Raw genomic sequence first — 288,358 nt, 5'->3', positions numbered from 1 at the left:
CCGGTTTCTGTGGGCTCCACAGGCTCAGTGCAGATGCTGACCGACTTTGGACCCCATGGGGTGTTGTTCCTGCCACAAAAGCCATTCTTCACTGACGGGACCCTTCGGGAGCAGGTCAGCCTGGGGCCCACTCCTCCTACTGTCTCCCTCAACTGGGACCTCCGGCAGTGAGACAGGTCTCAGCCCTAGAGAGTTATGGGGCAGAAGGTGGGGTAATAAAATGACCCATGCCCGGGCACTCTGTGGCTCTAAGAACATTTTATTCATATCCGTGGATTGGGCTATGCACTCAGGACAACTCCTGGGGGCTGGTTAACCTGTGGGAGACACAAGCCAAAGATCATATGCATTGTTGAGCACCAAGGTGGGATTCTGGGGTCCCTGCCCTCAGAAGGCTTACCGTCTCTTTCCCCTCAGACACACGTCTGAAGGTTGCAGTGACCCTGCCCTGCTTTCTGCAGGCCCCAGCCTCTCCCACTGGACCCTCCACCAAGGTGTCCCCTCCTCTCCTCTGGTGGTTATAGGGCTATTTCTGAGGGAGGGTGGGCTGTGTATAGCCCCATCTCTCATTGGCCTTGGTCCTAGGCCCATGTGGTTTTTATTTTATCAGGTGATATATCCCCTGAAGGAGATCTACCCCGACTCAGGTGAGCTGGGCCTCCTCGTGGCATGTCCTCCCATCTCAATTGTCCCTGCTCTGCCTGACTGTGGCTTCACCTGTGCCTTTTGGGAGAGGCCCCAGCCAGGCCACTGGTTTTAGGTTGGGTCCCCTCCTCCTCCTTCTGCACCCTGACCCCATCTCATTCTGCCTTCCCTCCTTGGGGACACCCACTGGAGGAAGGGAAGGGATTACTTCCTTCACCTGGCTCTTCCCGTATGAATATTAAGTGCTGTAACCTGCCACTTGAGAGCCTTAGCCCAGATTCTGGGGCCCCCACCCCAGGCCCCTGCCGTGATGTGCCCCATCTATTGTGGCTGCCCAGAAGGAGCTGGCTTCTTGAAGAAGGCTTCTTTGTTTTGCAGGTTCTACTGATGACGAGAGGATCATGAGGTTCTTGGAGTTGGCAGGCCTGGTGAGTGAGGGCAGGGACCCTGAGGTCTAAGCCCACCTGGTAGCACCGACCACACACAAGTGCTGGCCCAGCAGAGCTGGCCCTGCTGTCCCTGGGCCCAGGACTAGGGAGTGGGAGTGTAAAGTGGCAGTGGGAGCTGTTGGCCAGAGACGGGCAACAAGGAGTTACATTCTTTGTAGCAATGTTTAAAACAATGATAAAGCTGAGCCAGTCTGCCTTTGCTTGTCACCATGCTCCAGCAAATCTGAACAGTGTAGTTGATAGCATACTCCTCTCCTCCTGGGCAGGTCACTCCCACAGCCACCCACCCTGGTACGCCCCTGGGGTGGAGGTCTGTCTCAGAGGTGCGTGTGTGGCAGGACCTGAGGAGGTTCCTCAGGTGGCAGGAAGCAGGAATGGGCCCTTTCATGGACATCATTCCCTCCGTATGTGTTACAGTCCAGCTTGGTGGCCAGGACAGAGGGTCTGGACCAGCAGGTTGATTGGAACTGGTAAGAAGGGAGTGGGGGTACTCCAGAGCTAGCTCCCCCAAAGACATTGGCTTCCAGGGGTCCAGTCAAGTGATGGAATGGCTCCTGACCCCAAATTCCTGGTGTTTGCCAGCCCATCAGAGGCATTTTTCATGCCCTTGGGAGTTTGGGCTTCGCCTTGTGTGGGCAGCGGGGCTGTCATTGAAAGGGGAGTGATGTCCATCTGTCCTGAGGCCAGCCTCTGCCACAAGGACCTCTTCCTGCCCGGACCCATTCTAGGCAAAAGCCAAGCTACATGCTCCTTCCCACCTTTCCTCAGGTATGATGTTCTGTCCCCAGGGGAGATGCAGAGGCTCTCCTTTGCCCGGCTCTTCTACCTGCAGCCAAAGTACGCAGGTGAGGTTCGCCCTGTAGGTGTGCAACCAGGTACCATGTGTGCTCGGAGGTGTAGCAGCGTGTGTTCGTGTACACCTGGGGAGGTGTCCATGTGGGCAGGAGAGGACGGCAGGGCTCTGCCCAGCAGGCAGCGATACTTGGCATCCTTGGAGCAGCTCTGGATGTGTTATGCTACCGAGTCCTAAGCTTTCTGTCATTGCAGCAGCCGGAGCCAGCCTTGAGAGGGCTCGTGATTTTGTGCTCCTCAGGCTCTGCCATCAATGAATGGGCATCCCACCAGCTGTGCCTGGCAGAGGGATGGCAGATACGGACCTTTGCAAGGACTGACATCCTCGGGGCAACTGGGATTCCCTGGATTGAGTGGTCCTAGGCAGGGCTGGTGCTTATCTGTAGGAAGCTGAGGGGTTTTGTGCTGCTGCTGGCAGAAGACTTCCAGCTGGAGCCTGGCCCTCTGCTCCTTTGGCCCTTCCTCTCCCTAAAGCAGAGCTCCTGTAAGCCAGAGCAGCTCTCAGCCTCCCCCTGGGTCCTGGCCAGAGGTGAGTGTGGGTTAGGGGAGAAGCAGGGCGGCCAGGGGCAGGATTCGATCCCTTCCCACCCGGTTCTGCCCTCAGTGCTTGATGAAGCCACCAGTGCCCTGACCGAGGAGGTGGAGAGTGAACTCTACCGCATCGGCCAGCAGCTGGGCATGACATTCATCAGCGTGGGACATCGGCACAGCCTTGTAAAGGTACTGGTGCTCACAAGGGTGGCCTGAGGAGGAAGAAGAACCCAAAGGCTGGGCCCAGCTGGGGCCAGAGGCCCCTCAAATGAGAAGTGGGGATTGGGGCTGGCCCGGTGGCACAGCAGTTAAGTGCACATGTTCCACTTCCACGGCCCAAGGTTCGCCAGTTCGGATCCTGGGTGCGGACATGGCACCTCTTGGCACGCCATGCTATGGTAGGTGTCCCACATATAGGGTGAAGGAAGATGGGCACAGATGTTAGCTCAGGGCCAGTCTTCCTCAGCAAAAAGAGGAGGATTGGCAGGAGTTAGCTCAGGGCTAATCTTCCTCAAAAAAAAAAAAAAAAAGTGGGGATGGCAGAGAGGGAAGGGGCTCTCAGCAGGGGCTCAGTGGCCTCCTATTGTCATGACCAGAGCAGCCTGATCTCTGTGTGGTGGCTGTCTCTTGTAGTTTCACTCCTTGGTTCTGAAACTCTGTGGAGAAGGAAGGTGGGAACTGACCAGAATCAAAGTGGAGTGAAGCCCAGGATGTGGCTGGCCACCAGGAGAAGAGCCAAGCTCCGGGCAAGTCAGCAGCCCCCAGGAGAGACCAAGAGAACTGACGGGCAGGGAATGAGCCCCAGGTTCGCCTCGTAGGTCCTGTGTGGGGAGTGCTGGCCATAGTGGGCTTGGCCCAGGTGTCGCCCTCCCTGGGGCCCTCAGTGGTGTCAGGGGTCACCTGCTGCCTCAGCCAGAGCTCTGTGCACTCGAAGTGCTGATTCCTTCCAGATTACCTCAGATCATGTTTTCTAAAGAAAAACCTAAAGTGTGGGATCTACAAGAAATGAAGGGTCAAATTGGAGAGAGCATTGGACTGGGAGTCAAGAGATCCAGAAACCTTCTAAATCAGTTAAGTTTATAACAGTAGATTTTTAATTGTAATCAACTATTTAAATTTTATAACTTTTTAAAAAAGAAAAGATAAACATTTTTAAAAAGTGTACAGCTTTCGCCCTTTTCTTCTTCATTATAAGATGATCTTTTTAACTCAATCTCCAGACTTGAATTGAGAGCCTGGCGGGGAGGGACTGCCCTGTCCGCCGTGCTAGAACCTTCTGTTCATGGGTTTTCCCTTCACTCCACAAGTTTCCCTTTCCATGTGCCTGTCGTACCTCAGCCACTAACCTCGAGGGCCCTTCTGTTTTTCTTGTTTTTAGCCCAGATGAAAGTCAGTCTCTTTCCCCTCAGCTAAAACAAGGTTGAGATTTTTCAGAAATAATCTTTTTTAGGGAACAACAACAACAACAGATTTAGCAGACAAAACCCAGACAGCACAGAAGCATGAGATGAAAAGTTACTGAGCCCAAAGTCCTTACTCTGAAACAGATATTCCCCAAACTCCCCTTGTCAGCGTGTCACCTTCATGATGTTTGCCGGATCTCTGTACCTCTTGCACTGTTAATTACTTAGTATTTTTTAAATTAGCTCACTTTAAATTTAAATGCATTTCTGAAAGAAAGTTTACACCTGGGATAAATAGAAAGTAACTGTAAAAATGAATACAGTCAGTGTTAGGAAACTGCCGCTCAGTGCTGTGTCCTGCGGAGACTCTGAGCCTGAGGCCTGCTGTCTGTCCAGCGGGAGGTTAAGGGTTGTTATGGAGGAGTCAGACCTGCCAGCACCCAACTGAGAATTTTCTCCTTAATACGGTTAGAAAGATGGAACGGGAACTGCAAGGGAAAACCTTTCCCGCTGTAAGACTTCAGGTTATTTAATGCCTTGTTGGTACCACTGAAAGTGATCCCAGATGTTGTGGGGGAGTCCCAGACTTGAGGAGATGCTGCCGGGGTAACTGAAGTCTTGCCCCACCTGGCTTGGCTGGCATGGAGGCCTCGAGCCTGTTCTTACTCAGCTCCGCCCTGTGAGGGGGCTAACGCAGTGTGGCCAGGTGCCAAGCTGAGAGCTCAAGGAGGCACCTGAACAGGTCTGATGGTATGTCCAGCCCCCCGTAAAGCCTCCCTAGGAACCCACAGGATGTCAGCACTGGGAATGCCCGTGGCAGCCCTTCAGCCAGTGTTGAACCCTCTCACAGGGCTGAAAGGGACCATCAAAGTTGACCTCTGCTTCAGGAGCCTTCCCACACATGGATCTCCCAACCGTATCCTGCCAGCTGGTCTTCTGGCGTCTGTTCAGACACCTCCAGCACTGGGACCGCCCATCCTCAGACCCCTTTAGCTGAAGAGAGCTCTTCCTTAGGTTAAGAGGAAACCTGTCTCCTAACGATTGCCCTGACTCCCAGCCCTTGGGCGTGTCTGTTAAGCTGTGGGGTCCGGGTGTGGAAGGACCGCCTCTCTGGTTTACTTCCTGTACTTTTATCAAGGTAGCTGAAGCTCCCCCCAGCCTTTTTGGCAACAGCATTGCCTCATTGACTTGCTTCATCCTTCCCAGCCCCTTCAACTCCTAAGCCTTTTTCACAAGTGCTGCTGCTGCCAGCAGACTATTTTAGAGACCAGGTTTGCTCCTCACTCAGTGTCTTTGCATTTGCGATTTCCTCTGAGCTGTTCCCAGGACTATTTCTGTTCCTAATAGTCAGCCTTCTCCGTTGCAGAAATCCTGCCCAGAGAAAACCGTTCTTAGGGGCAAACTCCACCTTTATCCATCACTCATCTCAGAGGATACTGAGAGTTTTAGATGAATCGATACAAACCTGCATGAAGAAAAGTCAGGTTATGTGTCCTTAGTATAAAACAAAGACAAAAATTTTCATTTTAAATGTTTTAAGGTCAGCCAGGCAAAAATTTCCCAAACTTAAGTCACATTCTGCCACCTGGGGATCTCCACAGACCCAGGTGGATGATCTGTAAAAATGCTCTCCTTATGTCCCTCTTATCACTCTTCTGAGGAGTCCTGGGGCTGTGAGACAGGGTGGAAAAGCAATCTTTTGTCCTCTCTGTCGAGTGTCCAAAACCAAACTTAGGATCTCTCCCAAAAGCTTTTTCCAGTGAGTCTGAAGGTGAGTGTCTCCACTCTCTATCTTGCTGCTTGAGCTAGAAATCTAGAGTCATCCTTGATGTTCCCCCTCAGTGCCTACCCAACCTGTCACCAAGTCCTGTCCATTTTGCCCTGTAAATAGATTTTCCACATATCCACTTCCCCCCACCTGCTTGAATCCTACCTACAAGGAGCTTAGGAGGGAGGTAGATAAAACCACCAGGAGAATCCAAAAACGAGACTGGGTGGCAGCTGGACTCTGAAGAAAGAAGAAAGGAGGCAGTGTAAGCCCCGTCATTTGGGGGATGTTAAGAAGCTTGGGGTGTAGCCATTCTACACACTGTAATGCAGCCGTCAAAAATAAACGAACTTCAGTTATCAATGACTTACTGAAGACCTACCACGTATGAGGCACTAGTCGATTCCAGGGTTACAGTGGGGAGCAAGGGGGCCCTGGCGCCTCCCCTCATGGAGCTTACACTGAAGTGGATCTGAAGACCATACAGCAACAGGAAATGCTTCTGGTTTAACATCCGCTGAAAATATTCACAAAATTGTACATATGCCATGATGCTGTCGTAGGTGTTCTCGAGCTGCCTCTGGAATTCAGCCATTCTAACACTCCCCAAAACACCAAATACAAAACCATGGAAGAATATGATAGAATTTTTCCAGAGGGTTCATGAGGTGGGGAATTAAATTGCCTACTAAAAAGCAAAACATCTTTAAAATCCCCCTTATCTCCCCTCCTGACCCCAGGCCACATAAGTTTCGCTCCTTCTACAGCTGCCTGTCTTCTCTCTCTCCCTTATCTCCCCTTCAGCCTCTCAGCTCCTTGGATACTCCACTCCGCCTCCCCCCACCCCCAAAGGATTTGGGGGTGGGAGGAGGCAGCCTGGATCCAGGACAAACTATCTCAGGGAGGACCAAGGTGGGTGGAAGTGATTTTAGCTTTTGAATAAAAATCCGTCAGTGCAGCATCTATAGGGCGAGCACCACAGATGTGGAAGTTCTCCTTAAGAGACGCCATTCCCTGAGGGCCTCCCACACAGCCAGCACTTTGTAGACATTTTCTCATTTACTTCTCACTGCAAACAGCAGGGAGGAAGGCTGCAGGCTTGGGCTGTAACTTGGCCTACCCTGCCAGAGGTGGGGGTCTTTCAGTCCTTGTAAAACAAAATGCCCCTGGACCAAGCTTGGCAGTTCTAGATCTAGAAGAAGGATGGGGCCTGGGGAAGTTGAGTTGGTGACCTGGCCACAGGGACAAGGCCAGTTAGGAAGGGAGTGAAGGCAGGAGTGGCTGTGGACAGAGGATGGAGGGAGGGAGAAAGACGCTTCTCATGGCAGAGGATGAGGAACCCCAGAGACTCAGGTTAGCCACGCGAATGATTTTAAGGGAGGCGGAGACTGGTAGATAACTAGTCTCTTCCTGCCACAGGCCACAAGGAGCTGTGCTCTGTGTTTTGTGTCCAGGACAAAGCTGGGCTTGTCTCCCAGAGAAGAACAGTGCCAGCTGCCCTCTGTAAAGACTGTGTTTCCAGAAACATCTTGTCAGTGCCAAGAGCTCCTGACTGATGCCCCATCTAGGTCTTGGGATAATGGGTAGTCCTGGGCCAAGCCCTGGGCAAGAGAGGGCCCTCTGGAGACACACGGAGTTGTCGGGAGAACCGGTTCCTGGAAAAGAAGTCAGCTGAGAGGGAGCCCAGGACCTTTGTGGGAGGCTGCAGAGACCATCTCCCCAGGGGATAGGGTGACGCGTGGACAGGCCCCCGCCCTGGCCATCAGGCAGGGGACATGTGCTGGGGATTGCTGACCTCAAGCCTCCAGCAGAGTGAGGCTGGCCACAGTGGGCCAGTAGATTTGCCCATCTGTAGGTAGGTAAAGGTTCTGAGGGTCAGACACCTCTGGGGGAAGGTTTCCCTGGGACAGCCCAAGGGCAGGGCAGACTTTTACCTAGATTTGGGTCAGCTCCTGTGCCCAGGCTGAGAACTGCCAGACCACAAGGGGCAGAAGGGGAAACAAGGGTGAGTCCCAGCAGCCTGGATGAGGAACAGGTTCCCCATCTGCACGTGGCTTGTGCAGGGCTTCAGGAGTCTCAGGGAAGCCCAGCTCCTGCCACATTCTCCTAATAACCCTGTGAAGAAGATGCCTCCTTTTCTTTCCTTTTTTCCCCAGTTGAGGAGTCTGAGCTCCAGGACCTGAAATGACTTGCTTAGATATCTCAAGTTCAAAGCAGAACTCCTGAGCCCCCCACCTGCCCCCATCTTGCCCATCTCAGGGAATCACCCTTCCACTGTCCACCTGGAGCCCAGGCCAGAGACCTGAGCCCTCGGGACCTCCTTCTCCACATCCAGTCCATCACTATGTCCTGTGGGTTCTGCTTCCAAAATACACCTGAAGTCCACCCCTCCTCTCCCTCGAGGCCACCATCAAGCCCTCCTGGAGGACTGTGGCAGCCTCATCCCTGGTGCCCCTGCTTCTCCCAGCCCCCACATCCTCCACAAAGTAGCCTGAGGGGCCTTGAAAATGCAAATTAGCTGCTTCCTGCACTAAAGTCCAGAATACTTATTGGGGCCTGCAAGGCCTCTCGGCCTCGTGTCCTATCCCTCTTCTCAGGCCCATTGACTCTGCCATCGGGAATGAACCAGGCTGGTCCTGCTGAGAGCCTTGCTCCCCACACATTCCTGGAAGCACACAAACTACCAAGACTGACTCAAGAAGAAAAAAATCTGAATAGATCTATAACAAGCGATTGAGTCAGTAGTCAAAAACCTCCCAACCCATGATCTCAGGACCAGATGGCTTCACTAGTGAATTCTACCAAATGTTTAAAGAATGTTTAATATTGGGGCTGGCCTGGTGGCGCAGTGGTTAAGTGCACACGTTCCGCTTCAGTGGCCTGGAGTTCGCCAGTTCGGATCCCAGGTGCAGACATGGCACCGTGTGGCAAGCCATGCTGTGGGAGGTGTCCCACATATAAAGTGGAGGAAGAGGGCTATGGATGTTAGCTCAGGGCCAGTCTTCCTCAGCAAAAAGAGGCGGATTGGCAGCAGATGTTAGCTCAGGGCTAATCTTCCTCAAAAAAAGCCCCAAAAGACCAAAAATTTTTAAAAAAAAAAAGAATGTTTAACATCAATCCTCAAAATCTTCCCAAAAATAGAAGCAGAGGTAACACTTCCTAACTCATTCTATGAGGTCAGCATTACCCTGACAACACAACCGTATAAAGGCATTACAGGAAAACTACAGACTAATATCCTTTATGAATATGGATGTAAAGATCCTCAACAGGGGCCGGCCTGGTGGCGCAGTGGTTAAGTTCACACATTCCGCTTCTCGGCAGCGCAAGGTTCACCGGTTCGGATCCTGGGTGCAGACAGGGCACTGCTTGGCAAAAGCCATTGGTGGGCGTCCCATGAATAAGGTAGAGGAAGATGGGCACGGATGTTAGCTCAGGGCCAGTCTTCCTCAGCAAAAAGAGGAGGATTGGCAGCAGTTAGCTCAGGGCTAATCTTCCTCAAAAAAAAAAAAAAGCAGACCTTTACCTCACACTAGATACAAAAATTAACTCAAAATGGATCAAAGAACTAAATTTAAGAGCTAAAACTAAACAACTCTTAGAAGAAAACATAGGGCAAATCTTCATGGCTGTGGATTTGGCAATGGTTTCTTTAAATATGACACCAAAAGCACAAGCTACAAAAGAAAAAAATATATAAATTGGACTTCATCAAAATTAAAGTTTTTGTGGGTCAAAGGACTCTGTCAAAAGAATTAGAGCAAAATAGTGGAGTAGGCAACTCCAAAGATCCATCTCTCCAAGAAACATTGAAAAACAAGGAGAAACTCTCAGACCCAACTTTGACAGAACTAGAAAAACCATCAAAGGTTTACAGCAACCAAGCAAACACTGCATCAAGAAAAAGACAGCTTAAAAATGGTAGGAAAGCTTTGTGGTCTTTACTTGCCCTTGCCTCATCTCCTCCCCAGCTTGGTGGCATTCTTGAAGAGGGCAGCCTGTGTTCCCAGTGTGGGACCCTGATCCCTGCTTCCAGAGAACGCAGAGCAGATCTTATTCACAAATTATTGTGTTTGTCTGTTCTAACCTGTCCGGGGCTAGAAAGACTGACACAAGCTGCTCGTCTCTGTTTTGCCTGACTCAGAACTCACGCAAGGCAGAAAAGTAGTGGGCATTGCTCAAAAACTTTGTAAGGTTAACAAAGACCTGCAGCCACCTGAAGCAAAAGGTTATGGTTAAAACGTACAATGGCCCTCCTAAAGCCTGGAGGGAAGTGCTGGAGAGAGAGTTTCTTTGGGAAACTAGGATATTCAAAAGTGACCCTGTGTACTAAGGACTTTAGAAAGCCACGTGCATGGCCAGCACAGGATGCGTGCTCAGAGAAGACTAGAGAAGAGCCTCCGCTGTCACCTCTGGCTGGTCTCTGGGCTCAGTCCAAGCAGGCAGTGAAGGCTGAGGCAAAGTTATAAACTGCCCGGCCAAGTGTAAAGGAGCACCCCAGCACAGACTGGGAGAGACGGGTTTTTTGTTGGCTTCTTTGCTTTTAGCTCCTGGTATTCAGGGAAATACTAGCTGAACAGAGACTTCAAGTGACCACACATGACAAGAATGACAGTCTTCACAAAAATAGTTTGGAAAAGTCACCAAACAGATGACTGCAGTCTTCAATAATCAAAAACAGCAAACTCTGGGGGAGGGGGAGAAACTGATTTCTAAAGTTACCATATTATAATATTCAAACGTCCAGTTTTCCACACACACAAAAAAATCATACAAAGAAACAGGATTATGGTCGATTCAAAGGGAAAAAAATGGGCAGAAACCATCTCTGAGGAAGCCCAGATGTTGGACTTACTAGACAAAGGCTTTAAATCAACTGTCTTAAATATGCTCAAATAGCTAAAGGAAATGCTGGAGCTGGTTCTAGCTCTGGCTCTGGTGCTAGAGCTGGCAGCTAGATCTGGACCTAGCACTGGCTCTAGGGCTGGATTTGGTGCTGCAGCTGCTTCCATCTCTGGAGCTGGCACTGGCTCTAGATCTGTAAGTGGCACTGGTGCTGGAGCTACAGCTGGATGTGGCCCTGCAGCTGGTGCTAGAGCTGGTCCAGGAACTGGCTCTACCTCTGAAGCTAGTTCTAGCCCTACAGCTGGCTCTACCTCTGGCTCTGGTGTTAGAGCTGGGGCTGGAGCTGATACTAGCTCTGGACTTGCCAGTGGCTCTATGATTGACTCTGGTTCTGGAGCTGGTACTAGAGCTAGTACTGGTACTGGCTCTAGCTCTGGAGCTGGCTGTAGTCCTAGAGCTGGTTCTAGCTCTTGCCCTGGTGCTGGAGCTGCTTCTAGCTCTGAAGCTGACGCTCTAGCTTGGGGGCAGGTGCTAGAGCTGGTGCTGGATCTAGCTCTTGCTCTGGAGCTAATACTGGCTCTAACTCTAGAGCTGGTGCTAGAGTAGTTGCCAGAGCTGTTTCTAGCTCTGGAGCTGGAACTAGGGTTGGTGCTAGGGCAGTGGTACTGGAGCTGGTATAGGCTTTAGCTTTGGAGTTGACATTGGAGCCAACTCTAGCTCTGGAGATGGCTCTAACTCTAGAGCTGGCACTGAAGTTGAATGTAACTCTGTAGCTGGCACCAGAGCTGGCTGTGGCTCTAGAGCTGGTGGTAGAGCTAGTACTGGAGCTGGCCTTGGAGCTAGGGCTAGGTTGGCTCTAGCTTTGGAGCTGGTGCTAGAGCTTGTTCTAGCTCGAGAGTTGACTCTGGCTGTAGGACTACAGCTGCAGCTATGCTGGAGCCATCTCTAGCTCTGGATCTGGTGTTCCAGCTGGCACTGGAACTGGCTCCAGAGAAGTTGGGCCTGGCACTCCAGGTCCAAGCTGGGCAGGTTGAGATGCACCAAGGCCACCAGCTATTTCAGGTATGGAAAGTCTGGAGTCTGACAGGAATCCTGAGTACTGGTCTAGCCAGGTGTCCAGGATGAAGGAGATGACACTGGAAGTTGGAGATCAAGCAGCAGAGTCAGAGCCCTGGCCTTTCCTTCCACACTGCCTTCTGCACCTCTGCAGGGGACTGGGCTCCCATACCTGGCCCTGCCCATCCCATCCCATCCCCAACCCCACTCTGGCTGTCCTGGCAGTAGCAGGCCTGGTCACCAAGTAGGGGGCTAGCAAGAGCCTCAATCATAGGGTGCTCCCCGTAAATGTCTGACCAACTCTCCCCTTCTTCAGGGAAGCCTGGCATACTCCTCGGTCTGTCTCCCTTGGCCCCGCTGCCCACTGGAATGTAAACTCCACGAGGGCAGAGAGGGGTCGTGTCTGCTCTCTTCACTGCACAGTGCTGGAATACAGTAGGTGCTCCATAAACATCTAACGGATGAGGGAACAAAAGGAGTGTGTCCTCCTGCCCCAGCCTTCCCAGGGCCCTCATGGCACCTCAACCTGTAGCTTGTGTGCTGAGGTGCTGCCTTACTCTCTGCTCACTGGGTGTGCTCATGTCTTCCCACTGACACTGTGTCCCCAAAGGGCAGGGCCGCAGCCTCCTCTAGGCCCATGTGTAGCAGAGCATGCATGACCAAGGTTCAAGGCAGACCCCCTATTCTCGGCCCCCAGGTGAAGGGGGCAGGGAGACAAGCGGAACTGGGAAGGGGCTGTGGTGAATCTGTGTTTGATATTTCATCATGATTAGATTCAGGTTATACAACCTAATCACGAGAAAATACCAGACAAACTCAAATTGAGGACATTCTATAAAGAAACCGGCCTGAACTCTTCAACAGTGTCAAGGTCATGGAAGGCAAGGAAAGACTGAGGACTGTTTCCCATTGATGGAGACTATGGAAACTTGGCAACTAAATTCAGCGTGTGCTCCTGGATTGGATCCACCACTTATAAAGGATGTTAATGGAGTGATCAGCATTCCATGGATTACATGGAGGTATTGAATCAATGTCAGTTTCTTGACTTTATTGGTTGTATTGTGGTTATGTGGGAGAGTATCCTCATTTTAAGGAAATATACACTGACATATTAAGGAGTAATGGGACATCAGATCCTCAACTTGCTCGCAAATGGTGTAGAAAAAATGCAAAAATATCGAGAGAGAATAATAAGGCAATGTGGTAAACTGTTCAGTTTTAAATTTAAAAATCACAGTTAACAATTCAAAATTAACAGTTAAAAAGAAAGTAACTACCAAAAGAGTAAGTCCTTCCCCACTTCTACCTGACTACCTGGCTGTCACCGCGGTTGCAAGGCCTGTGTGCACTTGGGAGAATTTGCATTCTTTTAGCCATAATTGCAACCAGCCAAAACAAAAGGCTGGAAGAAAATACATTTAATGTTTTCATTGTTTCTCCGCCTAACCAAACATATCACACATCACTCACTCCTCCACTGCTTACTTGACATTTCTGAACAAAGAGGACAGAAATGGAGAGGAAGGTGCTGGTGGTAGGAGGGATGTGAAACCATGGCCCAGAGAAGCTAAAGATGTGGTTCAGAGACACACAGAGCATCTGTGGGGCCTTCTTCCCACGAGGGGGTTGACAGGAACCCAGTGAAACAAATCCAAGCAGATAGTCCAGTGTCAGGATTGGGGAAAGAATTCCAATGGGGAACCGGGTGGGGCAGCGTAACTCTGGCAGTGGGAAAGGACACCAAAAGCCAAAGGCTTGAGAGGTAATTATTCACATGTCACAGCCCTTTACAGTTTACAAAGAACCTTGGAACTTCTGGGAAAATGGTGAACTAGGCTCGTGAAAAAATTCTGACTAAGAACACTTAGAGATGAATAAAACACAATGAAAACAAGATTAATGCACGACTGAACGAGGAAGCCAGAAAGGGAAATCTCAGGTGTGAGAGGCAGAACAGCGATGGGCGTGTGGGATCAGTAGGTGACTGGAGCATGCATTTTAAACGTCCATGCAGGGGCAGAAGGTGAGGCCAAGGTGACGACTGGAAAGAACACTTAAGCAATCCACGTATTCTCACAGAAAAAGAAAGAGAGAAAAGCTTGTCACGTTAACTTAGAAAACAGACAAGCTGACAATGTACCGTGAGTCAGCAAATGCAACAAATAGAAGGTAGAATTACAAGGAGAAATTGGCAAGTCCACAATCAGAATGAAAGGTTATTAACACATCTCTCTCAGTAAATAAAACAGGAAAAAATAGCAATATGAAATATTTGAACAGCTCAAGTAAGTTATATAAAACACTGTACTCCAAAATTAGAGGAAATGTGTTATGTTTAGTCACACATGGTATATTTACAAAAATTAACCACATATTAGTCTAAACTAAGTCTCAATATATACAAAAAGATCAAGAGGATGAAAATGATGGTCTCTGATCACAATATAATAAAGTTGGAAGTCAATAACAAGGCTCCTGCTCCTCCTGCGTGGGAATCACAGGTGGACTGACTGCTGAACCACAGGGCATTGTGGAAGACAAAAATGTGGGAGAGGAGAAAGCGGTCATTTGAGAGGATGTGCTCATCTCTGAATCTTCTCCTGTGTCTAATGCCGTTCAGCTCAGCACTTGTCTTAATGTTTTCTTGATCGTAAATGTATCCATCTCTCCAATGCCCATGTCCTCATCTCAACTGCAAAGCTCTTTGTTGGCTGAGCCCAGATTTGGCTTTAATCATTTATTTCTACTTCTGGGCAGGTGAAAACTGCTCTGATCTACCCCCAGTGGGGCTGTGTGGAGGAAAGAGGTGAACTTTTCCTCTTCTTCCCTCTCACCTCTGAGCCCTCCACGGTCACTGTGGTCAACCAGCTTTTCTCTGGCTTCATGAGCACCCAGCGAAGCTGGGAGGTGAATCTCAGCCTGGTGGGCACAGAGGACAGCTCATGCCATTCTGCAGCTCAGCAGAAGGCGGCTTGGCAGAAGACCACGTCCCCACTCCCTGACCCCTTCCTGTGACGGACTCTGAAGTCTACACTGAGAGCAGAGCGGTAGAAGTAAATCGGAGGGGTCCCTGGCTCAGTGGTGAGGAGTTGGGGACAGGAGGAGGCCAACGGCCACTGAGAAGAGTTAGCATTGGGAAGGATTGATCTGAGTGAGAAATTAACAGAGCAAGTCGCTGCTGGGCCCACTCGGCTGTAATTAAGCAGGGACTCCGTTGCTGCCTGCGTTAAGGAGCAGCCAGGTGGGAGGAGGGGAGAAGAGAGAGACCCAAAGAAGAAACGGGCAGCAAGGAAACAACAAGAGACAGAACCATTTGAAGCCAGTGGCTCTTGACCCCGGCTCAGCTCCCCAGGGGTGAGTCTTGAGTGCCTGGGGGATCCTGGGGAGCCTTGAGCTGTGACATCCAGTAAGCAGAGCCCTGGGGGAAGGACAGGGAGAGGGGCATCCCGGGCGCTTGTGCTAACCCAAAGAACCATCTGTTCTTTTCCCTCTAGAAAACAAACTAGCTTGTTTTTTAAATGAACTTTATTTTTACAACAATTTTAGATTTATAAAAAAATTGTGAGGATGGTGCAAGGAGTTCCAGTAACCCCCCCACCAAAGGTCCCCTGGGAAGTATGGTACCTTCGCTGCAATTGATGAAAAGAGTGCCACACTCCACACCCTGAGGGGAGTCTGAGAGGAGAAGGTGCTGCCGTTCTGGTGGGAGCAGGAGGAAGACCCCAACGCCCCCGGTGAGCTGGGGGTGCCAGAAACAGAGGAGGCTGGATGGACCAGATCCCAGAAATCCCTCGGATCGTGACCTCCCTTTCTTGTAGGCCACGGGACAAGGCCTAAGGGGTTCCCCCACTATCACCTCCACCTCCACTTGTCACTCCCCTGCCGTCAACCAGACTCCTTCTCACATATCCTGCCAGGCCTGCTCAGCAGCTCCAAGCCGCCCTCATAAGTCAGTCCCTCCTGCCCTTTGTCACCCTCTTGCTCTTCATGGTGCACACAGCCACCTATTGGCACACTGTTGGGTCTGTGGAGGCTGGAAAAACCTCCCTTCCAACTGCTGGGTTTCGAGATTCTCTGGGAGGAGTCCCTCCTGGGGTGCAGGCAGCACTGGGGCAGCATTTCTCTTTGTTCTGCCTCATTGGCTGTCCAGCCTTTCCGTTCCTGCCCAGTTTCTTCACTGTGCAGCATCTCAGCCTCTCCCCTCATTGATCACCCATAGGTCTATTTGCATGTCCCTCTGCAGAGAGCTGCATGCCACTTCCGGGGGTGAATCCCTTGGCATGATTGTCCAGGAGGGTTTCTGGAAGCTCCCAAGCCCCTGACGGCCCCAGTTGTCCCCCAGATCTAACTGTGGGGTGTAGTACTGCCATGGCCACCCCAGCTGGAGGAGGCTGCCGTGGTGCGGCCACCCTCTCCTTGTGTTCATGTGGCACCTTGGCCAGTGTCCTGGCTTCCTCCCAACACTATGAGACTGGAGGAGCAGATATTCTTCTGATTTAGAATACAGGAGAGACAGGCTCAGAGGTTAACCACCTTGACCCAAGGCCCACGGATATGCTTTCATGGTCCATTTTCCTGCCTCCAAGGCCTTAAGACATTTGCAATTTTGTATTTTAATTGTGTGATTACTTGAAATATATCTGTCTTTCCCTCCAAATAGGACTGCATCCACTGTATCCCCAGTGCCTTGCCTCACTGCCTGGTACATAGATGCTCAATAAATGCCTTTGAATTATTGAATTAATGGATGAGTTAAAGGAAAACACTCAACAATGGAGTGTCAGGCCTTTTGATGGGTCCTGGGAATAAAAGATGAATAAGATATAATCTCCACCTTGAAGAAATCAGTCTTGTGGGGAAGATAGACTTGTAAATAAAAAATTACAACACAATGTATAAAATGCCATATTGGGATGTCCCAAGTACTTTGAGAGAACAGAGCTTATAAACTCTTCCTGGAGGATCAGGAAGGCTTCAGGGAGGAGAGGACTTGAAGGATGAGTGGCAGTGTCTTTCCTGTAGTGCTGGGGCTGAGCAGGGTGAGGGGAGGGCATTCCTAGACCAAGGGATGGCGATAAGTCCCTCAGGGGCCTGCCATGCTCGGCAAGGCCTAGGAGGAGCCTGTGCGGGCAGGACGCGAAGCCAGGCTCTGGGATCTTTCCTTTCACCGCAAAAAAGTCGGAGATTACCTATATGTGCCCCGGGCTCCGGGTCTGGGAGGAAGATACCCGGGTCCAATCCAGGTTGCAGGCCACCTGTCATTCTCCTTTGGTGACGGGCTGCCAGAGAAATCTCTTCCACGAGGGGGTTCCACATCTGAGCCAATTTGAAAATCTTATGAGATTTCTTGAGCCAAAAGCACAGATAGAATCTATGTCGTCTGCTGCCTCCACTCTCTCACCTGGTAATTCCATCCAGCACGTCATCAAGTCGCTGGGTCACAACCGTCTGCAGACAACCTCATGCCACCTTCCTCCTGTTTCTCTCCTTGCTCCCTTCTCTCTGACGCGGATTTAGCACAGGTTTGTCTGACTTTTAGGTCAAGAGACCACTCCCTTTTCTGTTTGTTGCTGTACTTGTTTTTGAGTTGTAGGTAAGACATTCGAGTGCACATGTGTACACAAAAGGAAGGGAATCAGTACTGTTGCGGGCCAAAGCGGGCTGTGGGCTTCACCTGAGTGTGAAGGAAATCGGGTTATTTGTAAGTCGGTAAGTGCCAGGGGGAAAGGCAATGTCTTGTGTAGGGAACAGGAGGGAGTCATGGGTAATACCCTAGGGGCTCAGTGCCTGGGATATTTTAGTTGTGCCTGCAATAGGAGAGGGTCCCATATCACAGTGACAAATGTCATTGAAAGGTGGTGTCCGCTCTGTGGAGAAAGGCAGGCCCCTGTGCCTCTACAGCTGGAGTTATTTTAAAGGAAGAATCTAGTAATTTTGACCTAAATATGACTCCATAGATTTACTTTTTCTGCTACCCGCACACACACACACACGCCATCCTCACCCACGGAGGACTCCTGGGTCCCTCCCCTGCTGTTTTCACATCAGTTTTATTCTTACTTGTATCTTTACAGAAAATGGCACAGAAATCACAGGTTTAGAATAGCTACAAGTTAGGACAGTTCCAGATTTCAAACACCTCCATATCAAGTTTCTTTCTTCTCACTCTATGTACATTATTTACACACCAGGGGCTACAGTCTAACACTTCAAACCAACAGGGGACAAAGACAAGAAGAACGGCGGGGGGTTGGGGGGGGGGGAGTTCCATGAACTAAATGAAGAAATCAACTCTTGATACAGAATTAAAATCTCAACTCCCTGTCTCAGGCCTTTCTCGTGCGAGGTATTCCCTGCGAAGGTGGTGGGACAGTAGAGGGAAATGTCATGGGGGTGAGAGGGACGTCTGCTTGGCGTGGAGGGAGGAAGGGGCAGCTGCAGAGAGGCCATGGGTATGGCCAGGTCCTCTCATCAGCAGACAGGAAGATGCCCCCAGTCCACTATTCCGACATGGTCGCTGTGTCTGTCTTTTTCTCGCGGACGCACACCACGCCATACACCGGGTATGAAGGTATGTGTGCCTATCATTGAGTTTGGGTCTAACACTGGCTCCTGTCTTGCTCTCCTTTGAGCCTTCCCTCATACCCTTCTTGTGACCAAACTTGATGACTATTTATAGCCCCAGGCCCACTCCAGGCTTGGCCTCCCAGGAACAGCCTGGATCAAGTTGAATCAAGATTCATGGCTTCCTCTGCCTTCATTTCACAGCTGGATTGGGTTGCTCCAAGGCAGGGCATAGATGAACCAGTAATTTGCGAGAAGCTCTAAGGGGAAAGGTGCCTTGCACAGCAAGTCAGGGTCACAGGCAGCATATCAAGGGAGGCAGGAGATCAGGACACAGACTCAGGGGCCGTGAGTGCAGTGCAGTGAGCCACAGCATCTGTGAGCGGTGTCCCCCGGCTGCAGGGCACAGGCCCTGGACCCACTACAGGTATTGTATGTCGCCATATGCAGTGGTGGCACTAAGCTGGGAGGAATGGTGGGGCAGGCTGAGTGTGGAGAAGATGGGCTCCTGAGGGTGACCAGGGAGGGCATGTGATGGAACGTGGCCTAGGAGCCCAGGCTGAGACTTCCCAACTTTACTGTGGAATGTGGGCCCCACTGATGGGGTGGGGCAGTACATTCACGTGGCGGGGCCCAGGCCTGCGGGAAGGAGCAGGCTGCGGGGAGCAGAGTTTTGTAGAGGATTGGAGCGCTCAGGACATTGGCCCTGGGGTGCGGGTCCTCAGTCCATCAGGACTGTGGTAGGCAATGCGTTTGCAGCAGTGGGCTTCGGGCCTGGGTGGAGCAGAATCCACAGAGGGTGCATAGGTGGAAAAGAGGGCTCTTGGGAGCAAGAGAACAGAGTGTAAGAGAGGGATCTGGACATGGGTGTCCCCGAGGGATTGAGTGAAAGAGACTTGAGGGGGTGATTTGGGACAGCAAGAAGGCTTCTGAGGCAGGGCTGTTGGGACAAGGATGCTGGAGAGGTCAAGGCTAGTGGGGATGTCTCGGCACGGCCTATAGCCTCAGCCAGAACTGAGTTGTGCCTGAAGTCATCCGGGGGTCATGGAGGGCCTGTGGGGCAGGGGGAGAGTGGCAGAGGCCGGGCTGGGCCCTGCCTCAGAGAACACCTCCCAGAACCACAGGTCCTGAGAAGAGCAGAGTCCTAGGGCTCCAGTGTCAGCGCGCCCTTGACCTAAGCCATGTCCTCGAGCTGCGGTGGACTCAGCTTCTCTGTCGGCCTGTCTTCGTCCATCGCCTCCTCCTCCTCTGGCTCCTCGGCATTCCGGGCCAGGCTCTCCGGCCCGGACACAGTTCCCAGCACTTTGGTGCTGTGCTCCTGAGCTCTGGCTCGGAGCGCGGCAATGCTGTTCTCCCTCAGTTCCTCCTGGGACATGGCGGCCGGAGGGTCAGGGCCCCGCTCCTCCTGCTCCATCTTGTCGAGCTTGGGCAGGGCCTGGCGCTCCACCTCCGGCTTCCTCCCGGACTCGGCTGCTGCCTCCAGCGACTTTTTGTGCATCCCTAAAAAGAATTGTTGGTATTCGGGTTTAGAAAAGCGCCTGGGAAAGCCATCTTGAACTGAAAACAGCAAAGATAGAGAGAGGCCAGAATTAAGGACGAGCAGAAAGCCTTGCTTCCCACACCGCAGCCACGCGAGTCCCAGGGGCCGGGGCACGGGCTGCAGCCCAGCAGCAGGGCACCAGGCCCGCAGAGGGCTATCTCCAAGCTAAGTCCCTGAGCACCTGGTCCCCAGGCAGCCTGTTCTGTCCCTTCCCAAGAATAGCACTTGCCTCCCCATCCCTCCCTCCTGGGATTCCAGATCTTAGAACCCAAGAGAAGCTGGTGCTGTTATCAGACATAGGCCCAGATGGCAGGTGGGAGGACAATGGCAGGTGGAGAGATTTAGAAGGTGGAAGTCCTGGGCAAAGCTGGAATGATGGCCAAAGGGACCTAGGGGTCCTCTCAATCCCCAAGAGGGGCTGTTTCATTCACCACAAGCCTACCTCCAGCCAAGGAAAGTGGAGGGTACAGACCCTGAGCCAACAGCCACACCCTTCTCACAGGATAAAAGACCAACCCACAGTCAGGGACCCATCCAGGATGAGAGTCTTAGGCATCCAGCAGGTGGGTGCAAGTGATAGACACCAAGCCCTGAGCCCAGCCTGCCCTCTGCTCCTGCCCACCCCAGCCCTCGCCCCAGAGGTGGGGTGGCCTGCTTTGGAGGGCCTCTCTCCTGTAGGCTGCTGTGGCTAGGTCTCCTTGCTCTGGGACTCTGTCTCCTCCTCCAGGGAGCCCGCTCTCCTCACTGCAGGGGCCGGGCCCCAAGGAGGGTGCGGGCTCTTACCCAGCAGCCACGGGGCACAGGAGTCCATGATGCCGTCCTTGGCGGACTTGAGGATGGACTCCGGCAGGGGGATGGAGTGCCGCACCATGGCCCCATAGAGCCCGTACTCAGCCATGACACTGCTCCGGCCCCAGCACTTCTCCCGCTTCCTCCACTTGGCTCTGCGGTTCTGGAACCAGACCTGTAAGTGCAGAGGAACAAGTCAGGGGCGTGAGGCCAGACCCTTACCCCTGTGTCTGCCTGGAGTTAAGGTCCCACCTCTCCAATGGCCACAGTCCTCATCCCCTTGTGCCTGCCGGTTTCTCCAGCAGGGTGTCCTTACTAAAGTTCACCCACCCCGTGGTACCCCCGCCGTTCCTCCAGGCTCAGAGGTGTCCAGAAGGAGGACACCAAGTCCTGTGAGAATACAATGGGTGAAAGGGGTCCTTTTTTTTTTCTTTTTAATCAAAGCAGTTCCAGGGTGACGGGACAGGGGACAGGAACGCCTCCCGAACAGGGTCTTGCAGGTGGGGAGTTCCCCATGTGGTCCTCAATTTGCAGCCAGGAAGCGGGATGCAGCTAGCTCTCCTGCAAGTGTTCACACCCCCAGTGTATAAACAGAATCTCTCTCCTGACTTCAGAGGGACAAATTCCTTTCCAGGGGCTGCACTAGCAGCGCCTCCGCCAGAACAGTCCCGGGAGGGAAGGGGAGTGTGGACTCCACAGCAAAGGGCATTTCATCCAGGTCTCAGGAAGCCTGGGAACTAGGCCAAAACAGGGCAGGGGACCCTTCCAGGAGGCCTGAGTCAGCCTCCCTTCTTTGCCCTGTCCTGCACCAGCCCTGCCACACCACCATGCCCTCCACTCGCCAGCTCTCCACAGTTTTGGACCTCAGTCTGAATGCTATTTGGAGGAGCTGGGCAGCCGTCCCTCAGTAGGGAAGGAGGACAACATTCTGCTGGTGTGAGGAGCAAATGAGGGTAGGTGGCTAGGGAATGTTTCTCTGGCCCCAAAGCTGACGGGTGCAGGTCTGTGTGAGTATGAGGTACCCTGGGGGTGTCTGCAGCCCTTCAACCGCCTTCTTGGAGGAGATCCCAGGGTCCCTGCCATGCTCGGGGGAGGGGGATTTTCTCGGTCTCCCAAAGCAGCCTTCCTGAGACTTCCGGCAGCTGACAGGAGCCAGAGCCAGGGCCAGCTGCACTGTCCCTCCAGCAGGTGACAGGCCCGCGGGAAACTGCTGGGCGCTGGAAGGACCCCAGGCCCGGCCGGCCCTCTCTAGTCCCCTCACTGCCCCTCACCCCCGGGGCGGCGAGACTCCCGGGGACAGTGAGGGGATGAGGAGACTGCAGAGGCGGGATCGAGAAAATCTATTAGTTTCCTCTGCGATTTCCATGCCCTGCCTGGCCGGGTCCCCGCCCTTCCCTCCGGACCCCTCCCCCGCCCTCGGCGGCGGCGGTTTCAGCTTTTGATGAAAAATTGCTCCAGCTCTATTCAGGAGGCGGCAAAAGAAGAGTCACCCCCAGGGGCAGCCCTGGGCTGATTGAAAAATAAGTTAATTTCAGTTTGAATCGATGGGCCTCAGGCACTGAAATATCACGGGAAATTAAAGCGGCTGCTCTCCCGGGAGCGCGGCATTGACCCGCACTAATTAATGCTGGGGAGGCAGCGCGAGCCGCGCGCAAGCCGCTCCCCCTCCCCGGGGACCCCAAACACTTCTCATTTAACTAATTAGACGGGGAAAATTGGGTGTTAATTTGTTTAGGATTTTTTCCCCTCTTCCTCGCCGGCAGCTCCCTTCCCGGCCCCCGCCCCACGCGGGGGCGCGGGAAATGAATGCGGGGCTCGCCGGCAGATGGCTGCCCCGGTCACTCTGCAATCTTCTCCGACTTGATTGCTTGATTAGGTCGTTAGCACATTAAAAAAAAAAATTGCTTGCCGTCTGGCGCTGGCGTGATGAGTGGGACGCGCAGCAGCGCCTGGGTAATTTATCTTTTTATACGGCAAAGAATTTGATTTCAATCTGCAGATATATGAGGCGCCTTTGACACCTGTTTAACATCGCGCCGCTGACAGCTTAACCCTTTGCTGCCTCGGCCGCCGGGAGGCCGGCGCTGGGGCCGGCGGGAGTCGGCGTCCGCGCGCCCCCGCGCTTCTCACCGCCGCCGCCAGGTGGCGGAGTGAGCGCCCCGGCCGCCCGCGGGAGCCCCGAGGCTGCGGCCGATCGCGGCCGGCTGCATCCGGCAGGGGGCGCCCCGGCTGCCCCGCCGCATCCCCACGGCCCCCGAATGGCCCCGCGGTCCCAAACACGCTCTGCCCGGCTGCGGAAAGACGGCACGGTCCACGCATGCTTTAAGTTGACCCAAATGTGTGTAACCCTATTTTGGCCTTTCTTCATTTGTAAATAAGGGAGAACCTCTAAAAATGAGAGGGACGTGGCCTCAGACGCCCCCGGCCTCTCCACCCCGACCTTGGCCAGCGCCACTAGAAAACGATCGCTCGTCTCACCCTTGGGGGGACGCACCTTTGCCGCCACCGAGTTTGGCACTTGCCGCTCCTGCTCGGCCCTCCTAGAGAGCTGCGGAGCCAATGTGCAAGGCCTTCTCCTGGTCCCGACCCAGACCTCCCTGAGTGCCCCCCCGCGAGGAAAGGGTGTATGTGATGCAAAGACCACTAGATGGCCGCGCGCGCTGCGCTCAGGACCCGCGAGCGGTGAGCAATGCGAGCGGGCTAACTCGGCCATCGTCGCCGCCTGCCTGTCCTGCAGGCTCTCTGCCGGACTATCTGCCCTGCCCAGGACCTGGGTTTGTCTGAGACCTCTGTCCTGTCCCATCTTCCTTCCTTTAGCACTTGGTCACCCTCTACAAGTACCCACTTGTCTCAAGCTGCCTTCTCCCACAGAGGAAAAATCCGCAAGGACCAATCCACATAAAGGTTAAGTGATTTCTGGGTTCCTCCACCTCTCAAAAAGACAGCAAAGAATGAACCCCTTGGTGGTGGAATTCCAGGCCCCAAGGCTGACCACAGAGGGCTGGGAAGGCTTCCTTTATGAATCTAAGTGAGCCATCTGCTTCCCGGTCAGGAGATGACCTTCCTGCTTGAATACAGGTCTTGTTATAAAACAATAAGACCACAACCCCTTAGCGGGGACCCCTGGGGTGGGACTCCAGAATGTTTTGGATTTTAGAAAGATTATGTGCCGGGTATACCACACGTTACGTAACACCCTGCAGCGACATCCCCCAATAGTCAAACTCATCAGTTTTGATTTCTGCCGCAAAACATATGCGTATATTCACAAGGGATGAATAAAGAGCATAAGATCAGGTCCGGTTTTTGCCACCAAAGAGTTTTGATGACAAACTCATGAAAGAACTGTGTTTTCAGCATGGTTGGATTTGGGGATTCTGGAGAAGGGACTGTGGAGCGTGCAAAGGCAGAGATGCCGCCCAGTGTGGATGCCTGGGAAGGGGCATTGCCCCGGCTTCCCCTGATTCCATGAGCATCCGAACTTGAGACGGGAAGCAGGGCTCTCACATGGAAACAGCATCTTTCTTGGAACACTACAGAAATGGGTGCAGGCTTGGGATTCAGATCTTCTCTGGGGCCTGTAAACAGAACCATTTTCCTCGGTCTCCTAATTTGGGCAAATAAATAACCGGTCTGCAGATCAGGCTTTGCCCACAGACTCTCCCAGGGGAGCTGGTGCCAGCTGGTTGCTCAAACCAGGAGTCATGCAGACCCTTGGTTATGGGCTCCTGGAATGCCTGGCTCTCTTCAAAGACCAGATGCTGCTCCAATTTATGGAGGAAACCTGGACAGCCAAAACGATTTCTTTTTAGGACAGTTGGCAGGGAAGCTGTGGCAATGGTGCCTTGGAGGGAAGTGGCAAGGGATTAGAATTAACCCTAACCACTCTTCATAGTGCCCTGTCTGTTCCCTTCCTGGAAGCAACCAGCATGTGCACAGAAACGTACAAGTTTACAAGAAACGTTGAAGTGAGCCAATCCTGAGAAGGAATTCCCAGCTCTGACAAAAATTGCTGTGTGATCTTGGGCATGTTACTTGCCTTCTCTCAGTCTCAGTCTCTTCAAACATCAAATAAGAATACGTACTTTGGGGCCGGCCCCGTGGCCAAGCAGTTAAGTTCACGCGGTCCGCTTCAGCAGCCCAGGGTTTCGCTGGTTCGAATCCTGGGTGCAGACATGGCACTGCTCATCAAGCCATGCTGAGGTGGCATCCCACATGCCACAACTAGAAGGACCCACAACTAAAAATATACACCTATGTATTGGGAGGGCTTTGGGGAGAAAAAGGAAAAATAAAAATCTTAAAAAAAAAAGAATACCTACTTTTCAGGGTTGTTTTGAGGATTAATGAAATAAGTGAAAGTGGCTAAAATCAGTGCCTGTCACACAGAAGGTGCTCAATAAATGCTACCTATTATTATTTTAGTGGAGGTACAGAAAATCAGTGGGAGTCTACCCAGGGGGCAGGGTAATCAACGGCATTACCTGCCCCTCTAGCCTCCTCCACAGGCCCCTTAGCAAGGCTGGACTGACAATAATGACAACAGCAATTCCAGAGCGGGGAGGGGGGGAGGTGGACGACAGAACTAGCCTTCAGGCTGTGCAGCTTTAATACAGACAGCCTCTGGGGCCAGCCCAGTGGCTCAGTGGTTAAGTTTACATGTTCCGTTCGGCAGCCCGGGGTTTGCCAGTTCGGATCCCGGGTGTGGACACAGCACTGCTTGGCAAGCCATGCTGTGGCAGGTGTCCCACATATAAAGTAGAGGAAGATGGGCACAGATGTTAGCTCAGGGCCAGTCTTCCTCAGCAAAAAGAGGAGGATTGGCAGCAGATGTTAGCTCAGGGCTAATCCTCCTCAAAAAAAAAAAAAAAAATTAATACAGACAGCCTCTAGGCATCCCGAGGGCTAAAAGATGCCCCTGCACCTCTCCCCACATTTCTCATGTATTCCAGACCCTTGAGACTCAAACGCAAGAGCACACCCCTGCAGTGCCCAACACTCCTGCAAGTGGGCTGTGATGGGAGCTGAGAGACCCAGGCTGGAGATCCCTGCTCTGCCTCCGACTGCCTCTGTGACCTGGGGTGCTTTTCTTAACCCTTCTGAGTTTCTGGTTCCTGTTCCTCATCTGCCCCGTGATACCACCTCCTCGCAGGTTTGCTGTGGAAATTAAATAAAACAGTGTATGGGAAATGCCTGGCATGTCAGAAGAACTGAAACTTGTTGGCGTGATGCTGGATGAATTCCACAGATGAATGTGCGATGAAATGAGGCTTTGCTTTCCAGCAAATGCTCAATACTCTCTTCACATAAAGCCAGGCCCTCCCATCTCCCACCTTTGAGATTCCTTCTCAGCATTTAGGCCCTTTTTCCTACTGGGTCTCTTGGTTCTGGCAAGCCCATAATATTCCTGCAGTCCCTCTCCCACTCTCCTGACAGCTCACTTTCTACAAGACACTGCTCCACTCACGTGGGAGTTGGGCCTGGAAGTCTTCAGGAGAGCCTGCGTCAAGGCCCCAGGGAGGACCAGAGCCCTGCCTTACACCTCAGGGCTCCAAGCACCTGAGAAAGGGCCCAAAAGTGACACCTGGAGAAGGTCCTCAGGTTTGGATTCTCAGCAAAGGAGAGCTGGGAAGACCCTCCAGTTGGGAAAGAGCCTGGCTGTCCTGGCACCTTTCCCCTCAGACATGGCGCCCCAGCAGCACTCGGAGAGCCCAGGTAGGAGGCCTCCAGCTGTCAACAGCTGGTCTGGCAGGTGCCTCCACACCTGGCAGAGACAGTCCTGAGAGCTTGTGCCTCCAAGGATGGACTGGACCCAGGAAGGGCTTCTTGCCAAATGGGTGCTCTTCTGCTACAGGGCACACACGGAGCAGGCCGGGCAGCTCCATCAGCTCTTTCTCTTGCTATGTGGGGAACCAGTATGAGCGGCTGTGGCTGTGCCCAGGGCTTCTCTTGTCATCACATAGCTCCTGTCCTGCAAGTCCCCACCCTTGTACCCACATGCCCAGGGCTCCTTCCCTCCGAGGTCTCCCGGGAGACCCTCTGCGTCCGCCCAGGATTGCCCCTCTACAGGTGACATCTTGCACGATAGATACTCTATGCACATTCTGGTCCCTTGGCTACCCCTGGCTCTGCCCTCCAATCTTATCACATTCCATCCGGCCTGGCGCTGTCAGCCATGTGGCTGTTTCCACATTCACCCAGCTACTTTCCTCTCCTCTGTCTGGAAGCTGATTAATTTGGGCTCATTGCTGGGGTGATTTAACAACCTCACACTCCACATCCACTCAGCACTTCTGACACCGTATTTCAGCACACCCTTTCCAGGCCCTGCTTCAGGCTCTGGAGCCCGGCCTTGCTGCAGCCTCCGATGTCCACCAGGGGGCAGCTCTGCCCACGTTTCCTGGCAGCCCCAGGCGGCATCCTTCCCTTCACACCTGACAGGTCATCTTATTCCTCATCCCACCCTATCACCCAAAACTCCACTTTCTTCGACTCACATTAACCCAACACAGACACTCCTTTCCTGAGCCTCTGGCTGCATGCAGTCACCTGGTGAGCTTTAAAAACATACAGATACCAAGGCTCCACCCCAAACCAATTAAATCAGACTCGCTGGGCATAGGAGCCCAGCGTGGGTCTTTTAAAAGCTGCCCCGTGATTCTAATAAATGTCCCGAGCTGAGACACACCGGAACCCTTTCTCATACAGGCACCTATCTTCCAACTTCTGGAATATAATCCCCTAAAACTTCGTTCCCTACCCTCGGGCAGGGACCACTTTAAAAGAGGCAGAATCAAACAGAGCTAGTCAGAGAGTCCAAACCTCACCCATCCATACACAGCACGCTGCCCCAAGTGCGGGTGAGACGTGGGCTCTGCTCACTTTGCATGTCCAGATCTCTGTGTGCAGGCATTTTTAATAGACACAACTTTTGTCAGAAAAGAATATAGTAAACAAACAAGTGAATGTATGTATATACCCCAATCTTACAATTCTAGGAACAAGCGACCCCACAGAAGAAATAAAGTCAGCCTGGAAACCCATTCCCTCTTCCCCAGGGCTGACATCTGGCAGTGGCTTCCAGAATATTCTAGCATTTTTTGGAGACTGCATGGCTGAGTCTGATATGGAGACAGAATCTCTTCTTTCCCCCAGGATGCACCGTCTCCCTTCACCCCAACCCAGAGAGATGTGGAGCGAGGAAGAGCTTACCCTCCAAGCACAAGGCAGAGGAAATGGGCCACTACCAAGGGCCCGGCCCATCGTCACTGCTGTTTACATCGATTATTCCCGCTCGTACAGACGGGCCTTCATGTTTCCCCGTGTGCTCTCACGTGACAGTTGAGAAGCAGGTTTGAATCTCACTCTAACTTCTCTCATCTCTCAGCCCCTCAGTTTCCTCGTCCAGAAAATGGGGATAAGAAGAATATCTAACTCATCCGGTTGTTGTGAGAATTTAACGAAACAAGGCGGGGAAAGCAGGTAATGTCTGGGACAATGGTAAGGACTCAATAATGCCAGTAATAACAACACTTCAATTAAACTAGCATTTTGGAAAAATATTATTACTATTTTATAAATGAGTAATTTGGGGCTCAGAGCTTGGCTTGCTGGCAGGGAAACAAAGGTGAAAAGTAGGTGGTGTCTGACTTTTCACGTCCACACTGGGTTCTCATTAGACATTAGACAGTGGACCTCAGACACACCCAGGGGTCACTTTGGTCGGCCCAGCAAGGCTGTGTGTCTCAGCTGTCCACCTGGGACTCTTAAGCTCTGCATGCGCTGCTGCCCACTCCACCGAGGGCAGCCCAGGGGCCTGGGGAGGAGGCCCCTCCCTGGGAGGGCTCCCTGCTCTTCCTTTTACAGATGAGGAGGCTGAGAGAAGGGAAGTGACTTGGCCTCTGTCATGCCTGGTGGGTGTCAGAGCCAGACCTAAGATCCAGGTCCTTGACATCCAATCCAATAAACCTTTCCATTCCACCCTGAGAATGTCTAACTTCAGACCTGGAGCCTCTATTAATGACACCCTTTCCCTCCAAGCCCCCACCCCCAACACACACACACAGGCCTCTGACTGAAGCTGGGGGAGGGGCAGGGACTGGCTCGTTGGGGTAGCTTTGCATCTTTTGATGCGCCATTCCTGCCTACATCCACGTGAGGAGAGGAAATGACAAGGAAGGGTGGCAACATAGTGAAGCAAGCGTGCTGGAGTCCAGAGGGGCTCTGGTCTGAATTCTGGCCTCTGTGCCTCACGTGCCTCATCTGGAAAGTGGGAACAGTAATGGCACCTCGCTCATCGGGTGTTCTGAGGATCCCTCGGGAACATACATGAACTACCTCTGGAGGGAACCAAAGGAAACGGGTTACCACTGGAGGGGCTGCTGGTCTGTAGTGGGGAGACTCAGGTTTTATCCTTTTGAACTCAGGTATGTGAATTTACCCATTCAAAAAGTACTTTTTTATGAGTGAATTTTGGGTTTTTTTTAGAACAGTACCTGGTATACTCAAATATTGGTTATTTTTATAAAGAAGGTTTGATACAGGGCCCCCACCTGACCTCACACCATCCCAGCTTCAAGTCAAAGTAAAGGCTTGACACTCAAGAGGCAGGTGGTGAACATAGAGGTCCTAGATGGAGACCTGGGTCCCTGTGTCCCCAACTTATTAGCTGTGTGGCCTTGGGCAATTTGCTGTGCCTCAGTTTCCTCAGTCATAAAAGGAGGCTAATAGTCTCTACCCCACTAGTTGTCACCAGTATTTAATGGAATAAGAGCTGAAACCAAGTGAGCACTGCACAGGTGCCAGGCACTGCTTGGAACACATTACACATGTGGCTCATCGCATCTGCAGGTGCCACTATCATCCCCATTTTACAGATGAGGAACTGGAGGCTCTAGGGGGTGAAGGAACTTGTCTGCAGTCACTCAGCTGGTAACTGGTGAAACCAGGATGTGCACCCAAGCAGTCTGGTTCCAGAGTCGGTGTCCCTAACCACTGCACCTCCCTGCCTCTCCTGTGCATGTCGCATATTTAGAACACCTAGCACAGGGAAACTGCTCTGTAACTTATAGCTGTGATTACCATTAATACATGCTAAGACTTTTCCTAGGCCACTTGGTAACACATTTTGGGGCAGGGCTATTTGACAACTCACAAACACCTTCTGGGGGCAGCGTTTAGGCAAAGAACTCGTGGTGCTCAAAGAGTGGGAGAGAGTCTTGCCTGGGTTCTCCCACATCCACAAATTCCATAGCCAGTCCTCACGGTCCTGGGGCAATCAACTTGCTCCTCACCCGAGCCCCTCCTTGCTGGTTCTGGGGCTTCAGACACCGCCCTATAGACAACCCCCAGGCAACTTCGAGAAGCCCAGCAGCCACCCGCTAAGGCATTTGCAGCAATGGCTTCCGCCCACCACCACAGCCAGGCGGGTTCTAGGACAGCTCACTGCAAGAGACAAGCTCCTCCTCCCTTCTGTGGATAGTGCAGATGTGGGGCCTACCAACGGGGGACCTTTTCAGCCCTCTACCCCACCACAGCTGCTTGTAATGGCCAAATTTGCGCCGATGAAGGTCAGGCAGGAGTGATCCCCACATATCAACTGGATTGGGCCTTAGCTTACACACAAACAAACTCACACGCAAAGACTCAGAATCAACACCCAGCCTTACCCCACTGGAACCCAATTGGATGGGGGGTGGTGAATCCAGGCCACCATGGATAATGCCCCAAACAGATAATCTGCTTACGACTAATTGAGCTTATTGTTAGTGTCAATGTCTAAAGCTATTGGCTGAAACTCCAAATAGATTTCCCAGGGAGAGGAAGGCTCCTCTGGAAAAGCAGCTCGCGCCTCATTTCCCATTCTCTGGTTCTCAGTGAGACAGCACAAAGCAACCACACACCTTATTTGGTTCCTTCTCTAGCCCCACTCCCTACCTCCCAACACACATCACACCTGAAGACACAAGGGATCATGACCAGGAGGAGATGCCGGACCCTCGCCCGCCCTCATTTCCCAGCCTCAGCGTGAACTGCTCGGGACCACTCAGGTGATAGCAGCAGCTTCCACTGAAGGTTGCGATCCAGCTGAGGCAAATCCAGATCTTCTGGAAATGTTCCTCCTACCCCACTCACTTCCTCCTCCTCGGGAGGCCCTGCCTAGATAATCATCAGACTTCATCTTCTCCCAGAGAAACGAATAAGCAGCCCCACTCCTGCCCAGCTAGGGGGCTCTGGACTTGAGAAGGTCCTGCTGCTAATGACAAAAGGCCCTGTACCCACCGCAGGTGAGGACATCCCAGTCCAGTCCCATGCCTGGTTACCCACAAAACTCTCCAGGAGAGGAGGAGAGCTTAATGAGCCACACCTGCAGGCAAGGTGCCGGCCACATCCTGAGGCTGACCCAGGAGGTGTACAGGAGCAGGAGGGCAGGGCAGGGCCAGCTGTTTGGTTGTGAGAAGGAAGGAAGGAGGCTGGGTGGATGCAGGTGGTGGGGTGTGGGTAGGAAGGAGGGGGCAATCTCTTCCTCATGGGGAGGGGGGTGGAGAGAAAGGAAACAGACTAGGATCAGGGCTAGAAGCCACTCTGGGGCCACCTCTGGCCTTGGAGCAGACATTTAGCTGTACCTAGGGGACATCTGCCATAATAGAGACTCTGCTCAGAACCTAGGACCCACGCAGAACTCCTTCTTGCACCAGGGGCCCCCTCAGGGTCTGTCTGACCTGCTCTTCAGGAAGCCTACAGTCTGGAATGTCAGGCCAGGCCACGTCCGCTGAGTCTCCTGTCCCCCAGCAGTGCACATGGTGGCTGTTCAGCAAATACCTGTCAGCTTAAATGAACTGTTCTTCTTGAGAGCACATGCTCATAGCAGGGGGTGGAAGATGGGTATCCAGGAGCCTGGGCAGTCGATGTCCCCAAGAGCAGGGAAAGGGTGAGAGAGGACTCAGGGCTCCATTACCTGTATCCTGTCCTCTGGCAGCTCCGTTTTCATGGCCAGCATCTCCCGGGCATAGACGTCTGGGTAGTGGGCCTCGTTGAATGCCTTTTCCAGCTCCTCTAGCTGGTAGGAGGTAAAGATTGTCCTGAAGGGGGCAAAACCAGATGCTCAGGACCCAGAAACCGAAAGAGTCTGTCCCAGAGAGGACAGAATGGTCCTCCCCTCTGCCTCCTGGACAGACCCCAAACCCAGGCTGGCTGAGCACAATCGGACACAACCTCTCTCTCACACGCACACATACCCACACACACTTACACACGTTTACACACACACCCAGGTAAATAAACGCCTCGGCCCCACTGGGACCTCCTTCCCGGCTCCTCTCACAGACAGCAGAGTTGATTTTTTTTTTCTGCTTTATCTCCCCAAACCCACCCTGTACACAATTGTATATCTTAGTTACAGGTCCTTCTAGTTGTGGGATGAGTTGATTTTTTAAATTGCACTCAAGCTTCCAAGACTCCCCAGAAGGTCAAATGCAGGAGGAACCTCAGTGTTTGTGCAGCTTAGAACTGAATCTCTCACCCCCTCAACCCACCCAACACCCTGCTGTCCTCTCCTGCCCAGAACTACCAGCTCCTTAGAGCTGCCCTCAGGGTCTTGGGGGCCAGGAAGATGGGGGGGGTAAGGGAGGGCACCCTGTCCCTTCCTGTGCTCAGAAGGCAAGGGCCACCTTCCAACCATCCACACACAGGCTCAGCTTCTCACCCAGAGCGGGGCCCAGTTCAGAGGAGTTCCATTCAGGTCACCCTGAGAGAGCCAACATACACAGCCCCCACCCCCACAGAGCAGGTCACATTGACCCATCTGGGGTCATAAACCTCTTTAAGAACCTGGTAAAAATTACATCCTCTCACCCTAGGAAAATGTGCCAATGAATATGCTCCAACATGTACAATTTTGCCTCCAATATTAGGGGGTCCATAGACCCCCTTTCTTGAATAAACACACTACACATCTACATATGGACGCAAGTTCTTCTCTTTTCAGAGCTCAGTCTCACCAAGTTCTAGGTGACTTTATCCTGCTCCTTCATCAACAAGCCAACAGGCAATATGGTCCAGATCCCACAAACCCAACTTGTACAGACGGTGCATTCCTTGTGTGAGCCTGGGGGACTTGGACCCTGGGCCCAGCACAGGGGTTAGAATCCCTCAGTGACGCCTTGACCCTCACCTAACACGAGGGAAAAGTACCAAGTGAAGCCCCTGTGTTCCCTGTGCTGCTGTCGGGGGATGATGCAGGGGAGGTGTGAGGGAGAACGATTCTGCTCTTTATAGAAAATGACTGGTTTGATTCTAAATCGTTTCTCCTATTCTCTTGGGGGGATGGAATGCTTATGGATACAGAAAGTTAATTCTGCAAAATTTTGAAGATCTGCTGCTTTCTATTTCACTGCTGCCACTTACGGAAGGGGCCCTGAACAGATTGTCAAAAGAAACAATCAAAACAAGCAGGTTATTTTCAAAATGAGGGAAACTGAGGCACAGAGGTGTGGCCTGGCCAAAGCCAAAGAGGAGAGCTGGTGAGAGGTCATTTGGGATCATTCGAGTGCCAGCCTCTGCCTGGAAGAGCTCTCATTCAAAAAACCAAACAAGGGGCTGGCCCGGTGGCCAAGTGGTTAAGTTTGCGCGCTCCGCTCGCTGCAGGCAGCGCGGGGGTTTCGTTGGTTCGAATCCTGGGCGTGGACATGGCACTGCTCATCAAACCACGCTGAGGCAGCATCCCACATGCCACAACTAGAAGGACCCACAACGAAGAATATACAACTATGTACGGGGCGGGGGGGCTTTGGGGAGAAAAAGGAAAAAATAAAATCTTGAACAAACAAACAAACAAACAAACCGAAAGTCCTCCCAACTCCCCCTCATTCTGGCCTCAGTGCTAACCCGCGTGTTGAAGCTGACATGCTCTCCAGGGAGCATCCCTGCGCCCGCACAGTGTGACCCAAACCCTGCTCCTGGCTTTATGCAGAGCCCCAGATCCCTCAGGTTCCCATTGTACCCTGTCTGCAGAGGAGCTGGCATTTCCAAGGAAAGAGCAAATTCCGAGAGACTCCCAAGGTGGCTGCTCCATCCCCACTCGCTTCTCCAACCTCTGCTAAGCCCGCTTTATTTATGCGTGATGAAGAGATGCCCATCTCTCATCACTAGATTCCAAGACCTCTTGCCTGAAATCCCCAAATGAGAGAAGCTCAGAAAAACACATTTTTTACTAATTAAAAACTGCACCCACAATCAGTAGCCATTCTCCTGTCTCCAAAAATGTGCTCCCTTCATGAAGCAGAAATAGCCAGAAACCTAGGGCAGGTGGCAGTTGCTGTCCTGTCTCCCTGGGAACCCTCCAAAGCTCCCAAAGATTTCGCTGGTGGAGAGGGTGTCAGGTGAGGGCAGAGAGTCAGAAACCTTAAGCAGGGACTTCGGCTATGGGTCAGCCAGCTCCAGGTGCCACACAAGGAGATGGCCTGGTGCACAAACTCTGGTCTGGGACCCAAGGTTTGGGGGATGTTTTTACAGGGTTCCCTTTGGTTTGGGAACCCCTGCCCCCATTCCCGCACCGGCTAGAAGCGGTACAGCCAGACTCCAACCCGCCCTCCCTCCGCGGTCCTGGTGTCCGTCCCTGCTCCGGAAGCTGACAGCAATACCCACCCCGGGAGCAGCATGAGATGGATGCATAAGAGGTGTTTTAATGAATATTTGTTGAATGAATAAATATTAAAAAAATGACCCAGGGTCAGGACTAAAAACAATACTTCCGTTTAAAATAAAACAAACTAAACAAAAATAAACAGCTGCCTGAAGGGAATGAGCCGAGGTTATCGAGAAACCAAGTCAAAGTTCACCCTCATTCAAGCCGGAACCTGTTGGGGCCTGAGAGGTCGGAAAGAGCCGTTTTAAGAGGTGAGGGTCAATAGTGGAGTTTCCGAGGGCTGAGGAAGAGGGAAACGCAGAGAAGCACCCAGAGATGGGGTGCGCAAAGTTGCTGAGAACAGAGCGAGGAGAAGGGGAGGAGGTGGGGCGGGGAGGGGAGGCGGAGAGCTCCCCGGGGAGAAACGTCCCCAGAGCGCGCGGGCAGCCCGCGGGCGCCCCCGGGACGGGGCGGAGAGAGGGAGACTTGGGGAAACAGCCGGGCGAGCGCAGGGACGGCGCCTGGAAGCAGCGCTCCAAGAAAGGCCGGTAGATTGGTGGTTCTCGCTCCCTTATAAAAACCTCCTCGGGAATTTACACAAGGAACTGGTAGCCGTGGCGCCGATGCCGATGCCGAAGAAAGTGCAGGTCTGGGGTGGGGGAATTACTTTTCAGCATCTACCTTTCGGCGCCTACTGAGTTTTCACTTTGTCCAAGAAATGCCTATTTTGAAGACATATCTTTTAAAACTCTGTCTTGGGTCTGTACCTCAATGCAGCCCACTCCGCTCCAGCTAGGGCTGGTGGGGTCATCCTGTCCACACACTCCCTCCTCCCCATTTTACAGACAAGGAAACTGAGGCTCATGGAAGGGAAGAGACCCTCTCAGGATCACAGAAGAGTAGAAGCCTAACGAAAATTTTCCATCGATGTAGACACCACGTTCAAGATTTGAGGGGAACGGTGGCAGCAGAAAGATAGGGGTTAGCAGAGCGGACAGGGACCTCGGGAGAGGAATAGGGGCCTGGGGGCAGAGAGCAGAGGACCCGGCTCGGGCGGGAGGTGGGAGCCGATCTGCCTGCCGTGAGGCGTGCGTGGCTTTCCAAAAGGGCTGACGCAGGGAACGCATCTGGGGGCCGCCTGGCCCTCTCTGGCTCGTGTTTGGCCCTGGTTGGGGCCTTGCCTTCCCCGGCAGAAGGAGAAAGCCCGAACGCTGCCGCTTCCTCGGCGGCCGCTCATCCTCCTCATCCGGCGCGGCCAGACGCCAGGGCCCGGGCAGATGTCCCCAAACAACGCCCGGTCTCCTCGCCCTGGCGCAGCCTGGGACCTCAAATTAGGAGTCGGCGAAAACAGGGTCCAAGCGACCCGACCCCCAAATGGGACGGCAGGAGGTAGGTGACCAGGAGAGGCAACAGAAAGCGCCGCAGGGCCTTACCTGTGTCTCCGCTTCTTCCGTTTCTTGGTCTGGTTTAAAGCCGATTTGGACATTTTTCGGTCGCTGGAGGAAACATCTTCAGAATCTGAAAAGCGGGCGGAGGCACATGCGGCAGAATTGGGGGCGCGCTCGGCACTGCCCGGGCGCGTCTGGCTCCTGAAACCCGCGAGGGCCCCACCCAGGGCCGCCTCCACGAGCGCCGGGGCCTGCCCTGCCTCCCCGGCAGGCTCTCGCGGAGGTCGACCTCATCCTCAAGCCCCGGCTGCCTCTACCCAAGCCGGCGCCCGAATCCGCGGGTTTTGAAGAGATTTCGTTGTAAGAGAGGCAAAGGCCCCGACACGCTTGGGCAGAGACCGCAGGAGAGGTGGCAGCCTCGCGGGGTCGCAGGAACCCCCGGCGGCGCTCTGGGCTCTGTGCCCTGCCCTGCGCTTGCAGCCCTGGCGCCCCTGGACCGAAAGTTGTCCCCAAAGAACGGAGCCGGGCTCCAGGAAGGGCTGGGGGCTCCCGGCACAGCCCCTTTTTCAGTGCTGGCACAATGCGCCCCCGCTCGAGATTGGAGAGACTGCGACGCGCCACTTTTCGTTGCCCCTCCAAATAAAAATAAATAAATAAATAAATAAATAAAAACGATAACGAAAAATCGGGGGAATCGCGGAGCACGAACCAGAGGCGGAGGGCCGAGCGGGCGGGGACGCACGGCCGGGAAAGCGGCCTGGGGAGCGTGCGGCGGGGTCATCCAAGGGCCCCAGAGCCAGTGAGGCGCCGAGATCCGATATCTGGTGGCGCTTAGGTGGGATCTGGCTGTCCAAGCTCGTGGAGTGAAAAACAAACCCCAGCTGACCAACGCGGGGCATTTGGAATGGAGAAAAGGAGGAAGGAAAAGACAACTTTGGACACCAGGGCTGAGGACGAAGCCTGCACCCGCTTCCCCGGCCGCCAGCGCGCGGATCAGAATCCGCCTCCAGGGGCGCAGGTCCTCCGGGCGGCCCGGAACTCAGTGGAGCAGCAGACCTGGGGCCCCCAGCCCGCCCTACGGGCTCCGACACCGCCCCGTGGACTCCGACACCCTAAGCCGGGTTTCCACTGGTGGCCCAGCCGGGCGCCGCGGCAGAGCCGGCCCGACGCGGGGATCGAAGAACAGCGCGGCGGCCAGAAACGCTGGGGCCGAAACCCGGCGGGTGCGGGCAGCATCCTCCCAGCCACTGGCCTAGGGCCGCCGGCCCCAGGCCCGGGCAGCGACCCCTCGGCCTGGCACGAACTTTTGCGCCAGGAAGAGGCCTGGCCGTGCAAGCGAGAGCCGACGGCGTGGGGTTCCTGGCTTTCGCCCCCGGTCAGGCATCCACGCAGCCTCGCCCTCACCTACCCGAGCTGGCCGTCTGGCTGGTGTCCAGCGGCCCCGACGCTCTGCCCAACGGCTGTAAATGGACGCTCTGCGGGTCGGACAGCACTTCCAGGAAGGTGGGCTGCGCGTAGAAGCCGGGGAGCCCCCCAGGCCCCAGCAGCCCCATGCCGCCCACTCCTGCGGGACTGAGCACGGAGCGCGCAGCCAGCAAGTGCCCGGGGGCCAGGCCGTCGAGGGCAGCCCGCGGGTGGGAGCTGGGGGGCTCCTTGTTCAAGCCGAGGATCTCCTGGATGCCAAACCCGGTGCACCTGGCCGGGGCGCTCCCCGAGGTACTCTTGGCCACTGTCTCAGGTTTGGGCTTGCTCAGCGCTTCCCCGGCTTTCCCCGTCATCTCTCTGTTCTTTGGAGGGGCCGAGGCCGCAGGTCTTTTGCTCCCCCCACCCCCCCTCCGGGCTCCTTGCTTCGTGAAGTTGGTCCCAGGTGCCCCCTCCGGTGTCTAATGCTCTGGAGCCCCAAGGAGATTCCCCTTTTATCCAACCAGGCTGCAGCCCAAGTGGGGTCAGAGCTGAGCAGCCAATCACCGGGGCCAGGAGCGATTAGGAATTCCAAAAAGCTGGCAGCTCCCGGGCCGCACGCAGCACCGAGGGGCCAGGGCGCTGGGAGCCAGGCACTGGGTGGGCTCTGCAGGATGCCCAAGGGCAGGGACCCCTGAGGCTGAGATGAGACAATAGGGCTGTTCCAAGAGGCAGGGTAGTTTGGGATTCTGGGCAAAGCATAGCTGGGACACGTCCCTGGGGTGGGGTGGGAGGATGGGCTGAGGGCAGAGCTAGAGACTGGGAGTCCTCCTCCCTCTCTCAACTCCTGTGCAGGTTGGCAGGGTCGAATGAGCCCAAATATGGGACCCCGTGTAAAAAGCAGAACAGGAGAGGGGCACGTGCTCTGGGCAGGCTGTGTGGTGGCATTGGAGAGAAAAGAAGGGGACAGGGTGCAAAGAGGGTGATGTAGGGGGTGGGGAAAGCTCAAGGTTTGTCTCCCAGCACAGGACACAGTGCCTAGTTCAGAAGAGTTAATCAATATCAGCACAATGTCATGGGAGTAGGGGTCCCTTGTGGTAAAGAAGAGAAGTGGTGACTTCTTTTGGAGAACAACCATGGGACATCTGAACATCTTCGTGGAGTAAGCATGAAGTGTGCCCGACTTCCACGGAAAGGTTCCATTTATTCTTCTATCCATTCATCCAACTAATATCGTCGAGCACCTCTGAGCTAGGGGTTCCTCAGTAAGTCAAATAGACAAGGCAACGGGTCTGCTATACCTCAGAGTTCACTGGGCAAACGAATGAAGAGGATGGGATTGTCGATGGAGGGGCAGGGGGGAGGGTGTGAGAGGTGACTGAAAGGCGAGCTTCCTTGCCCAGTTGATGGGGGTCCCCTAGCTAACTCCTGTGTTGGAAGCTGCAGAATTGCAGCCAACTGGGCCAGTGGAAAAGCAGTGAGAGGTGACAGGAAACTAGGCAGAAAAGGCTGAATTCCAAAGGTGGGCAGTGAAGCTACTGGCTTCCTGCTTGAGGGCCCTGTGGGGAGGGTGGCCCCCTTGGGCCCAAGTGTCAAGTGAAAGTGATTCTGCACAGACACACACACACACACCGAGTCCCTGCACTCTACTACCTCAGCTAACTCGTCTGTGACCCTCTGGGGGCTGGGGACTGTATTATCCACCTTGGCACTCCCCTCTCCACTGTGCCTAGTATACAGTAGGCTTTTAATAAATGTTTCTTGACTTGAAGGCACCCTACGAGAGGAGATAATGACAAGGTCAATTGCTTTAGGAAGAGCCTGGAAAACCAAGCTGGGAGAAAGTCTGTTCAGGATTTCTTGGCCAGTCAGCTGCAAACCCCCAAATGGACTGAAACCTCCTTACTAACCCCAGCCCACTGCCAAGGTCTAGTACCCTCTGTGGTCACTATGGGGCCAAACTGAGAAGTAAGAGGAAACCCTATAGGATATAGGAATTGAGGCCTTGCTAACAGGGCTGTTGTGAGGTGGGTCTCACTCGCTCTGGCCTGATCCACACAAAAAACAGAATTAGGCAGGGGCATCTTACAGTGCCCAAGGTGTCTGGGAGAGATGTACTATTCACTCCAAGGGCTGCATCCTATCCCATAATAATGCCATGCCTACTGTGCACCCACGCTGTCACAGCCCCTTAATACAGCATCATCTCTGGTCCTCACAAGGACCCTGTTAGCACCTTCGTTCCACATCTGAAAGTTGATGCAGGCATTCTTACCTGCAAGATGCAGACTCAGGGATATGCAACCTCAAGGCAGCCTTCACCTTGTGTCCTATGGAGGTGGGTTCCATGTGGCACCACTCATATAGACAACATGAGTGGTACCCCCTGGAGTAGTGCAAAGTAGTGGCTTTGCCTTCCAGGTAAGAATTTCTATCCCCATTTCATGAACCTGAAAACTTAGGTTCCCGGGGAGGTTAGGTAACATGTCCCAAGCTACCTAGCTAGCAAGCAGCAGAGGCCAGACTCAACCTCAAATGAGTCTAGTGTCAAAGGCTGTTCTCTTTTGACTCCATCCTTCTCTCAGCCTCCTCTCCATGCCAACCTACCCTGGAAGGATGAATGCAGATATTATGTTAATGGCATCTGTCATGTCCCTGACTTATCACGGGACATCCATGATGAGCCAGATGCCAGCTGATGGGCAAAGATGTGAGTGATGGAAAACAAGCACGTGAGTGATGGAAGCTCAGCTCTTGCCAGGAAATGAGGATGAAAAATCTCTTGACCGAACCTAGTGTCTGATGCTGCCATTTCTCTCTCCCAGAGAGATAGTCACCATCCTGCCCTAGGAGGTTGAGGATGGGAGCAGCGCCAGGCCCTCTGAGAGAGACCTTTGCCAGGAGCTTATAGGTGGAGGGAGGACCCAACATCAGCCCACAGCCAGTCCCACCCTCAGAACTGGACTCCTGACAGACTCCTGGCTAGGGGGCTGTCTCTGAGCTTTGGGGTGTCATTAGTACTGATCCACAGCTGCCCAACTTAGTCCAGACCCAGACTCAAGACATTTGTGGGCCTAGGGGGGAGCCCTACAGGGAAAGGCTGGCCCCAGAGCTTAGGCTAGGGGTGGGGGGAGTGAAGCGTACCCTTTCAGAGGCATTTAGCTCATTCACATTGGATCCAAATGCTGAGTCTGTTGCCTCACAGCTCTGTGGCTTTGAGCCAATCATTGAACTTCTCTCTTAGCTTCTATTGCTTTACCTAAAACAGCCTGATACTGGACTTGTGAGCATTCCCTGACCCCTGAGTTAGCGTAGGGGTCAAGAGCATGGACTCTAGAGCCAGACTGCCTGGGTTCAGACTCCTGCTCTATCACTTGTTTGGTGACCATGGGAAAGTTACCCAACTTCTGTCTTCTGTGCCTCAGTTTCCTCACCCATAAAATGGGGATAGTGGTAGTGTCTACCCCTCAGAAGTGTCACAAAGATTAGAAATATACAGTGCTGTAAAAAGCAAATAAAGCTATACCATGAGTGTACAAAAAAAGGCTACAAAACTGGGTTCCTTGAGCATTGGTTATTATCTCCATCATGCAGAAGGACACTATACTGGGCAGTGGCAATAGGGTAGGCAACAAGACAAATCTAGTCCCAGCATTCACAGGATTTGGGCCAGTGATTGAAGAAGGTGATGTCTGTAAACCATTTAGCATGGTGCCTGGCCCTGGGGACTGAATCCGTCATGGCTCTTACTACTGTTAATAATGGATGCCAGACCTCTTATCACGTTTAATCCACTCAACTTCTCTGAGAGGTCAGGAGTTCTGTCCCCCTTGTCAAGATTAGGGATAAGGGAGGATGACATCTCCCTCTTTTTCCTTGGTGCTGGTCATGTTTAGCACCAGCTACAGCCAAGCCATTCTCCCTTGCTAGCTGCCTCCCAGAGTCCCTACCCAGCCATCAGCAGCAATTTTTGGAGGGAGGAGGGTGGAAAATGCAAGGAAGAGAAAGGATCTGTGTTTGAATCAATAATCCCATTATGAATCTGTCACCCATGAATGTCTTTCACTTTTTTTAATGCTCTGGTGTATTTTGGGCTTACCCCTTGAGGGTAAACCTTATCTTTTCTTGTTCTAGACAATTCTCCTGAGAGAGTCCGGAGCGTCCCAAAGGCCCTGCTCTCTCACCCTCTTGTCATCAGACGTTGCAGCAGATACTCCATTCCCTTTGTTCAGTAAAGGGGCTGACCCGAGGAGAAAAACAAGGGGGATTCTGACTCTCGTTTAACTTGCACAATGAACACTTATTAAGTTCTGGACTTTTTGGCTTTGTCTCAATGAATCCTCCCAACTACCCTGAAAGACGTGTACCATTTTTCAAATGAGGAAGCAACATCAGGGAGACTAGATGACCACCCCAGGAACACGCAGCTGCCAAGGGCCACACAGAGTCCAAATCTGCTGCATTCTTCTTTTCTTGAAGATGGAATCAGAGCCTCAAGCAAAGGAAGGGACCTTGGATATGGGGAGGCAAATGATGCCCCACTGTGCTTGGGTAACCATCCTCCTCCACCAAGAATCAGGGAGAAGAAAGGAAGGGGCACCGGAAGGGGTTGAGAAGAGCCGCTGAAGGCAAGGCTGGTGAGTCCTCAGAACCCAGGCCTGCTAAGAGCATCTTACCCTAAACACCTGACCTGTTTCCTTCTCCTAGTTCTCCAGGGAATAATCCATACCCTTTGGACTTTTCTTGGAGGGGCCCCAGGAGTGGGAAGGAAGGAGCAGACTCTTGGCAATGCCTTCAAGCCAGCCTTGTAGAAGGCCCTGACTTCTGTCAGTCACCTTCCAGGTGCCACCTATAGCTCCCCCAAGGATCTCATCCCAGAAGAACACCACCCACCAGGTTTCAGCTGCCCACACCCCATGGGCACTCCTTCCCTCAGCATTAACCCTTCCTTAGCCTCTCAAGGGAAAAGAAAAACATCCCACATGTGTTGTCCTTGTCTCTTGCCCCGTGTTCAGCCATGGAGAAAGCAGCCTTAGAGGACTTACTCCATTACCAGCCTGCTGTGTGCCTCCGGGCTCTGTCTCAGCTTCCCTTCAGTCTCAGGTGGTGGAATGACCACATCCCTGATGCCCCAAGAGAGCTTTTGTTCTGTTTTACCCCACAGGACTGTTCTAAGACAATTCAGTCAAGGATCTTCAACAAGTATTTATTGAGCACCTAATGTGCCAGAGACTGTTCTTGTTGCTGGGGGAAAAGAAAACAAAGCCCTGGGGCCGGCCCCATGGCCAAGTGGTTAGGTTCACGTGCTCCACTTTGGCGGCCCAGGGTTCGGATCCTGGGTGCGGACATAGCACTGCTCATCAGGCCATGCTGAGGCGGCGTCCCACATAGCACAACCAGAGGCACTCACAACTAGGATATACAACTATGTACTGGGGGGTTTTGGGGAGAAGAGGGGGAAAAAAAGAAGATTGGCAACAGATGTTAGCGCAGGTGCCAATCTTAAAAAAAAAAAAAAGGAAAGCAAAGCCCCTGTTCTCATGGAATTTAGGTTCTAGTTGTGCAAGATGGTTAACGAACAGGCTAGTAAATAAACAGGATAATTTAAGAAGGTGATAGTGCTAAGGCGAAAAGAAAGCAGGTGAGGGGTTACAGACTGACACGGTGGGAGGGGCCTCTTTTGGATGCAGGACCGGAAGGACTTTCAAGGAGTCAGCGTGTGGGCAGAGACCTGAGCAGTGAGAAGCCAGCCATGTGGGGGGCTGGGGCAGCTGGTGGGGTGAGGGGGACAGCAGATGTCCACGTCCTGGGGAGGAGCCAGGGAGGTGTTTCTGAGGAACAGCGAGGAGGTGAGGGAGGACTGAGGTCAGGGGAGCCTTTGAGAGGAGCTCAGCGGGGTCGGTGGGGTCAAGGCCTGTGGGGCCTTGTGGGCCAGGGTCAGGACTGGGTGTTACCCCAGCATGAAGGGAAGCTGCTGGCAGTTATGAACAGGGAGTCCAGTCAGGAGGCGACCGTGTGGTTCAGGTCAGAGACAGCAGTGGTCGGTTTAAGGGTCGAAGGTGGCAGTGGAGACGTAAAGAAGAGGATGGGTTTGGGATCAGTACAAAAGAAATTGAAAGCAGTGAGCACTCTCCCAAGGCAGAGTGCAATTCTCAGAGCTGAGAGATCCTGGAGCCCAGAAGTCTCTCTGATGGCTGCTTCTATGTTCTCCTCACTGAGTCTCAGCAGCCCCCACACCAGGTCCAAGGCTTCTCCCATGGGATCTGCAGGAAGCCTGGCTTAAGGGCCTCTGTGGTTTTTCTCCCTCCATATGCCTGGAAGTTCAGCCTTGATGTTTATCAAAATCAGGGGTGAGGCTCAGATCCCAGCAAGTCCTGATGATCAGTGGAGCAGCCTGTGGCAGCCATTAATATTAAGATGTTGTAAGTGGGTGGAAAGGCAGGAGGGCCTGGAGGAGGAGCACGAGAGGGAGGCACTGGGCATATGTCCTGGAGGATGGCTCTACCGGAGACCCAGGAGGCAGGTGAGAGTAAGGAAACCATGGCAATGCTGCATCCAGTCAAGGAAGAGAAGCAGTCGGGGTGCAGAGGCACCACGAAGGTCTGAGCCCACTAACAAATTTCCAGATTCCTTACTTATTGGCCTTTATTGGTGGGAAGCTTGGTCTTGCCAGTTGCATGACCTTGGACAAGTTACTTCACTTCTCTGAGCTTCCATTTTATCACGCATGAAATGAGTTGTTCTGAGGGGCTGGCCCCATGGCCGAGTGGTTAAGTTCGCGCACTCTGCTTCGGTGGCCCAGGGTTTTGCCGGTTTGAATCCTGGGCGTGGACACGGCACTGTTCATTGGGCTATGCTGAGGTGGCGTCCCACACGCCACAGCTAGAGGGACCCACAACTAAAAATATGCAAGTGTGTACTGGGGGGGTTGGGGAGAAAAAGAAAAAATAAAATAAAATCTTTAAAAAAAATGAGTTGTTCTATATGACTCCACTCATAGGTGGAAGTTAGTATATTGATAAGGAGATCTGATCGGTGGTTACCAGGGAAAAGGGGGGGTGGGGGCGGGCACAGAGGGGGAAGTGGTGTACCCACAACATGACTAACAAAAATGTACAACTGAAATCTCACAAGGTTGTAATCTATCATAACGTTAATAAAAAAAAAAATGAGTTGTTGTGAGGTTTACATGAAATAACATCTACAAAGTTCTATACTAGACATTTAGTATTTTGTGGGCTGTCCAACATCTGAACCTGATATTTATTTGGGAGAATTACCTAACTTATGAGTCTTAGTGGAAGAGAGAGTTCCGATTCTGCAATGAAACTGGAAATGCCAGACACTTCCTTTCCCAGCTTCTCTTGCAGCTAAACATGGCCGTGTGACCTGGGCTCCACCAATCAGAAGCAATCACCCTGACTTTGACTTGGGAGCCAGTGACACAGGACAGCAAGAACCGTGGGAGAGTCTCCTCTGCCTGCAGCGATGGTCACTGCAAGACCAAGCTGCAGGTGACAGGTTAGCAGCAGAACTCCTTGCCCAGGGTTGTTGGTGGCAGCAGTGGGAGCCCCAGCGTCTGGGGTCCAGTGGAGGTGACAGTAACTGCAGTGGCTTCTTCAGCAGACCAGTACTGTGACAAGCTTTTGGGCATTGATTCTAGTCTCCAAATCTCCTGCAGAATCTCCTTGCTGCTACTCAGTATCTTTCTAGTAAATTCCTTTTTGAGTCAAATGAGATAGAGTTGTTTATAACCCAAAACCCAACTGTCACAAGATGTGAGTATAATACCTAACTCTTACTCCCCAGTGCAATCCACCTGGAACCTTAATTTCCCTTAATAATCTAATTTGGGCCAAATCTGAGCTATGATTAATTTGAAGTTATAAACAGAAGGGCCTCGGAGAGAGATCTCTTCAAAATCTTGGTCTATGGGTATGGCTGAGACTGATGGCTGCCCACTTGATTTCCATTCTCTCCTTCTTCCTTAGTATCAAAATTCTAATTTTATTCAGAGTGTAAATGTCTGTAGATAAAAGACTACATTTCCCAGCCTCCTCTGCAGCTGGGAGGGTCCCTTTGATAAATTTCTAGCCAATGAGACACAAGCAGAAATCTTAAGACATTTAGCACACACCCTTTTTGCTCTTTCCACCTTTCCTCTAGCTTTCTATCTGGAACACAGATGTGATGGCTAGTGCTTCAGCAGTTGTTTTGGAGTATAAGGTGACCTGAAGGCTGGAAGCCAACATAAGGAGAGTGGAGTGAAGACTAGGAACCACCATATCAGCCCTGAACTGCCCCAAAGAGCTTTTTCCACAGGGGGAGAAATAAATTTCCATCTTCCACCAGCATCTAAACCACAGGCCTCTGGTCTCTGTTACTAGAGGCCATAAGTGATTCCTCATCGATGCCACCGAGAAACATTTGAAATCAAATCTTTTGACCTGGGGGAAAATTGAAGGGCTTGCCATCACAGCAGAGATCTGGTTTACCCTCAAGTCCTGACAGCTGTAAAACTCTCTTGGATCTGTCTCTCCTCTCCAACCTCATAGAACTTGGTGCTCACTTGATCCTCTTCTTTTCCCTGCCATCTAGACAGCCTTCTCCGGTGTCTTGAGTCGTGGCCCCTAGAATGACTTTTGCTGTGGTCTAGGTGCCTCCAACTTGACTTTGCTGCAGGGAAGCCCCTTCCTTTTTGGCTCTGGTGCTTTTCCATGATGCCCAGCATTCTCCCGGGGACAGCTGCAGACCTGGCTCCGCTCCTGTGTCCAGTACATCCCTGTGCGCCGTGGGGTGAGTCTTCTAGCTTCTCTGTGCCTCAGTTTCTTCACCTGCAACATGGAGATGGTGATGCCTGTCATGGCTTGCTCGGAGAGCTCCCAGAGGAAAACACAGAGAAGGACCACATAGAAGTCTGGGAATCTTTTTTTCTGGTTACAAATGATGGCTCGGAATACATCGACCATCTCATTTGCAAGCTTTCGTTATTTTTTCTACTTTATACTTGTCCACAATTGCAACTCATCTGCCCACCTTTCTCACTCTTCAGTCTTTTAAGATCCACCCTAGATTTACATCTGTTGACTTCGTATTTTACTGTATATCATTCACATGTAGCTAGCATTTATTTATGGAGATTTACAGCCACCTCTGGCAAACTCAGTTAACATTTATCGAGTGCTCAGCACTGTACATGGATTATCTTATTCAATACACACAAAAAAACCTGTCAGATGGGTGTCTCTGTTACCTTCTTTTTACAACGAGGAAACTGAGTCAGAGTTTGGTTATGACAAGGCAGCTAGTGAATTGTGCAGTCAGCATTTGAAACCAAGTGAATTAGGTTTTGTGGCAATAAGACTGTGTCAGTTCAAGTGCTCTAAGGAAGCAGATGCTGAGACAGAGTTAGGAGTGCAAGTGGTTTATGGGGGGAGGGGGTAACACCTGTGAAAGGTAAAGTCGGGGAGAGCAGGACTGGGCAGGCAGCCTCAGACCGCACAGCGCAGATCTGACAGAGTCTCGGCCTATCTAACAAGGAGCTCAGGAGCAAGGATTGCCCAGTAAAGGAGCCTTGAGTTGGGCAGAAATGGCTGGGCCCTAGTCCACCCCTCCACGCTCAGTCACTCAAACACTGTCAGGGGTGATTGTAACTAATAATACTGTATTATATACTTGGATGTTACTAAGAAAGTAGACCTTAAATGTTCTCACCACAAAAAAGAAATGGTGACTATGTGACAGGATGGAGATGGTAGTTAATGCTATGGTGTAATCATTTTGCCATTATAAATGTATCAAATCAACACGTTGTACATCTTAAACTGACACACTGTTCTGTGTCAATTATATCTCAATAAAGCTGGAAAAAAAATACTGTAGTGGGTTTCGAAGAGGCTGCAGCTGGAGACGGTCTGCTCACTGCGCTCTTGCGCCTGAATAGCAAGTTCTTCCTTGAAGGGACATCCAAGCAGCGCAACTCCACGGCTTCTGCAAATATGATGTAACAAACGATCTTCACATCTCGGGGGATTCATCTTTCGCTCAGGGTCCCAGGGTCCAGGCACAGCTTGGCTTGGCTGTGAACTGTGGGTTGGTTCCAGGTCTGCTTCATACATCTCGCTCTGAGACCGGCGGCTACCAAGGCATGTGCTCTTGACCTGGCGGAGGTCAGAATGAGCTGAGAGCGCCAAACCACACAAGCCTGTTTAAAGCCTCGCTTGAGTCGTGTCTTCTTACATCACATGGCCAAGACCAAAGATGGGCAATAAACTCCCCACCACCGCCCTCAGGGAAGCCATGACAAGGGTGGAGAGAGAAGGAATTTTGGACAAACACAGACACTATCTGACCAGCCATCTGGCACTAAAGCCCAGACCTTGGCCATTTTGTCCTAAGTGGCCAGTACAGCACCTGATGTGAGTATTATGGTGCGTTGGCTAAGAGAACAGTTCTGGAGTCAGATGGCTGGGGTCTGACCCTGGCTCCAACGCTTACAAGCTATGCCATCTCAGCATTTACTTGACCTCTGAGAGCCCCAATTTCCTCATCTGTAAAATGAGGATGATTAAAGAATCCACGTTATAGGGCTGTGTGAGGATTAAATGAGAGAAGGTACATAAAACATTTGGCAAGGAGCGTGGTACATGGTAGGCACTCATAAGTATTATATTTACTTCTAATCCTTACAACAACCCTGTATTACTGGTGCCTTAGTGTTTGTTAACCCAGAACCGCTTTATTCTAGGAATGCATTCCCTTCCCCACGTCCTAAAATGACTCCATCTCTCAGGCCACAGTTGATTGGTTCAAGGATGGGCACCTGATCGCAGTCGGGCCAATGAGTCCCTTTCCTGGGATTTTTGGATTTGGGACTGAGAGTGGCTTAATCTTTTACTGATGGCTGAGGTGTAACACAACAATCCTGGGAGCCAGAAAAAACAACTGCTTTTTCTGCCTCTGGAGAAAGCCATGCCCAGGGAATTGGGGTTGGGCACCACATGAGTCCTGTCTCCAGGGGCCCCTTTTGTGACCCAGCCATGGTTGCTCTGTTATGTCCCCAGCATTCTCCACCAGTTCAAGTTGGGTCTCTGCCACCTGCAACTAAAGAAGATGTTAACTAAGACACTCTGCACGTTATCTGCTATGATTGCCACTTTAGAGAAGCAGGACCCGACAGGTTATGTACCTTGTCTAAGGCCACAGGGAAGTGAGTGGCAGAGGTGGGATTTGAATCCAGGTCCAGGGGACTCCAAAAGTTGTGCTCTTTGCTGCCTTCCCCCAAAAATGTTCAGTGTCTTTAGGCAACCTGGCAACCTCATCATGCCCACTCAGTTTCCAGACTGGGCGTGATCTTAATGAAAACCAGTCTTGGTACCCACCCTGCTAAGTGGCTGGAGGGAAGACACATCTTTACTCATTCCTCTTTGTCAAGCTCAACCAGCCTCTGGTGTGAAGCCTTGCCTCAGTGGCCCCTGCAAACCTCTTCTCTTCAGACTCATTTGTTTTCATCCTCAGCTGGGCCCTGGGCTTCACCCCAAGTGTTACTGCCCTCTCTATTCCAAGGCCTCTTGCCCTTTGCCCATGGACTCATTGGCTTTGAAGTTCTGCCTCTTCCCACAGGACACCTCTTGTGCATGGTTTGTCCCCCAGGCCTCCTTCTGTCCCTTTCTTTTATCGGGGCTCTACTGCTAAACCCCTCTCCTTCCCCTCCTTAGCCCCAGGGCGGCTTCCAACACTTCCAGGGGCCACCAACAGCCCCAGAGCCTTCCAGGACCTTCTCCACCCCACACCACTGCCCAGTCTCACATCTTCCCATTCCCCAGTCTGCAGGGGCCCAGACATGGCCACAGCCCCCCCAAGATGTCCCCAGGCACACCTCTGTTCACTGCCAGTGGCTGATTAGGGGCAAAAAAGATTTAGGTGAGTCACCAAGAATCTGAAAAGTGCCTTGTCAGGATATCTTGTGCCAAATATAGCTTTATTATTATTATTATTAATATACAAGTAATAGGTGTTCATGGTGAAAAATAAGAAAATACTGATAAGCAAAAAGAAAAACATTAGGGGCTGCCACTGTGGCTGAGTTAAGTTTGTGCGTTCTGCTTCGGCGGCCCATGGCTTTGCCGGTTTGGATCCTGGGTGCGGACATGGCACCGCTCATCAAGCCATGCTGAGGTGGCATCCCACGTGTCACAACTAGAAGGACCCATAACTAAAAATATATAACTACGTACCGGGGGGCTTTGGGGAGAAAAAGGAAAAATTTAAAAATCTTAAAAAAAAAAAAGAAAAACATTAAAATCATCCAGAGATAACTGGCATTAACATTTTGGTTTGTCTATTGTTTGCTTTATAAGCCTGTAAGTACTTGTGTCTATAAAAATGGGATTCCACTGTATATCGTTTTGTAAACTTTTTTTCCCACCCAGAAGACATTGTAATATACGCCGGAGCTCCTCCTATGCTGATATTCTCCCACATCCTTACTAAATAGCCCCTGTTTTCCTTTGTATGCATCGTCCCTGACTCAAGTTTGAGCCCTTGCTGCCAAAGGCAGATTTCCCGTACAGATCCACACACTGCCCTCGGGGCCTTGTGGAGCCCTGGTACTGAGCTGGGTCCAGAGGAGGCTCAAGCCAGGGCCCCTGCCCCATGGAGCTCAGTGGCTGACCAGGGAAGTGAGAGCACAAGGCCAGCACCTAGTGGAGGGCAGGACTGGCAGGGGGATGTGAAGGGGAGTGTTCTGGAAGAACTCAGGGCAGGGGAGGAGACAGGAGAGCCTGTTGAGGGAGAGGGCACGGGGCATCCAGGAAGCCTGCCCAGAGCAACATCATGAGCGTGAAGGCAGGGTGGGCCTTACTTGGCAAGGTGTTGGGGGCAGGGGGAGAGAACGCTGCCAGGGAAGGCCCATAACATGAACAAAGGCTGGAAAAGGGGTCCCTTAACCTCTTCAAGTTTCAGCTTTTTCTTCTGCAAAGTGAAGACCTCTTTTAGGGGCCGGCCAGCCCCGGGACCAAGTGGTTAAAGTTCTGAGCGCTCCACTTCGTCAGCCAGGGTTCAGATCCTGGGCGTGGACCCGCTCCACTTGTCAGCCATGCTGTGGAGGCACCTCACACAAAAAACGGAGGAAGATGGGCACAAATGTTAGCTCAGGGTGAATCTTCCTCACCAAAAAAAATAAATAAAAAATGAAGACTTCTTCTGAGAACATACCCTGGAGGGCGACTGAGAGCACTCAGGGATATAATGGAGATAAAACACACAGACAGGGCCTGGCACATCACAGGGCCCGAGTCTTCCGGCTTCTGTTGTTCTCTCTTCCCTCTCCCTCTCAGGCCTTCATCACCCACAAGGCTGTATTGTGGTGGTCAAGGACATGTGCTCTTAAATCCCATAGTCCTGTGCTTAATTCCCCTTGTATCACTTGCTAGCTGTGTGGCCTGGGCAAGCAACTTAGCTTCTCTGTGCCTCAGTTTCTCCCTCTGTATAAGGGGCAAGCAGAGGAAAACTTCCTGGAGGAGGCAGTGGTGGGGCTGGGCTGTGAAGCCAGAATGCTCACAGGGGGTCCCCACCTGTCTGGCCTGCAGCAAAGACCCCCTCCCCAACTCCTTTACATGTAACCATCTCCTCTCGACCCTTTTCCATCAAACTGCAGGCTTAGGACACCTCTCTGGAAAAATCCCGTCCCACCCAACACCTCCTCACGTTTCCCTTCAGTCATCCTGGGAGAAGGGCGCCCACTCCCACATGGCCGGGGATGTCCTCAGCCCATCCCAATTTCCTCCAGCCTAGAATCACCACTTGGCATCATCCAAGGGCCGGGTTTGGGGAGGTGTTGGAGAAGGTGGGAGGAGAGACCCCCTCCCAGCACTCCCTGCAGGGAGGAGGGACTGAGGTGGGCACAGAGGGAGGAAGCCAACTGCACACGGAAGGCCAGCCAGGGAAAGATTTAGCCCCACAATCCAATTCCACTTAATATCCCATAATAAAATGCTGTCAACACGAGTTTCCTGTTCAAGTGGATTTGCTAAGACGGCTGGGGAGGTCAGAGGTGTGTTCTGGCCCTCCTGGGGTTGGGGGAGAAACCAGGGGCGGTGCCTCGGGCACAAGGGCCCCCTCCTTACCCTCTCCCCGTTGCAGTCCAAACAGGCTCTCAGGAAAGGGTTTGTCATACTTGTCTGTACCCGTCAACCCGTGACGACTCACGGAGGGGCCCTCGAGCCCCCCGGGGCTGTGCGTGTCTCCTTTGATGAGCATCCAGCCACTAAGGCAGAGTGTGAATTTAACGTGAGGGATTCAGACCTGGGCCGGAAGGTGGTGTGGTGTTCCAGGTTGGGGGAAGACGTATGTCAGAGCCTCTGAAATCCCACCATGACTGGGGAGCCACCAGCCAACCTGGGGCAACCTTAGGGGACAGGAGCTTCAGAGAAACCTGAAGACCGGGGGTGGCTGCAGCCCTCTTGAATGACAGCTCATGGAGTGGCTTCACCTAGTTATTCAAAATGACTGCTCTCTGCCTCCTCAGCTGACCCATCTCTGAGTTTTCCTTCCTCCCAGGGCCACAGGCCTGACTTCCCCAGAGTCCCTTAGTGGCCAAGCTGCCTGGGGAGCCTTGATGGGGAGACCTGACGAGAGCTTGCCATTGAGTGGTCACCATGGATCAGGCACAAGGCTGGGGGCTGTCCTGACATCATCCCCTTGAAACAATGGAAGGGCAGGGAGCAGCAAGGGGGTCAAGGCAGGGGAGAGGGGCTGCGTGAGGGTGGGGGCGAGCATTATCCCCATTTTCCCATGAAGTAAACAGGGGCCCAGGAGTTTAAAAAACTAAACCAAGACCTCACACAATGAGGGATGGCACTGGGACAGGAGCCCAGTTCCGTCTGACCAAGAGACAGCGGGAGAGGGAGTGTGGGAAGACGCCTAAATTTTCAATCAGACCCTTCAGGGACCCAGCCTGGCCTTGGCCTTGGAGGGGGAGCCAGGGAGTCTGCAGAAAGGTGTGACACTGAAGTTGAGAGGATGGGGTAAGGCCTGGCTCTTCTCCGGGGGCCTGCGGGTGGGTGGGTGGGTGATGAGCTGGGCGGGTGAGACCAGGGGAGGGGGAAGTGGGCTGAGGAGGGTAGGGCTGGGCTTCCAGCCCTTTTGTGAGCCCTTTTAATTCGTGTAAATGAGGGTTTTTAATTTGTTATTCTGGGTTTTATTTCTATTACCATCTCATTTGCCTCTAAACCCTATTTCGCCCCAGCCTGGACCGAATTCCATTTGATGCATTTGGACTAATTCTCCTCCCACAGGGCTGGATGTTTTCTCCCCACACAAAAGTCGCTTATTTTGGATAAAGAGACGATTAGATTTATCTTTAATATTTTAATGGCAGCTGGGATTAGCGGGCAAACAGCCCCAACTGGGGTTGTTCACTGCGGATTAGGTTCTGATAAACTCTCAGATGGGGAGCACCACCCCCCGCCCCACTCTACTTTCTGTTTTCCACAAAGTGCTTTTTATTATTTTTCATTGAAAAAAAAAATTCCCTTGTCTTTTGGAGCATCATAAATTCCATTTGCTGTTTTCTATTAAATCAAGTTGATTAAATTCGTTGTGACTCTTTGCACATACATCTTTTTAATTTTAACGTCTCCAGCATAAAATCTTTAATGGTGCAATTCGAAATAGCTGCAATATACAGTACAGGCCTTGATAAAACAGATGGAAATGAGGTTCGGCCAGGGAGGGGGTCCCATCAGGAGGGGGAGAGTCAGGAGCAGGCATAGACCTCCAGGAGAAAGCAGGAAATGACTCCCCCTGAGGCCCAGAGAGGCCCAGGTCCCAGGTTCCAGGCTCTGTTCTGCCACTTGCCAGCTTCAGGGCCTTGGGTACTAACTTTGGCCGATGTTTATGGAGTGCTTGCCATGTGCCTGGCCCTGGGCATGTGTTGTCAATAATCCTTATCAGGAGGCTCAGAGAGGTCCCTCAATCAAGGTCACACAGCAAGTTGGTGGCAGTGGTTGAGTCCAGGTTGTCTTTGGCTGGTGGGGCCTCATCTCACCCTTCAGAGCCTCCATTTCCTCATCAGTGAAATGGGGGTGATCAGTTGTGCCCTGGCTCCCAGGTGCTTGGAAAGATTGAGGCCCACAAATGGCTTGGGGACTGGCACAGGGCTGGGCTCTCCAGGGGGTGTGAGGGGCGAGGCGCACCCATTTGGGGCCCAGAGGCCTTGCCATTACTGGGAAGAGCTGATTTTTGAGACCCTTTTGAACTCCCGGGTCAGTGAGGGGGACCAGGGTCTGGGTCCCCCCCCCCCACCAACTCTCCACCCTCCGCCTCCCTCCTGCCTCAGGCTTTTCTCTCTGTCCCTCCCGCTCTAATCCTGACCTCATCAAGTCCTGGGAAGGGTTGATCCACAGGAGCAAATCCCTCATTCGGAGAGACAAAATCAGCTTAATTTGCAGCAATTTGAAGCAGGTCTTTGCCAGGATTTGAATATCAAATTATCCCCCAGCCCAGGCTGGCCTGGGAGGCCTCCCCCTGCTGCAATATGGACCGAGAGGCTGTGGGCTCCACCGGGCAGACTGCTCTGGGAGTGACTGAGGCTGGGCTGGATGTGTGTGGAGTAGGGGCTGAGGGAGTGTCAGAGGGTGCTGGGGAAGGTGAGGGCACGGGTCAGCCCCCATTCTGGGAGCGCACTGCAGCTCTCAGGCCTAGGGGGGCGGCGGGGGGGGGGGGTGGGGGGGACGGTGGGAACCTCCTGTTCATGAGACTTACCTAGGATCTTGTCAAATATACAGATTCCCAGGCGCCCCTCACAAACAGAGGAAACAAGATTTTCATGACCAGGAAGGTCTGAAAAAATTCTGGTGCAGCTCAGTTAGCCAATCAGCAAACACTTATGGTGCACACAAGTTATGCCCCCTCATGTTTGGAGGAAATCAGCCTCCTCTGGTGTCCACCCCGTCCACCCCCAGCCTCTGGCTCTGCTGACCATGTTCCCTGTGCTGTCTGCTCTGTGATGGCCCAGTCACCTGAGTCACCTGCTGCCCATAGCTCTTGTCTTCCCTCCCCAGTCAGCATGCCTGTTTCCTCTGTACCTTTGAACATGCTCAGGCCTGGGATCCACACGGGACACGCTGCCCAGACCAGAGCTGCGGGGGTCAGATCCCTCTCATTCATGTCACTCCCCACGAAGCTGTGGGCCTCTTCAGGGAGGGTGGGGACCCCGGGTCCGGCCCCGAGCAGGCCCTCCTCGATGTTGGGTGAGATGTGTGGGCCCGGCCACCGTAGGTGCCCCGTGGGACCTGCAGAGGGAAAGCAGCAGCCAGGACCACCGAGATAGCCCCTGGCAGGCTCGTCCATCCATCGAACGCACCGAACCATCATCACAGAGATGAGAAGCCAAGTCCCCGTCCTCAGAGAAAACCACACAGCGTGACGAGCACGCTCACACCCACGAGCACTGAGGAAGTACTCACCATGTGCCAGGCACAGTTCTGAGGGCTTTTCCTCCATTTACCCATTTCATTCTCATAAAAACCCTACGAGGTAGGAAATATTGTTAAATACATTCTCATAGGAGAGGAGACTGAGGCACAGAGAGACTGGTAACATGCCCAAGGTCACACAGTCCTAAGTGGTGGACCTGGGATTCATACCCAGGCAGCGTGACTCCGAGTGCCATGTCTAACCAGCCGTCTTTACCTGTAACTATTTGTCTATGGATATTTCTTCTCCAAAGTGACTTGCCTAATTTCAGTGTGTTTTGAAAGCCCAGAAAGGAGCACTGAACCTACACTAGGGCAATCACAGAAGGCTTTTGGGAGGTGGTGTCCTTATTCAATGATGTTGTCGAGCAACAAATGCATACCTGGCTCTGGTGATGCAGAGATGAAAAAGCCATAGTCCCTGCTCTCAAGGAGCTCACAAACTGGGGGACAAACACCCATAAGCAGATGTGCTAAGGGCACTGATGGAGAAAGCACAGGGCATTATGGGAGCCCTGGGGAGACCCTAAAGCTGGGGGGGTCAGGGCAGACTTCCTGGAGGAGGGGCACGTGAGCTGAGACTGAAAGGGTGAATGGGAATCTCAGAGACACACCCCCTCCATGAAGGCCAGTCATTAAGCCGTAGGAAAGGGGGCCCGGTAAGGGGCCCAGAGGTCCTGCTGGGCACCATCACCACTTTCTGTCTTGGACAGTCTCTCCTCCCTGGAGCCCTCCTGGCACAGCCAGCCCCAGTTCCTTCTCTGACCACCTGCCCCTGACAGACAGGTCACCTCCTGGGGAGGTCTGCATCCCCAGCTCCTGTGTGTTCCTGGGAGGCAGGGCCTGAGCACCAGACTCCTGAATCCCGAGGTCCTATGCCTAGCAGGGGCCAGACACAGTCTGTTGTGGAGGCGGTGGCTACCTTGTGAAAGTCCAGTGGTTTGATTTGAGGGCACCCAGAATTTAGAACAAGAAGGGACCCCAGAAACCACCCAAGCTCCTTTAGAAGGAAGGAGCAAGGCCCAGGGAAGAAACAGAAGCCACCCAGGGCCCACAGATGGGACTCAGACTCAGGCTCTCCGTCCCTGATCTTCTCTCCGGGGTGGTCTGGCCCCGCCTGGGCTCTCCCCTAACCCGTGTCCCCCATGCCTGCCTTGCCTGATGGTGGCCAGCATAGCCCTTCCTGAATAACGATGGTATTGGCTCAGATTAAGGGCAACTAGCTGGCTCTTGGCTTTTCCTTTTTATATAACAACTAATCTCCTTCTAATCAGCCATTATTAAATTATATTCCATTTTTAATTCATTCACAGATCACCGTTGGGACAGCTGGATGGATAATTGGGGAGAGATAATTTATGTAAATGAGGAACAGCAGAAGGTGGGGGGGAGGGAGGCTGAGGGCCATAGGGGGCCCCTCCTGTGCCCACGCTGGGGAGGGGAGAGTGACCTGGCCCTGCCTGGAAATGGGTGGCTGGGGATGCTGGGGGGATTGGGGCCTGTCTTGGGACCTCAGGGTTCCTGACTGGCTGTCCCTCAGCATCGCTTTGAATGATTCTGGCAAATGGGGAGCCCGCAGCTCTCGGACATCAGTTCTCCATCTTGGTAACACAGAATAAGCCCACTCCCTTTGCAGATCTGACATGTCCATCCCACTGATAATAAATTACATCAGCAATTGACACCTTGGAGTGCTTCCTCTGTGCCAGGGTCTGTGCACTTGCTATATGGCATCTCATTGTATCATCAGAACAACTGCTTCAAGTGGGTGCTATTGTCTCCATTTTACAGATGAAAATACTGTAGACCCAACTCTCTCCTGACGATTCCTTCAACAGAAACAAACAGAAGCCTCCTTAGAAAGGGACAAGAGGGACATAAAACTTGGAGCCCAGCTGAAGGCCATTTGGGGAAGGTGCCTTGGGACTGGCAGACAGAGGCAGGGCTGGCAGGGGAGGCAGGCAAAGGAGGTTGGACCTCCAGCCCTCTTGGTTGTCCCTTTGGGGCCCAGGAATCAGGCTCATGTGGGCACAGGTGGCTGATAGGGCCTGAGGGGCTGAGGTCTGCATGTGACGGGCTGGGAGGGGCCGGTGGGAAGGCCTTGGACCATTCCCAGAGGGAGGCAGAGGATTAGGGAGGGTGGTCCCAGAGGGTCCATCGAGTAATGAGATTAGCCCTCAGGCAGTGAGTGAAAGTTATTATCGTGTGGGGCCTCTGGCCTCCCACCCAAGGCTGCAGCTGTCACCCATCCCCAGGAGAGAGTCACCAGCAGCTCCCCACCCCCACCTTGGGGCAGGCTGGCACCCTCTGCTCCCTACAGGCTTTCCTGCTGTGATCATCTGTCAAGCGGCTGGCCTTCTAGCCTTAGCCTCCTGCCTAACCTGGACAGACTGGGCCACCCACACATAGCATATCCTAGCATTGCCCTGTGCCTCGGTTTCCCCACCTGGATAGAAAGTTACAGTGAGGATGCTTGAGACCCTCAGAGGGAGAACCCCTGAGGCATAGGGGTCAGAACAGACCCCCTGGGTTTCTGGGCATGCCCTTGCTATGCGGCCAGGGCAAGTCTGTTAGCGTCTCTGTATCCTAATTTATAAAATGCGCATAGCGTGGCAGGGTTTTCACAGCGGACTGGGCAGGCGAGCGCAGCGTCGGCTCCTCGGTGGAGTTCAGGGTGCAGGGCACCTCCCCGAGGTCGGGGCCGAACAGGGCTGCGGCCTGCGGCCTAAGGAGTGGAGGGAGCCCGGTCATACCAGAGCCTCGGGAGCCTGGGAGGAGGCGCCGAGAGCCTTCGGGGCCGCTCTGGCTCCCTCTAGTGGCGAAGGAGTGGATGGCCCCCTCCCGGCGGGGCGCAGAGCTGGGGGCCGCGCCCAGGCCACGCTGCTCCAAGGCTGCAAGGGAGGGATGCCAAGGGTCCTAACAGGCTTCCCCGCCCAGCCAATGCCTGACGCTCATGTTAGAGCGTCTTTCCTTTAGCTTGCATGTCAGTTGGTTAAAATGAGAATACCTCCCAGGAGGGAGCACATCCCGGCAGGTCCTGCCCACGCCAGGAGCCCAGCGGACCCGGAGCGTCGGCCTCGCGTGGGCAGCGAATGCTAGTCAGCCGGTGGCTGCGAGGGGCTTGGAAGACCTTGCGGCCATAGTCTGTGACCAGGCACAGTCACTCCCTTTTCTAGCCTCAGTTTCCTCGAAGTAAACCGACAGGGCGGGACTGGGTCAATGGTTGCACCCTTTCTATTGCAACAAACTTTTAAATGTAAAACAGTTCACAGATTCCCTCAGGGTAGTACCTTGATTTCCCCCATTTGACTAAGGAACCAACAAAATGACCCCAAACTATCAGGCATTCAGTCAGGCTTTTCCATGAAGTGATATTTTATTAATGTCAACATCTATAATATGTCTTAAAATTAATTTTAAATAAGTGCTATTTTTCAGAACAATTTTATGCATGGAAAAATTGTGAAGACTGAGTGTTGTCATATCCCCCACACCCAAATTCCTCTTTTATCAACACCTGACATTAGTGTGGTATATTTGCTAATGAACCCAGATTGATAGTAACCAACTTAAGTCTGTGCTTTATTCAGATTTCCTTAGTGTTTTTTTCTCTTGGTGAGGAAGATTGGCCCTGAGCTAACATCTGTTGCCAATCCTCCTCCTTTTGCTTGAGGAAGATTGTTGTTGAACTAACATCTGTGCCAATCTTCCTCTACTTTGCATGTGGGTCCCCTCCACAGCATGGTTTGATAAGTGGTATAGGTCTATGCCCAGGATCCGGACCTGCAAAACCCAGACTGCTGAAGCCGAGCACATGAACTTAACCACTGCGCTACCTGGTCAGCCCCCTCCTTGGTTTTTACTTGATGTCCTTTTTTCTGTTCTGGGATCCCACCTGAGACACCACATGGCATTTACTCAACACGTCTCCTCAGTCTCTTCTTGGCTGCGATGATTTTATATAACTTAAAAAAGAAGTGCACATTCATGCAACAGAATACTATGGCTGTGTTATTACACGTGCTGATCTGGAACAGTCTCCAAGACAGTATTAGTATGAAAAAGAAGATGCAGGACAGTATATTTTACTTCCACTTGTGAAAAAGAAAAGATCTGTATACATAACTGTTTTTTAATCTCTGGAGGGCTATCTGAAGAGCTGGTTGCTGATTCACTGTGGAAAGGGAATCAGATGACTGGAGAACAGGGGAGTGAGGGAGGCCTGCCTTTTATTCTACACCCTTTGGTATTAGTGTGGTTTTAAAACTGCGCATGTGCGTGATCTGTCTTGATGAACAGAAACACTAACCCTAACAGCACAGGCAGGTGTGATACATTCATGGAATCTCTCACTGCCTGGGCTCCTGCACTGTTTGCATAATCAAATCATCTACCGGCCCCCAATGTGGTGAGGGTGAGGGCATCCTTCCAGTTGGGTGTTCCTGTGGCTCCATCGGAACCACTGGCCTGGCTGGTCTGTAAGATTCTTTTCCACCCTGGGGGCTGGGGCTCCTCTGGTGGCTCCAGGCCAGTGTGTGTCAGGGTGCCTTGGGCTGGGGGATTCTAGGTGGAATGCAGGTACAGATACTGGGACTGGCTTAAGTAAGAAAGGACCACAAGGATATGGGGGCCTTATGGGATCTGGGATAGGAGGGGCCCCAGAAAGGTGGAACCTGCAGCTTCTCTCCAGGGCTGCCCCTTCCTTCTCCCTGCTGTCTGGCTGTCTAAGCTCCTCGGTCCCCGCAGCTCCCAAACTCATGTCTGCTCCACTCAAGCCCAGACCGAAGTCAGTCTCAACTCCAAAATTTCCGGAATGATAAACTTGTCTGGGCTTAAAGCGAGTTCCTGCCTCCATGTACATGTCATTATGTAATAGGGAGAAACTAATTGCATTCCACGGGCATTTCACAAGCCTCACTGTGCACAAGCACCAGTGTAGGTGCTTTGGGTACAAAAGAGAGAGAAGCAGGTCTTTCTCCCCAGAGGCAGGCCACAGAATGGTGTGATTTCACAGGTTTTAGGAAGGCCTCCCTCTCCCAGATACCTCCACCTCCTTCTGAGATCCACTGAAGCAGCTTCATTTGGTTAAATTATGGATTCGATCCCTGTGGAATTCAGCTACCCCAGGAGGGGTCAGAGTTTAGGCCAGTCTTCCAAAGACCCCCCCCAAATCCCTACTAAAAAGACCCTTTTGAAGGCCCTCTGCAATCCTGCCCTTGCTCACTGTGCAGTCAGCATCTGCGGTGAGTCCTCTGGCCTACTCAGGAAATATTCGCTATTTCCTGATGGCTCCATGTCCTTTGCATGCCTCTGGGCCTTCACATATGCTGTTCCCTTGTTGAAGGTTTAGCTCAAGCTTCCCTTTCCCTGAGAGGCCTAGGCCCCGGTGGTTGCTAGGCCCAGGTGGAGGTGGCATCCACCTGGCTGCCCCCATCCCCATCCCTACCCCTACCCCTGGGCACAGACCTGGTCTCTTGTGGACAGGAGTCAGGACCTGTGCCCACATCTGGCTTTGCCACTCCTGCCGGCACACAGTAGGTACTCAATAAATCCTAGTTCCCTTCTGTTCCTCACATCTCCAGAGCATGCATTAATGATTTGTGTTTACCCAACCATCTCCCCTTTACACTGTGAGCTTTAATTAGTATGCACAATGAATGTTTGCTCAATGACTGAGTGATTTAACCAGGGATAGGGAAAATGTTTCCAAGCTTTCCGAGGTGAGGCTGAGGACCTTTGTTGCCCCAGGAAGCAGAGAGAGAGAGTCTTCTGCCAGGGTCAAGGCCGGGAGTACAGATGAGAAGTTTGGTGGGTTGATTATAAGGGATGGTTGGAGTAGGGGGGAGGGACAGAATTGGCATGGGTGTGGTTGCATTTGACCTTCAGTAGGGGCACAGATCTATCCAGCTGGCCCCCAGCCTTCCCATGCCCTGTGCTAAGCAGAGTGGACACCCTGTTCAGCCTCTAGGACCATGGTCTGGGGCATGAACTCAGTGCCCAGGAAGTGCCTGGAGATACCCCCTTCTCTAGGCCCTGTAGCCCCAAGGTCCAATGGGGAGGGGTCCTCATTTGCTCTCGCTGGTTAGAGACCTGTGGTTACCTCATCTGGTGAGCTCTAAATGGCAGCTAGTGCTCTTTGTATGCAATCTCAAAGGCCCTGGGAGATGGGGAGGGCTGGAGAGGAGGTGGTAGCCAGGACACCCCAGCATCCAGCACCCAGCATGTCCTAGGCAGCCCACTCACATTCTTCAGAGATGTTCTGCAGCCTGGGAGATCAGAATTTGGGGACATGTTTCATAGCTTGTGTGGTTCCTAGGTTGAGGCACCCTGGGCACCCACCCACCTCCACTGGCACTACTACTAAATCCCTTGGACACTTACCACGTGGCAGGTGCTTCACAGGCATTATCTCATTTAATCCTCACAAGGACCCAATGAGGTCTCTAAAAAATTATTCTCATTTTTTTCAGAGATGGCATCTCTGGCTCAAGGAAGTGAAGTCACTTCCTGGGGTCACAGAACTCCCAGGCGGCAGGGCCAGGATTGGAAGCCAGTCTGCCTGCCCACACGGGCCTGAGCTCGCAGCCATGACCCGGCCTCCACTCTGCCCAGCTCTGACCCTAGCTCCCGCCCTGGCTCTAACAAGCGCCAGGAGCTGGTCACTCCACTTGAAGCCCTCGCCTTCACTATGGCCTTCCTCTGACTGGCCACACAGTTGCCCCACCTGCCTCAAGGCTCTGCACCTCCCTTTCACGAGGTGCAGTCCACCCAGTGGCCCAGGAGGCCCACAGGGTCCCTGGTGTCTGGGGACAGTGGTGGGCAGAGGGCTGCAGTGCCTCTCAGCCGGCTTGTAGCTGAGCTCGGTGGGGAGGCGGGCGCGGTGCACAACGCTGATCCTAACCAAGTTTGCCAGCCCAGCTTTTCTCATGGCTCCCACACAATGGTCTGCTTTGTGCCCACCTGCCGATAATGCTTAATTAGGCGAGGAGTTGATTAATTTGAGGTAATTGACAGCTAATTAGAGGCCCACAGGCTCATTAACTTGACATCTTGTCTTCGTGAATTGGCTGAGTAGGGTCAGGTGACGGAAGCCGTTGCCGTCTCCCTCTTGGCCCTGTGGGCTCAGGTGATCACCTGGGGGAGGGCTGGGCAGACCCAGGAGTTCAGGTGGGGCAGGCCCAAGGCCAGGAAGAGAGGAAACCAAGGCAGTGAAGGAGGAAGGGGTGGAAGTGTCTGCCCTGACCCTAGGAAGGAGTGAGCAGGGATGTGGGGCTCATGGGCATGGGGGCAAAGGCACTGAAGAGAGGTAGGTGGCTATTAACAGGGGGAGGGGAACTGCTGGTGTCCATGCAGGAGGATGGGCAGGGGAGGGAGGCGTGTGGGGAAGCTTGGTGGTAATAAGCATAGGCTTTGAAGTGAGATGGACCTGGGGTTGAATCCCAGCTCCCCTACTAACCAGCTAGGTGACCGTGAACGAATTAATCTCTAAGCCTCAGGCTTCTCATCTGTAAAATGGGAATAATAGATACCTACCTCATGAACATTGTGAAGAGTACATGAGACATTGAAGTAAAGGATTCAGACCAGTGCCCAGGGGGCTTGGTGAACACGCGGGTAAATGGTAACCACTCTTGGCAGCAGGAAAGGGTGACGAGAGAAGGTGAGTGAGTGGGATGGGTTGTGGGGACACAATGGAAGCTCCCCACCAAGAGGAGCCACTGTGACTCTGCGGGAAGCCTGCCTGCCCGAGGACAGCACTGTCGAGGGTGCGGGGAAAAGACCTCGTTGTTACAACCACTTTGGGGGGGCAATTCGGCAATATATATTAAACTATGTATATTAAACTATATATATGAAATATTATATAGTAAAATTAAAAATGCACGAGGCCTTTGACCAGCAATTCCTTCACTAGTAGTGTATTCTACAGATATATTGTACATGTACAAAGATTTAAATACAGAATATTTGTTCATCACAACATAGTTGCAAAAGACTGAAAACAACCTAAATGTCCATCTGAGGACTGGCTAAATAAATCATGGGACAGCCATACAGTGGGCTGGTGTGTAGCTGTGAAATCTGTATGTACCAATGTGAACAAGATCCAAGATAAATTAAGTGGGAAAAAAAAGCAAGATATAGGACAGAGCGTAGCTCCCACAAGCTAGCAACTAGTGGTTTGAGGGTCAGGGGAGGGAAAGGAGATGTATTTTTCACAATCTGCTCATTTAAAATATGGTTTGTATTTATTACCTGTTCAAAAAGTATTGTACAATTAAAAAGCTATAGAACCGTTTTTTCCAAAGGAAATCTAACTTGAAATCTGAATTCACAGGCAGAGTGGTTCTGGTTGAACTGGGGGTAGGGGTCCAATTCTATCCACTTAGTTCCTTCCTCCCCTCCCCTAAAAGTTCCAGGAGGGTTTGAAGGTCGTCTAGAGTCTACTGCTGTCCAATAGAACTTTCTATGATGGTGGGAATGGATGTAGTTCTGTACTGTCCAATATGGCAGTCAGTAGCCATATGTGGCTACTGAGCACTTGAAATGTGGCTAATGTAACGAACCGAATTTTCAATTTTATTTACTTTTAATTTAAGTGTAATAGCTACTTGTGGCTAATGGCTACCTATCTGGATAGCACAGAAATCTCTTGAAGGAACCAAACAACCCAGCCAGCCCCAGCCTCCATCTAAGGGAAGGTCAAACCTAGAGAGATTACCGTCAGCACCACTGATAACTCCAGAGTTACCTACAGTGTAGACGCAGCCCTTGTTAGGAGTGGGTGGTGCTGGAACCTTAGAATGGTTCTGGGGAACTTGGTTATAGAGAGAATAGGAGGTCTTTTCTAGCAGAATCGGGACTGCACTGGATGGAAGCAAGTCAGAGATGCCAGTAGCTAACCTGGAATGCCATTTCTTTTATGAAGGATCACCTGAATGACCCATGGGTCAAAAAGCACATCTTTGGCTTTGAGATCAGTGGTCAGCTCCAGTTGGGAGGAAGTTAATAATGCCTAGGTGACTGGAGGCCAGGGATTCAGGCATCCATTTGGCAACTGTGCACGAAGTGTCAGGCTCTGGAGCAACAGGGAAGCACAGACGACATCCTGGTCCTGGAGCAGCCGACAGTCTTGGGACTGAATTCACAGAGAGGGGTGGATAGAGCATGATGCTCCCTGACAAGAAAACCCAAGCACTGGGGTGTCTGGGCCCCTTGGAGTTTGGCTGACAGCCCTCTACCACATCAAGGTCACAGAGTGAGGGCAGAGAACAGGGCCCCCCGCCTCTTATGCTCTGTTGCTAGTGGAACATGGAATCCTGTCCTTCCTTTTTGACTCCATACTCCAAAGCCACGCTGAGTCTGAGACCCTCTGGATTCTCCTGTGTTATTGCCCCAGATTGCCTCCACGAGTCTGTGGTAGCTTTCACTAGTTTCCCTTTAGAGGCTCAGAGGACCTTAAATCAATTTGTTTGAACTGAGGCAGATTGTACACACAGTAAAGTGCACAACTATTAAACGCACAGCTTGATGAATGTGTACACACACACACACACACACACACACACACACATATAAAGTCCTACGTATGGGGCCGGCCCTGTGGCATAGTGGTTAAGTTCACACGTTCCACTTTGGCAGCCCAGGGTTCGTAGTTTCAGATCCTGGGGGCAGACCTATGCACTGCTCATCAAGCCATGCTGAGACAGCGTCCCACATACAAAATAGAGGAAGATTGGTACAGATGTTAGCTCAGCAACAATCTTCCTCAAGCAAAAAGAGGAAGATTGGCAACAGATGTTAGCTCAGGGCCAATCTTCCTCACCAAAAATAAATAAATAAATAAATAAAAATAAACTCTGGTGTAACCATACTCAGATCAAGTTAGAAAATATTTCCTACACCCCACAAGGCTCCTATCCTCCTTTCCAGTCAATACCCTAAGGTAACCACTATTCTGACCTCTGCCACCTTAGATTAGTTTTGCCTGTTCTATAATTTCATACAAGTGGAATCACACAGTGCCTTAATTCTCTCCTCATTCTTGTTTGTGAGATTGCTCTTCATTACTGTGTGAACCAGCATAGTAGTTCACTCTTTATTGCTGACTGGCATTCCGCTGTATGAATATATGACAATTTATTCATTCTCCTGTGGATGGACATTTGGGTTTTTGCTAGTTTTTGCCTCACTTGAATGAAGTCGCTCTCAACGTTCCTGCACAAGTCTTTCGGTGGACAGCAGCACTCAGTTCTGTTGGGCATATACCTGGAGGGGAAGTTAACAAAGGCTGTGTGTTCCTGAAGTTCACAAAGGCTTGGTGACTCCACCTTCCCAGCAGTGAGGCCCTGAGGTGGGGGTGGGGGTGTCAGCTTTGAGAGTCCTCTTGGGGAATTATGTGCACCCACTGGCTGTGGAAGGGAGAGTAGCTCATGTCGGAAAAGAAGGAGGCAGGGAGAGAGCCAAGGGAGAAGCACAACATGGCTCTCTAATCAAGGCCCTATGACAATGACATCAAAAGTGTGTCCGCCTGAATGGAGGCTGGGAGGACAGGTGAGCCTAGGAAAATGGCAGCCTTTGTTTTGTAGGGTGGAGGGCGTATAAGAGGCAAGAACGACTTAAAGGTCTCCGTGGGTTTTTGTTTTAATGCACCCCATGGAAAATAAATTTGTTTTAATTTCTCCTCCCTTCTTTTGCCTTTATTTACATAACCAACAGGGTAAAGAAAAAATGTTTTTGGTAACTCAAATATCGTGTTTGCTTCAAAAAGACTATAAAGTTCAATATTTCCTGCTGGAACATTCCCAGCCCTGCAGAAGGCTCTCTCGAATTCCTTCTCAGTCAGTCCCCTGACAAGAGTAACCACTGATCTGACTTCTGTCATCATAAACTAGTTTGTGCCTGTTTTTGAACTTTATTTGCATAGAATCCGATAGTTTATGTCTACATTTACTCAGCATTATTATGTGTCAAACACATTGCTAATACTATCAAACGGTACCTCATTTAATCCTTCTAACAACCTAGAAGTAGATAGTTTCCCCCTTTAACTGAAGAGAAAACCAAGTTCAACAAGGCTAAGAATCCCATTCGAGGCCACAAAGCTATTAAATAGCACAGGCTGGATTCAAACCAGAGTGACCAACTGTCACACGAGCAGGACTGACCCTTGTCCTGGGAAACTCCTGAGTCCAAGAAAACTGCATGGTTAGTCACTCTAATTCAAACCTGATTGGACTCAAAAGTTGGGCTCTTAATCCTCAGGCTGGGCTCGCTTCCTTTGGCTTATGATTTCATCAGACAGTGCTTGTGTTGTTAGCACAATCTCATGGGGAATGTTTTGTCTCAAAATAACCCTCTGTGGGCTAGCCCTGGTGGCCTAGTGGTTAAGTTCAGTGTTCTCTGCTTCAGTGGCCCAGGTTTGGTTCCCAGGTGCAGACCCATGCCCCTCATCTGTCAGTGGCCATGTTGTGGTGGTGGCTCACATACAAAAAGAGGAAGATTGACAGTGGATGTTAGATTAGGGCAAGTCTTCCTCAGCCAAAAAAATCCCCCCCAAAACCCCTCTGTGATAGCAGGATTTTACTTGGTTTTGTTTGTTTCTTTTTTTTTTTTTTTAAGGATTGGCACCTGGGCTAACAACTGCTGTCAATCTTTTTTTTTTTTTTTCCTGCTTTATTTCCCCAACCCCCCTGATACGTAGTTGTATATCTTAGTTGCAGGTCCCTCTAGTTGTGGGATGTGGGACACTGCCTCAACGTGGCCTGACGAGCGGTGCCATGTCTGCGCCCAGGATCTGAACCCTGGGCCACCGCAGTGGAGTGCGCGAACTTAACCACTCAGCCACGGAGCCGGCCCCATTTGTTTCTTTTTTTGGTTTTGTTTCATATTGAAGAAAGAGATTTCATTGACAGTAGATTTGAGTTGGGTAAGAACAAATTATTCATATTAAAAGGGAATTCTAGCACATCAATCCATCCAACAAGGATATTTTCAGCATCCATGCACTGAAAAAGAATTTTAAGACAGTACCTGACTTTCACTAAGTTTATAAGTTACTTGGGGAGTTAAGAGTAAAGCTTACGGAATAAAACTAGAGGGTTATAAACAGTAATAATCACTGACATCTGAGTGCTTACTAAGTCCTATGGGCCTTATAGATTCTATCTCATTTAATCCTCACAATACAGCTATGAGGCATGACTGCTGTTATACCCATTTTAGACAAGGAAACCAAGGCTTGGTGAGGTTAAGTGATTTGCTCAAGGAAAAAATCATTGAGCTGGATGTACTTAATGGAAATAAGATATACCTCCAAGCAATATTTACTGAATGAAAAGCCACTGAAGATGGGGAAAAATTTTCTTTCCCCTGCTCTTGAATATCTTATTTCCAATAATTTTGAGCAAAGTTTTAAAAATGTGTTTTGGCTTTTTTCATTTTAGTAATTCAGGTCAAAAGGGCATTTTTAGGCTCAATGCTGAGTGCAAATAGGCATGGCTTGTGGCTGTGAAGTAACAGCCCAGACTTACAGAAGGCTCCAGGAGCTGACACAGGCCCATGGGCCAGTGCAACCTGCTTGGCCCCCAGGCCGCACACACTGTTGGCCCCACAGCCCAGCTCCAGTCTTCTTGCTGCAGTGGGTCCTGCCAGAGTGCACAACGGTATTTGTCCCCTGGGTCCTCAAGGCCAGCCCCTCTGTCTTCCCCAACACACCCCAAACCTTATCCCCTCACTCAACCTCCTGACCCTCCACCCATCTCTGCATCCCAGGTTTGCAGGCCCTCACCCAGAGCCACCTTCATCATTCTTTCCTGACATGTCGACTTTCATTTTCCTAGGACGAATCTCATTTGACAATCTCCTGCCCATATTTCTAAGCTCTCTGGGTCTCGCTGTGCTATTTCCCTGTCCTCTCCAGGGTTTATAACACCAATCATCTGCAGGTTTCATTAGCATGCTGTTTACCCCTGTCTTTCAGATCATTAATGAAGATGTGAAGTGAGACACCAATCCTCACAGCCCCCACCACGTGCCCCCTCCCATGTCACGCTGCTGGAATCATTATCCTTCCTGGTGTGACAGGGTCAGAACCAAACCAATTTGCATCAATCTTTGGTGATGTTGTGAAGTGTCGCCTGCCCTGCAGTCCTCATGTTGTAACAACTGCTTCAGCTGTCTCTTCTGGAGCGTTCCTCTGTCCTTTGGAGGGCTGATCAGATCTGGCCACTCCAGCTCACCTGGCTGAAAGCCCCAGTTAACATAACAGTTAAGCAGGATTCAAGGCTGCACGTGGCTGACATTTTCCCTTTGTTTTGCTCTCCTGAGCTGGACAGAAAGTAGCGCCTCTTTGGGAAACAGGGTGGACAAGTGCACACGCTGGTGAAGTGGAGGAGGGAATGGGTGTGGCAGGCACAAGATTTTTCTTCCTCATCCTGACATCTATTTCTGCTGAAGGAAAAGGAGGAGCGAGGTTCCTGGGGCCCCTCCATGGCCTAGTCAGATGCCTGGGCTTGTATATTCCGGGGACCTGGGGCTGGATGAGGCATTTCTTAGGACAAAGACCATTCTTCTCCACGATTTTTGTATGTCATCTGGCCCTGATGCTTTCATCTCTTCTTTATCAATTCCACAACTCTGCTTCTCATCTCACAGGGAAACCAACTTTATATACACACTTGTCTCCCAATAAAGGTGAGAACCATCCCTTACACACTCCTGGCATCCCTCAGATTCCAACTTGCACGGAAGTTTTCTTTTCTTCATTTTCTTTCCTGATGGTGCAGCGCCTCTGTCTGGCTATCTGTGATGAGAACATGAAGACCATTTCAGCCTCTGCCCTGACCCAGGCCTACTCCTGACCCCTAACTCATCTTTTCTTCCTTCTCTCCCAGCTGGAGGGGGAAGGTGAGCAGGAAGAAAGCGGTGAAGGAAACTCACAGACACAACATCTAAAGCAATGTTTGGCATGCGCTAGAGCTGGGGAAGTTTAGCCTTACGAAGCTACAGCAAAACTAGGTGAGATATTTTTCTCAGTGCAGGGACAGACCAAGGAAAGAGAGCTATTTAATAACACTGACTGACCACCTACTGAGTGAACATTTTTCTGTTCCAGAGCAAAGGCCCTGTGGAGTGTGGGGAGAGGCGGGCCGTGGGAGCACATGTGGTTAGAGAACTAGTCGTTTCATCCAGGTTACATGTGATGGAGTAGACAGTCTAGGGCAGGGCTGGATGCTTAGGAGGTGCTCAGCAAATATTTAGAGGTTTACAGATTGATAGACATTTTCACATACAAGAACAACTTTCATTACCATAAGCAAATGTCATCAATGAACTGTGTGTGTGCATGTACGCATGTGCATGTTAATAGGCTGGGCATTTTAAACCCTGTATACCTAGCTCCAGAGGCTCTTTTCTCCCTATCTTATAAAAGCAATCCATGCTTCTGTGGAGAAAAGCAAAAATTACCCATAATCCTCCAAACTGGCAGCAAGCACTGTTACCACCTTGGTCTATGTCCTCCCAGTTTTTCCCCCCACATATTGGAGATCATGCCACATTGATAATTTTACATCTTGCTATTTCACTTATCCTTGGGACAAACCATTTCTTTCATGAAATTGTAACCTCTTTGCCAACATACTAAGTGGCCGCATAATAGTTCACCACGTGAATGTACCATAATTTACTTGATAGTTACACGTTTGAAGGACCTTTGGGCCATTTGGTTTTGGGTAAGAGGGGCTGTGAGGGAAGCAAGTGATGAGGGTCAGTGGTAAGAAGGTGGAGGCCGCGGCAGCAGACAGATGGAGGGGGGCGCGAGGCCAAAGAAGACATTCTCAGGAGCTTGCTTTCTCACGAGCTCCCCGATTCCTCAGAGACCATTTCAGCTTCTAAGCCCTGCACATCCCTCACAGCCCAGCCCACTTTGCCAGCGGCCGGAGCCAGTGCTTCTCATTTCCACTCAGCCTCAAGTCACTGACTTTTCCAACTTGACTCTTCTCAGCTGCTCCTTTGTGTGGAGCTGCTGGCTCAGACCGGCTTGGCTCCTGGGGCTTGGTTGAATCTGGGATGACCCTGGGATGTGACCTTCAGCCCTGCTTGACCCTGAGGCCTCTGGCTGCAAAGTCAGGCCAGCCTGCTCTCCATGGGCTCCCGGAGGGGGCAAAGCCAAGAGGAGGCTGCCGGGAGAGCCCAGGCCCGAGTGGACTCTGCTCAGCCCTGGAAAAGAAGCATCTGGAAGAAGGGTGGAGGGATGGATGGGGGGAGAAGGGGAGGACAGAGCAAAACAGGGAAGAGCATTTCTGTGCAATGACTGGAATAGCACAGATGCTCAGAAAATACTAGGACCACCATGAGGCACAGTGACTTGAGGCTTATACCAAGCTCAACATCAGCTCAGCAACCTGCCAGTGTCACAAAGAATACCTTTCCCTCCCTTATTAATCAGCAACAAATGGTCTTCATTGCCACTGTCTGTAGCATCAACAGCAGTATTTGCTGAGCGTCCATGCCGGCACAGGCTGCCTCAGAGGGTAAAAGGATGGAGGTAGGAGAAGTCTTCAGTAAACTGTCAGCTATCCTGGAGAGTTAGAGAAATGTTCTCTGCTTAACTGACTGTTCAAGGTAACCAAAAGTTACCATATTTTCCCTGTAACGATTACCAGTTTTTAACAAATGTGAATATAATAAAAAATTAAATACCACTCTACAGTGAATCCAGTTTGAAAGATAGGTCCATCAAGTGGTTATATAATGGGTAAGATATGCCATGCACTATTCTAAACACTTTCAAGTCCTAATTTAATCTCCACAACTACCCTAGGAGTTAGGTGCTATTATTGGACTCACTCCATAAATGGGTAAACTAAGGCACAGAGAGGTTAAGCAATTTACTCAAAGTCACATAGCTAGTAGAAGGCAGAAACAGGATTTGGACCCAGGCCCACATCAGGGTCTTTGACCTTATCCACAACGAGAGGTTGCCTCTTTAAATTGGAAAAGGTCCCAAGGACACTGAGGCTCAGAGAGAAGTGACTTGCATGAGCCCGTCCCTACCTGTCTCAAAATCCAAGCTCTTACTATGCCTTAGAGCAGCAACAAGGCTATGAGCACTGAGTATCATGGCACAGTTAATTCTTTCAACAAATTCTTATTAAGCACATATTATGTGCCAGGTACTGTTCTAAGTTCTGCTTGTAATCAAAGAAACTGTAGGAGACTGAACAAATATGGAACACTTCTTTGACATCTCCCAAAAGTTATTTAAAAAGTCAGATCTTTTCCGTGTGTCTCAAACTGTGTGTGTCTTAGGGAAGATGGAAAAACAACAAAGCAACTTTGATTACTTGAGTTTTCTGGTTCCTTGGATTCTAGATAATTGAGTCTTTTCTGGTATTGAAGGGCACTTTCAGGAGCATCAAGTACAGATCAAAACAGAAAGTGAAGGGCAAGATAAAGATGAAAACATGTATGAGTCTAACTCCGCTCAGAGCTTCAGTCTGAGATCCCAACTGCCCCTCTCCCCTGCATTCCTTTGTCCCAGGCTATGACCAAGTTCACGGCTGTATCGCCCCAAGTAATCCCTGCAGTGGGCTGCGATCCTGGGGGAGCTGTTTCTGTTTATTAAGTGGCCAACCTCTGAGCCACATGGAGTGTGGCCAGTTGTGGCTTCTTGCCCCGGCAGCTGATGGGCCACGTTTCTGTTTTAAAAAGCAAGATCTTCCAGGAGAGAGAACAAGGATAGCAGGCAGGGGTTGGGGAACAGCCAGATACACAGAGGTGACGGGTGCTGGAAGTGAGGGCCCCTTCCAGGTCATAAGCTCTTTGAGAGCAGAATTCACGTGTGGGCTGCATGTAGCTATTCTTGAGATCAAAACTACAGCTGTATAGTTCCAGGGATGGTGCCACACTTAAAGCTGCCCATGATGCCACCAGCGTGGACAGGTGGGAGAAGAGATGAGAAGACCAGAAGAGGACAATAGACAGAAGGTGGTGAATGAACAGGGCGAGGCAAATAGCAGAGAGTGGGCTTCCCTTGAGGGTCAGGAATCTTCAGTGCCTCAGATCCCAGCTCAGGCGACAGGACCAGGATACGCCCAGAACAGTTCTCTCAAGTCAACGAACGGCCTCTTGCCTCTCTGCCCACAGCCCGAGTGTTAGCTTCTTGGAGTTGAGGAAACATTGTAGTAGCTGCTTGTTTAGAGACCCTGTCCCCTCACTGTGCTCTCCCCTCCCCCGCATCTGTCCTCTGGTTAGAGTTGTGTGAAGCGGAAGACAATTTGGGGCTTATTAGTGTCCCAGGGAGACATGTAACTTGTGTTGCTGGGACCCAAACAGCAAGAGTCTTAGCGGCAAACTCCAGCCGAGAAAAGACTGAGGAATTGTCTCACCTAATTACAGGGAATGGCCCTCTTTGTGTTTGTGATTCGGTACGGTTGTCCGATCGCTTTTGATCGCTCTTCTCCATTTGCTGGCTCAGGCCATGCTGGAATTGTGCTAATTAGAAGAGAAATGGACAGAGTGATCCTGTCAGCCCTGGTTACTGGTGGGGACAAAGCAGAATATTATTCTGAGGCAGTGTTTTGTGAGCGCCCTTCTTCCAGCTCTCATTAGGAAGAAGGGGCCCACAGGAGGGGAAGGTTCCGAATGCCTGGCCTGGCTAATGGAGCACTGGGGTGTTCATGTGCTAATTAACAGGCTCTGCCAGCACTGCGCCAACCAGGAGCCTCATGGTTGCAGCTGGTGCCACCTAAAGCCCCCAACCACCCCTGCTCATGAAGAAAATTTGTTGGGCAAAGAGTGGGAAGGCCCGTGGCCTCTTTAGGCATAGTCAGAGACACATTCCCAAAGTGCCCCAAAGCCTAAATAGATAGGAAAAGTCAGTTATAGACCAGTCAGAACTTATGACCTTGGATAGACCACTGTCCGCCCTCTCTCTGGGGGTGGGGGCTGCAAGGCTTTCTGGTGAAAAGAAGCCCATGCAGGGGTCAGGTGGTCTTGTAGCTCTCAAACGATGAAGAACAGAGAAACTGGAGAGCATAGCCATATGCTTGGAGATGGAGTTTGAGCAGAAGTTGAGAGCTGGTAAGAAACCATGTTATGTGACCCCTGGGACCATCCACCTTGGCCCATCTGCCCATTTCTTCCCTTCCTGCTCCGCCTGTTTACCTTCCTGTGATGCCTTAATCCTGGAGGAAACAGAAGGGAGCAGAGCATCCCATTGGAAATGAAATTTCTTGGCTTCATTACAAAGCTCCTATGGAAGCCCAAACACCCTTCTGAAGCCAACTGAACGACTTCCACCAGCTCCATTTTCACTGCCCTGATTAGGTGAGGCCAGAAGACAGAGGAGCTACAATAGGCTGCAGCTGGAGAACCAAATACAAGGAGCAGTTAGCAAGGGTCTAATTAAAAAATATGATCTGGGCTGGTCCCGTGGCATAGTGGTTAAGTTTGGCGTGCTCTGTTTCGGTGGCCTGGCTTCGTGGGTTTGGATCCCCAGGTGCAGACCTGCACCACTCATCAGCCATGCTGTGGTGGTGACCCACATATAAAATAGCGGAAGACTGGCACAGATGTTAGCTCAGGGCAAATCTTCCTCAGTAAAAATAAATAAATAATAATAAAAAATAAAAATAAAAAATATCAATGAGCAACAAAAAGATAAAGGAAAATTAATGATGGCATTTTGATATCAATGCAATTAATATCCTGTGAACTTTTAGTGCTCTACCAACAGAAGGAGAGCCAAACAAATCAGCAGAGGCCTAAAACTGGAGAAACTGAAGTGAGCAAGAAGTCATGAGACTGCTGGTGAGGAAAGATTTGAATATGAATTTGAAAACACGCCTCCAAGCACCAGTGCTCCACCTCTCAGGACAGTGCTGCTCAGAGCCAACAAACGCGGTACAGGATGGTATTCGGGATGGCGAAGAAAAAGGGCAAACAAACCTGTGGGCAAAATAATAAGGAGTTATTTATTGGAAAAACAATCTCTAAAGAGTTAGAGCAGAGCATTCAGAACACTGTCCCTATTCAGCCAGCCAGACATGCTTTTTTAGAGCACAGAAATATACCGTCCACTTGGTGGTTTTCTTGGAAATCAATGACGAGCCAATGATGCCAAACAATTTGCTTTCCTTAAAATGGAACATTTTCCCTACAAGGGTGTGCTCTGGTCTAGAGCAGGTAAATTATCGACGGGTGATAGCAGTACTGAGTAATACTTCCTCTTCTCTAGTTCTTGAACAGAGGTGAAAAGGAACTCACACGAAGGGTTTTAGTAGGTGGCAGAGAAATATCTGTTTTCAAGCTATCGTGTTTAACTGAAAGTCTGCGAACAGATAGGTTTTGAACCCAAGTTCAGTTCAAAGAAGACACTGAAGAAGAACTAGAAATGGAGGAGACAGCCATAACATTGAGGGGCTTATAATTTAGTAGGGCAATGAGATATGTACTCAGATCACTTAAATATAAGGCAGAGTGTGGGAAGAGGCATAAAGATGGGATACATAAATGCTGTAGGAATGCAGGGGGAAGGATTATCCAGCTGGATCATCAGGAGTTTATAGAAGAATAGGTTTGATATGTGCAACAAAGAGGCAAGACTTTCTAAGGACTCAATGGTATAAGCAAAGGCACTCCAGCAGGAACTGGGAATTGTTCAGATTAACTGGAACAGAGACGTCACATACTGGAGAGGAAGGAAACCAAACTGGAGGGTTGATTAGGATTACATGTAGAGAGTTTTAAATGCCAGGATGAGAGACCCAGACTTTATTGCTAGACATGGGGAGGTACTAAAGGTATTTAAGTAGTATTTTAGGGAGTTGAGCAGTAATGAGCTGGATGGCTGGTAGAATAGATTGGAAGCTAGGAGACCACGTAGTAGCTGACCACAAAGCTCTACATCACCCACTGTGATTATTAAGGGGAAGACAGTGGATATTTGTCATTATAGTTGCGTTTTTTGACATGATCTATGCTTTAAAAAATGCAACTTGACCCTTTGAGGAAAAACTCACTCTCCTATAAAAGGGACATATTTATTACAACGACACGGAAACCATCACATACAAAGTACAATCCTCTAACACCCTGAAATACATACACACACACATTGTACATATATCTATATTATCAATATAAAAATACATCATTAACATTTCTAAGGACGACAAATACAAAACCAATAAATATTGCAATTCTAAAACATCTACTTACATTAAGTGCTGGTGAATAAGATGACAGTAAAAGAAAGAGGCCAAAGCAGACCAGAAAACCAACTACATAGCTTCAGGTTACAGACGTGAGTTGGTTTTGGGGAGGTATCCCAATATTCTCCATGTATTTCTCAACATCCCCAAGCACTTGAAAGTGCCCGATGTCATCAACTCTCAAAAACAGAGCAAAGGAAGAATTTGACATTATGGCACTATTTTTTGCCCCATTCCGCCACCCGCCTCTCTCACTCTTCAACCGCATTTAGAGATAAAGGAATGTCAATAATAAGCTTAACTTAAAATCAAAGCCTCTACAACCTAACCTTCTATACAGCATCCAAACAGAATGTTTGCCTTCTCATACTCATCCTTTGTGTCTTGTGTTCAAATTTTTTTTCCTTTTTAATATGTAAAATTGTATGGATGATCAAATGGCACAGATGAAAGAAAAATCAAACAATTTTAGCACGGGAAACAAGGCACAAGTGTCAGAAATGGTTAATGGACCAGCTATTAAATTGAATAGTGTTGTGCCCTTGCACAGACACTCAGAACCAAAAACTTGACCACAATTTTCCTTGTGTGAAATACCATCAGACTACTGCCATATGGATATTCTTTTCATAAAAGTTAAGAAACCCCATGTACTTCTCAAAACATTAGAAGCTGTGGGCTGGCTTATAAAGACAAAATACGGAGAACATGTGTAATCAATTTTACCCACGGACTAGATTTTCCAGGTTTTAAGAGAGACAGATAATGGCAAAGAGCTCCACACCAGTTGTATTTAAGTCAGGAAATTATTTTTTTCTTGTGTGTGTGTGTTTCCGTTATATGGGTGAAATATCTGATATGTGCCGTGAGAGGGGACAAAGCGGGGCAAAACATTGCCACCCTTCCACAGCACATTTCTCCAAGGTCAATCAGAGTTTCTAGTTTTTAATCAAATGGGAACTCCTGCAAACAATCCCCTTCTCCTATCTTTCAGGCTATACTGACTTTCTTGCTTGAATCTGTAACAGATTAATTAGGACTCAAAAGTCCTTTCTGTCACCTTTAACTTGGTCTTGAGGTCTAGAACCCAACGCAACCTTGCACGGGCACTTCACTATACAAGCTAATCCCATGAGGGACTTGATACACAGGGATCCCTTCCTGGAGTCAGAACTGATGGCAGGGGCTGGGAGTTGGGGAATGGAAGGCATTGGGGGATCAGACTATCACGAGAGGCACAGAATTTTAAAAGCAGGTGTACATTTTAAGAAGATTCTGGTTTCTCTAGCTGGGGATTCTGAACCTAGTATACACTGAAGAATTCACAGGTCAGGCTACATGGCGTGTCCCAGAATCTACTTGGTCTCTGGTCTCCTTGCATCATAAATACTTCCTAAGAGATCAAGTACAACTCAAAAGAACTCATCCAATCAACATGTCCCAACTGACTTTGCCATTACTGAATCAAAACAACCGTAAGATCCTGGGGCTCCTGAATCACTTCCGGAAATGAGAAAGCAGGTCTTTGACCTTGAAGAACGATATGCCCTCTAGTGTTACCAGCATCCGAGGCTGAGATGGTCAAAGTCTGGAAGCTGATTGAATAATTGCACTGATCCTTGGGTAGAGCAGATTCTTCTCTTGCCGCCAAATGTCCTCAGAGGCGCGGAGTGCCGGGAGCAGGGGAGAGGGTCAGTCCTGGAGGTGCACCCTCCGGCCTCTCACCCGGAAGCAGTGAGGTGCGCATCGTCAGAGCTGCACTGGGAAGGAAGCATGGTTCCAGTCCCCACGACATCCTGTCCACAAGCAGCTGCTACTTCTTGGGCTTCTCTAGAATGTTGAGGAATTTCCCCCGTGTCATCTCTCTGGCTGGGATCACAAAGCAAATGAAAGATCAATGAAAACCTCAAATCCGAAAAAGACATCTCAGGAAAATTCAATTTAAAAATTCAGATTGATTTAAATTGTATAATTGTATTTAAATTGTTTAATTGTATTAAGTTGCTACCATAACAGATTCAATCACCACTAACCTCTGAAAAGGGGAAAAAATCAACCACTATTGACAACTAAAACTGTACAAAGCTGTTCTGAAGTTGGCAATTGCTATAAGGTGCAGGTCAAATGAGAAAGACTTTATCATCCACCCTTAAAAAAATCACCAGGGAGTTCCCCCAAACCTGTCTCTCTCTCAAGAATGTAACCTAGTACTCGTGTTCACCCTCTCTGGGGGTTTGCTCTAAGAGGCTAAAATCCAACCAAGATTAGAGTGTTCTCTGGGTTGTTGGTCTCCGGACGTTTATAATCTCAAATCAAAATTAGAGATCATTTACCCCATCTCTCAGCAATGGCAGTGCCTGGATGCTGTAACATAACAGGGTTTATATTCCCTCAGTGCAGTTCATCTGTGGATGGTGTAATAAAGTAGAGTTTATAGAGCTTTGGTCTTCTCTCTCTTGGCATTGTCAGTCCTTAGATATTTAATATAGCCAGGCAAGGTTTATGTGTCTTTCTCTGACTTTCGGCACCATCAATCTTTGAATGCTGTAGTTACAAGAGGGTTTATACAGCTACTTTCCTACATATGAGGCTCAGAAACGAAAGTAAAACATTTCTCAATTACAAGGGCCACTCCAGAAGCCCCCCGTTTTAGCTCTGTCAAGGAAATCCTCAAAAATCGTATGTAGCATAAAGCCCCCTTTATCCTCATCCCCACAAGATCATCTTTTCAGACTTCTTAAATGGATGTAACAGTGCTGAAAGATTCCAACGGCTTGCCCTGGAGGCCAGAGGTCTGCTGGGACCATGCAGTGGGCACAGAGTAGGCTGTGCCCCATGGCCTCCCAAGAACATATCTCCAACTTGGCTAAAGAAGTAAGGTGGCTAGGGGGTACCTGCAGGGATGAGAAGGCCCTTTGCCCTAGCCTCCTTGCTACGTTTTCCAAGTCCAGAGCAAACGGTACTAGACGAATGGGGTCCCACTCCCCCCGCAACCTATGTTTAACAGTTCCTATTTATTTGTCCAACAAAGAAATAAAACAATATAAACTCTGTAACCACAGAAAGGGTTTTGTTAACTGCAATCTATATAGTCCCCATCTTTTACAAGTTCCTGAGCTCCAACAAAGGGAAAGGAAATCCAATTAACTAGGAATGAAAGTCCCAGTGCTGGGTCTTGCCTCATGCACCCACAATCCCACCCTGGCCCAAATCAAACTGACTATTTTTTCCTTGGTGGATTTACACCAAAACTTATACATACAAAGTTCCTGTAAGACTTGCAATTATTTGTTTATACACTTGTTTTCCTTCACTGAAGTGTAACAACTGAGAGCAGAGAGTGTGTTTTATTATTCTTTGTATCACCAGCACCTAGCATAGTGCTAGATCTAGGATCTGCTGAATAAATGTTGGCTGGATAAATTATAAGATGCAGCAAAACCAGAACCAAGTAGGAACACAATAACGTTCATTCCCTTGCCTTCCACAGACAAACAGTAAGACTTGTCAGTGGCCCTCGGTGCTCCATTCTCTACGCTGTGGGATTTTGTTTAGATTCACCTTGCTTAGTTGGCAAGAAAATCATCTCCCTTGATGGAAATAATGCCAGGTTAATGGAGAGATATCGAGTAGCAAGGACTAACTACCCTAAGGAAAATCCAGGCAAGTACTTCCTTGCCCATGGGAGACAGCATGGACTTCCTTCTGAGAACACAGGATCTGAACTCAACTAAAGTTCCAGCTCTAGCACTTAGCAGCTGAGTGACACCTTAGGTTGAGTAAGATCTCTGAACCTCAGTTTCTTCATCTGTAAAATGGGTAGCATACTAAGGTCACCTGCTCTGCTTTTTCTCTTGGATATTCAGCAATGAACATGCTTGGTATAGAAACAATCTTTCATATATCACCTTTCAGAGGCTTCTGCTTCTCTTGCACTCAGTATTCTGAGCAAATGAATGAATGAACTATGATAAAAAGGGAGGCTATAATCTAAAAAATTCCGTTCCTTGGAATCTTCTCCCTCAGCCTGATCCTAGAGAATTGACTTATACTTTTGGCCAGAGTGGGTCTCATCATTTATTTCTGCTGGATGGGTTTTCTGCCTACTCTCCAGTGTTTATTAAGGACTTTAAACATAGTATCGAATGATCCTGCAATAAGGCTAGAAGCAGGTGCTCCGGAAAGCAGACATGGGTAACATGAAATTCTTCTTGGTTCAAAAATCCTGGGCCAGGAGTATTGTACTGATCTTACTAATTATTTCTGTCCATGGTCCTTCAGATCCTTCAATTCTTTACTGTTTTTTTCCCCAAATGAGAGAATGACTAGTATTTTAAGACTTAAATTTAAAAAGACCCAATCTATTTGAAGGATCAAACGGATTTAAAAAGAAAAATAAACGGATATTCCAGAGTCTCTTGCTGGCAAGCTCTCCTTGAATTTAACCAATCCTTTTTAACAACCCTTTCCCACTCAATCATTCCTCCCCCTTCAACCTAATCTAAGTACACAGAGCTGCAGGAAACCACCGTAAAAGTAGAAGTAATTCAAAAGACATCATCTTCTACATGGGAGGGGAGAAAGTTTTCCTACTCGCCAGTCCCATATAGGAGATATACGAATTCGTGACATAGCTGCTCCCTAAAAGAGGGCTATGCTCTATAAATCACTTCCTAAGCACCAACCCCTTCTTGTGCACAGAGAAATTGCTGTGGGTCAGGGGCTGCTCCAGAGCACGTGCACTCCTGTTCACTTGTCATCAGAGATGTTAACATCTCTGATTAATTCACATACCCGTTATTTTATTTCTCATTTCTTTATCCTTGCTCTCCTGCTCTGCTGCAGTGTGAAGATTCTTACCGACCTGCTACAGTAATCACCGCCTGCTAACCGCACCCCCCTAAACCTAGTGAAATTGTTTAGTGATGCCAACCGTGCTTTTAATTTGCAAGACATCAGACACAGAGGTAATTTATACCAACATCTGTTCATTTTTGACTTCTGAAACAAACTCGCACATGCTGCTACAAAATCCCATTAGGAGTAGGGGGACAGCCTTCTGCTACTATTCTGTATTCCTCCTCTACACACACACACGCGCGCACACACCTCTTCCAGTAGGGTTTTATATGTAAATGTATTTTACTAAAAAACTCCCACCAAGGATTTCAAATCTCTTTGGGGAAAAACTTTTAGAGATGTCTATGGCTTGCTTACAGAGGAGAGGAATTTCTATTTCCCCCTGTCTAGTTCCAACCTTTCTTCCCAATAGGTCCAGCTGGGTATAATTCTCACATTAATGGCCAGGGTGAGATTATATGCCCCTCAGTTTGGCACTTCCAGTTCCTGCTTTCTCTCCTGGTTATTTTTTTCCACAATGTGTTAGATAGAAGACAATCCTAGAGACAATAAGATTAGTAGAGAGAGTTTTATCTAGAGTCAATGAAATTGAACTGTTTTCTAATTCTGGATTAATTCTCTGGGATTACAAGGTTCAACAGGAAGGCAACACTGCTAACACATTCTAAGAACTATACCAAGAGGGATCCCCTGGTCATCAGCTACCATGGTGTATGCTGTGCAGAAGAGAAGCATGATCTCCATGTCAAGTTACGATTTACAGGTCCTCCTATGCAGTGCATAGACCAGAAACTGAGAAAGCCACATGGAGACTGTCACCAGAGGGTGAGCAAGTGAATTGCTGCAGAGAGTGTGGGAGAGGGGGCCACTTAGACATTTAAAGACAGCACATGGATAAACTACAGTCAACTTCCAGGTTTATGCTGTTTCTATTACCCACTTCGTTGTTTCTCTAGGGCTGTTAGGTTCATGGCAGCTGTAAATACCTGGATATACTTAGAGAGGTCAGGGCTGAAGGGAGGACTTCATCCTGCGTGCTCTGAAGGGAGTGTGTGGTTTAATATAATCTCTCCTTTAGACTCTCCAATTCCTCCATCCTACATTTAGCCTTGCCTCTGGCTCCCTTTCCACAATGACTACCCCCAAACTGCCTTCTCTGCAGTAAATTTTCTGGTAGCTGGTTGAAAAGATTCAGTGGTACAGATTGATTTCTCACCGGTGAGGGGATGAGGGATTACCAGAGGCACCCTGGTTAACGAGATCGGGTGCAGAATCTCTCACGAGACCAGCCCTCTCTGCCAGGGCTTTGCACTTTTTGCCCATGACATATGGGTTTCATTACAGAAAGATTTTCCAGATTATAACTTTCAGGCAATTGCCTGATAAAATTCTGCTTGGCTTTCATGCAGGGAACAATGTAAAGATTAAGTAACTTTTAATGAAATGGAAGAAACTCATAAGGTTTGGTTTTCAATTCCAATGCAAACTATTTTAAATATTTCTGCGCCTCAATATAATTAAAAACATTAGCGAGGTGGGGAAGAGTTACTTTCCACTGGTTCTCTCACATCCTGAAGAGCAACAACAGGCTGTCTTTAGAAGACTCTAATATGTGTGGCCAGGAAACGAAGGAGACAGTGTAACATTGTGAAAAGAACAGGGCTTTTAGCATCAGACAGGCTTGGATTTGAACCCCAGCTCCTAGACTGACCCTGGATCACTGGGGGCAAGTCACCCAAGTCATCTTTCTGAGCTTCAGTTTTCTCATCTGTTCAAGGTGAGATTAATACAGAGTTCACATAGGCACTCAGTAAATGCTAGCTACTATATAACTATCTCTTTCATTTCAAACAGAAGTTTATTTAAGCAACAATACATTTGACGGGAAAATTATCTAGGATTCATTTCTTTCTTTTTTTTTTTTTTTTTTGAGGAAGATTAGCCCTGAGCTAACTACTGCCAATCCTCCTCTTTTTGCTGAGGAAGACTGGCCCTGAGCTAACGTCTGTGCCCATCTTCCTCTACTTTATATGTGGGATGTCTACCACAGCATGGCTTGCCAAGCGGTGCCCAGTCCTCACCCGGGATCCGAACCGGTGAACCCAGGCCGCTGAAGCGGAACGTGTACACTTAACCGCTGCACCACCGGGTCGGCATTCATTTCTTTCAGAGTAATTTATCCCTACTTAAAGACAGATTGCCCTACATGTAACAGCTATGTACAAAAAAGTTATACAATTGTTCCTGGTTTTACAATGATAAGTGAAAAATATTAAAATTCTCCATTGAACAAGATATGCAAAGATTTTTTTGTTAAACAGTGAGAGTAAAATAACTTTCTGAAATATGAAAGCTAAGAGCTGAATGAGCATGCCACTAATGGCAATAGGGGGTACTCTCCAGTATTTTGCCCCATCCCATAACCATTTGATGTCAATCAAAACATAGCATTGGCAATTTAGTTAAAAAAAAAGGTAATATGCTTGTGTGCATATACCAGTTATAATTGTGTACAATAAAAGAATCAGGAAGGGGAAAAGGAAAGAATAGAGAAACCCATACTGTAGTAGTCAGGACGTGGTGGAACCAAATTGCAGTTTTCTAACTAGGAATGTATTCTTGGTCTGTGGGAACTGAGTTCTGGAGTGAATAGCAAGTTCCCTTTGTAGTAGACACCTGATGTCTGCTGCTGGAACACCTCAACACATCAAGGAGTATCTTCAAACGCCATTTCCAACTGTGCAGGTGTGTCTGTTTCAGGAATTGGCTGCTCATCACGCTGGACTGATCTGCCTCATTGACAGACCCTGTCATTCACAATGGGCCTTAATTAGTTTTAAACTACACCACAGAACTATCCTGCCCCACCACCTTCAAATTAATATGACTATTCTTCCTAGTCTTGACTACTTCCTTGGGTGTTTCATCAGCCACGGCAAGCACTGGAGTCGCCTTGGTTGCTGCTTTACAAAAGAGGTACCAGGTTCACACCGAATGAGCATCAGGAGCGGCAAAAGGAGGCCGAACTATTTATTTTTTAAAAAGTTCAAATGCAAACCAAATGGAAATATGAATGACTTGCATCTACATGGCACATATATTCTGGAAGATCAAACCTGCTGGAGTAATATTGGGTATCATAGGCAGCTACCTTCCTTAATTGTACCAGCACATACTTAAAGCAAAAAGGAACACATAAAATCCTAGTTAGTTTAGTTTAAATCAATGTGCTAAAAGGCTATTTATTTAATTAGCTTCATAGATGTTTTATAGAAATGATGCCACTTGTAATAATTATGGTTTTGATTCTTCTTTAAAAATTACTTTTTTGGTCCTTGAAGCTTTGAATGCATTCTAACACTATGAGAAGAGGGGTCACCTAGCCAGCGGTGCGTGCTGTGTAGAAGAGAAGCATGAAGGGGACGGATGGATAGTTAAGTTAGTCACAGTAGCATGCCTACTATGTACTAGATACTAGGGAAGACGCAAATAAATTAGAAGTGACCTCTGAGATGGAGCTAGCTGTTCACAGGTATTTTGGTGGATTAGAGGAGAACAAAAGGAAACCAATGTGACTTATAATGCCAACTTCTCTCCCACAGGAATGTGGAAAGTTTTCCTGTTGCTCTGGCATAGAGCTGGCGTACAGCAGAGAAGTTCCAGGGCAGTCTGCCAGACTGAGATTCTTTACCATGCTCCAGTTCAGACCTCTGCACAAAACATACCGCTAAACGATCGATAATTCAAGTCAAGCACTAAGCATTTTTTAATGCCTCTAACATGAGAACAGCTGGCGCCGGTGCCACTGTCAAAAGCAGAAGGTGCTGGGAACTGAGCATGTCACCGGATGACGAGGGGTCTCTTGGAGCCTCATTAGGACAGTTGGTGGCCCTCAGAAGGTGATGTAATTGTAGTAAGGTCTGCTGACCATTCTCAATCAACTCTTGTGAGAAAGTACACACAAGTGAGAGTCTTTGGTAGAAATCTCATTTTTCTCTAAAATATATAAAAGCAGCATTTGAAGGTAAGCAGAACAGCCTTCAGGCTTTTGCCTAAAGTTCTTTGGGCATAAGCATTTCAAAAAGGAGATGAAATATATATCAGAGAAAAGAATAGTCTGGTTACTAAATCTATGACCAAACTATCGTTGACTATCAAAATCTTCACCCTCAGAAGTTTCAAAAAAGCCTCTTTGGGGCACACTTTCTGGATTCTCTTTCGATTGGGTGTCTTATGCCTCTAATAAGACTTTTTCTTCCAAAAGGGTGGGTGGCTAAGAAGAGTGTTCCCTTCCGTGAATTCAGAGAAACATAATTTTATATCAAAACATTTTTTTCTTCACATTTCCAGAGAACATTTTATCCAAGAAGTAATGTAAAGTAATAAAAAAAGGAAATGCCAGGACTCAATGTACAGCTAAACAAATTTGGACAGTTCTAATATGGAAAATAATTTTAATGGGTTTTCACAACAGGAACAAAAAAAGGACAGAAATATCCAGCCAACAGATTTATTCTCAGAATATAAAACATCAAGCAGGAACATAAAATATGGGAAGTGTCAGCCATGATGCCTGAAGATTGAAAGCAGAAGTAGAAGAATCTTAATTGCCAGGCATTTGAAAAATGTTGTATTCAGGTGAAAGCCTGTGTTTCTCCATCAACTCTCCTTGCCCTGCCCTCTTTTAAGAACGAAACAAGACTAGATTTCAAATATTCGATCCTTCTTACCATCCTTCTCCCTACTAAAAAACAAATCAAAACAACAAAAAACTCCAAAGATTTGTGTTCAAGAAATGAGAGCTAACAACTTATCAGTATTTTGTTTCCTTTTGAGAGGGCCTCACAGGCATACTTCATAGTTTCACTTGGTTGCCTTTTCAAGGGTAAACTCAATTGAACAAAAGATAATGAAATCAAAGCAAGAGATTAATACTCTTGGGGCGAGAACTTTTATTAAATACTCATACATTTGTGCAGAACATTCATGCTTCAGGGCCCTTACATAGTAATACATCGTGGTAAAACAGTTATTATGACCAAAGGCTAGTGGCTTCACATGGTCTTAATTTCCTCATCCATAAAGTGAGAATAATAGCAATAATAATCTATCATGTAAGGTTAAGATAGAACAACAACTAGTCAAAGTGACTTGATCACTACACAAAATATTTTGCCCCAAGTTAGACAGAGTAATTTATCCATAGGTTAGTTTCCACTCTCAGGAAAATCAGACCAAGATCACAGTATCGATAATTTCAAATGACTTGGATATTAAGACAAGTTTCCTGCTTGGAACATCCCCACTTCAAGGTGTTGGCAGTAGCTAAAGTCTAGAGGATGAAGGCCCAGTTGTCTTGACCCCCAGGGCAGGGAAAGAGTTACATCTTCACACTGAGAAGCCAATAAAAACCTCTCTTGATTATAATTTAGATAAGAACCACTGGATTGAATAATAATGTCTGAAACTCCCCTGGCTGTTTCACCTTGAGACGTCCATCACTGGGTTAAACATGATGCTAATTGCATTTGGATTGATTAATTTCTCTCACTCCTGTCTATTCGAATAACGCTTAACAAAATAATCATAGCACCCAGAGCCAAATCTTTTCCGTCAAAGGAATGAAGCCATCAGAACAGGCAGAGATGAAAGAAATGAAGATGACCCGTAATTACTGCTACGGTGATATCATTACCATATTATACAAAATGAGTGTGTGGGGGAGGGGGGATGGAGGGAGGAGGAGCTGAGATTATTTTTTCTAATGGAATCCTACAATCTAAGAATACAGATTTGACATCAAGTGGGACACAGAGAAATATAGAACTTTAAAAAAATACAAACCTTGCTCATGAAATTGCAAAATCCAACAAACACTGAGGCCCAAGATACATCAAGTGTCTTGGGCTGTGAGCAGGTATTATTCACGCCACTATTTTTTCATCGCAATAACACTTTGTGTATGACTTGCATAAAGATTTAAGATGCTGTCTTTATACCACAAGCATTCCCATAGCTACTGGAAAATTTTTCTTTAAGCCAAGGAATAATATCATTTTATTTTAATATTGTTAGAGGTGGCCTTGTTCGTAAAGTCAGAATCTGGGTTTTAACTGCACCTAGTTCTAGTTTAAGACACCAAAGAAAATGTTGATGAATCTTCACGCCTGGTTCAGCGGACAGTAGTATGGATTTAACTCACTAGCAAGAAGAATATAACATTTCCCTACTTTCTCATTGTTTGATATGACTTTTATTACTTATGATAGAAAACCTATGATCACGTAGGATTTGAACCTTAGGTGTGAATCTATCACTTATTGGGTGGTGATCTAAAAAAAAAGGAAAAAGATGGTGATCTCAGGTATATTATGTAGTCTCTCTGGACCTCAGTTCTTTCATCTGAAAAATGGGGATCAGTACCTACTTGACTGGGTTGTTGTGAGACTTAATATATTTAAGTGCTCAGTAAGTGCTGATATAAGAAAAAATTTTCCCCTAAGATTAATTTTACAGTTATTTACAGAACCTTGAGCAATGTTTTGCTCAGGTATTTCATTTACTAAAGCTAATTTAAACAGACACTTGTAAAGTACCATAAATATTTTAACAAATATTTATGAAATAAATAAATAAATAGGATACCTAGAAGGCGCATCATTCATTTTAATAGGCTAGAAATATCTGGGGGATATTTTTGCTATGGTCTTTTAAAAATAGAACCATCATTAAACTGAAAACAATAAAAACAGATATTGAAACTGTTTTATGTAGCTTGGACAAGAAGTACGTTTCTCTATTTTCTTATATAATGAATATTCCAAATAAAATAAGCATATGTATTCTGAATTTGCAATCATTCAGTAATAAATATAAATAGTTCTTTAAAAGGAAAAAACAAAACATTGTACTCCTGGCCAGGTTAAAACAACAGTCTAAACCATTTACTCCATTAACTCAGTATTCTCTGCTTTCTGTCTGGTTAAGAGAGGCAATGTAATACAGTAAAAAGTGTTTATCTTATCTGGCTTTGGAATTAGACAATTCTACATTTGATTCAAATCCTAGGCCCCCTTTTCCAAGCTTCAAGACCTTGAGCAAGTTGGGGCCGGCCCCGTGGCCAAGTGCTTAAGTTCACGCGCTTTGCTTCGGCAGCCCAGGGTTTCGTGGTTCAGATCCTGGGTGTGGACATGGCACCGCTCATCAAGCCATGCTGAGGTGGCATCCTACATGCCACAACTAGAAGGACCCACAACTAAAAACACACAACTATGTACTGGGGGGCTTTAGGGAGAAAAAGGAAAAATAAAATCTTTAAAAAAAAAAAAAAGACCTTGAGCAACTAATTTACTTTTTTGAGCATCAGTTTTCTTATCTGTAAAACGGGAATTATGAAACAGACTTTGCAGGATCTTTCGAGATTAAATGAGGCAATGCATGAAAATCCTTTATACTGCCTGGTACATAGTAGGGAAGTCAATAAATAACAGTGTTAATCATTTTTATCCTTCACGTCTCAGCTCAAATACCACCTTTTCAGAGAGGCCTTCCATGACGACCCTATCTAAAGTGAGTTGTCTTCAGTTACTCTCTTTCATATCAACCCATGTACTTCCTTCAGAGCACTCACCAAATCTGAAACTAACTTTGTTTATTTACCTTCATGATTCACGAAGTGCTGAAGAACCTCCTGCTGTAGCCCCAGCAACTAGAACAATACCAGGCACATAGTAGGTAGTCAACTATACATCTATTGAAATAATTTATTCATATATGAGGAAAGAGGAACTCTGCTTCCTTTTCAATTCTTAATTAAATACCACGCATAAGAACTTTTTTTTCCTAGTAAAATTACATAGGTATTTTACCCTTTGACCCAGCAATTCCACTTCTAGGAAGCTATCCCAAAGAAACACCAGCAAAAATATTAAATAGGGTATTCACATGCCTATCAATTTCAGCACCATTTGTAACAACTGAAGATTGGAAACAGTCCAAATGTCCATCTTTAGAGAGGGGACTGGTATAACCTTATTATAGAGTACTGTTCAGCTTTAAAAAGGAATGAAGAGAGCTATATACTACTATAGAGAGATCTCCAGAACATACTGTTAAGTGAAAAAAGCAAGGTGCAGATTATTTATAGTATATGAGCTTATGTTGAAAATTAGGACAAGGGGGAAATACATATATATTTATTTATATTTTCAAAAGAAACAATAGAAGGATGAACTTTTGTATTAGTTTTTGCTAATAAAGATGGTTACCTAGCGAGGGGAATAAAGAGGGGGAAGGGATAGAGATAGAAGGTAGATACTTTGAATGCACCTTATCTTATACGTTTTACTTTGGGACAACATATAAATATTTTATGTATTAAAAGACAAAATTCATTAAATAGAAAAAATGAACCTCTAAAAATTGAAATAAACTGAAAATAACCTGAATCTATAAAATTTGACGTCACCTATATAGTAGAAAAGTTTAAATAATTTTAAAAGACATATTTTGACTACACATCCCTACAAGTGTGTATCCTAAGGATGTAAAAGAAGCACAGAGAAATCTTAAACTGCCTCCAGCAGTCTTGTTGTTACATGTAGTTAGTTCTTTTGATGCTAGTTTTACTGCAGGTTAAAACAGTTATGTTAGTTATTAGGAACCAAGATTTTCAGCATGAGAAAAGAGATCTCATTATAAAATCAAATATATCAAATAAAAACCCGTTGAGGGGCCTGCCTCGTGGCACAGCGGTTAAGTTCACGTGCTCTGCTTTCATGGCCTGGGGTTTGCCAGTTCGGATCCCGGGTGCAGACATATGCACTACTTGTCAAGCCATGCTGTGGCAGGCATCCCACATATAGGGTAGAGGAAGATGGGCATGGATGTTAGCTAAGGGCCAGTCTTCCTCAGCAAAAAGAGGAGGATTGGCAGCAGATGTTAGCTCAGGGCTAGTCTTCCTCAAAAAAAAAAACCCCAAAAAAAAACCCCAACAAAACCCTTTGACATCTTTAATTTGAACTGGTTGTATTGGTAGGAACAAAATTTCTTTTTCTCTTTTCAAAAAAACCCTTATTTACCAACTCTGTCCGTGGAAAAGGCCTAGAAGCAATGACAGTCTATTAACAATGAAAACTATTAGTACCTAGATTTCTACTAAAAGAAACCAGGGCTCTTGGAGAAATGGATGAGATTCCAAGTCTGAAAAAGTGAACCAGGGATATCTTGACATGCTGAAAGCAAGGAATTTATCAAAGATTACTAGGGTAACGTCAAATGACACAGGATTCAATCTGAAGGGGCATCCACTAACTGAAGATGGGACAGTTTTGAGAGTCAAAAAGAATCATGTTTATAATACATTGAAACACATCAAATATAAACATTTATAATATTTTTTTATAAGTCCTCAGTCACTTCAACTCATTTCATGTTCTGAAAATTGATAAATAAAAGGAGGGAAAAAACCTAGCATTTTTCCTGCCTTGCTTCTTTGGATAGTATTTCAGGGAAACCAAATAGTTGCTGATTTGTTAGAATAATAATAATTAACATCATTATTCTTATGAAAAGGATCAGATGGTTAACTCTCAAACCCAGTGGCCTTCGCTGGCACTGGAACAAGCGGAGGTCATGTGCTTCCTGATGGGAAGCAACAGTAAGTGTACAGTATCACTTACGAAACATTCTTGCCAAAAAGACTGAATCCAAACCCAATTTATTCTCTAACAGATTACAGGAAATTTGGGGGGAAAGAGGAACATGTGGAATGCTATCACCAGGATAAAATCATCTAAATTTAAAATGTGGGAAATCCTATAAGACAAACAATTCAGTTTCTTCAACAATTAAATAGCATGGGGAAAAAAACTTGGAGGAAGCAGGGAGTGTGGTTATAGAGAAGATTAAGAGACCGAATCTTCATGTCAACCAAATGTAATGTGTGGACCATGTCTGGATCCTGAGTCATACAAACCAATCAGAAAAAACACAATTTTGAGCCAGCCAAACTGGACATGGACTATTAGATGTTATTAAGTTTGGTGTTTTATTTTATTTTGTTTGGTGTAATAATGGTGTTTTTTTTTAAAGCCTTCTCGGTTAGAAATACACATTAACTTATTTATAAATGAAATGGTACTAAGATTTGCTTTAAAATATTCCAGCCAACAACACAACCACAACAAAAAGTGTGATATAAGGAAGTGAAGATAAAACAAGAATGGCAGAAAGTTAACAATTATCGAAGCTGGGGAGGGCGTACATGGGGTTCCTTACAGCATTCTCTCTACTTTAGTTAGTATATGCTGAAAAATCTCCATAATAAAAAAGAAAACCTCACCAAACGCTTCTCTGGAAATATAGCTTTATCTTATTACACTACATATCATAATACAATGAAGAGTAGGCCCGGGAACAGAGACAGGAATAATTAATTCTGTGGAGGGCTTGGCAATGGTTAGACAGAAAAAGCTTTAGAAAGGGAGTGACTTTTCATGTCATGAATGTTTATTTCCATCATTAAATTCTTTGGATAAGGAACAAATTACACATGACCAAACAATCAAAAGCAGATTATATATTTTTTAAAGTCTACCAGATCTAACTTGGGTTAAGCCTGATAATAAGGAACTGCTGCCTTCCAATCTTTCTCGCTCTTAATTATTTAAGAAATCATCCTGACAAATCTAAGAGCACAATTTTCAACATATCTGTAAAAGAGCTATGAGGGAAGGTCTCATTTTGCTTCTACAAAATTCTCTGAGAGGTGAAGAGAATGAGTCGTTGGTTACTCATTTATTGAATCTTCTCAGAAAAAGCACTAGAGGTTGGTAGCAAGACTAATTTTAAAGTTTAGGCCAGTCCAATAGCTAACAAGTTACAAAAAGGAATAGCTTAATCTAAACACTCACTAGTCCAGCTAAATTTCAACTAGTTTGCCCTCACTATCAAGAACTGTGTATATAAATGGTAACCTCACCAGTCCTGCTTCACTTTGATCATTCTTTTTTTCTTTATAGATGCTGATTTATCCAATTTAAAACAAATTACTTGCTCTAGCTGATAATTTGGCTTTTAATTGCTTGCACTGTGGTTTCATGTACGTATGGTTCATGTTCTCAACTTGACTAGACAACAAATTCATCAATGGAAGAGACTTTTAAAGATAATTTCCCCAACGAACTTGGAAAAAATGCACAATATACAGTAGTTATCCAGTAAGCCTTAATTTCTAAAAATATTTTTCCTCTAAAATCATGTAGTAGTACAAAGGTACAACAATTACTGTCTTCACTTGATTATGAATTTCTTTTAAAGCCACTTCACAATCAGGTAAGAACTTGTATGATGTGTCTACTTAGGAAGTCATATGGCAATGGTTATTTTCCTTGTGATTAGAAATAACAGCTAATTAACCTGTTTTTTTCCAGAATATATAGTTTTGATATTTCTGAATAATCTTATTTACAACATTCATGAATTATTAATTTAAAATAATTAGAACGCAAAAATATCCTCAGCCAGAAAATTATATTATCCTGTGTATAAAAATCTGCATCACTGAAACTCCAAAGCTTAACCTGTACATAGTTAACATACAATAAACATGTACTGAATGAAAAAGCATTCTTTCATTGACAGTATAGGCCATAATTTAGGATCTTAAAAGCAACTTAAAGGTAATCAATATGGCTAAATGTAATACAGGGGGAAATCTGGTTAATTAGATACTATATAAACATTGACGATAATGCTTCGTAATTAAATATAAAATATTTTTCATAATTTTATTTGCATTCAAACTAATACAGATGTGAAAGTGAAAAGAAGCATTTTATGATGCCTCAAAATCAGAAGGGTGGAGTTCTAAACTAGTTTCATTACTAGTCAACAAGTCCTTACTGTGTGCCCATTATAGATGTACTCCTATAATAGCAGATGATGAGACACCAAAAGAGAACAACCTATCAGGGAGGGTGTACCATAGTGGTTATGAGCACAGGGCTCCAGACCTGCACTGCAAAAGAGGTCAACCAGTCTTCCTTAGAAAACCCCTTCCTACTCGAGTCTTTGGGCACTAAAGTTTGCTCATCAACAGCTTAACTGTGCTCCGTGGAGACACTTGTAGAGATCTTTGCAATTATGGAGTACATTTTTTCCCAAGACATTAAAGAGGTGGGGAGATCAGAAACAGATCCTACTTCAGCATACTGGAGGTCTTTCAGGTAGGTTAGTTAGAATGTATAACCTGTTATCAGCGGGTCTCAAAGTATGGTCCCTGGACCAACCACATCCGCATCACTTTGGGAACATGTTAGACAAACAAATTCTCAGACCCCTATCCCAGTTCTACTGAGTCACAAACTCTAGAGGTTGGGCCCAAGAATCCATGTCTTACAAAGCCCTTCAGGTGATTCTGATGCATGATAACGTTTGAGAACCACTAACCTATATTACCCAGGCTCCCTGATTTTGTCTCCAGTTCTCTGCAGTTCTAATTCATTACTAAAAGAGGAGGCAGGATTTTATTTTATTAAAATTATGATCATAAAGCATATTTCTTTATCATAAAGCCAGAAGTAGAAGGGAGATTATCTTTTAGAAAATATGAGTAACAAAGGAAGAAATGAAAACAATCAGCCAAAGGATTAGAATTTTTACCAAAACTCTATCTCTATTGCCACACATTGTGCTTAGTGTTAAGGTTACAATAAAGTCCTTAACCTTGAGAATCTTGGCAGAAGACAGACCGGAAAATAAATAATTATCAAACAACATCATCAAAGCTATTAGAGGAGTACACAACACATTATGAGGAGAGAAATGGGGATAATTAATTCTGCAGAAGGTCTGGATTGGATGGACAGGAAAAGCTTTAGAACAGGGTGATATTTGAACCGAGCCTTTAGGAATGTCCTGTCTAGGAACACCCAGGCAAGCTAAGGACAGCTCCTCTTTAAAAGTTTTCTACTAGGCCACTGGTGTAAAATGCAAGTGAACATTATGAAATAGATCTTAAATCAAGCCCTAACTACCTGCTTAATTCCCAGCACTGTTTGGGATTTCTTGTGGATACCAAAGTAGCATAAGACATGGCCCTGCTTTTAAGAAATTAAACCACAAGTAAGGAATTTGGCCGATGCAAAATTTGGCAGGAACTAAGCCAATTAAAACTATTCTTCATCATATTTTGTTAAGCAAAAAGCTATGACAGTCAACAACCAAACCACAAGTGACTTGTTCCTAAGTCTAGTTTTCTCTTAAGATTGACGTTTTCACAAGATTTATAAAAAATGAAGACATCTACCACACTTTTATTTAAAAAGCTTTATTTAAAAGCTTTTGTTTTTATTCTAAAGAAAAAAACAATTTACAAAGTCCATGCTGAAAGATACTATCTTAATGAGTTAAAATTCCTTGTGCTTGTAAGATCAACCTGACCTTATTCCATGAAATAGCCAAAACTAAAAATCAGTTTTTTCCTCTATATTCATGTTCATTCCAAGAAACTAGCATTCCTGTAACCAAACATACCTGACTAAAGCTCATTTTTTCCAGAAGGTAGAGAGACTATAAAACTAGTTCTCATAATTTACTAAAACGTTTATTTTAATAAAGACTACTTATTAAGTCCCTAGTAATCTAGGTCTGATTTGATTAAGGAGTCCTATTTCGAATAAATAAACCCCCAAATCCAGAGTTGAGTCAAAAGCGAGAGACAAAGTGACTAACATACTTTGAATACTCCTACCATCAATCACATTCTTTGAACTTTTCTTTCTTGCTTTTTTTTTTTGAGGAAGAGTAGCCTGAGCTAACATCTGCCGCCAATCCTCCTCTTTTTGCTGAGGAAGACTGGCCCTGAGCTAACATCCATGCCCATCTTCCTCTACTTTATATGTGGGATGCCTGCCACAGCATGGCTTGCCAGGCAGTGCCATGTCTGCACCCGGGATCTGAACTGGTGAACCCCGGGCTGCCAAAGTGGAACGTGTGAACTTAACCACTGCGCCACTGGGCCGGTCCCTGAACTTTCTTTTTTTTTTTTTTTAAGATTTTATTTTTCCTGTTTCTCCCCAAAGCCCCCCACTACATAGTTGTATATTTTTAGTTGTGGCTCCTTCTAGTTGTGGCATGTGGGATGCCGCCTCAACATGGCCTGATGAGCGGTGCCATGTCGGCACCCAGGATCTGAACCGTGAAACCCTGGGCCACTGAAGCAGAGCATGCGAACTTAACCACTTGGCCACTGGGCCGGCCCCTGAACTTTCTTAATGATTGCCCAAGTCCAGCTTAGGTTGCTGGGTATACTCACTTCATTTGTACAATCAGTGATGTGTCTTTGAGGTTAATGTCAATACAAAAATTAATTTCTATATGCCAGAAGCTGTTCAGCATTCCAAGTGTATAGATTCTAACTTTCAAAGTTTCACTTTAAGCAAAAACAAAACAAGAATATATGATGAGATTGAAAATTCTGAAACAGAGAATATGACCTATTGCTGTCAGTCAGCTCTTCAGGCCCCAAGATAGCCAACCAACTGTAAAAGGATTCACAGCAAGTCATTCTTCTCCATTCTAGCTACGACATGAAATATCAAACTCTAGAGTCCTTTGAAATGGAATCCAACACTGAGAGTGATGAAAGCAAAAAGGGCTGTGTTTTTGCTTACCCAGTTTCTAAGTGGCTCAAAAAGACAAAAGAGGGACTAATAAATGGTTGAGTTAGCTACTAGTTTAGCAGAAAGTATTTAGATCATTGGATGATATATGTCATACTCATACTAAATTAAAACTATATCTAGGGAATTCTAATGCAAATCTTATGATATAACATACAAACACATTCCTACATCAAAAGAAAGTTTTAAATGGTGATGATACACAAACTTGTACATAGCAGCATTTTCATAATAGCCAAAACGTGGAAATATCCAGATGTCCATCAACTGATGAACAATGTAGTATATCCATACAATGGAATATTATTTGGCAATAAAAAGGAATAAAATCCAGAGAGACAAAAAGTAGGTTAGTGATTACTTATGGCTGGCTGGGGAGGGGGAGTGGAGTCAGGGGAATGGGAGTCATTGCTAATGGGTATGGGGTTGCTTTTTGGGGTGATGGAAATATGACAAAATTAGGTCGTCATGATGGTTGCATACTTTTGTGAATATATTAAAAACTCATTGACTTGTATATTTTAAATGAATGAATTTTACACTACATGGAAAATATCTGAATAATGCTGCTTTTATAAAAATGAGTGATTGTAGAGCTGTGCAAAATTTAAATGGCGAAGTATAAAAAGGCTCTTGGGGGGCTGGCCCCGTGGCCGAGTGGTTAAGTTCGCGCACTCCGCTGCAGGCGGCCCAGTGTTTCGTTGGTTCGAATCCTGGGCGCGGACATGGCACTGCTCATCAGACCACGCTGAGGCAGCGTCCCACATGCCACAACTAGAAGGACCCACAATGAAGAATATACAACTATGTACCGGGGGGCTTTGGGGAGAAAAAGGAAATAATAAAAAAAAATCTTTAAAAAGGCTCTTGGGCTCAAGTGAAACCCCTGATGAAGAGACTTCTCACAGGGAAGATTCAAGGAACAGAACCTGAGCTTCTCCACTAAAGACCAACTAGTTCTCCCCTCTATCCTGAAGCACAAGGAAAACAGCCCTTTCCTCTGGCTTTGTGCTTGCTAAAGAACTGACTGAAAATTGACCAATGTTCTTGATTAAAAATATGGCTGTTGGGACATTATTGCCATATACTTTAAGAGAAAATATTTTTCATAAATTCAATTCTGTTTAAATTCAGATAACATCAGAATTTGTATTTATGATGTGCTTTTAGAAAGCAAAGATACTATATTTTGAATTAAAATAAGTACAGTACTTAGATTACTTAGACACTATGAATAATTATTTGAAAAATGTTCCTTTTGTTTAATGACTAAATATTCATCCCAGGAAGTCAGAATGCAATTAGATTTAATATAAGTAGATTAGATTAATGCAAATGCATTAAATACAAAAGCATTTAACAAAGCTATATATTTAAACATATCAAAATCCATGAAATGAAAGATTAAGGTTGCTATGAAAACTAAGTAATCCTCAGTACATGTAAATAATTGGTTAAATGTAATAACTGAATTAGCAATCCTAACTCAGGTCATGAGCACTGTAGATAACTTATTTTACAAAAGCATTTAATTGTAGAATTTCCATGGGTTCATTATTGTGCTATGCTCTGAAGATACTATGAATAATATTGATAGTATCTTTTTTTAAAATTGGCTCATTCAATATGTATTTATTGAGCACAACTTCATGTAGGATTAGTAATGCTCACCTTTTTGCATTCACATTGTGAAGAGATTAAGATTCAGATAATCATTACACAAGTTAACACAGTTATTCCCATGGTATAATTTCTGACAGGGTCCATAAGAGCCTCCATAATTGTCACACTAGGTACTTGGTTGCCCTTCAGTCCTGTGTGGCTATTTGAGTAGAATAATTTTCTGATCTGAACACATTCTTATATTCTTAATATATATTTGTGAGGGAAAGTTCTCACTTGTTCTAATTAGTGCCATCTTTCCTGGTGCTGACTTGACATTATGCTTCTTACCTCTTACTTAAAACAAATTGTGCCCTGCTCCACAGGTCACATAACAACCTGCTCAGTCCTAAGTTCCACCTGACTGGTATCACTGTAACGTTAACATGTTTATCACACATTGTTCAAAATGTAGAGTATACCAGTGAAGAGTGTGTGCTGCTGAATGGCTAAGAACACGACTGCTCTTCCGAGTGGTGATTATATGCTGGGTATTATTCAAAGTACTTAACATGTGTTACCATTATTTAAAATCTTCACAACACCCTATAAATAGGCACCATTTATCATATTCAATTTACAAATGAGACACAGAGACATTACATACCTTACTCAAGTTTATACAGCTAAGTAGCAGAGGCAGGATTAGAACCCAGGTGGCCTTAACTCCAGAGCCTGTGCTCTTAACCACTTTGCTACAGTTATCTCCCCACTGTCCCTGACCTAAAGCAGTCCACAGACGAGAGAGATATACAGTCATGCACCACATAACAGATGTTTCAGTCAACGATGGACTGCATATACGACAGTGGTCCCAGAAGATTAGTACCATAGAGCCTAGGTGTGTAGTAGGCTATACCACCTAAGTTTGTGTAAGTACACTCTATGATGTTTGCATAATAATGAAATCACTTAACGACGCATTTCTCAGAATGTACCCCTGTTGTGATGCGACGCATGACTGTACATCATGTATAAAATACTTTGTTACTGGCTGTAACAGAGGACTGGACAGGAGCACAGAAAAAGGGAAACGGACAAAGCTTTCCAGGGAAAAGAAACAGCATTCGGTATTTCAAACATTTCAGGTATAAATTTCCCAAGAAACGTGATTTAAGTTTGCTTTAAGAATTAAAATGAAAGACATATGAGAATACTGGATCTAAATTCACTTTCTAATTTCCAGGTCTATGTAATGCAGATTTTACTCACATAATGCCTGTTCACTTCTTTTTAGATAACTTTTTAAAAGTTTTCAGTATAGTGGGCTTTGTTTTCCTTTTAGTTCATGACATTTGTTTTGGTTTGCTTCAATGTCTATCAAAAAAATTTATAATTTTCTCCAAGTAGGTTTTACAAAATTTTTGGTAGATTAAATTGTTAAGTATCTTAAATTCTTGTTGCTATTGGGAAAGTTATCTTTTTAGAACATGCTATATTCTAATTGTTTCTGGGGTATAAAATACAATAGGCTTTTGTTTTTATATAATGGTTTTATAAAAAGTGCTATTTCAACATTGGTCCATTCTATATAACACCGTCATTCTCCAGTCAGAGATCATCACATGAACCAAATTTGTATTGTGTGCCGTGTCTGAATGAAGCCCAACATCTGCTTAGTACATATATTCTAAGCAAGAGGGATAGAGGGATAACATCTCCTATAATTCTTTAATCACTTTGCGCTGGCACTATTTCCAGGTGATTTAAAGTGCTCTCATGTTTGTGCTATGACTTTATCTTTTTTTTTTTTTTTCTGCTTTATTTCCCAAACCCCCCCGGTACATAGTTGTATATCTTAGTTGCAGGTCCTTCTAGTTGTCCGATGTGGGACGCCGCCTCAACGTGGCCTGATGAGCGGTGCCATGCCCGCACCCAGGATCCGAACCCTGGGCTGCTTCAGCGGAGCATGCGAACTTAACCACTCGGCCACGGAGCCGGCCCCTATGACTTTATCTGTAAGCGCAGTTTGAGTGCAAGATAATTTGACCTCCCAAAAGGCTGAACATTAGTGAATAAAATAGTGCAGCAAGAAGAATGTACCTTCCAAACAATAACTCTCTTGCATTCTATCCCACAACTACCACCCACTATCAAATCTTCCCTTCTTCCTTTGGTAAACATGATAAAGCTTGTTACATTATTTTTTTTGTACAATCTGTATTTATTTACTTCCAAATTCTTATTTATCACTTAAACTTGTTTGCATTGTTCAGTTGATATCTTTCATATGGTAAATAGCATCCATTTTTAATCACAGTTTGACGAGTTCTCACAAATGTTTAAAATTGTGTAACTGTCGTCACAATCAAGATATAGAATATTTCTATCAACCCAAATTGTTCCCTTGTGCCCTTTTACAATCAACCCCAATATCACCCCAGTCCTAGGCAACCACTAATCTACTTTCTGTCACTATAGATTGGATTTGCCTTTTCTAGAATTTCATATGAATAAAATCATATAGTAGATACTCTTCAGCATAACATTTTTATATCCATTATGGTATGATATGCTACACGTATCAGTCATTTGTTGCTTTTTAGTGATGAGTAGTATTCTATTGTTTATTCATTCACTGGTTGATGGACTTTGGAATGTTTCCAACTTATGGTTATTATGAATAAAACTACCATGAATATTTTGCACAGTCTTTGTGCAGACTGTTTTCATTTATCTTGAGTAAAAAATCAGGGGTGGAATTGCTAAACTATATACTAAACATATGTTTAACATTATAATAAATTGCCAAACTTTCCCAAAGTGGCTGTACCATTTTACATTCCCATCAGTAATGTATGAAGTTCCAGTTGTTCCACATCCTCCCCAACACCTGCTATCGTCTTTTTTTTATTTGCTGAGGAAGATTTGCCCTGAGCTAACATCCACTGCCAATCTTCTTTTTGTATGTGAGCTGCTGCCACAGCATGCCCACTGATAGATGAGTGGTGTAGGTCCATGCCTGGGAACCAAACCTGGGCTGCTGAAGCGGAGCGCACCAAATTTAACCACTAGGCCACTGGGGCCAGCCTGCTATTGTCTATCTTTAATTTTAGCTATTCTAATGGGCATGTAGTGGTATCTCAATGTGATTTTTTTTTTTTTTAAAGATTTTATTTTTTTTTCCTTTTTCTCCCCAAAGCCCCCCAGTACATAGTTGTATATTCTTCGTTGTGGGTCCTTCTAGTTGTGGCATGTGGGATGCTGCCTCAGCGTGGTTTGATGAGCAGTGCCATGTCCGCGCCCAGGATTTGAACCAACGAAACACTGGGCCGCCTGCAGCGGAGCGCGCGAACTTAACCACTCGGCCACAGGGCCAGCCCCTCAATGTGATTTTTAATTTGCACGATTTCCCTGACAGCTAATGATGTTAACTGCACTTTCACATGCTTATTGGCCATTCATTTATTTTCTCTTGTGAAGTATCAGTTCAAACATTTTACTAATTTTTTGGACTATTTATCTTTCTATTATTGAGTAGTTAAGTTTTTAAAAATATATTGTGCATACAGTCCTTCATCAGGTACAGCTGATTCTCATTATTTGAAGTAGTTATGTTCTATAAAGTCACCATCAACAGTAAATTAGTGAACACTGAACCACTGCTCCTTGGACAAATACAGGGTCAGGCTCCTGAGAGACTCTGGTCACATTTTAGTCAACCAATCAACACATAATCTCATTTTATGTGTATTTCTGTTTAAAGACACCTTATTTAATATAGTTAATATATAGTGTCAACTCATTAATATTAAACTCACAGCCAACAGCACCATAACTCATGTCTACATGAAGCTTATCCAACACGTGTGTTTTCTCCATAAGGCACATCATGGTCTTCTTGAACTTAGGAACACTAGACAGCACTTCAGCATTATGCTTGGGGGCCATTCTAAATTGAAAAATCATCAAGAAAGAGAATAAAAATGCAAAATATGTGGCACTAAATAGGCCGTGAAAAGGACACTTGTGTACAGTATGAAAACTAAAACAATAAGGCAGAACACCACGTTATTTGACGCAAGCTGGAACATGCATGTTGGGCAACTCAAATTTTTTGCCACCCTGTGCATGTCCACAAAGGACTACAAAAGCACCACAAATACTGATTTTTGGGGTTGTAAATTTTAGCAGGTAGGTGAATTTGCAAATACAGAATCTGTGAATGAGGATCAACTGCATACGTATTGCAAATATTTTATCCCAGTCCATGATTTGTTTTTTCATTTTCTTAACATTGCCTTCTGATGAGTAGAAGTTTTTAATTTCGATGAAGTATAATTTATCAAGTTATGTTTTATGGTTTATGCCGCTTGTGCTATCTAAGAAGTCTTTGGCTATCCCAAGGATGCAAAGATTTTCTCTTACATTTTCTACTAGAAGTTTTACAGTGTTTAGCTTTTACATTTATACCCATGATCTATTTTAAGTTCATTTTTTTTTGTTGTGAGGTATGGGTCAAGGTTCATTTCTTCTCACATAGATATCCAGTTGTTCTTGCACTATTTCTTAAAAAGACTATCCGTGAATTATTTTGGAACCTGTATCAAAAACCAATTGACTACATATGTATGGGTCTATTTTTGGACTCTTTATTCTCTTTTATTCATCTCTATCCCTGTCTTTATGTCAAAACCACACTGTCTTGATAAATACAGCTTTTACAGTAAGACTTGAAATCAGGTTGTGTAAATCCTCCAACATTGTGGGGTTTTTTTTCAAAACTGTTCTGGTTACTAGGTCCTTTGCATTTTCATACAAACTTTAGAATCATTTGGCTTTTAATTTCTCAAGAAAGCCTGGAAGAATTTTGATTGGAATTGCACTGAATATACAGATCAATCTAGAGAGAACTAACATAACAGTATTCAGCCTTCTGATCCATAAACATGGTACATATCTCCATTACTTAGATCTTTAATTTCTTTCAACAATGCTTTGTAGGTTTCAGTATACATCTTACACATACTTTGCTAAATTTATTCCCAAGAATTTCACGGGTTTTGATGTTATATTGGTATTCTTCTTAAAAACTCATTTACCAATTGTTCATTGTTGTCATATAGAAATAAAATTGATTTTTGTATTTTGACTTTGTATCCTTCAATCTTGCTTTATTTCACTTATTAGTTTTAGTAGCTTTTTTGTAGATTCCTTAGATTTCTATGTAAAGAATCATGTCATCTATGAATAAAGACAAATTAACTTCCTCCTTTCCAATCTATATGCCTTTAATTTCTTTGTCTTTCCTTATTCTACTGGTTAGGACCTCTGGCAAAATGCTAAAAGTAGACATCCTTGCCTTGTTCCCAGTCTCAGGGAGAAAGCATTCAGTCTTTCACAACTACGTATGATGACAGAGGTTTTCTGTAGATATCAAGATCCTTTCTACTTTTAGTTTGCTGAGATTTTTTTTAAACCACAAATACGTGTTGAATTTTCCAAAAGGTTTTTCTATACCCATTGAAATGATCATATTTTTTCTCCTTTGTTCTGTTTATATAGTAAATTATTTTAATTTTAAATATTAAACCAACTTTGCATTCCTGAGATAAATTCCACTTGATCATGATGTACTATTATTTTGTATGTTGCTAGAACAGACTTGCTAATATTTTGTTAAGGATTCTAACTCTTCATTAAATGTTTAATAGAATTTATCAGTGAAGCCATCTGAGCTGAAGTTTTGTTTGTGAGGTTTTTAATTACAAATTCACTTTCTTTATTAGATGAAGAGCTATTCAGGTTTTCTCTGCCTTCTTGAGTCAATTTTGAAAATTTGCATCTTTCAAGGAACTTGTCCATTTCACCTAAGCTATCAAATTTATTGGAATAAAGCTTCCTTATTATCGTTCCATTGTCTGTAGGATCTATAATGACACTCCCTCTTTTCATTCCTGATGTTGGTAATTGGTGCCTTCTTTCTTTTTTTACTTGATCAGTCTAGGTAGAGGGTTATCCATTTTATTTATCTTTTCAAAGAATGAGCTTTTTGGACTCACTGCTTCTGCTCTTATCTTTTGATCAATTGATCCTTTTATCATTATGAAATATTGGTAATATTCCTAGTTCAACTCTACTTTGATATTAATATAGCCACTCCAGCTTTCTTTTGATTAACGTTTGCATGAAGTGTGTTTTTCTATCCTTTTATTTTTAATTTATCTACGTCTTTATATTTAAGCTTGTATATAGCATATAGTTGAGGCTTGCTTTTTTATCCAGTCTGATAATCTCTGCCTTTTAACTGGTGTATTTAGACCATTTATATTTTTCCCCCAGCTTTACTATTATTGACACATATGTAAGTTTAAGGTATACAATGTGATGATTAGATACATGCATATATTACAAAATGATTACCATTACAAAATGATTACCACAATAAGGTCAGTTAACACCTCTATCTCATCACATAATTATGACTTTTAATGTACGTGGTGATCACATTTAAGTTCTACTCTCTTAACAACTGTCAAGTATATAATTAGACCATTTATATTTAATTATTGATATGGTTTGGTTTATATCTATCATCTTGCCAGTTATTCTATTTGTCCCATATGTTGTTTGTTCCTTTTTCCCCAGCCTTCTTTTGGATCAACAAAGTATTTTTTAGTATTCCATTATATTTCTACTGTTGCCTTATTAGCTATGCCTTAAATGTCCTTAAATATTTCTGGAGACAAATTATCTTGGCTTTGGCTTATCTAGAAAAATGTCTTTATTTTGCCTTTATTTTTGAAGAATATTTTTGCAGGATATATAATTCTAAGTTGAGAGGTTTTTTTTCCTTTCAGTATTTTAAAGATTTTATTCCATTACCATGGGCTTGCTCATCTGTGTATCTTTTTCTTTCTGCCCGCTTTGAAGATTTTTCCTTTATCACTGGTTTTCCACAATTTATGATATGTCTTGGTATAGTTTTCTTCATGTTTGTGTTTGGGTTTCACTGACTTTCTTTATACCATATTTGGAAAATTTTTTGGCTATTTGTTTCTTTAAATATTTTTTCTGGCCTCCACCTGACTCCTTTTATTCTGGGACTGCAATTACATGTATGTTAGACTGCTTCATATTGTTCCACTGAGGTTACACTAATTCTGTTTTCAATATTTTTCTCCTGGTGCTTCACTTTAGATAGTTTATATCCATTTCTGTAGTTTCTTTTGCTATTCAAATTGGGTAGAACTGCTCAACTAATTCATTTTTTGAGGAAGATTAGCCCTGAGTTAACATCTGCCCCCAATCCTCTTTTTGCTGAGGAAGATTGGCCCTGAGCTAACATTCGTGCCCATCTTTCTCTATTTTATATGTGGGACGCCTGCCACAGCATGGCTTGATAACACGGTGAGTAGGTCTGCACCTGGGATCCAAATCAGAGAACTGTAGGCTGCCGAAGTGGAATGTACAAACAACCGCTGCGTCACAAGGCCAACCCCTCAACTAATTCATTTTTAAGTGAGTAAAGCTCTGTATCTGATTTTATGCACATCATATAGATTTTAATAACAGGCATAAATAAGTCCATAATGCTTGTTATCTTTTCTATGGTTTGTAGTAGGAAAAGTGGCTTTTCAGAAAAGGAAAGGGACTGAAGATTACTCAATCTTGGAAGAGGAAGGAAGAGGAGGGGAGCTTATGGTATGGATTATTCATAACTCCATTTTTATAATCAAGTCTTATATTATCAAACAAAAAAACCCCTACCTCTCTATAACTTTTCAATCTCTTCTATTTAATCAGAAAGAAAATGTAACATCTAAACTCCAAAGCAACTTCTAAAATATCAAATAGGATATTGTAGAGTTCATCTCACTAAGAATTATTTTTATTTTCTTTTGCTTTTAGGTTGGTAATTTGGCAAAAAAAAGCACTATAAATTCTGGCAGGTAATCAAATAAATTAACATTTCATAACTCATATACACACACAAAGGGAAGAAATGCCCATTAGTAATTATGCTTGAGAATCTGTAGAATAAATAAAAATCCTAAAAATGTTAAAAAGGCTGGTGTTAGTGGAATTTAGATGAAAATTACTTAACTTTTCTAAACATTGTTAATTGGCAGTATTACCTAGCTTTTCACAAGAGGGCAGCAAGAAGCTTTCTAGCATAACGAAAGTCCTATTTGAAAGGTATGACAGAATCTCAAGCTATTATATAATTATTGGGGCAATCTGTAAAAACGTTATGAACACATAGCTGATAAAGATTTCAGGAGGTTTTATAACTCATTCTTCTACCTTTACAAGAGCTTATTAAGTTATCAAGGCAAGAAACCTATAACATAAAAACTTGATCCCTCCTTCAAAGACTATATTTTGATAATATAGAAAATATTCTAAGAAATAGTAGACCAAAATATTTAAACAACCATTAAGACAAAGCATGATAAGGGCCACAATATAGCTAAAGAATAAGTGCTATAGGAGTCCAGAGATGGAAAGAGCACTACTAAGGACCAGAAAAAATTAGACTTGAATTAGGCCTCGAGTGTGAATAAGATGTGGACGAGTGGAAAGGAGGGGCCAAGGCATTCCAGATGACAGTCACAGGAAAGGACAAAGACATAGAGTGCTTTTGGAGAGATAAATGAGGCAGAATCTTCAGAAATACCCACAGATAAAGATTCACAGGAAAGCATACAGCCTGGAAGAACAGATTCCCAGAAGTCAGAGAAGTGTGTGAAGAGTAATGAGGCTAGAAAAGGCTAATGGATAAATGTAAAATCTGATATTTAATTTTAAAAAACTGTGCAGGATAGGAGTGGACACATGATTTGATAACTAGAAAACCTTAGGTTTTTAGTTGATTTTCAAGTTCATTATGAGCTAACTCTGGAAGATGCAAATGCTAACAAACAAATAAACAAAAATCTTAGTTTCCATTATCAGAAGCCGTGTCCAGATCAAAAGAAACAATACCACACTACTCAGGGATCAGTCCACAACTAGAGTGCTGTATTCAGTTTTCATTGTTATATTTTAAGAAAAATGTTGGTAAACTAGAATCTATATCCAAATAAAGGAAACCAGAGTGGTATCTCAAAACTGCCACAACAGGAAGATAAAGATGACACTGGTTTTGGGGCTGGCCCCGTGGCCGAGTGGTTAAGTTTGCGCACTCCGCTGCAGGAGGCCATGTTTCATTGGTTCGAATCCTGGGCGCGGACATGGCACTGCTCATCAAACCACGCTGAGGCAGCGTCCCACATGCGACACTAGAAGGACCCACAATGAAGAATATACAACTATGTACCGGGGGGCTTTGGGGAGAAAAAGGAAAAAAATAAAATCTTAAAAAAAATAAAAAGAAATGAAAGTTAAAAAAAAAAAGATGACACTGGTTTCATTTACTTTTATCTTTCCCCTTTAAACCTGCTTCATCTTCTGGATCCCCATTCTAGGCAATGGGAGCACATCTACTGAGTAACCCATGTTAGAAACCTGGGAAGATCATGCTGGCTCCTTCTCTTTCACTCCCATCTTCAACTGGTCACTAAATCTTGTTGATTCTCTAACCCAAACATCTCACGTCAGTCACATTGTCTGCATTACCACTGCCTTTATTTATCTCATCTCTGGATTATTACTGATAACCTAACTGATCTCCCAGTCTCAACTTTACTCTCTTACAAAACCACTTTCCACACAACAGCTAGAGACTTTTCTATAGCCAAATCTAATCATACTACTCCCTGGTTTAAAAAGAAATCTTCAATTACTTCCAGTCATCTTCAGAATAATGTTTAAATCCTTTTTCATGGTTTACAAGGCCCCTTCCTATCTCTATTTCTTTATTCATCAGATATTTACTAAGAGTCTATTATGTGTTAGGTAATGTGGATACAATGATGAATGGGCCAGTCAAGGTCCTGTCACTCATGGAGCTTACTAATGGACAACTTCATCTCCTGCTATTCTCCCAGCACTCCAGCTACACAGGGACAATTAGCATTTCCTCAAATGCACCATGTGAATTCCTATTTCTGTACCTGTGTATGTTATTCAAATTACTTAGACTGGCCTGTGGCTTCTTCTGTATTCTTCCCTCTTCTGTTTCCTACACTGCTTGATATCCATCTGGCAAATTTTTATGTACTCTTCAAGACTCAGCTTCAAGAGTCTCTTCTATGAAGGCTTTCCTGAACCCTCACTCAGGCGGAGTTGGTTATTCCCCACTTCTTGTCAGCCATGAACCACATACAAACTTCTGTTACACTGTACTACAATTATTTAATCACATGCATATCTCTCACTGGTGATGACTTACTCACAGATGTTGTATTTATCTTTGAGATCCTAGAATCTAACAGTGTCTGATGCATAATATAAGCTCAATTAATAACTGTGAAACAACTGAATTACATGATTGGTTACATGAATGAACTTTTAAAAAGGGTACTATGATAGATTTCTTTTTTTTTGAGTTAATGATAGGTTACAATTTGTGAAATTTCAGTTGTACATTAATGTTTGTCAGTCGTGTTGTAGGTGCACCACTTCACCCTTTGTGCCCACCCCCCACCCCACCTTTCCCCTGGTATCCACTAAACTGTTCTTAGTCCATAATTTTAAATTCCTCATATGAGTGGAGTCATACACAGATTATCCTTCTCTCGCTGGCTTATTTATGATAGATTTCTTAAAAGACATTGAACTATTTACATGTGAGAGAAATTTGCACTTTTTTTTGTTGCTACTGATATTACAAGTAACAACTATAACTATAAATTAAGAGAAGTATGAGAGAAGGGAAAATTCTAGTGGGATGATTTTAATTGTCTAGCAATGGAAATGAAATCTCTACCACTGGACATGCTGAATTGGATGTTGCAGGAGGAACAGACTTATGATGCTGGAGAGAGAAGAAATAAACATGGAAATAAGATTGAAGGTTCCTTACAAGTCACCAGTAAACAGAAACTAGAATACAAAGAAAAGGAGGGATAATCCTTTGAGAAGGACATTACTTGGAATTAGGAAAAAGGATGAGAAAAAAGACAAAGAGCTCAGGTATTAAGAGAAAGGCAGAGAAGAAGGTTCACTTAAGATAGTCTCAGTATTCCTGGTAAAATAGAAGCTTCTCTTAAAGGAGAGGAGAAAAAATGTACTGAGAACGTGGGAAAAGAAGATATTTTATAATCAGTCACTGAGACAAGGCTCAAGTCAATAAGACATCCAAGATACGAAATCTGTCTTACTTTCAAAGGCCTGTAAAATAGACAATTTCATACTTCTATCCAAATTTTAACATCCCTCTCAGTCCAGAAATTCTTCCTATTATCTAACCCAAATCATTCAGACTTCAGATTAAGTATATTTCCTTTTACTCTAAATTGTGTTGGAAAAACTGGTTAATTTTTCTATCAGAACATTATTAATTAAAGGCAAGTGATAATAGCACTGCCAGCCCCATTAATAAATAACAACTGTTACAACAGAGAGGACTATAAGATTAGGAGTAAACAGAAATATTATAAAAATGGAGCAATTCAACATGGAGACTAGCTGTTTATTTTGTAGATCTTCTGTTGAAAGGAAAAAAATAAGACAGAATCCTTAATTCCTATAGTTGAAAAGAATATTTGAGATCACCTAATTGAAGCTCCTACCTATTCCCAAGCAGCATCTGGTAACATTCAGAGCTGATCGCAGAGCTGTGCCTCAGCAGTCCAGTGATGGGCAACTTGGTACTTTTTGAGAGTCTATTTAATCTCTGGACATTTGGAAAGTTCTTCCTTAATACTGTAGCAAAAGCAAAACAAACAAACAAACCTCTCTCAAACTTCTCCCCATTGTCCCTAACTCTGTCCTCTGGAACAGGACATGGATAAATGCCCATGGTTAGTCAATGCAGACCAAATGGCATGTAATGAGTCTAATCGAAAGGAAGGAAAAATAGGTGGAGAATTAGGGACAACTCAGTCAATAGACAGCTGGCCCCTGAATACTTTAAGAGCGATAGAACCCCTTATCATCTTCCTTGACACTAGGATTCTGTTCAAACCCAAGAGGTTTATAGAAATTGTACAATTCTTTGTGCTTGCAGATATTCAGTATTTCTTCAGATGAAACACAAAATAAGGAGAAATAGCATGTGATTCTATAGCCAAACATGGACGATCCATTAAAAAGACAAGTGACAGCTCAACCCTCTCTCCAGGAACATTTGTTATCTATGCCCTTATCCTTCAGGGATTTCAGCTGAATGACATTTGCTGTAGGTTGATAATTAGTTTTTCTTTCTTTCTTTTTCTTTTTTTAAAAAAAAGCATAGGAGGCCAATGTTGGCTTCTTCCCCATGAGAGACACTAGCCTGAGTGGTTTGGGGAATATATGCCTTGATCGGATTTGCACTATGACTCCTGAATGCATGAGCCATCCCATCAACACCTGCTCTCCTGACAGGCCACCAGGGACTGGCAGAAAAAGGATCCATCAATTCCTCTCTCCCCGGAGAGATCACCCAGACCTAGTATTAAATGTACAGTTCAATGCCATGTTAAAAAGTGAAATCCGATCCACCAAAACCTACCAGTGACCAGAGGTCAGTATTTAGAAGACTTTAATAATGGAAATTAGCATAGAATTTAACTTTTTTCCCCAACTGAATTGTAATCCAACTAAATACTCAGAAAAGTACCACTTACATCAAGGGAGGAAGGATGGGGAGGAGTGAAATTCCTTAAGCGAATCATGTCACCAACAGATTGCTAAGGGCTTGAGTTTTGGGTTCTATTTCTTATCACCAGATGGAAATAAACAGCTGCTTCCCACTCAAATACTGAATTACTTATTTTGGATTATAATAAGTTTGGGCATGCAGATTTTATAACACAAACACTGAAAATATGTAAGCAATCACATTTGAATTCAAAGTAATTAGCTTCCTTTCCATAAACAAACAGAGGTAGACATCTTTTACTTTTTGGCCTATTCATATACATTTCCTGTTTTGGTTTCCATTTATTTTCCTATTAAACATTATTGAGCTTTGAATCTCTAAATGTTAAAACATCTGGTCTCTGTCCTTCCTATTACCTATTTCACTTATTTTTAACAATTAAGTTATTTTTTGAAAAATTAAAGTTATACATGTACATGTTTCAAAAATCAAGTAATTCTAAATCATTTGTTATGAAAAACTGCAGTTCACCTTTAACTCCTTCTCAGTGGCAACTATTTTCACCCTGTTTAGCTGATAATTTTATATTACCTCTATGTCTCTAAATGACTAAATAATATGCTTGTATTACTGTTTCTTGATTTTTCAATTTGAGGCATTATCTATTGACTTCCTTCAATATAGAAAGTGATGATTTAGCTCCTTTCTCCACCCCTCCACCTTAATTCTCACAACACATGTGCAAGTATGCCAGAACTTATCCTCTCAGTTACATACTGTAACTACTTAGATTAATATTCACTTTCTACATTATTATGATTATGTGTGTTATTTATAACAAGCCATGTAATAAACTATGATTACTTTTCCTTTTTTGCATTTTTGTCTTCCCTGGTTTTTTAGTTTGCCTGGTTTTTTATGTACTTATCTCTAATTCAGCCACAGACTTCGTCTGCCTGTTGTCTAAATCTTAAGATATTGAGATGTATCATGTAATAGGACAATTTCATCTGCCCGAAGAAGTCTCCAATATGGTCTAGTTGTCCTCTGTGCCTGGTGCACAGCAATCACTGTGGGGAGCCCCTGTTTTCTGTATCCCATGTCTTCTTTCTTGGCTTATTCCCTCATTTGGGTGGTACATAACTTCCAATAGTTCATAAGAATTTATGGGAGGTCAATTTTTTGAGATCTTCCGTGTCTAAAAATGTCTTTATTTTATCTTCTCACTTGAGTTGGCATTCTAGGTTGAAAATAATTTTCCCTCAGAATTTTGAGGGCATTGCTTCAATGGTCTCCAGTGTTGAAGACATTCTGATTCTCATCCTCTGTATGAAACCTGTTTTTTGACTGTCTTCTCTAGAAGCTTCCAAGATCTTGTCCTTTTCCTCAGAGTTCTGAAATTTCCTAATGATTTGCCTTGGAGTAGGTCTGTTTTCATCTATTTTGGTGGCACCTGGACCTTTCGGACTGGAAATCGATGTCCTTCAATTTGGGGAAGTGTTCTTGAAGCACTTCATTAATGATTTCTTCTGTTTCTCTTTCTGGAACTCCTATTATTCACATTTTTGCCTCTCACAGACTGGTTTTCTTCTCTTTTGTTCATGTCTTTTTGCTCTACTTTTTGGGAGAATTCCTTAACTTTAACTCTGAAAACTTTCTTTGAGTTTTCTATCATGTTTTTCCTTTCCGTGAGTTCTTTCCTGTTCTCTACATAGTTCTTTTTAATAGCATCCTGTTTTGTTTTTTTTTTAAATAACATATTATGTCACAATTTCTTCTTTTTTTCTTCTTCTTCTCCCCAAAGCACCCCAGTGCATAGTTGTATATTCTAGTTGTAGGTCCTTCTGGTTGTGCTATGTGCCTTACCGTGGTTTGATGAGCAGTGCCATGTTCGTGCCCAGGATCTGAACCAGCGAAACCCTGAGCCACGGAAGCAGAGCATGTGAACTTAACCACTCAGCCATGGGGCTGGCCCCAATAGCATCCTGTTCTTATTATATTTGCAATTTTTTTTGTTTGGGTGAGGAAGATCAGCTCTGAGCTAACATCTGTGACAATCTTCCTCTACTTTGTATGTGGGATGCTGCCACAGCCTGGCTTGATCAGGGGTGTGTAGGTCCACATCCAGGATCCAAACCTGCAAACTTTGCCGCTGAAGCAAAGGACAAGAACTTAACTGCTACGCCACCAGACTCGCCCCAACATTTGAAATATCTTCTTTCTCTGAGGATATTAATGAGATAGTCTGCATAGTCCATTTTCTCCAAGCTGATTTTTTTCATTTGTTGCCTTTGGTCTTCATTTTTTATGTTAGGGATTTATCTCAAATATTGATAATCTTTCATTGCTTTTTCATATGTAAGAACAGGGGACTAAAAAGCTGCTTGAAAGGTCTGAGTGTAGGAGTTGGGCTTGTTGACTATGAACTTCACTGCAGTATGACCAGGTTGTTCAGCTGTAGACTTTCAGTGTCAGTGCCTTGACTCTTCTTGGGCTGGTCAGATTCCCCAGAGAAGTCTCTTCCAACCTCCTGACTGGAGGGTGAAGGCCTGGCTGTGGAGGGAGGGGTAGTCTCAGCATACAGTGTACACAATTCACTGCATTTTCAGTACAGAATCCCCTTCCTCAGTTGGTCTGGCATCCACCAGACCAACTTTGAGGAACCACTTTGTTTTACCCTCTCTAGAAAATAAAGTTGCAGTCTTTTGTGGTAGAATAAAGCAGGTGATCTAGGTATGTGACTCCTTTTTTTTTTTTAAGAATTTATTTTTCCTTCTTCTCCCCAAAGCCCCCTAGTACATAGTTGTATATTTTAGTTGTGGTTCCTTCTAGTTGTGGCATGTGGGACGCCACCACAGCACGGCTTGATGAGCGGTGCCATGTCCGCGCCCAGGATCCAAACCGGTGAAACCCTGGGCTGCCGAAGTGTAGTGTGCGAACTTAACCACTAGGGCATGGGGCTGGCCCCATACTTTTTTTTTTTTAACTGAAGTACAGTCGACATCTGACTTCTTCTTAAACAAATTTTAATTACTCTTCCTTATTTAAATCATCTCCCCCTTCTACCTAGTACCAATCTTCAGCCTTTTGGAGTACTGTGAGGTGTGAACTAGCTTGGTTCTTGGCTTTCCTCACTTAGGATGGTTTTTCTTAGGTCTGCTAAGTTCACATGCCTACCAGCTTCCAAAATTTGGCTGTTGTCCTCTTTCCTGTTCTCTTTGTTAGGGCTTATATCTTTAAAAAAATTTTTTTTAGTAGAGTTTGGGAAGGAAAGGAAAGCAAACATGTGTATTAAAACCATCATTAACCTGGAAGCACTCTCTTCCTAAATTTATTTTTCACTATAAATACTTCAGCTTTCCCCATGATTCTGTTTTGTCATCCTCCCCACTCCCACCTTGGTTTTGTCTTTATAGTCCTAATGTTAGTTACAGTCTTTCTAAAAAGCAAGAGACAGTGGGTAGCTTCTGAAAAAGCAGCAATGGAGGAAAGAATAGGAAAGTACTTCTCTGTTCTCTGATTGCCTTGAAGGCTGTTTCCATTTCTTATTCTGTAAATAAACAAGATTCCATCTATTCAACAGGCATTTGCACAATACTGTTTTGTAATATACAAAAATAATATAAAGCATGGTCCCTGACAGCAAGAGTCTTACAATTTAGTTAGGAACACAAGCATAAATAACCATTGAGTGCTAAAGGAAGTCAGGAACACGACGGCTCAATGTGGCTGAAAAAGAACTGAGAGAGAATAATAACAATTCAAGAAAAATGAAATGGTTAGAAGAGAGAATTAGTCATAAAAGAAATTAGGAGAATTCAATGTGGTTAAAAGGTTGGAAGAGCCATTCTATTCATATCCATGCTTTGTCTTCCACTTACTAGCAGATTTGTTTTTTTAATTTTGAAAATCTGTTAAAACCTATTGATAGAATAATAGTTATTAAACCCTTTTGTGAAAAGTAGCCAACAATTTGAGGGACATTTACAGCTGAGTCTATCACTGCCTCAGATGGTGTTATTTAGATGGTGAATGCTACCCAGCCAACTGCGAAAGTTACAGGTGTACCCTACTTTGAGAGAAATAAACATATATTAAAAAACAAAACAAAAACTATTTATAATGCAAAATGAAATTATTTAATTTGTGAGATTTAACGTTACACAAGGCTTTTCCTCACTGTGCCCGTTATTCATTTATTGCCTCTCAGCTCCTAACTCGCCCTTCTCTGCCCTGCTTTGTGATGCCAGAGCTGGATCCCGCACAGGCTACATTTCTCCACTGTCAGCTGGCTGGATGTTAAGCTTACCAATAGAAAGGGCACTGGTGGGAGACTGCAAGACTGAAGCAGGAAGAAATAACTCTTCTTCCTTCTTACAGTGTGTGGTTTTTCTGCGCAGCGACAAGCAGGTTTGTACGTGGGGGTCCCAGCAAAGTTCACCCTGCCAATGGCAGCCCTCAGCTCAGTGGCGGGGCCCTCTCTGGCTGCTCCTGTAATTCACCAGTGGAGTACCCTCTGGCAGGGGCAGCATGTTTCTGCGGCAGCCAAGTCCTCTCTTCAGATGTCTGAACGTCAGCCTTGTGGAGACCTCCTCTAAGTTTCTCAGTTCCTCTGCAGTTCACCCTCCTTCAGCCCTCGAGGTAACAGCTGTCTGTGGCTGCTACCTCTGCACACCTTGGAGTGTTCTTTTACCCCTTTAAAAGTTAACTACCTTTCACCTAGTTAACAATTCTTTATTTAAAACAACCATAAAGATAAGGTTACCCAAACCACGAGTATTAAGCAATGAAGAAAAAGAGTAAAGAACAAACTATATCAGAGAAACTTCTGGATTTTGGTGTGTTACAAGATTAGTGGCTGACAAGAACCCAATAGATGAAAGAACCTGATTATAAGAAAGCATTTAATACTGCTTCTCCTGGCATCTTCCTTGCAAAATTAATTAAAACTAGCCAGGATATATGAGTCTCATGAATTGAAAACTGGCCTCAAGACCGCAAGGAGTGATTATAAACTGCCTTAAATCACATTGAGGAAAGTGTCTGGTAGAATGTCCAGAGAGTATTAGATTGGTTATAATCCAGTCTTTCCATTAGTGCTTGGGAAAGTAAAGAGTAAGTTAATTAATGTTTAGTAGACATTAACTAGAAGGGATTTGTGAAAACGAGTATGGTCTAAAGTATAAGACATGGAAAAGTGAGAAAGATGTACAAAAAGTAAACTCTTTCCCTTTACTATGAATAATTAATATAAAAATTTTCACCTAGTGATCTCAAAACCTCCATAAGTATACGGGACTACATAAAGTTGATAGGGAAGAATTAAAGGATTTTATCTGGGCTAACTAAGAACAGCAGCCACCTCGGGGAACCTAATTTCTTTCAGTCTATAGAGATTATAAATTCATAGAGAGAACAGTGTTTGGGTCTATAAATAATCCTTTGCACAACCACATCATATGGCATTTAATGCCAGAATTTCCTTTTCATGTGGATTTGTAAATTTACAAATACAGAGAGGCAGAGAAAAAACAGAAGAAGCACAAGGAGCAGTAACACCAGCAGCCAAACTGAATGTTTTATTGGTAAAGTTATCACTTATATCTTAAAGAGACTGCTTAAACCCAGAAGTTGTCTGGTCTCTTCTCTCCTCTCGTGAATTTTCCTAGCATCTATGTGCGTGTCAGGCACTGAGGACCCAGTGGAGAACAAAGCAGAAACTGACAAGTAACTGCAATACTGGGTTAGGGTAGGAGGAAGGAGATGGTGCTGGTAGAGCATATATCCTGGGAATGGGAATGAAGTAGGAATAAACCAAGTCTAGGGATTAGGCATGGCCTTCCAAAGGAATTAACATTTAAACTAAGCCTGGAGTTTGCTCTAGTTTCTGTGTGGGCAACTTCTCAAAGGAATGAGTCGTCAATGGTAATTTCTCGCTACAAGACAGACGATGGTCCAAGAACAAGCCAACTGTTCTCAAATTGACTTCATCCAGTCTAAAGGGGCCCCAGTATCTGTTTTTCTTGAGAAATTAAGGGCCTTAAAAATTCTAGCAAGTCACAATTTAGCTAGGAAAGGGCTGGATTAAGCCCCTCCTCCACCCATATCTATAGAGATACACTGTGCTTCATGCTTCTTTCTAGTAGTTAGCTGGGTAAAGGGAAGACTGGCCTTAAGAAGTGACTTATTCATGGCAGTGCTAAGTAGACCTCAGGAGAGTACCCGGGGCCAGGACCAAAAGCTTTCCCCAGTTCCCGTGCTCAGAGGACTGAGGCCACACTCAGCAAGCAAGTTTAGGAGCAGAGGCTTTGGAATCACACATGCCTGAATTCTAGTCCTGCCTGTCATTCAATACTTTGGGCAAGTCATCCCCTCTTTCTTCACCTGTATAATGAGGATAATAACAGTAGCTACCCTGCACAGGAGTGGTATCAGGATATGGATAAGGAGCTGGACACAGTGACAGGCACATATAAGGAAATGTTAGCTGCTGATGTTAATAACAAACAAGAATGTATCTGTATATGATGACTATATCTATAAGTAACTGAAGGAGTATATATATATGTTCATTTGTATAAGCCTAAATTGTTTATTAAACCCACATTTAGCTAAGTTAAAGTGATGTCTTAGAATGTCCCATTAGGCAAACAAGATACAACAGGTTGAAAACAAGTATCTCCCAGGCCCAGAGAGAATTTTTTCTGGTATTCTCTATTCTAGTTAATAAAACCAATTAAAAAGTACTCATGTTAGAAAGTGAGAGTCATCTATAACTCCTGTCCTGCATCTTCCAAAACTGGTCTCCCTGCCTCTAGTGGTCCACTAGACACTAAAAAAGACGCCAGACACTAAAAAGAAAAGGAGAAAAATACAGTGAAAAACAAGTCAACAGCCTCGGCTCTCAACTGTCAGAGTGCTCTTCCCAAGAAGAGGTCAATTGAGGTCACCCCCCTGCTGACCATTCTTCAGCGGCCATATAGCCTCTGGATAATACCTTGGCTTATATGCACAATCAAGATCCCTTGTAGCTTTCCATCCTCATCTCCTAACTGCTTACTCAGTGGCTCCCCAAGCACAGCATGCCTCAGGCCTTTGCATTTACTGTTGCGTATCCAGACTATTCCTTACCCACTGTTCTGTGCAGCAATCACCACTCCGCCACCACACACACACACACATTCACTGCCCATCCATAAAGACTGTTTAGGATCACTTTCTCTGGCCCTGCCTGAGATAAGTACCCTTCTCTAGTGCTCTCCAATAAACTGTAATCTCAAGGACAAGAATGTTCTTTTTCTTTATAACTCTGTGCTCAGCAGAGTACATCCACATAGTAGGCACTCACATATTTATTGAATTATAAGTTAAAAAACTTTGGGCCAGCCCAGTGATGTAGGTTAAGTTCACACGCTCCGATTCAGTGGCCCAGGATTCATGGGTTCAGATCCTGGGTGTGGACCTATACACTGCTGATCAAGCCATGCTGTGCTGGCATCCCACATACAAAATAGAGGAAGACTGGCACAGATGTTAGCTCAGGGACAATCTTCCTCACTAAAAAAACCCCCAAAAACTATAACACTTAACTCAATCCCTTTCAGTTACTATTAACTTAGAAATTCTTAAACCTGGGTCACTACTCAGATATCTAAACAGAGCTTAGTCCTGATTGTGTATCTTGCTATAGAAACACCACCTGTCTTAAAAATAGTGGTCCTTAACCTTCTGGGGGTCATAGACTGGCAGACATAGCTAGTTGTCTACCCATAGGTATTCCCTCACTTACTCTTTGCTAACAAAGCCCTATTTTATTCGGGTATACGATGATCATGTACTTAGGGGAGACTGGGCTGTGTCCCCGTCCCAGAGGATGAACCATTATTGGTCCATCTAAACCAGTCAGAGTAGTCTCCTTTCTCTTGACAAGGATTGGTATAGGCACAGGAATGTGACCAACACTGTTCAATGGCACTGAGGGGAAATCTGCTTCAGAGCTTCTGGGATTTTTCTCACTGATAAAAGGACGCACACGGTCGAAACAATTCTCTTTTCTATCTTAGGATACTGTTGTCAGCATATGATGTCAAAAATTGTAGCAGCCATCTTGCAAATATAATGGAAGCCAACCTAAGAGGGAAGCTAACACACTGAAAGTGGCACAGCAGAAAGACGGAACTAACAGGGGTCTCCGATGATGTTGAGTCACTGAATTAACCAACCCTAAACATGGAGTCCCTTTGGACTTCTTGATATATGGAACATCCTTATTCGTTAAGCCATCTTAGTTGAGTTTTCTGTAATTTGTCGACAAAAGCACCCTAACTGGTAGAGAGTGTATAGTTTGCTGGGGCAGTTGTAACAAACTACCACAAACTGAGTGGCTTAAACATCAGAAACTTATGATCTCACAGTTCTGGAGGCTAGAAGTCCGAGATCAAGGGGTCAGCAGGGTTTCTTCCTTCTGAGGGTTGTGAGGGCAGTCTGTTCTCGGCCTTTTTCCTTGGCCTCTAAATGCCTGTCTTCTCCCTGTGTCTCTTCATGTCATCTTCCCTCCATGTGAGTCTGCCTCTGTGTCTAAATGTACCTTTTATAAAGACACAGTCATACTGGATTAGGACCCACCCTAACGACCTCATTTTAACTTGATTACCTCTATAAAGACCCTATCTCCAAATAAGGTCACATTCCGAGGTAGGGGTTAGGACCCTGGCATATCTTTTTTAGGGGGCCACAATTCAACCCCTAATAAAGACCTTTTAAAAAATCTAATGACAGGGGCCGGCCCTGGGGCCGGCCCTGTGGCCGAGTGGTTAAGTTCGCATGCTCTGCTCCACTGGCCCAGGGTTTTGCCGGTTCAGATCCTGGGTGTGGACATGGCACTGCTCATTGGGCCATGCTGGGGTGGCATTCCACATGCCACAACTGGAAGGACCCACAACTAAGAACATGCAACTATGTACCGGGGGCCTTTAGGAAGAAAAAGGAAAAAAAAAATCTTAAAAAAAAAAAAATCTAATGACAACCATAGATACTCTGCAGAAAAATATATATGTATAGGCACATACACACAATTTTGTTTATAATTTCAGGAGATTCACGGACTCTTAAGAACCACAGCTACAGTACCTTCCTGAACAAGACAGAAACTTGAGCCCTACCCACATACATATAGAAGCTTAACTTAGTTATTGCCCAAGTAGCAACATTACACCACAGGTAATTCTAAGTCTACTGTGTTATGTTTATACAAAGGCAGGAAAGAGATATTTGATTGAATGAAGGTTATGCTAAGATCACCAGAAAGCTTTAGGAAAGGCAGTTACCAAGACAGTCTTCTCTTCATGAAATAAAGTCAACGATATTCTTTATTTTATTTAAAATTTTTAGGGATAATTTAGAATTTTTTTTTACTTCAGAATTTCTAGTATTAACTCTTTCTTATAATTAAATAAAAATATACAATCTACACTGAAAATTATTAATACAAAAAGAAAACACATTTTATTTGCAATAATCTGTTAATGTTAAATAAGGCTTAAAACTCAAAATAGTTGAGACCCAACCACAGGAAATACAGAGCCTTTAAATGCTCATTTCCACAGCCCTAGCAAACCTGTGTTTTCAGTAAGGCTGGAAGGAGCTCTGGAGCCCAGCGAAATGACAGGAAGCAAAGGCTGGGGGAAGAACTGGGAAGAAAACTGTAACCACCTGGGTGCAACATCAGCGTAACTTGTAACATGCGAAGGACTAGAAAATTCTCAAATGTTGTGCTACTTGGCTCTGAGAAATAGCATTCAAAATCATTAAGGGTCATTTGTGAACTGTGGCAATCAGGTTAGATAAGTTTGATTTCTGTTCTCTAGAGATAAATAACTTAAGGTAGCAGTAATGAAAGGGATGGCAAACAAGACACTTTGCTTCCTTCTTAGCATTAAAGATGGCTACAAAACAAAGTTAAATTATAAAGTGAAGTGTCCTAAGGACAAATTATTGAAAATTTGATCAAGATACCTCTGAAGTTTAAATAAAGAATTGAGAATATTTGCAAAACCATATGGCAAATGATGCACAAAATTCTTAATTACTGAGATTAAGAAGTCGTACATTTTTTCTCCCAGGGGAAATCCTGAGAGCCACAAGTATAGAAGCCACAATGAGTGATAACAAAAATTTAACTCTTCCTGGGGGAACAGGTAGACACTACACGAAGAGGGTGGGATTTGATACGGCCCTGAAGGATAAGTAGAAGTTCTCCAGATAAAACCGGAGAGAAAGGCTAGGTCGATCTTAGGAAAGTCCTTTTGTGAAGGCCTGAGGAATTTGAATTTTATCTTGTAGTACCCAAGGAGCCAAAGAACTTTTATAAGTAGCAGTATGACATAATTAGCTTTGTTTTTAAGAACTATCTGTGGTAGCAGAGGATAGACTTTTTCGTTATTGACCATGGCAACTAACAATGCCACACACCTAACAGATGCTCAATTAATACATATTGATTGACTGAAGCCTTACGAAAGGGTTATCAGAACTGTAGATTGATGTATAAACAAGGGTTAGTTCAAGAAGCCAATACTGGGTATTAACATACAGAAACAAAAGTATTTAAGGCTTGATGCTTGCCTTTTGTTATTGCTCAAAAAGGGGTAAGCATTATGATCTGTAACCAAATAATGCCAATTCTTCTTTTTCTACATTAATATGACTTTATCTGGCTTAAAATAGGAGGACAAAAGCAAATCAATAACCTTATCTAGAGGAAATAAAGCCAAGTAAAACTGCATCTAAAACATCAATGTTTATTTCAGTCTGTAAGCCCCTTTCTTGCTCAGCTGTACAGTCTCCAATCATTCCTGAAATACAAGTGATTGGGCTCTTCTGGACCCACCAGTTAAGGGGAGGGAACATTTATCTACCGTCAATTCATGGGACACTAATCTCCTTCCCACTCCTCTGATTACAAGCAAGCAGGATGCTAGACGAAAGGCCTCAACAGAAGCTTTGAAAAATAAATAAATAAACCCAGCCCCTTCTGCTCCAGGAATACAGAAAAGATTGGCATTAACACAGGAGAAAGTGATCTGCCCAAACAAAAGCCAATGTGAAGAAGCAAACCCCACAAGCTAGCCCAGCATTATTGCTGGGGAGATAGCACACTTGTTAAAAATGTATATTTTAATTTTCCGTATTGCAAAAGGCCCCAATTTGCCCGGGGATCTAGCTAAGCTGCCATTTTCTACTACAACAGAGCCTAATCTTTATTTAATGGATTTAGCATCTATCTTTACTAGAGTGGTCTCTAAGGAAAAGGGGAGGGGAGAATGAAGGGGCAGAGAAGAGATGATCAGATTCCCCCTCCCCCTTTCATCCATCCGGCGCTCATGTTTGTGTTCAAAATTCAATTACCTCCTTATTGATACTTCACAGAGATATTTAAGCTGCAAACATGAAGCCCTGATTTCCCAAGGGGCCATGCCCCTCTCTATTTCACTGCTCTGCTTCCCCCTGGGTGAATTCCTGAGGCGTCCATATTAATAGGTAATCAGTCACAATTCATTTATTAAACAGCTAGCAAGGTTTATCAGCCTGCCCTGATTAGCCCGAAGAAACCACTGAATTCCTAATTTATTTATGGAAATGTAGGTGTCTTTTTGAATTCCATTCAGGAGCTGCCATCGAACAGGCAGCACAAGCAGCAAGCAAGCCTTCCAGGAAGGAGAGGGGCTGCTTGCCACCAGAGGGCAAAGAGCCAGGGACATACACTGCAGAGATTCTTCTGGCCACAGGATTTGGGTCCACATAATCCTTGGATTAGTACTTATTTGATTGCTTTCTGTTTACATAAAAGAGTTTGAAATGTTGTCACTGGGCAGCCATTACTATCCACTGTAACAAAAATCAATCTCAGGGATGCTGCTTTTTGATTGGCAGAAAAGTGGCCCTTAATGGAGTAGAACTGAGGACCTCAGTGAGTTAAAAGACAATCATTCTTAGCAGAGTTAAAACAAACACCAGGCTGGAATACAAACCAAAACCACTAAAATAATACTTTTCAAGCGTTCATCTTAGAATAGTGACTAAACCAGACCCTGTTTTAATCTTATACTGTTCTAGGCTGCATAAAATTTTCACAATTCTAATCAATTAACAATTCATCCAAAATTGCCCGTTACTAATTAAAAGGCCCATATGGATTAAAAAAAGCTCTTTAGAGTAACAGTAAAAACCATGCTACCTGTCCTGATAGGTGCAATTAGAAAAGAAACTGTTTTAGGGTCATGAACAGATCATACAACCTAGACTCTATTTTCAGCCAGAATTAGGACTGGCTTCTTCTGAAAAATGATCAAAGATAAAAAATATAAAGAATGTAGCCAATGTTTCAATGCCAAAAAAAGAATGCTGTTAATGCTTATCTTTGTGTGGGTTATTCACAGCCAATATATTCAAATCCTCATCTACCTTCCTCGTATAGTTCACTATGATTAAGAGCAATCTCCCAGCAGAACATAGGGTATGCAGTGAAAGGCAAACCACAATCATGAGAAAAACATCAAATCCCAATTGAGCGACATTCTACAATGAATCTGACCAGTCCTCCTTAAAACTGTCAAGGTCATCAAAAAACAGGAAAAGTCTGAGAAACTGTCACAGCCCAGAGAAGCCTATGGGGAGATATGACTACTAAATTTAATTAAGGTATCCTGAATGGGATGCCAGAACAGAAAGGTGACATTAGGGAAAAACTAAAGAAATCTGAATAAAGTATGGGAAAAAGTGGAAAAAAAAAAAAAAGTAAAGTTCTTTAATTGTAACAAATGTACTATAATAATAATAATAATGATAATAGGAGAAACTGGGTGTGGGTTATAGGAAAACTCTCCACAATTTTCCCATAAATATCTAAAACTTTTCTCAAACTAAAAATTTATTTAAAAAATGGAAAGTGACACAAACTAAATTAGAAGGTGGCCAAAACATGGAGATTTTTATATTTTTATAAGAGAAGGTTAAAGATATACTTTCAAAATGAAAGTATAAATGAAAATTTATAAATGAAAATTTTCAAATATATTTATTTGTTTTTACCTGACAGGAATAGCAAAAATATATTTAGTTATTAGCATATTTAGTAATCAGTTTTAAATATATTCTCCAGAAAATGTTATCTTCATGCAAAATGTCAATAACTATTACAATTATGATAAATGGAAAAGCCCCTAAAACAACACACACACACACACACACACACACACACACACACACAGAAAAAGGAAAACCAGTTGTAATATTAAAATAAAATATAATTGGGAGGGTGTTTGCAAAGAAAAATCAATATATCCTCAAAACCATATTAACACTCTTCAGATTGTGTTACTGTTACTTTAGGTTTGTTGACGTTACTGTTCCTCTCCTTGAGTTTGAATCATCAAGAAATGGATTTGTACGTGCTCTGGCTAAAGACAAAACACAGGCTCAAGTCAAGAGCATCAACTCTCCCCATTCCCAAATTAATAAGTGCATGCACTAGGATTCTGTTAACTCCAAAGTGAAACAGGATAAAATTTTCTTTTAAGTCCCAATGTCTTTATTTGAACTGTTCAATACATAAAAACACTATGTATGGCCCTGGCTTCTCAAATAGCAGCTGTGGAAAAGTCAAAAATGAAGCGCATCACGGCAGGCATAGAATAACATTACAAGCACCTGCTGCAGAGTCAGATGGTTTGGGTTTGGTTCACAGCTCTTGGGCTAGCCCAGGCCTCTGCAAACTATAAAATGGGGTCAACAGTCCAACTTCCTCCCAGCGTAATTGCGAGGCTTTGGAAAGTATGCACTGAAAGCACTTAGTACAGTACCTATCGGGAGGTACTCTTACAATGACAACTGTTGAAGCTGTGCTTATCAATGCCCTCAGCAGGCACCTGATGAGTACAGGCAGAAAACCTAGGAAATAAAAAGTTAATTGAACAGTATAACAACAATGTAGAGTCCATTAACGCTAACGCAGCACCCTTAAAGACACTGCGCCTACTTGAGACACTTAACTGATACAGAAGGCAAAGCAGTTATTTATCACCTATATTTCACAGACGAGAAAAAGAAAAATTAGGCAGGTTAAGTGATTTGCCCAAGGTCAACAGCTAATAATGAGCAAAGTCAGGACTTAAATGTAGTTCTTCCGATTCCAACTGACTAGTTTGTTCACTGGTCTCCCATTCTGAATGACAGGCAAGTTTTGTCCTTTGGCTGATAACTCTTGACTTCTCTGACCTATTACTCAAATCTATGTCAAGTTCTGTACAACTAAAACCCCTATAATGCCACAAGATTTCTTTTCCTTTTTTTTTAAAGACTGGCACCTAAGCTAACAACTGTTGCCAATCTTCCTTTTTTTTTTCTTTTCCCCAAAGCCCCCCAGTACATAGTTGTGTATTCTAGTTGTGAGTGCCACTGGTTGTGGCATGTGGGACGCTGCCTCAACATGGCCTGATGAGCAGTGCCATGTCCGCACCTGGCATCCAAACTGGTGAAATCTCAGGCCGCCAAAGCGGAGCGCACTAACTTAACCATGGGGCTGGCCCCTCCACAAGATTTCTTAAACCTCAATTCCTTTCATTGAGCACTACCCTTTTAAGAAAATTTCAGTATGAAAAAAGAGAGACTCTTGAAATTGCATTTGATTGTATCAAAAAAACAAAAACAGACTGGTCAATCATTTTAATTTTTCTTTTAATTTATGCTCAAGTGAATCCTAATCTCCTCATCAATAAATTTCACTGACATCTTTGTCCAAAGCAGTTAGTCATTATCTCAATCTTGACATATACATATTCCTAAATACAAAACAGAAAAGAAAAAAAAAAGACTGCTCAAATCCTTCCTGAATATTCTATCCAATAACACCTACTTAAAGCAATATTACATTAAACAACTTCCTCTTACAGGCATCATTGTAGGGTTTTATGTGGAAAAATATGTTCTCTGGATTTGTGGACTCTAAATCTTATCGGTTTATTCAAAATAGTAATACATGAAACAACAAATGGACAAAGCCATTAAAATGTTCTTTCTGGTCTACTTGTTCCAGCATGTGACCTTTATCCTATTGAAAAAAGTTGCTAAACATTACCCCCATGTACCCACATCTTAACTAAAAACTTCAAAGGGAACACTGCCATCTACTGAATCACATTCATCATCATTCTTTCTCTATTACAGTGATACGTCTTTAAGGACTCTCTGGGAACAAAATTTTTAATACTGAGAATGTTTATGTTAAAAGCAAACTATTAAGCCAAAAAAAATTGTATACATTCACAGTTTTCTGTTAGTGCTGAGTTGATGCCGACTCCTAGCAACCCTGTGGACAGAAGATCGGAACCCTGCCTGGTCTTTTTGCCCCATCATCCCACCTTCTGGTGCTCTATCAGACAATACTCTGCTGCTATACATAGAGTTTTCATGGCCAGTTCTTTTGAAAGTGGGTGGCAAGGTCCTTCTTCCTAGTCTGTCCTAGTCTGGAAGCTCCACTGAAACCTGTCTAGCATGGGTGACCCTACTGGTATTTGAAATACCAGTGGCATAGCTTTCAGCATCACAGCAACAGGCAGCCTTGACAGTATGACAAGTGACAGATGGGTGTGTGCTTCCTTGACTGGAAAATCAAATTGGGCTACAGTGGTGAGAGCGCCAAATCTTAACCACTAGACCACCAGGGCTGGCTACATTCGCAGCCACCCATGACAAAGATACCCCAGAAAACAATTCCTATTATTCTTATATAAGGCCTAGTCTATATGTATTCTTTTGTGTCTAGCTTCATTCACTCAATGTTATGTTCCTCAGACTCATTCATGTTGTTACAAGTAGCAATAGTTTGTTCATTTTCATGGCTATATAGTATTCAACTATATGAAAATATCATAATTTACTTATTTATCCTACCATCAGTGAACTTTTGGATTGTTTCCAGTTTGGGTCTGAGTTTGCTGCTCTGAATATTTTTGTGTGCATCTTTTGGTATACAAATGTTTGCATTTCTATTTCTATGGTATATAATTAGCACTGGAATTATTGGGTCATAGAGTATAGGTATAATCAGCCTTAGTAGATACTGCCTAACAGTTTTCCAAAATGGTTGTACCGATAATCACTTGCCATTTAAAGCCTCATGCTTCTCAGCAAAGGGTCAATCTTTCAAGAGTAAATTGTTCTCAGTTAAAAGAATTTGAGACACTTGGAAGCAGGTAGGGACTACTTAGGGGAAGAGAGGTCAGAGAGTTTCTGAGATCATAACATAAGACCTTCCCAGACTCTTGGTCACCCCTTAAGGACTATACCTAAAAGTCCAGGAGTTGCTAGAAGCCTCTTTTGAGAACAGAAGAGTTTGTATCCCATGTCACTGAACTCTACTACCAATATACCAGCAATTTTCTTCCACTCAGGTCTCCTAAACACTCTCTAAACCGTAATCAATACCTCAAACTCCCAGATAAAGGTACTGTATGTTTTTGAGCACAAGCTAAGTTGTTTTAATTAGAATTCAGAGACAATTTTATACCATAACGTCCTTCCTATATAATTACATGGAATGTGTTTTGAAGTAAAAAGTTTTCTGAAAAACAAGAATATTACTGGAATTGAATTGGAATTACTATATGGGAACCCCTCCTCCAAGATCTCACCTATTTATAGTGACAAAGACCCTTTCAATAACGTGAGCATACCATGCCTAACTTCATTCATGTACCGACCAGGCCTGGTGCAGTCTTATCTCATCATGATGGCTCAACTTAAAGGCAAAAAGGAGACAGCTGCCAGAATATTTTAATACCTATGAATTTAGAGAATTGCTCTATGTCAGTCTAATCATTTTGTAGAGTTATAAAAATATCTGCTACAAAAGCAGTGCTATAAGTATGTGTCCTTATGTAGCTGAGGGTAATAAAACACTGCACAGCCCTGGGTCAAAGTCTGCCAAGCCAGAACTGATACACATCAGTGCTGCTGTGAATTTTCAAAACTGTTCTGGCTAATCTTTTTAAAGGACTCTTGTTTATTTAAAAAAGAATTAGCTGCAATGGTAATCAACTGTTTCAGTGCTTCAATAATGAGTTGTGCCTAACAGAAATTCAGAAATCATCACTGCATGTCATAAGGAAGTTAACATTTAGGAGGCAGAAGACTAAAAAAAAAAGAAAAAAAACTATATATTTTTAAAATTAAGGGTTTTTGAGACTCTGACGGGTTGTAAATCCATTCAGAAATAGTCAAAATCATTGTCAAGGTGCAGGTCGAATTCACCCCAGGCCAGAGATGCCTGACAGCGGCTACTTTCTTCTCTCTTTGTTCCCACTTACAGGCTAAACAGGGTGAACCCAGAGAGGCTGTTTCATGGTTTGGGGGCCAAATTATGATGGAGAGTTACTTTGCCTCCATAACTACTTATTCACTGGTCTCTATGTGGAAAAATAGACAAGCGATGCCTTTTACTGTACTAGAAAGCTGGGCTGCCAGCAAGGAAATGGATATGAGAAAAAAGGATTTGTGAAGGTTAATCAAAAAGTAACTGCTACACAGAATGTTACATTTTACATGGAATCTTACACTGAAAAGGAAACCAATTTGCCAATGGTGATATATATATTTCTTTCATTCCAGTTTAAATACCACTTTTTTTGGTTTGAAGACTCCACCCAACACCTTCAGCCCACTATGATCTCTCATTTCTGAACTCCATGATCTCCTGTCCTGTGATTTTTTTACCCATTTGCCTTGTCACTCTAATCAGATTGCAAGTGCCTTGAGAAGAGTTTATGTATTTTTGACATCCAGGGTCTAGCACATTGCTTTTCATAGTAGGCCACAAATAAAAGTTTATTATGAAAATATTCAAATCCTAATAGATGTGAACCTGTGGTAAGATAAGATGTTAAAATAAGTACCAAGGATAATCAGGAGATTATTTCAAATCTACTTTGGGAAAAAATAAAGGGAAAAGGAGAGGTAGAAGGGACTCATTCAGGAATTGAAGGAAGTGGAATACTAAATCAGTATACATCAATAAAAGGCCTTCAGTTAGGCGCAGGTCTATAATGGCCTTCTTCAAATCCTTTTGGACTTCCTGGACTGGTTTCATTTCTTTGTTTTCTTCTTTTACTCATATAATTTATTTTAAAATTGAGATATAATTCACATACCATAACTTGCCCCCACCCCTCTAAATTGTGGTAAGATACATGTAACATACATTTTACCATCTTAACCATTTTTAAGTGTACATTTCAGCGGCATTAAGTATATTCATATTGTCTTGTAACCAATGTCCAGACCTTTTTCATCTTGCAAAACTGAAACTCTGTACCCATTAAATAATAACTCCCCATTCTCCCTCTCCCAGCCCCTGGCAACTACCATTCTACTTTTTGTCTCTGTGAATTTGACTACTCTAGGTTCCTCATACAAGTAGAATCATACAGTATCTGTCTTTTTGTGATTGGCTTATTTCACTTGGCATATTCTCAAGCTCATTCATGTTGTTACACATGTCAGGTTTTCCTTCCTTTTTAAGGCTGAATAATATTCCATTGTATGTATATATCACATTTTGATTATCCATTCATCTTTCGATGGACACTGGGTTGTTTCCACCTTTTGGCAACTGCAAAAAATCCTGCTGTGAAGATGGGCGTGCAAATATCTCTTCAAGTCCCAGCTTTCAATTCTTTTGGGTATGTATCCAAAAGTGGAGTTGCTGGGTCATATGGTAACTCTATTTTTAATTTTTTGAGGAACCACCACATTGTTTTCCATATCGGCTGCACTATTTTTACATTCCCACCAATAGTGCACAAAGGTTCCAATTCCTCCACATCCTCATCAACACTTGTTATTGTCTATCTTTTTTATTACAGCCATCCTAGTGGATGTGAAGTAGTATCTCATGCTTTTGATTTTGCATTTCCCTAATGATTAATGACGTTGAGCATCTTTGCATATGCTTATTGGTCATCTACATTTCTTCTTTGGAGAAATGTCTATTCAAATCCTTTGCCCACTTTAAAAATTGGGTTGTCTTTTTATTGTTAAGTTGTAAGAGTTCTTTATATATTCTGGATACAAGTGCCTTATCAAACAATACAGAAAAGATTTGCAAAAGTCTTCTCCCATTCTGTGGGCTGTCTTTTCACTTTCTTGATGGTATCTTTAAAACACAAAAGTTTTATATTTTGATGTCCAATTTATTATTTTCTTTTTTGGCTTGTGCTTTTGGTATCATATCAAGAAACTACTGCTTAATCTACGGTCACAAAGATTTATGCCTATGTTTTTTTCTAAGAGTTTTATAGTTTTAGCTCTTATATTTAGGACTACAATCAATTTTGAGTTAATATTTATATATGGTGTGAGTTAGCGGGTTCAATTTGGGGGGTTTTTGCATGCATATATTTCATTTTCCTAGCATCCTTTGTTAAAGAGACTATTTTGAATGATCCAGCACCCCTTTCAAAAATTAATTGACTACAAATGTGAGGGTTTCTTTCTGGACTCTCAATTCTATTCCATTGATCTAGATGACTATCCTTATGCCAGTCCACACTGTCTTGATTACTGTAGCTTTATATTAAGTTTTGAGACTGGGATGTGGGAGTTCTTCAACTTTGTTCTTTTTCAAGATTGTTAAACTATTCTGGGTCTCTTATATTGCCATGTGAATTTGAGGGTTTCCTTGTTAATTTCTGCAAAGCCAGCTTCATTTTTTTTTAATTGAAGTATAACTGACATACAATAGTATATTAATTTCAGGTGTGCAACATAGTGATTCAATATTTTTATACCTTACAAAATGATCATCGTGATATGTATAGCTTCCATCCGTCACCATACAAAGTTATTACAATGTTATTGACTATATTTCCCCGTGCTGTACATTACATCCCCATGACTTATTTATTTTATGACTGGAAGTTTGTACCTCTTAATCCCCTGCACTTATTTCACCTATCCTCTCCCCTCTGGACAGTTTCTGGTTTGTCTATGAGTCTGTTTCTAGTTTGTTTTGTTTTTTTAGATTCCACATATAAGTAAAATCACATGGTATTTGTCTTTCTTTGTCTGACTTATTTCACTTAGCATAACACCCTTTAGGTCCATCCATGTTGTTGCAAATGACAAGACTTCATTCTTTTTTATGGCTGAGTAATATTCCACTGTATACATATACCACACCTTCTTTATCCATTCACCTATAGGTGGATACTTAGGTCGCTTCTGCTTCTTGGCTATTGTAAATAATGCTGCAATGAACGTGTGGTGCATATATCTTTTCAAGTTAATGTTTTTATTTTCTTCAAATATATACCCAGAAGTGGAATTTTGCTGGACCATATGGTAGTTCCATTTTTAATTTTTTGAGGAACCTCCATATTAGTTTCCATAGTGGCTGCAACAATTTACATTACCACCAACAGTGTACAAGTGTACCCTTCTCTCCGCATCCTTACCAACACTTATTGTTTCTTGTCTTATTCATAATAGCCATTCTGACAGGTGTGAGGTGATATTGCACTGTGGTTTCGATTTGCATTTCCCTGATGATTAGTGACACTGAGCATCTTTTCACATGCCTCTTGGCCATCTATATGTCTTTCTCTGGAAAAATGTCTATTTAGGTCCTCTGCCCATTTTTTAATCAGACTGTTTGGTTTTCTTTTGACAGTGAGTGGTATGAGTTCTTTATATATTTTGGACTTTAACCCCTTATCGAATATATCATTTGCAAATATCTTTTCCCATTCAGTAGGTTGCCTTTTCATTTTGTCAATGATTTCCTTCACTGTGCAAAAGCTTTTTAGTTTGATGTAGTTCCATTTGTTTATTTTTGCTTTTGTTACCCTTGCCTGAGGAGATACATACAAAAAAACATTGCTAAGACCAATGTCAAAGAATTTACTGCCTATGTTTTCTTCTAGGAGTTTTATGGTTTCAGGTCTTACATTTACGTTTTAAACCACTATGAGTTTATTTTTGTGTAATTTTGTGTTATTTTGTGTAAGAGAATGGTCCAGTTTCACTCTTTTGCATGTAGCTGCCCAGTTTTCCCAACACCATTTATTGAAAAGACTGTCTTTTCCCCATTGTATATTCTTGACTCCTTTGTAGTAGATTAATTGACCATATAAGAACATGTTTATTTCTGGGTCCTCTATTCTGTTCCATTGATCTGTGTGTCTGTTTTTGTGCCAGTACTATACTGTTTTGATTGCTATAGCTTTGTAGTATAGTTTGAAATCAGGGAGTGTGACACCTCCAGCTTTGTTTTTCCCTCTCAAAATGGCTTTGGCTATTCCGGGTCAGTGAAAAATGCCACTGGCATTTTGATAGAGATTGTACTGAATCTGTAGATTGCTTTGGGCAGTATGCACATTTTAACAACATTAATTCTTCCAATCCACAAGCATGGTTTATCTTTCCATTTATTTGTGTCACCTTCAATTTCTTTCATCTTATAGTTTTATAGTTTTCAGAGTATACGTCTTTCATATCCTTGCTTAATTTATTCCTAGGAATTTCATTCTTTTTGATGCAACTGTAAGTGGAATTGTTAATTTCTCTTTCTGATCTTTTTTTATTTCTATATATAAATGCAACATATTTCTGTATATTAATTTTGTATCCTACAACTTTACGAATTCATTTATTAGTTCTAATAGTTTTTTGGTAGAGTCTTTAGGATTTTCTATATATAGTATCACGTCTTCTGCAAATAGTCACAGTTTTACTACTTCCTTTCCAATTTGGATGACTTTTATTTCTTTTTCTTGCCTAATTGCTGTGGCTAGGACTTCTGATACTATGTTGAATAAAAGTGGCAAAAGTGGGCATCCTTGTCTTGTTTCTGATCTTAGAGGAAAAGCTTTCAGCTTTTCTCAGCTTCACTGTTGACCTAAATAAAGTATAGGGGTAGTTCATACACATGGAAGGATCCTTAGTTCTTATGAGGTTAATCATGCAAACAGGGATGTCCTCTTTCACCCACCAAACACCAAAGCAAATGTAGGTGGTGATAGCCCATATCAGTATACATTCATTTCACACACTGGTGGTGAACAATAAAAACAAAATCCAGGGGCTGGCCCCATGGCCGAGTGGTTAAGTTCGTGTGCTCTGCTGCAGGCGGCCCAGTGTTTCGTTGGTTCGAATCCTGGGCATGGACATGGCACTGCTCATCAAACCACGCTGAGGCAGCGTCCCACATGCCACAACTAGAAGGACCCACAACGAAGAATGTACAACTATGTACTGGGGGGCTTTGGGGAGAAAAAGGAAAAAAATAAAATCTTAAAAAAAAATCCAATGTAATCTCTAAGGACATAATTATTAATTTAAAGAAAATAATTATTAGATCTCATTTATGGCAAAAACCATTTATTCTTCAGCTAGTTAGCTGAGCCCAGCAGTCCACTCACCACCTGCATTCCACTGTGGCTGTGATGTTCCCTAGCAGTACTCTCATACATAGTAAAAGTAACACTATGGAAACTGTAGATGACTACAAATTTGGAACAAAGGATGGATGGGATACTTTTCTTGGAGTTGGCTCAGAAATACGACATGAACAGTTCCATCACATATCCAGCAGCGTGTGGGAATGTTTTAGCAAGTTTGCCAATTTTTATCAAAAACATTCATCAGTAGAGAGGAAAAAAAAACACTTTAATGAAAGTTGAAAAGGCAGTGAGAATGATACAGGAAACACAGGACTCATGACCACAATATGATTTGGGAGAAAATGTGAAGTTAAAGAGTTCATAAAAAGGAAGGATTGTAAGTTATAACAAGAAATTGTTTAACATAGATAAAACTGACTTATACTAAAAGAAAATGCCTTTGTAAATATAAATCACGAAAAAGGAAAGGTAAGCACCTATTAAACAATAGATATTTATCAAATACCAATTACAGTAAGTGCTGGGAATTCAGTAGTGAAAACCCCAGATGCCCAGATATCCTTATAGAGCTTACGGAGTTTAAGGTCAGACTGACTTACCTACTTTGTAGTAATGTGCAGACTTTATGAAAAAGTTAAGTTTGCTCTGCTAATCTGAGAACCTAAGGACATAAAAAGAATTCTTTTTCAAATCCTGATAGGCCAATAAAAAAACCTTGGATATAGGGCAGTGTTTTTTGGACTGGTTTTATAAATACTTTATGCTAGAAAAGGGAGAAATATCTAATTTCTTAAAAGCTTGAATTTCAAGTTCTCCCCATCATGGACAATGTGCAAGGCCATCCGTAAACGCTACAGTTTGCAACTCTAAATCTCAAGGTGATATTCCTTCCCCTTAATGCTTCTGACTTTTCAACTGGGGTGTAAAACACAAGCTCAAGGTATATGACTTTGCCATACTTTCACTGCATCATAAAATGCCATGGACAAAGATCTCAAACTTGGTAACAGCCAGTTTTAGAAGGGGTACATCCTTGATTACATAGGAAATATGGACTCTCTCACTGGAGATTGGGTGATCCTAAAGGGTAGATGCTTACAGGAATGCCTTATGGAAGAGGGCAGTGTATGACTTCAAGACTATTTACACAGGCAATGAAGAGGAGTCTACCATTAATACTGGCAAGGCAAGAGAGTAGTAAAGGTTTGGAGGGCACACATAAAAGTGATATGGAAGAACTGAAAGAGCAAGAAGACTGAGAGAAGAGTTGACAAAGAAAGGCAAATGGGATAACACTGAAGAATTAGAAGAAATCTGAGGGGCTGTCATAAATTTAGTCAAAGTTCCAACATGGGAAACTGCTAATTGACACTATAACTAGTTATGATCAAAGAACAGAGCTTTAATAAAATAAAATAAAACAGAGCTCTAATAAAATTTGCCCTGATTTTGTACCAGGGAATAAAAACAAAACACAGCCACCATTCACAGTGTTCTTTAGAAAGAAGTTATCATTTCATGAAGGTTCCCTCTCAAAACAGTGTTTCACATTATCTCCCCCTTTATTTCCTCCTACTGCTTGCCTCTTTCGCCAAAGCTAATGTTGAAATGTGACTTTTTCTGTGGTTTACTACATTTCATGATCTCAACCACACAGTCCATGATAATCTGGCATCACTATCTTGAGTCTGAAGATTCGGACAAGTTCAAGTTAATGCTTCTACTAATAATTCAATATATTGTAGTATGACATTTATTTTAGTGGGAGAATCATTTTATGGCATAATTTACATAAAAGCCCAAAGGGATAATAATTTTTTTCAACTGTACCTTAGTGCATTTTAGAGCAAAAATGATATGCTATGGGCTATCAGAAACTTGGGAATTCACAAAGTTCCCTCATGAATGTCAAGATCTTATCTTGAAAGCAACAAGTTGATTCTCTAATTTACCACAGAAGTGCCAGATGCTCATTTTATAGGCAGATTTCATAAGCCTTACATTTAATGAGAAATTGTTAGAGCTGCATTTGGCAGGGGAAGATCATTTCTCAGATGTTCAGACTACCAGCAGAACAAACTTTTTGCTTCATTCTTCCTAGGAGAGATTGACTGAAATAATTTGACAGTTAAAAATAACTTGAACAGTTAAAAATCTTCATGGTAAATTCTTTGTTGAAAGGTCAAGCCTATCTGCTGAAACGTATTCATTCTATTTCTTTCAGAGTAAGATGGGAGAATATGGTACTCACAAGACACAAAATAGTGTACAAAATCAGAATGATGTTCTGTTATATTGAAGGTTTTAGTCACAAAGCTGTGGCAAGTTGATCACTTGTACTACAAAGAATTTTACCTATTTCAAAGCTTATCCCACTTGTGCTAACTCCAAGGAACTGATCTGTCTAAGCTCTGGACTCATTCCATTCTAAGAAACTTTGCTCCTAAATTTGCCTAATTTGCTTAATAGATTCACAATCTTTTGATGGCTTAGGGAAACCTCTAAACTAACTTGATCAGAAAGCTGAAATGTCATCAAGAGAAGTAGGCCTAGTTCCAAGGGTCAGTGAATTTTTCTTATAAACGGCCAGAGAGTAAAGTTAGGCTTTGCGGGCCACATTCATTCTCTACCTCATACTCTTCTGTTTTTGAGTTTTATTTTTACAACCCTTTAAACATGTAAAAACGATTCTTAGCTCATAGGGAATACAAAAACGGGCTGTGGGCCATAGTTTGTGAACCTTTAGTTTAGAGTGGTGCCATCCAATGGAAATGTCTTATATCTGTGCTGTTTAGTACAGTAGCCACTAGCCACATGTAACTACTGAGCATTTGCTAGTGTGACTGAGGAATTAAATTTTTAGTTTTAATTAATTAAACTTTAAACAGCCACATGTGCCTAGTGGCAACTGTTTTGAATAGCACAGGTTTAGATGATCACCAATATTCCACAAGAGCCCTAGAAATCTCTGTATACTTATGTCCACCAAGAACCTACTGAAGGCTTGGACAAGAAGTCAGTCAGGTATAAACAGTAACTGTTATTAATAATAGCCTCCAACTGTTAAGTTAATTATTGCACATCAATTCAAATGATTAACACCAAGGAGAGGAAAAACACTGTATAAGCAACCTGAAACAAAACTAGCTGGCATTTCACAATTTATTAGTATGATGACCTTACCATAATGTTTGGGAAAATCAGAACTTTGAAGTGTTGAGAGAATGAGTTTATAGGGCTTTGAGTTAAAAAACACATACAGTATTCCTATTTCTGATGGAACTGAACATTTCTACCATTTGATTTGCATAGATTCTCCTATTGAAGACAGATGCAACTAAAATTAGGTTTGTTTGTCTGAGAAGACAACTGATTTCTCCCATCACTGACCTGAAACGCTCCTGGAAAATTGCTTTGCTTCATTCATCACACTGCCACTCCCAGCAAGGCCCCTAAAGTTCATGAGGCACAAACTTGCTTTGTTAGCCAAGCTGTTACAGAAGAAACCTAAGTCCTCATTTCCACGTGCGGACAAATCATTTCCCAAGTCCATTAATGCATTCATAACTTGATTCTTGGAACTTGTGAAGTAGAAAACATTCATTCAACTTTAGAGGAAGCTTTCAGTCAATGCCTTTAACATCCATTAAAGGCTATTTGTTTTCTGCACCTATCTGGGACAGCATTCTCAAAAAACTAAGCAAAGAATTTAAAACATACAGCAGGGTGCATATCACTACCCATATGTCCAGCTGACAGTCCATGACAAGACTCATACTATCCCCATAAAAAAGTTTCACCTCCAGTATTTCCTATTCTAAAACAGTCCTGGATCTAAAGGAATATTCCTGAAGAAAGGAAAACCATTTCATGTAAAATCATAGGTTGACTCACAGACCACAAATCAATGAGTGCAACCAGTTGGTATAATAAGTATTCACTCATAAGGCCCAAGTCAACCATCTACTAAGAGTCTAGAGTTGGTACCTCCATACAATGAAATGCTGTGCAGCAGCTGGGAAACAAAGAGGTAGATCCATCCGTATTGCAGTGGAAAGATAGCCAAGATATACTGCGGGGCGAAAAAACAAGTTACAAAACAGTATGTATATTACGGTCTCATCTGATGTGGTAACGTATAGAAACTTGATCATGCATGGAAAATGTCTAGAGTGTTCGTGGAGAAACTGCTGGCGGCGGTTACCTCTAGCAAGTCTAGCAGATAAAGTTTTTACTTTTCACTTTACATCCTTCCATACCATTTACATTTTTTTAAATTAAGAGTTTATATTACTTGTATAAGTTTAAAATGTTCCTTTGAAAGCCTAGAGCGATCTCTGCAGTGGTTTCTCAAGAGTCTAAGACAACACAGTGCCCCTTTACTATTACAATGTCGACAATTTAAAATGAAAAAGTCAAAGCTATTCCTTTTGTACTTAAAGCCACTATAATGTTCCTAAGACTGCTTCTGTCAATGAATTTCTCTAATGGAGACAAGAGAGAAAAATTCACACAACAGTATTATGAAACTGGGGGGGAAAAATGCACATTTCAAATAGGGCCTTGGTAGGACAAGACAATCCACAAGTGCCCATGAGCTCCAGGGCTGTAAAGATCCCAAGAGAGCCATCACATTTCAATTACCATCACTAACATTACTTATTATTTGGCCTGCTCCAGTCCCTAAGGAAGGCAGCTTGTGATGACAATACCCAGCCTCTTCTTGTAAAACAATTCATTAGGCAAAGCCGAACAGCTGGGGCAGCCACGTGCGAGTTCTTAAAGTGCCGCCCCACTGGGACCTCTGGCCCAGATTTCTCTTTTGGTGAGGAACAGCCACCACCCCTGTGACAGCTGTAGAGTCCTCCAGGGACACCTCAGGTTTAATCAGTACTTCCTGCACTGGAGAGGGCCATTTGATTTCTAACATAAACTAATGGCACTCGTGCTTTCAGCAGGTTACACCAGACATCAGATAAGAGGCTTTAGTGCATTTTTATCTTGTTCTAATGCTCCAGAGTTAATGAGGCAGCAAAAGATACTGTCATAGAGCCCCAGTATAGCTATATTATCCAATAAACAGACTCTTTCCAAGACAGGTTTAATATGGATCGAGGAGGTAAAGAGGGCTGGCTTAAGATTGATCCTATTGAGAGGATGAGAATCCAGTCACTGTAAGTAGGGCAAAATCATGCACATTCTACAGTAGACAAGGTCCTACAAGGAAAGTAAGGAGTCATCTTTACATATTAAGAGTAAAATGCTGATTTTTACCATTTCAAGCAGCATAAGTCTAAGAGATTTATTTGGCATTTTGGGCTAAGTTTTCAAAAAACGCTTCTAAATGAATCGACCTATTTTCATTTATTTTGCTGAAAAGTATTCTTAGGAGTTAGAGTTTTTTAAACAAGGCCAATACAAAAATGGCTTACTATATTAAGTACATAATATATAATTACATTAATATAATTATATTAATGTTAAATATATTATGTGATATATTGGTAAAAGATATTATAGTTTTTTTAATTTGCTATAAAGCAAATTTTATTATGCTAAACAGTACAGACAATATCACCAGAACCTACATCACAAAGGGCTTCAGAAATTCAACAATACTGATATGTCTATTATGATCAAGGCTATGGGAGACAAAGTGAAAATAAAAATCAGCCCTTAGATTCACCAGTCCAGGCTAAATGCATAAAAGAAAATTTTATTTAATCTTTAGTTTTTGTATCTTAGAATCTGTTTTGGTAAATATTCAGAAGTCAGAGAACCAAGCATTTCTCTTCTCCATAACTAGAGATATGTATAGCAGGTTCTACTCAGCATCTGCTGAGTAGATAGAAATATTAATAAGCTGACCATTAAAAACAGTCAATTTTAAAAGCTGATCATTTGAGTGGCTTGCCCCCTAAAGATGAAAAAGAGTCAAGATTTTCTAACGCTCACTTCCTTTGAAAAATAGCCAAAAGAAAAAACGTCTGTCCAATCTCTTTAAAGGACTTACATTCACACTGATTTAAGAGTACCAAACATACAATACAGTAAGGAAAACAGAATAAATCTTAACCTTTGTTTATAATTCACACAAGATAATCAACAAATTGTAAGAATGAAGTCCAATTCACAGATTAAAATCCATACACGCACCTCTAAAATCACGAATTCTGAGCTTTCTCAATGGAATTACATTCTTCTGCTTCTACCCACTGATCATTGCTTTTGCACAGGTCTCTTGTTCCCTATGGCAGAGAATGAGGGTGGCTTATCCCAATACCCATTCTCCCCTTCCTCCTTTTTAACAGAACTCCAACTTTTAGTAAGCAAAATTACAGTCCAGAATAAAAGATTACATTCTTCTGCAGCTAGGTTAGTCCAGATGACTAAGTTCTAAGTTCTGAGTGGGACTTCCAGAAAGACTGCTTAAAGGGAAAGGAGTCAGTTGTGTCTGATGCCCTTTTTGCCCTTCTCCCTTCCCATTTTCTTCTGGCCTACAACTCAGGCTTGATGGCTAGAGCTCTAGCAGTCATCTTGGGCCATGAGGTATCCTTTAGATGGAAGCCATGCACTAAGAAAGTAGAGTAGGGGGCTGGCCCAGGGTTTTGCTGGTTTGGATCCTGGGTGGGGACATGGCACTGCTCATCGAGCCATCCTGAGGTGGCATCCCACATGCCACAACTAGAAGGACCCACAACTAAAATATACAACTATGTATTGGGGGGCTTTGGGGAGAAAAAGGAAAAATAAAATCTTAAAAAAAAAAAAAGAAAGTAGAGTGGAAAGAAAGAAGCCTTAGTCATTGATACCACTGTGAAGCTACCCTGCTACTAGCCTGGCCCTATCTACCTCTAGACTTCCTTTTCGTGGAAAAAAAAATCTACTTTGTGTAAGCCTCAATTGTTTCAGATTTCTTATTATATATAGTTGAACCTCATCCTAATAGACCTGATATCCACAACTTTTTAGCCTATAACCCTGATAGTAGTTGAAATTATTCATTTCAATGATGACTTAATAATACTTTAGCAAACAGAACTTAAGCTCTATAATGCACACCCCCGTCCGCCCTAAACTGTATCCTCCTAGTCACAGGCGCTTAAAATCTTTAAATCATTTTGACTCTTGTGTCTCTCTTGTCTGTTACAATTTTATATCTATTTTTCCCTCCAAAATCTTTCTCATCTATCCCCTCCGTTGTATTCACACAGTCCTATCTAGTACAAACAGTTAGTGCATTCTCAGACTGCAACAGCTTCCCAGCTAGTCTCAGATCCATCACCACATCCTTCACTTCTCTCTGGGGGTTGCTGTCAGACTTTTGAAAATGATTTCCTCAGCCTGGTCCTTCAGGCTTTCCATAAGCTAGCTTATCCTCACTTTTCCAACCACATTTTCTAATGCTCTAACTAATCCAACCCATACTCAAAAACTGCTTCCCAGTCCGCAGTGTTTTCCTTCCTCCTGTATGCAAATATCAGCCATTAAGTCTACTTCAAATTTCATCTCTTCCAAGAGGTGTGCCTGAATTTTTTACCTCACTTTTTCCTCTTTAGGAATTTGTAGAACCCATGCTCAGAGAGCGAAGCAGGGTGTGAGATGGGCATGGTATGAGAAAGGCCAGATCACGCAGAGATATAAGGCCAAGTTAAGGTTTTTGCTTTTATCCTAAGAGCAATGGGAAGCCAGTGATGGGTTTTAAGAAGTGAATGAGGTCACGTGTCAATTTGCATTTCACACGTATTACTCTGACTGTAGAGAGGAGCAGTTATTGGAGAAAAGATCAATTCTACAGCTAATTCAGTTAGGAGAAGGGGAGAATTCCAGAAATAGATTAAAGGAGCTTGATAAAGCAGGCCTGTGTAGATGGAGAACTTGAAACTCAATATTCTAGAGGAAAATGATAGCCATTTGAGTAAATGTATGTTTACCATAGAAAACACTGGTAAATATTCATTAAAAGAGCTGATGTGCAGAATTTAGTACTAAATGTTCTCCTATCAAGAATGTATTGACATTTACAATGCCTGAACCTTGACTGGATCTTGGTTAAAAAAAAAGTTACAAGAGATTTTTAGTGAAAATTGAGGAATTTTGAATGTGGAATGATATTAGATGTTTTGCAAATACTCTTCATTTTTCTTTGATGTCATTAGAGTATTATTATGTAGGAAATTGTCCTTATTCTTACGAGATGTGTTCTGAAGTATTTAGGGGTAAAGTGCCATGTGCGAAACTTCCAAATAGTTCAAGGAGAAAAAAAAGTACACGAACACATACACACACACGTGTGTATGAAGGGAGGCTCACTGGGAACTTAAAAAATCTTCATAATGTACTAGTGGAAGAAAAGAAGACACTGAAATTTCTTCTTGAGTTAGTGAAGAGGGGGTTCTTTCCTGATCTATTAGTGGCATTTATTTACTTGATAATTTGAAATAAGTTATTTTTAACCTGCAGCTCCAAGGAAGTTTGGGATCTTAAAAAGTCAAACACCACATGAGGATTTTCACCCAACAATTATCCCTTATACAAGTAGTTAACCAATAGGTACACCAGTCTTCCCTTTAGTTTCAAGCCAGGTTACTCTTGGATTCATTCTAAGCCTGATTAAGGAGAGTGAGGAAGAAACTGACTGTCCTTTTTCAATCTGGAGACATGTTACTGAATCCTTCTCCAGCACCTATGTTTATTAAACCTTTAATACAAAGTTATCAATCCCTGCTGTGGAGCCATTTCAGAGAATAGCATTTACATAAGTAGTATTCAAATGATCTTCTGTTGTGTTGCTTTTTTCTTTGTTAATACCATTATCCTCCAACACTGTGAGACTGTTGGCTAATTAAACCCTTGTTTTTACTGAAGTTGACAGGTGACAGCAACATTGTGAATTCTCAAGCATCTTATCCTCTTTGTTAAATTGTACCGCCACCTACTACTCTTTTAAACCACTTGGGAGAAGGTTCAGGGTTTGTTGCAAGGACGGTTTTGATTCTTGAGGGATCTGCCCTAATACAAACTGTACTAGAAGAAAAGTATATGTGTTGGTTTTTCTATGTATTTTAAAAGGGCTTCCCTTAACTTGAGTTTCTCTCACAATTGCTGTAAGGAAAGAAAACACTAGAAAAATCCTGAAGGATCTTTAAAGACAGGAATATCAAGAATTTCTGTTTTAAGACTCCCTTTCTCATGGCAAATGGTTGATGACACACCACTTTAAGCAGTGAGGAAAGAACTGAGAATTAAGATACAGCAGATGTAGTTGTCATCAGAACTATAGCTGCCCCAGGGGCCAGTCCAGTGACATAGTGCTAAGTTTGCACATTCCACTTCCATGGCCCAGGGTTCGCAGGTTTGGATCCTGGGCGTGGACCCACACATTGCTCATCAAGCCATGCTGTGGCAGCGTCCCACATACAAAATAGAGGAAGACTGGCAAAGATGTTAGCTCAGGGACAATCTTCCTCACACACACAAAAAAACCCCCAAAACTATAGCTACCCCACTCTTGAGGAGGAATGAACGTTCCAAAGAAGAAATCCTGCATTTTAATTCTAAGAAAAGGAAAATGGAAAGATGAAAAAAGACCCAAGTTCAATTGTCAACAGTGACGGAAAGGGGAAATCATCTTAAAGGCATTGTATAAAATGAAGTTAGAAAGGATTTTTCACATCTACCATATCAGTATAAGTTGCATTTTCACTCAGGAAACAAGCATTGTCCATGTTGTATTTTCAACACAGTTATCCAACACAAAGTCATTTGACCTTAAACCAACCAACCAACCAACCAACAAACAAGGGAGGCCAAGGTCCAGTATCAATTCCTATCCCACCATTCCTAATCTCCCAGCAAGTTAATGCAAATCAAAGCAAGCACTTCAGTGCTGCTGGTAGTGAAGCCTGTTCCTTTCCCAAGAGAGGCCTGTAAAACAGGACAGTCACTGACAGCAGTACAATTACTGACACAGATACAGACTTTATGGACATGTTTATCTCTGCTGTAAATCCACACTCTCTCTCCACTCCGATTCACGAGTCATAAAGAAATTGCAGATAATGAAAAAGTTGGGGAAATTTACAGCATGTCGGAAACCTCAGACAGCCAGAAGAAATTAAAGAGCTGACTAGGGATAAATCACACAGGTACAATTAAAACTTCCTGCATACCTCCTTCATTTCCAAACTGAGGCACAATCCAATGGAGCTGATGAAAAGTTGAGGTCATGACTCCTCAGGTTGTAATCATTTCTTAACTAACTGCATGTTAAAAATTAGCCAATTCACAGGTCATGTGTAAATGCTGATTTCTTGCTGTTACTTTGATTTCCTTTGCTCTCCACTAGAAGCACCCACAGAGCAATTCTGTCTGTAAACAGGCCAAATTGCAACAAGCAATAAGTGAAAAGGTGATGTCCCCTCTCCCACTGCCATCTCTGTAGGTGCAGGACATTTTTTACCATCGCCACTGTGGACTGAGCATTAAAATGAGAAAGTGGAGCTACAATGGGTGAATGAAATTGAAGGTTTTTTCTTCCCCAATAAATAACCATTCTGAAGGTTTCATCTGATCTCTTTTCAACATTCCAAAGGAGATTTTAAGGGACTGATACATTTGATACTAGAATAAGAATTACTTCTGGTGATACTTGTTTTTTGATAGTGGACTGAGTTAATGGTCCATACTCTGATGTAACCATCTCCATGGGAACTTAAATGTGGCATGGCTTTAGCTATACCACTGCCCTCAGCTACCCAACTTTTGTTTTTCACATTCTTCCAGTCACAAAGGCTACGGGGTGGGGGGGGAGTGGAGAACAAAAAGGCAAAACACAACAAAACCCCAGACTTTACCAGAATATCTAAGTGCTAATTAATGTGCAACTATTGTTTCAATAAAGTAAAACAAAAAATACCAAAGATAAGAAATAATGTTTATTTTTTAAATAATAAGGCTTAATAGAGCCCCACAATTAAAGACTAGAATATTATGTTAGTTAATTGTTGGCCCCTCTATCCTATAAGCCTATAAAGTCCTCTGTGAAGGAAAAAAGGGAAGAGTCTATCAAATGCTGCACTCTTCCATTTTCCTCAACTTATTCAGATGAAACTAGCAGGTTTAAAAGACATCAACCCAAACAATTACAAGATCTCTCTGGAAAGCAGAAATGCACAACACAGAGTTTAGCAACTAACTTCTATGTAACTGAACCAAACTAAGAGTGTTAACAAAGTTATACACAAGTCAATACTAATCTCTGTGCATCTCTAGAGGGTGAAGCTTCAACCAAATTAGCTCTAATGATTTGGAAATTCTGAGCCCTGTCAAGAAATGAAGGTTAACAGGATTTTTTAGAGATATGGAGGACGCAATTGACATGGTTTCAATTTTGTTCCTATTTGACTCCTTGATGATTTGAGGTCCATTTTACACTTCAGAGAACCCAAATGTCATTTCCACTTTATATATTAAGATTTTATTCTCTATGGAATAAAAATAGTTCTAAGGAAATACTGAGAGCTTCAACCCAGGCATCACGACCATAAAAAACTTAGGTCCTACCTAGCTCATGGACCTCAATTCTATTCACCCACAAGCATAAGACATGATCTCTGATCTGCTTTTGCTTATAACAAAAAGTTCCTTAAGCTTTTAAGTGTCAGACTGGTGTCCAGTAACAAACAAGAACTATTAAATAGAGGCAGAGTTTTATTTACAAGTTTCCAAGAGGCAAATCATATTTTATCAAATGAGTTTTTGAGTAAAGCCAAGACACATATCTACTGTTTTCATTCTAGGAGGCAATGATACCACGAGATTAAGAATCTGAAGACCTGGATTCTAGTCCCAGTTTCACAGATAAGCAGGTGTGTCACTCTGGGCAAATCAATGAAGATCTCTGAGCCTCAATTACCTCACCCGTTCAAAAAGGAATGGTAGAATAGTAGTGAGAGTTAAATGAGAAAACACATGCAAGAAACACAGCAGGCTCAAAAATGTTACTTGCCTTTCCCTCTTTGTGAGACATGATTCAGATTCCTGGTTCTGTCACTAATGAGCTGTGTACTCGTCACTAGGCAAGTCACCTAATATCTTTAGGCTTCTGTTTCCGCATCGGTAACATCAGAGGGTTGGGACTCAATGATCTCTAAAGATTTCCTTTCAGCTCTAACATGGTACGATTACCGATTCTGCCACTAAATTACTGTGTGACCCTGGGAAAGTCACTTCATTTCTTCAGACCTCAGTTTCCTCACCTTTAAATACTGGAAGATGAATCAATATAAAAGTAGACAAAGACTATACTAAGAAATTCATAAAAGGAGGAAAAACAAATGGCCAGTAAAAATAATTTTATTAGCAATTAAAGAAATGGATATAAAAAATACTGAAACAGGGGCCAGGCAGGTGGCGCAGCGGTTAAGTGCGCACGTTGGCACCCGGGATTCGCCAGTTCGGATCCCCGGTGCGGACATGGCACCGCTTGGTAAGCCACACTGTGGTAGGCGTCCCACATATAAAGTAGAGGAAAGTGGGCATGGATGTTAGCTCAGGGCTAATCGTCCTCAAAAAATAAATAAATAAAAATAAAAAATAAAAAAAATTTAAACAACAAAAAAAGATTTAAAAAATACTGAAATATAATTTTTCATCTACAAAATGGACAAGTATTAAAAAGTTTAACAATATGCAGGGTTGGCTAAGATGTAGGAATACATGTACTTTCATTTACTGTTCTTAAAAATATAATTTGGACAAGTCTTCGTGGAGGTCACTTTGGCAGTATGTGTAAACAATTTTACATGTGCAATTCACTTTGATGTAGAGCAGAAGAGGCTCATCACAGCATGACTTACTTCACTGAAACACTGGAAACAACCTAAATGTCCATTAAGAGAGAATTAAGGAAACACATCATTAATAATCACACAACGGTATTCTGCACGGTCATAAAACTGATGATTTTGCTATGCTTGCATGGGTATTGAAAGATGTTCACAACGCACTAAGTCAAAAAAGCAGGTTGTAGAACAGGAATGGCATGATGCCACGTACATAAAATTTATGTGTATGTGCATATATATGTGTATGCATGTATGCACGTGTGCATAATACCTCTTAGAAAGAAATGTTTGGAGGATTTGGAGGAGTGTTCATCAAAATGTTAAAAATGACCACTACTTTGAGATCCTGTAATTTTGGGTGATTTTTGCTTTCTTTATATTTTCTGCAATGAATATGTATTGTTTTACAATGGCAAAAAAATAAAGCTCATATTTAACTTTTAAAAATATATATTACAAAAAAGATTCTATGACTCTTTAACAATTCTTTTCAGTTAGATAAGCAATATCTCTTGTTCTCGTCTTTCACAGAAAACATGTGGACAGCTGCATCAGTAGTGCTACACTGTACTCCTTTACTTAGACCTGTGCTAAGCACTTTACACACACCATTTCTAATCTCTACAATGCTATAAGAGCATTTTTATTCTAAAGAAAACAGCAGGGCTTTTACATTTTAGAATCTGTTTTCTCCCACATTAGATGTTATTTTGAAAGGAGGGAGAAAGAGATCCTTAAGACCAGAAAACTCTCCTTACTTTTAAAAAAGTCACTTCGTAAATAGAAATTTTATTCTCAGTTATATTTCAAATCTCAACTAGAAGCACTCCTGCACTTAGGAATTCTAAGCTGACACTAGGAATATACTCAAGATTGCTGAAACCCAGGAAAAGCACAAATGTGGTATTTAACAAAGCACACTGGACAATGCGGGATGGGATTCAGGCTGGTTATTTGTTGCAGGATGGCCTGGACAAGCAAACAAGAAACCAGAGTACTTGAGAATAAAAAACTTAGGGGCCGGCCTAGTGGCACAGCGTTTGAGTTTGCAAACTCTACTTCAGCTGCCAGGGGTTTGCCAGTTCGGATCCCAGGTGCAGACCTAAGCACTGCTTATCAAGCCATGCTGTGGCAGGCGTCCCACATATAAAGTAGACGAAGATGCACACAGATGTGAGCTCAGAGCCAGTCTTCCTCAGCAAAAAGAGGAGGATTGGCAGCAGATGTTAGCTTAGGACGAATCTTCCTCAAAAAAAAAAAGAGAAGAAAAAAAGAAAGAACAAAAAACTTAACTTCTAAATCATGTTGATACTTTTAGTTGCCGTTCTACATTAAAAGCACATTTAATTACTTTTTCATTTCCTGATATACATTCATGTAATTTAAATTGGAGAGATACAGAAAAGGAAATAGTCTGTGATCCAACATACAGTGGTCCCCCCTTATCTGAAGTTTCGCTGTCTGTGGTTTTAGTTACCCACAGTTAATCATGGTCCAAAAATATTACATGGAAAATTCTAGAAATAAACAATTCATAAGTTTTAAATCGTGTGCCATTCTGAGTAACATGATGAAGTCTCGCAGTGTCCTATTCCATCCCACCTGGGAAGTGAAACATCCCTTTGTCCAATGTATCTATGCTGTATACGTTACCCACCCCCTACCTCCATTTAGTCACTTAGTAGCCATCTTGGTTATCAGATTGACTGTTGTGGTATCGTAGTGCTTGTGTTCAAATAACCCACTTTACTTAATAATGGCCCCAAAGCACAAGAGTAGTGATGCTGGCAATTTATTACAGTATATTATTATAATTGGTCTATTTTATGACTAGTTATTATTGTTAAGCCCTTACTGTGCCTAATTTATAAGTTAAACTTTATCGTAGTATGTATAGTACAGTCACATGACACTTAACGACGGGGATACCTTCTGAGAAATGCATCCTAAGCAATTTCCTCATTTCGTGAACGTTATAGAGTGTACTTACACAAACCTAGATGGTATAGCCTGCCACACACCTAGGCTATATGGTGCTAATCTTATGGGACCACCGTCCTGTATGCAGTAGGTCATTGACCAAAACATGGTTCTCCCACGCATCACTGTACAGGGTTCAGTACTATCTGCAGTTTCAGGCATCCACTGGGCATCTTGGAACGTATCCCTGTGGATAATGGGGGAACTACTATATACGCACTCTCTCATATTCCCACCAATTCACAAACTTGTTTATCTTCATCTATTCTCCCGTTCTTCTTTTTATGATAGAGTAGCTCTCTTTCTTCTAATCTAAGGCCAATGCACCTGTGCTCTAAACCCTAACCCTTCAAGCCCTCTCAGAAATGTTACTTATACTTTATCCCTTTTCATGCTGTGTCTTCCATCTTTGCCACCAGAATTTAAACATACATAAGTCTATTGTCCTAAGGCAAATAATAAACTTTGACTCCACTTCTCCCTCTACCTACCACCCTCCCTCGCTCTTAACAGCCAAACTCTGAAAGCATTATCTACATTTCCCACCTTCCACTCATTCCTCACTCCATTTCAAACTGCCTCTACCACCCCATTAAAACTACCTCACTCATCCACACATTCAACTGCCTACACAATGTCTCCAACTAACATTCAAAGCCAAAGCCCACGTCAAAAACCAAACTCATAATCTCTTCTTTCAAATTTGTTCCTCCTCCATTGTTCTTTAAAAAAGCTTTAATGAGGTATAATTCATCTATGATTGAACTGCACATATTTGAAGTGTACAGTTGGGTAAGTTTTGACAAATGTATTCACCACTACTGAGGCAAAACCCTTCTGAGTCTTGTGAATTATGGGATTTTTCCAGTCTGGCTGGTGGGACTAGGCATATTAACGGCCCTGTGGTGTCGGTCACTGTTTCCTCTAATGCTTTTGAATGGTTCTTTCTTTAGCCTTAAGTAGTTTCCTCACATGAATGCGCTGATCAGCTGAATACTAGGAGGATCCTCTGCAGATCTGCAGGCTTCTCTCTCTGTCCAGCCCTCTCCTCTCTGGTACTCTGTCCTGTGAACTCAAGCTGCCTTGGTCTCACCAGACTGAGCTGTTTCTTCAACTCAGGGAGTCTGCTGGTCTCCACCTGGGTTCCCCCTCCCTGAACTGCAGTCTAGAAACTCTCAAAGCAGTAAGCTGGGACAATCACAGGGCTCACCTCACTTACTTCCTATCTCTCAGGGATCAGTGTCCTTTGTTGCCTGATATCCAGTGTTCTAGAAACCACTGCCTCATATATTTTGTCATTTAAAAAAACTGTTTTAGGTGAGAAGATGAATCTGCTCCCTGATATTCCAGCTCAGCCCAAAATAGAAGTCCTTCCACTGTTCTTTGTATGCCACCAGCCTACATGCTCATGGGAGAAATCTAGGAGACATCCTTGACACTTCCCTCTCCTCTCTCATTTCCCACAGCCAGTCGATATCCTAAATCACTCTCAAAGTCAATGACATCTCTCCCTGTCACTACCAGGACCCTAGTTCTAGGCACCACAGTCTTGGCTATTGCAATGACCTCCTATTTGGTCTCCCTAGTTCTTCTCTTACCCGTCTCCAAACCATTCTCTACAGAAAGTGGCCAGAAAGTGAATATTGCTTGCTTAAGCCCTTCAATGACTTTCCAGGGCTCTTAGGATAATGTCCAAAATCCTTAATACAACCAACAAGTCTTACAGGATCCAGTCTTTTTCTATCTCAGCAGTCACTGTCTGAGTTCGTCATTATTAGCCTTCTTTCAGTTCTTTGAAGGCATTATGCGCCTTCCCACTACCAGACTTTGCTCATCCCTCTAGAAAGCTCATCTCCCTTCCCTTCACTCAGTTAATTCCTATCATTCTTCACACTTAAATATCTTTTTTTCAGAACTATCCCTGCCCTCTTAACCCCTGACTCACATTGTACTTAAAATAATTTATCAGCAAATAATTATTTAATACCCTATCTACTAGAATGTTAGCTCTATGACAGCAGGAACCATCTCTGTCTTATTTACTGCCAAGTCCTTGGTACCTAGCACAGTACCCTGAAGGTATACAATAAATATTTGCTGTATGAATGTGAGATAATAGAAAATATATATATTGGCCTTTGTCCAAGTTCCTGGTACAGAGTTCCTAAAACCCTTGTAATTTCCTAAGTGATAAGAGCTCTAGGAACATCTTTTCTCCCAATATTTATTGACCGTGGTTCCTGACACAGAGCTCCTAAATCCCTTGGAATTTCCTGGGTGATGGCAGTGTCTTTTACACTATTAAAGTGACTCCTGGTGAGCTCCTGGATACAAGCTATTCACCAGAAAGCCCAAGCCATGATTAGAAGCTTGAAATTTTCAGTCCCACCCCCAATTCTCCAGAGATGGGAGAGGGGCTGGAAATGAGTTAATAATCAATCATGCCTATGTGATGAAGCCTCATAAACATCCCAAAAGTATGGGGCTCAGGGAGCTTCCAGGGTGCTGAATACGTGGAGAGGCTGAGGGAGTGGTGCGCCCCTTCCCACATACCTTGCCCTACACATCTCTTCCATCTGGATGTTCATCTGTATCCTCTATCATATCCTTTTATAATAAACGGGCAGACAGTAAGTAAACTTTTTCCCCCCGCAAGTTCTGTGAGCTGCTCTAGCAAATTAATCAAACCCAAGGAGGAGCTAGTGGAAATATTCAATTTATGGCTAATTGGTCAGAAGCACAACTGACAACCTAGACTTGCGACTGACATGTGAAGTGGGGGGGTGGGCGGGGAGTCCTGTGGGACTGAGCCCTTAACCTGTGGAATCAGCAGCAGCAAATCTGGTGTTGCAGAATTACTTGGTGTGGGGGAAAAAACCCCACAAATCTGGCGTCAGAAGTGTTGTTAGTGTGATAGTAAAGAAGAAAGACACAGGAGGAATAAGAGTAGGTTTTCCTGACACGATGAATGTCCATGTCTTAAAATAATAGAATTTTAATGCTGTAAGGATCTTAGAGGTCTGCTAGTCCAACAACTTCATTTTTAAACCGAGGAAACTGATGCTCAAGGTCACACAACTAAATTACTGATAAAGGTGACACTAGGCAACAATAAAACCTAAAATTTATTGATAGTTTATTAGGTGTCAAATACCATATTATGCATTTTTTTACTGAGGTAAAATTCACACTTTTCAAGTGTGCAATTCAGTGGCATTTAGTATATTCATAACATTGTGCAACTGCCACTTATATCAAGTTCCAAAATATTTTCCTAACCTCAAAAGAAAATCCTGTACCCATTAAGCAGTCACTTCTCACTTCCCCCCTCTCCTTGATTGGTAACCACCAACTTTTTCTCTGTCTCTATGGATTTACCTACCCAGGATGTTTCATATAAATGGAATCATACAGTATGGGACCTTTTGTATCTGGATTCCTTTATTTAGTATAATGTTTTTGAGATTCACCCAAACTGTAGTACGTTATCAGTACTTCATTCACTTTTATGGCTGAATAATATTCCACTGTATGTATATACCATATTTTGTTTATCCAGTCATCTGTTAGTGGACATTTGAGTTGTTTCCACCTTTAGGCTAGGCGAACAAGAATAGTGCTGATATGAACATTCATGTACAAGCATTTGTTTGAGCATCAAACAATTCTTTTGAGCATCTGCCTAGTAACGGAATTGCTGGGTCATATGGTAATTCTACGCCTAACTTTTTGAGGGTCTACCAAACTTTCCCACAGTGGCTGCATCATTTTACATTCCCACCAGCAACTGTATGAGGGTTCCAATTTCACCATATCCTTGCCAACATTTGTTATTTTCTGTTCTTTTTTAAAAAATTATTATTATTATAGTCATCTTGGTGGGTGAGAAATGGTATCACATTGTGTTTTTGCATTTCCCTAATGACTAACAATGTTCAGCATTATTTTATATGCTTATCGGCCATTTGTATATCTTCTTTGGAGAAATGTCCACTCAAGTCCTTTGTCCATTTTTTAATTTGGTTGTTTGTCTTTTTGTTGTTAAGTTGTAAGAGTTCTTTATATATTCTGGATACTAGACTCTTATCAGATATATGATTTGCAAAAGTTTTCTCCATTCTGTGGGTTGTCTTTTCACTTTCTTGATAATATCCTTTGATGTACAAATGTTTTTAAATTAAATGAAGTCCAATTTATCCATTTTTTCTTTTGTTGCTTGTGTTTTTGGTGTCATATGTAAGCATCCATGGCCAAATCCAAGGTCATGAAGAGTCATGCTAGGCATTTTACAATCATCATCCACTTTCATCCACTCAACAACCAAATAAGATAGGTATTATTACCTCCATTTTACAGACTAGGAGAATGAGGCTCAGAGAGAGGTAACTTGTAAAGTTAGTAAGAACCAGTCTGTTTCCAATGACCTGGATCTTATAATTCCCAAGCCAGTTTTTCTCTCCATATTCACAACATAGCAGTTTGCTTCCTATGGAATGAGGAATGAGGGACTAGAGAGAAGTCATGGTCTTCCTGTAACTTTACCTCAGAAGCAGCATTCCAACATTTTTGCTGTCACTAGATCCAGCCCACACTTAAGAGAAGATCATGCAAGGGCATAAATACCAGTAGCAGGGATCACAGGGGACCATCTTAGAAGCTACCTATCATACCAGGGTTCTGTTTTAACATTACATATCCTCTCCTGGGTGATCTTCTCACCTATGGATCTAACTAGAACCTACAAGCTGATGATGTCCAAAACTCTACTTCCTGTACACTAGATCCATACATTCAACTACCTCCTGGGTCTATCCACCTAGACAGCCTACAGATACAGTACAACTGAACTCCCCAATCCTTCTTCTCAAAGGTAGTCTTCTCCCTATATTTACCCAAGCCAGAAACCTAAGAGTCATTCTTTGTTTTGTAATTGAAATATATTTGACGTATCACATTGTGTAAATTTAAGGTGTACACTAAGAATCAACTTTATTTCCTTTATCCTCAATCCATCTTTTCTACCATGTTGGCAAAGTGATATTTTTAAGAATGTAAATATGATCACATCCTACTATGCTTATTTCCCATATGCTGCCATCATGATAACAACTGTTAGCAGTTTTTAAGCACTTATTAAGTGCCAACACTATGCTAAGGTTTTATAAATAATACTGCATCAAATCATCAAAATAATACTCTAGGGACTGGCCCCATGGCCAAGTGGTTAAGTTCGCACGCTCCACTTTGGCGGCCCAGGGTTTCACCAGTTCGGATCCTGGGCGCAGACACGTCACTGTTCATCAGGCCATGCTGAGGCAGCATCCCACGTGTCAACTAGAAGGACCCACAACTATAATATACAACTATGTACTAGGAGGATTTGGGGGAGAAAGAGCAGGAAAAAAAAGAAGATTGGCAATAGTTGTTAGCTCAGGTGCCAATCTTTAAAAAAAAATAATGATGATGATAATAATAATACTCTAAAGTAACAGATCTCAAAGTGTGATCATGAAACCCCTGGAGATCCTGGGGATTGTGAAGCCCCTTTCAGGGAGTCCATGAATTAAAAATATGTACAATACCAAGATGCCTTATTTCACTCATTCTCTCATAAGTGAACAGTTATGTTTTCTATAGCCTACCTAACATAAGATATCTCAACATATTGAAAGCAGAAGCAGATAGGAAAATCCAACTGTCTTTTATCACGACAGACATTAAAGGAATTTGAAAAAATGTAAAAAACGCCACTCCTCTCACTATCTGTTTGTTTGGAAAACAGTTATTCTTCATAAAAATATGTTATTTATGTTCACATGTAATGGGTTTATTCCTATTTTTAAAATAAATATTTTAAAACTTTCTCTGTTTTACTATCTGAAACAGTAAATACAGATAGCTATAACCCACAAAAATAAGAGCTCTTCTGGGTCACCATTACTTTTTAAGAATGTAAAGAAGTCCTGACACCAAAAAGTTTGAGAACCACTGTTCTAAGGTCACCATCTCCATTTCACAAATGAATGAACTAGAGCTTAGAAAGTGGTAGACGGAGATTCATAACAAAGCTATATGACTCTAGAAGCCAGACTTAATTACTACATTGCCCTCACCTACTAGCTACTTATCATCTGGCTTCTACCTACTTATCTCCAGGTTATTGTTCTTTTCCTTATATCATATTCAGGTCATCACTTCTCTCCACTAGCCTTAGTTTCTTCAAACAAAGGTACTTCTTAAGCTATATTTTGAAAAAGCAATTCCTACAAGTTGCTCACTACAATAAGATAATTTCCTCTCCCAAAGTTTTCTTTAAACCAGACAAGCATAAGTTTTTCAACCTATCAATTATAGATAAGATATAATTCCTTGGATCTGATCTCTTCAGAATTTCTTCTTAAAAACAAACCTCACAAAACGTCCACAGTGATGCCAACAATTATACCAACCTCCCAGTAGACATGTTTTGGAACCATGAAACAGGGACTTAAAGTCATTGCTCACATGCTTTACATCAGTTACATTAGTTATTCATTTCTACAAAGGGTTTATGATCTGAAAAAGAAAAACTATGCTGGACAGCAAGCGACTAAAGATTATTTATAGTTGGGGGCCAGCCCTGTGGCACAATGGTTAAGTTTGGCACACTCCACTTTGGCAGCCTGGGTTCACGGGTTTGGATCCGGGGTACAGACCTAAGCCACTTGTCAGCTGCGCTGTGGCAGCAACCAACACACAAAATAGAGGAAGACTGGAACAGACGTTAGCTCAGAGCTAATCTTCCTCAGCAAAAAAAAAAAAAAATGGCAGGGGGGAGATTGTGTATAGCGCTTCAATGATTTCCTTAACCTTCACAACAAAGACACCCAAACAAGCTCTTTTTCCTGAGGCATCTTTATAGCAATGCATTTCCTTCTTCATGCTGGCTTTTCCTAGTTGACTGGGAAATTGGAGACAGATTCGTTTTCACAAAATATAGCTCTAATCCCCACAAAGTTGCCTTGTTTTTTTTAATGTTTAAAGCTATTCCTCAGGGGCTGGCCCGGTGGTGCAGTGGTTAAGTTTGCACGTTCTGCTTCTTGGCAGCCCAGGGTTCATCAGTTCGGATCCCGGGTGCAGACATGGCACTGCTTAGCAAAAGCCATGCTGTGGCAGGCGTCCCATGTATATATATATATATAAAAAAAAAACATTCCTCAAAAGAAACCTATGTAGTAGGCTCAACTGTTTCTAAAACTAATCCACTGCACAGGGTGGATTTCCCATTCAGGGTCACACTGTAAGCTCTATAAGCACAGCACTTATCAGAATCATTAATAATCCAACTGAAATCAATGGCTCCAGTATAATTCCCTGTGGTTTCCCAATTCCACCCAAACAAGTTTTCTCTATTCTAACAATTATCTCTTGCTTGGATCTGCTGTTTCCATTCCACATTATCAATTCACTCTATATTTCTTATACCACTAGCCATAGTGATTTCCATACACTTACAAAAGACAAAAAGATCTGTCTTCTGTTTTTATAATTAACGGATGGAAGTTTAATTATTAATGTGAGACTAAAATCTTCCTTGTTTTTTTCTATCCAATTCTAAAATAATTATACGCATCAACTGGGTTGTTAGTTCATTATGCAAGTTCTTTTATTGTATAGTGCCAGAGTTAGTCAACAAATAATTAATGATGCTTTGGTTTTTCAAGGAAAGTGGTTTTCCAAGGATTTTCAAATAACAAATGGTAACATTTAAAAATGCATCATTCAACAATGTTGTGAGAAAACTTAAACACCAAATCAGGAAACCAGTGAGTTGAGGAAATACACCTTCACTTTCTCCGTTTGAATCTTTTCTATTATGTAACCAATAATAATATTCTGATATTCCCAGGGGGGAGAAGTGGAAGAAGAAAACAATTTGGCCAGCCTAAGACACACTAGTAATTTAGTATTTATTTCTAAGATATTACAGCTTTGACATTGGCATAACACAAATTAAAATGGCAGGGGTGGTACAACAAAAAAAGAAAATATCACTAAACTTAACTACACTAACATTCAAAACTTCTGTTTAAGTTAAAGAAATTTGAATATGGATTGTATATCAGATAACTGTATTATGTGATGTTAAATTTGAGTGTTAATTGTATTGTAGATATGTAGAATGTCCTTGTTCTTAAGAAATAATGCTGAAGTATTTATGAAGTATCAAGATGTCTGCAGCTAGCTCTCCAATAGCTAAAGAATAAAACAATAAAATTAAAAATTATATATAGAGAGATAAAGCAAATGTGACAAACGTTAACAATTGGTGAACAGATGAAGGGTATATGAGTATTTATTGTTCTATTTGTACAACTTTTTAAAGAGATTTGAAACTTGAAAAAATATAAAGATGGGAGAAAAAAACAGACTTCAGTTCATTAAAATGCATCATTAAGAAAATAAAAAGGCAGGGGGCGGCCCCAATGCCAAGTGGTTACAGTTCTGTGCCCTCTGCTTCGGCGGCCTGGGTTTGGATCCTGGGTGCAGACCTACTCCACTCATCAGCCATGCTGTGGAGGCATCCCACATACAAAGTAGAGGAAGGGTGGCACAGATGTTAGCTCAGGACTGATCCTCCTCAAGCGAAAAAAAAAAGAGGAGGATTAACAATGATGTTAGCTAAGGGTGAATCTTCCTTACCAAAAAAAAAAGAAAAAGAAAATGAAAACACAAGCCACAGAGTGGGATATTAGCAATTTATGCAACTGACAGAGGATGCATATCTGGAATATAAAAACAATACTTGCAAATCAATTTTTAAAAGACTGACAACCCAATTTTTATTTATTTATTTATTTTAATTTTTTTTAAAGATTGGCACCTGAGCTAACAACTGTTGCCAATCTTTTTTTTTTTTTCTCCTTTATCTCCTGAAATCCCCCCAGTACATAGTTGTATATCTCAGTTGCAGGTCCTTCTAGCTGTGGCATGTGGGACGCCACCTCATCGTGGCCCGGCGAGTGGTGCCATGTCCGCACCCAGGATCTGAACCAACGAAATCCTGGACCGCTGCAGCAGAGCACACGAACTTAACCACTCAGCCACGGGCCGGCCCCAACAACCCAATTTTTAAAGATGAGCAAGACATATGAATAAGCACTTTACAAAAGAGGTTATCCAAATGGGCAATAAACATAAGAAAAGGTGCTCAATCTCATTAATTATTAGGGAAATGCAAATTAAAACTACACTGAAATACCACTCTACCTATTAGAATGGCTAGAATTTAAAAGACTAAGGGCCAGCCCCATGGCATAGTGGTTAAGTCTGGCATGCTCCACTTTGGCGGCCCAGGTTCACAGGTTTGGATCTCAGGCACAGACCCACACCACTCATCAAGCCATGATGCAGCAGTGACCCACATACAAAAAACAGAGGAGGATTGGCACAGATGTTAGCTCAGGGCTAATCTTCCTCAAGCAAAAAATAATAATAATAAAATAAAAGACTAAAAATATAACCATTGGTAGGACTTGGAGGAACTGAAATTTCTTGTGGGCTTACGAACTGATATAACCACTTTGGAAAACTGTTTGGAAGTATCTACGAAAGCTAAACATATATATATACCCCCAAGCTAGTAATTCTACTCCTACTTACATATACAACAAAAAGGCATGTACCAAAAAAAAACAAAAAAAAAAACCCCAAGAATGCTCATAGTATTTATTTATATTAGCCAAAAGCTGGAAACAATCCAAATGTCCATCATTAGTGGAATGAAAAAATAAATTGTGTTGTAGTCTTACAATGAAATACTACACAGCAATGAAAATAAACAAATGACTGCTAAAGATAATGACATAGATGAATACCAAAATGTTGAGCAAAAGAAGCCAGACACAAAAGAGTATATAATTTGTGATTTCATTTATATAAAGTTCAAAAATAAGCAAAATTCTTTCACGATACTGTAAGTCACAACAGTGCTTGCCTTTGGGGAAGGAGCAGGTAGTAACTGGGAGGGACATGAGGAGGCTTTATATATTGGAAAGGTTCTATTTCTTGATCTGCTCTGGGTCATGAGTATTGATTTTATGAAAATTCATTGAGTTGTACATTATGATTTGTGTACTTTTCTTATGTATATTATACTTCAATTTTTAAAAGCTTATTAAAGAACAAAATACGATGGAACAGTGGAATGTTTTTACATCCTGAATCTGAAGTCTCATTTTAGTTCTCTTCTCTTTATAATCCATATCCAAAACTTCAACCTGTCAGATTTAACTATCCTCTCAAAGGATTTCTTTACTATTATCCCACCAGGCAACTTTCAATGTATCCTTCTACAACAGAGTCAATCAAACGTAGCAGTTCTTCCTTTAAAAATATCATCCCCTTTTTTTCTATTATATTTCTCAAATTCTTTTCAGTTATACCAAACATTAGTAGCTTTCACCAAGCGTTTAGTTTAGACTTAAAGGTTAGAGATACTTCTCTTCTACGTATCAAAAGTAATTATTTTTCTAGATTTCCTACAGCAAAGTGCTTTGTCATCATTTATAAATTCCCATGCAACATCATCACCTTCCCGGATCATATTTCTAACACAAACCAGTAGAAAGAACTAAGAAAAAAACAAAGAAACTGACATTACATTTAAAACAAAAATCACTCTTCATTTTGTTGAAATCTCTAGAGTATCAAAAACCAAACTATTAAATAAACAAACAAAAAAAATCAGAAAAATGCCAGTTTATTTCCCCCGGAGCAGAAACAGTCATTCTTATACCTTAAGCCTGGCAAGAAACTCAACTCCTACACATTCCTGTTGCAATTATTCAGGTCTCTTCTCTTTGTCATAATACAACTATATTCCAAGCTAAAGAAAAATAAACTATCAGGTCCATTTTACTTCCTAACTGAACAGTTGCAGTTCCATTTAAGACTGAGAGACATTCTAAATGGTTCTTTGCTCCTACTGAGTAGTTAATATTGAGTTCAATTCTCCAATTACAAGGAAGAAAGGCTGAAAACACAAAGCTTGACAAAATCTTGGCCAATGTTTGCTTATGAAAAGATGCCTCTTGGGGCCGGCCCTGTGGCCGAGTGGTTAAGTTTGCGCACTCCACTTCGGAGGCCCAGGGTTTTGTCAGTTCGGATCCTGGGCATGGACATGGCACCACTCATCAGGCCATGTTGAGGCGGCACCCTACATGCCACAACTAGAAGGACCCACAACTAAAAATACACAACTATGTACCAGTGGGCTTTGGGGAGAAAAAGGAAAAAGTAAAAAAAAAAATCTTTAAAAAAGAAAAGATGCCTCTTTTGCCAACTAAGTCATCTATTGCCCTTGACCCAACAGCCTACCACTCCTTTTGTTCTGCTTCCAAATTTCTACTTCTGGAAGGACAGGCTAAGGATGGGAAATGAAGTATCACTAACTTTCACTTTGCTATTCATCACTTGCTTAAAATGATCGATTGTTTTTAATGGATCCAGTCATTTTTATTTAGAAACAGTCCATAAACGAGTTTAAAATTTTAACTGCACAGGAAATTAGGAGATAGATCTTTCAAGTAACTATAATTTTGTTTCTAAAACAGTGTATAATTTTTCTTTTTTTGTAGATAGTTTTCTTCCCTGCTCAACAGAATAGAATGTGTTCACTGTTGACAATTTGGAAAATTCAGAAAATTTTAAAGAAAAAAAATCACTCGAGATAGCCATTAAAACATCCTGGTGTATTTCCTTACAGTCATTTGTTTATGCCCATGCTCTCAAAACAAAACAAAAAAGAAAAAAGAGAAAAAAACCCCTTTGACTTTGTGCTCTGCATTTTTTCACTTGTAATTATCCTCACATGTAGCAAGCATTAAATGCTCTTTAATGCCTTAACATGATTTTTAACGGCTACGTTGTCTTCTACTGTATGGATGTACTATAATTCACTTGGTTATTCCCCTAATGTTGAACTTTAAATTGTTTCACTATGTACATCTTCTCATCTACCATACATTTTATAGAATTAAGGAAAATGCTACTTTAAAACCAACCCCATCCAAATTAACTTATGCCCTGCCTGCTTTCCTCTATCCTTCCCCTCCCCTCAAAAACATCAGAAGAGAATAAAACACGCAAGCATTTTATGGTAAAATCCTCTTTGTGTGTAAAGCCATTTCAGAGGCCATGTTGGGTTTATGAAATAACTTGACTAATGGATAAAAGACATGAATGTTTATAAGCCTTAAAGGTAATTTGAGGCTTCGTGTATCCTAATTTGTTAACCAAAGACAAAATGAGAAATACTGGCATGTTTTATTTCCCATTATCATAATACATTTTTAAAAACAAAATACTTATGGCTAAATTGACAATTTTTAATTATGAGGAATAACCTTGATCCCTTCTATGTAGGATTTCTAGATTTCAAACCATATTACTACCTAAATAGGATGCCATACTAATGACTACAGTGAGATGGTAGCAATGCATAAAACAACAAGAAGTTTCATTTACTATTTGAGAAATGGAGATTACAACATTAACTTTTAAAGTTGCTTTTTAATCAAGTTCCCTGGCTTTATTTTTCAGGTTAAAATAATTTAAATGTATACTTCCTTGAATTTCCAGTTCTTGTCAACAGATATGATCAAGAAACAAGAAAAAAAAGCTCATCTTCACAAGAAATGAACATTAAAATAAGATATTAATATTTTGCCTATCAAGTTGGCAAAGACTTTAAAAAATTATAATACTTCATGTTAGCAGGGAAGTAGGGGTAGATAGTGCCCTTCTGGAAGACAATTTGGCAATATATTTCACTCTCCATCAGAGATCCCACAAATCTCCAACTACATGTAACATGCAGTCTTCTCTCCTAGGAGGAGTTTACCCTGGTGCTGATATAATCCAAATATAGTTCTTAATTAATAGATGCATTAGCATCAAATATTTTTGGCCAATTATTGTTACTTCAAATTTAAACTTCTGAACTTTTTTTCCAGTTAACAAAGATTTGGACATCTACATATACACAAAGGTCATAACAATTTCCTGAATAGCTACAGATAGGTAACTGAATGAAATAATACTACTATGGAAGAAAACTATACAAAGTAATTTATTCAACTTAGAGGTTTAATAACCTGCCAAAGAATACAGGGACTCCACGACTCCATTTCTGAAGTTATAGATAACCTGTTTCACATATTCATTTCCATGAGAAAAAAAAATAACTATCTAAAACATACCTGTTGCCTAGGTGATGGGACTAAACCAGACAACAGCATTGCTTTCCTTCTATTACTAACACTAACTTATACCAATAGCTTTTACTTTTGTTTTTTTGAGGAAGATTAGCCCTGAGCTAACCACTGCCAATCCTCTTTGCCGAGGAAGGCTGGCCCTGAACTAACATCTGTGCTCATCTTCCTCCACTTTATATGTGGGATGCCTGCCACAGCCTGGCTTAACAAGTGGTGCCATGTCCGCATCTGGGATCCGAACCGGCGAACCCTGGGCTGCCGAAGCAGAACGTGCGCGCTTAACCGCTGCGCCACCGGGCCGGCCTCAACTTATTTCTAAAATAATTAAGGCACCTGCCTACTAAGGGACATGTAAAAGAGTTAGGTAATTGTTTTCTTTAACTAAATCTCTCTCTTCCTTCTGACATCCCTGTTATTAACCAGGTTCAAAACATCATGGTAGACTCTAATTTCCGCTTACCTCCTAAGATCTATCCAGACAGTTACCTACCTAGTCCTGAAAATGATATACCTGGAACAACTATTGTCAGTGCGCTTCTTCCCATTCTAACTGCCACCATTCATTCAAGCCCTCAATTATTCTTGCTGGACTTCCGCAATAGCTTCCAGCCTCCTGTCTCTACCATTTCATCCCATTCTATGCACGAATGCCTCCTAAAGGTGTGTGACTTCCCTATTCAGAAATCTTCAGTGGTAGAATTTTATTTTTTTTTTGAGGAAGATTAGCCCTGAGCTACCATCTACTGCCAATCCTCCTCTTTTTGCTGAGAAAGGCTGGCCCTGAGCTAACATCCGTGCCCATCTTCCTCTACTTTATACGTGGGACGCCTACCACAGCATGGCTTGCCACACTGTGCCATGTCCGCACCTGGGATCCAAACCGGCGAACCCCAGGCTGCCAAAGCGGAATGTGTGAACATAACTGCTGTGCCACCGGGACGGCCCCCAAGGGGTAGAATTTTTAATGACAGAAAAATGCATACAACAGAATAAATGAAAAAAAGCACAGGCTAAAACTATATACATATGTTAGAGTCTCAGTCATTTTAAAAGCATGTCTGTGTATATGTATGGGCACAAGTCAAGATGTAAACAGACGCATCCATATGTAAAGGGAAATAGGGGGCCAGGAAACACATCAAACGTTAACAGTGGTTATCTCTTCGTGAGAAAGCTATGGTTATTTTTACTTTCTTGTTTATCTTTACAATAAACAAATTGGAGGTAGTCTCTTTCAGTAAAGTGTCTCTACAAACCATCTATCAGGAACACTTAGCTAATGTTACAGTCATTAAAATACTTTTTAAAGAACATTTCACATGCTCCCCATTACCTATGAGTCTAACTCCTCACCCCCTAGAGTTCAAGGCCCTCCTCAATCTGGCCCACATCTCCCTCCTAGTCTTAGTCTTTATGACCCTAATATAACCTGGGCTCCTTAAGGACCACATTAGATCACTCACACTGTTCCTTGAGACTAGCTGTTGTTTTCAAACTCTACTTTGCTCCGAATGTTCACTTCACCTGGAACATGGTCCCTTCCCATTTCCACACATCAAGACCCTATGTGTTCTTTAAGGTCTATTTTCAATGATCCAGAAATAGTAAATACTACCAAACCCCTTTCCCTTATCCCTAAGAGACATCACTAATTGACTTCTCTGCATCCAGATTCCTCAAAATCCTTCTCAATTTAACAGCCCTTTCTAGCAATCCTTGCTAATCAATCCATGTTGACATACAAAAAGAAACTTATCTGCCATTCCTGTGGCAATCTATTGTAAGTGCCCTCTTTTCCCCTAATCCCACAGTTCTTTGTACTCTTAGGGAGCTTATCTTCTCTACCTTCCTTTAAGAATCATTTACTTAATTGTCTTATCTCCCTTTCCTACTAGATTTTAATCTGCACAAGGGCAGTAATTATGTCTTATTCATCTTCATATCCCCTACAGAGCCTTGCAGGAAGTAAGCACTCAAACAGTTGCTGAATTGAACACTTCATTCTTTTGCAATTATCTCATCACTCAAAATGCGTACATATTTGAAAGTTTTATTTTAAAACAATTAAATTCTTCTTAAAGAAGGACTAATTACTCCAAGTTTATTTGATCAATTTTAGCTAACATTTCTGCTTTATAACAAGGCATTGTCTGATATCACACAATAACCAACAGAGTTAAAGGACAGAACAAGATAAGCTGAGAGGAGGGAGCTAAACCCATTCTGAGGGTCTTACATTCACATATGGAAGTTAATGAATTAAACTACCACATTTTGGGAATTTTTGCCCATCAGTCTCCTTAACCAAAAGCAAAATGTTATTTCTGACTAGAGAAAAACTAAAGGACTCTGAGCATCAAAAATATATATTAGTTAACAAAGGAATTTTTAAAAAAGACAGAGATGAAAAGGTAAACAGAAAGCTAAAAATCAAGCAAAACATCAACAAAGTTAGGCAAGTAGTTTAGTAAAGTCACAAGAATTTTTTACCTAAATCAGAAACCCAGTTCCAGAGACAGAGATGGAGGAAAAGCTAGTAGTACAATAAGACTCCTGCTGCCACCTACAGGTTAAAGGCTAGATGATTTTTCTCCTTAGTCAAGTGCAGTTAACTTTTAACCATTACAGACAGAGTAGGACTGAACAGGCCTTATAAAGCGAGCCAGAGAAATAACCCTGATGTCAGGCCACAAAGAAGAATACGCAGGGTGTACAAGTCCCAGTTATTCTTTCTCTGACCTCCTTTGTACATTAAAACAAAAATTAATAGAGCTAACTGTTCTTTAGAATTTTATCTTGATGGGAAATAATTTCTAAATATAAATGGCCACTTTTTCAAAAATCACAGGTGTAGAGGGTAGAAAAGTCTACCATACCACAAGCTAGCTTAGAAGCAGAAGCTTTCTTTTGGTATCACCACCAAAGAAAGTTGTACCAAATAGTTTCTGATGCAGACAACTTCATCACTATAGACTACTGGGATGAAGTATCAGGATTGAATGGGGAAGTCTCAATCTTTTTACAATAAAATGTTACTTTTAAAAACTATGGTGATTAAATTTAGACAAATTACAGTTCTGCTGAAAGTGTTAAACAAACATACAAGATTAGACTATAAATTAGCAGAACAAACTATATCAAAATAAGCTAAATTTCTTAAAACTTTTTTAGATGCTAATATCCTCAGTGTGATCTTATTTGCTTAATAACTTTTTAGCCAATCTTTTCTTTATAGTACCAAGGTAATTTCAAACTAGTTGAAGTAAATGAGTATAAATTCAATTGGGATTTTTATTCCTCTTACAGCATATAGTAAAGTGAAATCAAAACAAAGGCATCAAATTCAACACCTCTTCCTGAACAAAACACTCAACAAACTAAGAATAAAAGATAACTTCCTCGACCTGACAAAGGGCATCTACAAAAACCCGACAGCTAACATCATACTTAATGTTTTCTCCCTAAGATCAGGAAGAAGACAAGGATGTTCATTCTTGCCACTTCTATTCAACACTGTTTCCAGAATTTCTAGCCAGGGCAATTAGGCAAGAAAATGAAATAAAAGGCATCCAGATTAGAAATAAAGAAGTAAAATTATCTCTATTTATAAGATGACATGATTCTGTTTTAGAAAATCTTAAGTAATCTACTAAAACACAATTAGAATTAATGAGTCCAGTAAAGTTGCAGGATATAAGATCAATAAACAAAAATTAACTATATTTCTCTATAGTTAGCAATCAGCAAACTGAAAATGAAATTAAGAAAGTAATTCCATTTATAATATCATCAAAAAATAAAATAGGTATAAATTTTAACAAATGAAGTGTAAAACTGAGACTTTGAAAACTACAAAACATTGTTGAAAGAAATTAAAGATCTAAATAAACAGAAAGACATAACACATCATAAATCATCTTAACATTATTAAAATGGTATACCCCCCCAAACTGATTTAGAGATTCAATGCAATCCCTATCAAAATCCCAGCTGACTTCTTTGCAACAATTGACAAGTTAAAATTCCTATAGAAATTCATGGGACCCAGAATAGCCAAAACAATCTTGAAAAAGAAAAACAAAGTTGGAAAACACACACAGCCCAATTTTGAAACTTACTACAAGGCTACAGTAATCAAGACAGTGAGGTACTGGCATAAGGACAGACACATAGATCAATGGAATAAAATTGAGAGTTCAGAAATAAACTCTCACATTTATGGTCAATTGATTTTTGACAAGAATGCCAAGGCAATTCAATGGGAAAAGAACAGTCTTTTCAACAAATGGTGCTGAAACAACTGGACATCCACATGCAAAAGAATGAATTTGGATCCCTACCTCACACCATATGCAAAAATTAAGTTAAAATGAACCAAAGACCTAATTGTAAGAGCTAAACTATACCTCTTAGAAGAAAACATAGGCATAAATCTTTGGGACCTTGGATTAGGCAATGGTTTCTTAGTTATGACACCAAAATACAAGCAGCAAAAGAAATAACTGATAAATTGGACTTCATCAAAATTAAAAACTTCTGTGCTTCAAAGGACACCATCAAGAAAGTAAAAAGACAACTCAGAATGTGAGATAACTTTTGCAAATCATATATCTAATAAGTGACCTGTTTATAAAATATATAAAGAAGTCTTACAATTCAATAATAAAGACACAATCTAATTTAAAAATGGGTAAAGGATCTGAATAGACAGTTTTCCAAAGAAGATATGCAACTGGCCAATGAAAACATGTTCAATATCACTAGCTACTAGGCAAATGCAAATCAAAATCACAATGAGATACCACTTCATCCACTAGGATGGATATAATAATAATCTTTTCAAGTGAATAATAACAAACATTGGCAAGGATCTGTAGAAACTGAAACCCTTATACACTGCTGATGGGAATGTAAAACAGTGCAGCCAGTATGGAAAACAGTATGACAGTTCCTCAAAAGGTCAGATGTAGAATTACCATATGACCCAGAAATTCCACTCCTAGTTATAAACTCAAGAGAACAAAAACATGTATCCACACAAAAACTTATACATGAATGTTTATAGCAGTATTATCATACTAGCTAAATAGTAGAAACAACCCAAATGTCCATCAACTGGTAGATAAATATAACGTGGATAACTGGTGGATAAATATATCTATACAATGGAATACTATTTGGCCATAAAAAAGAAGTATTGATACATGCTACAACATAGATGAACACTAAAAATATTATGTTAAGTGAAAGACACCCATCACAAAAGCCCTCATATTGTATGATTCCATTTATATGAAACTCCAGACTAGAGAAATTCACAGAAACAGAAAGCAGATTAGTGGTGGCCTAAGTCTGTGGAGTGTGGGGGGTAAATAGGGAGGACTGCTTATGGGTAGAGTTTCTTTTGGGGGTGATGAAAATGTTCTAAAATTCATTGTGGTAATGGTTGCACAACTCTGAATATACTAAAAATCATTAAACTGCACATTATAAATAAGTGAATTGTAGGGCATGTGAATTGTATCTCAATAAAGCTGTTCTAAAAAAAAAAAAAGAAAAAAGAATAAATGTATTAGAGCCCAAAGCTTTAGACCTAGTTTCAAATGGCATGATCGGCTACTTTCCCAATTTTCACATTGTATTTAAAAATATGTCAAATATAGCCAGTAAGGAGGTCATCTGCATGACTACTAAAAGGTTTGTAGCCTCAGACACAAGGGGATATTTTTTTTAAAAGGTAAAAACCGCTAAGAATCAGTATTTAACAGGATTCATAATAGTTCAGTGGGTCTTAGGAATAAAGCAAGCTATGTACTGTTGTAACTTACAAGGCTAAATTAGGATCATGCCCAGGTCATAAGAGTGATGGAGTAGGGTTCAGGTAGAGGATAAACCCAATCCATTATCAACAAGCTTCACACTGTTTTTACTATGGGAGGTTGATCATCTACTATCTTAAGAGGAAAAGTTCCGGACATTATGAGATCTTCAAATGTTACTTCTCATCAATAAAACACAAACTATCCAGGGGCCGGCCTGGTGGTGTAGTGGTTCAGTTCACGCGCGCTGCTCTGACAGCCCATGGTTCACAGGTTCAGATCCTGGGCACAGATCTAGACCATCGTCAAGCCACGCTGTGGCAGCAATGCACATGAAATAGAGGAAGACTGGCACAGACGTTAGCTCAGCAACAATCTTCCTCAAGCAAAAAGAGGAAGATTTGCAACAGATGTTAGCTCAGGGCCAAGCTTCCTCACAAGATAAATGAATGAATGAATTAATTAATTAAATAAAACAAAAACTATTCAAAAAAAGAACAATTTCCAGAAGCTTCCACCTTTTCAGTTTTAAGTCAATGGATTTCATTAGAAAAATTCTTTCATTTCATTTGAAGGCATCAGCAGTTGATCATTCAATCAGCAAATACACATTGCATATTTACTATATGCCAGGTACTCCATGGGCTACAAAACCTAAAAATATGGTTTTTACCTTAAAGAGTTACAATCAATCCAAGAGATAAGAAATGTATCAAAAATGTCCCAGGACGGTAAAAGTCCATACAAAGGAAACAAATGAACTGCTCTAGGAGCAATTTGGGAGGCCAGGAAAGAAAATTCACTTTCCAGATCAGGTATGAAAAGGAAAGGCTGATGAAAGAGGTAAACCTTGGACTGAATAATGAAGGATGAATGAAAGTTCTAATATAGTCACATCGCTTAACAATGGGGAGACGTGCTGAGAAATATGTCATTAGGCAATTTCATCGTTGTGCGAACACCAGAGTGTACTTACACAAACCTAGATGGCATAACCTAGTACAAACCTAGGCTACATGGTACTAATCTCATGGGACCACTGTCATGTACGCATTCCGTCATTGACTGAAATGTTGTTACGCAGTGCACGACTGTACTAGAAATAGGTCAGGGAGGGCTTTCTGAGAAAAAGGAATAGCACGAATGGAATTAAGAAGACGGAGAGGTCTTCCAGAGACAGTAAGTATTTGAAATGGGAACCATGCATGATGTTTTGGTAGGGGAGAAGTAAGTAAAAAGGCTAGAGATTACACTAGGGCCAGAGTGTAGAGGATTCTGAATGCCATGCTAAGGAATTTGAATTTCATCACATGGGTAATGAAGTACTACTGATGACATGGGCAAAGGACAAACAAAGAAGCAAATGGTACTTTAGAAAAATTAATCTGCTAGTGGTAAACAAGATGAACAGGAATGGGGTAGTGGAGAGGCAGGGAGGCCAGTTAGAAGGTAACTATTAACAGTTCCAGTAAAACAGGAAGGACATTGAACTCAGATGGAAGTAACAGAAACAGAATTCTTTATATGATAAAGCAGTTTACAATTTTTGTATTTCTATATATTCCATGGGAATTTCATATAAATTAACTGCCCAAGTCAAGCCAAGGGGCCCCAATCATGAGAAGCTATAAATGCCTATACAAAAACTTATTCCAAAATCTGCACACCATAAAGGTTATCGAGACATAATCACGTACCAAATCAAAGGGCAGGGTCATCTTCCAAAAGACACAATCTAGTTACTATCAGCCCTAGAAGGTTCACATTATTTCTACACTAACATTTAACAACGCTCTAGGGAAGTGACAGACAATCATGTTTTGAGGACAAATATTTTTTGCATTTTTTTTCTTTCCATCATCTTTATCAGTGCAGATATTTGCATGAAAACAGGATCACTGGTCCTTGGGGATTCATCAGTTCCTATTGCTTATTTTTCATCCATGTCATCCTTTCAATTAATGCAGGAAAGAGGACTGAGACATCGAAACACCAGATTAGGGTGTCAAGTAAATGTCAACCCCTAGAGTAGATGAATAATCTGTAAGGACAAAAAAAAGATCTTGCTTTTATGCAAATACGCCATACACAATAAAACAAAGAGAGACTGTATCTAAGAAGTCCCGTACATATCAATATAATTCTTTCAAATTCTAAATTTAAAAACTATTTTCTATATGTCAGTTAATTCATTATGATCAGGGAAAATGAGACAGTTGCAAAACACTGCTACAGAAGTTGAAATAAGGCTGAATTTTGAACTAGAAAATAATGTTGAAAAATCTCAGCTATGCTCACAGGACTCACCTGGCAGAAAGGAGCATTTCTGCCACGGAATTTTGGTTTTGTGCTTAAGGTGGCTGAGTTAGGTGATTTCAAATCCCCATCTCCAAAGCTTTAAGTTTTAGAAATGCAAACACTTAGTAATAATGGCTTTAACTGTGTGGATTTAAAACTAAAACAAACCACATCAACTTTCTGATTCTGTAGAAAGCCATTAAAAGACTTTATTGATGCTTAGAGAACTGACTCATTATTCTAAAAACTGGTAAAAAGAAACAATCGTTTATCCAGTAAGAACAATTTTTAAAGTAATAATAAAGAGTTAATAAGATAAAGCCCATCACAGAAAATTCTAGCTAATAAGAAAGAATGACAGAAGTAGAATATTACCATTTTGCAACCTGAAATAAAATAGTGGACCTAGGCAGTTATCAAAGGCCGATGGAGAATTTGACAATGAATAATATAGCAGACTAACAATACCTTTGTCAACTAATTAATCTTAATATCACAAAGAGAGACAAGCAGACATGATGTATCTTCTGACAGATGTAAACAACACCATTTATGAAATATCCTTGCCAAAATAAAAATAAGAATCAAGCCTAGGGGGCCAGTTCCATGGCCGAGTGGTTAAAGTTCTGCATACTCTGCTTCAGGGGTCTGAGTTCACAGGTTCAGATCCTGGGCGCAGACCCAGACCTACCGGACGCATCAGCCAAGCTGTGGAGGCATCCCACATACCAAGTGGAGGAAGACTGGCATGGATGGTAGCTCCTCAACATCCTCAAGGATGTTTCACTTCCTCAAGTGAAAAAAAAAAAAAAAAGAGGAAGATTGACAACAGATGTTAGCTCAGGGTGAATATTCCTCACCAAAAAAAAGAAAAAAAAAATCAAGCCTATATCTGTGCAAGCTTCTAGATCTAACTAGCAGGAGATAAAAAGGGATAGATGAACATATTAAGCACTACCAGAGGGATGTGAGCAACGAAATCCAGAATGTGGAAAATTCTACAGAACACATAACTAGGTTTAATAAATGACAAAGGAAAATAAAAGGGAGCTGCAACTATGACAGATTAAAAGAGACTTAAGAGACATATCAGTCAAATACAGTATATGAACCTTATTTAGAGCCTGATTCAAACAAACCAACTGCATACGTAAAGACAATTATGAGTTAATCTGGGAAATGTGAATCCTGATTGGCTATTTGATGATATCAAGCAAGTTAGTTAAAATTTTTTAGGCACAATAATGGAATTGTGGTTATATTTTTTTAAAAAAGAAAGTCCTCATCTTTTGAAATCACATATCAAGTTATTTAGCAATGAAGTACTATGATACCTGCGATTTGCTTTAAAATAATTATGCAAAATTGGTATAAGTGAAATAGATTGGCCATATATTGACTATCGAAGCCAGGTCATGAGTACATGAGGTTATTATTCTATTCTATCTTGGTATACGTTTACAATTTTCCATAATAAAAAGTGGTAAAAAAAAATACTTCATTATCTTTCTGAGTAGGAAAGCAGAAAAAGAAAAACCGAACAGAGGGAATATAATAATTTCAACTACAACTAACTAAAGATAATACTGTTGATTAACATTTGGTACATATAGGATCTTACATATAGCATAATATATTTGATAATATAGCATCTTCTTTTTTTAATTTTTTTTATTTTTTTAATTTTTTTTTATTGAGTTATTGATAGGTTACAATCTTGTGAAATTTCAGTTGTACATTAATGTTTGTCACTCGTGTTGTAGGTGCACCACTTCACCCTTTGTGCCCACCCCCCACCCCACCTTTCCCCTGGTATCCACTAAACTGTTCTTGGTCCATAGTTTTAAATTCCTCATATGAGTGGAGTCATACACAGATTATCTTTCTCTCGCTGGCTTATTTCACTTAACATAATTCTCTCAAGGTCCATCCACGTTATTGCAAATGGAATGATTTTGTTCTGTTTTGCAGCTGAGTAGTATTCCATTGTATATATGTACCACATCTTCTTTATCCATTTGTCTGTTGCTGGACACTTAGGTTGCTTCCACGTCTTGGCTATTGTAAACAGTGCTGCAATAAACATTGGGGTGCACAGGACTTTTGGGATTGCTGACTTCAGGCTCTTTGGATAAATACCCAGTAGTGGGATGGCTGGATCGTATGGTAGTTCTATTTTTAGTTTTTTGAGGAATCTCCATACTGTTTTCCATAGTGGCTGCACCAGTTTGCATTCCCACCAGCAGTGTATGAGGGTTCCTTTTTCTCCGCAACCTCTCCAACATTTGTTGCTATTAGTTTTAGATATTTTTGTCATTCTAACGGGTGTAAGGTGATATCTTAGTGTAGTTTTGATTTGCATTTCCCTGATGATCAGCGATGATGAGCATCTCTTCATGTGCCTATTGGCCATCAGTATATCTTCTTTGGAGAAATGTCTGTTCATGTCTCCAGCCCATTTTTTGATTGGGTTGTTTGATGTTTTGTGGTTGAGTTGCAAGAGTTCTTTATATATTAAGGATATTAAGCCTTTGTCAGATATATGACTTGCAAATATTTTTTCCCAGTTAGCGTGTTGTTTTTTTGTTTCAATCCTGTTTTCATTTGCCTTGAAGAAGCTCTTTAATCTGATGAAGTCCCATTTGTTTATTCTTTCTATTGCTTCCCTTCTCTGAGAAGGCGTGGTGTCTGAAAAGATCCTTTTAATACTGATGTCAAAGAGTGTACTGCCTACGTTTTCTTCCAGAAGCCTTACGGTTTCAGGTCTCACCTTTAGGTCTTTAATCCATTTTGAGTTTATTTTGGTGAATGGTGAAAAAGAATGGTCAATTTTCATTCTTTTACATGTGGCTTTCCAGTTTTCCCAGCACCATTTGTTGAAAAGACTTTCTTTTCTCTATTGTATGCCCTCAGCTCCTTTGTCAAAGATAAGCTGTCCATAGATGTGTGGTTTTATTTCTGGGCTTTCAATTCTGTTCCATTGATCTGTGCACCTGTTTTTGTACCAGTACCATGCTGTTTTGATTACTGTAGCTTTGTAGTATGTTTTGAAGTCAGGGATTGTGAATATAGCATCTTCTTGATAAGGCGAGCATAAAATTTATTTCATAAAAAGAATTGACACTGAGAAACAAAGGATTATTATGATCATTACAGCTTTTATTAGCCAGAGCTAGAAACAGAATCAAGTTGTATATGATACAAGTCTTGCATTCACAAATTTAATAATCGCAGCTTGCCTTTTCATTATAAACCCTGGAGTTCCGTGACATACATGGTAATTAGTACTTTTGCCAAGATATAAACTTTACTCACGAGAAATGACAGTACACAGAGGAAAGCGAGGTAACAATGTGAACCTAGCAGACCACCTAACAACCACATCTCAAAGCAGTTTGTTATTTTCTGCTCCTTGATTCACGAAGTGATTAAAAAATGTTTTCCGGGTAAAAGAAAGCCAACTGCTAATCACAGTATTGAAAATAAAGAGAAGATAAAGATGGCTAAGGAGATGGCTAACTATTAGTCAAAAATTGGAAAAGATACAACCTATAAAGAAATAATTTTAAACTAAAAGAATAGAAAGCAGACAGGAATAAATGAGAACTTTTAAAATATTACTTATGGTAGATTATGTTCTTGGTCTGCTATCTATCCCTTCCATTGGGGAACTAATTGTTCCCTCCAATTCCATGTGATTTGAGTAGACTGACTCTTCCAATCTGTGTCTGCACCCAGGACCTAGGCCTGGACCATCAGAGTGTTCCATGCTACCTGGCTGAAGTACTGGTTCCGGGATAGGTATGTGAGCCAAGATGGAACACAGTCCTCACTAGGACCTTTCTGTTGGAATGTTCAGAAAACACGTTCTTTCTCTGGGGAATTAAGAGACTGAAAACCGCATAAACTCGAGCTGTTCTGGCCACCTTCCCCAGTTCTAGGAAAGAGTCATCTGCAGCACCAAAGAATAAGACTAATACATGAATGAAGCAAAGCCTTGAGATACAAAACAAAAGCAAGAACAAGAGCACATCTCAATGACATCCATAAGAGTCATGGAAGTAGATATTCTCCAAGCTATTTCTACTCCTGGAATTTTAATTTACGTGAACTAATAATGTCCCAGTTTTGCTCACGCTAGTTTGATTTGACATTCTATCACTTAAAACTGAAAGGGTTTCCAATATACTTTTACTGTACAGAGAAAAATAACTTGTTACCTAGTAAACTCAGTAATTATTCCAGCACACACTATCATAAAAGGCACACTTTAGATTACAGTGACTTCTTACCTTCAGAACACCTAATAAAGATACCTTCTGAATTATAGCTAGAACTCATCATGAAATACACAACATGCAACCCTGAATAAATGTGATCTGGGTACTCACACTCATCCAGCCCCAGCTGATAGGCCAAGTTCTGTAGGCCTCGTACCTTCTCCATCAAATTAGCTGTGGTGAGGCTCCCCAGTTCTGAAACAGAGTCATTTATTTCAATACCATTTCTTTCCACTGTTCTCTAGCAACAACTCATTTGGGCTGGGAATCCTTGTTATAAAAGTTTTCAAGCTTAATTTCTAGCAAATACGTAGAAAATGCATCCACATCTCTTCTCATCCAATCATTCCCTCTATACACACACACACAGACACACACCCACCCCAGTGGATTTATCCCACTACTGCAAAATGCCTCAGATGAGCTTACCCACTTAATGAGAAGAGAGTTAGTATAGACACAATAGTAAATTATGTGTTTTATCCTAAGGATCTTTTTATAACATTTACTTTGCCTATCATACAAAATAAATACACCATTAAAATATGAAACTTTGTGATTTGACATAGCATTGAGAAAGCCCACAGACACATCTCTGTCTTGCAAAATGGACACTGTCTCCACTATCATTTACAAAACAGCAACTACTTACTGCTCCCCATTTCCCTAAGTCCAGAAAGCAAAGACTAAATATTAATCCAAACTTTCCCTTCAAATCAAATTCCTCTAAGACTTTTTAAGTTTATCAGATAAAAAGTATACTTAAAATAAAAACTTATTTTCCAGATTTTCATTTGAATAGCACTCATTCCTTTTAGGTTTAAGACACAAGTCAATTTGCTTGGAAAATAATACTAGGATCCTTATTAAAAATTTAAAAGTTTCCTTAGAGGGGCTGGCCCCGTGGCCGAGTGGTTAAGTTCGCGCGCTCCGCTGCAGGCGGCCCAGTGTTTCGTTAGTTCAAATCCTGGGCGCGGACATGGCACTGCTCATCAAACCATGCTGAGGCAGCGTCCCACATGCCACAACTAGAAGGACCCACAACGAAGAATATACAACTATGTACCGGGGGAGCTTTGGGGAGAAAAAGGAAAAAATAAAAGCTTAAAAAAAATAAAAAATAAAAAAAATAAAAGTTTCCTTAGAAAGTACATACTGATGGGATATTATATAAATGTCTATTTGGAACATTAGAACAATGAACCTGAGATGCCCTTGAGACTTAATTTTTCCATGGTTGGTGGAGGGGATCTGCATTTAAGCATTTCATACAGAACAATGAACTACTTCTGAAATCAGATGAAGATGTTACTTTCTCCCACTTATCATGCCACATTCATTATCCATATCAGGCATACGCAGACTTTCTTGATCTGTTCAGCTGCTTAAATAGTTCAAGAATCCCAGATTTTTACCTTAATTTCAGTCTATTACTTCACAACCATCATGAATCTTATCAGCAGAAGGATGATAAAAAATTAAATAAAGTAGAGCAAAATCAAGGAAAATTAATGTTTTTTAATTTAAATTTCCACTTTGTGGTTGAGTTCCGAGTCATTTATCAAACAACAATATTCACTACTTACAGTATTCTTTATGGGAGAAATTGATGGGACAGAAAGAAAGAAAAGACAGGTCTTAACCCACTAAAGGTTTGTCAATTAATAGTACTGACAACAATATATGGCAGTAAATCCTAAATAAGGCACTTGTATTACAGTGGCAAGAGACTAGACTTAAAAGATCAGAGTTTAAATTTTTAACTCTTTCTAATAAATCTTGGTTAAGTTAATCTCTAAACTTCAGACATCATCATACCTAATTCACAGGATCTTTATGAGAATCAAATGAGAAAATTTATGTGAGAGCTTTTTGTTAACTATAAGCATTATACAAAATAAAGTTAATATTTTAAGGGAATTTAGCAGCGGAAGAAATCATCATGACTGAGTCTTAAATTGGCAGGACTTCTACACGTGGAGAAGTAGAGAAAGGCATTTAGATATGAAGAACTATGAATAAGTATGGTTACGTAGGCAGTCTGGTTGCAACCAAGAATACTTTTAAGGGAATAGTGAGAGAAAAGTTGGAAAGGTGGTTTGGGGAAGAGCATAAACATCAGGTTAAAAGAGGCCACCAGCATTGCTTACCTTTCAACATGTCGATGTCATCACGTTCTATTTCAGCCATCCATTTGGGTGGAGAGCTGGTAATAGGCTGTCAGAACATAAGCATATATATATCCATTGACACATATAAAACGTGAAGAGACCCCACTCTTCCTTCTTACAGGAAAAGGAGCTTGTCACATAGCCTTCAAGTAGTTTGAAAATTTTGGCAAATTACAATTTCAAAAACCCCGATTCTTCCAGGTTCAGACATGGCCTATAAATAGTCACCTTACAAAATAATACTGCTCACCTTTTAAAGTAGGTATCAGAGAAACGATCTTGGGAGAATTAGGTCTGACTATCATTAGTGTTTTAGGCACAAAAAGTTTAGTATAGCAGCGAAAGAAACTACTTGAAATTCAGTTCTGGTGAAAGCCTACAGCTGGACTGTTTGAAACAATCATCAATAAGTAACATTCTCTGGCAGAGGAGAAGATTCAAAGAAGAATCAAGAATAATAAAATCCTTACTTTGAATGAGAGAAGACAGTATTGATCAACATTTGAAACTACATTTTATTGTAGATATTTTACAAAATTTTAACTTTAAGTTATCTTCTCATTTCTGAAAGTGAACTTAACAAAATATGAAGGAGAGCCCATTCTTAGAATAGCTTTGGGGCAAGTTTTCAATCCTAGTTGTATACAAGAGTTATCTATGCAACTTAAAAAAAAATACAAATGTCCTGGCCACACCCCAGATGTATAGATTTAGAACATCAGGAGTTGGGGAAGGGTCCAATGGAGAGTACAGAGCAAGGGACATTACATATGTATTTTTCAAAAGCTCCACAGCTGCACACTGGTGATTCTGTTGTGCAGACAGGTACAGCTGAGCAAGACTGCTTCAGCTTTGAGCCCTTTTCCTTTATTTAAAATTAACATTTACTGGGGCTGGCCCCATGGCTGAGTGGTTAAAGTTCTGCATGCTCCACTTGGCGGCCTGGGTTCACAGGTTCGGATCCTGGATGTGGACTTACTCCACTCATCAGCCATGCTGTAGAGACATCCCATACACAAAATGGAGGAAGACTGGCACAGATGTTAGCTCAGGCTAATCTTCCTCACCAAAAAAATTAAAATTAACATTTGCTTGCCACTATGTGACAAGTAAAACACTTTAAATGTATCATGTCATTTATTTTCCAAATCAACCCTGTGACACAGGTATTATTATCCTCATTTTACAAATGAAAAAAACCAAAGTAGAGGAAGATAATAAATCACCCGCCTCAGTTCACACAGCTAGTGCTACCAGGATTCAAAACCCACGAAGCCTGAGTTCAGAAACTACTACTCCATACTGCCTCCTGTAGAAGGCTGTAGGTCAAACTCACCATTTCTACCCCCAGTAGGGAAACAGACTATACCAGGGAATCTTAACCTAGGGTCCTAAGATGGCCCTCAACCCACAGAAACAAAACTCATAATGATATGTATGTGCACACTTCTAGGAAAAAGGTGTAAATATTTAATCAGATTTTTAAGAAACATTATACTCAAAAGTTTTTTTAAAAAATACTTATTTATATTTACAACTTAAAATACTTAGTTGTAACCAAATATAATTAACTGAAAACTAAGTATGAATGAGAATCTAAGAAAATTAATTCAGGTCCTTTTTACTCAATCTACTAGATTAAAGTTGCTATAATAATTATAATAGTGACTGTGGATTGTTTATTATGTCCTAGACACCATGCAAAGTGTTTAACATGCATTATAGCATTTTATACTAACAATCCTATGAAGTAGTTTCAGCTGAGAAAACTAAAGCTCAAAAATGTTAGGAAACTTTCTCGGGTCACAGATAGTTATGTAGCAGATTTCAGGATTCAAATCCGAGTGGGTCTGACTCTAAAGCCTAGCTACCCTGCACTCCTCATGCTGAGGCCTTATTGGATGCTAAAGCAGCACAGGCCAGTTTTCACACAATCCCAGCTCTTGAAAAAATGAAAGAAGCTACAACATCAGACTCCCTCTGAACAAATACTCTCATGGGACCTGAAAGCCACAGGCCCAGAGGGGCCTTAATATTTAACTCAGCACCTTTAACTCTAATAATGAGTAGAGAATGCTAAGTATATAGTAAGGTACTGTGAGAGTTATATTACAAATCCCCAAGGGCATGATTTAATAGAAAGAGTACGGGCTTTGGAATCAGACATACCTGTGTTCAAATCTTGGCCTATCACTCACCAGGTCTTGGGCAAGTAACTTAACTTTCAAGTTTCTCTGTTGGTGCTTTTAACATTGGGCTCAAATGCTTCTAAGCACAGTCTTTAGAGTATGGATGCTGGTAAGGAGACTAATGGGTTCAAAGCCTAGTTCTGCCACTTATAACTATATCCTCGGGAAATATACTTAACCTCTCTGGGCCTATTTCCTTGTCTGGATGATAATAGTACCTATATCTCACATGGTTTTGGGAAGATGAAATAATACATGTAAAGTGCTTATAACAACGCCTGGCATATGGTAAGCACTATGTAAGTGCTAGTTAACATTATAATCATCATATTCTCCTGGTGTGGAATATATAAGAAAATATATTTAGAGCATCAAGCACAATGCTTGGTGCCCTGGAAGTGGAAAAGCTGTGCCTCTAATGGATGTTTTCCTTTAGATTTCTGATGGGCCACTGAGAAATTTCAAAGAGCTCTAAGGAAGTATAAGCTAAGGTCTTAATGCACCAAAAAAAGGGAAAAGCCTCAAAATCATAGGTTGAGCAAAAGAATACTGGCATTACATTAAATATTTCAACTGCCTCACCTTAAAAGCTTTTAAGCTGAGAAAAGAGGCTAACCAACAAAGGTCAAAACACCAAAATAGAGCATTTGGACAGAGGAAGACATTATCATCAATTAACATGATGATAATATAAACAGATTTCCAGGGCTACAGTTACAAATTGATTTGAAGGCCATGACATTATTCTTAAAAACAAAGAAATAAGAGATATTGGAACTTTTACCCAGGGGCAAAACATTGGATAAACTTCATTAGGTAAGAATGATACTACTTACACTTTTGAAGGAAGCTGCAAATTCAGCAACGCCTGGTACTTAAAAACAAAAAACAAACACAAACACAACATTATTCCTTCAATAAACATTTCAGTGCTCCGGACAAAGAGGATTCAGATAAGAAGAAACCAGGGGCTGGCCCCGTGGCTGAGTGGTTAAGTTCGCGTGCTCCGCTGCAGGCGGCCCAGTGTTTCGTTGGTTCGAATCCTGGGGGCGGACATGGCACTGCTCATCCAACCACGCTGAGGCAGCGTCCCACATGCCACAACTAGATGGACCCACAACAAAGAATATACAACTATGTACTGGGGGGCTTTGGGGAGAAAAAGGAAAAAAAAATCAAAAAAATCAAAAAAAAAAAAAAAAAAGAAAGAAGAAAGCAGCCTTGTCCTCAAGGAGCTTATAGTCTGGAAGAGGAGAGAGAGTAAACCAATAGCTATAACATTTTTTAAGTGCTCCAAGAAAGATACCAGACGCTATGGGAAGACCCCCCTCGCAAAAAACAATGTAAATCTAAATCAGACTGAGGGGGCAAGAAAAGCTTCTCAGAGAAAATAATGCCTTAACTGAACTTTGAAGTATCTGGAGTGAGTTGTGAGCTGGACGAGAGGATGGTGAGATACAATAATCCTTATCAAAAAGTTTAAATTTCCTTTTTAGGTATGCTGTTCTGTCAATCCAATTGTTTATGTAAATGTCTCACAGGAAGAATCACATTAAAAATAAAAAGATAACCAGATATTTAAAAATAAAATAATGCTCAACCTCACTAATAAAAACAAAAAACGAAACAGAAAAACCTGGGGCCAACCCCAGGACCTAGTGGTTAAGTTTGTGTGCTCTGCTTCAGCAGCCCTGGGCTCGCAGCTTCAGATCCCAGGTGCAGACCTAGCACCGCTTGTCAAGCAGTGGCGGCATCCCACATAAAACAGGAAGAGTGGCACAGATGTTAGCTCAGCAACAATCTGCTTCAAGCAACAAGAGGAAGATTGGCAACAGATGTGAGCTCAGCGTCAATCTTCCTCACATACAAAAAAACCCTGTAAAAATAATAAAGATCAGTAACATCCAATATTGCCTAGTATATGAGGAAATGGGCATTCTCTTACACAGCCACCCTCTTCCATGTGCACAAAGATATACATGCAAGGACATACGCTGTTAAATTGTTTGTAATATCAAAAACTAGATAGAACTTAGGTTTCCGAATAAGGCAAGAATACATAACCTATACAAGGGAATATTTTAAAAGAATGAAGTAGATCCATACCTACCAACTTGGAAAGATCCATTAATAAATGACTAGGTGGAATAAATTAAGCTGTAGACCATGTACATATGATCCCATCATTATAGTAAAAAAAAAAACAAAAACCTTCTATATACTTAAAAATATATATTTATTTGCTTATCTGCATAAGCATAGAAAAGGTCAAAATATCTATAGTAAACTATTAACAGTGGTTAACTTTGTAACAGTGATTGAAGGAGGTGAGGAAATACTTTATGTATCTCTGTATTGTTTGAACTTATTACAGGTGTAGTTTTTTAAAATTATTATTTTTTAAAGGCTCCCTATCATTTCCTGAGTTACACTGTGTTCTGAGAAAATAAAACCACCAAACAGCTATTCTTAACATTGGACTACAGAATTCAGTCTCTTCCCTTCAAAGTAAAAGAAATTTTAAGGGGCTGGCCCAGTGGCATAGTGGTTAAGTTCGGGTGTCTGCTTTGGCAGCCCGGGGTTCACCGGCTTGGATCCTGGGCACGGACCTACACATTGCTCATCAAGCCATGCTGTGGTGGTGTCCCACACAGAAGAACTAGGAGAACTTACAACTATGATATACAACTAGGTACTGGGGCTTTGGGGAGCAAAAAAAAAAAGAGGAAGATTGGAAACAGATGTTAGCGCAGGGCCAATCCTAAAGAAAAAAAAAATTTTATTCATTACAGTTAAACGATAACTGTTCAAAAATCTCCCTCAAAGTAGCAGTAGTTCTCCTGCAACGATTCTGATACAAAGAAACCAAAAACTTACACTGTTCTGGCCAAAGGTCTGGTGAGGCGCGGTCAAGTTTTTCAAAACTTAGCAAAGATGCTTCCAGGTCTGTCCCTAGAACAAAACATGCAGATGAGCTAAGAAGACGCAAAATACATTAATTTATATTTTATGATGCTTCAATCTCAAAGAACATAACAAACTGGAAGACTCACCTGGAAGTCTAGAGATTTGAGTTCTATAACTACTGATGCTACTGGGCCATATTATACAAATAAATCATTCTTCCTCATCAAACCTTTTCAATCTCTAAAATGGGAGCGATATTTTAATAGGGTATTAGGAAAAATGAATACCAACAAACCCACCTGCATCTTCACTCATACTTTCCTCTAGTTACAATCAATTAACTGTCCCTGCTCTGAAAGACAAACTCCTCGGCTATGGTTCTGTATTTCATCTTCTCTTGCTTTGTCAAAAGACATCATCTTGAATCATCTCTCTTTTGCACAATCAGTTTCTACCTTCTCTACTGGCTCATACCCAACAGCAAGCAAGCCTCATCTAGAATTTCCCTTCTTTGAAAAAACTCTTCCTTGACCCCATGACCTCCTCACCCCTCCTATACTGCAAAAGTTCTTGAGTTGTCTATCCTGCTGTCTCCGCTTCCTTACCTCACATTCTCTCCTTAACCCGTGACAATCAGGCTTCTGCCCCTACATGCATGGAACTGCTGTTGTCAAGGTCATCTACGACCTATGTTGCTAAGCCCAGTGGTCACGTCTCTGTTCTTTGATATGTGACCTCTTCGCAACATTCACACACTGACCACTCTCCTTGAAACACTCCACTTCCAGCTTTTATAAAACCACTATACTGGTTTCTCTCTTACCTCACTGACTCCTTCTTTAGTCTCCTCCTCCATTCAGGCCCCATCCTGGGCTGGCTTCACTCTCCTCCTAAAGTCTCAGGAGATCTCATCTAGTCCCATAGCCTTTACCATCATTTATATGCCAATGACTCCATATTTTCATTTCCAGTTTCAATCTTTCCCCAAACTTCAGAGTTGTATACCCAAATGGCTACTTGACATCTCTCTCCATTTACATGTCTAAAAAAACCCTTAAGTCTAATATATTCAAAACCACACTCTCCCAGTAGTCTCCATCTCAAAAAAAAAAAGCACCATCATGAACCCCAGTTCTTAAACCAAAAACCCAGATGTCATCCTTTATGCCTCCTTTTCCATCACCCTTCCATAACCAATCCATTAGTAAATCCACTACTTTCTATCTCCAAAATACACCTTGAAACCAATTAATCCAAGAAACCATCACTTCTCTCTTAGACTACTTCAATAGCCTCTTAACAGTCTCCCTGCTCCCATTCTCACTCCTTCCCCACCCCACCACCACAAAGTAGCCAGAACTGATTTTTTAAAAGTGTCAATCAGTTCATGTCACTCTCCAGCTTAAAGAACTTCTTCCCAGCTAAATTCATGAAAGTACATCTATCACGCCCTATGTCTGACCACAAGCCCAGCTGTGCAAGCTGTGATGGGAAGGCATTGGAGAGACCAAAGAAAAGACGTGGAGATGGTGCACGAGACACAAGCATTTACTGGGAGCTTACATCCAGGGAGTCCAGCAGCCCAGGCTATTCCCCAGGATGCAGGCCAAATCACCAGAGGCAACCAACCCACCTGGTGCTGGCATGTGGATAACACTGGACCCTTACCTCTCTCTGACAGTTGCCGGTATGCCCTTACTTGCATAGACACATCTGAGGCTGCTGCAGGCATATCCCAGCAAACAGGCCGCACAAAAGACCCACCATAAGAGGCCTAGAACACCTCTGCACTGATTATGGTGTCCCCACAGACATTGACAGTGACCAAGGTACACATTTCACTGGCCACCAGGTGCAAAGATGGGCTGATCAAATGGACATACATTGGCATTTTACAACCCCACAACCGTGGAGTTGGTGGAATGAACCAACAGCTTGCTGAAACAACAATTAAGAACAGACGACAGGACCCTAGCCCACCGGACGAGATGCCTAACAACTACAATACATCAACTGAATGAACGTGAAAGACGTACCTGACCCAGCGCATATCGGATGTTGACACACGGACTTAATATGATAGTGTGCCCATAGACAAGAGCTTACCAAGTAGAAAAGCTACAACCACAGACAGGCACTCAGAACAACTTGCTTGTGCCTCTGCCTAAGAAACTCCCTACCAGGACCCATGTGGTCACTTGGCCTGGGACTGGTGGGGCCCCACTGGTGTGGTCGCTTAGCCCCTTGGGGGACAGGCTTAGAACAGGATATCACAGTAATGCCCTTTATTGTGGGGAGACCACCCAAAACCCCCAAACTTACTAACCCAGGGCCTCCAATTCTCCAAGGCACTTTCATCCTTCCCCTCTGGTGTGTCCTTGTTCCTCCCTTATCCTACACCACTGCCCCTACGGCACCCACACCAACTGGACAAGTAGTGTGGTACTGCCATCCTGGCCTGAAACCACAGGTTGGTACCATACTAACCCAAGACACTGCAACCACATGTTTCTTGTTGGACGGTCATGACCTCCCTGTTTTTGTTCCCTCTGAACATCTTACTTTTCATCCTTAGGACAATGTGTGCTAACCTCACCACTGATTGGGCACACACTGTTGCTAAATTACCAAATTGCTCCAACTGCTGGGTATGCAGTGAGCCGCCTCTCTCTTCGACCATGGGGTTACCATGGTGTCTCGAAGCTGCCAATGTCTGACTGGAGAGCCCTGCAAGATTGGAGGATCGCCTCCCACCTTCCCATTCCTACTCCCCTCCAGCCAAGTAACCTTTCAGTGCCCTCTTACAATGCCACTCAAGATTACATCTTTCAGCTTGTGTGTAAGCAGGTTAACATAACCCTAAAGGCGGGATACTCTGTTTTTGATGGCATAGGTTGGTTAACTGCTGTACAAATAGAGTTAAGAGGTACCCTTTCCTGGTGTACTGAACATCAGAACAACTCTGTACCACCAAACGAAAGTACCTCAAAAGTTATGGGGTAGACACCTGAAACAATGTGTAACCAAACAATTGTTATGACTGCTGATACATGGCTAAGAAAACAAACCACCACAAAAAGAGGAGCCTATGCCACTCTGTGGGGATGGTTCTGGGCGTGTGATACTCACGGCGGGCCCTATCTTCCTTATAATTGGACTAGCAGATGCACATGGGGACACCCCTACATCCCTGCATGCATCCTGTCTTCTCTTCAACAGCTTCCTTCCAACTGGGAGGCAGTTCACACACGTCATTGTGTGTGACACTCTTCAGGATGGATTTACCCCTTCACCATCTTTTCCCCACAGGCTACAGCCACTGATGTAGAATGGAAAGTGTCTGTCTTAGTCCAACGTATGGCAGCAGTCCTAAATAACACCAGACACGCTGTAACACTATTAAACGAGGAAACATCCTAAATGACAAAAGTAGTTTTACAAAACAGAATGGCTCTTGACATGCTCACTGCTGTTCAGGGAGGCACTTGTGCTCCAATAAAGGTAGAACGTCATGTCTATATCCCGGACAATGCTCATAACATTTCTTCCACAACAGCCTCCTTACGTACCCATATACAGGCCATCGATGCCTTGTCTCCTGACCTGGTCTCTGCTTGGATTCAATCCTGCCCTTCAACACAGCAGAAAGCATCCTTTGGCATTCTTGCCTTTTTATTATTGCTTGAATTTTCTTGCTGTGCTCTCTACTGCTGTTGTGGTCTATGGTCGCAATGCTCCTCTATGTGTCTGGCTCAAAGGCATCCACGGAAGAATGGTGCAATAAGACTGTAAGGGCCATTTAGACACATGGTGGGTGGAGTGTAGGGCCTTGCTTGCCCGGCAATTACCTACATGCCCTATAGTAACTATGTGCCATCCTGGCCCCCTTCAAGGAAAGATGCCACCATCTGGTGTCTTAACAATCCCGGATCTGCTTATCTCAAAGAACATCACGTCTAGAAGGAACACAGAGCCCTGCTACATGAGCTACTTACTGTTCTTTGGAATGCTAGTCATGCAAGGACAGCTCTTCTTGCTAAGCACGTAGCCTTTGTTTCCCTGCCTACTTAAGCAACTGCCTCTCTGTTGTCAGGAGCGGTGTGCAACCCCATCCAGCTGGCTGCTCCCGGACTCCCTGTACATAGGTTCCCAATAAACATGTCTCATACCCTGTCTCTGGGTCTTTTCTTCAGTCTCTCTGGCGCCTTCCCATCGCAGCTCACACAGCTGTGCTTGTGGTGAAACATCCTATAAAATCCTAAGTGACCCAGCCCCTGCCTAATTCTTTGACACCATTTCCTCTCCACTCTTGCCTGGGCATACAGTAGGTGCTGGATATTAATAACAACCGTCAACATTTGTTGAGTACATATTGTATGCTCAGTATGCTACTTAGTTGCATAAATTAGTTCATTAATGATATAGACAGTAGTTGTTAACATTTTCTAGACAAGTCACATCTTTGGAAATCTGAAAAAAAAAAACCTGGACTTACTCCCCAGAAAATGTACATATGTATAAAATTTCTCAACATGCGCTTTTCTATAAACTGAATTTTCTTCTCAAATATTCTAGAAGAATTTCCAACAGCATTCTAATTGGTAAAGAACTCAACTCTAATAAATCACCTTAACTAAAGCATCCAAAAATGGTAGCAAAGGAAAGCTGTGTGTAACACAAAACATCTATTTTCACATGCCTAAGGAATGTTACTGATGGGAAGCTCAATCATAACAAAAATAAACTTACTGGGAGCAGGATCCAATAACCAACAAGGGTGTCCTTATGATACTACAATCTGGAGCACAACTCAGACTCTGCTGTGAGTCTTACTCTTATAAAGTAAGTAATTAGATGGCTTTACTTGCTTTTAATTCTCTCCTTTTCAAATAAGTCACAGTAAATTTGGCATTAAAAAGGCAAACATGTAAATGACCTAAACTTTTTTCAAATAAACATTATTTAAATTAAATTTTAAAGACAGAGACAGGTGGAACACTAAAAATAGAAGTGAGGTAGCTAGGCAGTGGAATATTTTAGGATGAGATACTTATTTAGAAGCTGAATTTAAGTTCAAAGTGCTCCACTTGATTTTGTCAGATTAAAAAGAAAAGATTAGGTGGAGAAGGGTGAAATTCTGTGAAAGATGAGAACAAAAACTTTTAAATCAAGAGTGCAAGCAGAGTGATGGTGGAAATGGCTAGAAGATCAAAGGAAAAAAAATATAATGTTTCCAATACTCTTCCTGGCCAAAGAAAGGAAAAGAAATTGAGAGAAGACAGGGAAAAATCAAACACAAGGAATATAGCTCTAAAATCTCCAAAACTGATAAATTTATCATTTTAACCATTTTTAAGTGTACAGTTCAGTGTCATTAAGTACATTCACATTGTTGTGCAACCAACATCACCATCCATTTCCAGAACTTTTCACCTTCCCAAACTGAAACTCTGTAGCCACTAAACAATAACTCCCATTCCCTTGGCTGACTTTTTAAATATCCTTTTTTTTCATGGCTATTAGCTCAGGGCCAATCTTCCTCAGCAAAAAGAGGACTGGCGGTGGATGTTAGCTCAGAGCTAATCTTCCTCAAAATAAATAAATAAATAAATAAATGCCCCTTTTTTCCGGCAAGAGAACATTTTAACAAGAGAATATCCAGGCAGGAGAAAGAATCTCTTTTGATTTTCAACACCCATAATTTGTTATACAGTCTGTACCTTCACTCAAAAAACTTAAGACTCTGTTAAACATGAAACTTAAACCCAAATAATATATTATTTATGCATATATCTAATCACTCTTTCAATAAATGTTAATTGAAGGCCTATTGCTTTCCAGGCACTGTGATAAGCCCTGGGATCCAACTACGAACGACATAGACTTGGAATTTATAATCTAGTGTGAAAGGGGCAAAGTTAACAGAATAACTACGCTGACAATGAAGGTACCGGGATAATGGTGAAGGGGGCAATTCCAGATACTGAATTCTGGCAAAGCCTCTCTGGGAGGCAACATTTAAAATGAGACCTGAAACTGCAAGTGTCTACATGTTTGACTCATCTCTTCCTCTCCCCAAACACCTAATATTATGCCTTTCATATAGTAGGTACTCAATATAGCTTTCCTGGCCTCCTATTTCCTCATTCCTGAAATGAACTTCTAAGATTCCTTCCTAACACAAAACGTGTCGGTTTGAGAAGGGAAAAACTACATATCAATGAAACGGACGTGGGGATGGGGACGACAGAAGCAAAAATTGAGTTCAGAAATAGTTGCAAGACCCTAACTCTCTAAAGCAGAGCCGAGAGCAAAAGAATATGGGTATACCAAAACCACTTAGTTGCCATCTGAGATGACTTGTATCTGAAGACGACACATAAGCAGAAACCGTTCATTCACTCAGTGTGAGAAAATAACAGACGCAAGAAAGGTTGAGACGTGTGCAAGACCACACTAAAAAGCTCAAATCTCATTTTCCTGGGTCTCTCATGGCGAGGGGCCGAAAAGGTCCCCCCGCTTCCCTTGCTGCCAGGGCAACGGTACCAATCTGAGGAAAGAGGAGAGAGTAATGTTTCTCTTGCGGTTCAGTCCCAGGATGAGGTCAGCCACCAATCCCAGCTGAGTTTGAGAGAATCATTTCAGATGCTCAAAGAGAAGAGAACCGACTCTTAAATGGGACGCCCCAGAAGTAGAAAGCTACAGTAAGGCACCTCCTTTCCTCCAGCAGCATCTCCTCCTCGGCCCTCAGCTTCGCCCAAATGAGGCTAAGGGAGGGGCAGGGCCCGGGAAGGGTCCTTTGCGGGCGCCCTCCTCCACCCACCTGGTACCCAGCGGGGAAACTGGGCACCTTCAGAGTCGCTGTGAAAAACCAGCCAGCTGAAGACAGCCGCATCCCAAAGAAAAGAACTGGAAGGGAAAGCAGAGGAGGCCGAGAAAGAAGTGTAAGTTAGAGGGGCAGACGGAGAGTGTAAGTTCCCAGGAGAGCAAAGAAGAAGGCTGTAGGCGAAGGATCTCTAAGCCGGCTCTTACCATCTGTGGGAGACGCCATCTTCCAACCCATGTCACGTGACGTGGCCAACCGTCGGCGGGAAAGCAAGGACCCGTAAGCCACGCCCCCAAAGGGAAACCCTATCCTCAACTCGCAGCCCAGTCTCGTTTCCCCGCCCCATAGGGCGATCTTCCCCTAGCCCCGCCCCCAGCGCTAGCCACGCCCTCTCGCGCTGTGGGTGGGGTGGAGCGACTGCCCTTCTTGGAGGGTCTTATTTACTTTCCTCAGTGAGGGGGTGGGGCCGCGGTCGTGCCTGTGGCCAATCGGAGTTCCCGGTTAGGGGGCGTCTTCGCGGTGTGCTCTATATAGAGTGTCCAAGTCAGGGGTGTCTTCCCAACCTCCGCCGACAGAGTTTGCCGATGTGGGAGGGGGCGCGAGCTCTTCTACTTCTGACCAATCGCATACCCCTAGGAGTGGGACTGAGGGGTGGAGTGAAGTGTTAGGGCTAGTGATTGGCTAGGGGAAAATGTCCTCTCCACCAATGAGGAGGTGCGGCAGGTTGGAGGGGCGAGGCCTGGCCGCGGTAGTTCGTCTGTGGAATCTCGGGCAGTAGAGGCGCGGAGAGGCGGAGAAGAGGTAGGCGAGAGCCATGGCGTCACTGGTGGCGGCGGCGGCAGTGCGGGCCCGGATCCTGCAGGCGAGTGAGAGTGGCACCGAAGGGTCGCAGAGCTAGGAATTGGGTCCTTTCCGTCCACTCTCTGAGCCAACCTCTTCTTGGCCGACTCCCTGTTCCCCCTCGACCTGTGCGGCCCTGTCCCACGCCTCACTCCGTGTCTGCCCTCGTTGGATCCAGCCCTGGGCTGTCACCCCTGGCCCTCCGCCCTTTTAGTCTTGAGCCTCCCGTTTTCTGGCTCTGGCCCACTCTTCTCCTCCAGCCCTGCCCCGTCCGTGCAGTCACTCTCTTGTCCTCACCTCTCTGGGTCTGCCCACCGTCTTTCCCTTTCTCCTCTGCACCAGCCACCTCTCTCCCAGAAACTCCCCATCTGGTCAGCTTTCCTAGAGCTCTTTCACCTGCCAGAAGCGTCCAGATTGGTCCCTTCCCCCACCCTACTTCACTGTCTATAATCCGAGGTAAAGAGGGGAGGAGGAGGCACGAGAGGGGCGAGGGTCGGTGAATGAACTTTGAATCTCCTTCTAGAAGCGTACACTAGGTTTTCCCCTAAAGCAGCCATTTGCTGAGCTTTTTTCCCCAGCTTTGGTACTTTTTATTTTCCACAGGCTGTAGGCTGTCCCCTTGCTTGCCAAGACTCAGTTAAACTTTCTCTCAGCAAAGTTACAGTGCTCATGTTGGAGGTAAACAAGGACACATAGTTATGCGGCTAGTTGGTTCCAAGCACATGCAAGGGACGAAACATCTCTAAAACAGGTGATAGAAAATGGGAGCCAAGGAAGACAAGAAATGTAAGTGCCAAGTTTCCTTCCCAAAGTCAGCTCTTCGTGTGCCCACACACCCTCAACTCTGCCCATGGTGGGGATTGGGTCCTCTCTGAACCAGCCAAAGGAGGGGTGGTAGAGCTACAGAAGCTGATGCCTGAGGCCTGCGATCTCTAACTCTGTTCATAGCCTTTTCCCTGTTGTTCACAGCCTAACAGGGACTTCGAATATGAGGCAAGATTTACCACAGGCAACATTCTTCCACCTGCAAGAAACAACATTGCCCTTCTTATTACATCCAGCCTGGGAACTTCTTCCTCTATGTAGCTGGACTTTTAGATAATATTAGTATTTACCAGGTTTCACTGAGTTCTACTGCAGAAACATGCACTTTTAAGATTCTTAACAGAGTCAGCAAAGGTTCGTGTTTAAATATGCTATTTAATGAGAGTGTGGAGAATGGGTTGGAAGGGTTTGTCAGGTGGTCTGGCTTCAGTCATATATTTCTTGCTGTGACCCTAATTCTGTGTTTCTAGTATCTTTTTTTAGAAGTACGGAAACAGAGTTTCTACGCTATATTTTTCATTGCCAACTTCTTGAAATCTTTTACTGAAATTGACTTTTTTCCTTTGCTTCTCGCCATCACAATGAGTCATTGACAGCCTTAAGAAGGTATTTTGTCCTTTGCATCAAGGAAAGGAATCTCCTTTCCCATGTACTTTATTTTGGAGACAGACACTATTTTCTGATTCATTTGAAGAAACTTCTGAATTGACCTGGAAAAAAATGGGAATAGTAATCCTTAGCCAACTGGGAGTTGCTGTAACATGACACTTTGATAAAGGGTGGTGTAGATTCAGTCATGCATTTTAGAGGACTATCCAAAGGATCTGTAAAGGAGAAAGTTCTTGTTTTCAGTTATTTTAAGTATTCAGTGTATCTTCTCTGCTATGGTGGCTAGTAAGACTTACCTAAAACTTCTGCTCTTGTGATGTTACCACTCCCATTTAGAGATAAGAAAAGCAGTCTTAAAGGGTCTCAGTGACTTTCCTCAGTGATGTGGTAGAAAGAGCACAGGCTTCACAGTCATACTTGGATTCTATCCCAAGTCTACCACTTTCTAGTCGTAAGAATATTTGTGAAGATTAGAATTAATGAATATAATGAAGTGAGTTACCTGACACTTAAGGTCATCTAAGGTCTCCCAACTAGTAACTGATGGGGCTGAGGATTAGGACTTAAATCTTGTCATCTCTTTCTGTGTCAGGCACTGTCTCAAGCTTTGGGAAAGAAGAAGTAAGTAAAACACTGAAAGCTCCCCTGTTATAATGCAGTGATAAGTGCTAAACAATAGCAGTGCACAGGCTACTGCGGGAATGTAGGGAAAGAGCCCCAGAGTCAACCTGTGCAATTCGGGAAAAGCTTCCAAAGGGGTTGGCTCTGGTCTTGAGTCTTACAGGACTAACCAGCTTTTAGCCCAGGGGAGAAGGGAGTGCCTGGTAAAGGTAACAGGCAAGTACAAAATATTAACATGAAGAGAGCAGGAAGTTTGGTGTGACTGGACATAGGGTAGTTTCTCCAGCAACAGTGCTAACAAGCGTTTCTTGGGAAATGAAGAAAAGAGATCTAACTTGTCAAAAACTATATGTAATGTTTTATTAGACCAGATGCAGTGCCTTTTATGCCCTCTTGACAGCAGAGAGGCTGTATACAAGTGAAAAAATAAAACAAGGTGGCCTAGAATGCTCAAGCCAGTTGATTCATGCATTTTCTGCCCTATGAGAGAGTATACATGAAACAAAATTAATATCAAGCAGTTGCTTGGTGGTACTCATTCTTTCATTCTGCAAAACATTGCTGAGTGCTTACTTTTTTCCAGGAATGGTTCTAGGGCTGAGGACACAACCATCTAGTGATCTGAGAGAGACTTAATGATTAAACAAGCTATCATTCCGTAATGTGATATGAGAAATAGAGGAATTCAGGTGTTTTATGAGCTCCACAATCAGGTACTTAGCCTAGACCTGAGGTTGAGACTTAAAAATTTCCAACTCTGCTACTTCCCCTCTCACTCTCAGGAGTTAATCCTATTTTTCCTACTTCAGAGGAAACAGAAACCATCAGATGAAAACTTCCTCAACTTCCTACTAGCAAACCTACAAGACTGACCTGCAGCTGTGCCCAAAGTGATGGCTAAGTAGGGAGCTAAGGTGTAGGAGTGAGCCAAGCAAATGGGATTAAACAATTTTGGGCAAGAGGAAGCAGCATGTACAAGGGTAGAGAGAGACAAAACATGTTCCAAATGGCTGGAGCAAAGAGAACAAGGAGGAAAGCTATGAAACTAGAGAAGTAAAGATACTATATAGGGTCTTCTAAGCAACATCAAGATTAGTCTTTATCCCAAGGGCAGTGGAAAGTCATTGGAGGGTTGTAAACAAGGGAGTGATCTGATCAGATTTGTGTTTTAGAAAGACCCTCTGGCTATGTGGCAGAAATAGATTCAGAAGATTTAAGATTGGAGCTGGGAGACTTGTTAGGAAACCATTACTGAAGTCCGGGGGAGAGACAATGATGGTATAAACTGAGGTGATGGCAGGAAGGGTAGAGAAAAAGGGAGGTATTCCAAAAATGTCCGGGAGGACAGATGGCCAGGACTTGTTTGATTCACTGTGGAGGGACGGGGAGGAGCTGGGGTGACATTCAGCTTTCTGGTTGGGCAACTAGGTGAACAGCAGCCCCATTCACTGAAAGGTGGGCTATAGGAAGCAGAGCAGGTTGGTGGGAGGATGATGAGGAGCTCAGCTTTTTCAACATGTAGCTAAATAGCATCCAAGTAGAGATGTGGTGAAGACAGTTATGTACTTATTACCTGAAGAGGAAGATTCTGGCTAAGGACTGCAGATATGGGTATCATCAGGATCTAGGTAGTTAAGCCACGAGTTGATGAAATTATCCAAGGAAAGTATGTGAAATGAGAAGAAAAGAAGGCCTAGGACCGAGCCAGGAAGAGCTTGAACAGTTAGTGGACAGGTAGAGGACAAGAACCATCAAAGAAAGCAGAGAAGAAGTGGCTCAAGAAATAGAAGAGATACCGGGGCATCACAGAAGACAAGTGAAAAGGGGGTTCAGGAAGGGGGCCATGATTAACCATGTCACTTCTGCTGAGAGGTCAAGTATAAGGAGGACTGGGAAGAGTCCATGGGGTGTAGAAAGTCACTGGTGTTCAGTCATGAAGGTTGAAATAGATGAAGAGTTAGTGGGAGATTAGGAAATAAAGTTAATTAGATGAAGAACCTTTTGGATGGAGAGAGGTTTAAGGTACAGGAAAGAAAGGATAATTGATGGAAGTGTCAGAGGCAGCAGGAAAGGTTGACTTCAGAGCATGGGGCAGAGATTAGCCTTAGATTGGAGGACAGACACCTCTTCAGTCAGTCCACAGATACTGATTGTGCATCTCTCTCTCCCAGTCACTTTGTCCTCACAGAGCTTGCTAGCTACCGTCTCCATAAGAGGGAGGAAGGGAAAAAGGATGGGTGTATGTGCAGGTCAGTTTCGTAGGTTTGCTAGTAGGAAGATGAGGAAGTTCTCGTCTGATGGTTTCTGTTTCCTCTGAAGTAGGAAAGACAAGGCGAGCTCCTGAGAGTAAGAAGCAGAGTTGGAAGTATTAAGAGAATTGGTAAGTTTTGAAATACAAGGAGTGACAGCAAATAGTATTTATAATAATAATATAGTAATAATAACACTTAATGAGCACCAACTACTTGCTAGCTATTTTCCATATCTGAACAGTCTTGATCACAATGACTCTAAAGGAGGTGAACAAGGCAGATGTAGTGCCTACCCTCATGGAATTTACAGTCTTTGGGGTAACAGACAAGTACCCAGGCAATTACAACAGAGCCAAATAAACCTGATAGAGGAAGTATTGGCTGCTGTGGGAGTACAAAAAAGGGACACTTAACCTAGTCTGGGGTGGGGGCAGTCAGGCAATAAAGCTGCTTGCTGGACCTTTCTTTTGTTCAGATTTTTATTGAACACCCACTGTGTACCAGGTTGGTATTGGAAACATGCTATAAAGAAGACATGGTGGGCTGCAGGAGAGTGTTGATGGTTTGAAATGGCTTTTGTGGGGAATGGGAAAGGAGGCAGACTAGGCATTTGGAACGATTGTCTGCTGACCCAAAGGACCAGCACCCTTTCCTCTGGACAGTGCTGCAGGCACATACATTCTTGCACTTTAAGCAGCCCTAAACCCTTGGTTAACATGGGCTCTCTTCAGACAAGGTAAAAGATTAATAGATTGCAGTTTCTTTTATATTCCAGTCCTGAGTATTCCAGTTTGCTCACTTTATTTAGACTTGAATATTTTTAAAATCAACTTCCATAGCATATATACAAACTATTTTTTTAGAGTTATTTTACTGTAACTGATTTACCCTCCATTTGCTGATTATTACCTATGCAGCACATTCCTTTCCTATAAGGTACATATTGCATCTTTTTGAACAGCTTTATTGAGATAAAATTGACATAAACTGTATATATTTAAAGTATACAATTTGATGTTTTAATATTTGTATACACCTATGAAAACATCATCACAATCAAGATAATGTACATATCCATCACCCCCAAAAGTTTCCCTCTTACCCTCTCCTCTCTACCTCCCCCATCATCTCTAAGCAATCACTGATCTGCTTTCTGACACTACAGATTAGTTTGCATTTTCTTGTTTTTTTATAAATGGAATCATACAGTATGTACTCTTTTTATGTCTGACTTCTTTCACTCAATATAATTATTATAATTACCCATGTTGTTGCATGTATCAATAGTTCATTCCTTTTTATTGCTGAGTAGTATTCCAATGTAGGGATATACCACATTCATTTCCCTGTTCACCTATCCAGTGGTGAACATTTGGGTTGTTTCTAAGTTTGGGGCTATTACAAATAAAGCTGCTATGAACATTTGTTTTCAAGTACTTGTATGGGTATATTATACTTACGTTTGATACTTGGTTGTATACTATCTTATAGTGTTAGATACCATGCTGTTTTCATATTGTTAGATATGGGCCAAAACTTAGGAAAATATGGTCTAATGACAAAAAACATATATATATATATACACACACACACATATATATTTTTTTTGCTGAGGAAGAGTCACCCTGAGCTAACATCTGTGGCCAGTCTTCCTCTGCCATTGATGAGTGGTGTAGGTCTGCACCCAGGAACCAAACCTGGGCCACTGAAGCAGAGTGTGCCAAACTTAACCACTAGGCCACTGGGGCTGGCCCCAAAATATATATATTTTTAACTAGGACTGACCTAGAAATTGAGGACGTGATCATTATGGTTTTATTGTTTTCTCATAGTTTGCTATATCTCATAGTCTCGTATCTTTTCTCTTTAAAGACTATATGACCCTCTAGAGCAAATACCAAGTCCTTTTTCATATAGCCACAGTAACTAGGATAATGTTAAGCATGTAGTAGCCATTTGCTAATAATTTTCTGCTGTCATTTATCAAAATAATCATTCTTTTTCCTCACAGGCTTCTTCCAAGGTGAACTCCACTTGGTATCCAGCATCCTCCTTCTCTTCTTCAGTGGTGAGTTTATTTGGCACTAAAGGTTGACTCCTGAGAAGGAATTTTTGAGTATTATCATTTAATCTGTTTTATATAATAAATAATGACTATGTCTATTATGTTGTAAGCGGTCTTTATAGTTATGCACGATGGTATTTATAGTTACGATTTTAATGGCTTTATATATTCCATCAAGTAGATACAACCTGAATTAACAATTTCCCCAAATAACATTTAGATTGCTTCAGTTTTTCAATATTATAAAACAAACATTTATTTCTAGTTTTTTCCTTCTTTTAGATTATTTCCATTCTGAAATAGGATTACTGTGTCAAAAGATACATTTTCATGGCTTCTAGAAGTTTTGTTGACTCTGCCATATAGTTGTCTTCTTCTTAACAACCTTTAGAGTTGTTTTTACACACTTTCTGTCTGTCAGCCATTTGAAGTACCTAAAGTCTAATAAATCAGGTTAGTGCTCAAAATCTTTTCTGTATAGAAGCATGCACACTCTGTAACACAGTAGTCTTTTACCTTTTTGGTCCACAGACCCCTTTGAAAATTTAATGAAAGTAAGCTACTTCTCAGAAAAAATACACACAGAAACATTTTAAGAATCCTTTGATCATAAAGGTGACATACTCATGTTAATGTGACAGAAAGTCAGCTGGGCCAATAAGTCATAATAGCTAACCTTTGTTAACACAGAATCTGCTGCTTTTCTAGTCTAAGCTTCTCAGTTACATGTGTTTACTCATGAAGTTCCACTGTGTGGTTAGCAGGGAATTTCCCATTTTCAGAGAGATCACAGTATTAAGAATATCTTAATAAACACTATAGACAAGAATATTGTGTTTCTCTTTCCCAGTGAACATTTCTAGAGAGCAGTAGATTCAATTATCAACCCGAATTCCTTCCTCATTGTAAAAGGGAGAGAGAGAAGTAAAGAAATAACTAATATAGTTTTTTGTTGCTGTCTTTTGCTTTTCCCAGCCATCTGTGAAGCTCTTCATTGATGGGAAATTTGTTGAATCCAAAAGTGACAAATGGACTGATATCCACAACCCAGTAAGCAAAGCTGCTTTGGGACTAAACTGACTACCCAAGAATTCTGGGAACACGGTGGGAAAGTGGGGACCTGAGTATCTATCATGAAGCACATAGTACTGCCTCCGTGACTAGATGAAAAATGGAGAAGGTGGGGCAAGGGCAGAGGATCATGTGCTGCTTTTTCCCATCAGGCCACCAATGAGATTATTGGTCGGGTCCCTGAGGCCACCAAGGCTGAAATGGATGCGGCTGTTGTTTCCTGCAAACGTGCTTTTCCTGCATGGGCAGACACGTCAGTATTAAGCCGTCAGCAGGTCCTGCTCCGCTATCAACAGCTTATTAAAGAAAATTTGGTAAGAAATCTAATGGTATAATTTTCCAAACTGTTGCCTAGGGAATACTTGTCACTCCCACAGAGGCCTTTAGCTGCCCTCCACAACTCAGCAATCGAGAGGCATAGATCATGGCTCTCTCCCTTGTGCTACTTCTCCCCAAGTTTTGTTCTTCCTTGGCTGCCTGAGAACTAAAAGGAGGCACATCCTTGCATTGGTTTCTATTTGTGTGTTTTCTCTCTAGAAAGAAATTGCCAGGGTAATCACGCTGGAACAAGGGAAGACCCTAGCTGATGCCGAAGGAGATGTATTTCGAGGCCTTCGTAAGCTGGGAATCCCTCATGGGGAGTTCAGGGACCTTTGGGAAGGAGCAAAGGAAGATGGAAGGCAAAGATCCTAGAATGAGGATTGCTTCTTCTTTTATGTAGATTTTGCTATCCCATGATATATTTTTTAATACTTGTGGAAAATGGCAATACTTCTCAGGTATCTATGAGATTGGTTTACTTCATTATTTTACTTGAATGATCTTCTAGTAGGTATATGCATTTCACTGTCTTTTTCCCATTCAGAGAATCTCATTTTGCACAACCGCTTCACATGGAAGGGCAAATGAGTGTTTCTTCCCTCTGTCACTGGCCTGAGCTACTCCCTGTCCTCAGAGCTGATTAGAGCATGACAAAGCTAAGTATAGTCATGCTCCACATGACAATGTTACAGTCAATGATGCATATATGATGGTGGTCCCATAAGATCAGTACCCTGTAGTCTAGGTGTGTAGCAGGCTATACCATCCAGGTTTGTGTAAGTACATTCTATGATATTCACACAATGACGAAATCGCCTAACACATTTCTCAGAATGTATCCCCATTGTTAAGCAACGTTATGACTGTAGTGCACAGTGTGGAGGGCTGATGGCCTGATTGCCTCTTCTCTGTTCCAGAGGTGGTTGAACACGCCTGCAGTGTGACATCCCTGATTCTGGGAGAGACCATGCCATCCATCACCAAAGACATGGACCTTTATTCCTACCGTCTGCCTCTGGGGGTGTGCGCAGGAATTGCTCCATTCAATTTTCCTGCCATGATTCCCCTGTGGATGTTTCCCATGGCCATGGTGTGTGGAAATACCTTCCTAATGAAACCATCAGAGCGAGTTCCTGGAGCAACTATGCTTCTTGCCAAGTTGCTCCAGGACTCTGGTGCCCCTGATGGAACACTGAATGTCATACACGGACAACGTGAAGGTAAATGTGGCACGTAATCTGGCTACCAAAAAATCAAGCTGTTGAGTGGTGATGGGTGTTTTAGGATGAGGAACCTAGGGAGGAAGGGATTTACTAATAGTACCCTCCACGTTTGAAAGTAATGTTTGTTGACTGTTTTGCCATCTTTGTGTGCTAAGGTAAAACTTAGCTGGGGAGTAGCATGCATCTTGCCCTACAGAATATATTGGGACAAATAAATATGGATTAGGGCAAGACACAGATGAGAATAAAGAGAAAATTTTCACTTCAATATTGAGAGAATTTATGAGGATATTTAACTCAGAGAATATATAGACTTGAAGAACTTCTAATTTATATAATAATAGCTAATACTTAAAAAGCGCTTCTGTGTTTCGGGCACTGTTCCTAATGCCTTTCATATATCATCTCATTTAATCTTTACAACAACCCCTTGAGGCAGGTACTATTATTTTTTCATTTTACAGATAAGAAAATTGAGGCATAATACAATTAAGTAATTTGCCCAAAGTTACACTGCTAGAAACTGTCAAAAGCCAGAATGTGTGTAACCACGAAGGCTGACCCTGGTTTTTACTTTTAAATACTGTGCTATATTGCCTCTCACATGAGGGCACAATAGTATCTGAGAGTCCCAGTATATAGTGACAGGTGAGAAAATATCACATTCCTAAAGGACAAAAGGAAAAGTTGAGTATTGAAATGCTGTTATTTTGGAGGAAAACTTCTCATTCATACCAGTGGGAAAAGGGGAGATGTGCCATGTTGAGAAGCCTGTAGCCATTTGTTCTTTTGTGGTGATCGTTTATTTTCTTCTTAAAGCTGTAAACTTTATTTGTGATCATCCGGATATCAAAGCAATCAGCTTTGTGGGATCCAACCAGGCAGGAGAGTACATCTTCGAGAGAGGGTCAAGACATGGCAAGAGAGTTCAAGCAAATATGGTGATTTCTTATTCCTTTTTCCCCAAACTCCATGTATTAAAATTACCTAGAAACAGCCCTTCAGCACAGAGGGCACTCATCCCACTCTAATGCCATCGTTTCTTTATTCCCATTTCATCCTGAATGTCTTCTCTTTAACCATGAACCTTATGACAAGTTTTATTCTAAGGTTCTTTAGTTACCTTTTATCTTATACAACTAATCTTGGTGACAAAAGGCACATTTCTCTCTAAGAATGTTATTCAAATTCTTTGGGCTTTAGCAGTAACAGCTGAATTCTGGTTGTGGTGTTTATTCCTTCAGACCATACTTCTAGCCCTTTATCCTTCCTTCTTTTGAGGCATATCCTAAATACTAATGTCAAAGATACGATCTTCCCTAAGAATCCAGGCTATTTAAGGCACTGGAAGGAGCCAAATATCCCTGTAAGAAATGTGAGTGTGGTTTACTTGGTCACATAGTTTTGCTGTTCTCTTACTAGCTCCTTGCCAAATGCTTAGCAATTCTTTAATACTAAATATAAAGTCCAGTTGCCGCTTTCTCATCATTTGGCTAATGTTACAGAAAGGACAGCCTCCCATGCACAGGCTTGGAAACTATTCATGAAGTGCCCACTTACTTCTTTTCATGGCTGAATGTGTTTTGGCCAATTTGACGTAAGTCCTTCCCAGTTCACTATGTAGTTATTGAGTGTATTCTGTGTCTAATAGTATATTATGTGTAATGGGATAAAATTAAGTAGCAGACTTGGTTCTATCCATGCACTCAACTACAGTTGTATCTGGAAACATGTGGAAATGATCATATGTTATCCTCCATAGAAAAGAAGTTTATGAGGCTATGTATCTAGAAGTATCTAGAAGCAAGCCAGTTTGGAGAATCTCTTTCCAGAAATTGTGTGTCAGGAGACCTACCTCCTGTTTTGCCTTTCAGCTGGCTACTGGCATTATTACTGGCAGCTCTTTGTTTACATTGCTCTTCATATAACTGGAAACCCCAGGAGAGAACAGATTCTTTCCTGTCTGACTTGGGAAAGACAAGGGAGTGCTCCTTGGTTCCTGGATGCAGTGTTTTTAGCCTGTCACTTTGACTGAATGTGATTGGGGCATTTTTGGTAATGGTTTTGATGTAAATTAACACATATCAGCTTATCAGCTGAGAAAGTAAAAGAAAAAAGTAACCTGGAGTTGCTTACTATTACCAAGACTTCAGCAATATCAAAATGATAATCTAGCCTCAAAACAATAAAGGATAAATTCTCTAGTCCTTTCCTTAAATTCTCAGGTTTCCTTGAAATCTCAAATTCTTTGCATAATTTCTTAGCCTAATTATATATTGCCAAGGAAGATCCATGTACTTTCTGTATTTCCTTAGGGAGCCAAGAACCATGGGGTAGTCATGCCAGATGCCAATAAGGAGAATACCCTGAATCAGCTGGTTGGGGCAGCATTTGGAGCTGCTGGTCAGCGCTGCATGGCTCTTTCAACAGCGATCCTTGTGGGAGAAGCCAAGAAGTGGCTGCCAGAGCTGGTGGAGCGTGCCAAAAATCTGAGAGTCAATGCAGGTAATCACTTACTTGCCTAGCTCCTTTAGACTTGGTTTTACCATTGGCCTTAGCCAATGGGACCGATCATGTCTATTTTTACCATTGCTTCTCTTTATACTGTACTTGTCATTTGGATTCAACTTTAGTTAGCAGTCATAATATATGTTAATGAAGACCTTAAATACTTCTGTGTTGTTTTACAGGAGACCAGCCTGGAGCTGATCTTGGCCCTCTGATCACTCCCCAGGCCAAAGAGCGAGTCTGTAATCTGATTGATAGTGGAACAAAGGAGGGAGCTTCAATCCTTCTTGATGGTCGAAAAATTAAAGTCAAAGGCTATGAAAATGGCAACTTTGTTGGACCAACCATCATCTCAAATGTCAAGGTGAACAACTCTGAATTATTTATTTCACAAATACAAGAGCTACAGGCACCTTAGAAGCTATGGAATCTCATCCCTCCAGTTTATAAATGAAGACATTTAATGACTAGAGACCTCATCTCTTGCCAGGATAACTCAGTTATTTTATGTGGAGTCTGAATGAACCTCCCCTCCTGACTCCCAACCTCTTCCCACTATAGCAGTAGTCAGCAAGCTTTCCCTAAAGGGCTAGATGGTAAATATTTTCAGCTTTGCAGGGATATACTCTCTCTGTTGCAACTACTCAACTCAACATTTTAGTGTGAAAGCAGCCATTGACACTGTGGCTGTGTTCCAATAAAACTTTATTTAAAAAAACACAGAAACCAATGGTTTCTGTGTGTGGGTTGTACAAAAACAGGCAGCAAGCTGCCTTTGGCCCATGCACCATATTTTGCCAACCCCATCTTATATTATACTTGTTACTTATTTGTTCAATGTTAATTTTTTCTTCCTGCTCCTTCTTACTGCTTAGCTTATAGCTATTGCAGTGTCTCCATCAACATATCAACCACTCAGTATCTATTGAGTACCTACTCTGTGCCCAAAATTCAGCTGCATCTTCACCAGAAAGTGATGAAAGGAAAATAATTGATCTGTCAGTTTTTATTTATCAAAACTCTACAAGTCTCTCAGCTAAAATTAATGACTAAGTTGAAGTTATGAGGCTTTTTTTGAAATTCTGATGCCCCCATTAATCCTACTGTAATCCTGAATAATCAAGAGGTGAATGTAAGAGTAGTAGAAATTATGAAATCTCTTGCCACAGAACCAAAGAGGAAAAATCCACTTATCAGCAACAAACACAGCTTACTAGCTATGGTGGTAAAGGATGTTTTGAATGTTTACTATGACCTGATATCTAAATATAAATGTATAGACTCATTGGGACGCAATGGAGTGAATGAGAATGGATTTTTTTTATGTTACAGAAAACTTAGCATAGGGTTTCTTTCAACAGAAAAATTCTCCCGTGATGGTTTTAATATATATTTGATTTATAAAAAAATGAATTTTCATGTAACATTTCAGTAACATAACAATTGTAAAACAAGTTATACAGGTATAAAAGAGGAAGCTAGTGATGGGTCCTGGGACCTAAAAATACAGTGCTTTAGGAAAGGAGTATAGTTGTAGTTAATAGGAGTTTTAAGTTGTTTATATGACTGACAGCTTGGAAGATGGAACACAGCAAGAAAGGACTTTTTTTTTTTATAATAGGTGGCTTAAAATGAAAAGAGATTACTAACATGAAAGCTATCCATGTAAACAGTGGGTAATGAAGTACCAAGTAAGCATACAATACTGACTTCTTTTCCGGATGCATCACTCCTCGCAGCCAAATATGACCTGTTACAAAGAGGAGATTTTTGGTCCAGTTCTTGTGGTTCTGGAGACAGACACTTTGGATGAAGCTATCAAGATTGTAAATGACAACCCATATGGAAATGGAACTGCCATCTTCACCACCAATGGAGCCACTGCTCGGAAATATTCCCACCTGGTGGATGTCGGACAGGTTTGTGAACAGAAGTTTTAGGAGATTCTTGTAGCCATTTACTGTTTCCTCTCTAAGGGGAAACAGTAAACACTGATCAGTCGCTGCCCCTCTGATCTCCCACAATGTCCCATTTCTTCCTCAGGAATAAAAGTTCATGGGATGGAGGATGGGGTGGAAGGTGGATATTTAAAATTGGTCTCTCTGATGCCAAGTATTTGTGCTTCTAAATGGAGAGCTGCTTTGAGTCCTTTTCTTAGTATTTGACGTGGATTTGTTCTGCTTTAGGTGGGTGTGAATGTCCCCATTCCAGTGCCTTTACCAATGTTCTCATTCAGTGGCTCTCGATCTTCCTTCAGGGGAGACACCAATTTCTATGGCAAACAGGTAACTAAGTTTAAAAAAACTTTTTTGAACATATTCAGGAACAAATATTCTGCACAAAAGGGCCTGCCAGCAGCTTCTATGGGGTCATATGTTGTTAAGCAGTGCTTGTCAGTAGGTCCCCTAGAAAAGATTTAAAAGTTAACAAAATTTTGCCAAAGCTGCTGCTTCTTGAAGGCAACAAAGTTTTGGAAAAAGAGCATCAGAAAGTACAAACCTTTGTATATGCCCTTTCCTCTGCCTGTGACCCTCTTTCTTCCTCCTCCCTTTCATCTGACTAACTCTTAATCACCTGTCATGGCTCAGTTTAAAGAATGGACTCCTCCAGAAAAGCACCTGTGACCATCACCAGCCCTTCCTCAGTGCAGTGTTGGGTATGCCCTCGTGTGCTACCATTGCACGTATTTCTCCTGTAATAGTTACTCATTTACAAAAAACTTTATTGAGCACCTTCTGTCTACCAAACACTAGTTTAGGCACTATAAATGCAGCACTGAGCAAGAAAAATAAAGCAGTTCTGGAACGAAATTGCCTGGGTTCAAATCCCAGTTCAGCCAGTTATTAACTGTGTGACCTTGGGGGATACCCTCTCTATGTCTCAAGTTTCTTCATCTGTAAAATAACAACAATAACAGTACCTATATTTTCTAAGATTATGAGGATTAAATTACCACAATCTTCAGCAGGTGCATATGTCCTAAGGCAGGAACAGGCATGGCATGTTCAAAAAGCAGAAATGGGCTGGAGCACAATGAGTGAAGGAGGAAGAGACTGGTAAGAGATAAGGTTAGAGAGGTAGGCAGGGGCAAGTCATATAGGCTCTTTAAGCCATGTTATGAAGCCGTCTTACCCACTAGGCCACACTGTAAACATTAGTTACTTACCTGCAGTACCTGGCACAGAGCAGGCACCTAAACATGTGTTCAACAAATGAGCTAGTGGAAGTTCTTTGTAGTCCCACGGAAATACAGCTATTTTGGAACCTTCAGTACTAAATTACATGTTTTCTATACATGTTTTATAGGTTAATAAAAAATTAACAGTGGGATTGCACAGTAGAATGTGACAGTGTGGCCAAGTGGTTAAGAAAACACTTTGGTTATTTGGAGGCTGATTATCCAGTTTCTACATTAGTCACAGCTTTTTCAAAATTGATTAATCTGATACTATTAACAAAAATTTCTTTCAAAGGAAGCAGAGTAAAACTATTGCTTAAAATATTTTTGGGTTTTTTTCCTCCTTTATTCTCCACTGGCTTGGTTTAATTACTGTAAGTTACTCTGGTAAGTGAGGCTTCTTGGAGGAAAAGACTGACCTCATATACAGTTCAAGTCTTAAATCCTTAGGTAATTAAATTGCTATTTTGTATTCTGGAAAGAAGACACGAAAGTATCACTCTGACATGATAAAATATAAACTTTAGTTGTATCTTATATTGAAAGTATGTAATAAACTCTCGTTGTTTTCAATATATTAACATGACCCAGATTTTGTCAAATATTCTAGAAGAGTATTTTAATCAAGCCAATGTGTTTTTTCCTAATAATATCTTTCTAGCTTGCAAGTAATTTTATGAGAGTTAGGTCTGCACAGTCTATTCTCTTTTGTTCAAGCCCATTCTTATAAAATAAACTATGTATATGGTAAAGCCTTAAATATGCTGAATTTTTTTGGCTCACATCTTATAGGTGATTTAGACGTGAATGTGTATAATAGCAGACGTTTTATTTTAGATTTGTAAGATATGTGGATTTTACTACTTCGGTATAGAGCTGTTTATCACTGACAATTGTCAGAAATGGCCTGATATATGTTTCATCCCTTCACTTGTTTTTCTTCTTCATGGGAAGGTGAGAAAAAACTAGCAATTATTGACCAGCAGTTACTTTGCCGGGATGTTTGCATTCATTTCATTTTCCCCTCATACATTGCTGTAAGGTGCGCATTAAGTCACAGATAAGGCCCAAGGTTAAACGGCAGTCAATAAAGAGTAGAGGCAGGATTTGAGCCGTGTCTCAAGACCTCAGAGCACATGATATTCAGCTCTAGGAACAGAATTACCTACAAGTTTAACAGATTACATTGTTCAATTTTTCCATTTAGGTGCTCTTGGCTAGTTTCAGCATAATGATGGCTAAGGTTTGTTTACTATGTGCCAGGTACTATGCTAAATGTTTTACATAGATTAGATTATCTCATGAACAATTATATTGGATTATGGTTGCACCTATTCCTCAAGTAGGAATGTGAGTAGCACTTAGCAGCCCCTCCTTCAAAAGTTGATTAAAAGAGGAATCATGAACTCCCCAGAAACATATGCTAACTCCCTGTCTCTTGCTCTTTCTTTTTTCCTTTGTTCTCTTTAGGGCATCCAATTCTACACTCAGCTAAAGACCATCACTTCTCAGTGGAAAGAAGAAGATGCTACTCTTTCCTCACCTGCTGTAGTCATGCCTACCATGGGCCGTTAGAAACAAGTTTGTTCCAAACTCAGTCCATCCTAACTAATCTCCCTTTATTCTTGACCAACTTCATTTGCTTTGTATGAAACTTTGTTCAGATTAGATCCCCGGGAATGGAATACCTGTAACTAAAATCTTTCTCAGGACCATTAGCCTCTGCAAAGTTGCTATAGGGAGACTCCTAGTGTAACTCTGAAAGCAGATTTTCACTTGCTCTTCATACTTTTGAGGTAACTGTTGTAACTGTGAAGTGCTTATCTCGAATGAAAGCTTAGACCCATTTTCTAAAAATTCTCCCCTTTTCTGATGACTTGAAGGAAGGGAAGATTAGTGTATGTAAAGATGATCTTCTGGGGGCTGGCCCCGTGGCCGAGTGGTTAAGTTCATGGACTCTACTTCGGTGGCCCAGGATTTTGCCAGTTCGAATCCTGGGCGTGGACATGGCACCTCTCATCAAGCCATGCTGAGGTGGCATCCCACATGCCACAACTAGAAGGACTCACAACTAAAATACACAACTATGTACCAGGGGCTTTGGGAGAAAAAGGAAAAATTAAATCTTAAAAAAAAAAAAAAAGATTATCTTCCAATAATTGGAAGATGACCTCTCAGATGGGGAAATCAGACAGAAATAATCCACCCTTTGGTTGATCCTCAGTCAGAGCCCTTATGTAAATGCTGGTAGGGGAGACCCCTTTGTCAGGCTTTCCTGAGCCTCTCATTTATCCCACACTACACAAGATATAATCCATTTCTACTTATCCCACAATTGTGACAACTGCTTCTTTCTTTTCTGCTGAATACTACTTTGTTCTAGTGATTCATGACCACTAACTCTATCATTGTCATTGTTCCTGCTTCTTAAAATCACTTCTCAAGGATACCTCAGTATGCATTGGATAAATCATCTTTTTGTTGCGTGTGCCAAGTGTTAAATTTCAGGGTTTGCTTCAGCAATCATTAATTAATGCTTCAGTCAGTACTTCAGATGCCAATAGGTTTTCTTTAGAAAACCATTTCAAAAGTTATTTTAGGCCCAGAAATCAAGGGATTGTTCTAACTATGAAAGTGGGGAAGACTCTTGCCTTAAGCAAGTCCCACCTGAAACTACTTGCCAAACTTTTTATTTTGTTCTTTCCTCTTGCCTGCATTTCTCACTAGTGATATGTTTTAATGAAAGAACCCTTAGTGTAAAGTAACTGGCTGGGGCCTAAGAAATTTGAAAGCTTTGCATGACATAAAATAGTAAAAAAAGAGAGGCTTTGACAGATTCTTCTGCTACCATTAATTCAACTGTCTTTATGCTTTTTGTCTCTTTGATATAGCTAAATTTTAAGTCAGAACAGAAATTGACGTGCAGAATAGATTCTGTCTTTTTGCTCTGCCATCCCAATTGAATCCTGTCTTTTTGATATGGTTTTCACCCAGCAAACTGGCTCTGATCGAGCAATCTCTGGTCTTCAGCCAGATGACATAGGTCATTTATTTTTCTACTTCCTTGTTAATCACGTGGATAATGCTAACCTACTTCACGGGGGTTATTCGGTGAATTAAAGATAGTGAAAACCTTGAAAATGTTTGTGCCTCTGGATTTTAGGCTTATTACTACCACCTGCTGGATAGAATGTCAAAATCTTCAATCACTTAAGGTGACTAGATCTGTAATAAAATACATTTAAGACCCCTCAGGGTCTTTTCTCGGGGAGGGGGATTTGCCTTCCTAAAGCTGAGGCAATAGAAATTTATAATTTGATGATAGAATGCCCCTTGATTTATATCACAGCTGGCAACTGGTACTGATATTTAATCCAATCCAACAACTACAGGCTGGGTTGAATAAAAGGTCATATTGTCTAAATTCCAAGTGGAATTAAATATAATCCCAGAGACTCCTAAGTTTTCCTTACATTTAAGGGAAATCACTTTTTTAAAAATAGTAACTAATCAGAATTGCATTACTCTAATTGGAATCAACTCCTTTGGCTAGCTACTTAAGAGTTTCTTGTTTCTCAGATGGAAAAAAATCTGTACAGTTAGGTTCATGCTAGTAGCAGCTAAAAAGTTCAGTATTTTATTTTCTTTTTGCTCTGATGTGGCCTCGTTAGAAATTTCTCAGATTCTACATTGTACTAAGTGATTATGAATAACAAATTACAAATAAAAAGCTCTTAAAAAGAAAACTTGGCTTTTTTTTTTTAATGGTGCCATACTCCTTATAATGCCTTTGCCCCCTAGCTTATAGTGACTCAGACTTCCCAGCTCCGTCCAATGCCAAGAGTTACTTGGTCATTATGTTTATTCTTACATAAAGATAGTACATATTTTGACTAGGCAGCATATTTCAAAAGGCAATTTATAGGTTTGCCACACAGTACAAATACACATTTGCATCAAGCATAATATGCCTTCCTTACTGTGAATATAGTTATAAAAATGTCCATGATCTCATACTAGTGTTATACTCATTTCACTGATCCCTGAAGAGCTCCTAGATAGAGAAAAGAACTGTGACTCAGCAAGAAGCTGCATGTGGAAACGTAACAGTTACATGTATTGTTTGGGTAGACTACAGACTCCTTACCATGTCAGACTCTTGTGATCCTTTCTGAATGTTGGGTATCGTCAGTTCACCAGAAGAGTCTGAGACTGGCACTTGCTGGGTGATGAAGGTTTGATCTTGAAGCTTACATTCATCCCTGCAATAATGACAAAGTAACAAGCCTGTCAATAACCACACACACATGGAACTTGGTTCAGAACAATGGACTTAATTCTAGCACATATAAGATGTCCACAAGGAGCACTGTGATCAGGCTCATGTTCATTACTTTGTCAAGGGAAACCTTACCCACATTCCTCTGTTTCTCCATTGTCAGGAACAACATAGTCTGGAACTGGAGGCCTAGAACTCTGGCTGTATTTCCTGTGGTGGGTAAAAATTTAACAATGAGGCAGTATCTCCTTGTGCCCTGTATTTCAACTACACTTTTAAAGTACTAAATGAAATGCTTCTGTTGGATGGGCTTCTTATTTTCAAAAATGAGCTTTTACACACTCAATAGGCAGTATAATGTTAGGCAAGTTAATATAAACATATTCTCTTAAAGTTGAGACATTGAATTTAAGAAACAGAAACATTTATGGAGATGATCATGATGATACTCACACAACAGCTATTAATTTAGGTGATGGGCAAGGTTGAACCTGAGTACTGACCAAAAATATGGCCAGAAGAATTCCCTTCCCACAAAAAGAACCTTAGAACACAGACAGGTTACCCAATGGAGATTGACTCAGTATGAAAATTTCTCCTTATACTTTGAAAAGTCCGATTTAAGAGCAGGAAATAAACATATCACCAATTCAATATTCTAATTGGAAAGTGAGCTTACCAGAGTTATAAAAAGTACACAAGGTTGATTTGCCAGCAGATAAAGACACATACTTCATTCCTAAAACTTCTCCTCAATTAGATACATATGAAAGCAGCATAAACCCATTCAAAATCTGGCTATATTTAATAGTCTAATGATGCATTGGAAAAAAATGTACTTTAGATACTAGTGCCTGAGTTATAGCCAGAGTGGTTGCTGATGCACTAAAGAGTACAGTTTATTGGTTATACTCCTTTGACTTAGTTTAATCACAAAGAAAAATATTGTACTGTTGAAAAATATTGTACAATCACATACAATCAACTGAACTCTTACCAACTTCCTAACTACTCCAGTTACCTTGGAAGAACTGTTATCATCTAATTCTTCCCCAGTCTGATTTGAGCTCTCTCATTTAATCTCATCTTCATTTCAACATTTCACTATTCTATTCCTATCTTATCCTATCCTAACTTTATCTAGCCCTAGCATGAGATTCCAACAGGCTCAGACATCCTTCCATTGTGGCCAAGTTCAAGTTCATTGCTTTGGTGTGAAAGATTTCACTCAAATTCCTTTGTTTCTTCAGTGTTGAAAACAACACAGTGTGGAACTTGAGGCCTGTAACTGTGCTATACTCTCCGGGATGCAGAAAAGTTAATTCCCAATAAGAAAGACATTCAGTACCTACAGTCCGATTCTACCTCCACCTCTTTAATAAAATTCTGGAAAGCTAACAGACCCAAAGGCATTTCAAAGTCCTCCATCTTTCATTTAGCCTATAATTCTTTAAACTCTTCTCTTTTTGTTGTACTCTCCTTTGTTCCCCTGTTCATTAATTGTGGTTATTCCTAAAGGTTCTAGCCTTGACCCTTTACTCTTCTACCTTCATCCACTCTCCGAAATTCAACTACCAATTTTCACTAAAGGAGCTCAAATCTCACTCCCTAAGCTCTCATCTGTACTCCAATCACTATTTACAAATACTTTAAGTATTTTCACTTCAATATGTTGCCATCATCTCCAAATCAACTCTGAAAATACTACTTTCTATTTCTTCTGCCTAGAAAGTTTTTCTTCCCCTCTTTTTCTTCTTATTTACCCTTTAGAGATCAGCTCAACCTTTTACTTCCTCAGAAACTTTCTTGATCTCCTCAGTTAGGTCAGATTCCCCTAAAGTAGGCCCTATTACCACTATATGACACTCCTCTGAGCCTATGTCATAGTTGTACTTTTATATTAATTTGTGTGATGATTTGAATAATGTTTTTCTTCCCATGTAGACCATAAACTCCCTGAGATTAGGAATGATGTCTTTATTTTCTCAACAATATATCCTCAATAAATAGTAGGCACTCAATATGTGTATGTTAAATGAATTAGTGGATGGATTAAATAAAATTTAAACTTTTCCCTCACACTGGCTTTCCAGATTTTTCATTTGTCTTTCATACTACCATTCTTTCATTTCTTAAGCTAAAAAGCTTAAACATTTACTCTCTTTTCTTTATTCCTTTTGTCCTGTTTCTCCTTTATTCCAAGTCCTGTTTCTCCTTCCTAAGTGCCTCTCAGTTTGTCCCCTGTATTCTGACTGCTCCCACTCTTGCCTAAATCCCTCACCACCACATGCCCAGAGTAGTGCAGCAGCTTCTGCTGGTCCCCAACTCTATTTTTGTCCTCCAATCCATCATACATGTCACTGTGTTAGGTTAAGGTCAGCTCTGAGAACAATGACCTGTGAACCCTTCCAGTGAGAGAGTATGGCTTATTGCTCCTTGTATTCCTGCAAGGCAGAGAAGAAAAGTATGTTACACTACTCTAGAATCTACTAGCATAAGTTCGGGCTTTTCTGCATGGTTTTTAAGTCTCATCATAATTTAACCATATGAATTACATTTTATTTCTAATTGCTAATTACTAATTACTCTCTGGCATCACCAAATTTCCTCAAGCCAGGCAGTTTTTCCTCAATATTTCCTAAATACCCCACACCCATTCCTACCTCTGGGCGTTGGTTGTGCTGTTGACTAAGCACCTTGCCTGATGTGCCCTCCTCCCTCTCTCTACTCTCCTACTATCCTACAAGGCACCCCACAGAGTCACACTCTTTCAGTCTTACCTGGCTACTCTAGCCCATTAACATACTGTCTGACTCCAATTATACTTTATCTTGTGGCCTAATTTTTTTCCTTGTTATGTTTGGTTTTGTTTGGGCAACAAGATTGTAAGCTCTCTGAGATCAAAGGCAATATCTCTTAATTCTTTGAATCCCCATAGTCCCTAACGTAGTACCAAGCACATGACAATCAATAAGTGGTTGATTTATTTTAGCCACTTTATAGTTTATTACCAGTGTTACAGTCCCTGATAAAACACAGTAGAGAAAAAAAGTGAAACTAATCATTACAAAGAACTATCTGGAATATCTGTGGATTTCTTTTCCTTTCCAGGTCTTTTTCCTGGTATTAGAGATTCTCTTGATTAATAATCAGCTTAACAATCATTTACTTATCTTTGCAGACCAACAAAATCTTAACAATTGTTAAGCTTCTCAGTTACCATTCATTTAGCTAAGCAATGTTGTACCTTCTTAGCAAAGCATTACCTTAAACATCTAAGATTAATCTTCTCTTTTCTCCTCCCTTTAATTTTAATTTATCTTTCACTTTTGTTCTCATTCATTCATCTCCCATTCTTTCTCTCTGGGAATTGCAGTAGCTAAGCAGTACAACCCTTGTATTTTTTGGTCCTTTCCCATTTCTTTAATTCTAAGTGAGAATAAGTTCATTGTTCCTACATGGTTTCCAGGTTTGATAACAATTTGGTATTTCACCACAAAAACAGGGAGTTACCTAGGAACAAAACCATTCATTTTTGCAAAGAGCAATCTCAAGACTTTCTCCTTCTGCTCCCAGGTCAAATCTCTAATATCCACATTTCCTTGAATATCTGTCCTGGAAAATTTCCAAGAAAAAAAAAGAAAAGGAAAAATATGGTCAAAGTAAGCATCTCTTGTTTTTAAAAAAATACAAAATATGTAAACATGAGAAAAGAAATTTCCAAACCATAACTGAATATTATGAGGTTTCCAAATGTAATGACTACAAAACAAACTGTGTCCATTACAAAATCATAAAGTTGAAAAGGATATCAATTTGCTAGCCAATCTGAAATGTTATGTAGTCATTAAAATGAAAATAAGAGAAACTATAACATGAAAAAAATTTTTGCTCAAATATTAAGCAATTAAGCAAAATAGAAAGTTGCAATATAACATTATGTATCCAGACACAAAGAAGGAACAAGAAAAAAACAGTTGTTTGGTGAGATTATTGATAAATTCCTTTTAACATTTCTTTTTGTATTAGATATTTTGCTATGAAAATAGAGTAACAAAAGGTAAATTAAGAAGATAACATATAATTTATCTAGTCTATTTTCTTACCTCCAAATAAGGCTGCAGCTAAGCTTTCCAGGCAGGTCTTTATCTATACTATAACTTTCCCAAAGGATTTATAGGCTACTTGCTATTTACAAAAGCTGGCTGACATACAGATAGCGTATCGATGTTGTATAATGTAAGAAATATTTTTGTGGGGGCCAGCCCAGTGGCGCAGCGGTTAAGTTTGCAGGTTCTGCTTCTTGGCAGCCCGGGGTTCGCTGGTTCAGATCCCGGGTATGGACATGGCACACTTGGCACACCATGCTGTGGTAGGCGTTCCACATATAAAGTAGAGGAAGATGGGCACGGATGTTAGCTCAGGGCCAGGCTTCCTCAGCAAAAAGAGAAGGACTGGCAGTAGTTAGCTCAGGGCTAATCTTCCTCAAAAACAAAAAAAAAAGGAAAAGAAAAGAAATATTTTTGCATATAGGTCACCTGAGTTAGTTTTCTTTAAAAGTTTAGGTTTTGCCTTATGATCACCATATGCTTCAAATGTCCTTCCCCAATCTGCCTCTTAAGCAGATGACATATATTTTAACCATCAGCTCTGCCTTGCTGGTAGAGGCAATAGGAAACTGAGGTTAAGGTGATAAGTTTCTCAGTAGCAAAAATGTCACACAGAAGGCAGAATAGGAAGAGTCCAATTTCTGCAATGACAATGTGGAGAATCATTTTATGTCCTGTCCTCTGAAAATTTATATATCACTTAATATGCATTAGATAAAAAAGTGTAAAAGAAACTGCCTTATGTATGGTAGGGACTCAACTTGCTTGACATTAAATAAAAAAGAGAAAATTACAGAGAATCTCTTGGTAATAGAAGTGTTATTACAGACTTCTGCATATGGCAAGAAGGTAAAAAAATTATAGTACAGGCATTTTTGAAGAAGAATCTTACCTTTCAGAAGACACTCACCTTCCCAACAGCTATATAATTTTTTAAAACCTACACCTTAGTCCATGAAAAATAATTTAAAGCAAAAAGCATATTTGGAGGCACTCTTAATAAGATGTTAAGTACACAGTAGTAGAGAGTCCTTTAAAATTTCTTGAGTTAAGGTCTTTGAAGAATCTAATTGCATTGGAATATAAAACATAATTTTTTTCAGAATAATCTTTAAAATGCACTATAATTTAATCTATGGTTTATAGGAGGAAGTCTAATAGACAAAATTGCTATTCTGGAAAGAAGTAATCATTATATATAGTCTAAACTGTCTCAAGCATTCTGCTGCCTTCATCATAGTGGCAGCAGATCTCTAGAGTATATTCTGGAAACTTGTGGGGGCTTTTGGTTAATACAGGGATGGAGGTGGACACTACTGGGTGTCCTCCAATCCACGGAACAGTTCTGTACAAGAAAGAACTGGTACAAAGAATTGTTATATTGATTTTTTAAATTATATGTTTAGTTAGCTATTATTATCTATGAATTTCATTTCAGAATAGTAAAGGGAACAATACAAAATATTTGTGAAATTATGCTTATCAAAAATGTTTAACTTGAATCTAATCAAACCTTTATAACTAATTTACAGGAAACAAAGGAACATGTTAAAAGATATTACAGTGACATTATATGGAACAAATAATCTGATCTCTTTAACAAGTCTCTGTCACAAACAAAAAGGGGGCATCTACTAAGAATTTGTACTAAGCTCCACACACTATGCAAAGCATAGGGGTTACCAAGATGAATAAGTCAGTTCCTGTCCTCAAGTAACTTACTGAGCAATCTATTCATTACTTGGACATTATCAAGCCGAACGATTCAGGGTTCTTATTTTTCTAAAGAGCAGAAAAATACAGCAGCACAAAAGATAAAATATTAAAGCGTTATTAGTACCATTTCTCAGCCTCCATAAGATCCTGATTCACACTATTGGTGCTGTGCTCTCTGCCATCAAATGTTCGGATTTTGGGATATTCTGTTCTTCCTGCACATGCCTCTCTCATTTTAAAGTTGAAAGCAGCTTGTGCTACCTGTTTATAATGTATCCTGCTAAATAGGATCTGTTGCTTCACTTGGTGGAGAGCATCTAAAAAGAAACTTTCCACTTCTGTTCTCTCATCCAGTATGTTCTTGGCCAGCTTCTTCACTCGATTCATTTCCCTGTCCTTCATCTGAAGAAGTTGCTGCAGCTTGTCAATTTCAACCTGACCCGCTTGGTTCTCTATCTCTGCTTGTTGCTGCAGTTTTAAAACTTCAGACTCAAACTCTCTGGTCATACAACTTAGGGCAGTCTCCAAGCTTACCACCTTCTTCTGAAGAGTTTGGATTTGTGATCTCTGCTGGGTAAGTTGCATAATCTTTTCCTTAACCAACAGATCATTGATCTCCTAAAAACAGAAAGATGACAGAAGTGAAAGGTTTTTTTCATTTAATCAGTTCCAGAACTTAAAAGTTCCTCACAGGGAAGCCTGGTGGCACAGCGGTTAAGTGTACACGTTCCACTTCAGCGGTCCGGGATTTGCCAGTTTGGATCCTGGGTGCAGACACGGCACTGCTTGGCAAGCCTTGCTGTGGCAGGCGTCCCACATATAAAGTAGAGGAAGATGGGCACGGATGTTAGCTCACGGCCAGTCTTCCTCAGCAAAAAGAGGAGGATTGGCAGCAGATGTTAGCTCAGGGCTAATCTTCCTCAAAAAAAAACCAAACAAAAAAACTTCCTCACTAATTTCCATTACTTCATAAGATTTGAGTTGATGCCAGGTTGAGATAGTGATATTTTTTTCTCTTATTTATTTACTTTTAAATTTTATTTATTTATTTATTTATTTATTTGTTTGTTTGTTTTTTGAGGAAGATTAGCCCTAAGCTAAACCTCTTTTTGCTGAGGAAGACTGGCCCTGAGCTAACATCCGTGCCCACCTTCCTCTACTTTATATGTGGGACGCCTGCCACAGCATGCTTGCCAAGCGGTGCCATGTCCACACCTGGGATCTAAACCAGCAAACCCCCAGCCACTGAAGTGGAACACGCGAACTTAACCACTGTACCACAGGGCCGGCCCCAAGAGATGGTGATATTTTGATATTCTGTGTTTGTGTAGAGAGAGTAAAAAACATCCTAGGGTCCTTTACTGGACTTGTGAGGACCACTGATTTTGCTAATTACGAAACTTTCCTTCCTCTAAAATTCTGAAAGTTTAAATGTTTTATATTATCAAAAGAGTAATTCCAAAATTAATGACTATACACTAAAACATTAATTTAACAACTATATACTGGAAACTGGCACTCTGTTAGTTGCCTATCCCAATGTCAATTTTCCTTTTCTTCCTTAGTAATGAAACCCCAATTTTATTCAGTAAGGCAGTAAGTTCAGCTGAAAATTCCCAGTCTCCTTTGCAGTTCAGCATAGCCAGAAAACTAAGTTCTGGTCAATGACATATAAGTAGAAATGTGTGTAGGACTTCCAGGAAGACCTCTAAAGGGAGCGGCATACATTTTTCCTTCTTGTCTTTCTTCTTTCCTGCTGTTTGAATAACGGTTAGAGCTCCAGCAGCTGCCATGGGCCATGAGGTGACTTTGAGGATTTAAGCCACATGTTGCAGAGTTAAGAAACCTGAGTGTCTGTTGACTTTGTGGCACTACCATTTGAGCTCTGGATTGCTTACCTCCACACTTCCTTTAGGTGAGCGAATAAACCCTTACACAGTGAGGCCATTATTGTCAGGGCTGTTATGCACAGCTGAACCTATTCCTATGGGATTCGGGGACCAAATCTAAGCAAAGAAAAATGAGTATTCTAAGGTATAGAGGATGGGAGTTATATTTATGTTTCTGGTATATTCTTTGCCAAGTCTAGTGCTTCTTATAAGTCATTCAGTAATTAATCTTTTCAGATAAGAAATGTACATCATCCAGACAGAAGAAAAATGGTCCCATTGTCTTTATGCATCATTATTATACTCAATTCTTAGTATTTACCAACCCAATCCTTAAAAAAAAAAAGATAAGAAACGAAGTGTAAATGAGAGTTGGAACCTTTTGATGTAACAGAAAATTCTGAGTCTCTTGCAACTTCTGGGAGTTTTTTTGTAGATCATCAGCTTCCTTTAGGTGGTATGCGAGAGCTTTCTGGAGATAAACATTCTCCTTAAAAACAGTTCTTCCAGCCTTGTTCAATTGCCTGAAATAGATAATAAGGTCTCAAAATACAGGCCTAATTTTTAGATATTACCAAACTAGAACAATGATTGCTTTATCTGTCGACATTAATGACAACCTGCAAGGTTGCTATTATTAACCCCGTTTTTTTTTTATTATTATTATTTTTAAAGATTTTATTTTTTTTCCTTTTTCTCCCCAAAGCCTCCCGGTACATAGTTGTATATTCTTTGTTGTGGGTCCTTCTAGTTGTGGCATGTGGGACGCTGCCTCAGCATGGTTTGATGAGCAGTGCCATGTCCACGCCCAGGATTCGAATCAACAAAACACTCGGCCGCCTGCAGTGGAGCACGCAAACTTAACCACTCGGCCACGGAGCCAGCCCCAATTATTATTTTTTTTATTGAGTTAATGATAGGTTACAATCTTGTGAAAATTCAGTTGTACATTAATGTTTGTCAGTCATGTCGTAGGTGCACCACTTCACACTTTGTGCCCACCCCCCACCCCATCTTTCCCCTGGTAACCACTAATCTGTTCTCTTTGTCCACATTTTTAAATTCCTCATATGAGTGGAGTCACACAGAGATTATCCTTCTGTAACTGGCTTATTTCACTTAACATAATTGCCTCAAGGTCCTTCCATTTTATTGCAAATGGAATGATTTTGTTCTGTTTTGCAGCTGAGTAGTATTCCATTATATATATGTACCACATCTTCTTTATCCAGTCATCTGTTGATGGGCACTTAGGTTGCTTCCACATCTTGGCTATTGTAAATAATGCTGCAATAAACATTGGGGTGCATAGGACTTTTGGGATTGCTGACTTCAAGCTCTTTGGATAGATACCCAGTAGTGGAATAGCTGGGTCGTATGGTAGTTCTATTTTTAATTTTTTGAGGAATCTCCATACTGTTTTCCATAGTGGCTGCACCAGTTTGCATTCCCACCAGCAGTGTATGAGGGTTCCTTTTCTCCACAACCTCTCCAACATTTGTTACTATTAGTTTTAGATATTTTTGTCCTAATGGGTGTAAGGTGATATCTTAGTGTAGTTTTGATTTGCATTTCCCTGATGATCAGCGATGATGAACATCTTTTCATGTACCTATTGGCCATCCGTATATCTTCTTTGGAGAAATGTCTGTTCATGTCTCCAGCCCATTTTTTGATTGGGTTGTTTGATGTTTTGTTGTTGAGTGGCAAGAGTTCTTTATATATTATGGATATTAAGCCTTTGTCAGCTATATGACTTGCAAATATTTTTTCCCAGTTAGTGGGTTGTTTTTTTGTTTCAATCCTGTTTTCATTTGCCTTAAAGAAGCTCTTTAATCTGATGAAGTCCCATTTGTTTATTCTTTCTATTGTTTCCCTTGTCTGAGAAGACATGATGTGCGAAAAGATCCTTTTAACACTGATGTCAAAGAGTGTACTGCCTACGTTTTCTTCTAGAAGCCTTATGGTTTCAGGTCTCACCTTTAGGTCTTTGATCCATTTTGAGTTTATTTTGGTGAATGGTGAAAAAGAATGGTCAATTTTCATTCTTTTACATGTGGCTTTCCAGTTTTCCCAGCACCATTTGTTGAAAAGACTTTCTTTTCTCCATCGTATGCCCTCAGCTCCTTTGTCAAAGATAAGCTGCCCATAGATGTGTGGTTTTATTTCTGGGCTTTCAATTCTGTTCCATTGATCTGTGCACCTGTTTTTGTACCAGTACCATGCTGTTTTGATTACTGTAGCTTTGTAGTATGTTTTGAAGTCAGGGATTGTGATGCCTCCTGTTTTGTTCTTTTTTCTCAGGATTGCTTTAGCACTTCGGGGTCTTTTGTTGCCCCCTATGAATTTTAGGATTCTTTGTTCTAATTCTGTAAAGAATGTCATTGGGATTCTGATTGGGATAGTGTTGAATCTGTAGATTGCTTTAGGTAGTATGGACATTTTAACTATGTTTATTCTTCCAGTCCATGTGCATGGAATGTCTTTTCATCTCCTTATGTCGTCATCCAATTCTCTCAGAAAGGCCTTGTAATTTTCATTATATAGGTCCCTCACTTCCTTAGTTAAATTTACCCCGAGGTATTTTATTCTTTTTGTTGCAATTGTGAATGGTATTGTGTTCTTGAGTTCTTTTTCTGTTAGCTCCTTATTAGACTATAGAAATGCTACTGATTGATGCAAATTGATTTTATACCCTGCATCTTTGCTGTAGTTGTTGATTGCTTCTAAGAGTTTTCCAATGGATTCTTTGGGGTTTTCTATATATAAGATCATGTCGTCTGCAAACAGGGGAAGTTTCACTTCTTCCCTCCCTATTTGGATTCCTTTTATTCCTTTTTCTTGCCTGATTGCTGTGGCCAGGACCTCCAGTACTATGTTAAATAAGAGTGGTGATACAGGGCATCCTTGTCTCATTCCTGTTTTCAGGGGGATGGTGCTCAGTTTTTGCCCATTGAGTATGACGTTGGCTGTGGGTTTGTCGTATATGGCCTTTATTATGTTGAGGTAGTTTCCTTCTATGCCCATTTTGTTCAGAGTTTTTATCATAAACGGCTGTTGGATCTTATCAAATGCTTTCTCTGCATCTATTGAGATGATCATGTGGTTTTTATTCCTCAGTTTGTTGATGTGGTGTATCACGTTGATTGATTTGCGGATGTTGAACCATCCCTGTGTCCCTGGTATGAATCCCACCTGATCATGATGTATGATCCTTTAGGTGAATTGCTGAATTCTGGTTGCCAAAATTTTGTTAGAGAATTTTTGCATCTATGTTCATCAGTGATATTGGCCTGTAGTTCTCTTTTTTCGTGGTGTCCTTGTCAGGCTTTGGTATCAGCGTGATGTTGGCCTCATAGAATGTGTTAGGAAGTGTTCCATCTTCCCTAATTTTTTGAATAGCTTGAAAAGGATAAGTATTAAATCCTCTCTGAAAGTTTGGTAGAATTCCCCAGGGAAGCCATCTGGTCCTGGGGTTTTATTCTTTGGGATGTTTTTGATTGCTGTTTCAATCTCTTTCCTTGTGATTGGTCTGTTCAAATTGTCTGCTTCTTCTTGAGTGAGCTTTGGGAGGTTGTAGGAGTCCAAGAATTTATCCATTTCCTCTAGGTTCTCCATTTTGTTGGCATATAGTTTTTCATAGTATTCTCTTATAATCCATTGTATTTCTGCAGAGTCTGTTGTTATTTCTCCTCGCTCATTTCTGATTTTGTTCATTTGAACTTTCTCCCTTTTTTTCTTTGTAAGTTTGGCTAGGGGTTTGTTAATTATATTTATCTTCTCTAAGAACCAGTTCTTTGTTTCATTGATCCTTTCTACCACCTGTTTTGTTTCAATAGCATTTATTTCTGCTCTGATTTTTATTATTTCTCTCCTTCTGCTGACTTTGGGCTTTATTTGTTCTTCTTTCTCTAGTTCAGTTAGGTGTGCTTTAAGGTTGCTTATTTGGGATTTTTCTTGTTTGTTAAGATGTGACTGTATTGCAATGAATTTTCCTCTTAATACAGCTTTTGCTGTATCCCATATGAGTTGGTATGGCATGTTATCATTTTCATTTGTTTCCAGGTATTTTTTGATGTCTTCTTTAATTTCTTCAATGATCCATTGCTTGTTCAGTAGCGTATTGTTTAGTCTCCACAACCTTGTGCCTTTCTCAGCTTTTTTCTTGTAATTAATTTCTAGCCTTATAGCATTATGATCGGAGAAGATGCTTGTTATTATTTCAATTTTTTTTAACTTTTAGAGGCTCGCCTTGTTTCCCAACATATGGTCTATCCTTGAGAATGTTCCATGTGCACTTGAGAAGAATGTGTATTCTGCTGTTTTAGGATGAAATGATCTATATATGTCTATTAAGTCCAATTGTTTTAGTTTTTCGTTTAGCTCCACTATTTCCTTCTTGATTTTCTGTCTGGATGATCTGTCCATTGATGTGAGTGGGGTGTTGAGGTCCCCTACTATTATTGTGTTGTTTTTAACATCTTCCGTTAGGTCTGTTAATAGTTGCTTTATGAACTTTGGTGCTCCTATGTTGGGTGCATAGATAGTTATAAGCGTTATTTCTTCTTGATGAAGTGTCCCTTTGATCATTATATATTGTCCCTCTGTGTCTCTCTTTACCTGCCTTATTTTGAAGTCCACTTGGTCTGATATGAGAATTGCAACACCTGCTTTCTTTTGCTTGCTATTAGCTTGAAGTATCGTCCTCTACCCCTTCACTCTAAGCCTGTGTTTGCCCTTGGAGCTGAGGTGTGTTTCCTGGAGGTAACAAATTGTTGGATCTTGTTCTTTAACCCATTTTGCCACTCTGTGTCTTTTTATTGGAGAGCTCAATCCGTTTACACTGAGGGTGACTATTGATGCATGTGGACTTGATGCTGTCAATCTGTTGCTCATTATCTGGTTTTACTGCATTACCTTTGTTTCTCATCCTGTGTGCTTTAGCCTACCCCTTGACTACTGCAATTTCTTATGCTGGGTTTCCTAGATTTTTCCTTAGTTATGTTTTGTGGCTCTGTTCCATTTTTTAGTTTAGTGGCTACCCTGAAGTTTGTGTTTAGAATCTCGTGTATAATATAGTTTATTCTCTGGTGGTCTCTTACTTACTTGGCCTAGACCGATTTAGTCCCTTTGCTCTTCCCCTCCTAAATTATTATTTTCATTTCTTATTCCAACTCATGTTATGAGTTTGTACTTAGAGTGATAAGATCGTCTTTGCTTTAGTAGTTTCCTTACCTTTAGCCTAATGCTATAGTTGAATATTTGCTGTCCTATTCTGGTTCTATCTATGTGTCTCCCTACTCTGTGGTTTGTGACCCCTTTCTCCCTTTTTTCTTTTTTCAGGTATGAGAGACTTCTTGAGGATTTCTTGTAGTGGAGGACTTTTGGTTACAAATTCCCTTAACGTTTGTTTGTCTGGAAAAGATTTAATTTCTCCCTCACATCTGAAGGATATTCTTGCTGGATAGAGTATTCTTGGCTGAAGATTTTTATCTTTTAAAGTTTTGAATATGTCACTCCATTCTCTCCTAGCTTGTAAGGTTTCTGTAGAGAAATCCACTGAAAGTCTGATAGGAGTTCCTTTTTAAGTTATTTTCTTCTGTCTTGCTGTCCTGAGTATTACTTCTTTGTCTTTCATTTTTGCCATTTTTACTACTATATGCCTTACAGTAGGTCTTTTTACATTGACAAATCTAGGAGATCTGAAAGCTTCCTCTACACACATTTCTCCCTCAATCCCTAGATTTGGGAAGTTCTCTTCTATAATTTCATTAAGCACACTTTCTGTTCCATTTTCCTTTTCCATGTTCTCGGGAATTCCTATGATCCTTAAATTCTTTCTCCTCATTGAATCTGCTATCTCTCGGAGATTTTCCCATTCTTTTTAATTCTTGGTTCCCTTTCTTCCTCTGTCTGGAGACATTCAGCCTGTCTATCTTTGATTATGCTAATTTGCTCCTCTATGATGTCTACATGGGCATTCAGGGAATCCGTATTTTGTTTTATCTGGTCCATTGTGTTTTTCATCTCTAGTAATTCTGTTTGATTCTTCATTATAATTTCAATCTCTTTTGTGAAGTAACTCCAGAACTCGTTGGCTTGTTTCTCTATCTTTCTCTCCACCTCACTGAGTTTTTTGATGATAGCTACTCTGACCTCCTTTTCACTTAGTTTACCTATTTCCAAGTCCTCAAGACTTAATTCTGTGTTTTTATTGTTTTCCTTCTGGTCTGCAGCTTTTATAAATTGCTGGATGGTAGAGGGGCGGTATTTGCACATGATGGTAGAATTCGGTTGCAGTTACAGCCTGTCACCAGTAGACTGGGGTCGAGAGCTGTGCGTTCTGAGCTCTCCACCTTCAGGCAAGATGGTGGTGCCCAGCGCGGTTTGCCGGGGGGGATGGCCAGTTTCTCTCGTGCGCGCCAATCTGCATTCAGATCAGCTCTGTTCTATGGTCTCCCAGGGCCCTGGCCTGATGGGGTCCCCACACACAGAAGCTTTCCCCCATCAGTGGGTTTCCACTGCACCGGCGGCGGGAGTCCTGGACGATCCCCCGGTTGTGCAGTCCCTCCCCCGCTCCTTCCCTCACTCACGGCAGCAATCCCAGTCTCTAGGAGAGGGAGCGAAGTTCTCTCCTACACCGTTCCAGCTCCTCCAAGGGCAGCTCCAGCCTCTCCGTTCTCTGTCTTATTACTCTGTAGGACTCTGACAGTCTTGGCATTAGGGGTCATTGGTTGAAATTCAGTTTTTCCGTTTCTTTGGTTTTATTTTGGAGGGGAGAGAGTCCCAGGTCAGCTCACCCCACCATTTTGCTCCGCCTCCTCTCTATTAACCCCGTTTTTAGATGAAGAAATTTAATTTCAAAAAAGTTAAGAAATCTTCCTACAGTCAGATACATGTTGAGAACCAGTCTAACTTCAAAGACCACGTTCTTAACTCCATACCATGCAACTACAGAAAGGGTAGAGAGAAAAGGGGTGAGGTCATGAAGAGAAAGAAACAGTGAGGGAAAGTAAACCAGAAAATTTGAAGAAAGCAAACCAGGAGAGAAGAGGGGAGACAGCATGATAAGAACAAAACAGACCAGCAAAGAGGTAAGAGAGGCTATTAGAAAGAAAAAGGAGGCAGGAGTCTCTTACACAACAGCTTCCTGGTGGGCTCTCTCTGCCAGCATTATTATCTTCTTTTCAGCCTCTTGTTCTAGTCGGTGCTAAAAAAGAAAATAGGCTGTTTTAATAGAGTTATATTTCTTTTTTAAAAAAAAAAAGATTTTATTTTTCCTTTTTCTTCCCAAAGCCCCCTGGTACACAGTTGTGTATTTTTAGTGGTGGGTCCTTCTAGTTGTGGCATGTGGGATGCCACCTCAGCATGGCTTGATGAGCAGTGCCATGTCTGTGCCCAGGATCTGAACCAGCAAAACCCTGGGCCGCCGAAGTGGAGCGTGCGAACTTAGCCACTCAGCCATGGGGCCGGCCCCAGAGTTATATTTCTAACAACAAATTTTACACATCAAAAAGTTAAGTATTGGGGCTGGGCCAGTGGCATAGTGGTTAAGTTTGGTATGCTCTGCTTCAGCAACCCAGGTTTGCAGGTTCAGTTCCTGGGTGTGGACCTACACCACTCATCAAGCTATGCTGTGGCAGCAACCTACATACAAAGTAGAGGAAGATGGGCACAGATGTTAGCTCAGGGCCACTCTTCCTCAGCAAAAAGAGTAAGATCAGCAACAAGTGTCAGGGCCAGTATTCCTCAGCAAAAAAAAAAAAAAAAAAAAAAAAAAACCTAAGTATTTATTTTATAATGCCAAATAAAATACTTCTGTCCACATGACCTGACATGAAGTACTCCAAGTACTGCTGGAGGAGCCAGCAAAGAGCATAGTGTGAACACAGGAATCTTAGGGTACCTCCCAATTTCTCCATTAAAGAAGCAACATGATACTACCCAAAGCAATCTACAGATTCAATGCAATCCCAATCAGAATCCTAATGACATTCTTCATGGAAATAGAGCAAAGAATCCTAAAATTCATATGGGGTCACCAAAGACCCCAAATTGCTAAAGAAATCCTGAGAAAAAAGAACAAAGCTGGAGGGATCACAATCCCTGACTTCAAAATGTATTACAAAGCCATAGTGATCAAACAGCATGGTACTGGTACAAAAACAGACACACAGATCAATGGAACAGAACTGAAAACCTGGAAATAAAACCACACATATACTGACAGCTAATCTTCAACAAAGGTGCCAAGAACATACAATGGAAAAAAGACAGTCTCTTCAGTAAATGGTGTTGGGAAAACTGGACAGCCACATGCAAAGGAAGGAAAGTAGACCATTATCTCACACCATACACAAAAATAAACTCAAAATGGATCAAAGCCTTGAAAATAAGTCCTGAAACCATAAAATTCCTGGAAGATAAGATATGTAGTATACTCTTTGACATCGAAGTTAAAAGGATTTTTTCGAATACCATGTCTTCTCAGACAAGACAAACAAAATAAAAAATAAACAAGTGGGAGTTCATCAGACTAAAGAGCTTCTGCAAGGCAAAAGAAACTAGGATCAAAACAAAAAGAGACAACCCACCAATTGGGAGAAAATTTTTGCAAATCATATATCTGATAAGGGGTCAATCTCCATACTATATAAGGAACTCACATAACTGAAAAGCAAACAGCCTGATGAAAAAATGGACAGAGGATATGAACAGACATTTTTCCAAAGAAGATATACAGATGGACAATAAACACATGAAAAGATGTTCAACATCACTGATCATCAGGGAAATGCAAATCAAAACTACACTAAGATACTACTTTTCGCCTGTTAAAATGGCTATAATCACTAGGACTAAAAATAACAAATGTTGGAGAGGGTGTGGAGAGAAGGGAACCCTCATACATTGCTGGTGGAAATGCAAACTGGTGCAGCCACTATGGAAAACAGTATGGAGATTCCTCAAAAAACTAAAAATAGAACTACCGTATGACCCAGCTATCCCACTACTGGGTATCTACCCAAAAAACTTGAAATCAACAATCCAATGTAACATATCTACCCCTATATTAATTACAGCACTATTCACGATAGCCAAGACATGGAAACAATCCAAGTGCCCATCGACTGATGATTGGATAAAGAAGATGTGGTGTATATATATACAATGCAATACTACTCAGCCATAAAAAAAAACAAAATCATCCCATTTGCAATAACATGGATGGACCTGGAGAGAATTATGCTTAGCAAAATAAGCCAGACTGAGAAAGACAAACACCAGATAATTTCACTCATATGTGGAAATATAAACAAGCACATGGACAAAGAAAACAGTTCAGTGGTTACCAGGGGAAGGAGATCGAGGGATGGGCACAAGGGGTGAAGGGGAGCACCTATGTGGTGACAGACAAGAAATAATGTACAACCGAAATTTCACAATGATGTAAACTATTATGAACTCAAATTAAAAAAAAAAAAAAAGCATCAACATGAGGGCCAGCCCTGGAGGCCTAGTGGTTAATTTTGGCATGCTCCCCTTTGGTGGTAGTGGATGTTAGCTCAGGTGAATCTTCCTGGGGGTCGGGGGGCAAGAGAGAGAGAGCGAGAGAGAGAGAGGGAGAGAGAGAGAGAGAGGGAGAGGGAGGGGGAGGGGAGGGGACGGGGGGGGGGAGAGGAGGAGGAGAAGGAGGAGGAGAATCAGCAGCAGCAGCAACATGACATATAAATAGGAAACAAAAATTCCACATCAGTATTGGGAGAAATTTATGCTAAATACAATGAGGAAAGTTATTATTCATTCATCCAACAAATTCCTATTGAACACTAATTGTGTACCAGATTTTTTAGATGCCAGAGATTCTGTGGTGAACAAAACAGTTAAGGTCCTTGTTCTCATGGGACTTATATTCTAAGATGGGACCCAAATAATAATAATAATTAAAATATACTGAGCATTTACTATGTGTCAGGCATGGTTCTAAGAGCTTTACATGTATTATTTACTTCTCACAACAATTCTATGAATTAGATACTATTATTATGCCCAAAGACAAGGACTGAGGAAACTGAGGGAAAAAGATATTAGTGACCTTCCAAAGTCGCATAGCTAGTAAGTGGCAGAGCAGGGATTCACATGCAGGCAATCTGATGTTATTCAGCCTCCCTAACAAGTAAACAAATAAGAGACTGTGATAAATACTATGAATGAAATAAATGGGTTAATGAGATAGATAGTAACTGGGGGAGGTAACTTTATATTGGGGTTTAGGGAATCTCTGAGGAAACAACGTTTGAGCGCTATAGAATAAGAATGAGCCAGAGATGAAGGAAGAGCATTCCAGAAGAGGGAATAGTATAAAAATATGCAGGTGGCTGAAACCTATACAGTGTTATAAACCAATGTTACCTCAATTAAAAAATATCTATACAGGTGGAAAAGGGCTTGATGGTTCAAAGAACAGAAAAGGACTATATGGGAAAACAAAACAAAATACCAATAACCTGAGGGAAAGCCTTTACACGATCAGGTGGAACATGCTGAGGTATGCGATGAATGAACAGGGCTTACTAGAAAGCCCATTGCCATGAACCAGCAGCAGCGGGGCTCAAACCAGCATAGGAGTGTGTTCCTAACCATGAAGTTTGTCCTAACATGGTGGGGCAGATACTGCTGTGGCTGGCCAACCCAACACTCATTCCCATCCTCCTTTTACCTTCCCAGCTTCCACTAGCAGCTAGAAAAACAAAACACTCACTTTCCCAGCATCCATTATAACGTGGTGCTGGCCAATGCAATAGAGGTAAGAGGAAATCTGCTGGGAGCTTCTGGGAAAGCTTTTATGGTTTCCAGATGAAACGGACAAATACACCAGAAGCCTCCCTTCTCTCTGCCTTAAACATAGACAAATTTTGGAGCTGCATTAACCATTTTGCAACTATGAGGGAAAGGCCAGCAACCACCTACTTCCAGACATAAAAATCCTATTTATATAAGCACTGTCAGTCAGGTATTCCATACACTGACCAAGCACTTCTGACCTTTGTTTGTGGAATGCTCACTGAGTAGAAAAGAGATCAAGCGTAGGGTAGAGTAGAGGGAAGAGCCAAGTGAGAGCAGCCTATTCCTGAGGACTTCCATTCCTAACAGTGCCAGTAAGCGCCAGAAGGAAAGCACAAAGATGCTGCTCCTGCCCCACTCCCAGGTTATTCGATACACAAACTGGAAACCTACAGCTACTTTTTTTTTTTTTAGATAAAATCCTTTTATCTAAATGTGATATGAGTATTTATTTGCCCCACTCTCAACTCCCCACATCTCTACCAATTTCTGAAAAGAATCTGTTCAATTCTTCCCTAAAAATAAAAAGTTAAAAAAATTAAAAGAATTAATTAAAGAAACACCATGGGGCCTCTGAAAAGATTCTGTAGACAAAAAGTGTTCCAATGCATTTCCCACAATTTGGAGAATTAACTTCACTGGCACAGAAAAATGTGGAAGTTTGTGACGTGCTACGGAACATTTTGAGCTCGCTTTTGTTAACATCCTTAGCTCAGCTTGACTAAGAGAAGACCTTATGTGTACCAGAGTGACGTCTCCAATCCCATCTCCCCTATATAATGGGGCACATGCAGCTCTACTTCCACGAGGGGAACACCAAGCTAAGGGGCATGTGTCCTGAAGCCTTGGTAAGATGACAATCCCTCTTTAGGCTTTCAAGAATCTCTAACTGGGAGGGGGAAAAAGACTAGTCACTGAGACATCTACAATAGGTTCATTTTCCCTGTTTTTTATTCTGCTATGATTTGATAACAATTTTACAATAAGATACCAAATGGAAGGTTGACAGGTCTCAGAATGCATATAAAGAGACTTACGTTTTTCTAGTACAAAAAGTATTTCTTAATTAACCTTAATACGCCATACCTTTTCTTCAAAAAACCTGCCTTCCAGTCTTCTAAGAGTCTCCTGATGTCTGCGCTCCGTGTTCCTTAAATTCTCCTTCAGCTAAAATTAAAATAACAAAAAAACAAAACTGGTCAATAGGAAATGGGGTTGATTCCTAGAAAATTCCCAATAAAGAAACATTTTCTGTTACACATTACCTCTTAAACCTGAACAGAGAAAAACTCCTCTGTGTGTCCCTGCCTCTGAGGACCATATTTCCCACAATCTTCTATAGATTTACAAGATCCGTATTCAGCTTCTAAAAAGCCTTTCATGAATAACAGTTCTCAGAGCATTCAGACAAGTTGTTCTCATATTTTCTAAATATCTTCATTTTAAATATGTGGACTCACAGAATCATAATATTTTAGAGTTGGAAAGGACCTTAGGAGTCAGACTATACAATCTCCCACTTAATATAGGAATCCCTTCTATGAGAAAAATATCCAGAAGCAGAAGTATTACTAATTCGTCTCATTAATTCACTAAGCTGCCCTTTAATAATTCCCATATTTAGAAAAATTCTTCCTGGTATTAATCAAAAAACATATCCCTGTGATTCCCACAGCTGGAGCCTTCTATCCTCTAAAACTACACAGAATAAAAAGGACATAGCGGGGCTGACCCCATGGCCGAGTGGTTAAGTTCGTGCGCTCCGCTGTGGTGGCCCAGGGTTATGCTGGTTCGGATCCTGGGCTTGGACGTGTCACTGCTCGTCAGGCCATGTTGAGGTGGCATCCCACATGCCACAACTAGAAGGACCTGCAACTAAGATATACAACTATGTACAGGGGGGATTTGGGGAAGATAAAGCAGAAAAAAAAATGTTTAAAAAAAAGGACATAAAATTCTTGCAGGCAAAGAGAGTTGAGCTAATTTAAAGTTATGATGTTGTCTATATTTACTGGCAAGAATCAATCAGATTGAAATATGCATACTTAATCTAATATTCACGCCATAAAAAAGGCAGTAGGGAAGGGCTTTCCGTCAGACACACCAGAGTTCAAGTGCTGCCTCTCTCACTTGTCAGCTGTTTGACTCTGGGCAAGTCATTTAACTCCCTTAAGTTTCAGGATTTCCAGAAATAAAAAGAGGGAATAATAATAGCTATCTGATAGGGGTGTGCCAAGGATTAAATAACAAATAATACAAGTAAAGTACTTTGAATAGTAACCATTTAATATAAAGATTAGTTATTATTATGTCTAATATTGTCCTCCCATATACTTAACAACTTTCCTTATTGTGATCTTTGTCCTAACTATATTAAATCTCCATTTTAAATGATCTCTTTTAGATGTTCTTCTTTCTCCCTGTATTTTTAATAAAGATTTTTAAAAATGGCCTCTTACATTGTCAAAGACTTTCAAAATTAATGTAAACATACAAGTTTATGGAAATGTCTACCAACCCAGTGTGTGGGGGGATGGACCTTTCATATGGCATTGGATTCCCTCAAAAATCTATAAATAAATAAATCTTTTGAAAGTTAATTAGGCAATGCATATCAAACACCTTTAAAAGTTCATGTTTTCGAACCCACAAATACTACTTCTAAGAAGTCATCCTAAAAAGTAATTAAAGATATAGAAAAGTATTCTGTTACTTAGATGTTCATCACAGTTTATAAGAGTGAAAAATTAGGAAAAAGTCCAAATGTTCAACAATGAGGGACCAATGAATAAATCATGATACATCTACCCAAGGCAATGCCATGCACCTAGTCAAAACATTTTCTAGAAAAATAGGTAATGGCATTAAAAAATGTCCAAAATATATAAAGTGAAAAAATCAGGTTAACAAATAAGTTGTATATCATGATCTCATTTCTGTAAAATAACATATAGGTATTTTAAAATATGTTTCTACATAGTAGAGGAAGAAAAGGAAAGACAATACACCAAAATATTAACAATGGTTATCTCTAGGTAGTGTAACTGGGGTAGAGGGGGCTTATGTTCTTTGTTTTTTATTGACTATATTTGCTGAGATGGGCATTATCACTTCGTCAAAAGAAGAAAGGCTAAAACAAATTATTGAAAATATAATAACTACAACCTACCAATGTATGCTGCTTCTGTTAATCAGGTAGATAGAAATCATTTTTTCTTTAAAATTTATGCTTTGACTATCTTTTGATAATCTAAATTTCACTAGCCTCTTTTTAATTTTATAATGAATTCTATATTCACAGTATAATTAATTTTCTTCCTTCATATATACCACCCAATTTTAAGTTAACGGGCCCCCACATCTGCCTTAATTCTCTCATATTTAGAATTCCACAAAACCACCTTATTCTTTCCCATAAACCAGTATCTTTTGCCTTTGAATTTTAAGTCTTCCTGCTCCAACAGCCTTATTTGAAAGGTCTGAAATCGATTTCTCCACTAGGTAGCAACATTGTTCTTTAAAAAAATACAAATTGCACCCTGGCCCACTAGAACATGCACAAGTGGTTCCTAATTCACTTTGATTCAGAATGTACACCTACACTTAGGAAGGCTATTGAGAGTTCCTGAAAAGTTAAGAAACTTGATTTAATCTGCAGCATATTCATATAAACCAAAACTTGATATTCCTTCCAGAAAACTTTTGTTTGTTTTTAATTGAGATTATACTGGCTTATAACATTGTGTAAATTTCAGGTGTATATTATCATATTCCAGTTTCTGTATAGACTGCATCATGTTCACCACCAATAGTCTGATTTCAATTTGTCACCATACATATGTGCCCCTTTACCCCTGACCCCACCCCTTCTCCTCTGGTAACCACTAATCTGTTCTCCTTATCAATGTGTTTATCTTCCACATATGGGTGAAATCATATGGTGTTTGTCTTTCTCTGTCTGGCTTATTTTGCTTAGCATAATACCCTCAAGGTCCATCCGTATTGTCACAAATGGCACAATTTTGTTCCACTGTGTGTGTGTGTATGTATATATATACATACATATATATATATATACATATACATCTTCTTATATATAAGATATATAAACATACATCTTCTTTATCCATTCATCAGTTGATGAGCATCTGGGTTGCTTGCACGTCTTAGCTATTGTGAATAATGTTGTGATAAACATAGGGATGCATAAATCTCTTTGAACTGTTGATTTAATGTTCTTTGGATAAATACCCAGTACTGGGATAGCTGGATCATATAGTATTTCTGTTTTTAATTTTTTGAGAAATCTCCATACTGTTTTCCATAGTGGCTGCACCAGTTTGCATTCCCACCAGCAGTGCATGAGGGTTCTCTTTTCTCCACATCCTCTCCAGCATTTGTTATTTCTTGTCTTGTTAATTAGAGCCATTCTGACAGGTATGAATGTTGGCCATCTGTATCTTCTTTGGAAAAATGTCTGTTTATATCCTCTGGCCATTTTTTGATCGGGTTGTTTGTTTTTTTGTTGTTGAAATGTATGAGTTCTTTATATATTTGGGAAATTAACCCCTTGTCAGAAATATGATTTGCAAATATTTTCTCCCAGTTGGCGGGTTGTCATTTTGTTTTGTTGTTGGCTTCCTTTGCTTTGCAGAAGGTTTTTAGTCTGATGCACTCACATATATTTTCTCTTTTGTTTCCCTTGCCTAAGTAGACATGGTATTTGAAAAGGTACTGCCAAGATGATGTCAAAGAGTATACAGTGTATTTTCTTTTAGGAGTTTTATGGTCTCAGGTCTTACATTCATCTTTAATCCATTTTGAGTTAATTTCTGTGTATGGTGTAAGATAATGGTCTACTTTCACTCTTTCGCATGTGGCTGTCCAGTTTTCCCAATACCACTTATTGAAGAGACTCCTTTCTCCATTGTATGTTCTTGGCACCTTTGTCGAGGATTAGCTGTCCATAGATGTGTGATTTTATTTTTGGGCTTTCAATTCTGTTCCATTGATCTGTGTGTCTGTTTTTGTACCAGTACCATGCTGTTTTGATTACTATAGCTTTGTAACATATTTTGAAGTCAGGGATTGTGATCCCTCCAGCTTTGTTCTTTTTTCTCAGGATTTCTTTGGTCATTCAGCACCTTTTGTTTTTCCATATAAATTTTAAGATTTTTTGTTCTGTTTCCGTGAAGAAAGTCATTGAGATTCTAATTGGGATTGCACTGAATCTGTAGATTGCTTTAGTTAATACAGACATTTTAACTATGTTTATTCTTCCAATCCATGAGCATGGAGTATCTTTCCATTTCTTTATGTCATCATCAATTTCTTTCAATAATGTCTCTTCGTTTTCAGTGTATAGGTCTTTCACCTCCTTGGTTAAATTTATTCCTAGTTATTCTATTCTTTTTGCTGTGATTGTAAATGGGATTGTATTCTTGACTTCTCTTTCTGCTAGTTCATCATTAGTGTACAGAAATGCAGCTGATTTTTGTATGTTGATTTTGTACCCTGAAACTTTGCTGTAGTTGTTGATTATTTCTAATAGTTTTCTGGTGAATTCATTAGGGTTTTCTATATAGAGAATCATGTCATCTGCAAACAGTGAGAGTTTTACTGCTTTCTTTTCAATTTGGATGCATTTTATTTCTTTTTCTTACCTAATTGCTCTAGCTAAAACTTCTGGTACTATGTTGAATAACAGTGGCAAGACTGGGAACCCTTGTCTTGTTCCTGTTCTTAGAGGAATGGCTTTCAGTTTTTTACCATTAGGTATGATGTTGGCTGTGGGTTTGTCATATATGGGCTTTATTATGTTTAGATACTTTCCTTCTATACCCATTTTATTGAGAGTTTTTTTTTTTTTGAGGAAGACTAGCCCTAAGCTAACATCTGCCACCAATCTTCCTCTTTTTGCTGAGGAAGACTGGCCCTGAGCTAACATCTGTGCCCATCTTCCTCTATTTTATATGTGGGATGCATACCACAGTATGGCTTGTCAAGCGGTGCCATGTCCACACGAAGGATCCAAACTGGTGAACCCCCAGCTGCCAAAGCGGAACGTGCACACTTAACTGCTGTGCCACGAGGCCAGCCCCAAGAGTTTTTATCATAAATGAATGTTGAACCTTGTCAAATGTTTCATCTGCCTCTATTGAGACAATCGTGTGATTTTCATTCCTCATTTTATTAATTTGGTGTATCATATTGATTGCTTTGTGGATGTTGAACCATCCCTGCATCCCTGGAAAAGATCCCAGTTGATCATGGTGTATGATCCTTGTAATGTATTGTTGTATTTGATTTGCTAATATTTTGTTGAGGATTTTTTTCATCTATGTTCACCAGAGACATTGTTCTATAGTTTTCCTTTTTTGTGTTGTCCTTGTCTAGTTTTGGTATCAGGGTAATGTTGGCCTTATAAAATGAGTTAGGAAACATCCAGTACTCTTCAATTTCTCATACTAATTTGAGAAGGATAGGAATTAAATCTTCTTTGAACGTTTTGTAGAATTCACCAGAAAAGCCGTCTGGTCTTGGACTTTTGTTTTTTGGGAGGTTTTCGATTACTGTTTCCATCTCTCTGCTTGTGATTGGTCTATTCCGATTCTCTATTTCTTCTTGATTCAGGTTTGGGAGGTTGTATGATTCTAAGAATTTATCCATTTCTTCTAGGTTATCAAGTTCGTTGGCATATAGCTTTTCACAGTATTCTCTTATAATCCTTTGTATTTCCGTGGTGTCTGTTGTAATTTCTCCCTATTCATTTCTGATTTTATTTGAGGCTTCTCTCTTTTTTCTTAATGAGTCTGGCTAAGGTTTTGTCAATTTTGTTTATCTTCTCAAAAAAATCAGCTCTTAGTTTCATCGATCCTTTCTATTGTTTTCCTACTCTCTATTTCGTTTATTTCTGCTCTGATTTTTATTATTTCTTCCTTCTACTAACTTGGAGCTTTATTTGTTCTTCTTTTTCTGGTTCTTTTAGGTGTGGTGTAAGCTTGTTTGAGATTTTTCTTGCTTTTTGAGTTAGGCCTGTATTGCTATAAATTTCCCTCTTAGTACTGCTTTTGCTGCATCCTATAGGTTTTGTTATGTTGTGTTTTCATTTTCATTTGTCTCCAGGTATTTTTTCATTTCTCCTTTGATTTCTTCATTGATCCAATAATTGTTCAGTAGCATGTTGTTTAGTCTCCACATATTTGTGATTTTCCCAGCTATTTTCTGGTAGTTGATTTCTAGTTTCACAACATTGTAGTTGGAAAAGATGGTTGATATGATTTCTATTTCTTAAATTTATTGAGGCTTGCCTTGCTTCCCAACATATGGTCTATCTTTGAGCATGTTCTATGTGCACTTGAGAAGAATGTGTATGCTACTGTTTTTGGATGCAATGTTCCATATGTATCTTTTAAGTCCATTTAGTCTAGTGTTTCACTTAAGGTTACTGTTTCCTTGTTGACTTTCTGTGTGGATGATCTATCCATTGACGTAAGTGGGGTTTTAAGGTCCCCTACTATTACTGTGTTGCAATTCTCTCTTTAGTTCAATTTCTCCCTTCAGTTCTGTTAATAATTGCTTTATATACTTTGGTGCTCCTGTATTAGGTGCACGTATATTAATAAGTGTTATGTCTTCTTGATGGAATGTCCCTTTTATCATTATATAATACCTATCTTTGTCTCTCATTATCTTTTTTATCTTGAAATCTCCTTTGTCTGTTATAAGTATGGCTCCACCCACTTTCTTTTGCTTTCCATTTTCTTGGAGTATCATCTTCCTTCCCTTCACTTTGAGCCTATGTTTGTCTTTAGAGCTGAGATGTGTTTCCTGGAGGCAGCTTATTGTTGGGTCTTGTTTTTTAATCCATCCAGCCACTCTGTGTTTTTTTATTGGTAAGTTCAATCCATTTACATTTAGAGTGATTTACTGATATATGAGGACTTAACATTGCCATTTTATCTTTTGTTTTCCAATTATTCTATATTTCCATTGTTTCTTTTTCCTTATATTTCTGCCTGCCATTTCTGTTTTGTGGTTTTCTATGATTGTTTTCTCAGTTTTCTCTTTATTTATGATTTGTTACTCTGCTCGGATTTTTTGTTTTTTGGTTACCATGAGGTTTGTATAAAGGATCTCATAGACGAGATAGTCCCTTTTCTGATAGCCTCTTATCTCCATTAACCTATGCAGGTTCTATCCCTTTCCCTTCTCCTTCTATATTTTTGTTATCACAAATTATTCTTTTTTGTGTTGTGAGTTTGTGACCTAATTTGTTTATAGTTATTTTTTAATGTTTCCTTTCCCTTTATCCTTTATGTTATAATTGTTTGCTAACCTATTCTGAAATAGAGCTGCAATTTTCTAATTTTGTCTGTCTATTTATCTCCTTGCTAAAAGCTTTGTAAACATTTGCCTTTTTGTTTCAGGTAGGAGGGCTCCCTTCAACATTATTGTAAAGTAGGTCTGGGGCAATGAACTCTCTCAGCTTTTGTTTTTCTGGGAAAACTCTTATTTCTCCATCATATCTGAAGGACAGTTTCACTGGATAGAGTATTCTTGGCTGATAGTTTTTGTCTTTCAGTATTTTGAATATATCATTCTACTCTCTTCTAGCCTATGAGGTTTCTGCTGAGAAATCCACTGAAAGCCTGGTGGCGGCTCCTTTGGAGGTTATTTTCTTCTGTCTTGCTGCCTTTAATATTTTTTCTTTGTCACTGACTTTTGACAGTTTTAATATTATATGTCTTGGAGAAAGTCTTTTTGCATTGAGGTAATTAGGAGTTCTATTAGCTTCATGTACTTGCATGTCCAGTTATTTCCCCAGGTTTGGGAAGTTCTCAGCTATTATTTCTTTGAATAAGCTCTCTGCTCCTTTCTCCCTCTCTTCCTCCTCTAGAATATCTATAATCCTTATGGTACTTTTCCTAAGTGATGTTTCCCTCTCTCTCTCTCTCTTTTTTTTTTTTTTGGTGAGGAAGATTGGCCCTGAGCTAACATCTGTTTCCAATCTTCCTCTTTTTGCTTGAGGAAAATTGTTCCTGAGCTAACATCTGTGCCAATCTTCCTCTGTTTTGTATGTGGGATGCCACCACAGCATGGCTTGATGAGTGGTGTGTAGGTCCACACTCGGGATCCAAACCCATGAACCCTGGGCCACCAAAGCAGAGCACGCAAACTTAACCGCCACATCACTAGGCTGGCCCTTGAGTTGGATATTTCTTGAAGAACTTCTCCATTTTTAAAAAAATCTTAGTTCTCTGTCCTCCTTCATCTGAGTCATTTCTATGTTTCTATCTTTGAGCTCATTAATTCTCTCCTCCAGAAGGTCTACTCTATTTTTAATGCTTTCTACATTATCTTTTATCTCATTAATTGTGTTTTTTATATCCAGAATTTCTGTTTGTTTTTTTTTGTTTGTTTGTTTGTTTTGGAGCTTCAATCTTTTTGGCAAAGTATTTCTTCTGTTCATTAATTTTATTCCTGAGCTCACTGAATTGTTTTCTGAGTTTTCTTGTAATTCATTGTTTCTTTATGACAGCTATTTTGAATTCTCCGTCAGATTGCAATTTTCTATGACTTCAGATTTGGTTTCTGGAGAGTTGTCATTTTCCTTCTGTTCTGCCATATTACTCTAGTTCATGGTGTTTGATGAACTGATCCTCTGCTGGCACATCTGTGGTAGAAATCACCTTCTCTTATTTGGATATGGCTTTGGTTACTTTGCTTCTGGTTGCTTGGGTCTCATATTCCTCCACTGGCTCTCCATGGACTCAGATGCTGTTGTCCTGTGCGCCATCTGTACAGCTGTTCCCCAGTTGTCTGGGGGTGCTGGTTGCACCACTGCTGGGGTGCTGGGTTCATAGGTGTCACTGTCACTCATGGAGGCCCAGGGACCCAAGGACTTGTATGCAGCCACCACTGCTGGTGGAGTTGGTGTCAGGGGTACTACCACTGGGGGCTGGGTGCTCCCGCCTTGCCTGCTTTCAGTTATGTGGGTCGGGCCACTGCTGCTGCCACCATTCTACTGACAGTTGTGGGGTGGGGCTACCACTGGCTGCCGCCACCACCCCTCAGGTATTCATGCATGCACAGGACCACTGCCACCCCACAGGCATTTGGGTGCACGGGGCAGGGCTACCCTCACCTCCACTCTCAGTCATGTGGGCTGCTGTATGAGGATCTGCACCCTGGACTGCTGCCACAGGAGGTCAGGGAGAGGGCTGCTCCCGTAGTTCCACTGCTTTCTGGGAGTCCAGTCCATCCACCTTCAGATGTAAAGCTCCCTGGATCTCTTAGGTATCCTGTTGTGCTGTGTAGGGAATCCTCTGTTGGCCAATGGATGTCTGTTTGGTTGTAATTTAGAGGGGAGAGACAAAGGGAACCTCTTACTCTGCCATGATGCTGATGTCTAGAAAACTTTTTTTTCAGCTTTATTGAGGTATAATCGACAAATAAAATTGTAAGGTATTTAAGTGTACATCATGATGATTTGATATACATAACATTGTGAAAGGATTCTTCCCATCTGGTTAACAGAAAACTTGATACGCCTTCAATTATACTTTTAATGAAAAGATCCACTCAGCATTTAACAAAGATCTACTGAGCATGGCTTGTATCTTGTATTTCGATGAGTACAAAGGACAACCCTGTTCATGCCTCAAAGCATTTACAATCTTTAAAATTTCTAAATTATTACTTTAAAAATATCTTGTTTATTTTTATTTTTTTCCAGTTTTGAGATACAACTAATATATAACATTGCGTACTTTTTTTTTAGTTTTTTTTTAGTTTTGAAAACAATTATTTTTGACGTTAAAAATGTAAATGTAAAAAGCATACAGTGAAATGTGATAAATGTATAAACCGTTGTAACTGTGAGCCAGACGAATGTATAGAACATTTCCATCAACCCAGGAAACTTCCTTTCAAATTTTCTCAGAGGGAACCACTCTTCTGTTCTGACACTTCATGGAAGTCGACTTCTACAGGAGTATCAGAAAGGTACCTTAAAAGAGATATGTTTTAGGAGTTGAAAAGCATTTTTTTGATAGGCATCTTTTGCTGAACGTACTGTTTGGGGGGATTATGCATGTTAATGCCTCATCTGTAGTTTGGTTGTTTTTACTGTGGAGTATTAATCCCTTATATGAATATACAATGGTGTGTATATCACTTCTCCTGCCCATGGACATTTGGATTTTGTCCAGTTTTTGCCACATTGTGTACGTTTTTAAGAGGTGCAATGTGTTGATTTGATACACTCTTATATTACAAAACGATTACCACCATAGCATTAGCTAACACCTCCATATTGTCACATAATTACCATTTCTTTTTTGTGGTGAAAACATTTAAGATCTACTCTGTTAGCAACTTTCAGGTATATAATACACTATTATTAGCTACAATCACCATGCTATATATTAGATTCTCCGGAACTTGTCAGTCTTATGACTGGAAGTTTGTACCCTTTGACCAATATCTCCCCATTTCCCCCTCCCCACAGCCCAGGTAACTGCCACTCTATTCTTTGTTTCTCTGTGTTTGGCTTTTTTTAGATTTCACATATAAGTGATATGATACAGTATTTGTCTTTCTCTGTGTGGCTTACTTCACTTAGCATAATGCCCTCAAGTTTTATCCAAGTTGCTGCAAATGCCAGGAAGAAAATTATTACTTTTAAACAGGACTCTGGGCAAAGGCCTCAGGGAAAACATGTATTTGAGCTGAGCCTTTGAAGGATAGGTGAATTTTTTTTTCTGCTTTTTCTCCCCAAGTCCCCCCAGTACATAGTTGTAGTTTATAGTTGTGGGTTCTTCTAGTTGTGGCATGTGGGACGCTGCCCCAGTGTTGGCTGACGAGCAGTGCCATGTTCGCACCCAGGATCCGAACCAGTGAAACCCTCGGCCGCCAAAGTGGAGTGAGCAAATTTAACCACTCAGCCGCGGGACCGGCCCCCAGGATTGGTAAAATTTTAATGGACAAAGATCTGTCCATTAAAGTATATGGAGTATATCCCCAACAGAAAAAGCAGTGTGAACAAAGTAAGAAAAGTAGAAAAGACTTCAGGGATGAGTGAATACCCAGTTTGGGTGGATTAAAGGGGGTGTGCATGGGGAGATAGTAAAAGGAGATAAAAACCTACCAAAGTAGATGTAGGGTCTTGACTTTCACACTAAGGCATCTGGACAATCTTCTGTTTACAGTGGAGAAATAGTAAAGAAGATTCTTGAGGGAGGTGATCAGAACTGTGATATTTTAAGATTATTCTTGCAGCAGTGTGTACTTTGGACTGAAGTTGTGTGGTGATTTTAAAATATGTCCACAACTTCTTTGACAATCCTCCCTTCAAATGATGGAACCTAATTCCCCATCCTTAGAATGTGAGCCAGACTTAGGAATTCACTTCTAGCTAATAGAATATGACAGAAGTAATGCTATGTGATTTCCAAGGCTAGTTCAAGAAAAGGATAGTTTCTGTCTGACTTCCTCTTGGATTACTCACTCTTGGTAAAAGCATCCATCAAGTTGTGAGGACACTCAGGCAGCTTACAAAGAGGCTCGTGTGGGAAGAAGTTGAGGGCTCCCAGTAACAACCAGCACCAACTTGCCAACAGCCATGCAAGCTGGCACCTTGGAAGCAGATCCTCAAGCTCCAATCAAGCCTTCAGATGACTCTAGCCCTGGCTGATATCTTGAATGCAATCTCAAGAGAGACCTTGAGCCAGAACTGCCCAGCTAAACTGCTCACGAATTCCTGACCCACAGAAATTGTGCTTTTAACAAGTGTTTATTATTGTGTTAAGCTATTAGATTTGGGGGTAATTTGTTCTGCAGTAGTAGGTAATTAATGCAAGTGAAGAAGAGAAGAAGCCAGACTAAAGGTGTTAGACAGGGATTCAGGACACTAGGATTCTGCTGCCAGCTCTACATTTACCATGGAAGTCACTTAACATCTTTGTGCCTCAGTTTTCCTCATCTGTAGAATGGCTTAAATAGGCCCTAAAGTTTCTTCCAGGGCCAAGATTCTGTGAATTCTATGAAAGGTTTTAGTTTTATATAGTTGCCTTATATCACTCATTTACCAAATTTTATTGTTAAGTACTAGTCTAGGAACTAGTGAGCAGTGACAAGTACACACACAAGCAGATGACTTGGCTCCTTTTATTATCCTTAGTTTATGAAGATTAAAGAAGAAAACAAACATAAAATAACTAGAGAAGACAGTTATAGAACTACTATTTTTAAGGACATTAAAGGGCTTGAAACTCAGAAGAGGAGAGAGTTCCCCAGAAAATACTGCAAAGGAATTTGTATAATAGTGAGCTAGGGAAATTAAGAACAATTTTAAAGCAACAGTTACAAAGCAACAAGTAATCAAGTTCATGAACAAAGTTAGCTTCACGGGAAGGTTTTGGGATAACTATGAAATTATGATAGGAAGAGTTAAACCAAATTCCTTCCAAGCTAAGAAAGTGTCTTCCCACTCTCCACCTTGCCTGAAATGTGCCAACTCATTTATTTAAATGAGCTTCTAAGAGTCCTCTATTAATATTTTTAAAGGTATGTGATCATGACAATAAAAACATTAGAAACTACTATGCTACCACTCTTACTAGGGATTAGTAGGAGCCAACGTGCTAAGTATTTTACACACATTACGTTATTCAATCCACATCTCTGAGAGGAGGCAGGTGATATTATAGCCACATTTTACAAATGAGGAGTCTGAGAATCAGAGATGTTAACAGAGTATCCAAGGCCACACAGCTATCAGCTACAGAGCCAGGACATAAAGTTCATGATCTCAACCACCACATTATCTTATCTACCTTATTCGTTTCTCATATACTCCTTCAATCTGGAAGTTAGCTAAATGGTAAACAGAAACAGGATACAGGAAGTTTGGTTTCCCAGAAAAGCTTACTCCTGCTAGTTAGGGCTGTGGGTTGCCAGAAAAGTGCTTGAGGGAGACTGCACGCTTGGAGGACACACCATGATTGAGAATGAGAGGCACTAAACGGGATAGAGGAAGGGCCTTAAATAATATTAATTGTAATAAAAACAATTTTAGCAGGAGTAATAACAGCATCAGGATAAGCAACAGCAGGTGGTATTTATCACACAGTGCTAAACATTAAAAACATTTTATTTATTCTTCCCAATGTCCCTTTGAAGTTGGTACTATTATTCTCATCTCCATGTTCCAGACAAGGAAATTTAACAGGCTATCCAAGTAGTGAAGACAGTATTTATTGTCTGGCAGTCTGACTTCAGAGCACCAACTTTTAACGCTACACTACATGCTATATGGTTATTCTTGGTGGCAATACTACTTCTATTACTAGTCCTACTACAAATACAGTATTCATGTATATTCAGTGGTGTGTGAGAGCCAGCTCCTACCAGGAATTTTGCTAGTAGGTTGTTAAAGCATTGGTAGCTTGAAATTGGCCATAATAAAAGCATTTACACCAAGGAAATCAGCAAAGGATACAAATTAGGACTTTTTTTTGCAGAGAGCTACACACTGCTGTTAATATAATTCTCACTATGTGATATACACTATTTTAAGCACTTTACATATATGAATTCATTTAATCCTTACAACAACCCTATGAGACACTAAACATTACTATCCTCATTTTACATGAGGAAACCAAGGTATAGAGAGGTTAAGTAACTTGTTCAAATTCATAAAGCTGATTTCAGCGACCTGTGCTCAGCACTCATCTGTGCCCTTTATTGCATTATAATTAATACAATAAAACTATATTCTGAGCTAAGGGAATGGAAAGTAAGAGAGCACAGCAAGGTCAGAGAAACTTTCTGAAAGTACTCAGTCTTCCTCATCCCACCCACCCCTACCCAGAGAACCTTCCAAAATTTTCTATAATTATCATTCATCAGTCTAAACATATTTTCCTTTAAGATTCTGCTAATTTGCCCCTAACGTTTTCCAAAAACCGTACTTTGTTTCTTATTGGAGTCAGTCCAAAGGTTTTACTGCTGATAAATGTGGGGAGGGTGTGTTGACTAAAATTTGGTGAATTTACAAAGAAATAATGCTCAGAAAAAAAAAAGTCTAACCATCAAGACCTTTTGCATCCAGTCCTAAACTGATATGTCTTACCCTTTTTTCCTCAAAAAAGCTCTAAAATGTCAGAGTCCTTTACCATCTCCTGGGAATAAATGTTTATGAAGGCTTTTGCAGATGTATGTAGTTAATTGTAATCTCCTTTTTTTTTAGAAAAAGAAAAAAACTCACATCATCTAATTCTTTCTCCACTTGGATTTTTCTCTTCTGGAATTGTTTTACTGTTTTCAGCTCTGTCTGAATCATGCTAATTTCTCTGGCTTTTTGATGGAACTGTCCCTCCAGCTCACTTATTTGCACAGTGTACTTTTGTTCCTGTATGCAAAAAAACCCAGGTAAATGAGTTAGGAAAAAGAAAAGAAGTCCCACAGAGTTATGTTCCATTTGAAGCCTTAAGCCATTTGTCTATCTTCTTTGAAGAAATGTTCCCTTTTTATTTTTGCATAAAGTTCTAATTTTTGTTAAAAGATACCAAATGCCTTGAATAAGAAAAAAATTCTACAATGAGCTGATCTTGTATAGAAAATTTATTATTATTTATTGAAAAGAGGTATGAGAAGTCTAAACAAATCTTTAATCCGTAAGAAAGATAAATAACATCCTTGACCCTAAGTTGAAATTAGCAAGCTTAAGAGACAAAGGAAGGGTCAATATCTCTAATAAAGAAAGAAGGAAAGAGGTGCCAGCCTCGTGGGCTAGTGGTTAAGTCCAGTGTGCTCCTCTTTGGCAGCCTGGGTTTGTTTTCTGGGCATGGACCTACACCACTCACTGGTGCTCATGCTGAGGTGGTGACTCACATATGAAAAACAGAGGAAGATTGGCACAGATCATTAGCTCAGGGTGAATCTTCCTCAAGCAAAAAGAGGAGGATTGGCAACAGATGTTAGCTCAGGGTGAATCGTTCCCTGCTTAAAAAAAAAAAAAAAAAAAAAAAGGAACCGGGATTTTTAGTGAGGGAGAAAGAAGACATAGATAAAGTTAAGTAAAAACCTTGTATTCCTGCATCTGAATTGGAAGTATTAGTATGGGCTCATGATATATTTTATGGTATATTTCAATCTTTAAAAATATATGTATTTCCTAACTCTGTCCACTGAAAAGTCCTAGAAAGAATGACAAACTCAGGATCAGTAAGGACCACTAATACCAGATGATTATCTAAAATAACATATTTTTATGTTATTTTTGAGCTTCTATACAATCAAGTGAACGAGCTTTAAGGTTGCTGAGCTGCTCATAGGACCTATTCACCTATTCTCATTGTTTCTTTTTCTTTTTTTTTTAAGATTGGCACCTGAGCTAACATCTGTTGCCAATCTTTTTCTTTTTATCTTTCTCCCCGAAGCCCCCCAGTACCTAGTTGTATATTCTAGTTGTAGGTGCTTCTAGTTGTGGTATGTGGGACGCTGCCTCAGCATGGCTTGATGAGTGGTACTAGGTCTGCTCGCAGGATCTGAAGCAGTGAAACCCTGGGCCACCAAAGTCAACCACCCAGCCACGAGGCCGGCCCCTCTCATTGTGTCTTAAAACATGAGCTTGCCAGAAACCTGACCACCCAGTAAGTGGAGTATTAGTGCACATAGATACTCACCAATTTTTCCTTCTCCTCTTGGGCTTTTTCCTTCGTTTCGTTCAATTGCTGCTTCAGTTTTTCAATCTGTAGAAGACAGAAATACAGAGTCAGGAAGGTAAAGAAATTGCTCTCTCTCCTACCTTTATTAAGTAGCCTAATTTTCACATGATATTAAAACCACTGGGGTTGGAGAGGTGGAGTAAGGTGAGAAGAGGACAAGAGGGGAGATACTCCATACTCTTAACCCTTTTATTGCCAGGTTCCAAAACCTGGCTACCATCAGAATTACCTGGGTAACACAACATTAAATTTACCATCTTAACCATTTTTAAGGGTACAGTTCAGTAGTAAGTATATTCACATTGTTGTGCAACAGATCTATAACTTTCATCTTGCAAAACTGAAACTTTATATTCATAAAACACTAATTCCTTCTCCTACCTACTCCCAGTCCTTGGCAACCACTCTTCTACTTTCTGTTTCTATGATTTTAATTATTTTAGATGCTTTGTATGAGTAGAATCATATAGCATTTGTCCTTTTGTAACTGGCTTTTTTCACTTAGCAAAATATCCTTGAGATTCATCCATGTTGTAGCATGTGAGAGGATTTCCTTCTTTTTAAAGGCTACATAATATTCCTTTCACATATATACCACATTTTATTTACCCATTCACCCATCAATGGACATTTGGGTTGCTTCCACCTCTTGGCTATGTGAATAATATTTCAACAAACATAGGTGTTCAAATATCTCTTCAAGATCCTGCTTTAAATTCTATTGGAGAAGCCAGCCTTGTGACACAGTGGTTAAGTTTGGCACGCTCCACTTAGGCAGCCCAGGGTTGTGGGTTCACATCCTGGGCATAGATCTATACTTGTCAGCCATGCTGTGGTGGCAACCCACACATAAAGTGGAGGAAGATTGGCACAGATGTTAGCTCAGGGATAATATTCCTCAGCAAAAAAATAAAAATAAACAAACAAATTCTACTGGAAATATACCCCAAAGTGAGATTCCTGGATCATATGGTAATTCTATTTTTAATTTTTTGAAGAACCTCATACTGTTTTCCATAATGGCTACACCATTTTACATTTCCACCAACAATGCACAAGTGTTCCAATTTCTCTGCATCCTCTCCAACACTTGCTACTTCTGTTTTTCTGATAGTAGCCATCTTAATGGATGTGAAGTGATATCTCACTGTAGTTTTGATTTGCATTTCTCTTATCTGGGTAACTTTTTTAAAGAAAAGTTTAAAGGGCCAGCCAGTCGTGTAGTGGTTAAGTTCGTGTACTCCACTCTGGCAGTCCAGGGTTCACGGGTTTGGATCCTGGGTGTGGACCTACACACAGCTCATCAAGCCATGCTGTGGTGGCATCCCACATACAAAATAGAAAACTGGCACAGATGTTAGCTCAGTGACAATCTTCCTTAAGCAAAAAGAGGAATATTGGCAATAGATGTTAGCTCAGGGCCAATCTTCCTCACACACACAAAAAAAGTTTCAAGAAGAGTACAAAGAGTTCTCATATGAGCTTCACTCAATTTTGCCACATTTGCTTTCCCTCTCTCTATGTATAGTCATGCATTGTTTAATGACAGGGACATGTTCTGAAAAATGCATCTTTAGGTGATTTTGCCATTGTGCAAATATCTGAGTGTACTGAAAGGGAACAAAATTTGCCACCCCAAAACATGTCTCTTTAATATGAGGATTATTTTAGGCTATTTTAAAGAAACAGAAGACTCGGAAAGTTTTTCTTGTTACCTCCCCCTTAACTGCCTAAAAGAATTCAGTTAAAAAAAACCTGTCTCAGGAAGCGAGCTATCACTCTAGTATGTGAACTAACTGGTAGGCAGGGAGAAACCTAGAAAAGCATTTGTTAGGCTCTCCTCTGTATTCTTCTGTTTCTGTGTCGCCACTTATTTTCCAAACATTTGTTCCCTTTCACCTACCTGTGAATTGCCCTCCTTCCCTTTAAAGTCCCTGACTCTCCCCACCCCTAAGCTCTTTTGTCTTTAGCTGAGGATGGTATTTAAGGTGAGGGCTTTGGGCATTTTGGCGAGTTACTTGGTTTTCTTGGGTTTCTTCCACATATACATGTTATTAAACTTTTGTTTTTCTCCTGTTAATCTGTCTCATGTCAATTTAATTTTTAGACTAGCCAGAAGAACCTAGAAGGGTAGATGACAATTATTTCCCCCCTACAGTACTTACACAAACCTAGATGGTATAGCCTACTACATACCTACATACCTACTACACACATAGGCTATATGGTACTAATCTTATGGGACCACTCTGGTATACGCAGTCCATCATTGACTGAAATGTCATTAGGTGGTGCATGTATATGTGGAAAGATCTATCTAAATATATATATATATATATATATATATATATACACACACACACACATATATGATATAGATTTTTTTTACATTGTTTTTTCTAGAACAGTCTTTGTCTTTTATGATATCAACATTTTTGAAGAATACCAGCCACGGTTGGGTGTGTCTGCTGTTTCTGCATGAGTAGATTCAGGTTATGCATTTTTGGCAGGGATACACTGCCTAAGTGATGATGATCCCTTTCAGCGCAACACACCATGAGGTGATTGATTTTAATCAATTGGTTAAGATTGTGTCTCCCAGGTTTCTCCACTTAAAGTAACGATTTTTCCTTTTGTAATTACTAAGTAATTTGTGGGAAGGTATTTTGAAACTATGCAAATATCCTTCTGCTCATCAAACTTGCACCCACGAGTTTTAGCATCCACTCATGATTCTTGACTGAATCAATTATCATGATGATGCCAAATGATGACTTTTCTAACTCTATCATTCCTTGGAAATTTAATAATTTACTGCATTCCACTGTAAAGAAAAGCTTTCCCTTCTCCCTTATTAACGTATGTATTTATTTGTTAGCAGTGTGCACTCATGGACTTATTTTATTTAATGGGTTAAAATCTATTGCTGTTATTATTTATTGTGATTGTCCCAGATTTTGGCAGTGGGAGCCCTTTCAAGCTAGCCGCTCTCTCCTTTTAACTTTTTTACTTACTTTCTGGCACAGTAAGATATTCCAGGCTCATCTTTTACTTTCCCTGCCCCAGTCTTGGAAGCAATCTCCAAGGATGCTGCTGTGTTTTAGTAGGAAACCTAAGTAGCTTTTTAAACTAAAAACTCCTTGATGTGGTTGTAGAATCAAAGAATACAAAGCAAAATATTGTTGCAAACATCATCTTAGACTAGTTTAAGGAAAACTTAAAATTTCTAAAAAATAAATTGAGACAGTCCTAAGTCATGTAGGACAGGTGTGAAATATAACGAGATTTACTTTGTGATTGATTGAACAAAGACTGAAAACAAAACAAAGATTGAACAAAAACACACTTAAGGAAAATCTCCTACTTTTGCTCATGATATAATAGTTTTCAAAACACATTTAATTGCTTATATTTCTATAATTAACATAAAATAAGACTAAATAGTTTAAAGTTTAAGAAAATAATACATTTCTAGGATAAAGCAGAATGAATAACAAAATAGGAGAGCTAGTTAACCAGGATATACTAAATCTACTTCTTCCTTTCAAAGTAGTTTCTTTGGTTTTAATGGGCATCCATGACTGTGAGAAATTATGCATTTGCTGCAGTCAGATGCAGGCCTTTGATATATGGAGGCAGATGAAAATCAGGAAATACAAGTGATACCAATAAAGGCAGACAATATCAATTACCTAATGCAGGCCACAAAGCTTCTGTCATGAATTTTGAAAATTATTTGTATGGCTGGCATAAAAACTTACTTTAGAATAATACTTTATAGAAGACAATTTTGATAATGCCTAATATTCAGAGTAATTTTAAAAATGGAAGTTGCCTACCAAAGAAGGTAAAAAAACAACATCAATGCACAAAAAACTACACTTTAATAAAATATATAAAATGTACACAAACAGGGGCTGGCCCCGTAGCCGAGCGGTTAAGTTCGCGCGCTCCGCTGCAGGCGGCCCAGTGTTTCGTTGGTTCGAATCCTGGGCGCAGACATGACACTGCTCATCAAACCACGCTGAGGCAGCGTCCCACATGCCACAACTAGAAGGACCCACAACAAAGAATATACAACTATGTACCGGGGGGCTTTGGGAAGAAAAAGGAAAAAATAAAAAAAATCTTTAAAAAAAAAAAAAATGTACACAAACATTCAGTTGTTTGATTTCTCTAACATGCTTTCAATATTATCTTGAACTTAGTTTTTTTATTCTCTTTTTTTTATTGAGTTATTGATAGGTTACAATCTTGTGAAATTTCAGTTGTACATTAATGTTTGTCACTCGTGTTGTAGGTGCACCACTTCACCCTTTGTGCCCACCCCCCACCCCACCTTTCCCCTGGTATCCACTAAACTGTTCTTAGTCCATAATTTTAAATTCCTCATATGAGTGGAGTCATACACAAATTATCCTTCTCTCGCTGGCTTATTTCACTTAACACAATTCTCTCAAGGTCCATCCATGTTATTGCAAACGGAATGATTTTGTTTCGTTTTGCAGCTGAGTAGTATTCCATTGTATATATGTACCACATCTTTATCCATTCGTCTGTTGCTGGACACTTAGGTTGCTTCCACGTCTTGGCTATTGTAAACAGTGCTGCAATAAACATTGGGGTGCATAGGACTTTTGGGATTGCTGACTTCAAGCTCGTTGGATAAATACCCAGTAGTGGGATGGCTGGATCGTATGGTAGTTCTATTTTTAATTTTTTGAGGAATCTCCATACTGTTTTCCATAGTGGCTGCACCAGTTTGCATTCCCACCAGCAGTGTATGAGGGTTCCTTTTCTCCACAACCTCTCCAACATTTGTTACTATTAGTTTTAGATATTTTTGTCCTAATGGGTGTAAGGTGATATCTTAGTGTAGTTTTGATTTGCATTTCCCTGATGATCAGCGATGATGAACATCTTTTCATGTACCTATTGGCCATCCGTATATCTTCTTTGGAGAAATGTCTGTTCATGTCTCCAGCCCATTTTTTGATTGGGTTGTTTGATGTTTTGTTGTTGAGTGGCAAGAGTTCTTTATATATTATGGATATTAAGCCTTTGTCAGCTATATGACTTGCAAATATTTTTTCCCAGTTAGTGGGTTGTTTTTTTGTTTCAATCCTGTTTTCATTTGCCTTAAAGAAGCTCTTTAATCTGATGAAGTCCCATTTGTTTATTCTTTCTATTGTTTCCCTTCTCTGAGAAGGCATGGTGTCTGAAAAGATCCTTTTAATACTGATGTCAAAGAGTGTACTGCCTACGTTTTCTTCCAGAAGCCTTATGGTTTCAGGTCTCACCTTTAGGTCTTTGATCCATTTTGAGTTTATTTTGGTGAATGGTGAAAAAGAATGGTCAATTTTCATTCTTTTACATGTGGCTTTCCAGTTTTCCCAGCACCATTTGTTGAAGACTTTCTTTTCTCCATTGTATGCCCTCAGCTCCTTTGTCAAAGATAAGCTGTCCATAGATGTATGGTTTTATTTCTGGGCTTTCAATTTTGTTCCATTGATCTGTGCACCTGTTTTTGTACCAGTACCATGCTGTTTTGATTACTGTAGCTTTGTGGTATGTTTTGAAGTCAGGGATTGTGATGCCTCCTGTTTTGTTCTTTTTTCTCAGGATTGCTTTAGCACTTCGGGGTCTTTTGTTGCCCCATATGAATTTTAGGATTCTTTGTTCTAATTCTGTAAAGAATGTCATTGGGATTCTGATTGGGATGGCGTTGAATTTGTAGATTGCTTTAGGTAGAACGAACATTTTAACTATGTTTATTCTTCCAATCCATGTACATGGAATGTCTTTCCATCTCCTTATGTCATCATCCAATTCTCTCAGAAAGGCCTTGTAATTTTCATTATATAGGTCCCTCACTTCCTTAGTTAAATTTACCCCAAGGTATTTTATTCTTTTTGTTGCGATTGTGAATGGTATTGTATTCTTGAGTTCTTTTTCTGTTGGTTCATTACTGGAGTATACAAATGCTACTGATTTATGCAAATTGATTTTATACCCTGCAACTTTGCTGTAGTTGTTGATTACTTCTAACAGTTTTCCAATGGATTCTTTGGGGTTTTCTATATATAAGATCATGTCATCTGCAAACAGTGAGAGTTTCACTTCTTCCCTCCCTATTTGGATTCCTTTTATTCCTTTTTCTTGCCTGATTGCTCTGGCCAGGACCTCCAGTACTATGTTAAATAAGAGTGGTGACAGAGGGCATCCTTGTCTCATTCCTGTTTTCAGGGGGATGGTGCTCAGTTTTTGCCCATTGAGTATGATGTTGGCTATGGGTTGGTCGTATATGGCCTTTATTATGCTGAGGTAGTTTCCTTCTATGCCCATTTTGTTCAGAGTTTTTATCATAAACGGCTGTTGGATCTTGTCAAATGCTTTCTCTGCATCTATTGAGATGATCATGTGGTTTTTATTCCTCAGTTTGTTGATGTGGTGTATCACGTTGATTGATTTGCAGATGTTGAACCATCCCTGTGTCCCTGGTATGAATCCCACCTGATCATGATGTATGATTCTTTTGATGAATTGCTGAATTCTGGTTGCCAAAATTTTGTTTAGAATTTTTGCATCTATGTTCATCAGTGATATTGGCCTGTAGTTCTCTTTTTTCGTGGTGTCCTTGTCAGGTTTTGGTATCAGCATGATGTTGGCCTCATAGAATGTGTTAGAAGTGTTCCATCTTCCCTAGTTTTTTGGAATAGCTTGAAAAGGATAAGTAATAAATCCTCTCTGAAAGTTTGGTAGAATTCCCCAGGAAAGCCATCTGGTCCTGGGGTTTTATTCTTTGGGATGCTTTTGATTGCTGTTTCAATCTCTTTCCTTGTGATTGGTCTGTTCAAATTGTCTGCCTCTTCTTGAGTGAGCTTTGGGAGATTGTAGGAGTCCAAGAATTTATCCATTTCCTCTAGGTTATCCATTCTGTTGGCATATAGTTTTTTGTAGTATTCTCTTATAATCTGTTGTATTTCTGCAGAGTCTGTTGTTATTTCTCCTCGCTCATTTCTGATTTTGTTCATTTGAGCTTTCTCCCTTTTTTTCTTTGTAAGTCTGGCTAGTGGTTTGTCAATTTTATTTATCTTCTCAAAAAACTAGCTCTTTGTCTCATTGATCCTTTCTACTGCCTTTTTCATTTCAATAGTATTTATTTCTGCTCTGATTTTTATTATTTCTCTCCTTCTGCTGACTTTGGGCTTCATTTGTTCTTTTTTCTCTAGTTCAGTTAGGTGTGCTTTAAGGTTGCTTATTTGGGATTTTTCTTGTTTGTTAAGATGTGCCTGTACTGCAATGAATTTTCCTCTTAATACAGCTTTTGCTGCATCCCATATGAGTTGGTATGGCATGCTATCATTTTCATTTGTTTCCAGGTATTTTTTTATTTCTTCTTTAATTTCTTCAATGAGCCATTGCTTGTTCCGTAGTGTGTTGTTTAGTCTCCACATCTTTGTGCCTTTCTCAGCTTTTTTCTTGTAATTAATTTCTAGCCTTATAGCACTATGATCTGAGAAGATGCTTGTTATTATTTCAATTTTTTTAAATTTGTAGAGGCTCGCCTTGTTTCCCAACATATGGTCTATCCTAGAGAATGTTCCATGTGCACTTGAGAAGAATGTGTATTCAGCTCTTTCAGGGTGAAGTGATCTATATATGTCTATTAAGTCCAATTGTTTTAGTTTTTCATTTAGCTCCACTGTTTCCTTGTTGATTTTCTGTCTGGATGATCTGTCCATTGATGTGAGTGGGGTGTTGAGGTCCCCTACTATTATTGTGTTGTTTTTAACATCTTCCTTTAGGTCTGTTAATAGTTGCTTTATGAATCTTGGTGCTCCTGTGTTGGGTGCATAGATATTTATAAGCGTTATTTCTTCTCGATGAAGTGTCCCTTTGATCATTATATATTTTCCCTCTGTGTCTCTCTTTACCTGTCTTATTTTGAAATCCACTTGGTCTGATATGAGAATTGCAACACCTGCCTTTTTTTCCTTGCTATTTGCTTGAAGTATTGTCCTCCAACCCTTCACCCTGAGTCTGTGTTTGTCCTTGGGGCTGAGGTGTGTTTCCTGGAGGCAACAAATTGTTGGATTATGTTCTTTAATCCATTTTGCCACTCTGTGTCTTTTTATTGGAGAGTTCAATCCGTTCACATTGAGAGTGATTATTGATGCATGTGGACTTAGTGCTGTTAATCTGTCGCTCATTATCTTGTTTTCCTGCATTTCTTTTCCTGTTTGATTTAGACTACCCATTTAATACTGCAATTTCTTATGCTGGGTTTCTTAGATTTTTCCTTATTTATGATTTGTGACTCTGTTTCGTACTTTATTTTTAGTGTCTACCTTGAAGTTTGTATTTAGAATCTCGTGTATAATATAGTCTATTCTCTGGTGGTCTCTTACTTACTTGACCAATACTGATTTAGACCCTTTGCTCTTCCCCTCCTAAATAATTATTTTCATTTTTTATTCCAACTCGTCTTATTCATTGGTAGTTAGAGTGCTAAGATCGTCCTTGTTTTGGTAGTTTCCTTACCTTTACTCTAATGCTATAATTGAATATTTGCTATCCTGTTCTGGTTCTATCCATCGGTCTCCCTAGTCTGTGGATTGTGTCCCCTTTCTCCCTTTTTTCTTTTTTCAGGTATGAGAGCCTTCTTGAGGATTTCTTCTAATGGAGGGCTTTTAGTTACAAATTCCCTTAACTTTTGTTTGTCTGGAAAAGATTTAATTTCTCCCTCATATCTGAAGAAAATTCTTGCAGGATAGAGTATTCTTGGCTGAAGATTTTTATCCTTTAAAGGTTTGAATATGTCACTCCATTCTCTCCTAGCTTGTAGGGTTTCTATAGAGAAATCCGCTAACAGTCTGATAGGGGCTCCTTTATAGGTTATTTCTCCTTTTTTTTCTTACTTCCCTGAGTATTCTTTCCTTATCTTTCCTTTTTGCCAACTTTACTACTATGTGCCGTGGGGTAGCTCTTTTTACATTGACAAATCTAGGAGATCTAAAACCCTCCTCTACACACATTTCTCCATCGATCCCTAGATTTGGGAAGTTCTCGTCAATGATTTCGTTAAGCACACTTTCTGCTCCATTTTCCTCTTCCATATTCTCGGGAATTCCTAAGATCCTTATGTTCTTACTCCTCATTGAATCCATTATCTCTTGGAGATTTTCCTCATTGTTTTTAATTCTTAGTTCTCTTTCCTCCTCTGTCTGGCGCCATTCAGCCTGTCTATCTTCGATTATGCTAATTTTCTCCTCTATGTTGTCTACACGGGCATTCAGGGAATCCATATTCTGTTTTATCTGGTCCATTGTGTTTTTCATCTCTAGTAATTCTGTTTGATTCTTCTTTATGATTTCAATCTCTTTTGTGAAGTAACTCCAGAACTCGGCTTGTTTCTCTATCTTTCTCTCTACCTCATTGAGTTTTTTGATTATAGCTGCTCTGAATTCATTATCACTTAGTTTACCTAATTCCAAGTCCTCAGGACTTAATTCTATGTTTTTATTGTTTTCCTTCTGGTCTGGGGCTTTTATAAATTGGTGGATGGTAGAGGAGCGGATTTTCTCATGGTGGTAGAATTCAGTTGCAGTTACAGCCTGTCGCCACTAGATGGGGGTCGAGAGCCGCGTGTTATGAGCTCTCCGCCTTGGGGCAAGATGGCTGCGCCCACTGGCTTTGTCCGGCGGGGGGTGGGGGGGACGGGCTGTTACTCACACGTGCCGGTCTTGGTTCAGATCGGTTCTGTTCTCTGGTCTCCCAAGGCCCTTGATTTATGGGGGTCCCCACGGACGGAAGCTTTCCCCCCGTCAGTGGGTCTCCACTGAATCAGCGGCAGGAGTCCTGGATGATACCCGGTCACGCAGCCCCTCTCCCGCTCCTTCCCGACCCGCGCCACAGCGATCGCAGACTCTAGGGGAGGGAGCGGTATTCTCTCCTACCATTCCAGCGCCTCTGAGGGTGTAAGCAAGGTTTATGATCTCCGCTTTCTTGGTATTGTAGGTCTCTAACCAGCTGGCATTATGCTTATTCTCTGAAATTCAGTTCTTCCAATCTTTTGTTGTATTTTGGAGGGGAGAGAATCCCGGGTCAGCTCACCCCGCCATTTTGCTCTGCCTCTAAGTCTTGAACTTAGTTTTGATTGCTGTTAACTTTTTCAAAGCATCAGTACACTCATGAGCCATTCATTCACGCATGCAAAAATATTTTAACAAGTGCCAGGCCCATATTAGGTGCTGGAGATATAGCACTTAACAACAATTTTTAAAAATCCCCAAAATTCTTTACTTTTGTGAGGTTTCCTTCTAATTAGGAGAAGAGACAATAAATATATAAGTAACATGGATACAGTATGACAGAAGGTAATAAATATTACAAAGAAAATAAAACGAGAGATGATTTTAATTTTAAAGAAGATAGTGAGGAAGGGTCTCACTGAAAAGGTAGCATTTGAAAAAAATTACGGAATGAATCATGAATTTGCATGTCATCCTTAGGTTGAAACCATGCTGTGCATCATTCTAGTATTAGTTCATATGTGTACTGAAGCAAACACATAAATAAATAATAAAAAATGGGAATGACAACACTGTAGCTACATGGGGTTATTAAAAGGAGAAAATGAGATAACAGAGGTAAAGCACCTAGCATAGTATCTGGCACAAAATAGAAGCTTCAAAACGTTAGTTCCCTTCCCTTTTTCTTTCAGATCTATAATGACAGCTTTACTCTCAACACTTAAACAAGATACAATAAGGTACAGTAAGATAAATTCAAGATTCAACTTGCTGGGTTCATAATCATGTAACCATGGATTATCAATGAATTGCTTTACAAATCACTAAAACTAAGTATTTATCAATATCAAAAATATATAGATCATATACCATGCTATTGTCCTTAAAATAAAATGGATCATAATGTTCCCTATGATCAGACAGCAAAACACTGGACAAGAACTGAAATATGAAAGAGCCAATTCTGACAGTAAAGCCATTCTAAAATTGCATCCTGCTTCAAGGAGAGTTAAGGTCAACTGAAATGTCTTAACTATGTGGTAAGATTCCAAGGAATTAAAATCCCCGAAATGTATAACCACACCAGTATAACACAGAGGTAGAAATTGTGGCTCAGGACGGTTTCTACCTACCTACCATATTATCTTTCTCTTGATCCTGCTTCTTCAGGTAGCTTAATACAGACATTGTGTCTTTCTCCATTTTGTACTGACGTTTCTTTAAGTCCTCATTACTTTTTGCCAATCTCTGGGAAGTATCACGGTACTCCATCCTAGAGAGTTCTGTGACTTCCAGCCTGGCCTCCCAAAGAGAGGCATTGGCCTTGGCTCTGTCCACCACAGATTCATCAGTTTTTACTGGCTTCCTGCATGGGAAGAGGACATTGACAGAATATAACTATTTCTCTGCAATATTAGTATTACACCTATTATTGTTTGTTTTGCTTGGTATTGCCTGGCACACATGAGCAAATATGGTTGGATGAATGAGTCGATAAGAAATAATTATTTACTTGATAAGGGAGTTAAGTAGGTGCCTCTTCCTAGAAGAGAGGAGCTTTGGAGCATAACTCTAAAGGACTGGAAAAACAAAGAAGAAAGGCATAGTAAGGCAAATTCATTTCATAAAGCTCTTACAACTTTTCATTTACTTCTATGATTCTCTCACATCTGAACTGTCTTTTCTATTCTTACTTACTCAGTTTTAGACCTTGGCTCTCCCCAGCGCAAATCTATTACCTTAGTTCCCCTTCTGCATGCTGATACATTCATAGTGCAAGTATAAGTCCATAGTTCTGTAATCTTCCACCCATCCCAACCACAGTTTTGTTTTTGTTTTAGGTTTTTTGGGGGTTTTTTTTGGCTAGGCCTTAGACAAAAGATAAGTCACTAGGGCAAGTATGTTAAACACTTTATCAATTGGTACCACAATGCACCAGGCTTCAAGGATGGCTGAGAAACCATAGTCATTTATACAGAGGCGGAGAGGAAATTTAAAAATAATAATAATAAAAGACAGCTTCTAAGATTAAAGTGATAGAGATTTTTCAAAATAAAGATTTATTGCATGAGCATTAACAGTATCCCTTATATATAGTAGGCACTGAGTATATAAATATTTAGATAACTAAGAAAACTTCACCTATATTTGAATTCTATGTATTTTTACACATATGTATGTGTGGACTTTTCTATACTGTCACCCTCCATCCTCTACCCCCAACTCCTGGTTCTCAATCCCTTTACCGTCCCACTGTCACCTTTTTTTCTCTTCAAATTAAAGCCAGTAGCATCCTCAACCCCCAAGCCTGTTAAAGCTGTTGACTTTCGTTTCCAGCATGACTTAGGCACTAGTGCTAGACTGCCTTGCTACAATCATCTAATTGCTCCCTGAAGGTATCAGGTCTAAACTGCTCAGAGTCTTTGATGCGAGAAATGAGACAGGGGGCTGGCCCTGCGATCGAGTGGTTAAGCTGGCACGCTTCACTTTGGCAGCCCAGCGTCTCAATGGTTTGGATCCTGGGGTGGACCTAGCACCGCTCATCAAGCCATGCTGAGGTGGCACACATAGCAGAGCCAGAAGGACCTACAACTAGAATATATAACTATGTACTGGAGGGTTTGGGGGAAAAGAAGGAAAAAAAAAGGAAATTGGAAACAGATGTTAGCCCAGGTGCCAATCTCTAAAAAAAAGAAAAAAAAAAGAACTCAGATAGTATTTCTTATAGGAGGACCACTAATACTGACTGCAAAAACAAAACAGGGTTTCCCAAATTAAGAATCGTGGAAAGTCCAAGGAATAAGATCTGTTACCCTCAATGTTCCTCATTGTTGACATGTGTACTGTAGATGTGGGTCAAAAATAGAAAAGACATGCTAGTGAGTTCCCGGAATGTGATAAGCCCTTGGCACTTGTAAAAAGTGCTAGACTATGTGGTTATTTGAAAAAAAAAAATGCACTATAGCAGAATACTTATATTAATTAATACATGAGAGAAAAAAGCTACAAATAAATATGTACATTGGACTACCGCTTTATAAAGAAAAAAAGAATATCTCAAAAATGATAGTAGTGGTTATCTTTGGATGATGGGATTACAGGTGATTTTTGTTTTCTCCTTTGCCTTTCCACGTTTCCCAAACTTTGTACCGAGCGCATATTACTCTCTTAAATAGTTACTTTATAAACTTTACCAGTTTGGAGGATTCCCTTGTGGTCCCATATATAGTATTGTTGGACACCATGTATAACTCCAACGTGTCTAGGAACCACTAGGGCCACCCAATAGGTCTAGCGGCAATCTAGCAACAACTCCAAGCCTGCAAAGTGCTTGAGCAACACTCACTTCAGTTCTCATCAGTTTCAGGAAACCTGAACAATTACCCAATTTGGTCAAATCCTTTAGGGTTTCCTTTGAACTAAAAGAAATCCCTGCAAAGGTTTAAGGAACTATTTCAATCACCCAGAGATTCTCTAGATGGATCATCTCAACCACATAGCAGACATCTCTCAGGCTAGGGGCAAAAGAGAATGAACCGAGAGCACAGTTCTTGTGGAAAAAAGAGAAGATCCAAGTTGAAGCATACACAAACAGACACCTTAACGTGTTTATTTAACAAATACTAAGTGTCTGCTATGATCCAGGCTCTCAGCTAGGTGCTGGAGATATGGTGAATAATGCTTAGTGCCTATTCTAGAGAGGCTTATAGTCTCGAGCAGGGTTTCCCAACCCTGGCACTACTGACCTTCTAAGCCAAATCATTCTTTCTTTGGGGTGGAAGTGGGGCTTGTCCTCTGCATTGGAGGACGTTTAACAGTATCTTTGGTCTCCACCCACTAGATGGCAGTAGCACACATCGCTAGATGTGACAACCAAAAATGTCTCCAGGTATTGCCAAATGTCTCCTGGGAGCCAGAATCACCCCTGGTGGAGGAACCACTGTCCTAGGGCAGTGTTATCCAACAGAACTTTCTGTGACGCTGGAAATGTTCTATATCTAGGCTGCCCAATACAGTCACCACATGTGCCTACTGTGCATCCGAAATATGGCTAGTATCCCCGAGGATCTAGTTTTTAAATTTTATTTCATTTTAACAGCCACACGGCTGGTCACTACCCTATGGGACAGCGCAGGTCTAGAGGACCTCCAGCATCCCAGGAAATGTTCTCCTGACCTCCACTTCTGGCGTCAGAACTAACTCTTCCTCCTCATCCTCAGTTCTTCGTTCCTCCACCAGCACCTGTTTCCTCTGGTTTTGCGTTATTTCTATTTGGGAACTCGTCCGCCTCCGTCGTTAGTGCATCACACACAAGCAGGGGCAGTGTCTAAATTATTTCAGGGTCCCAAATCTCACACTCTCTTGTCTCAGTAGAAGCAGCACGGTTTGGCATGCCTTTGGGAATTTCTGAACAACAAGAGCTGTCCTTTTCAGAAGCTGGGAGACCGAGAAGAGGGTCACAGAAGAATCCAAGAAGGCCGGCGGGAGGGCGCCAGTTAGCCAGCCACGCCTCTCGGCGCCCTGCGTCCCGCCGGCCCCCACCCAAATCTCCTGGCGGGGCCCGGGGAGAGGGGACCCCAGAGCGGCTCCTCCTTACTTCTTCTCTTTGCCTTTACTCTTGCCTTTCCTTTTATCCTTTCCCTTTGACGGCATCTTGGCTTCTCCGGGCACCCCGCCGTCGTGGTCGCGTCTCCGCCGCTGCCCGGGCCCAGCTCCGTCTCTAAGGAAACCGGAACGCCAAGCGTGTAACGTTCCCCGAGGGCCGTTGCGGGCGCGCGGAGAGCGCACGCGCCCGTGACGTAGCCCCGATGCCAGCGCGCGGGGCCCCGGCCGCGGGGGCGGGGCGGAGATCGCGCCGAGAGCGGTCTTCGGCCGCGCCAGGGTGGCGGGCGCGCGCGCGCGGTGAGTGTGCCGGCGACGGCTGTGCCAGAGCCTGCCCGGCTCGGGCTGGGCGGGCGGGGAGGCCGGAGCGGGTCGGCCCAGGGCGTTGGCGCGGCGTCCTGCAGGCCGGGCGTCTCGGGCGGCGCGACGGTCGGGGCGCTCTCCCCTCAGGAGGCTCGCTTGCCTGCGCGTCCGCCCGCACCGCGCCAGTTTTGCAGCGTTTCGCGTCTCGCCCGCGCGTCCTCTCCTTCCTCGCCTTGCTCTCGCCGCCGAGCCCCTCACCGCTCCGGAAGCTGCCTCGATCCTTTTGGTTTTCTTCTCCACCTCCTGGCTTCTGCCTCTCGCTGCTTCTGTAGGGGATGGCTCATCCAGCGGACTCCCCAGGCCAAACATTTTTTGATGAGGCGGTTGAGGACTTTCCTGAGGGCAGCGGGTCGGGGTGAGGCCAGCAGCCTCCGCGGGGCGGCGCGCACGGGCGTCCGGACGCCGGGCTCCCGCTGTCGGGAGCCGGGCGAGGAGAGCAGTGCTGCGGCCTGGGGCGGGAGAGGCTCCAGGGCACGAGGAGGGTCCTCGGCCCCATCCAGTCCTGCGTGGCCGGCGCCCTCCTCCCAGAACTGGCCCGGGATTCCCGTTTGCTAATACGTCCTGCGTCCTCAGCCCCTTTTTCTGCAATTGGCATAAAGTTGAAAGCTCTTGCCTTTGCGTGTTTTTTTCCCCCCCTGAGCGCACCTCTGAGAAGGAGTACTCAAAAGTATTGTTCTCCTTTTTCAGAGGAGGAGCTCTGTGATTATGCCTTCATTCGATGAGAGTGAGTGAGTGAGTCATTCATTAAGGAAGATTCGGTGTTCTGGGCGCCAAGACAATAGTTGGGAGACTTGTGATTCAGGCTCTGCGTGGTCCTCCATTTCAAATTGAATTAAAAAAAATTTTTAACTTCATGTAGATCTTCCTTCTCCATTTCTCTAGAGAGAACTTAATCCCTACACCCGTTCCGAAAGTCTTTGACCTCTAATGCTCTCCCCCCACGCCCACCCTTTTTTTTTGACTTATATAGTTTCTGTTTTTGAATTGTGTGGTTAGAGGGAACATGCTGATTTGGTAATGAGCACTGAAAATCTTTTTTTACATACCATCTGCTACTGTGATCGTGGCTTACTCTATTTTTGTTGCGTTTTCCCCTCTATTTGTACGTCACACTCCCGTGGATCCATGGTGGAATCATCATACCCTGAAGGGGTTTCCTCTGATATGGCATCTATAAAGTTACAATTAATTTTGTATGTCTGAAGTTCTGAAAATGCACCCTATTGATAACTTGCAGAAAAGAAAGGGTAGGGCAGCTTCTCTCACAGGCTGTATATTTGGAATTCATTCTAAAAATTGGTTACTGGATAATATGAAAGTCAGCAGAACACTTTCGTTGTTTGAAAGTAGGCTTACAGACTCATTCATAAACGTTATTTCTTCATATATGCATAGAACTTTAGTTATATGTACCTTATAGTTATTTTATCATACAACATATTTTTATTGACTGTAAGTTTGATTTTGTAGTTAAAACTGTTGTGACATGAATGTGGCTAAGAGAAATGCCCAGATTCATACTGTAGTAGAGATGGTTCTAGAATCTACAGTCTTCTAAACTTCCACATTCTCTGCCAAAAAACTAGATGCTATTACTCAGTCCTCTGTTAGTAAGAAAGGTGAGGTACAGATGGTACAGTAGTAAGTTGCTATTTAACAATTCATCCGGTAGCATTTCCTTCCATAATTTCTGGTAGATAGTTTTATTATGAAGTTTCAGGATGATTTTGTTTAATAAATTTACTTTGTTTCATTATTTAGAATGCTAATGCTTTTGAAACTTGGAATAAGCCACTTAGCGTTTTGTTGACTTGGCCTTGTAATTCTTCTTTTGCCCAGTTTGCATGGTTCCTGGTCAACGTAGAAATGTGGAATGTCTTGGCTGAATCCTCGTGCCGACAAGATCCTTATGGTCCCGGTAGGTAGGGCAAGTATCCGAATGTAAAGTAACATGCTAGCTTGAAACTATAAATGTACTTCATGTGCTCCTGGGGTGGGTTTTTCTTTTTCCTGAATTGGATTCTCTGTCTTTGCCAAATGATGTTAACTTTTCTCTTGTTCCATTGATTGTAATACCATCAAGTATGGCGTTGTTCAGAAAGCCAAATAATAACTTAGGACTATATCAAAATATATAATATTTGTAATTTTTTCTTCTGATAGTTCTCGAATTGGGATTACTCTGTAAAGTCATTTGTTGCTTTTTTCTGGTTTAGCTTGGAGATTAAGTTTCTACTCATAAATCATCTTTGAAATCACCTGATAGCAAATAGGGGGAAGAGACCAGGTGAATAGCTTTTGACTTTGTTCACACAATCTTTAGAATCCTGAATAAATATGGTATCATCCAAACTATATCTGAAGACACCGAACAATATGTCTGAATATTATGGGGAGTTAATTAGTTTCATCCCACTTTTTTATTGCATGTGGTGCAAATATAGAATTCTACTAAATAGGTATTATCTTGTGATATTATGACTAGTTCACATTCCTGCAGGTGATAAGGAATCCTGAAGATCAAGGATTTAATCTTACCAATTTTAAAATCAGTTTTTTTTTAACATTCACTGTTTTATTTACATACAAAATGTGTTGCCACAGATTATTGTTACCTACTGGCAATTTATTTGCAAAATATCCAATTTTTATCAGTTGTCCATCGTGACAAAGTCTTTACCCAGGACTAAAAGTCAGTTCTTTAAGAAAAATTATATACCCAAATCTCAGGCCCACTTATCTGTACTTTCATTTCATGGATCTGTTAAATGTTCATTCATTTAAGAAATGTTTAGTGAGTACCAGCTGTGTACCATGCTCTCTGATAGCTTGAGGGGTACAGTGGGAGACAAGACAGGGCCCCTGCCTTCAAGTGACTTACAGTCAGGTATATAAGGTACTGACCTGGACATTGATCTCCAAGAATACACCTCATTGGCACCTATACACAAACAGTTAACAATAAAAAAACACCAAGCAGTGATGCATCATGGGGAGATGGCATGGACCCTAACTGCTACAGGAATTTGGAGGCATGAAAGACTGTCATAGTCAGAGAACATTTACAGGAGTAGGCTGAAAGGAAGAGGCAAGGCTTTCTGGGAAGTTAGAAAATGTGAGCAAAATTCAGTGTGTGCTTGAGACAAGAAGTAATTTAACTAGTGGTTCCCAAAGTGTGGTCCACAAACCAGTAGCATCAGCATCACTTGGGAGCTTGTTAGAAATGGAAATTCTCAGCCCCGACTTGAGACCTGCTGAATCAGAAGTGCTGGCAGTGAGGCCCAGCAAGCTATGGTTTAACAAGTCCCCCAGGTGGTTCTGCTGCATTCTAAAGTTTGAGAAGCACTGGGCTCTAGAGCGGAGGGTTCTTGTATGAAAGTGGTGGTAAGGTAGCCTGGGAATCCACAGCGAAGGACTTAGAATGTTAGGTAAGGAGTGTGTCTTTTATCCTAGAGGGAAGAGTCACCAACTTGTAACTCGAGAGTTGGATTTGGCCCATAGATGTGTTTTGTTTGGCCTGAATGGTGGTTTGGGGGGGTTTGTTTTTTATTTTTAAGTGGAATTAGTTGTCATTGTTTAAACACCAGATTCTACATCGAAATTGGTGCTTTCAGCTTATCTTGAAAAATCAAAAGACCTGACAATACTGAGCCTGTATTTCATCATGGCAGCGATTTATGGGAACAGCAAGCAACTGCCCCTTTAGGTGGGACATGTGCTCTCCCATTTGCCACAGTCCCCCCCTGCCTGTTGTTTTACACACACTTTTACTCACATTCCTGCTTAGCCCCAGTGGGTATTTAGGTATTTAAGTTTGTAACTTCTGCTGTAGACAGTGGGAAATTGATGAAAGTTTTGAGAAGGAGAGTGACATGATTTATATATTCATTAATTCATTCAACAAGCATTGATTAATTAAACATATATGCCAAGTTGTACAGTGTTCAAAGATGAACAAATCCCTGCCATGATGTGGGTTATAATCTTATGGGAAAAGGATAAATACAGCATTTTAGGAAGACAGTGTATGGATTTGAGAATAGACGGTGACTAGAAGATCACTTAACAGGCTATAACAGGGGCTGGCGGTTAAGTTCATGTGCTCCACTTTGGCGGCCTGGGGTTCACGGATTTGGATCTTGGGTGCAGACACATGCATTGCTTATCAAGCCATGCTGTGGCAGGCATCCCACATATTTAAAAAAAATAGGGGAAGATGGGCCCCGCTGTGCCAGCAAAAAGGAGGATTGATGGTGGATGTTAGCTCAGGGCTAACCTTCCTCAAAAAAAAAAAAAAACAGAGGCTAACAGTCCCAAGTCTGAAGTAATAAAGGCCAGAATTTAGATATCAGCAGGGGGCCTAGGAGGAAAAAAAGAGAGATGGGAAAGATATTGCAAAAAAAATCACCAGTCCTTGATAACAGATTGAAATACAGAAGGCATGAGAGAGGAAAACTCAAAGATGATGAAGATTTTGAGTTGTGAATTAGGAGATTTGTGGTCACTAATAGAAACAGGAAATTAGAATGAGAATCCATTTAATTGTGTGGGGGGGGGGGGTAGGGACACCGAGGAAGGAGGACATTTGGAGATGCCAGCTTGAAGTGTCTCTTGTTTAGTTCAGTGTATTTGCATACACAATATGTGTTTTTAAAAGGAAAACTTGATAGAAATACTGTCAAGATTGCATGCTTAGGTTCAGATACCACTCATTCCATCCTAGGGTTCCAACGGAACAGCTGGAGAAGTATTTAAGTGACCTTTTTTGAAAATGTTTGCTTTGGAGGCCCTATAGTTAGAATTTGTAACATTGTTCACATCCCTCCTTGACTGTGTAATCTTCAGATTTATGTTGGATAGATTAGTTTCACTTTCTGGGAGAAAGAAAACTACTATATAGGCTCAAATGCTTAGACATTTTCTGAGTATCAGTACTACCTTTCAGAATTTGAGTTATATAATGATGCACACCTGAAATTTATATAATGTTATAAACCAATGTTACTGCAATAAAAACTAAATTTAAAAAAAAGAATTAAGCAAATGGTCCCCAAGGGGAAAAAAAAAGAATTTAAATTATACTTGGCTGTGTGTTTGTGAGGTAGCCTGGGATGAAATGTTGTCATAACTGTTCCTCTGTGGAAACAGTAGCCAAAGTTTTTCCTCATGTGATCTTATGTTTGAAGTGCTCCGCTTTTAAAAACTTTTTTAACTGTGGTAAAATATATATAACACAAAAATTGCCATTTTAACCATTCTAAGTGTACAGTTCAGTGGCATTCATTAGATTCACAGTGTTGTACAAGCGTCATTATTGTCTATTTCCAAAACTTTGTCGTCAACCCAAACAGAAACTCTGGACCTGTTAAGGAGTCACTCCCTTTCTCTCCTCCCCCAAACTCTGGTAACCTCTAAACTACTTTCTGTCTCTATGAATTTGCCTATTCTAGATATTTCATGTAAGTGGAATCATTGTGTCTTTTTGTGTCTGACTTCTTTCACTAGGTGTAACGTTTTCAAGGTTCATCCATATTCTAGCATGTATCAGAACTTCATTCCTTTTTTTTTTTTTTGAGGAAGACTGGCCCTGAGCTAACATCTGCCAATCCTCCTCTTTTTGCTGAGGAAGACTGGCCCTGAGATAACATCCGTGGCCATCTTTCTCTATTTTATATGTGGGACGCCTACCACAGCATGGCTTGCCACACGGTGCCATGTCTGCACCTGGGCTTTGAACCGGCGAACCCCAGGCCACAGAAGTGTGAACGTGCGCACTTAACCACTGCATGACTGGGCCAGCCCCTCATTCCTTTTTATAGTTAAATAATATTCTATTATATGTATGTATATGTCATATTTTGTTTATCTGTGCATCTGTTGATGGACACTTGGGTTTTTTCTGTCTCTGGCTGTTGTGAATAATGCTGCAGTCGACACTGGCGTGGAAATATCTGTTGGAGTCCCTGTTTTCATTTCTTGTGGATATGTACCTAGGACCGGGATTGGCTTTGTCCTTTTAACCATGTAATAGTACGTGGCCACTCTTGCTCACACTGTGGAACGCACACCTGGTATTTGAGTTCTTCACAGCCTAAAATGGCATAAACTAGATTTTATACAGTTTCCTTGTGGATTAGCTCCTTAGTCACTGCCCCCTATACATTTACACACATACATTTATACAAAAATATACACTAGCTTTTAGAGGGAGTGTCTCTTACCTCCTTTTGCTGTCACTGATTTTATAAATAAGTGATTTTATAAGAAGGGCTGCAGTTATAGTTTGAATGAGAAGAGTGTGGAAGAGGAGAAAGAGCCCACGAGTACTACACTACAGGTCAGGAAATCAGCTTGGTGATCTGGGTTTCAAAGCCTGAACATATTGGAAACAGAAGTGTAGAAAGAGATAACTGCTTCAAAAATAGGCATATTGACAAGAGAGATCTTTGCTCTTATGATTATTCATGTCCATCTTCTATAGGTTGAAAACAGATTAATTGAAGGAAACAAAGGGGGAAAGCCCAGAAGGAAAAAAAAATTGGTAAGTAACCTATATAAAGTAATACTCCACCCTCCCATAGGTCATGTTTCTGCAGATTCTGCTTTCTTATTCCTGAGAGCCCATAGTAAATGGAAAGGGATCTATGAGCCACTAAAGAAGCTGTCACAAAGTCCACAACCCTTATTCTGTTGGAGAGGCCACTATTTGCATAAATTGACATAAAGGTCTAATAATTGGCTCTCTCATTCACATCCCACAAAAGTTTTTGTTTTTTTTTTTTTTGAGGAAGATTAGCCTTGAGCTAACTGCTGCCAATCCTCCTCTTTTTGCTGAGGAAGCCTGGCCCTGAGCTAACATCCGTGCCTATCTTCTACTTTATATGTGGGACGCCTACCACAGCATGGCATGCCAAATGGTGCCATGTCCGCACCCAGGATCTGAACTGGCGAACCCCGGGCCGCCGAAGCAGAACATGTGACCTTAACGGCTGCGCCACTGGGCCGGCCCCCACAAAAGATTTTTAAAGATTAGATGATGGCAGCTTATTGAAGGAGTCAGGCATATGACAACAGTGGTCAGTGATAATTGATAGCATGATGTCAAGGAAAACTAGCTCAAAAAGCATAGCAATCTGGGACTGTTTGGTGGCAGAAGGGCAAACAGTCCTATAGACATGTAGCTCCTTGAGGCATCCCAAGTTAACAGAAAAAATATACCTGATGATCCTAATCATGACTCTGAACCATGAATAAAATGTAACTGTAGAAACATTTTTACCAAACACTGTTAAAATAAAAATGTTACAGTATTTAGAGGGGAAACATCTCAAAGACATATTCGAGGAAATGTGCTTATATGGAACCCCTATTCCTTGCTCTGTGCATGAAGTATCATTGTAATATTTCAGTCTTTCTCGTGTTTTTCATTTTGATTTAACATGTTTGAAGTAGTAGCTATTTTTCAGTTGATAATGAGAGGGAAAATATGTTTTCACTTCTCTTCCCACAAACTTCAGTATAAACAGTGACAGATGGCACTGATCCTTGAAATTACTCTTCTGCAAATAAGTGCCTCCCACAATGGCTATATGGGTTTAGAGGCAGAGATAGTTTATCGCTTTAGCTTACTCATTGAGTAATTGAGCAATATTAACCCCTTCCTGATCCATAGTATCTTTTTGTCTAAACGACTTGCGCTTTTATTGAACAAATAAGAAAAGGCCTTGTGATTGGTGAAAAGAGGCAGCAGTAGCAACAGCTTTCCCCTTGCAGTGAGTATTGTAACTAAGTCAAGCCTGAAACAATGAATGAAGTCAAGCACTGCCTGATCTGATTTCAGTATAACACCCAAATGGTTTCATTGTACAAAATGGGCCTTTTTGGCGCTTGTCAAATGATATTTTGATTAAAGTGGAATAAAGTAAAAAATAAAAAAAGCGATCTGTTTATAGGAAAAAAATTCTATGTTTCTTGGTAATTACCAATGCATCAATTCTAATTCCTTTATTGAGAGTTAGAGTATTTGATCTTAGGGTTGGAGGGAACTTAAAGGATATCTCATTCAACCAGCCTTCTGAGCTGTGAATTCACTTTGGACAGTGATCAGATTTGAGCTGAGCCCTTGGGACGGGAATCCTCCCCTCCACCAGCATGAGACAACTCCTATCGTCAGGAAGTTCTTCCTATTCAGTCTCTCCCCTTGTAGTTTCTTAGTAGTAGTAGTTAAGCTGTAGTTCCTCTTCCAGGTCTTATTACAGCTCTTTGGCAACAATCTAATAAAAGTTGATTTTTTAATAAACCTTTTTAATTTTGTTGATATTTGGAAAATGCTTGTTATAAAATTTTTTAGTGGTTTTCAAATCTGTGCCAGTTGTCGGTCTTGTCCCTTTCTACCAAATGTCTCTTCAGTACCTAAGTATTAATGCTACCATTGTATGATTAGAAGCTTTTTTTGTATGTAGCATGAGGAAAGTTCCTATTCTGTTAATATAAACATTTTTCACTCTATATCTTCCTTGATTTAGTATTTAATTTCACTGTTTTATTATACAGTTATTAACTGATGTCTGTAATCTTAACTAATATAATGACTCATTTATTTTCTTCCTACTCTTTCTTAAATAGATCTGACTTTTATTTAAAGTATGTAAATTCTTTTTTACCCTTAGGAACAAGCAGGCATTATGTGAATTGTAGTTTTTCAGACTTTAATGTTTTCCTTAAGTAAAATATTGAGACTGTAATAGAAGACAAAAAAGTTTTAAGTGGTGGGATATGATATTTTTCAGAGAAATTGAGTCCATATTATTTTTATTTATTTATTTATTTACTTTTTTTGAGGAAGATTAGCCCTGAGCTATCATCTGCTGCTAATCCTCCTCTTTTTGCTGAGGAAGACTGGCCCTGAGCTAACATCTGTGCCCATCTTCCTCTACTTTATATGTGGGACGCCTACCACAGCATGGCTTGCCGAGTGGTGCCACGTCCACACCCAGGATCTGAACTGGCGAACCCTGGGCAGCCGAAGTGGTATGTGTGAACTTAACCACTGCACCACTGGGCCAGCCCCTATTTTAATTTTTAAAAGTTAATATCATTGTAAGAACATATAGTTCCTAAAACAAAAAGTATGTAAGCTATGTTAATAGAAGTACATATAAACTGGGGGAAAAGAAAGCTGAACCAAAAATATTATGCAAATACTGGTTATAACTTGCAGTAGCCAGCCTCCAAGATGGCCCCCAATGATCCTCACCGCCTAATATTCATGCCCTTGTGTAGTTCCCTTGCATTTTTCATCAGTGTTGGTCTGTATGACCAATGGAATATGGAGGAAGTGATCGTGTATGACTTACAGGGCTAAGTCATAAAAAGCATTGCTGCTTCTGCCTTGCTCTCTCTTGGATTGCCCACTCCGGAGGAAGCCAGCCACCATGTTGTGAAGACATTCACAGCCCTATGGAGAGTCCACGTGGGAAGCAGTTGATGCTTCCTTCCAACAACCAGCATCAGCTGGCTTTTTACAGTGTAAACCAGCATCAGCTTGCCAGCCAGTGAGTGAGCCATCTTGGAAGTGGGTCCTCAGCCTCAGTCAAGCCTTCAGATGACTGCAGCCCCAGCCTACTTCTTGACTACAGTATCATGAGAGACCCTGAGCCAGGACTATCTAATTAAGCCACTCCCAAATTACTGAACTACAGAAATTGTGAGATAATAAATATTTATTGTTATTTTAAGCAACTATGTTTTGGGGTTATTTGTTGTGTAGCAATGGATAACTAATGTACAGCATCCTAAAATATTTGTTGGTTTGATAGATAGAGAATTTGGACAATGTAAACAAATCTTTTTTTTTTTTGAAAGTTTATCACAATTTTAACAATTTGAAAGTGATTAAAGAAATTCAATTTAGCTATAGAACTACTAACAGATTCAGGAAAATAAAATTTTAGTCTCCTAAAACAGATTAGTATGACTAGATTAGATATTCATTAATCAGTTACATTCTCTCTTAAAAATATAACTTTATGAAAGTATTATTTCTCCCTTTTTGTGTCATTTTGCAGTTTATTCCTATTGTCACTTTCTTTTTTTTTTTTTTTTGAGGAAGATTAGCCCTGAGCTAACATCTGCCAATCCTCCCCTTTCTTTGCTGAGGAAGACTTGCCCTGAGCTAATATCCATGCCCATCTTCCTCTCTTTATACGTGGAACACCTGCCCCAGCATGGCTGACAAGCGATGTGTAGGTCCACACCTGGGATCCAAACCGGTGAACCCTGGGCCACTGAAGCAGAACGTGCAAACTTAACTGCTGTGCCACCAGGCTGGGCCCCTATTGTCACTTTCTATTGAGCACCTTCTTGGACACTTTTCTAGGTGCTTGGGCTGCCTCAGTAAACAAAAAATGATTCCTGCTCTTAAGGAGCTTATATTCTATCAGAGGAACAGACACAATAAGCATAATAAATAAGCTGTCTAGTGTGTTAGAAAGTGATAAGTGGTACAGGAAAAAGAAAAAGGTCAGAGTAATGGGGACTGAGAAAGCAGGTGGAGGTAGAGGGCACAAGAGAGAGGAGGGTTACAGTACTAGAGGCCTCACTGAGAAAGTGGCATTTGACAATGATTTGAAGGAGTTGCAGGGATTTATCAAGTGGATGTATGGGAAAAGATTGTTCCAGATAGTGGGGACAGCTAGAGCAAAGGCCCTAAGGCAGGAGCAAGTGTGACATATAAGCACAGAGGTCAGTGTGGGAGGAATAAGGTGAAAACTTGGTAAATGAGGGTGGAGAGGTACTGGGGCAGGGAGGCAGAGCAAATGGACCCATGGAGGCTGTTACTGGGACCTTGCTACCCTGAGGGAAATGGGAAGCCACTGCTGGATTTGGCACAGAGGAGAGACATGCTCTACCTTGTATTAAAAGGATGGCTTTGGTTGCTTGTTAAAACAGACTCTAGGGGAGTGAGGGTAAAAGCTGTTGGGTGTGTATAGGAAGACTTTCACATCCTGCTGCCAGTTTACCTTTCCAGGTTCATCTGACCTTTCTGTTCTACACTCTCCTCCCTACTCCAATGTCCGTCTTTCCCTAGAGCCATACCAGATGACCCTTCCTGGGTGACCTCCTGGTTAAAACTGTGGGCTCTGGAATTAGACCAGCTGGGTTTGATTTCTGGCTCTTTTCACTTTGGTCTTAAATGACTCAGTTTCTTAAGCCTCAGTTTTCTCGTTTATAGAATAGGGATCTTAACAGGACCTACCTCACAGAGTGATATTGTCAGATTAAATGAGATAATCCGTGTAAAACACTTAACATAGTGCTTGGCAAGTATTAAGATCTCAGTAAATATTAGCTGCTATTTTTATTATTACACGAGATTGTGTTCCTCTGGCCAGTCTTTCCTCTGCATTAAATGCTAACCCTTCTCTTCTATACTCTCCTCCTCTACGCTCTTCTATTTTTTGTTTTCTTTTTGTTTCTCAAATCCATATGACAAAAAGTCTTGGGGAAATTTAAAAATGAAATCAAACTATCCATAATTTACCTACTGTCTGTTTTCATCTTTTTACAGTGCCTCTGGTCTTCATCCAATATCTCTATTATTTATATAGTAACTTCTATTCAGTTTTCATGATCAGTTCAAATGTCATCTCATGATGCCTTTCCTAATCCTCTAGGTAGAATTAGTCTTTCAGGGCCTTGGGGTCTTTTAGTGTTTTATGATTAACTTGAAAAGGTGTGGTTATTTGTATATATGTCTGTCACCTCTGCCAGACTCTTAGCACCTTGACTAAAAAGGTCTGTTAACTTACCTTTAATTCTCTGGCACCTAGTACTTAGGCTGAATCAGTGAATGTTTGTAGAATTAGACAATTGGGTGGAGCCTGTGAAGGCTCCCTGCTCCAATCCTTCCTACATGTAACTGCCAACTCGTGTTTGTGACACTCCCTTGCTCAGAGTCTTTATTGGCTTCCTATTGCCCGCAGAGTAAAGTCTAAACTCCTTAGCTGAGTGTTTGCTGTGCTCTCCTGTTTGACCTTGATTTGGCTTTCATCTTGATTTCCTACTGCTGTTAGTCAAACCGATCTGTTCACTATTCCCCAGGAGCCCCAATCCCTTTTCTACATCCATGTGTTGATTCATATTTCTTTTTCCTGAAAAGCACTCCTCTCCTGTTCTAATGCCCCTCCTTAGGACCCTCCGCAAAGCCACCTCTGATCATCCCAGCTAAAAGTAACCTCTCTGCTTTGAAGTCTCAGAGCATGGTAACTGTGCTACTTGTCAGATTTTAACTTTACAGAGGTAATTAATGGACGTGTATTTTTTTTTCCTGTTTGCTATAATCTCTTAAAAGGCAGGTTTAAGATGATTCATCTTTGCATTCTATACTCGTTAAGTAGCAGTAGGCAACTGATAATTTCTGGAATAGCTAAATGAATGAATTAATATGTGAATAAATAGGCTTCCTGGAATAGCACCTCTATCCATGGACTGGTTTAGAGGGAAACGGGGAGTTGGGATGTGATACATAGCCATAGTAAGACATTGGGGAGGGGGTGCTCCCTGCCCCAGTGCTCCTGTCTGCAGATACCATTAGCGCAATTGCACCAAGTCCATTCAGGACACATTTACTGACTTCTAACATGTTCCAGGCGCACTACTTGGCTTTGGAAATACAAGAGATATGAATCATGTACCCTGATCTTAGACACCCTTCAGATAGCAGGGTGTTCCAGGTGGCCCTTGGTATTGGATATGTAGGTACCAAGTTATATCTCCAAATGAGGCAGAGCTCACTGTGCTGAAATCTGTCCCAGACTTACCTTGTTAGACCCACCTCAGTTTTGCTTTGCTTGACTAGCTTACGCTCTGAGTGGCTTGGCTAATCCATTCCCATAGTTCATATTATTGTTTAAAAATTTCATTCTAGTTACATTTTAAACTTACTTTGTCTTTAATTTTTAACTTTGTTAAAGCTAGCTTTGCTGTGGAACTCAGAAGAATTGGCACTGGGAGCTTTTACATTTCCCTGTGTTCAGACCTTCTAATGGACCTTTCTACTCACCTATCCTATTCCATTATTTTCCACTGTTGAGAAATACTGTGTCATTTTATCCAAGTTAGTCAATACTGTTATTTGCTTAGGGAGGGAATAGAAAGACTTAAATAACAGGTGTCAGCATGGAACTGTATAAGGAAAACAAGTTCACTCCTTTTGAAATCCGATTCAATGCTTCCAAAATCATCCTTTCTCATACCTCCCCTCTTGATTCTGATACACCTCTATATTGCAGCTATACTGAACTCTTAATGCTTAAAGTTCTCAGAATTCCCCTTATGTCACTGCACCAAGTTAATTCCTACCTCTGATTCAGGACCCAGCTTAGGCCTTTCATCCCTTAAGGAGACTCCTCCCCACTTCCCACCCCATCCCTTCTAAGATGAGTTACTTGCCCTTTATGTCCATTCCTGTAACACCTTGTGCATATTTCTGTCAGAGAACTTACCACTTTACCTTATAGCTGTTGGTTACTTATCTGTTTCTTCTAGTAAGCTGAAGTCTCCCCAAGATCTGGGCTTATATCTGATTCCTCTTTTGTCTCTGATATATATTAGACACTCAGTAAATGCTTATTGATTAGAAAATTCAATGCCCTGCTTTCTAAATTCATCTCAAGAATGGAAGCTATCGAGGACTACTATTAACTTCTCTACTATTGGGGTAATGTTGTAAAAACATGAATTAGTAGGGAGTTAATCTCTTGTGTAAAAAGTACACAATTCAGTTCCTGAGCAACTTCTGCCCTATAACCAATAATTCTACTAGTTGGCACTTAACTGTCATAAAAGTAGATGAACCAGACAATCATGTACCCAGAAAAAAGGTGGATAAGGGAGGAGTGAAGGATAAAGAAGGGAGTGAGTTAGCAAAATGCCAGGCAGTTGGTTGCAAACTGGCACAAAGGTGAATGTGGTTTGTGACGCCAACTTGATTCACAAAGGCTGAAATAAGAGCAAAGAGCAAAAGGCAACCAACAGTGAAAGCAGGGATTCATGGGGAACAGGCAGACGTAAGCAGGTGAGCACCTAGATGGGGCCCGGGTGCTGTGGGATTGTGGTCTCTTAGGCTCTGGGTGACGTGGAAGAAGGAGATCCAGAGTGTGAAGCTCTGGGAAAGCTGAGTGGGGAGGATTAGTGTTTACTACAGAGACAAAGATAATACTGAAAAGATGTTGGAAGGAGATGACCATATGACAAACACTGGCTGGCACCAAAGTCTCAGGAGAATTGAAGAGGGGTTTTTGTTGGGGTTTAATAGGAGATAGTGAGCAAGAGATATTGAGAAGATCGATTCTGAAAGGAGTGGGTTTAAATAGTACACTGATGTATGCTTCCTGGTCTATAGAAAGTAAGCTTGACTATATGTTCTTTGAAGTAGCATATACAGCTTTTATTGGCACATTTGGAGAAACAGTCCTTCCTTGGAAGTTTGAAATTGTGATCTTTCAGTGGATAGGTAATTAATCTCCTTTTGGAAAGAAGTCAGCTATTCTTGTTAAATGGGTGAGATCCAGTGCTTCAGTTACTGGATCACAGTTCATCCGTTCAGGGTATTTATTCAACATGTACTACATGCTAGCACTGTTCCAGCACCAGGTACACATCAGTGAACAAAACAGACAAAAACTCTGGGGCTGGCCCCGTGGCCGAGTGGTTAAGTTCGCGCGCTCCGCTGCAGGCAGCCCAGTGTTTCGTTGGTTCGAATCCTGGGCGCGGACATGGCACTGCTCGTCAGACCACGCTGAGGCGGCGTCCCACGTGCCACAACTAGAAGAACCCACAACGAAGAATACACAACTATGTACCGGGGGGCTTTGGGGAGAAAAAGGAAAAAATAATCTTAAAAAAAAAAAATTATGCACATTTCAAAAAAAAAAAAACAGACAAAAATTCTTGCCCATGTATATCTCACACGGGGGAGGGGGAGCAGGAAGTATGAAGAAACCCCACAAAAGTAGTAAATTACATAGTGTATTAGAAGGTGAAAAGTGCTATGGAGAAAAATAAGCAGGGAAGGAAGGTAGGTGCATGTGGCCAGGTGGGTTGCAATTTTAAATAGAGTGGACAAGGAAGGTCTCAGAAGGTGACATTTGAGCAAAGACTAACAGTGAATGAGCAAGCTATGCAGGCTGGCGTCATGTAAAATAGGACGCCATTCTACATACTCTGCATTGTAGGCCGTTCTAATACCATTCTTAAAGTAGCTAATCTTAAAGAAAAATGAGCTTGGAAGTGGTGTTAGAAGGTAGAGGGTGAGAGCAGAAAGGAGCATTTTGTGTTCCTTCTTTGCTTTCTCTAAAATCTACTGTTTAGTTTTACACTGAACACCTGGTATGACTCAGCAGTTTCCACTCCATGAAAACGGATACATACTAGTATGCATTTTTTTCCCTTGAAATCTCTTTTGGAAGAAAAACAAATGTTTGTTTAATGGAAATAGAAGCTGGAGAGGTTTTTCAGAAACTGCAATAATGAGAAAATAATAGAGAAAATATGAGCCCTGAGGAAGCTGCTGTGGAGCTGGAGTCAGTCACAGAGATGAGGGAAGGCTGGTGACTGGAGAGCCTCTAAATGCACTTCCCAGGGGAGTAGAGGAGCCAAGTGTTGAATATGGTTTGAACTCTGGACAAGGCAAGGGTCCATTAATACTCAGAGAATCTGGGGGCCGGCCCGGTGGCACAGTGGTTAACTGCACACGTTCCGCTTCTCCGTGGCCCAGGGTTCGCTGGTTCGGATCCTGGGTGCGGACGTGGCACCGCTTGGCAAAAGCCATGCTGTGGTAGGCGTCCCATGTATAAAGTAGAGGAGGATGGGCATGGAAGCTCAGGGCCAGTCTTCCTCAGCAAAAAGAGGAGGATTGGCAGTAGTTAGCTCAGGGCTAATCTTCCTCAAAAAAAAAAAAAAAATACTCAGAGAATCTGAAAAGGCTGTTTTTGTTTTCAGTTATTTGGATTGATCTCCATGACCAGCCTGTTTGCTGTAAAAGAAGAATCAGCCAAAGGGAGCGGATTTAAGATGTGACTTTGAATCTGGCCAGGCAGCTGCCCTGTTACGGTGGTTGATTTCCTAGGATGAAGTTTCCTTCGTTAGAGATTCCAAAAGTTTTCCTTTCTCAGCCAGTATCACTCATTCTTAACTACAGGATTCAAGTTCAGCCTTGAATAGCATTCAAACTCATAATTCTAACTCTGCCCTTGTAGTACCTCAGAACATCTCTATATTTTAAATAGTTTTAAATTTCAAGTGCAATTAACTTCAATTTGCTATATTTTATGTAAGTGTCATCTATGGGGAGAGAGGCATTTTGTTAACATGAACCCCAGGAGATAACAGACTTGAGAATGATTGAGAACCCTCCATCTGTGCTCCAAATATACCAAGTATTCTGTTAGAGATAAGGGGACCAGGATACGGGGACTTTGGAATTAGATCTTGTTTAACCAGTAACTATGACTTACCCAAGGAGACTGCAGAGATGAAAGCTGGATCAGAAGCCCTAAAAATGTTTGGAGCAAAGTACATAGGGGCAATTAAGGAATCATTAAATGTTAGAGGATAGGGGGCTGGCCCCATGGCCGAGTGGTTAAGTTCGTGCGCTCTGCTGCAGGCGGCCCAGTGTTTCGTTGGTTCGAATCCTGGGCGCGGACATGGCACTGCTCGTCGAGCCACGCTGAAGCAGCATCCCACATGCCACAACTAGAAGGACCCACAACGAAGAATATACAACTATGTACCGGGGGGCTTTGGGGAGAAAAAGGATAAAAATAAAATCTTAAAAAAAAAAATGTTAGAGGATAGATAGGGCATTCTTCATTAAGACCAGGGGAAAATATAGCCTAGTGCAGAGAAAATGTAGCCTATCCAGGAGACATTTTTCCATGTAACCTTCCTTGAGGTTTTCAGCATCAGCATTTGTATCTAGCCTACCATAATATACACATTCAAAACAAACAATGCTGAGCGCTAGTGCTAAGTTATTTCTTTGCTAAGGACACGTTAAGAACTACAGGCAGTAACTTGCCGTAAGGGAGGCATTTTGGAATCAGGGAAAAAGAAAGCTTGGCAAGCGTGAAGACTGATTTCTGATCAAGATTTCACCGCTGACTTGCTTTATGACTTTCAGCAAGTCATTGAACCTTTCTGTCTTAACTTGCCCATTTGCCCTAGGTTCTAATGGGAATAACATGATGTGAAACCTGCAAAGGATGTTTTAAAAACCATAATGGTTTATTTAAGTATTTTTAAATTAAGTTGTCTTATTTTCTTAAAATGTAGTTGTATGTGCAAGGCGTTGGCAATATTGTTGGCCTGGACAGGTGGCTCTCTGATGGCCTGATTTTTGAAGGCTGTGAATACCCCAATGCTAGGGACTTTATAACTTCTTTGTAACTTTATAACTTTAATTCAGAAATTGAAGCCTCTTATCATATCAATCAAAAAGAAGAGAGGGAAAGAAGGAGGGAGGGAAGGTTAGTTAGTGTATGACCTAAAGACAAAATGGAAAGAAGAAAACTAGACTCAGCAATAGGAGCAGAGTGGCAGAGAGAGCCTTTGAGTAAATGAGAGCAGAACAATTAAAAGCAGAACATGGGAGGGGCCGGCCCTGTGGCTGAGTGGTTAAGTTCCATGCTCCGCTTCTGTGGCCCAGGGTTTTGCTGGTCGGGATCCTTACGCAGACCTAGCACCGCTCATCAAACTGTGCTGAGGCGGTGTCCCACATGGTAAAACTAGAAGGACCTACAACTGTGTACTGGGGGGCTTTGGGGAGAAGAAGAAGGGAAAAAAAAGATTGGCAACAGATGTTAGCTCAGGGCCAGTCTTTAAAAAAAAAAAAAAGCAGAACATGGGAAAATATATCTTAAATCCCAATTTCTTTTGCAACCAGATACCCTTCAAAAAGGTGCTAAGAGCATATGTCACCCTGGTCTAGCTTGTTGTGCTAGTTATTAGAAATAGAGAAAGAGCACCTTGGGGAAAGGGGTGGGATTTCAATAATGAATGTTTCTTCTTTTACAAGTGTAAACAAAAAGGCCAGTTCGTCTAACCTTATATGTCTTTGTCCTTTGTCCTATAAGCCACTGCAGGTGTGTGAGCAGCACTCCTTCTGCAATAAAAGTCTAGACTCACCACATCTTGGAAAGAGAATGGCCACTTCCTCGGGGGCAGCCTTTTTTATGCTAGTGGCATCCTGTGTTTGCAGCACTGTCTTCCACAGAGACCAGCAGACTTGGTTTGAGGGTGTTTTCCTGTCTTCCATGTGCCCCCTCAATGTCAGTGCCAGCACTTTGTATGGAATCATGTTTGATGCAGGGAGCACTGGAACGCGGATTCATGTTTACACCTTTGTGCAGAAAATACCAGGTAGGTGCAATGGTACCCTCACCAGAATCTATAAATCTACACTTTAGCATCTCTTCCCAGAAACAAATGTGCGGACAGTGTGTGATGTGAATTACAGAATTTTATGGCTACTGAATGTCTTTCTTCAGACAACATTTTGGACTATAATTGAACACATATGGTTTAATTCAGTGTGAAATTAATAGAGATCTGAAATATATGTGTCCAAGAAATATAGCTGTAATTTGTCTTTCCTTTTCTCTAAAGGAGGTTGATAATCCAGGGTGCAGAATATTGAGAATATTGGGAGTGGTCTTGAGAGAAGGATCACTACCATCCATAGAGAATGGGATGAAGATTAACTTTCTCAGAATTTCCAGTGTTCTATCCTCAAGTTACATATAGATTCCAAGAAAAGGAGTAGGAGCTATGTGTCCACCAGAGAAAGGGCAGAGCAAGTCTCAAGGATTGCCTGTCGTCCTCTCTCCCACTACCCAATACTCCTGCAAGCCATTCCTCACAAGTGGGATTACTCTGGGGGGTAGCAGGTTAATCTAGTTGGTCATATCATACAGAGCCCAGTATCAGAAACAGCCTAACTTTTGGTAATCAGCCGTCTCTCTTCTGTTTTGTTCCATGGACAAAATAGGACAGCTTCCAATTCTGGAAGGGGAAATTTTTGAGTCTGTGAAGCCAGGCCTTTCTGCTTTTGTAGAGCAACCTAAGCAGGTGAGTTTCTTTTAATTAGATGTTTAGATTCTCAATGCCTTGATAGTTGTACCACATCGCTGCTGTTAAATATCTCATGCTGTTCACAACTAATATTGAGGTCACGTGTGAGATCAGTTTTCTGTCCTCAGCTAATCTCCTGGGTAACAGTAATTGTACACCCCGAGCTCACTAGGGTTTAGGTGGCAGGAGGCTAGAATAGATTGTGCATGCAGGGATGACATCATCTTTTAAGAGATTGTTCCTTTTGTATATACTGTTTAAGATTTTGAGTTGAAGCCATGAACTGCATTGATTAATGTAGATGCAGAAGATAGACATGAAGTTCTATAAGGTATGAGATATAAACATGGCAATTGAGGGAATGTAGACCCAATGATCTCCATTTCAGAGTGCCCTGGTATAGGACAGAACTATGCCTATACTCTAGAAATTAGGCAAGAATCCAGGATGACAAAGATCTTTGGTAGTAGAGGATGAATGAAGAGTTTTGTCATAACTGTCTTTCACATTTGAGCACTCACAATGTGCTACACTCAGTATGTCAGAGGCCATGCTGAAATGAAATAGAATAAGGCAAGTGTTGAACTTTGGTAGCAGATGTAAAGGTATTGTTCGGTATTACAAGCAGAATCATTAACCAAAGGAAAACCTGATGTTAAGAATGGCTTTGGACTTGAAGAACTGAGAGAATGTTTATTTTTTTAGCTCACTGTTGTGAAATGGCAAATGTACTAGAAAATTAGGAGCTGTTGAAAACATTACATTATTAGAACATGATTTGACATTTAGAGAAGAAAATTGTGTTGTAGTTGCTAATAATTATAATGATTAAGGGGCAGCATGTTATCAGAATAGATGTTCACGCAGAGAAACAGTGGATTTAAAATAATGGTTTTTAATTTATCATAAATTGAGCGTGTAGTGTACCATGCATGTAGGTGCTGGTGATACAAAAATAAACCTGACATCGTCTGTCCTTATGGAGATCATAAAAAGTGTAGCATAATAACAGCCACAGCTAGCATTTGTATGGCAGCTACACACAGTCTGCCTCATCTAATGCACAACAGTTTTGTTGTGGTATGAGATGTTTCTCCCAACTCAGAACTGAGGAGCCAAGCCCCAGGAAGCCTCTGTGTTAGGCCACAGGGCTGGCAAGCAAGTCTTCTAACTCAAAATCCTGTGTTTCCTTTACTGTACCCAACTTTCTGGCCTGAAGCTAATTTATGAGACACAAAATAATGATCAGTTAAAATGACCACACGATAATAGAATCGTTTTTATTATGACTTACTCAAAATAAAAGGGATTCTCCTTCAAGGAAGCCCACTTCTCTAGGTTTTTGCTCCTACAGAGAAGAGAGGGGTTGGAGCCCTCTGCTACCTCACTGTTATTACTCCCCCAGAGCATGTTGAGGGAATAGACAAGTGCCACTAAATGGACTGTTCACTGGATGAGGAGATCATCTCTTTTGAAGGGTGCTGAGACTGTCCAAGGACTCTTAGAGATGGCCAAAGACTCAATCCCCCGAAGTCACTGGAAAAGGACCCCAGTGGTCCTCAAGGCAACAGCAGGACTGCGCTTACTGCCAGAACAGAAAGCCCAGGCTCTGCTCTTTGAGGTAACCTTTGAAATCTTCTGCGTCTTGGATAATTCTTTTTCCTTGTATGAATATTTTCTGTGTGGGTTTTTAGCTCTTTGCAGTGTGACTGCTACCTTTAGGATTGCTGAAGCACTATGGTAACTCTGGCCTCCTGTTGTAGCCAGTTACTTACATTTTAAATGTTACTCTTGAATTTATAGAGCTTTTCCTAAAAAGCTTAGAAGTATTTCCTGTCCATGATATTCTTAATTCTCCTAACTTGTTAAAGCAGTATCATAGAAATTATTTTAAATCAGCTTTATCGAGATATAAGTTACATAAAATAAAATGAATACATTTTACGTGTACAGTTATATGAGTTTTGACAAACATAGAAGTGTCCTTGTGCTCCTCTGCAGTCAGTTTCTCCCTCCCCTGAAACCAGGCAACCACTGATCTGCTTTCTGTCATTCTGGATTAGTTTTGCTTGTTCTTACATTTCATATAAATGGAATCATACAGTTTATATTCTTTTGTGTCTCTGACTTTTTTCTCTCAGCATAAAGTTTTTGAGAAGACTCATGGAATTTTAAGTGTGAAAGATTTTTAAAGATCATCTGTTTCAACTTTCTTCTTATTCAGATAAAAAATATAGGTACAGAGAGTTTTTATTTTGCAAAAAACATTTAAACTAATAAGATTTAAATTACATATTGTGAAGAATATTTATAGGCAGAATCTCATTACAACAAAAATCACAGCAGAAAAGGATTCTGTATTACAAGTGTGCTAATCCAGTCCTCTAAATCTACATTCCTTTGACTGTCAGCACAGAGGTCTGAAGTCCTTATCCAAGGACAAGCTGCCTGGCATATCTACTTGAGAATCCGAATCCCAATTCTTCATTAATTTATTCACTTTTTTATTCAGCATATGAATGCTTACTATGTTCTGGGCACTGAAGTTACTGGAGATTTAGAGCAGGGAACAAAAAAGACAAATAGTCCCTGCCCTCGTGGAGCTTACATTCTAGTTGCAAGAAGACAGAAAATAAACAACTAAACAAGTCAATACAAAGTATGTCAGGTACTGTACAAGCTATGGAGAAAAAAAAGCAGGGTAAAGCAGCTAGGGAATGCTGGTGTGGGTGTGGGCAAGATGCTATTTTAAATAGGGTGGTCAGAGAAGACCTCATTGATCAGAGATATGAGGGGAATGAAGAAGCAAGCTATACAAGACATTTGTAGGATGACTATTCCAGGCTAATAAAACATGAGAGAGCAGCAGAAACTTTCCTATAGCCTCAGGAGCCACTCGTGCCCAACTCTTCTCTACTCTTGGAGTTTATCTGCTCATCTAAGAAATGGATTGGGAAATGGTCCTCCTAGGTTCCAGTGTGTGTCCAGGTAGAATTAATCAGGTGTTTTAAAAACAACATGACAGGATCTTGATTTGAACTGGCAGGGTCTAATGCTGTTTCCTAGGTCCAGTTCACCTATAAATTTAGATGGTTTGGTTGAGATTTAAAGTCTAAGGAACGCTTGTGTTTTTGTTTTTACAAGAAACCAATGGCTTGCCTAGTTCGTTCTCTAGTTTCTTAAGGAAAAGTAATGAGTTCTGCTAAAATTTTATCTAGGGAAAATGAAGAGAGCAATTTTCTAAGCCTTATAGGATGCAGCAAAAATATGGAAATCTGTTTTATTGCCTTAGGGAATCCAGATATTTTTCCTTTTTCTCTAGGTAAGAGAGATCTTCAAGAAGTCACCTTTCCTGGTACCAGATGACAGTGTTAGCATCATGGACGGATCCTATGAAGGTGGGAGAGGTGTTGATATATATATGTTTTAAGGGGAGAGGGCCAGGGTTAATAAAAGATTTGATTAAAGGAACTGGGAACAGGAATGGGGGTGCTGAAGAAAAAGGAACTAAGTAAGAAGAAACAAATAAGCAAAAGGAAGGGGATAGCAGGAAATGGAAGGGCCGGGAGAAGGAAAATGGGTACTTTAGACATGAAATTTGGAGAGAAGATGGGGCCAGGAAAGAGGGGGAAAAGGTGCTCTGGGCGTAATCCTTGTCTTTCTCTCTTTTTTAGGCATATTAGCTTGGGTTACCGTGAATTTTCTGACAGGTAATATATTCTCAAGTTTATCTTTAGACCTTAACTGGGTTTCACACGTGGTCAGAGAGCAAAAATCCCTTTCTTTTTTCCTGTGTTGTTCCTTCTTTTTTTTTTAAAAAAAAAAGGGGGGGAAAGGAAAGACAGGAAGTTAATGTTTAGAACCTGCCTTCAAGGCCTCAGCTGCAGCAAGAGTCTGTCCAGGTTAGTATTTGCCTTCAGTCCTTGGGGCTGGGAAGCAGTGGAGTATTTATGGAATTCCTCGGATATACTCAGATATACGACAAGAACAGGGGAGAAGTGGCAGACAGAGGAGTGTTGGGCTGTCCAGGAAGCAGAAGATGTCTAGAGCTGACTCTCATTCACAGGTCAGCTGCATAGCCACAGCCAGGAGACTGTGGGGATCCTGGACCTGGGTGGGGCCTCGACCCAAATCACGTTCCTGCCTCGGTTTGAGGTGAGTCATTTATACGAAGGTCTGGTTGGCAACCCATTTAGCAGATATATCATGGTGCCAAGAAAGTGGTGCCCCATTTTCAGACAGCAGCTCCACCATGAATAGGCTGAATAGAGTAAATTAATGACTGGGTGTATTTCCCCATGCCCCTTCACTGTTGACAGTCCAGGGGAGGGACAGGGATGGTGGTGATAACATCTTCAGTTAATTGCAGATCCTGAATAGTTTTTTTGCTTTTTCTGATTTGCAGGAAACCCTGGAGCAAACCCCTAGGGGCTACCTTACTTCTTTTGAGATGTTTAACAGCACTTATAAGCTCTATACACATAGGTGAGGCGGGGGACAGGGAGGAATAATAATGTTTTACGTTGTATGATTCTGCCAACTATCAAAATGTTTTCCTATCTATTATTGCATCTGGCCAGCCTTACAAAGTCTTTGCCAATCCCTGAAGGCCTAATAACTGAAACCCAAGCCACTTACCAAAGCTCAAGGACCCGAGAGGTTTCTCCAATCTTGGCCTCAAAAGTGTAATTTAGAGTCAAAAGTTTTCTCTAGAGAGAGGACACTCAGAGAAGTTTGAGCCAAAGCTCTGTGCTAACTCTTGAGCTTGCCTTCAGCTGTTCAAAATCCAGCCTTGGATTTCATCACAGTGGGGTCGGGAGCTAAGATAACGAGAGCTTTTCTGGGGATGGCTCCCAAGGTGGAAGCCTAGGAAGTGTCCCTGTCTCTGGCCTTTAAATCATAGCTGTGGAAAGTTCTTACTGCATGGCCTTGATCTGAACTGTGCGGAAATCACCGCTTGTCCATACAAGATGAATAGGTCACAGAGAACAAGGTTTTCCTCCCACCAGAGAGAGACAGAGAAACCATGTTACTTTTGAAAGATGTGGCTTTAGGCTGGAGAACTTGGGGACCAGCATGAAATTAGTCAATCCTGTATTTTACAGTTACTTGGGATTTGGATTGAAAGCTGCAAGACTAGCAACCCTGGGAGCCCTGGAGATGGAAGGTTCGTCTGGGTACCTGTGTTGGTTGGGGTATGGTGAGAGTGGCACCAACACTCAGCTTGCCTTTTCCTTTCCTTGGTAGTGATTCTGTGGAGGAAAGGGTTATGCTCAATTAGGAAGCATATGTGGTATACATAATAATAGCAAATTCCTTTTCTACTGTATGCGTTCTAGTTTTGTATACATTATTAGCCATTTCTAGAATGAGATCTGTTAATACAGGGAGAACAGCCTGTGGCCAGGAGGCTGAAGTGTCGGCAGAAATTCAGGGCTCAAAGAGTAAATTTGGCAGGAGCTTGCTCAAGCCCTTAGTTTACATGGGAGGTGCAGGAAGCAGCATCGGTCCACTTGCAAGGTGGGGTAACTGAGCAACTCAGTCATCTCTTCACTGGTGGTAGAGGGATTAATAGCTCAGCTTTTGGGGTCAGGCAGAACTGGGTTTAGTCCGTTTTGTGATTTGGGGCAAGTTAGCTAACCTTTCTGTGCCCCTTTCCTCACCTTAAATGGGATTTTGTATTTAGCGCACTTTGTACATTGCCTGGCTCACAGTAAGCGTTTATTGTGGTGATGATTGTATAGCATTTCAGAGTTTACAAAACATCTTCAAATGTACTTCATTTAAGCCTCACGACAACCAATGAGAAAAGAGAACAGTATTTTTTTCCTTTTTTGACAAAGGAGGGAACTTATTCCATTGTAGCTTTGGGATTTCTTTGAGATGTGATGAAAGCCATAGACCCCTCCACCAAACGCATCTATGCACAAAAATTTGCCTGTAGTTTCAGGGGGCTCACCAACCGCACAAAGCCCATCAAGGAACCCTGAGTTCAGAATTTCTGTCATAGGATGCAGTCGTGGAACTAATTTCATACAATTTTAAGGCCCAGCCACCTTGGCAATTCTTTTCAGCCTTACTGGCTTCTCGTTTGCCTTCCCCTCTCTCTCTCTCACATCCTTGCCTCTTATTTTGTGGCCTGGTTTCTTTCAGGGATTGACGGACACACTTTCCGAAGTGCCTGTCTACCGAGATGGTTGGAAGCAGAGTGGATCTTTGGGGGTGTGAAATACCAGTATGGTGGCAACCAAGAAGGCGAGTGATGTTTTTTCACTAGTTGAAATTACTCACAGGAAAAGTCCCATGGGAAGCTTTTTGCAGAGCTCAGGAGAAGCTTGTCATGTTGCAGGGACTCATTCCAAATAGATCTTGGTATGCCTCCAAGGAATAATGTGAAGTGACAGTGAACAAGGCAGCTGTCACCCTGCATCCTGCTCCTTTCCTGGCCAAGTGTTGTGGATCCATTAGAAACCTGTCTTACCCTGGGTCTAATCCTTTAAGGGTTTCTCCCCTCAGCAGGGTGAAACTCTGTTTCAGGTTCAGTTAATGTTTAGCTATTTAAACTACAGTAAAACTTAAAATGGGGTGATAGGAAGAATAATTCAGCTTACGTATTATAAAAGGCATACACCTTAAAATCAAGGTAAAAACTTGATTTTTCCAGTGAAAGAAGCAGATGAGCCTTCTGGATACCTCATATAAATACCATGAAACATAATGCCAGGCAGCAGCTCGGGGTGGGCTGCGGCTGTTTTTGGTGAACACAGGTGGGGGGGGAGCTGCCATGGAGAAGCAGGTACCTTTCCTCCAGAGAGATGAGGCTGCAGAAGTTTGCTCATCTTTGTTTGTAACCCTTTGTCCTGAGCCTCAGCCTCTGCTGTCCTTGATCCTCCTTGTTTCCTTGTTTCTTTGTTGCTTCCAGCAGCTTGCCTCTGAGTGTGGTTCCTTTCCCTATCATTTTTCTCACCTTGCCCCCATGCACCTTTGCCCTGGCAGGAGAGATGGGCTTTGAGCCCTGCTATGCTGAAGTGCTGAGGGTGGTCCAAGGAAAACTTCACCAGCCAGTTGAGGTCCAGAGAAGCTCCTTCTATGCTTTCTCTTACTATTATGATCGAGCTGTTGACACAGCCATGATTGGTAAGTTCACTCTAGGTGAGGTGTCAGTCCAGGAGGAAACTGGGCAAGGCTGTGCTGGGGAAGGGAAAGGGAGAAAAGGAGTATTTGAAAAGCTTTGTCGGAGCTGATCACGCTATTCTTCAGTGCTGGTTGTTGAGTGACACTAGTCACTCAAATGGAAAGGTGAATATGATTTAGAATCTTTTGGAACTGGAAGAATGTCTAAACAAATATACACGAAATATTTTTTTTAACATTTTTTTTTTAAAAGATTGGCACCTGAGCTAACAACTGTTGCCAATCTTTTTTTTGCTTTTTCTCCCCAAATCCCCCCAGTACCTAGTTGTACATTTTAGTTGTGGGTCCTTCTAGTTGTGGCATGTGGGATGCTGCCTCAGCATGACCTGAGGAGCGGTGCCATGTCCGTGCCCAGGATCCGAACCAGTGAAACCCCAGGCTGCCGAAGCGCAGCATGCGAACTTAACCACTCGGCCACAGGGCCAGCCCCATTTTTTAACATTTTTATTGAGGTATAATTGACATAACATAAAATGCACATATTTAAAGTGTACAATTTGCTAAGTGTTGACATGTATACACCCATGAAACCATCACCAGATTCAAGATAACGAACATATTCACCACCCCAAAAAGTTTCCTCTTCTCCCTTTATAACTTTTTCCTTACTATAATAGTAATGATTTTTGTTTAGCTGTGAGAATGTATATATGTGATGTGTTATGGCCTGAGATATGAATTAATTTTCTATTTTCTAATATGTTTTTTAATGGATCAATTTTTTTTATTGTGGTTAAATATATACAACATAAAATAGATTATAAATAAATAAAATAGGGGCTGGCCCCATGGCATAGTGGTTAAGTCTGGTGCCCTTTGCTTCAGCAGCTCGGCTTTGTGGGTTTGGATCCTGGGCACAGACCTATACCACTCATCAAGCCATGCTGTTGTGGCAACTCACGTACAAAATAGAGGAGGATTGGCACAGATGTTAGCTCAGGGCTAATCTTCCTCAGGCAAAAAAAGAAGATTGGCAACAGATGTTAGCTCAGAGCGAATCTTGCTCAGCAAAAAAAAGGAAAGAAAATAAATAAGTAAATAAAATAGACTGCCTAAATTATACTGTAGGGATATGTCATGTTTGTTTATCCAGTTCTCTAATGTTGTAAATTTTATTTCCAGTTTTTCATTATTATAAATATCACTAGGATGAATTTCTTTGTTTTCTTAAAGGCTTTTGACATCAGCTACTGTTCTGTTTCATTTCAGATTATGAAAAGGGGGGTGTTTTAAAAGTTGAAGATTTTGAAAGAAAAGCAAGGGAAGGTAAGTGTCAGTGGCAGCCCTTGAAGGCGACTCATGAGACTGTGCCTGCCAATTCCAGTGACCTTAAAGTGACCTAAAGCACCAGTCAGCAGAAAGCCTCTCAGAAGGCTGGTTTCCTGTCTTTGCCAAGAGCTAAAAGCATTAAGTGGCAAAGAATATATGAGAATATAAGAGGCTCTCCGGAAATGGTGAAAACCTTTTCTTCCTTCTGCATTTCTTCCTTCCTTTTTTTTTTTTAAATTAAAATAGTGCTATCAGTTAATGAGACACTGAACACCAAAATATATGGGACAATAGTCACAGAGGCTTCCTTGAGAGAGTCCATCAAAAATACAAATAAATGATCTTATCCAGTGGCCCCAAAGTAGGGCCCCAAAGACACTTGCCCTGTCTTCTAGGCCTTATCATTAATAATATTTAAAGGACTTAGTTGAATGATCCCCAAGTCATAGAAATTTAGCAAATAAACTAGGGCCCATGTACATTTGAGTAGATAAGATGTAACATCAGAAATGTGCAAGTTCTTAAGAAGCTGCAGTCTTACAGAAGCTGTTAGTGCACAGTTCTAGCCTCTAAGACTCCTAGACATCTGGGAGATGGAGAATGAAGAATTCTGCTTTGTTTATTTTAAGTCTATGTTTAGAGAAAATCATACACCTCTCAGCTGGCCATAAACTTGAACTCTCTCTCCCCTTCAGTGTGTGATAACTTGGAAAACTTCACCTCGGGCAGTCCTTTCCTGTGCATGGATCTCAGCTACATCACAGCCTTGTTGAGGGACGGCTTTGGCTTTGCAGACAGCACCATCTTACAGGTAAAAACGAGGTTACCAAAGTCGCATAACAGTCTTCTTATTTGGAGTTGGGAAGAAAGAGTTAAGAACTTGTTTAGTAATCAGAGTGGCTCTAGGTAGAATTATGAGGTATTTTCATTCAGGCTATGGACAAGGCACTGTGCCAGGCACCATGAATGTGGGAAATTACCTTGATGCAACAGCAGCTTCTAAATACATAACCAGGCAAGCTATCCCAGAGGTCACAGAGCAGAAAGGCTCGCAGCCCAAATTAAGATGCCCAAGTCACATGGTTTATTATTAAATCAATTTCAAAACCCAGGGTGAGAAGCAAGGGGAAAGAGATAGGATAGGTGAACACACAGGATAGGGTGCAAGCAGGTTGGAAGTGCTACACTTCCTCAATCCTGAGTTAGTCTGTTCTGCCTCTCTTTGCCACTGATAGTATGGTTACAAGTACTAGAGCTGAAATTTGATCAAGGGGGCATAAGGACAGAAGGTGCCTGGGGCCATCACACAAACTTGCTCTATTTGAAGAGGCATAGAGGCAAGTACCCTGGTGGTAGCATTAGCTCACTCATTAGCCCATTAGATGGTTTAACTTGGCAGAGGACATGAGGGACCAGAAGAGTGTCACCAATGAGTGGCTGATTTAAGACCTCATGAATATCGACTGCCTTGCATATATGTAGTATGTCATATAGATTTTATGTGTGCCTTGTATGTTTAACGCCTCTTGAATCTTGGGTCGCTCTTTATCTTCCTATCTCTTTCCATCTGTTTCAGCACGCGGAAGCACAACTTTATCTGTAGTAATTTATTTATCTATTCTAAACACATCATCCATTTCATTATTTTCTTGTCTTCGCTACCATAATTGAATTATTGTACATTATAGTTACAAAGATGATTAAGATGTAATCTTTGTTCTCAAATAGCATATAGTCTATAAGAGGAGATGTGACAAAAATATAGCTATGGGACAAGGCAACTTTGAACTTTGGGGTCAAGTAAGTAGACTGTATTTTGTCTTTGAAGCACCCCCTACCTTCCCTTGTGCCACACTTCCCCTTCCTGTTTCCTCAGTTCCAGATGAGTTTACATTGCCCCACTTCTTGTGTCATACAGATTTCATAAACTCATTTTTACTAAAGTATTTGGATTTAATGTGTTGTATCTGCCAAGAACATCAGCATTTAAAGTGCCTAACACAGAAGAGTTACTTGCCAGTAGAGTCAGTATAGTGTAGTGTTTAAAGCACGGGTTCTGTTGGCCATCAGATCTGGGTTCAAGTTCTGATTCTGCAAGCTTACTAGCTCTGTGACGTTAGATGATTTACTCCCCCTCTCTAACTTTTAGGTTCCTCATCCAAAACACAGGGATCCTTAGAGTACCTATTTCGTAGGGCTGCTATGAAAATTGAGATAACGCATTTAAAGCACAATGCACATAGTAAGTTGTTAATATTGGTGTCACTATTTCCGTAGGCATTTCACACCAATCGGGGATAGATTTACAGATAAGAGAGGTCATCCTAAGCCCTCAATACATACTAAGTTAACAACTTCCTCTAATTAAGCATCAATATTAACCAAGTTATTTAAGGACAATTTTCTGCTATTTCCAGTGTTGGCATCCTTTTAGTCTTTCTGATTTCAATGGCAGCAGAATTTAAACCAGGAGTGGACAGTCCCCTGTCCCAGAGATCACTTCACTTCGGCACCTGTATCCCCAGACTGTCAGCCCAGTCCTGAGGACACAGGAAGAGCATTTGGTGTGGGGGGACACTCCCAATTTGACGCAGGTGTCTCAGACTAAACCTCAAGATAATGATTCACATGCCATCCTTCCTAGTTTTGGGCACAGTGACTAGACTAGATTCATCAGGTCAACACAGATAAGTATTGTGTCATAAGAAGTTAGTACTAGAAGGAAAGAATAAAATCAATCCATTGGTTTCCAAACTTTTTATGTGTGTGGTGGCGGTAGCATCTTTATTCAACAAAACAGAATGCCAGTAAACTGATAAAAGTGGAGCTATCGGATGGAAGCAGATAGGGGGCCTGGAACTCCTTCACCACTTGGCCTCTCTTCCTTCTTTGAAGTCTTTTCCATGATCCCCTAGGATTGTGAAAAACACAATTTGATAAACACTAATCTAATCCCTTTGTTATGTGGTTAGGAAATTGGGTCTAAACTTTGCCCAAGGTCACTGAACTAATTGAGGCACAACCTGGCCTAGAATGCCTTAAATGCCTTGGTTGGTTAACATTAGTGCTTAAGAAGATGCAGTTGCTTATAAAGTATGAATTGAGAAGTTTAGTATGTTCTTTTCCTATCCCTAAATCTATTCCCAACTCCTGTTATATTTAGTTTAAGGATTAGGGAAAGAGTTTAGAAGCCTGTGTAGAAGGCTTGGGTGGGACCACTTCCTGGCCAGAAGATACAGGGATCCAACTGGCAGGTGTAGGGGTGATAGGCTATGGCGGGAGGGAAACTTACAGAGAGGGGTAGTGGAAAGCCTCCAAGACCGGCTACTCTCAGTTTTGCCTTGGTTTGGCTTTGTGGATGATCTTTGCAGATATGCTCTGCCCATGTCATGCTTGTTAGAGTTGAAAATTGAATGAAAATGTGAACTTTTTTTTCTCTTCCCCAACAGCTTGCAAAGAAAGTGAACAACATAGAGACAGGCTGGGCCTTGGGGGCCACCTTTCATCTGCTGCAGTCTCTGGGCATCTCCAACTGAGGCCAAGCCCTTCCTCTGAGGCCTGCATTCACCAACAACCTTTTTAAAGGGAGAAGGAGAGAGGACTCAGCCATGTTCTGAGCTAGTCTGGGGACAGCCTAGACTGAAGCCCAGCAGCTGGCTTCTTCGGGAGTGAGGGGCTTCTGTAGACAGGTTTTGCCCTTAAGTCTAGAGATCTGGATTTAATTAATTTTACACATCTAATGTGAACTGTTATCTAACCATTCTGTGTGCACAGCTGGCACCAGAGTCTAAATCTTTGAGATTCCTTGTGTGATAGCCAAAAGGAACAGCTTTGGAACTTAACCTTGGAGAGCCCAGGGACAGGTCCCTGGAAACCAAAGAAAATTCTCATTTCAACCTTTTGAGTGCCTCATTCCTTTGAACATTTTAATTTTCCTCTTACCTGCTAAACTAAGCTGAATGATTGCAATCCCATGCCCTATCAATACCAGGTTTTTTTGTTCCTCCTACAGTCTGCCCTGTCCCACACTTACCTCCACCCATCTCCCCTGAAAAAGTCTACTGTGAAAGCTACAAGTTTGGGGAGGTACACTCTTTTCATGTATAATTTAAGGGGGAGAAAAAGTACCATATCTCAAGTTGTGTGATCCTGCTTTGTGCTAGCTCCAATCAGCCAGCAGACAGCCATGCTAAATCTTAGCAGGATGGAAAGCAACCGTAACTGGGCAGATCCCAGTCTTAAGAAAGGAGGCCATCAAGTCTCTAGGGACGTGTTTTGGGAGGGTGTGTCTGCCTTGTATGTCACCTTTTTTTAATCAACTTTTTATCAGTCAATCCTGAGATTAATGAACATGTCTAACCTTATAGGAATGTATGTGTATTCAGTGCCAGAACCTCCTAGCAGGCTAATGTTTATAGTAATTTGTCATCCTAAACTCGTTTTCTTTGTATGTCTAAGAAATAAAAAGTGGATTCTCTTTTTGAGTTTGAATACTCAGAGCTCTTGATTTTGTGAATTATTTCCCCTAAAATTCATTATCTTGCACTTTCCCACATGACCATCATCTGCTGCTCTCTGCCCACTCGAGTCTCTTGGATTTGAAAGATCTTCCTGTCATCTGCCTCCTCTGCCTTGGCTCTTTACCTCCAGCTCCTTTCCCGCAGAGTTTGTACCTCCCCAAACTTGTAGCTTGTACAGTAGACTCTCTCTTTCAACTTTCTCACAAAAGATATTAAATATACCTGGCCCTCACACCAGTTCCTGGGGAAACTTATTTTTTACAGTTATTCCATTGAATCAATAAAGACTTAACATCTGATATGTTTAAGTAACTAGGCAAATTTCTACATCCTCAATCCCCAAATTTTGGATTTTTTTTTAATTCAATGTGGAATTTCTTCAGAGTCTTCACACTGACTTTTATTATACAAGGTCACCTTTATACCTATTGTCTTCCTCAAAAAAATTATTATACATAATGAAATAAAGTCTTTAGAGTTAGAAACAGCCCAACACTATGATCCAATCTTCTACTCATTGCAGAATTCCCATAACATTTCTAACTGGTTATTATTCAGCTTCTATTTAGGCATGTTTTCTGATAGCTCATTCCATTTGGGGACTGCACTGATGTTAAAAAACCCCTCCTTATATTGAGCTGAAATCCAGCTTCTTCTCACTGGTCTTAGTTTTGCTCTCTTCTCTCCTTCCATAGCCTTTCAGTCTTTTGAAGAAAACTCCTCCCAAGTCCTTTATGGT

General features: G+C 42.1%; 6 protein-coding genes, 1 long non-coding RNA gene and 1 pseudogene across 61 annotated transcripts in view; 3 read left to right on the top strand and 5 right to left on the bottom strand.

The window, feature by feature from the left end:
- The window catches only part of ABCD4 (ATP binding cassette subfamily D member 4), a 16,056-nt gene extending 12,415 nt beyond the window's left edge, over window positions 1-3,641 (top strand). For 9 of the 12 annotated variants that reach the window (XM_070514063.1, XM_070514060.1, XM_044774002.2 and 6 more), the window contains 7 exons: window positions 23-114; window positions 611-647; window positions 1,024-1,073; window positions 1,512-1,564; window positions 1,863-1,939; window positions 2,551-2,666; window positions 3,111-3,641. In XM_070514063.1, coding sequence (XP_070370164.1) covers window positions 23-114; window positions 611-647; window positions 1,024-1,073; window positions 1,512-1,564; window positions 1,863-1,939; window positions 2,551-2,666; window positions 3,111-3,179 — 494 coding nt within the window. In that variant the 3' untranslated portion in view covers window positions 3,180-3,641. Of the gene's footprint in view, window positions 1-22; window positions 115-610; window positions 648-1,023; window positions 1,074-1,360; window positions 1,565-1,862; window positions 1,940-2,550; window positions 2,667-3,110 lie in introns of those variants that run through there. The other 3 variants (XR_011504674.1, XR_011504676.1, XR_011504675.1) reach the window with 3 other exon arrangements.
- Window positions 3,642-17,585: 13,944 nt separating this feature from the next.
- On the bottom strand, window positions 17,586-37,235 carry VSX2 (visual system homeobox 2). The gene is made up of 5 exons (XM_014835621.3): window positions 36,866-37,235; window positions 35,503-35,587; window positions 31,403-31,526; window positions 20,440-20,620; window positions 17,586-19,616 (listed from the first exon to the last, which is right to left on the bottom strand). The coding sequence occupies exons 1-5, from the start codon at window positions 37,233-37,235 to the stop codon at window positions 19,291-19,293; spliced, it is 1,086 nt and encodes a 361-aa protein (XP_014691107.1). The 3' UTR covers window positions 17,586-19,290.
- A 30,768-nt stretch (window positions 37,236-68,003) lies between these two features.
- On the bottom strand, window positions 68,004-72,644 carry LOC123287153 (uncharacterized). The gene is made up of 3 exons (XR_006530218.2): window positions 72,507-72,644; window positions 71,729-71,834; window positions 68,004-68,139 (listed from the first exon to the last, which is right to left on the bottom strand). It is a non-coding gene; the product is annotated as an uncharacterized lncRNA (long non-coding RNA).
- Window positions 72,645-74,457: 1,813 nt separating this feature from the next.
- Window positions 74,458-186,002, bottom strand: LIN52 (lin-52 DREAM MuvB core complex component). 11 transcript variants are annotated; one of them, XM_044773989.2, is made up of 7 exons: window positions 185,626-185,767; window positions 178,564-178,638; window positions 176,523-176,560; window positions 173,477-173,543; window positions 171,438-171,521; window positions 134,833-134,917; window positions 74,458-76,423 (listed from the first exon to the last, which is right to left on the bottom strand). In XM_044773989.2, exons 1-7 carry the CDS (start codon window positions 185,654-185,656, stop codon window positions 76,276-76,278), a joined length of 528 nt encoding a protein of 175 aa, XP_044629924.1. In that variant the 5' UTR covers window positions 185,657-185,767; the 3' UTR covers window positions 74,458-76,275. The 11 variants fall into 11 exon arrangements, with proteins under 11 accessions (XP_044629924.1, XP_014691263.1, XP_070370158.1 ...); XM_014835777.3 differs by lacking the exon at window positions 134,833-134,917 and having other exon boundaries at window positions 185,626-186,002; XM_070514057.1 differs by lacking the exon at window positions 134,833-134,917 and having other exon boundaries at window positions 74,458-76,419; window positions 185,626-185,763.
- LOC106827664 (small ubiquitin-related modifier 2 pseudogene) lies at window positions 81,892-99,651 on the bottom strand (annotated as a pseudogene).
- On the top strand, window positions 185,977-204,678 carry ALDH6A1 (aldehyde dehydrogenase 6 family member A1). 11 transcript variants are annotated; one of them, XM_070514024.1, is made up of 15 exons: window positions 186,159-186,220; window positions 186,863-187,045; window positions 187,229-187,438; window positions 190,637-190,694; window positions 192,578-192,634; window positions 193,607-193,681; window positions 193,855-194,016; window positions 194,240-194,318; window positions 194,941-195,243; window positions 196,066-196,187; window positions 197,562-197,751; window positions 197,937-198,118; window positions 199,494-199,673; window positions 199,941-200,039; window positions 202,403-204,678. In XM_070514024.1, exons 7-15 carry the CDS (start codon window positions 193,903-193,905, stop codon window positions 202,505-202,507), a joined length of 1,374 nt encoding a protein of 457 aa, XP_070370125.1. In that variant the 5' UTR covers window positions 186,159-186,220; window positions 186,863-187,045; window positions 187,229-187,438; window positions 190,637-190,694; window positions 192,578-192,634; window positions 193,607-193,681; window positions 193,855-193,902; the 3' UTR covers window positions 202,508-204,678. The 11 variants fall into 11 exon arrangements, with proteins under 11 accessions (XP_014691190.1, XP_070370128.1, XP_044629908.1 ...); XM_070514025.1 differs by lacking the exon at window positions 187,229-187,438 and having other exon boundaries at window positions 186,146-186,220; window positions 190,634-190,694; XM_070514026.1 differs by lacking the exon at window positions 187,229-187,438 and having other exon boundaries at window positions 186,175-186,220.
- BBOF1 (basal body orientation factor 1) lies at window positions 192,566-255,814 on the bottom strand. Of its 4 annotated transcripts, none has more exons than XM_044773974.2 (12): window positions 255,138-255,814; window positions 251,678-251,906; window positions 240,465-240,530; window positions 239,045-239,188; window positions 224,857-224,937; window positions 220,065-220,135; window positions 213,305-213,449; window positions 211,161-211,654; window positions 208,725-208,826; window positions 205,347-205,421; window positions 205,080-205,194; window positions 192,622-192,664 (listed from the first exon to the last, which is right to left on the bottom strand). In XM_044773974.2, exons 1-12 carry the CDS (start codon window positions 255,812-255,814, stop codon window positions 192,641-192,643), a joined length of 2,223 nt encoding a protein of 740 aa, XP_044629909.2. In that variant the 3' UTR covers window positions 192,622-192,640. The 4 variants fall into 4 exon arrangements, with proteins under 4 accessions (XP_044629911.2, XP_044629909.2, XP_014691192.2 ...); XM_014835706.3 differs by lacking the exon at window positions 192,622-192,664 and adding an exon at window positions 199,673-200,159; XM_044773976.2 differs by lacking the exon at window positions 239,045-239,188 and having other exon boundaries at window positions 192,566-192,664.
- Window positions 255,311-287,596, top strand: ENTPD5 (ectonucleoside triphosphate diphosphohydrolase 5 (inactive)). Of its 21 annotated transcripts, none has more exons than XM_070514034.1 (17): window positions 255,354-255,442; window positions 257,345-257,423; window positions 261,987-262,046; window positions 264,788-265,211; window positions 273,640-273,925; window positions 274,554-274,633; window positions 276,114-276,257; window positions 277,959-278,034; window positions 278,311-278,346; window positions 278,703-278,791; window positions 279,042-279,121; window positions 279,742-279,803; window positions 280,790-280,891; window positions 281,633-281,773; window positions 283,040-283,096; window positions 283,795-283,910; window positions 286,549-287,596. In XM_070514034.1, exons 5-17 carry the CDS (start codon window positions 273,709-273,711, stop codon window positions 286,633-286,635), a joined length of 1,287 nt encoding a protein of 428 aa, XP_070370135.1. In that variant the 5' UTR covers window positions 255,354-255,442; window positions 257,345-257,423; window positions 261,987-262,046; window positions 264,788-265,211; window positions 273,640-273,708; the 3' UTR covers window positions 286,636-287,596. The 21 variants fall into 21 exon arrangements, with proteins under 21 accessions (XP_044629913.1, XP_044629918.1, XP_070370133.1 ...); XM_070514036.1 differs by lacking the exon at window positions 264,788-265,211 and adding an exon at window positions 264,351-264,535 and having other exon boundaries at window positions 255,367-255,442; XM_070514035.1 differs by having other exon boundaries at window positions 255,373-255,442; window positions 264,864-265,211.
- The last annotated feature ends 762 nt before the right edge of the window (window positions 287,597-288,358 follow it).

Source organism: Equus asinus, chromosome 7, assembly GCF_041296235.1.
Source record: "Equus asinus isolate D_3611 breed Donkey chromosome 7, EquAss-T2T_v2, whole genome shotgun sequence".
Lineage (NCBI taxonomy): Eukaryota > Metazoa > Chordata > Mammalia > Perissodactyla > Equidae > Equus > Equus asinus.
This window is presented reverse-complemented; position numbering and strand designations above follow the sequence as displayed.

What these genes read in the sequence shown, in the direction of transcription:
- VSX2 (XM_014835621.3), bottom strand. Translation starts at nt 37,235, where the DNA reads ATGACGGGGAAAGCCGGGGAAGCGCTGAGCAAGCCCAAACCTGAGACA. An exon ending in CAGCCAGACGGCCAGCTCGG is followed by an intron (nt 35,588 to 36,865) that starts GTAGGTGAGGGC and finishes CCCGCTTTTCAG; the next exon opens with ATTCTGAAGATGTTTCCTCC. An exon ending in TGCCAGAGGACAGGATACAG is followed by an intron (nt 20,621 to 31,402) that starts GTAATGGAGCCC and finishes CTGCACTTACAG; the next exon opens with GTCTGGTTCCAGAACCGCAG.
- LIN52 (XM_044773989.2), bottom strand. Translation starts at nt 185,656, where the DNA reads ATGGGTTGGAAGATGGCGTCTCCCACAGATG. An exon ending in AGACCTTTGGCCAGAACAGT is followed by an intron (nt 176,561 to 178,563) that starts GTAAGTTTTTGG and finishes TTTGTTTTTAAG; the next exon opens with TACCAGGCGTTGCTGAATTT. An exon ending in TCAGCTGGGGCTGGATGAGT is followed by an intron (nt 134,918 to 171,437) that starts GTGAGTACCCAG and finishes TTCGCCCCGCAG; the next exon opens with TATATCTTGGCTATCTTTCC.
- ALDH6A1 (XM_014835704.3), top strand. Translation starts at nt 186,234, where the DNA reads ATGGCGTCACTGGTGGCGGCGGCGGCAGTGCGGGCCCGGATCCTGCAG. An exon ending in TGCGGGCCCGGATCCTGCAG is followed by an intron (nt 186,282 to 192,577) that starts GCGAGTGAGAGT and finishes TTTTCCTCACAG; the next exon opens with GCTTCTTCCAAGGTGAACTC. An exon ending in CCATCATCTCAAATGTCAAG is followed by an intron (nt 198,119 to 199,493) that starts GTGAACAACTCT and finishes CACTCCTCGCAG; the next exon opens with CCAAATATGACCTGTTACAA.
- BBOF1 (XM_044773974.2), bottom strand. Translation starts at nt 255,814, where the DNA reads ATGTTTGGCCTGGGGAGTCCGCTGGATGAGCCATCCCCTACAGAAGCA. An exon ending in GCAGGTTTTTTGAAGAAAAG is followed by an intron (nt 220,136 to 224,856) that starts GTATGGCGTATT and finishes TTTCTTTTTTAG; the next exon opens with CACCGACTAGAACAAGAGGC. An exon ending in GATCACAAGAGTCTGACATG is followed by an intron (nt 192,665 to 205,079) that starts GTAAGGAGTCTG and finishes ATTCCTTCTCAG; the next exon opens with GAGTCAACCTTTAGTGCCAA.
- ENTPD5 (XM_044773978.2), top strand. Translation starts at nt 257,379, where the DNA reads ATGTCTTGGCTGAATCCTCGTGCCGACAAGATCCTTATGGTCCCG. An exon ending in TTGTAGAGCAACCTAAGCAG is followed by an intron (nt 274,634 to 276,113) that starts GTGAGTTTCTTT and finishes TCTCTTTTGAAG; the next exon opens with GGTGCTGAGACTGTCCAAGG. An exon ending in TGAAAGAAAAGCAAGGGAAG is followed by an intron (nt 283,097 to 283,794) that starts GTAAGTGTCAGT and finishes TCTCCCCTTCAG; the next exon opens with TGTGTGATAACTTGGAAAAC.